Here is a 262,865-nt window from a genome sequence, read left to right as displayed (position 1 = left end):
CATTCCCTAAACACCTCCGGGGACCGTGATTCCATCACCTCCGGGCATCCCCTTCCAATGTCTAATCCCCCTTTAAATGAAAAAACTCCTCCTGATGTCCAACCTGAACGTCCCCTGGCACAGTTTGTGACTGTGTGCTCTAATCCTGAGGGACTCGCCTGAATCGCAGCCCTGCAGGATCTCCCGGCTGGAAGCACAACCGCTGGCAGAATCAGCAGCGGATTAGCAGTAATGAACGCATAATGGGTTTAATAATCCCACGGGTTTCAGCCCCCTTTGATGAAGGCTGGCCTGTGGACAAAAGACATGGGAGTGTGTTCATGGAACGACTCCCCCATCAGTCTGCGGGGAACAAATTGAGAGGAGAAGCTTTTAGACAAACTTCTCTTTTGTCTCAGGGAGGGGAGGAGGATGCTCAAGGAGGCTTCGATGGGAGAGGAGTGATTCTGGGAGGAATGGCTTATTGCAGCAAGCCAGGGTTAAACCTCGATGGGAGAGGAGTGATTCTGGGAGGAATGGCTTATTGCAGCAAGCCAGGGTTAAACCTCGATGGGAGAGGAGTGATTCTGGGAGGAATGGCTTATTCCAGCAAGCCAGGGTTAAACCTCTATGGGACAGGAGTGATTCTGGGAGGAATGGCTTATTGCAGCAAGCCAGGGTTAAACCTCGATGGGAGAGGAGTGATCCTGGGAGGAATGGCTTATTCCAGCAAGCCAGGGTTAAACCTCGATGGGAGAGGAGTGATCCTGGGAGGAATGGCTTATTGCAGCAAGCCAGGGTTAAACCTCGTGAGTGGGGATTTCTGAGGTGGAGTGGGTGCCAGCAGGAGTGCTTCAAGGGGAGGATTAGGAATGCACGGTAGCTCTGAGGATGTGAAGAAAGAGTTGAATACAGAGGGAGAGATGCTGAGGTCTGGGAAAGGTAAAGTGGGTGCTTGGCAAGGTTGTCTAGATCGTTTCCATCTTTAACAGTAATCACAGCATGGCTATACGTTAATGGCTTTAAACTGAGAGTAGTTCTAGATGAGGAATTATGAAGCAATTCTTTACTGTGAGTGTGGTGAGGCCCTGGCACAGGCTGCTCACAGAAGCTGTGGCTGCCCCATCCCTGGAAGTGTCCCAGACCAGGTTGGACAGGACTTGAAAGATCCTGGTGTAGTGGAAGGTGTCCCTCCTCGTGGCAGGAGGTTGGAACTGGATGGTTTTAGGAGGTCCTTTCCAAACCAAAGCATTCCCTAAATTGAATGTTCTGTTCAGAGAGGGCTCCTATTGCAGGTTATGTTCCCACAGTCAGCAACCATTAGTGCAGTTCATCAGTGACTGAGGGCAGGTTACAGCAAAACCCTGCCGGAGAGAGCTAAAAGAGCTGTGAAAAGTACAGCAAAACCTCATGCTGTATGGCTTTCCTGTGATAGATAAACTGACCATGTTTCACTGCAATTGCAGAATCTCCATTTCCCGATGCTGCCTGTGGCTGCAGGGAATGTTTGAACCAGATCCCCCTGTATTCACCCCAGTTGTGATCTTTATCACAATACTGAGCACTGCTCAGTCGTGCTCAATGTTCTGGTAACTATTAAGGGCCTTTAGTTTAGAAATTTCATGCTTTTGGAGTTAAATTTGTTAGTGGAGACAGATCTTTAGATTTAAATGCAGGCCCTAACCTTTCCCTTCCTAAGATTACACAGAATTGTTCCTTCAGCCATGTGCCATGTTTCTTTACCCTCTCAATTTAAAAATAAATTTGATTTTTCACCCCCCTTTTCCACTTTAATAAAACTCTCCTAGCACTTTGAATTACATACAGTCATGGATTTAATTTAGGTTCCACGTTACCTACCTCGGCTACCTTTTGAAAACTTTTTTTAAAAAAATAAAATGAATGAAAACATGGCCCTGTATCTTTTTGGTGATGCCCTCATTTTAAGCTGCAAGAGTGTAATGACAGCAGAGAGTTTGCTGCTCTCATTTACTATTTATACATTTTCCAGGGAAAATTGGACTAAGTCAAATTACTACAATATTTTCTGAAAGCATAACTTTTATTTAGTTCCCTAGATTTGCTTGGCCTGTTGCACTGACAATGGTAATAAATATTTACAAGAAATTCAAGCATCACTTTTAATTAAAATAAAATAGCTGTGTATATCTTATCCCTCTACTAAATGTGTTTGTAGTTGATGAGACTACATCTCCCAGAGCACAACTCTTTATTTTCTCTTTAGCTGTACATCAAGTTGTGATACAGATGGCTGGGACTTGTAGTCACCACACTCCTTAGCACCACAGTAACAAGAACCATTGCGAAACTGAACTCTGTGTCATAAATCATTTATGAGTTATTGAGAAGGATCATATTTCACTGTTCGGAACAAGAAAATTCTTTTAGCATTATAGTCATATTTAAAATGACGTGCTGCTCCCCAGCCTATTTTTAGAAAATATTATTTTGGACCATTTTAATTCTGTTTCCTGATACAGTTTTTAAAAAGTCTTTAGATGGATGGTAATTGCCAAGAGTATTTCTACATAAAAAATTTAAAAACCTGTGTAGCTAAATAAACAGCTTTTTCTCACCCATGCAAACTCAGTTATTGCAGGCAGAAGGATGACTTTGTCCAGTCTATTCATTAAAACTCAATTTAGAAAATTCCACACTTAGCCCGACGAAGCTGTTCCCAATGACATCATTTCCCATAAAGCGAGAAAATGGGACCGCAGTTGCTACTGGGATCACATGGCAATTTAGCTGCACTTTGGAATCAACTTCCACAGCAATGGCCATATTCTGTTCGAGCTGCTGTAATCTCTGTGTGCTGTATTGCCCAACACCCCTTTTAACTCTTTCTGGGTTAACACCAGTGCTTAAACTTCTTTATTATAAGGTAGATCATGGAGTATTGGAGTTTTATCTGTGTTTTCCTCAAACAAGGGACTTTTATTACCAATATCAACAAAATCACACAACAGCCAGGTTGGAAAGAACCTCTGGAGATGACCCAGTCCAACCCCTTGGCAAGGCAGGGTCACCTGGAGCAGTGACACAGGAATGCCTCCAGGTGGGTCAGGAATGTCCCCAGAGAGGGAGACTCCACAACCTCCCTGGCAGCTTGTTCCAGTGCTCTGCCACTGTCAACGTGAGAATCTCTTCCTTGTGTGGTGGTAAACCTTGTTGTGTTTTAATTCACGGTCTTTTCTCCTCATCCTGTTTCAGGGCACCACCAAAAATAATCTGGCACCATCCTCATGGCATCCACCTTTGAGCTATTTGTATGCATTGGTGAGATCCTCTCTCAGTCCCCTCTGGACTAAACAGGCCCAGCTCCCTCATCTCTTCCCATAAGAGGGATGCTCCAGACTCCTGTTCATCTTTGTGGCCTCCACTGGACCCTCTCCTGTAGCTCTTTGTCTTTCTTGAACTGAGGAGACCAGAACTGAGCACAGGGCTCCACATGAGGCCTCACTAGGGCAGAGTAGAGGTGGAGGATCCCTGTCATAACTGTGTTGTATTGCACCATTTAGATTTCTTGACTTCTCAGAGAAAAACTGAACTTCTCTCATCTGAAACCTTAGTTTCAGCTTCCCTTACTTCCTGTCCCTGTTCCTCCTCTCTTTTATGGTCTGCCATGAATATCTGATGTGGGTGGGAAATAATACAATTCATGTTACTCTGCTGCCTAAAAAGTTGGTTAACTGTGGGGTTTTGTTTCATTTGGAAAAGGATTTGTATCACCTGGTAATACTCATCTAAATATTAGCTGTATAATCAAGCTGTCGTCCAGGCTACCTTGGTTTGGTGGAAGGAGACAGGTGATCATTACTGTCATGTTTTCACTGGTGTCTGGAGCAGGTTGGGTGAGTCCTTTGAAGGTGACTTTTTTCTCTTCCGTAGTTTCTGAGAGTTCAGAAGAAGCTGAGATGAGTACTTAGACTAGATCCTTAATTTTTAGATAGCTAAAATTAATTAATTACCTTTGACCTTAGAGATGCTTAGAGGTTATCTACAGAAATCTTCATATCAGTGGTAAGTGTGACCTGTAAGAGTGGCACATTGCCATAACTTCATGTTTGGTTTGGGAAGTACTGATGCCCTGCCCCATCCCTTCTCCCGAGGGCTGCACCTATTTTTGGAATCCCAAAGGCAGATGGATGATTGCCCTGCAGGCTTTCCATCTTCCTGGTGCACCCTGGTGGGATGACACCTGCAGGGATCAGGCAGCTGTGCCGTTGGGAACTCCATGAAACGCCGGTGCTGTAGCGATGATTAATAATCACATGATGTTTAAATCATCAAAAGCACACACCTAGGGTGTATCCTGCATCCAAACTGAATTTATCTGAAGGATGTCACAAAGATTTTTTGGTAATCACATGCTAACATCCTGCATTCTTGAAATGCAGCATTTTTGATTTAATTCCCTTTCTGCTGGACTCTTGAAAAGTGCTTCCCAACCTGCCGTACTCTGTTGCCTCTGAGACCAGATCCATGCTCTGCTGATTGCTTTAAAAAACAACAGTTATGACCTCATTTAAAAACAAAATGCTGGTAATTTTCAAGCTACAAAATTAGGTACAAAATCATTAGGGCATCACAATATGGTTTTCTTATTTTAGCTGTAAGAGAAAGCAAGTGATGCTCAGTCATGAGTTTTATTTTTCCAGGGAGAATTTGCTGATGGAAGTAACCTATAATTCAAGAAAATCAGCAAAAGCAAAGTGTAGTAAAGACCAAAATATCAGCAGAAGCAAAATCCTTTTATGCTGAAAACTAATATAAAACATATTCAATATAGAAACATAATAAAAATACAAAGCTTGTAAAAATAAGCACAATAAAAATTCAAAGCATAATAAATACAAGCATAATAAAAAATAAAGCATATAAAATGCAAGCATATAAAATGCAAGCATATAAAATACATATTATAAATTAATAGAAGATAAAAAGGAGAATAAAGGTAATGTATTTACCATTAATGTAAATTAGTATATAAAAATATTATTAATATTCTAAAATATTTTTCTCTTTTTTGTATATGAAATATGGGAAAAGCATGGCGTCTCCCAATTTCTTCAAAAGCCCAAAGATGACAAAAATCCAGGCAGCTCAGGAAGAGAAATGGAGTTTATTGAGGTTTTCAGAGCTCATCTGCAAATCACCTGCATTTCACATTGTTCCTTCAATCCATAGAAAATGTCACTGAAGACCCAGTGGTCAGGAAAATTTGCTTCTCCTATGATATGGGGAAATTAAAAAAGAATGCCAATACAGTCTACAGGAATTTTAAAGAAAATGAAAAATGGGGGGAAAGAAGAAAAACATTTAAACAGTGAATTTTTCCTCCCTCCCTTTAGACTCTCTGCTGCCTCAGTGGTTGAAATGGAAAAGCCTTGCTAGAAAGCGTGTGTGCGCTGAAGTTGTCCCGGAAAAAGGGACGAAATAACCGCGTTTGATGTCTGAAGGAGCGCTGCCATGGCTTCCTGGCTATGCCAACTCATTTTGGCCCCTGTCCCTGAGCTCTCCACCAGTTTCTCGGCAGCACAATGCATATGGTCTCTTTGGGACCATCTGTGCTTCTCCGCAGCACAGAAACCATCAATCAGCTTAAAGCCACATTAGGAGACAACATCTGAAGTATTTAAAAGGCTGGGGCAGATTAATCCACACCAGGACTCCAACAGGGAGACCTTCCACAGTTCTTTGCAGCATGAAGAGGTAAACTTTATTTAATTTCATCACTGGACACCAAGAAATGCTTATATCTTGGTATTCGATTTCTCAGTCTGATTATCTTAACAAGATCTTCTTTTGCTACAAGACAAGCTGTGGAGAACACCCAGAATGTTTTATCAGCCTGGCTTTTGCCTATTCTATTCATTAGGTGCTCTTCTCTATTACTTTTATCTTCTTTTTAGTCAGAGTTGTGATTAAAAGCACGAGAGACAGAATTTCATGTTCAGACTCAGTTGTTTATTAATTTTTATCTGTTACAGTGAGAGTTACAGTATTTTTAGTTAAACTAAAAATGAAAAATAATGATTTATTTTACTTGTTAAAGAGTTTCAAAAAAATTAAACAGTTTAATTAAAAACACTTAAATAATTGTTACTTTTAACTTAATAACTTAGCACTTGTGATTTGTAATACAGTATTTTTTTAAATTAAAAGGTGCTACTTAAATCTAAGAATAACAAAAAACCCATTTTACTTTAAAACTTTTATTTTGCCCTTTACTTACTATTATATTCTAAAACCCTAAATTCCAAACTTTTTATTATGTAATATTATACACTTTTACTTAAACTACACACTAGCAATTCTACTTTTATTATTTAATTTAAAAAACTTTCTTTAAAGCCTCAAACCAAAAACAGTACTTCTTTGAAAGCCAGTACCAAACAACACAAAAAAATTCAAAATTCGCAGTTTTCAAAATTCAACTTTTCAAAACGTGAGGGCACGTGGAATTTGCTGGTTTTGTTTGCTCACCGTGTCCCCACTGGAGCTGGTGACAAAGTGACAAAGCTGGCACTGAGCTCAGCAGGGCAGGATCAATCACTCCCCGGTCATTAGCGCGCTGTAAAAGCCACTCTTGCCCAGCCAAAGGAATGGGCCAGCCCACAATTGCCGGTTGTTTCACCTGAGAATTAGCTCAGCAATCACAGCCGAAATTACGTGAGGGACTGACGGTGCGTAAGGATACTTCATCCTGAGTCATTAGGAGTCTTATGATGCTCTTAAGGGGTTTATAATGATTAACATCCAGGCCAGAGACTCTGAAATTTTATAAAGACTGGAATTTCCAGAGGTGAGGGAGATTAGTTTGGATGAGAGAACAAGTTTTATGTTCTGTAAACTCCTTTTTTTCCCTTTTGTCTTACCAATTTTTATTACTATTTTTTCAACAGTTGCATGTAGTCATCTTCTTTGCACAACCACACACAACTTATGCTTTGCTACATTAATTCACATAAATGTGTTTAATCAGTTGTCTCTTTTAACAAGCTGTTAGCTGGGACACAGCTGAGCAGAGGAATTTTTTTGTGTCAGTTAAACAGTTAAATTAAGCTAAAAGCAACATATCAGAATCAAATAACTAAAGCATAGAAATATTTTAAATCTAAACATTGCTCACTGTTTTGCAAAATAAGTTTTCCACAGTACCAAGGATTCTGGAGTGTCCCAGAATTACAGGATAACTCTGGCCTGGAGCTGGATTTTTACCACTTCTGCTTTTCTTTTTTTTTTTTTTTTTTTGACAGGATAACCAAAGTTTAAATTTAGTTCCATTACATAGGTGCTGGTGGGGTATGACTAAGAAGTAAAGACATTGTTTCATGTTTGCTGGCATAAGGGACATGGTAAAAATGGATATGAGATCACAAGTTCCATGTGTTGGCTTTCTTAGGAAAGCGAAACAAGCAGCAGTTTGGATTTTTAGCATTTTATGACAACCCTCACCCTGCAATGATGGTGTTCTGTTTTGTTGGGGGTGGTGCAGGACAAAATATCAGCAAAACAACAGGGGCCATTATGAAAAGAAAGTGTTTGTGCAGTTCAAGCCCAGAGTGTGTGGAGAAGGAAGTATCAGGAAAGGAAAATCTCGTATTGCAGGTCACATTAGCATATGTTCTTTTGGAGAACATTTAAGTGCAAGTAATGTGGTGCAGCTTCATATCAGAGGATTACTCAAAACATGGATGCTACTTGGAGATAATCCAAGTCTCCACCCTAACCAGAAAGGCATCCTTCCTTCTCAGGAAATTTCAGTTAATCCAAGGGATTAGGACAGCTACTTCTTGAGGGATTGTGCATGTGATTTCTTTTAAGGATTTGAAATATGTTTGTTTCCTTGCCTGGTTTTTTCCTTTGTAGTGTATGACTCCCATATTTATTAAGATAAATCTGTTTCCATTCTTTTTGTGTGTGTAAAGGCATTCACTACGTTTTTACAAATTTAAGAGATTTTCTTTTCATTTTTTAACCTTCATAGGAATAATCAAAATAATTGCCTAGTACTTGACATTTGTTGTGTTGTAATTACTCCTTTGTGTTTTTTTACTCTGTTTCATGTTGAAGATAAATAATAGAATCCCTTGTAAGAGAAAAGATAAGGAAGGGGGGAAAAGCTTGTCTAACAAAGAAAAATGATGAGGTGAAAAAGGGAAAGCTGTGTTAATTCACAGCAGTCTGCTGAAAACGAGATTGGAACCATTAGCTCACTCTACAGAGGTCTCAGGATTGCCTTTCTATGACATAAATTTCAATTATTATAGACAGTGTCTCAACACGAAAGCAGCAGTTGACCTGAGCTGAACCCACGTTAGACAAGAGGCTCATTACCAATAACACTTGGCAAATGGGAATTTTTCTGCAAGTGCAAACTGAAAAGTGGAGTTACACCCCCCCAGAGCACCAAGCAAACTCCCACTCTGCTGGTGACTCTCTGGGCAGGATTTGTGACTTCTCAAAAGAGAGCAGTTCTCATGAAACTGCAGAGACAACCCATAGTTTAAAAAAAACCCAATTTCTACAAAAATTAAAAAAGAAAAAACCCAACCTACAAAATTAAAGCTTTGTATCTTTTCTGAACATGAATCCTAAAAGCATTGAAGTTGATCCAGTGCCTTTCAAGTTCCCACTTTCAGATTCCCACTGACTTCAGCAAGTCTGGATTGTGTTTAAATTTCTTACTTGCTCAGGGAAGCATTAGAACTGTCAAAGTAACTTCCATCAGGTTAAGCTGGATTAATGATCCAGTAGTCACTTACCATAAAATCATGGAATAATTTTGGTTGGAAGGGACTTCACCTAGTTCAATCCCTGGCTGAAAGCAGGTCCAATGAGGAAAGAGTTGCTTAGGTTTTCATCCAGCTGAGCCATAGAATCATGGAGTATCCTGAGTTGGAAGATCATTAGAATCATCTGGAATCCAGATCCTGGCCCTGCACAGAACAACCCCAGGAATCCCACCCTGTGCCTGAGAGCATTGCCCAAACTCCCTGAGCTCTGCCAGCCTTGGTGCTGTGACCCCTACCCTGGGGAGCCTGTTCAGTGCCCAAACATCCTCTGGGGGAAGAACCTTTCCCTAACATCCAACCCAAATATCTTTGGGAATGGAAATCTCACCTGACTGGGCATTGTTTTTGTGTTTCCCATCAGAACTTCCCGTGTTATAATTTGTGTTATCTCTTACAGTATGTAACTCTGACAAGAGTCTGTGATTGCAGGCAGCAATCAAACCTTCCCTTACCCTTCTCCCCTTACAGCTGAGCAAAGACAGTTCTCAAGTCTCTCTCCAGCTTGGTTGGTCTCACTGTACTTCCTCCAGTATGTTCAAGAATTTACTTACCCAGGGCAAGTAACAGGAGGCTGCTTACCCAGCTTTGATTTAAATACCCATGGTCAGGATCTTGCCTGTTGCTGTGACATGGGGAATGCTTTTTAACATAATTAAAAATCCCACCCATGCAAAATAAATATTATTGTCTTTTGTGACCCTCCTGAACATCTCTTGGTTGGCACCACCCTTTTCTGCCTGATCCTGGGCAATGCAGGAAACATTTTTAGGTGTTGGTAATTAATTAGAGCAGTCTTGGAGCTTCTTTTTCTTCGTTTTGGATAGCAGAAAGGAACTCCTGGAACTCAGATGCACCAAACTTCCCTTCTCCCAATGTCAGCATGTCCTGTCCTTCCCCAACTTAAGAAAGCACTGTGCTTAAATTCACTTCTCTGACATCCAGGCATTTCCCCAGATAATTAGATAATTAGATCTCAGTTTTACAGTCTTGCTGGAATGGTTGCTAATATTTAGCCACTGTACCTCCTTACCTGTTTATCTCCTTCAAATATGTGCTGTCTGAGCACGACTACTGCCTCTGGATTTTGTTAGTGAGATACACAGAAAAACCCATCCCCAGCAGCCTGTGCTTCTCGAGCTCCTTACATAATATCTTCATTAAAATGCCAATCACAGGGTGCTGCTAAGAGCCAGATCAGACTGGGATCAGCTTTTTAGGCCATGTTCACTTTTGGACTTTTTGCCTGAGAAATTCCACAGGTTCACATGCTTGATTATGCAATTATTTTCTTCAATTCATTTAAATAACTTCCCCTATGCTGGGTTCACCAAAGATGATCTTCCTTGTGATTTAGATTCTGACAGTAAGAGGTTAAGAAAGAGATTTGGATTTTTCTCTTAAAAAGGTTCATTGGTAATGAAAACTCCCTGGTATTTTGTGTTTTGCTTTGGGAAGACCAGCAGAGGGGGCCTAAGCCAGGGAGCAAGCCCCATCCCAGGTTTGTGTTGGAGTTGTGAACAATACCAGTGTAAAAAACCCAAAAGAGCCCCACTTTATTTTAGTTCTCTATGAAAACCAAGGAAGAATACACCTGTGGGAAGGAAGAGAAAGAAGCTGTCTTAGGAAAACTCCACTATTAAAAGGCATCCAAAAAGTAGTACTAATTACTAAAGGAAAAAAATTGGCAATTAGGAAAGAAATTTTAATTGTATGATTCTTTCATTGGCTAACAGCTACTAAAGGAGCAATTCCTAGAAGTGTCTTCACATGTGTTTTGGAAGACATTCCCTCCACAAGCTGCTCCTTAAGTTGCCTCTGTGTCAGGAGATGGAGGAAGAAGAAATCTTTCAGTGCAGGATTTAGAGCAGGCTCCCAACTTCTGTTCCCTGGCCACCCCCACGGTGGAGTTTGTTTCTGCTGGCTAATGCAGGTGCCCAGTGAGGCAAAACTCTGCGGAATCAGCCTTTTGGAAATACTCCTTTTCCTCCTCCTGCCCCTCACACACAATATTCAGTGTGGCAAGAGAGAAAGTTTTCCCTGTTCCCTGAGAGTAATCCTTTCTGTTCTAGTACACTGAGAGAGCCCAGATGGAAAAAAAACCCAAACAAACCTTTCTAGATTCATCACAGCAGATTTAAATGGAATAAATATTGTATATATTTAGAGAATATGTAGAGATATATACATGTATAAAATTCCAGATGTGGAAAGGGAATGCAGATCTTTCAATTTAATTTGGTGACCTTGGAAAAATGACCCCAAGGTTATAGACACAAAACAGGAATCTAAGAATCAGAATGTAAATAACAATGATATTGTCTGTCTCTTCACCATGAGAAGATGGTTTGTTCTGTAGTAAGAAAGATGTTCCTTTAATGCAAAGCAGAATCAACAACTTCTATCTTGACTTCTAATGTTTCATTTGAATAATCATAAAGAATTATGTAGAAGTAATGTCACACAAACAAAATGCCGTTATCATCAAATGGGATTTTCTTCAATTTACCTGAACATATTCTCTATTTCTGTTATTTAAGTAAACACAGGTGATTTAGTCACACCCCTAATGTAAACTAAAAGAAGTGTGTTATGAAAAGGAAATGGATAATATGACTTAATGAACTCTGGGTTCCATCACTGTCCCATCATAATAAACAAATCTTATCTTTATATAGATGGCCCATCTCCTGCAAAAAAGATGGAAGTTTTTCTGGATTTCTCTTTTTACTATTTCTCTGAGTAAAAGTGCTTTTAATGTCAATAAACAGGAAGAGAAGTCAAAATAGAGTGGTCTGGAGGAATGGTAGAAGTCTCAGCAGACTGACTAGAGTTCACCCTTATGTGAAGGACACATCTGGATCACTTCAGTCACAATAAAACATCTGGTTAGGTCCGGGGGGAGATTTGATGTGGAGGAGTTCTTTGTCTGGAGGCAACGATTGTCCTTTAAAAGTAATGTGCCTCTTTTAAACAAATACAGTTAATGCAGGTGTCAGTGAATGCTCACAGAGCACTTTGCAAGCAGAACCCAAAGCCAAGCAGTTTATAATCAAATTGAAAAGTCATGGATGTGAAATTGGGAGGAAGGGCAAGGCTAAGTGGAGCTGCAGCTGGCTGGGATCACTGCAGAGTTTTACTGCTTCAAACACAAATGTCACATCAGGTACAAGGTGGAAAATGCCTCTTGCTTCTTATACTGAGCAAATCCTGCCCAGGGCATACCGTAAAAAGTCACTGACCAACAACCAACACAATCTTCTGTGCCTGAAGATGCTCCTGTTTTTGTCCTGGCTGTCTGAATGAGCACTGTCTTAACCCTGTGTATTTTATATTGGTATTTTGTATTTTTCTGTGATTCTCTGTTGTTATAAGACTTTTTTCTATACATTTTTCTATTTATTGTCCTGAGGGAGCAAATAGTGAAGTATAAGGAGGGGAGAGGAGGAGAGAATGATTTACTCACAGTTAAACTGCAGTTAACAGTTGCAGACTTGTGTAATCACCTTTGCTCTGTCTTTGCTAGCAAGTAAAGCAATCTTTGAGCTTTCTAGTACAGAGATCAGCGGGACTGACCGGGCTTGCTGTGTAGCTGATGTCCCTCAGACATGCCCCACGTTCCTGGGGACAGTGTTTGTGTGCAAAGCCATACCAAGAACCTCAGCAACAGATTGAAAGTATGGATGACCAGATGCCAGTGCACGACTCCACACCCTGGCCCTGTTTGACTGACTGGTGCAGATGCAGCTCACTCTGGCAAAGAAAGTGCAATGTCTCTAGTTTACCATCTACTGCTCGGGAACAGGCTGCATTAAACTATAAAACAGTGGCTCACAGCTCTATTTACTGTTTTTCAAACAGATAGAAGACACAGTATTTCATCTTGCCCTAATTGCTCAGTCTGGAGAAGGGAAGGCTTCAGGGAGGCTTCCAGTGCCTGAAGAGGCTCCAAGAGAGCTGAAGAGGAACTTTGGACAAGGGCATGGAGTGACAGATAAAGGGGAATGGCTTTAAACTGACTGAGGATGCAATTCTTCCCAGTGAGGGTGCTGAGGCCCTGGCACAGGATGCCCACAGAAGCTGTGGCTGCTCCATCCCTGGAAGTGCTCCAAGCCAGGTTGGACAGGTCTTGGAGCAACCTGGGACAGTGGAAAGAGTCTCTGCCCATGGCAGAGGGGTTGGAACTGGATGATCTTTAAGGTCCTTTCCAACCCAAACCATTCTATGATTCTATGATAATTAGAATAAGATTTCAAGTATTAAATTGATGGGAGTTCACGAAAGCTTAACTAAACAAAGTGAAATGAAATGGAAGCAAGTCATAAGCAAAATTAGGGAATGATTTGAAGGAAGAAAAGGTGGGAGTTATTTTCTTCAAGTCTCTAAATTGCCTGAGAAAGGCAGCAGGCAGAAGGGGCTACGTGTGAAAAAACATGAAGGTGGAACAACATGCTGCTAAAAGCTGAAATGAGAGGCAATTAGGGGAGATGGGAATGCAGAGGCTTAAGTGCTGAAAACCTCAGAGACTTGAACTCAAGAAGGTAAATGGGAGGCAAGAAGTAGAGGAGCTTGTGCTGTTTGTAAGCAAGAGGAAAATTTTAATTGATGTAGTGTCAGCAGAACTGTACCTCGAATCAACATCAGATCACAATGATTGCCACATGTAAAGGATGCTTCCTACCTAGATACAGTTCTAGGTTTTCAGTAAATGCTATTACAAAAGAGATGACACTTTCTGAAATAGTAAACTGTGGTTATACAAGGTATAAAATAAAATCAATTGAAAGAAGGTACATTTCCATTGTCTGATCAGGCAGATTTATGTAAGGCACTTTGTTGCATTTACATAGGTCTCTTTTTCCCTGGATGTGTGTGTGTTTGTTTGTCTCCTCTTCAGGCAACACTAAACCATACAGCACAGATAACATTCTGAAGCAGACAGGAAGGAGACACATCCTTACTTCACTTGCATTCATTTTATGACAGATTCTCCCTAAAGTTTTGTTTTCCTAAACAAAGCAAAGAGCTTTTCTCCTTATAAAGTATTTTGTTTTGCTCATGGTGAAAGAGAAAATAAGAGGCAGAGGGTGCTCTACTTACTGCTGTTCATTTTAGTGTTATTGTACTCTCATAAATAATTGAGTGAAGTAAGAGCATTTTTCAAATCTATGTTTTACACAGACACTGAAATAATCTCAGATAATTGCTCTGGAGCTTTATTCACTCTAATGCAGATCAAAGAAGTTGCATCACAGTGCTGTGGAAAATACTCACGCCCATGCTGTCACAGTACTGTTAGCAGGCTGGCAGCAATCCTGTGAGGGCACCTTGTGAACATTCCCAGAGGAAACACTTCACCCATAAATTGTACAAATTTAGTCATTGTATAGAATCACAGAATGGTTTAGGTTGGAATGGAGCTGAATGAGCATCTCATTCCACCAGAGCAGGCTGCTCCAGCCTGGCTGGAATTCTTCCAAAGCAGGAGCAGCACAGCTTCCCTGGGCAACCTCACCATCCTCACAGGGAAGGATTTCTCCTCAATATCAAATCTAAGCCCACCCTCTTTCAGTTTAAAACTGTTGCCCCTTGTCCTGTCACTACATCTTTTGTAACCTTTGTGTTTCTTTCAAGTCCCTTTATATATTAAAAGGCCACAATAAGGTCTCCACGGAGCCTTCTCTTCTCCCAGCTGAACAACTGCAACTCCCTCAGCTTTTTTGCCACAGAACTGCCCAAGCCACTGACCATTTTCATGGCCCTCCTCTGAACTGCTCCAACAGGTCCACACCTTTTTTGTCCCAGAAATCCATAGCAGGACACAGACCTTCTGCTGAGATGAGACAGAAAATGTGGGCTGCAAGATCCCATAGTTGTCTCATGTCCAATTTTTCACCCATCAGTATCCCCAAGGCTTTCTTTCAAGCAGGACAGCTCTCAGTCCTTCCATCTCCCAGTTCTACTTCTGCACAGTCTCCTCATTAGTGCACAGCTGGAGAGAAAAAATATATAGAAAGAGAAATCCAATTAATTATATATTTCTGCCATATTGCTTTACAGACAAAAGGCAGCTTATCTTGCTTTTATTTACACTAAGTGTGTCAATATAATTGGTTCAACTCTTGAGAATAAGGCTTGCTATCATTTAATGTGCTAAGTTTAACTGACCTGTTATCTGCAGCCACCGGCAGAGCACGGGAACTTCAGCAAGGCTCACGGAGGGTGTGGAGCAAGACTGTGACCTCCCACTTTAGTAACTGCTGTGATTTTGTCTTCAGAGCCTTGCACTCCAGCTTTACTTTAGCTCCTGCACTTCCCAGCTGCAGTTAAGCACGTTGTGCAGATATCAGAGTGTGTTTGCTGAGCTCCAAAGTGCCACCTGCATCTGCCACAGGGCAAAGTGCAGCAGAGCTGTCATTCATGATGCTGATGTTCAGGTTGGCTATGGTTGACTTCTAAAAGCTGTTAGCACTGATGGTCTCATAAACTTCTCATGAGGAAGCTAAGTTCAGGCATTATAAGGAGAAATTTTTTTTGGTCTCCTTGAAAACTAAGATGTGGGTCAAATTCAAGGGCTCCTTTATGATTTGATCCTTTCTGAAATCATAGATAGACTTGAATAGAAAAATCCTTAAATGTACTTACCTGTCATTAAGATAATACTAATGAGATGAATGTATTTACAGTTGTAAAACAGCAAGAATGGACATTACCTTGTAAGAAGTGCTTTGAGTTTCCAAGTGCTCTCCTTCCCAAGCCCAGGTTGACACCAAGGAGGAACTTCATGCCTGTCTCAAGGCAGGACACAAAATCTCCACTGAAGGTGACTGTGCAGGTGTACAAATGCACAAAACCTCCTTGACTTCACTTTTTTTTTTTTAACAAGAGAAATATATTTTACTCAGTTTTGTTGTAAAAGAAGGGTTGAAGCACAGAGTTAACACAATAAATTCTCACCACTAACCAATCACAAGATGCTGGAATTTCATCACAAGATGCTTGTGAGCTTCCCCTACTCATCTTTTCTGTGCTCAGGCCCAGCTGCTGTGTTCCTGTCTTTGGGGATAGCTGGGAAAAGCCCCACGGGGAATACACTGTGCAGCTGCAGTTTACATCCTTTTTTACATCCTTTTCCAGCTTTATATTGCCTGTTTGGGTGTGTTGTGGTGCAAAGCTCCACCATTGTGTGTGCAACCCCTGCCTTTAGCACAAGGAGGAAATGAGACCCAGAGCACACTTTAAATTGCTTGCTGTTTATTTATATTATGTATGACATTAAGGTTCCATTACACTGTGCATTGCATTAACATGAGATAAATAGTTCTCAACTCAGTAAAACAGGAGAAAACAGAGGCATATAAAGAATAGCTGTTACCTATAACTGTGTAACTGTGGACAGTCATAGTCACAGTTCTGTGATTTCCTTTATAACCTTCAGAGGCCTGTTTCTATTCTGAACTACCACAACCATTTAATTTACTATTATTAGTTTGGACATGGTTCATGACTGGGGCTATTTACAGAAACAAAGAATGTTGATGGTGTATTTATATTTTCTGTCACCTTTCCCTTGTTGTATGGATTAGGTTTGGACTGATTTGCTGAAAAAATCAGTAAGAGACCAAAGGTTCAAAGGTAGACCATGGCTGTGTTTTGTCTCAAAAAGCTGTAATGCAAATTTTATGGTAATTCAGGAGGTGATTCATGAATTCTTTGCTCGCTGGTGGAGCTGGAACAGACTGAGCAGCTGCATGTGGTAAAGAGGAGCCATCCTGTGCTGCATCTGCTGACAGATCAGGGGCCTGAGCCTGTGAGATTTTGGGAACAGGATGTATGTCCTGTCCTAAATAAGCTCTGCATGCATTTGTGTCGTGTCTGGTGAGGAGCCAGGAATTACTGTGGGTTACCCTTTTCAGAGAATCATAGAACAGTTTGGGTTGAAAGGGACCTCAGAGACCATCTTGTTCCAGCCCTGCTGCCGTGGGCAGGGACTCCTTCCACTACCCCAGGCTGCTCCAAGCCCCATCCAGCCTGGAACACTCCCAGGGATGGGGCAGCCACAGCTTCCCTGAGCAAGCTGTGCCAGGGCCTCACCACCATCACAAGGAAGAATTTCTTCCTAATACCAAATCCAAACCTACCTCCCTTAGCTTAAGGCCATTCACTCTTGTCCTATCACTGCATGTCCGTGTAAAAAGTCCCTTCCAGCCTTCTTTTTGCACCTGTACCTCCTCCCGTGAAATACTTTGGTACATCAGAGCAGTAAGAACAGAGTTTTTCACCTCTGCACATAAGCACTAATAAATCTGTCATTAAGAACTGTGTGTGAGTGATGTGATGAAACGCTGCAGTCCGCGGTGGTTTCAGCACTTGCAGGTGTCCACCACCACGAATTTTGGTCTGAAACATTGGCCAGAGTGGGTACAGGTGAGAACTGGGTTCACATTCACAGGTGGGGAAGCAGGAGGCATGTCCAAGGGCAGCATTCCTGTGGGAACCCGGCCGGGAAAGGATGTGACCTGTCACCCTGGCCAGGGCTGGCTGCAGCTGCGCTGGAAGCCCTCGGAGAGCTCCGGAGGGGAAAGGAATCTCCAGTGTCTCATGGGCACAGCCGGGAGGCTCTGCAGGAAAACACGCTCTGGTTTTTGCTCTCCGAGCAGTGCTCGATTGGATGCGGTCCCGCTGCCCGGGACGTGCGGTCGCAGCGCTGCTCGCAGCGGGGAAAGGCCGGGCAGCCCCGGGGGCACGGCCAGCAGGGAAAACAAAGCGCTGCGCTCGCAGAAACCAGCCCTGACCCCCGGGCGCACGCTCGGCCTCTGCCCGCAGACCCCGCGCTTATCGCCGCAGCCTTGGGCGGGCGGAGCGGAGCGGGGAAGGGACGGGAGGCAGGGGAGGAGGGACGGGGGTGGAAGGGAAGCGGAGGGAGGCGGAGAGGAGGCCGGCGCTGCTGCGGCTCCATAAAGGGGCGCGGAGCGGGGGCGCGGAGCGGTGCGGAGCGATGGCCTGGGGGTGCGCGCTGTGCCTGGCGCTGGCCGGGGGGGCCCTGCTGGCGCTGCTGGTGCAGCTCCTGCGCTGGCTCAGGGCCGACGGGGACCTCACCCTGCTCTGGGCCGAGAGGTGGGGGAAGAAGCCAGGTAATGCCGGCAGCCCCGCGTCCGGACCGCGGTGTGCCGGGGAGGGAGCGGGCGCTCCGCACAGGGGGCGGCGGGGAGCACTGGGGTGCTGGTGCCATCAGCTGTCCCGGGGTTATCCATCCATGTACCCCAGAAGTCTCATTTACCTGCATTTCACCTGGATGAGGCCCCTCGGACCAGCAAAACAGCTCCCAAAAAGCAGCCGTGGTTGTGCCGAGCGCCGCTCCCTTTGCCCCAAATTGTTTGTTCTGCACGGTTTTTCTGGGTAGGTTCCTGGTCCTGGCAGGGAGCAGCTGAGGCTGTGGCGAGCGCTGGGCACGGGGACAGTGTGGAGGGAAGGCTCGGGAAGGGACCGGGGTGCCCGGCCCCTGTCCGGCTGCTGCTCCAGCCTGTCCTGACATTTTCAAGCAGAATTGCGTTCACAGGGGTGTCGAAAGTGTTTTCGGTGAAGTAAAGATGAGTGTTGTTGATGTTGGGGCTAGCTGGGTTTCCTGTTCCGCGGATTGAGCCCTGAACGGTGCCAGGGACCAGCCCCGGCACACGATGCTGATGGGGACTGTGCCCTGCCCCGCATCTCTGCGAAGGTGCTGCCCCGCATCTCTGCCGAGGTGCTGCCCCGCATCTCTGCGAAGGTGCTGCCCCGCATCTCTGCGAAGGTGCTGCCCCGCATCTCTGCGAAGGTGCTGCCCCTCATCTCTGCCGAGGTGCTGCCCCTCATCTCTGCCGAGGTGCTGCCCCTCATCTCTGCCGAGGTGCTGCCCCTCATCTCTGCCGAGGTGCTGCCCCTCATCTCTGCCGAGGTGCTGCCCCTCATCTCTGCCGAGGTGCTGCCCCGCATCTCTGCGAAGGTGCTGCCCCGCATCTCTGCGAGGTGCTGCCCCGCATCTCTGCGAGGTGCTGCCCTGCTCACCTGGGGCACAAAAGTTCGATGGAATACTCCGACAGGCACTCCCAGTTCTTGCTGGTGTTGAATTCTCTATTCTGACTGCAATTCTCCCCGTTTCCGGACAAAGATCTTTAGAAATCATAGGTTTTGTTTAATTATTGGTCAGAAAAGGCATAAATTTGTGAATATTCCCCCTTAGTTTAGCTTGCTGGGGTGACTTGTGGCTGCTGGCTGCGGGTGCTTTAGGTGGAAGTGAGATTGGAGACAGAAGATGGGATGAGGGACAAGATATCCCATGTGGGAATTGGGACAGGCTGTTGGGTTGAGATAGGGAGAAGGGACTGCATGGAATGAAGGTGGGTCAGGAGGGTGGATGAGGGTTTGAGCTCAGGACCATGATTCCTCAGGGGATGGTGGTGCAGGTGTAGTTTGGTGTTAGGAGCAGCTGGAGGGAAGGGTAGGACAAACTTGAGACATCTTTGTGTCTTGCTCTCAGTAGAAGCTTCATGCAAATGTGCATCCTTTTCTGTTCTCCCTTAGATGGACTAACACAAGTCATAAAGCTCTAAAAAATACTGCATTTAAATCAGTGTGAACAATCTCCTGTAGCTGTTTGGGTACTCAGCCCAAAGTTTTGTATGAACTCTGTCAGAATGTTCCCTTGCTGTAAGAAAACTGCAAAAACCCCTGGTGTGTGGGCTTTTAAAGAGCATGGAAAGAATCACGGCAGAGAACTGAGATAAATCTTGATTAATACAAACAGAATTGAAGTTTTGTCCTGAGGGATCTATGTGCAATACACATCAAAATGCAAGAGCTCTCTTGGTAGACAAAGTGTTATTTGACTGTAGCCTTCAGAATTATTGGAGGCCTGGAAACCCTTTAAGTAGTCTCTAAAAATTCACATGCAAAGACCAGTGTAGTAATTTTATGATGGAATTAACATGTAATACAAGAGAAATCAGGCAAAAATTCCTCAATATGAGGTCAGCTGTGTTTTGGGCACCTCCCCTTTGCCCCCATTTGTGTTTGCAATTAAGTAAAATATATAACTGGAGTTGTATCATTTAGCAAGCTAGGTGGAATAACAGAAGGGAAAAACACTAGAAAAGTTTCATTAAATAACCTCTCCTCGTATTGTGTATGTAATGTAGGGTGCCTAGGTAAATAATATGTGGATCCCTTAATTTATAATCAAAGGTGTTATTAGAGCTATCATTCTTGCAGTCATTACATTATGTTATCACTTCTACAACATTATTATGGGTGTTGAAGGTATTTAGCAGAAAGTGGAGTGTGTTTCTTGTGCTATAAACTATAATTACAAAGAAAGGCCTCAACATAGGTAGGACTGGTTCCAATTCAGTGATTCAATACTACAGGGAAGTGTGACTTTTGGATTTATTTGTTGGCAAGTGCTGGATTGCTTCCCATCCTCAGAATATGTGTGTGGTCAGGAGAGAAGGGTTTTGGGTGCTGGATGACTTTCCTTCTGTTGTGTTTTTCTGGGTGAACAAAAATCACCCTAAACCCTGTGCTTTTCACAGGCAGCTTAATATTATCAGGCTAAGGGGGAACCTTCCATGTATGAAAACCTTGCTGTTAAATTTAGGAATAATGGTATGATTCTTTAGGGCTCTGGAGTAGATGTTCTGTTTTAAACTTCCCCACTTGTAATATTTCTCCTAAAATAAATGACATGGGAACTTGTTGCTATAACAGCTATGAAATATTGGAAAGAAACTCTAAGTAGAACTACAAAACAACTTTTTGGGCTCCTTCCAATGCTAGTCAGTTCAGTCTCTTATTTGTTATGCCTTGTAGCACAGTAGTTAATGGTTAGTAATGGCATAATCTACTTTTATTTTTTAATTTGGCACGGTTAATTTTTAAACTTATTTCCAGCAACAACAGGACATTTATTCTGGAGCAAAGGTGATGGTTTGGTACTTGTTCTGCACCAGCATTTGATGTTTCCCATTGTGTTAACTCTCAGCAGCTCAGTGCTTGGAATGATCAGCTCTGGGGAATCGGTGGGAAAACTTTCCTTCTCTCAGTTAATTATTCTGTTCACAGAACAAGATCCTGAATAACTGCTGTGAAGCTGCCCAAGACAGGTTGGGAGCAGGGAAACTAAGTGGTAGGAGGAAGCGGATTTGTTTTCAGTAGCAAGAGGAATGAGTGTGGTAAGCAGGGTTGAAATTATGTCCATGTGTTGTTTTGTTCGTGTAGTGTTTGTCTACTCGGGTTTTCTCCAGAAAAAATGTAGGAGAGGCAAACTCCCATGGTTAGTGTGTTTAATTCAATAAATTGGGAATATATTGGAATAAAACTGTAGGAAAAGGGTGTGAATGAGCTTTACAGACAGCAGCTATTTGTTCTAATGATGAACACAGTGGATATTCCTACAACTTCAACAGCATCTTTTTCCACTTCCCTAATTCATAACCTTAGGATGCATCTCTCCTTTGGGAAGTGACTCCTGTTGCTGTTGTTAGTGTTTTTAGAAACAAACTCCAAACAATCCCAAAACGCCTGGGTTTAGGAGGGATTTTTTTTTTGGCTGAAATGCAGTCAGCTTAAGAAAAGACAAATGATACTGCCAGCCCCACAAAGTCAAGCTGAGCTCTGGTAGTCTTGAGTTCTCACTGCTTTTGTCTGAAGGGTAAAGGGTTTTGGTGCTGGTCTCTTGGGATCTCTACAAATCTTTGTGGGATTTGTAGTGTTAAGACTCCAAAAGTAGGAATTTGAAACACAGGGTGGTGTAGAGAGAAACAGGAACTGATCACTGGAGAGAGCAGGAAGTAAAAGCAGTCCCAGCCCCAGTGAAAAAGGAATATTTTTGCTAAATTAAATTAGTGGTTAAATTTCAGTGAGCTGACAGAATGCTACTCTGACCCTCTTCAGAACAAAACTGGCTTCAAGTCTCAGGAGCTGCCTTTGGCCCTGATATTTGAACTATGCCATGGAATCTTTCTTTGTTGCCTAGATGTTGGAATGCACAAACTTTAGAAACAGAGGGAAGAGCTCTGTCAGCAGTGCTCTGCGTGAGTCAGATTTTCCCCAAGACTGATATTCACTGTGTCTGATCTTGAGCAACACAGGCAAAGATTCCTTCTGGAAAGTGCTCTGATACTTGTGATCCTTCATCCCTACATTGTGTTCTGGAATGGAGTGATTTCCAGCCCTCTGATTTGATGATTCTGGGTGTGTATCTGGAAAGCTAAAGCTTTTCTCAGTGCCCAGGTGTACCATGGAGTGGGAATGATTGTAGACAAGTGGGAACAAGCATTATCAGCAGAGGAATAAACAGGGCAAGATGCTCTTAATTTTACTACAGGTTAAAAAAGCGTGTCAGGGCAGGAGCTGGGGAATCCACATGTGAATTTACACCTTGGGAACTCTGTGTACTGTGCTCTGGCCAGTGCAGGAGCTAACCTGCACCAGACACAAAACAAAGTGGATGGAACCCCATTTGGGTTTTTGTGACTAGCTGTCTTTGCTCAGAGAATTTTGCTCTGTCAGCAATTAGTCTGGAATATTTTTTGGGATGAAACATTATTTGGAAAGACTTGCCTAGGCTTTTGTATTTGCAATATAGTAACAGTTTCCTGAATTCCAAGAATTCTCTTCTCTGTTTTCCTCTGAAGCTGTTTTTGATGAGGTTAGTGGAATTGTTGTGTGTGGATGGCCTGCAGAAATGTGATCAGATTTCTTCTGCCAGGTAAATAACCCGTGTTTATTCAGATTAGTTTTGGAACAAAGTTCAAATGGCAAGAGAACAGCTATGAACAATTTCACAACTGTGTGTGACTGAAAAATAAAGAAGTCAGGATTTTGTAATAACCTCCAAAATGAACATATTTCCTAAAAAACAGTACCAGATTACACCCCTGCAGTGAGTTAGATGCTTATCCTAGCATTGGCAATGTGTGAACTGCTGTCTCGGTTCTTTTGCTAGAACATGAACTGCGTGGCAAGGTTGTCTGGGTGACAGGAGCCTCAAGTGGCATCGGAGAAGAATTGTCTTACCAGCTGGCAAAGCTGGGAGCCCTGCTTGCCATCTCTGCCAGAAGGGAGGATGAGCTGCAGAGAGTGAAGAAGAAATGCCTTCGTAAGTACAACTTAGCACTTCATGCAAGCAGTTCCACCCTGGCTGGGCTGGGATTGCCACAGGAACACCAACCCACAAATCACAGGAATAAATTTAATTATGAAAGTCAACTTATACAGAGCTGGTATCTTATTTTTGTGAGTGAGAAGCCTTTGCATAGACATGCATTTCAGCTTCTGATATAAGCCATTGGTACCTAAAAATCTCATCATCAGTTGCAAGTGCTCTTGTAAGGTACTAGATTAAGAAATGGAATAAATACTGTGGGGAATGGAGGAAACAATGCTGGAGGTATCATCCTGTAAAGAACCAAACTGTGTAGCTGCTTGCTGCTAAGAAATATTCTTAGGTTTGTGCATGTTACAGACTTTGCTCTTTGGAAAATGGACTAATAAAAATGTTCAGAAAAAGTTGTTCTAAGAATGTGGAAGAAAGAGGATCTCCTGTAATCAAGAGGAAAAATTGTGAAGCAAAATTTTTAACTATTCCAGTTATCTTTCAGTTAGCTTTCATATGCCTGATGACTCAGTGGGCTGGCTTCATTCCTCCTGTTTCTTTTTTTCCCTCCTGTTTTCTGGCTTGGCAGTTAATTCACACTGGTAGATAGAACATAATTAACACTGGTTTGAGCATGATTAATGTTACACATTTTTTCAAGCTATTTTTCCTCTATAGCTCAGGATGGAGTATTTTATGTCATCATTACATCACACCAAGAGTTCAGTCCTAGTAATGTTGACAGAATGTCCACAGTCTACCTGGAATTTGTGCTAGAGAATAATCACATTTTTCTTGGATTAGCACCTGAACATGCCTAGCTGAAAATTGCAGGAGCCTACTCAGAAAAGCTTTCAAGGAACTTTCAAAAATGCACAACTCCTTTTATCTGGGTTTTATTTTCTGAGGGCTCCAAAAAGCGGTCACTGACAGAGTTTGATATTTGAACAGGGGCAGGGGGCACGTGATGACAGCGTGGTTCAGTGGCAGTCATGACAAAATCCCAGCGCTGTGTGATGCAATGGTCACCAGAAATCTGCGACACCGTTTGCGTCCGTGGCTGTTTGTTGTGATTGCAAAATTGATACCACAAGACAGGCTGGCAGCAGCTGCAGTGCTGGACAGGCATTTTCAGGAAATACTCCTGTGATGTGCTAAGGAATATTCAGAAATATTATTTCAGGTGATGGGGACCAAGAACATTGATTTATCTGATGATTTCTGCCTCTGCCAACTTTCAGTGGCCCTGTGAATGTCTGAGCTGGGCCATACACATCCCTGAAAGTCTTATGTAGCCCTGTGCTTAGTAAATAATTGTTACTGAGCTTTGCTTTAACTGAAAGTCTGATTAGCAGGAACATTGGAAACTCTTCAGTAACACAGAAATATAACCAGGGCAGAAAGTGATAAGGGGGAATGGCTTTAAACCAACTGAAACCAGGTTTGGATAAGATATTTGGAAGAAACTCTTGCTTTTGAGGCTGGTGAGGCCCTGGCAGAGGTTACCCAGAGTAGCTGTGGCTGCCCCATCCCTGGAAGCATCCAAGGCCAGGGTGGATGAGGCTTTGAGCATCCTTGTCTAGTGGAAGGTGTCCCTCTCCATGGCAGGGGTTTAGAATGAGGTGGTATTTAAGGTCCCTTCCTACCTAAACTAGTCTGTAATTCTATATAGTTTCTACGGGCAGCTTCTAAGTAGTGGAAGGTAGTGATTGGACCAACTTCCACTCTCATCCTTTTTTTTTCAAGGCTGTGTAAATCCAGCTCCCACCCATTTCCTTGACTGTCATTTGTGCCAGCTCCCTGCACCAACTTAGTGGCCCTATGCTCCACTATCTCCAGTTTATCTGTATTTGTTTTGAACTAGGGGGTCCAAAATTAGACACAGGGCTCTAGGTGCAGTCTTAGACTGCTGTGTAGAAGCTCTTAAAAAATCACTTTCCCTCAGTGTGCTTTTATTAGTGTAGCCCATTAGCATTTGCCATTGCCAGAGCCAGCTGCTGGCTTGCACTCAGTTTACTCTGTCCTTCCATCAGGACCCAGGTCTTGTTTGGAGGTGTGACCCTCTGGATGTTGGCCTGCAGCACTGCAGAGCATTATCCTGTCCCAGGTGTGAAAATCTGCATTTTAATGGATTGAGTTTAATGAGGTTTGTCAGATTATTGTTGAGTTTAAGGTGCCTCTGCCTGGCAGTCCAGCCCTGCAGCAGGACTGCTCCTCTGAACCTGATGTTAAATCAACCCACAGATTTTTTATAAATTTTTTTTTTCCCATCACCTGGGTCATTAATAAAGGTATTCAAACATATTGATCATGGAGGGATGCCACAGCTGATCACAGAGAGCAGCTGAGTTTCTCAGGCAGTATGTGGCCAGGCTAAATCCATGGTGGCTTCTCCCACACACCTTCTTGTCCTTCACTTATTTGGAAATTGCTTTGAGGAGGAATTGCCACATGATTTTCACAAGGACAGTTTAGGCTTTGTGACATCTGTTTTCTTGCTGTCCCTGGGCAGCTACTCCGCTTAGAAGAAAATTCCAAAAAGGAGTGACATTGGCCAGCTCTTGTAAATCATGGATGCATATACTGCCCTGCTTGTACGTGCTTTTTGTCCCTAATTTGTCTGACTCTGGTAGTGTTTCTTTCCCCAGAGCATAGCCTCAGGAGTGTGGGAGACTGGAGAGGAGATCTGAGAAGATGAGGCAAGGAAGACATTGAGTACCTCATGTTTTTCTGTGCATTTCATCATTTCTCCCTCACCATCCCTGTCCAGCACTCTGTCACTCTGTCTTTGGCCTCCCTTTTGTTGCTGCTGTACCTGTGAAGCCTTTGCTGCCTTTCACATTCCTCAACTCCAGTGGAAATTTCAGTTTCAGCTCCACCTGGGTGTTGATCTTCCTGATTCCATCTCTGCATGCTTGTCCAGTGGTCCATGTGCTTCCTGGGTGGGCTGTCCCTGCTGCCACCTGCATGTTTGCCCTTGGCAGCTGAGATCAACTGTCCTCTGAGGTTTGAGTAGCACGGGGAAGATGAATTCTGAGCAGCAATCTGCAACATCAGTGTGAATTTGGCTGATTTGTGGGGCATAATTGGAGCTCATGTGCTGCAACATGCCTGCTGTAGAGGATGAACACAGCAGCAGCTGAGCTGTGTCAGAAACAAGCACATATATCTTGTTCAAAGTTTAGTGACACCACCCTGTGGTACAGGTTTGTGCATTCTACCCTGCTTAAAAGCTGAGAGAGAGAGGGAAAGGTAATCCCTGTTGAGTCATGTATGTGCCAGCTCAACACTTCACTTGCACTGCACTTGGGCAGGAGGGAGAGAAAACAACTTGTATAACTCAGCTCCTGCAAGAGGCCTCTCTGTTTCCCCCAACCACTCTCTCTCTTTTTTGTCAGGAATGTTGGAGGCTGTTTTCTCTCCAAAGCCCTCAAAAGAAAAAAAAAAAAAAGAGAGGGATGTTTCTTGGTTTGGCAAAGGCCAAATATGATTTAATTATGGATAGGCCAAATGAGTGACAGGCAATCTATACGTTCAGGAATTACACAGTAATTGAGGTTGAAATGGACCCCAGGAGGTCACGTTGATCAGCTCTGCTGAAAGCTCAACCTCTGCCAAAGGGCATTTATACAAGGCAGAAATAAAAGACAGAGGAAATGCAGAAGAGCTGGAAAATATTACTCAGCTACAGTGTTTATCATGTTATGAGACACTGCTACCTCATATTAACATGTATTGAAAAGAGTTGTTGACCTGAAATCTGAGCATCAAACTTTAAATTAAGGTCTCTCACTTGGGACCAAGTGTATTTTCTGGATATCATAATTGTTCCCATAAAAACATCACTTTGGTAGCAGGCAAAAGGGGCAGTGGAATATCAGGGTTTGTTAGTAAAAGCAATGAGGAGCTCCATTCTGGCAGTGTATAAACTGGGACACGTGTGCCTTCTACACTGGGCACAGTGCTGCTCATCAGCCAGAAAAACAATGGGATAGTGAGGGGGAGAAGGAGTTTAGAAACACACCCCAACAGATTTCAGCTGTGCAAATCTGCTTCAGGAAGCACCAGGTAGAGGTGTGTCCCTGAGAGGGCAGCTTAAATACATTTTACTGCTGTATTTCTGGAAGAAATGGAGGAGAAAATGCACGTGGAGGGGTTGGAGGGAGCAATAAACGGAAATACTATGAGCATTAAACCAGACAGTTGGGTTTATTTTAACCAGTGCCTTAAATACTAATGACCTTTGAACAGAGGCAACTCGTGGGTTTAAGTAACCTCTTTATTTCTATGTCACTGTTAAGACAAAGTTCAACTTCCCCTGTATTTGCAAGAAGTAGTAATTAAGAAGTCAAAGCCTGAGGCTCTCTGAAGAGGGCAGCTGCTTAAAGGGGAGCAGCCACACTTAGATGTGGCTAGGAGTTGATTTAGGAACAAAAAAGCACTAACAAATTAATATAAGTAATGTAAAATTTCTTGTTAGATGTAGTTTAAAAAAAACCCCTTGAAATGGTGCAGATTTTGTTTTTGTGAGTCATCTGCCCCAAAACCCCAGGGTAACAAATCGCTGCTCAAGAAATACCTTCTGTGGAAAAGGTCAGCTGTTCTGAAGTGACAGTGGGGGAAAAAAAACCAACAAAAAGGCAGGAACTTGATGGAAGCTGACTTTTATTTCAAGGCAGGGATATGTTAAAAGCTGTCAGTTAAACAAAAGCCTTTTACCCCCTCCCAAAAAGCCCCCAGTAATTCAGCTTCTGTAGAATTTGCCTGGTATCTACTCAGGTATGTGTGTTGTGTTTTGGGTGTGAATTGTGAGTTCTGTTGTCAGGAATAAACATGCTTGACCTGATGACATCCAAGCCAAGTGTCAGGGCTCCCAACGTGCTTCTGAATCCCTTCTGAGAAGTTTCAGTTGGATTTTACTCCTAACTATTGTAGTTTATTTGGAGGAGTGAAACTTCTGTATTGTGCTACAAAGCCTGTTTGATAAAGTCAGGCTTTTCACATATAAAAACATAATAAGGAAAACACTTGTTAGGAGCAGATTAAAAATAGATTCTGTGTGGGGATCAAAATGGAAACAAAGCAAGCATTTTATTTCCAACTTGATGTTATGGTTTCTTGGTGTCTTCTTTGTGAAAATGTGGTGTTTAAAAGCATGTTATGTTTCCCACAGTTCTGACATTGGGAATCTTATCAGCTCCCATTCCCTTCATGGTTGTTTTTTAGAGATTAGCAGCCTGAGTGAAAATGATATCCTCGTCCTGCGCCTCGACTTGACTGACAGGTCCTCTCATGAAGCTGCAACCAACAGTGTGCTCAAGCATTTTGGCAAGGTAAGGTGTGCTTCTAGGGTTAAACTTTTTCTTTGTCTGCTAGACTTGCATTTATGTTCATATTTCTCTTTGATTTTACTGTATGATAAATCCAGCAGTGTCTGCGTGTTCCTTCATTTTCAGTGTTAAACTTGCCAAAAAGTACCTGCACTTTTATCCCTTCTATTGCTTGCTTCTGGTTTTCAGCCACAAACAAATAACCACTGGTCCTTCCCAAGGACTAAACACTCACTGAATTGCCTGAGGAAGCACAAATATTAAAGGAAATGGTGTTTATATGACTTTATCTTTGTGTCTTTCCTGAGATTGATGTTTTGGTCAACAATGGTGGGCGCTCGCAGCGCTCCCTGTTCGTGGACACAAACCTGGATGTCTACAGTGCCATCATTGAGCTCAACTACCTGGGCACCATCTCGCTGACCAAGTATGTCCTGAACCACATGATCCAGAGGAAGAAAGGCAAGATTGTCACTGTGAGCAGTGTGATGGGCATCATGGGAGCTCCTCTTGCCACCGGCTACTGTGCCAGCAAGCACGCTCTGCAGGTGAGTTGGTCTGGGAGTTAATTAACTTAATTGAGTGGGCCAGCACCAGTGCTGTAGCAGAGAGCTTTGTTCTGTGCAGAAAACACAAGTCTCAGCTGAAATTCCACCAGCATAGGCAACATTCTCAGGTATTGAAAGTCCTTTAGAATTAATTTGTTCTGAAATGTGAAATAGCTCCCACTGTAGATTTTTTCTTTTTTCCCCTGAGGTTGAAGTGCCAGCTTGGTTGGTTCTCACCACTACATAAATTCCAGTGTGAAACACAAAACTTGGCCTCTGGCCTTCAGATGAGGGAATACCTCTGAGGGGATTATTCTGCTGCATATAGAGCCCTAATGTTCTCAATTTATTTAGGGAGAAAGTGTCACTGGTGAGAGTTTTAAGACTTGAGGAAATCTTCAGGACAGTGAAATGAGAAGAGTGAGTGATAAGGCAGACTACTCAGAGAAATGAGAATTCCTGATCCATCTGGGAACAGCTGGATGGCTCTTCCCAAGGGTTCTGTGTCTTTCTGTGGTGTCAAGGACTGGCAGCTCACAGTGCTGTAGGAAGTTAACTTCTGCCTTACACTTAGCACTCAACATTGGCTGGAAAAAGTTTTCACAAGCAGTGTCACTTGAGTAGAAAAACATAAAAGAGGAGCTCAGAAAAGTTTCTGCCTGTATCATTGAGGAATCCCTTGTTTAACTAGTAAATTTGTTTGGACATATTTGTCTTTCACCACTGTTTGCCCTCCTGCTAATGTACATTTTGATCTCAGTAAAACAAACTTCAGCTGTGTTCAGTGATGGTTTAAAAACTGGCATCTTCTTACTCCCTGCTGCATTTCAGCACGTGAACAGAACAAACAGCTGCTTAAGCCAAGGGATCAATATCTTTTTGAGAATTTCAGCAGCAACAACAAAAATGTAACAAGTGGCTGACACTGCAAAGCCTCTTGAAAAGATGAAGATGTGGAATATGGTGACAGATCTCTGCTAAAAAAAAAAAATTAAAAAAAAAATCAGTTAGTGATGTGGAGAGATCTGCTGCTCTTCACTGGAGTGGCAGTGCTGGAATTGCCCATTACAGGCCAGCTTTTGGATTAAGCCTGGTAGATTTAAATTAGAGGAATGCAATGAGCAGAAGCCTGACTTCCCTTCATGCTCCTTTATTTATTAAATGTTCTTTCGGTTGAATTATCTTTGGGTGTGGTGCAGCTAATTAATTGCAGAGCACAAGGAATTCACATGCTGCTTTGAAAATACCCAGAATTCTCAATCTCATGTTAAGATTGAGAGCACAGACAAAGCTTTGAAGAGATAGTTTACTAAAATGAATTAAAATAAGCTGACTGAACTGCTTCTATCTTTATTAGCTTCTACCTCTGCTCAATAACCAGGCCAGACTCCAACTCTCCTTCCTTTCACAGTAATTCTAGAAACACTAGTTGCAGATGTTGAAACATGACTTGCAAAATTGATTTTGGAAATACTCTGCCTGGGAGTCTTTGATCAGTCTGCAGTTATGGCTAGATGTGGGCATGAAGCCCCAAAAAACTAGGAAAAGCTTTTTTGAAATAACAAACTTCCACCAGTGCAGTTCAGATAAAGGAATTCTGTAGGAATGGCAGCCCTCCTTAAATAAGCCAAAGCCAAAAGTGGTGCTTTTCCTGTTCAGGTTTCCCAACATGTGCCCACCTGTATTCTAAGATCTTCTTGAAGGTTGTGTTTTGGCCACAAGTTATTAAATATGTGAGCCCATCTGACATGGATTCATCTGTTTTTTGTTGTTTTTGTTTTAATTCATGCCTTGGAGTGTATCACAACTGACGCATTTAATACTGCAAACTTAATTTCACCTTTTTTTGAAAAAGTCCTTCCTTTTGTTTGTGGTTTGGTTTTGTTTTTTTGATTTTTTTAAATTATTATTTTAATTCCTTTAAATGGTAGTTGTAGGAGGAAGGAAGGAATCCTGCCTTGAATTAGAATCTGTTCTTGAAACAATCATGCTTTGATTCATGCCAACAGGAATCCTTCATAACAATGTTCTACTGATGAAATTACCCTTTATTTCAGTGCTGGGAGTGCTGTGAGAGCATGAGTCAAGCCCATGGGAGTCTGCAGTTGGTGCAGTTTCCCTCCTGGAGGGATGATGCTCATGGAGATCATGTGCCATTCACGTTCATGAGTAATTCACTGGATTGGTGGCACAGGGAGTGCATCAGGAATGATGGCATCCAGAATGTTCCTTCATCAGGAACTTGTTTAAGAAGCACATGGACTGAGCAGCAGCAGCTCCTCTTTGTTCTCTGTCTGGTCATTGGTGGAATTTCTTCAGTCTGGGCTTGGTGGAACTCCTCTTGCACTGGAGTTCCTTTACTGCTCCCAGATCTGGGTCTGTCCCTGCCTGAATTTCAATAAGAGAAAGCACTTCCTTTTCTTTCTGAGGAATTTAAAGCTTCTCTTCTGGGAGGAAGTAGAGGAATTTCATACCAGCTATCTTTGAATATCAAGGATAAATGCAGGAATTAGAAAACATGTGCATCCTGTACACAGAGCCTCCAAAGGGGACTGAGTCTATGCAAGATTCTGGTTTTCCAGAGGCCCTTGTCAGTGTGTATCAGCCAGGATTTAGGGTGAGGGAATGTCCTGGCCCTCCTGTGTTGCTGGTGAAGGCTGTGCCTCTGCTCTGGTGTAAAACCTTGGAGCTGCAGCATGAGGGAAGGCTGTGGGACAGCAGGAGCAGGAGCTCACTGGCATCTCTGGCTGCTTGCACTCTGTGTTTACAGCCCTGCAGCCTTTAATGGAATCACCCTGGCTTTGACAGTGCATTGTGTGTCTGCTCAGGTGTCCTGTTTTAAGTACAGCTTGGATCCCAGGAGCCTCCCAGCATCTCAGCAGATGTAGGAGCTTTGTCAGAAGTGGCTGAGCCATGGTCTGGCTTCCCAGACACACACCCTTCCACCTCCCCAGCTCCTGGGAGTGCTCTGTGTGTTCCTGCAGGCAAAATGGGAACCAGTTCTGTTCCTCAGATGGGCAGGGAGTGGTGGGCAATGGGGGTCTCAGTGTCTTTTTATGTGTGATTTTATCCTCAGCTGGACTGGGGGGTTGGGGCTTTTCTGAAAGAAATGGGCTCAGGGCCCCACAGGGAAGGAAGAGGATGAGGAAGGTGCAATTGGGATGTAGAATTAGCCTGGGGTGGTGGGTAGAACACAGCCCTGTTTGTGCACACGAGGGTGGAGGAGCCAGGGGAGGACCTGGCTTTTTAAACCAAAACGACTGGGGCTTTTTAAACCAAAACGACTGGGTGCCCAGGAGCAGATTTCTGAGCACATGAGTGTCCAATGCTAGAACTTAATTTTGCTGTTTAGGAGCTGAACTGCAAAGCCTGTATGGAATCCATAAATTGGAATTAGCCACCAGCAACTGGGAAATTGGTCAGTGTGCTGCTCCTTGCTGAGCTGTGGTGGCTTGTCCCAGCTGCTGGTTCTGTGTCACCACTGACCCATATCTGACTGGTTTTAGCCTGTGTTGCTGCTCAGGGAAGAGCTCTGGGTCAGCCAGCCCTCCTCCCAAGCTCGTTGGGAGTAAAGTGATAAAATTTTACTACACTGGGAGAGGTTTATCAGCCTGTGCTCACTCCGTGTCTCTGCTGTGACACAAAATTACGTGCTGGAATAGATACAGGGGACTGTTGGTAGCCAGGTCAAAGATAAAGCGTGATGGGGTGTTGGCTAAATCATCCTCCACAGTGCTTGGCCAGCAGCTTTGGTGGAATGCACCCTTCTGAATTGGCCATGTTTCCCATAATAGCAGCTGTCTAAATGTGAATTGCTACATAGATTCAGAAAACCTGGTATCCTCTTCACTTAAAGAACAGAAAAGAAGTACTCACAATTTTTGTTATTTTGGTTTAACGTGGATGCACTGGCAACATATTCCTGAACTGAACTAAGATTTATATCTATATGGATGCTGATTTCAAACTCTGTAGCAAATTCAGTGCTGCAAATTAACTTCTTCGGAAGTGTCAGGATGCATTTTTGACTTTTCTGTGCTGAAAATTTTGCTCCTTTTCCTACATAAGCCAGTGCCACTTACTTCATAGAAACTGTGCAAACTCTTCATTGTCACCCAGCAATTCACCTGCAAAAGGTAATTTCTATTGCAATTCTTAGAACTGGTGGCATTTCAGCTGCCAAACAGCAAGACTTGTGCTCAGTGAAGGGACAGCAGAATCTGACTGTAGTTTAGAGAAATTACTTGGTGTATTTGGTAAGGTGAGAATAGATTCCTCACTGGTTTATACATCAGTGTCTGTAACTGCAAATAAAATGCTGAATTAGCCATTGATCATGAAAAGTCAAGAAAAGGAATAGGAATTGCTTGTAGTGGAACCTTGTTACCTTTGCAGTATAAATTTGTATGAAAAGATGCCATCAGCTAAACTTAGCATAAAACATTGGAAAGGAAGATTTCACTGTATTTTTGTCCTCTAGGGATTCTTTAATTCCCTGCGGACCGAGCTGACTGACTACCCTGAGATAAGTGTTATCCAAATCTGCCCAGGGCCTGTGCAGTCCCAGATCATCCAAAATGTCTTCACTGAGAATCTTGCAAAGGTAAGGACTCTGTTCTGTCATGACAAACCCTTTTGCTGTGGGGCTAGTGATCCCTTTGTGGGGTACTTCTGTCTGGTTTTTGTAAACATTAACCTCATCTTCTTACCAAGAAATGCTTTGAGTGATGCAGAACTCTGCGTACTCTTGGTGGTATGAAATGAAAATTGAGTTTGATAATTGCTATTTCTTCTCTCTTCCAACACAAACAACCTAAGTCTAGTAAAATAAATGTACTGTGCAGCCACTGTGCTGCAGTTTTGTGGGGGCAGCCAGGATTTTCTGGACACAGGAGTGCTGTCCTGGCTGCACAGGTGGGGTTTTGTTTGCCCTGGTCACGCTGTGCCCTGGTGGGTGACGCTGCTGCTGGCACAGCCCTGGCTCAGCTGACACGAGCTGTGCATTCCTTTCCTGTTAGGGATTGTTCCAGGAGGAAAAGCAAAACCTTCCAACTGCACAATGGCTTTTAGTAAAGGCTGTCTGACAAAGCAGCTGGCAAAAGTGGCTACTGTGATACAGCAAACTGTAATCTGCCCTAAATTCAATCGATTTGAAGCCCACCAGAGAGGGGGAGGGAATCTCTCGTTATTGAGTCAAGTTCTGGAGTGATTTTTGTGTTGCAAAAACTTCTGACTTGCGTGAAAGGAAAGATGTACTTTCTGAACAATGGTGAAAGTTGCAAAACACATTCCTCAGATTTCGGTGTGGCAGAAGACCAGGGAGGAGGAGCAAATCTAGACCAGCACTGCTTTTGCCCTGTGAAACAGGACAGATTGCTAGGGCAGCCTGTCACTGCTGGAGTGAAATGTGCACGAGTTCACAGGGCTGTGGTTTATGTTCAGTAAGTGATACACAGGGACAAGACCTCCCTGCTCCAATGCAGCTGGCTGCTTTTCTCTTGGTTGAGATGGAGAGAGCAGGCAGGAATATTTAAGTTAATGGAGAATGTGACCTCACCTACTAACTTGGCTACTTGAGTAACTTGTAGTGTAGAATGGGGCAGGCACAGCTGGGAACTGGGGAGTTCCCATTCCTCAGAGCTGCAGATTGAACTTGTTCAATAATCCCCATCAAGTGGAAGCCCTGCTGAAGCAGGACAGTGCTTGGAGTTTCATTTTTTTGTAGCCTTTGACCCATCAGTAGAGGCATTAATTAAAAGGGTGCTTTATTTGAGCCAAAGGAAGGTGGAAAGTGTTTCCACACTGAAAACCAGAGGATAGTGAGGGATGGGTTCCCCTGCCCCACTCCCTGGGTGAGTTCTTGTGAGGAAACTGGGAGGAGTGTGTCTGTCACAGAGAGAGTGGCCCTTTCCCTCCCTCTGTCACTCCCAGGGACCCAGCTCTAAGCCCTCCCTGCTCTGTTTCCCCCTCAGTCCCTCGAGAACAGCGGGGACCAGTCCCACAAGATGCCCACGGACCGCTGTGCCCGGCTCACCCTGGTGAGCGTGGCCAACGACGTGCAGGAGGCTTGGATCAGCGACCACCCCTACCTGGCCGTGTGCTACCTGTGGCAGTATGCACCCACCTGGGCCTGGTGGCTCATGAACAAGATGGGCAAGAAGAGGATACAGAACTTCAAGAGTGGAATTGTGAGTGTGCAGCGTGTCCCTCTCTGTTGCCTGCTTGTTTTGCCCTGCTGCTGTTCTCTTCTGCTGTGGGAATGGTGGGATCGCATCGCTCCTCGCTCACACTCTGAGCCCTGATGTGCAGGGCAGTGTTCCTGCAGGGCTCCCTGCTAGGTGCTGTTTATTCTTTTGGTACAAAAAAAGTACCAGAACAGAAATACAATAGTAAGGGTGGCACATGCATCTTAAAACTTTGTGCTTTCACACTGTAACTGCCCATGGTCACAAGCTGTTTCACTCCCAGAAGGCTGGATGGAAAAATACTGATTTAATGTTCTCTCCCTCCAGGATGCTGATGCCTCTTATTCAAGAAAGAGGAAGTAAGGATGAGCGTGTACAAAATCCTGCTGTACTTGTGCTAAGGCTGAGAAACTTTTCATGTTGCGTGACTGCAAAAAAACAGCTTTTTTTTGGTTTTGTTATGTCTTTGTCATCCTGTAACTTGACAGATCTATCAAGCTGATGACACACATGACTAAATAAAAACCTCTTTCTAAACACACCTGTTTCATGCCAAACTCCCACAGGCCAAATTTTTAGGCATACAAGAACTGAGACACATGAGAAGCTGGGCTATGCTCTGACACAGGCAAATACCTGGTGAGCAGCCTAAAAATATAGATCCTGTTCCCCTCATTTTCATTCCTAATTCATGTTGATTAAAAAAACCCCACAAGTAGAAGGGTGTGGTATTGAGGGTAAGGGTGTCTGGTCTGTGCTCAGGGCTTAATCCCTTCATTTCTGACACAACATCAGGATTTACCCTCTGGCCCCTTTCTCAGCTCTGCTGCCCTTACACTTCCCTGTGTGTGATCAAAACCACAATCTAAAGCAAGGAGGAGTTGGGAAGAATTAAATAAATTGTCTGCAGCCACCTGGTTAGAAAACAGCAGTTCAGGGGACACATGGGATAACAGTGGGGCCCAAGCTCAGTCCCATTGCTGACTGCAGTACCAGGATGCCATCAGTAACGCCAATAGCAGTCTGAACACAGACAAGGCCAGGGTTGAAGGTGCTCCAATTCCTGAAGTCCAGACAACTCAAATAATTGTTCCAAACCAACCAGGCTGTGGTGCAAGAGCACAGAAACCTACAGCTGAACAGGGCCTTGCAGCTGCACAGATTTGTGGGACAGAGTAAGAAGCTTTAACTCCCATTTCTGCCAAAAGCAGAGGTGAGGGTACTGTGCCCCAGGGTCTCAGGGCTGTGAACACCCTGGCTGTGCCAAGGGGCTCTGGGAGCAGTGAGGGGGGTGTGGGACACGCTGCCTGTGCCAGCAGGGGACAGGATGTGGCAAGGCAGCACAGCCCAGCTCCACATTCCTGTGCTGCAGCAGGAACTCTGCCCGTTGCTAACTGTGCTGCTCCATCTGGTGCCAGTCAGGATCTCTGCTGGAACACTGGGCCCAGTTATCAGCAGCTCTCAAGGCTGGGCACCAGATGGAGAGAACCCAGAGAAAGGAAGGGAAAAGGATCACAGCTCTCTTCAATTTTTTATCAACTGGTTTATTCAGTTTACAAAAGACAAAGGATTTACAGCCATCTTTGAGTAAGGACTGCTGCAAAAAAAAGATAATTAAATTTTCTGTGACTATACAGAACACTAGTAGTAAGAGATTTACAAAGAGGCAAGGGAGGGTTAATTAGATTTAGGAAATAACTCCAATTTTCCATCTGCTGCAAGAGCAGCAAAGAACTGGAGTGAACTGCTTGAAGAGTTCATGACACTCCTTGCCTTGGAAGTTTTAAATCAGAGTAAACATTTGCCAGGGTAGTTCTCTGTGAGAGGGAGCTGAAATAGGTGATGTCTGTAAACCCCTTCCACATCACTTCCCTGGCTCTGCATTTCCAGATGCAGCTCAGGGCCCAGCATGGCACCAACCAGCTTTGGAAATCCACTACACCACTTGCATAGTTTTTACAAATAATTTCTAGCCACTATCTAAAGAAACAGCCAGCAGCCAAGTACCTGCAACTGTGACAAAAGGTCTTAAAGGTGAGGAGTAAAATTAATAAATGTGCTTGGACTCAGACGAGGCTGAGTGTTCCAAATCAGTACTGCTTCAGTTATGGAGCATGCCTGATTTAAATTAATTCCATAGGATTAGGAAACACAATTATTTATATTCCCTGCTCAGTGTTTGCCTACAGTGTAACCACTGACCTGCTGAGAAAACACAGTTATGTGCTAAGACTGGTGGTAGTGAACAGGATAAATGAGCCACGGGAAATTGGACCTGGACCTGTTTTCAAGGCAACTTGTAATGTCACAAACCAGGTGCCCAAGTCTGTAGTGAGGTTAAAAAAAATAAATTACTTCTGGCACAGACAGCTGGATTTTCACTACCCCTCCATGCTCAAACTCTCACTGCAGTTGTGGAAGACTGGTTAGGAGGTGGACAGAGACTGCAAATAACATATATATATATATATAAAATATATATATTATATATGAATACTGGAAGAAGGAGATTAAATCATACTATTTGTTCTTAAAATTTCCTCTGTCCCCTAATTATACACATGTACTTCTTTCATCAGTAAAGTCACCCAGGTTATTAGTGTGTCAGAGCACACACTGGTTTATAAAAATTCTTTCTACCAAAACAAATACTTTGGTAAAAATTGTCCTTTACAATTTACTTTAACTGAAGTATGGCTGATAACTTACTACACATAGGGAAGATCAGTGAAAGTCATATAATAAATGCTAGAACTGAACTCAGTCCAATATAAAATGGCCAGAATAAAAAAAAATCATATAAATAGTCCTATGTACACTGTGGTTGCCAACTCGGGGTTGACAACACTACAAGAAGCTGTAACCTGACTGGCAGTGCAAGTCACCTGTCCAAGGGGAAAAAAAAGTAAAAATAAATCAGAATGCACCAAAAAAAGTTAATGATCAGAATTGTGTTAGTGATCAGGATTATGGTGATGATCAGAATTATGGTGCTCTTCTCTAAACCGAAGAAGAGAATTTCAGCCACACAGGCAATGGTGTCTTGTGTTCCAGCAGCAAGAAACCAGTCCCCAGAGCTTGCTGCCTGCTGAAGGCTCTGGCCAGCACCACCTCTGTGCCAAGGACAAGCGCTGGCCTGGCACCGCCACCCTGAGTAACGCCTGACCTGCAGCACATGAAGGGAGCACGGACATTTGATTCCCAACATGCAGAGGAAAAAGACAAAGCAGTAGCAGCCAGAGCTGGAGGAAGGACAGGCTAGAAGAGAGGCAGCTGCAGGAGCTGTGAGGAGTACACGGGGTAGCCCAGGGGAGGGTCAGCTGCCTGCACGGTCAGGTTGCGCAGCAGGGCCGGGTGTGCCTGGATGCTGTAGCGCTCCTCATCATCGTTGGTGGCGTAGAGCAGCTCCCAGGACAGGTTGGCCCATTGGCCTCTCACAGCTTCAGCATTGAGCTTTCCCACCTGGACCAACAGCTCCTGCAGGGTGAGCACTCGCCCTGTGTAAATCCCCTACAAGAACGAGCAGATCACAATGGTCAGTACAGTGTCCGAGGAGAGACGAGCATTTTGGTTACAAAGCACTGAGTGAGGCTTTGGGACCACACTCTATATAAACAAAGCAAAGTGTAAACCAGTCCCCTCAGTTCAATTCCACCACTGGAATATAATCAGGAAATATTGCTGCATCTGAAGGACAGTGCAGTGTGATTTTCAACAACCATGGTGCCAGCTCCTCTTTAGTACGAACCGACCTTGCAGAGCCTTCATGTTTTAGAACACAATTACAAGGGAAAAAAAGAACAGTGGAAAAAAACCCCATACTTTGACCTAGTAATTTTTCTCCTTACCATGCTTGGGTCATGCCCCAGTGAGAACAGGTATGGCTTCTCCTGCAGAACTGCTTGCTGCCACTCCAGGTCTGACACCAGCCCAATGTACCAGTCGCTTTCGTATTCCTCCAGGTAATTCACCAGCTCTTTGAAGTTCTCTACTGGGCCCAGGCTGGCTTTGTCCAGCATAAGTTTAAAGGTGTATCTGAAAGGTGCACAAAGTCACACAGTCAGCTGTGTGGCAAAGACAGGAGGGAGAAAGGCTTTTCAGGCCACAGAGACTGGAATCACTGCCAGTCGGTCTGGGTGCACTTTAAGCTCACCCATATGTAAAACACATCAGCTTAAACATCTCCCATTCCCCTCCAACACTTCCCCACTGCCTGATAATTGATAGTGCCAAATATCCAAACCCAGCACAACTGTTGAGATCTGGGGACAATGAAAATAGGTTGTTTTTCCCCACTTAACACAGCAGATGGGAGGCAGCTGCTGTGGAGAAGAAAGAAGAAAACTCCATACCATAGGCTTCACTGCCTGGAATCACGGGCAATATTTACGTAGGAAAAGCCTACAAATAAATTTTAACTATATGGGTTTAACAAAACATTACTGAAGTGACACTTCTCTATATAATTTTTCTAATATTATGAAATGTTTTCTTTTACCTGAATGCTTTCAATGCCAGCTGGAAGAGCTCTGGTTTGCCTGTCAGCCAGTCCAAGCCAGCAGACCAGGGGATGCCCCCAGTGTATGCCCTGAACACGTGGCGAGGGGCAGGCACGGCGTTGTCCAGCCCAAACAGACCAAAGCAACACGACAGCACCCCGTGGATGTACAGGTCTTTCAAAGCTTTATCTTTCATAAGGTCTGTGAGTAAGCTGGAAGGCTTCTCTTTCAGATGAAAAAAGTCCAGTTGGCTCAGAACAAAGTGATACCATTCCTCTGGAAACCTCTGCCTCATTTCACTGACTTTGGAAGAAGGCACTGGTGCTGTTCTCCATTCTTCAGGGATGCTCAGCAGCTCTGAGTAAGAGCAACTAAATTCTACACGAGGTAACACTTCTGGCTGTTTCCCTTTGTCCACAGCAGGCAGCCCAAGCACTACAGTCCTGTTTAATTTATCTTCTGGTAACATTTCTGGTATGAAATCTTGGCTCTGTGTTTCTACAGACCCTGGAATAGACAGGTGCACTTTTGGTGTCAGTCCCAACTGCTCAGGTTCTTTTCTGTCTCTTGTTCTGCTGCTGAGTTCAAAATCAAAAATGTCACTATCATCAGTCCAGCCCTCCACTGTATCAACACTAAAGCTGTCTTCTTCCCTCAGAGCTCTGGATCCTTTCACTGCACCACCACGCTGATTTTCTGGAAATGATCCTTGTTTGCTCTTGTTGGCACTGCCTGGGCTTTCCCATGTCTTTGATTTTTTATAACAATACTGGACAAGCATCCATACAAGCACTTTAACAAAATCATCTTTCAGGTGCTTTAAATGCTCATGGGAATCAATTATTCCAGAGAGCACATTCCTGGCATCAGAATACAGCCGCACAGGAACAACAGTACAGGGAGTCAGGATGTGGCCAAAATGGGGATTGGGAGACAGAATCCTTGTGTGCTCCTGATGTTCAAAGGCCATTTCAAAAATTTCATCCACCCTGTGAGCTTCAGCAGCATGGCAGGATGTTTCCTGCAGTTCCAGCCCCTAAAGCACACATGAAAACAGCTTCTTGTTAGTCTCACCAGGATGTAACTTTGAATGCAGCAAGCAACAGAATTATTCTGAACAAGATGATTCCACAACTGAATCTACAAATCTGTCTAGAGATAACAGCAATAATAAAGCACTCACTGCAATATTAGGCATAGATCAATGTCTTAAATAAATCTTTGCCTGATGCAGATTTTATTAGCCAGCTTATTGAAGATACTGTGTCACAAGCTAAATGATAAAAAATTTCACATCTGCTACTCATGTAAATTGTGAGACTAATTAAACACTCATCTTAGAACATTAAATGTAAATCAGTTACATTGCTGGATTGTTACACAGCAAAGTGTTTGCATGATTTCCAAACATCAACATCTCAGTGCTCAGCATGCAATTACCTTAATGTTAACACCACAGTATGTGAAACCTTTTTCCAGCACCAAGATCCACATCAGCCTGTCCTGAAAGCGGCACAAATAATGCGACCCAGGCAGAGAGAGACCTAGGCAAGGAAAAAAAAACAAACAAAAACGACATATTATCTTTTCTACATGCCAATGAAAGGATTCAAAAGCAAACACAAAATATTTCTGCATCAACATCACAATCAGTTAACACTGGCTAACTAGCACTGTAGAATCTTGAAGAAACCGGCTGAAATTGCAGCTTTGGAAAAGCTGTGAGAAGCTGGGAAACCTCACACAACTGCAGGACTGCATTATTCACACCAGGCCAGGGTTAAACAACTCCACCTTCAACTCCCTTTGCAGAGATGAGTTTCATGATTAAAGATCATTTCTGGCTGCATTTCCAAGCACACAGTTCCCACTGATGTTCTCTGGAGACCTAAAATCCTTCTTACTGAGAATACATTTAAGAATCATGATATAGCACAGGAATTGCCTAAACTTCCTAGGAAGTTTGCTTGTTGTGATCAAATTAGTACTCAAAAACCCCACAATTTGGCTCTCATTGTAAGACTTAGATGATGCTAATATCCAAAGCAAAAAAAAAAAAAAAAGTATATTCTTTCTCTTTTTCACCTATGTCACAAAAAGAGCAATACTGAATTTCCTAAAATCTGGTGGTTATACTGTATTTGAACTATAGCCTAATGTCAATCCTCCTAACACAATGGTTCTATTCTTAAGCATGACATTTGCTGTCAGTTTATGACCTGCTTCTGCTGTCACTCATGTCTGGTGATGATTCACTTGAAGAGCATTTTAGTTTTAAAATGTTGTAAAATGAAATCAGTGAAACCAACCATTAAGCTGTAGTTAAAATTTAAGTAACCTTTTCTATCCCACTGAGCTAATGAAGTGCATTTTCTTGCTAACATTTTGCAAAGATTTTAATTCCTTTCTTGCTAGCTGTTAAAGCTACTAAAACTCCTTTACACAGAAAAAGCTATGGGTTTAAATTAGTGACACACAAAGTGCTACTGCTTCCTTTTGCACTCATCTGAGAACACCACAGTTTTTCTTGCTTCAAGACATTCATTCACAGATTTTCCCATTAAAGAAGAGACTTTTTACTCCTCCAGACTAGTATTTTAAATTATTTATTCTGAGGCATACCTGCCACCATAGCCACGATGGGAATGGGGAAAAAACCCTATTAAAATATGTATAATCGAATATAGATAGATAGAAGAGATAAATAACATATATATACAGATAGATATATAATAAATATATCTATTCTACATATACAAGATAGATGGACTAATGCAGTAGACAAACTGAAGTATCCTTCAGAGAAAAAAAAAAGACTTCTTAATTTTATTTAGCACCTCTCTCTAACCAGTTATGAAAGTGCAGCACATGTTTTCTAGTAAAGCACCTGGATATATTCTCCAGAAAAGCATGATTAAGGTTAACTTCCACTGCCTTCAAATATTAGGCCACTTTTCCCAGACATAAGCCATTTTCTAAGAGGCTTATGTAAATATTTGCCTCTTGTCTAAGGGCTACAATCTTTTGATTATTTAGGTTACACAAAGGCTGTTTCTCAAGAAAATGACCTTGCAATTTTACAACAGTTACTCTGTCTCCAGCTGGGAAAAAGACTGGGCATTTCTTCACCCCTGTCTCTGTAATTCTGTGAAAACCCCATAATGATGCCTTTCACAGGCTGTAAACCCACAAGTGCTGCTACAATCCTACCCCAACTCCCCAACAAGACATGACATTAAATCTTATCAATGGGTTTGTTCTCAGTTGTTTACTGCTGTTTAGGCTACATAATGAATTCCACAAACACCAATCAATATTCACCATAACCAAATAACACAGTCAAATTAGCAAAGTCACCTTCTGGATGCTGAGTAACAGGATTGATGCAGAGACAGATAGACCTACAGAGAGCAGTCTGACACACATCTTTCTTTATGCTGTCTGGCTAAACAACCCAATTTACTGCCTCCAGTTAGGTGGGATCAATGCTTTTTACTGCCTATATATATATCTGCCAATTCCATCCATTTTCTTCAGTACAGAATGATTAGGATTGATATTGTTTCATCACCATTTTAGTATCTCCTTAAAGGTAACAAAAGAGTTATTTTTTTACAGTATTGTAACAAGTAGACATCAGAGAATCATTAGCTGGAAAAGATCTAGAGAATCATTAGCTGGAAAAGACCTAGATCACCAAGCCCAGCCTTTGACTGAATATCACCATGTCCATGAAACCACATCACAAACTGCTGTATCTACTTGCTCCTTGAATGCTCCCAGGGATGGCAACTGGGGAGCCCCTTCCAATGCTTAACAACCTCCATTCCATGAGGAAATATTTCCCAATATCCACCCTGAATCTCCCCTGGCACAACCTGTGGCTGCTCCCTTATCACATCATTGGTTAAAAGACTAAAAACAACTTTTTCCTGAGCGATCTCCGAGTACCAGATTTAACCCACACTGTGAAATGTGGCTTTCAACCACAGCTTCTCCTGTTCTCCAGCAAAGCCCTGCAGCATTTCAGTGCTGCCCATACCTACCCAGGCCTCCAGCTGCCAGCGCGGACTGCAGCGCTGCGGCCAGGCCGGGCACCAGCTGCCGGTAGTACACGGTGTCGGAGCACACGCAGGCACTGCCGCCCACGGGGCCCGGCCAGCTCCGCAGAGGCCGCGGGAATCCCACCAGGAACACGGGCAGGGTGAAGAGAGGCAGCAGGGGCGAGGAAAGCAGCGCTGACACGGCCACCAGGGCCAGCAGCACGGGGAAGAAGGCGACGTTGAGCGCGATCAGGGCGGCGCTGGATCTGCGGCGCTGCTTCTTCTCCGTCCAGGATGTCAGGAGGATGGCGATGGCAAAGTGCAGCTTGGACAGGAACTGGAGGAGCCGATCCCGCAGGAGCCCGACCTGCAGCACACAGGCAGGAAGCACGTGGTGTTAACCTGCAGTGCACACAGCTACAGTAATTTGAAGACAGTGACTGTTGGAACCCTGAACTTTCTGTGCTTTCTGGCACTGACCCTCAAAAGAACACAGCTCGTGACTTGAGGCCTGGGGGAAGGCTTCCAAATTTGAGTGATGGAGCTACAACACACCAGTGATTCTTTGAATAGAAGGGTGTGATTTCACATGGTGAAGGGTTTGGAATTTGGGGTTTTAGAATACAGTGATAGGTATGGGACAAGATAGATGTTCTTGGCATTGTCTTTTTCTTCCTTCTTGTTCCTTCTTTTTGATTTTAGGTAGTAGTTTTTAGTTAAATAGAAAGTACCGCAGTGCGGGTCACAGGTGTTTGGTCATTGGGTCAAAAGTATAAATAATATAGATGTTAGTTTTTAATTGGATAATTAGGCCTTAAAAGACCTTGTAGAGAGTGAGATACAGCTCCATTTTGTCACTTTTAACTTGTTAGCTAGGAATGCTGCAGAACTCACTGTGTTATAGATAAGAATTAATAAACAACCAAGTCTGAACATGAAAATCCATCTCTTGTGCTTCAATCCTGACTCTGAATAAAAGCAAAGAAAGAAGGCAGCCACTAATATGTGGTGCCACTAATAGGTGGTGCCCCATGTGAGGAACAAACTCACAATCTTCAAATGACTCTCACTGCAGTTAGAATATATCTTAGTACAGTTTTCAGCTTTTATCTGCTGGGTCCTGGGCCCTGTAAATCTCCAACTGAAAGAGAGGCCTCAGATAACAACTATCTGCGTAATTTTACATTATGACCATTACCAGCAAGAGTTTGATTCCTGTATCAAGGCTCCTGTTCCACCAGAGGTCTGGATTAAACACCAACATTTGTGCTGCTGACACAACCACCATGTCTAGTAAGGCATTTTCTGTATTCTGCCAGACCTAAAATAGAGACATGTTAGATATACATTAAAAAATGCAACTATTTATCTCTGCCTTGGTACTCAAATCATGTAGAAGAGCATTTCTAAGGCTAACATATTTAAAATTCAAATTACCATCCTAAATATCCTTGTGAATCCAATGGAAACAGACACAGAATGCGGGTTTTGGAGCGAGTGGTCAAGTGACAGGAATGCTATCATAGCAAATGGAGACACTGCAATTGAAATAAAAGAATCATCAACCTCCTTCCAAAAACAAAACAAAAAAAGTCAGAGGTAAGCAGTCTTATTGCAAGATGGAAATCCCAACATAAAAAGAGAAACCTTCCCTTCATCATCACAAACACCTCTCTGTATTACACTCCCACAATACTGAACAATTCATTTGCACTAATGGCCCAGGACAACAAACATTTACATGGATGCTTAATTCTTACTTGCTATTAGTTCTTTTGTCCTTTATTTGTTTCTCCAAGAGAATACTCAAATAAGTAAAAATAAACATGGAATAGCAGTCATCAATCTACTTTCCCAAACGAATTCTTCTTTAAGAAATGAAATAATTTAAATCAAATTTTTATTTCCTCAACGTAGATGCATTTGTGTCTAACCTACCAGAAAGGATGCTCTTCCCTTTACTAGCAAGCTCTAAGAACTAAATATTTAGTCAGCTTGAAGACTTTCAACTCATTTGTTTCCAAGAACATCTTTTCAAAAGTGGGTACTGCAGTTGTAACTAAAATCCTTTAAAAGGCCCTGCTTTCTCAGTTGGGCTTTAAAAAGGCTCAAGAAAAAAATAAAATCACTTTCAAATTTAATCACTTTTAAATATGCTGGACCAGTAACTTTGACCTCAATGCACAATTTAACAAGACACCAACAAGTATTTCCAGCCACTTGATTTTCCTTGGCTCATTCACAGAATCTTGCACATGCAGCAATTCTAGAGTTTCAAACTCCCTACAAGCATCATCTAACAAACAACAGAGAGTGGTGTATTCCTACCTAGTGTTAGTAAAATCCTCCTGACAACACCAACTTTCATTAGCCTTCTTTGCTTCTCCATGAACACAGCCACAGTCCTGACATCCTTTGGGTAAAAGGGGTTTCGGAAGACTCCAAACAAGTACACTCTCTGAATCTCTCTAAGAATCCACATAATTACAAGCAGTAGGATCAGAATGTAACTTGCTATGGCCTGGGGGCTGGCTTGGGAAAATGATGAGGAAGCTGCAAATTGATGCAGCAGGCTCGCTTCTGTGAGAGCAAATGTCAACACAGTCACATAGAAAATAAATTCCCTCCACCCAAATTGCATTCTAAGACCTCTGTGTGTATTTTTAGATTTGCTGGAGGCTAAATGGCTGATCATGGTGTGTTTGAAGGCAAACCAAATCTCACTTAGGTTAAGACTCAGTATGAACCCAAATCCAGTCATGAAGAGGATCACACCGAGGGGGCTGGGAATGAAATACGATGCTATTGCTGTTCCAGCAGAAATGACAAACATTACTAACAACCTGTGAAGGAGAAAATAAAGAAGATTTGCTTGAAAAGAAAAAGGTTATAAGCAATACTGATATATTTTACAATTGTATAAACATTTACTTTGTATTACTTGACATAGGTGAACCTCCTAGTCCAAACTCCAAGAGTTGTTCCATTCCCCAGAGAAAAAGTGCATCAAGTGGGGGCAGAATTCCCATTGCCCACAAGAATGGCAGAAAAAGAAACAGGATGTGCAAAATCTGGTTTGTCTGTTCTAGAATGGGTGTGTTGACAGCAAACCTGGAGAAAAGAAGAAATGGATTTGACTTCTATGAAGGGAAAAATAACTTCCGTGTGGGAAGACTTCCTGTTTAATTACTACAGCAAATCCCAAAGTAAAAACATTTCACATTCAACCTATAAAACCTACTGAGTATCTTTTAAAAGGAAAAATAAGGACATATATTTATGCTTGAGACAGTAACACATTAGTTAGAACACCAGAACACAGACTAAATTTTCATTTAAAAGATTTGAACCCTTCACTCGAATATGGTGATGCAATTACCCTGATTATTTTTGTTACTGTTGTCATAATGCACTGAAAAAAATACTTGTGCAAAAAAGAAAGGTCCAAAGGCTCCAGGATCTCAACTGTTTAACAGAAAATTGTGAAGTATTTTTTTCAGAAGCACAAAACCAAAATTTCATGCAATTTCAAGGCTCAAGATCTAAGCTTTAACACTGGAAGAAACTGGCATCTTGCCTGCACACCTACAGATAATATTGTATATTCCAAAAGAGAGTTTATTTCTACATAACAGTGTCAAAATATTCCTGCAAAACACAAAGATCAGCATTAGAAATTTGCATAAATTCTACTCCAAATGTAATTCACCATTAAAGGTGGTAGACTGCCAAGATATTTGGTTTCTCTCTACTTTTTAATAAGTAAGCAAGCCACAGAGGAATTTTATCAGGAATTTTGACAATGTCTTAATCTTCTCCTCAGGAAATTGAATAGAAGAATTTGGAGTCCAAGACCCACATGTATAATTCTCATACCTCACCTGAAGTGGCAGTTAGGGTAAATCATTAACAAAGACATCTCCCAGTGCAAAACTAGCAAATTCAAACATGCTTTTTAAAAATGTATCTGAAGTACCCCAACCATAAAATATGTACATGCAACAAAGTGCTATAAATATCACCTGATAGGGAGAAAGAATGCATAGAGTGAATCTAAAAGCATCTTGTTTTAGGAGCCTGATCTACAAATACTTCAGCTAAGACACTCATCTGAAAAACAGAAATGTGACTCCCCTAATTTGTAGACTGACACAGCTCTTTTGTATTGCAAAAGCATTTAAAAATCCAAGTTCAAAATCTGTATAACAAAGCCACAGAAATATTCCCCTTTGCTTACCCATTCATTAAAACCAAATTCAGAGAGTGGTTTTTTTGGTTTTTTCTGGTGGTTTTTTTGTTTTGTTTTGTTTTTGGGGTTTTTTGCCTGCTGTATAAAAGCCTCTGCTATCACTTTACAGAGCTTAAATTAGAAAGTATTCCAGGATGAAATCTGGACATAAATCCAGTAATCCTGAAGCTTGCAGTGTTTAGATTTATGATTCCAGGCCAGGAACATGTGTTTTTAAATCCTTCACATCCTTTAAAAGGATATACATGCAAATGCTCCAACACAAAAATATGAAAAATGACACAGTAGAAGATAGGTAAAACTATCTCTTACTTACAAACTGCTCTTCCTAGTTTACATGGAATTCTATAGAAATTTAAGAGCCTTTTATACACAGCACAGAACCTCAATTTTTATCATATATGCATAAATCTTCTTTCTTTCAAGTTACTACAGCTGATAGAAACTCAGAATAAATTTTCCTTGGAAGAATAATTTAAGCTTTCCATGAAAAATACACAGAATAACCATCACTTTAAGTGGCTAAATGCATTATTATGTTTACCTGTGTGCAAGATCCACTGCAATAAAGACAAAAATGTAGAAAGGTCTCATCAGAGCAGTGATTTCATAAGTATCCAGTGCTTGGAAAGTGGCTGTTTCGGTGGCTGTGTTTATGATTAATGAATACTCTCCAATACATATGGTCACCCATCCAAACACAAAGATCACAACAGTTCCTCCAAAGTTGCTGTATAACAAGGTTATTCTGTTAGGCAGCAAATACCAAGTTCCCAGCCCACACAATAGCCCTGCCAGAAGGGAATGGAATACAGTGTTGATTATGTACTTCTTGCCAGGAATAATAAATTTTACTGTCTCTGAACCTACACAGCTGGAAAATTCAAACTCATCTTCATCTGTCAGGGTATTCTGAATTTGCATTCTTTCTACTGTCACTGTTTTCTGCTTTGCATAGAGGTTTGTCATCTGAAGGGCAAGTGCAGTAACAAACATGAGTCCCCCCGACAGCGCTGCGCTGCAGAAGTCCTTCATCACTCCCAGCTGGTACAGGAGTGTTCCCACTCCTCCCCAAAGCCATGGTGTCAGGAAAAGGATGATCTGGTTCACATAGATGTAAGGAGGGGCACAGTAGCCTAATTTGAGGCGGGGACCTCCCAGCACAGTCTGAGGGAAGCGCTTCAAGAAGAACTCCTGTTTGTAGTCATTGAGCAGGGGTACATCTGGCCCCATCCTCGTGGCTCAGGAATGCTGCCTGGGGATCATCTTGCCTGTGAGAGAGCAGAAAGGAATACATGGACACATTACTGCTTCTGGAACTCAGAATCCAGGGAATTCTCAGGTCTTCTTTTTATTTACCAAGTTATAGTGAAATTCTGACATGTTGCTGTGAGAATTTCCCAGAATACAACTAATAAGCAAACCTCTATTTTAAAAGATAAACACATTTTCATCTGAAGGTTGCAAATAAAAATGTATAACCTGGGAGATGATAAAACCAACCCATCTCCCCATCAGAATACCTTCCTACTGACATTCTTCCCACCCAATCTAATTCCATCACACCTTGCCACAGACAAGTCCAGTTCCAAATCCTGTTAAGGATCTCTGTATACAGAGTCTGTGATTTCAGAGAACAGCCACACAAGTGCAGGGACACAGGCACACAGAGGTCCCTGTAAAAAAAAATAAATCAATGGAATAAATATTTTTTTATATAAATATGCTAAAGAATGTAAGTAGAAGTATTACAAATTGTTTCCCACATCATCATTGTTACTGTCCTCCCTATACAGCCCAGTTGCAGGACTCTCACTGTAATGTAAAATAAACAGTTCGCTTTCTGCTTCCTAAAATATATAAAATAAAACACAATACTTGTGAGTTGTAGTGGAATCAGCGTATGTTCTTCTTTGTGCCAATGGAAAAAGCTGAAAGAAAGGAAAAAAAAGGTATCTGCAGACATTTGCAATCACCCATCAAATAGACATAGGTTTGAATATTCACTTAGAGAGAGTCAGGCAATGTAGAAAAAATGAATATAAGGTGGTAACTATGATATTCAAACATGATTCTGTGTTACTAATCATTAAAGCAAGAATCTACACAGGCAGAAATACTCAAGCTAAGAAATAGGGTGAAAAAACAGCACAAAAAAAGCAGTGCCAATGTCATTAATAATAGTTCTAAGCAAGAGATGGTGTGCATTAGGAGATGTGCAAGGACTGAAATTCTGACTGACTTTCTTCCACTGGACCTGTACAATCTGATGAATACCCATTGCCATCACTGGTGAGACATTAAAAATTAAATATCTGGCTGCCACAGAGTCCTCAAACTACCATGATCCATTTTTTCTAGGATATCAAACTTTTCTGGGCCTTTCTAAGAACAATTCACCCCATTTATTTAAACAGGTATCAGTCACTTGACTGATGGTACATGCTGGACATTGGGGAATGCATTGGGACAGTGCAAATGAGATTTTAGGCATTATCATGACTGAAAATTTGCATTCTGCATCCACTAAGCCTATACACTCCTCCATGGAAAGTAGGACCCCACAGGCTCTGTCACTACTCTTTATGCAGGCTGTGGATTTTTTGGAAGTTTTTTTTTCAATAAAATATTGAAAATGTGGGTTTTTTGGTCATACTATTTCAAGCCACTAAATATTTCTTAAAAGTAAGAAGAAGGCAGCAGTCAGTCCTACTGGAACTAATGGAAAAGACACATGTTGACAATGGAGAGGGGAATTCATCCCAGTCAGCTCAGGAATTTGAAAATGTAACAGCGACACACCCAACTAAAAACAAATTTCAAACGTAATTATAAAATATCACAATTCAGTCAATCTTCTTTAGAAAAATAAGTGCTCTTTAGAGGGTACATGGGTGTGGAGCTTAAGTTGCTGGGATGGTTACATGCAGTAGAAGATTTAGAGGCATGGAAATGACAGAATCTGAGTTTACAAAGAAAACATAGAACCAATAGGTGCGGAGTTTTCCTTGAAAAACAGTTTTTGGGCAGCTGTGTTTTTCTGCTCTGAGAAGGGTTATTTTTGTTTCAAGTTCCAGTTTGCATTTGTGTTTGTCAGTTTATATTGCTAACCAAATGTTAACAAAACATTCCTCTTACAGTTTCTCTGTAAACAATAGGCATCTTTGTGTGAGACACATGAATCTATGCACATAAACAATATAGTTCCACTTGGCTCTGCTCCAAAACGAGGTGAATTTATTTGCTGAAGCTTGCTAACTATGGAAACTCTTCCCTCTGCTGTTCTCCTGGCTTCCAACTAGTCAGGTAGAACATCAGGACTTCAAAGAGGGACTCATCCATGTCTTATTCCTGTGCAAAGCCCTAGCAACAAGGCTCCACACATTTGTGAGTGTTTACAGGACCTGGCTTCAATACACATTCCTGACATACGGGCCTGGCCCCACTTTGACAGCTTGCCTGGATACCCAAACAAGCCCTAGCACAACAGTCTGTCATCACTGGGGGGACCCGTGCCACTTGGATACTATCACAAGGATGGAAAAAGGGCTTTAACACCATAAAGTCATGTCACAAGTTCCCCCTGCAATAACCTCATTATGCCCTTATTACAAAGGGAAACAAAAACCTTGCCAGAAATTCAGGCAGGAATTCACAGGAGGACACGAATTTCCGTCTAAATGAACACCATCCTTCACGTGGGCAGATGCTGGATGGGCTGAGTTTGGTTTGCTTTTATGTTTCGTGTACAGCTGTCTGCCACCTAAGCAGCTGAAACTTGGTAAAAATCCTTACCTCGGTGGTGTTTTCATTGAGAAGATAAGCCAGGGTTACAAAACACCTGCCAGCCAAGCTGGAGGAACAGGTGGGAGGCAAAGGAGAGGCTGCGGCATCCCCTGTCCCACTAAATCCAGAGGCACCCCGTGCCCACCTGTGTTAAAGATGAACATCCATGGATGAAGATGTCACCGTGCTGCAGGCCAGCTCCAGCCCCGAGCCAGGCTGGGAGCCCCTGCTCAGCAGTGCTGCTCCATTCCCCAGCGAGTCCGGCTCACAGCATTTTAGGAGAACGCACCCAATCCCGTTATGGGATGAGCATCCCGGCATCGCCTTTGGGAAGGGTCGCTGGCCGCCCCCTCCCGAGGCACCTCTGCCCCTGACCACAGAGGCTCCCACCTTCCCAGCCACCCCCTCACCTCTAAATAAACACACCCAACACCAAGCGACTGCAAAAACACCACTGCGCTCTCCGGAGCGGAAGGGCCGGGGGACAAACCCGCGGCGGGGATGGCACCTACCTGTGGCCCGGGCTCGAAGCGGGGCAGGGGGCGGCAGGGCACGGCGCGGGGAGAAGGAGGAGAGGAGGAGGATGGCGGAGCGCTCCCGTTCTCTGCCCGCCCCCTTTTCCCGCCCCTCAGCCGCCGCCGCCATTTTGCCCGCCCGGGGCAGGCGCTGGGGCCGCGCTGGGTGCGGGAAATGGCTCCGGATGGCGGGGCCGGTACTGGAGCTTGAGGGGCGGCGGTGACTGCAGCTCCCTCACGGCGGGGCTCCCGGTACCGGAGCCTGAGGGGCGGCGGTGCTCCCGCTGCCTCACGGCGGGCAGGGCCCCGCAGCGTCCCCGGATCGATGCCGCTGGAAGAGATCTGTGCCATGATGGAGCGCAGCCCGTGAGGGAACGCACCGTGCCAGGCAGAGCATGACGCTGAGTGCCCGGCCGGGCTGTAACACCTGCAGCTTCCCTGGCCAGCCCATTCCCATGTCCAGCCATCCTTCCCGGGAGACATTCCTCTAATGTCCAGTTCAGCTCCCCGGGTACATCTTCGAGGTGTCCTCATCCTGTCCCTTGTTCTCTGGAAGCAGATCCCGATCCCCATCCTGTCACGGAGTTGCAGAGAGCGCGAAGTTCCCCAGTATTCTGACATCGTAACAGAATACCCCCCAAAAGTTCCCTTAATCTTGAATATCAATGGCTTTATGTATTAACTAACTCATTACACGAACGCTGGTTTTAGCCTCAGGTAGAACCAAATCCTTTCTGTTTTCTTCTAAGTCAAATTGAGCATTCAGTGGGAAATGACTATAAATCCAAATACTGCAGTACTGCTTACCACTTCAAATTACAACCATTAAACACTGAGAATATTCAATAGAGTCAGCACACATAATATAATTTATATCTAACAATACTAAAACATATAATTCAGTGTATTAATACCAGGGCACATGTGTCTACCTCAATACCTGTTAGAACAATCACCATGTAAATAGTTAGAATCAGTTATATCCATTTTAATCTGAGTGCCTAATTTAACACACAAGCACGCGCTTGGAATTTTAGACAGACAAAGGATTGACTGTAAGCAGTTCTTATCAGAAGCATAATAACCTTTTTGTAGGTCTGGTAATCTTTATTCTTCAGAGATAATAAAAAGGAAGTTGGATTGGGGAATCCAGTGTAAAACCTTGGAAACACCACCAGAGGAAAATGACCATTTGTCTTTATTGAATTTCTTTTAAACGTGGTTCAGTGGCACAGATGATTCCAGCCTCCTGGATAATAAATTTTAAAAAACGTAGGTTTTTTTCACTATCATTGATCTCATATTTTTCACACTCTCTTTCAAATGTATCTATTGCAATCCTATTACAATTATTGTTATCTCATAGGTATTCCAAGGTAAATACCATCTCTTTGCAATTCCCTGAAGGTTGATAGCAAGTATTTACTTCTTGGTTGTCAGATTTGATCCTGTCCCAGTTTCCTAATTCTGTTACAACTTTATGAAGATGACAATTCTCTTCTGGAATATTTAAACCTTCAATTACAGCAGTGGAGTGAGGAAAGCAGACACTGGATTTATTTCTTTGCAAACTCTGCTGCTTGTGTTCAGAACTCACAGAAAGCTCCTTTAAAACTCTGAGGAATCATTTCCTATATTTTCACTCTTGCTCAAAAGAGTAAATCAGAATTTCAGTCAGTGCAACTCCAAGCTACTGGTGAAGGGAGCATAGTAATTTATTTCTCTTAAGAGTTCTAAAAATTTTCTTGTTCACATAAAATAAGACAAAACCTGCTAGCAGAATAAACTATTCCAGGTAAATTCTGCAGACTGCCAGCTGTAATTTTCTGATTATCACACAATACATAGCTGGAAACATGAACTATCTCACTGGATTTAACAGGACTCCTGATCCTCTTAAAATTGTGGTACACATAAGCTGTTTCCAGAATTGGGACTTGGTTTTTAGCTTGCTTATTTTTGGTTTGTGAAAAGTCTGTTAGTCCTAAATCCTTGAATAATAATATGAACATTTCCATATTTTTAATGATTACTTTGTTTGGAGTAATGCAGGTACAAATACTTTTCTAACTGACCTTTCTTCTCGTTAAAGATAAACCAAAAAAGTGTTTCTGTTTGGAAATGTATCTTTATGTGCAACTGTAAAGGTAGGGGAAACAGATGCTTTCTTGCAGTTATTGATTATTTAGAAAGAAAGAGCTTGTAGGAATTTTTTAAAAAAGAGATTTACTGCTAGAGAAAAAAAAAAAACCAAAAACAACAACCAAAAAACAGTTTACTTTCAAATTAGATTATGGAATTTTCTTTTTTCTGATGCCCAAAGTTAATGATTGTTTTATTGCAATCTGCAGGCAGGCATTGAGTGAAATCTGACTCCTTGTTTTACTCAACCTCTTTGTCCTGCATCCTACAGGGGACTCATCCTGTGTCTGTGTGTAGGTTTCTGGAAATCTGTGTGTGCTGGGTGTGTTATCCATCACTACTTTCCTGTGGCTCCCTTGGAAGTGATTCCTTTCGACAACGTGGCTGCAGGCTGGCAGAAAAACACACGGAGGAGCTCACTTCTTTCTCGGTGACTTTATCCCTTCAAAATAAACTTTAGGAAAAGGTATTCCATTCCTACATGTGGAAGATACCCATGTTTTCCCAAAGGGAAAGGCTTTTGTTGGCATTCCTGAGCAACCCTTGAGAGTTCCAGGGTAACATCTATGTAACAAGTTTTAGCAACTAAAATATCAGCTCTATTTCAGGTGCCCTTCCTTCATTGCAGCTGAACATATGCTTCAAGTAATTTTAGTATTCCTACCTAGCTGTTTTTTACATTAAAACATGAGAGTATTTCTCATCAATTTAATTGTATGTATAATGTGGTTTGGATTTTGTAAGAACTGTATTCTTCAAATGAAGGATAAAACACTGAGTTGGCAGATTTCCATTTAATTTGTGTAGGATATTCTTAAAATCAGGAGCTTTGAGCTGAATTCTTTTTGTGGTTAACACAGTAAGGTTTTCCTTTTTTTCTTCTTTTTGCATTTCATGCTGAAAACATCTTGATTATGGGAGCAATCTAGTTAAATATTTTATGTTTTGGGAAAGACTCACTTCTCTTGGAAGTCTCTTTCGATTGCTGTGTTTTGAGAATCTGTCACTGATCTGAGGAGAAAGGGACAGAGAGAGAATTACAAATCGCAAATTTTTGTAGTACTAGAATCATAAGTGACAACCCAGGACTGACTATGGGATATTCTGCATCTCTGGTTTGACAGGGTGCAACAGTCCTGTGGCCATGCAGCCTTCACAGTTGTCATTTATACCCCAGTCCGTTGTGGATATAAACAGACACAGATCATGTGGGACACTCTGCTCCAGCGACACACAAGCTCTCACAGCTGGAGCTCTAGGACACTTCATAGCTTCCAGTGGAGTAGGAAAGTTTGAATCACCAACAAGGTAGCATGTCCTGTGTCCTCACCCACTTCACCCAATTAAAAATGGTCATATGCACACTTGCTGCTTGTTAAAACTTGTCTCAGGTTGCCATTGTCCAGCATCAAACTTCAAAGGCTTCAAAAAATATTCTTGACCAAGAAAATTCACAGATCTCAGTGCAACATTTGGGCTTGTGTGACATTGGGAACGAAGGAGGTGTCTCTGGAGGGAGTTGGATGTTCATTAAGTGCAGAGCTGCCGCTTTGGTTATTAGGAAAGCTCTCTCCAGAAGCAGGTTTGTGATGGTGCAAAAAGTGCCTTGATCCACTCAGAACTGGGATGTCCCTGGTGGGGCTGGTACCTGCTTAAGGAGGAATAAAAAGCAGTGATCTGGTGTCAGGAACTGCCTTGTTGAGGGGGGCTAGTGGCCCACCCCAAGAGGAAGGAGGTCAAGGACCTTCTTAGCTCACTGTGCCTCTCCTAAAAGATGTCCTAACCATGAAGCAATGGACAAGGCTATGGAAGAGCCACTACCAGCTATTCTAGTGAAATCAGACTGGAGAAGGAGCCTGATCCCATCACTCAATCACATCTCCCTTGTGTGCCTGACTTAAAGTATTAATTAGTCCTTACCTGTAGTTTTTCTAATTATGTCTTCAAAACAGCATCCCAAGGAGGGAAGGTGTCAGTGTGAAGACCTTCCTATGAAATTCCCACAAATATTCCAATATTGAGGAGTTTAGCCATGATTCCTTGGTATACACCAGGATCATCTCTTGCCCCTACAGCATTATAGACTATTAGGTGCCACATGGAAAAGGATTTCCAGCCAACTGTCCAAACCCTCCCCAGGAGCAAAGCTGGACCTTCACAGATCTTTTGGGTGGCAATATCGAACTGTATCTTAGTACAGCAGCATTTTGGGTAAACTGGTTGCTGTTGTGAAGAGACCTCTCACATGCTCAGACCTCTGAGCCTGTCCAGGTCTGTCCTAAATAGTAAGCAATATATAAGAAGACAGAAGTCCTGTACTGTGCTGATGCACAGCACGTTGCAATACTGTTAATTAATCTTTGTTACTTTGATGTCCAGTTTTTCTGACAAAGGTTTTGATCTAACCTTGCAGAATTCTAGAACTCTCCCTTATTTCTTTTTATGTGCAAGTACATTTAGAAGAGATTTTCATAATTTCTTTGTGTCCAGCTTCTCTAATAAGGTTGGACAGATTCTCACAGTTTCTGTTGCTAATGTGATTCCTGGCAAATAGAGCAGAAGGTTCAGGAGAACAAAAGAAGTGATCTAATTTTAGTAATGGCACAGACTGAGTCTGTCATTTTTCTCTCTCTTTTATCCTGCTACCCTTTCTGAATGTCAGAACCTCTCCCAGCACTGCCTCTTTTCAGTTTGAATTGAATTCTTGTTCCTCGTCAAGGACTGGGCATGATGAGTTTTTAGATACTCCTCTGAACAGACACTGAGTATTTGAGAGGCTGATCAGGGAAATTCTGACTTGTCACAGGTAATTTGCTAAGAATGAACCACTTTCGGTGAAGCTTTTTTGCAGATTAGAAACTCTCATATCTGAAATTTCACTTAATATGTATGTCATATTTCTATTCTCCATTTTAGATATTTAATTGGAGTGTGAATCTATTGCAGTGTAAAGGCAATAAAGGAATTTAGTTTCTGAAAGACAAAGAAGGTTGCATTTAATGCAATAGATCTGCTCAGTTTGTGAGGTGCACAGATTGATCAACTGAAGGTCTTAAGCTTGTGCATAATTCAAGTGTGAGAATTTCTGTAGAAGCTTTAACATAAAACATATTCTTTCAAAGGCAATGGAAATACAAGCATGTTTTAAATTAAATATATGCTTACAAACTTTTCTAGATTTTGATCTTGGAGGATTGTTCTAGTGAGCAGCAATTATACTTGTCTTAGTCAGTCTTTATTCTTGTGCCCCTGTTTTGGATGTGAGAAATAAACAGGCTGTGTATGCAATTTGGAGGATGGCAATTATAGACATCTGATGTGCAGAACTGGACAAGAAAGCAAAGAGTAAAGAATAACATGGTTTGAAGTGAAAATTGCTTGAGCAGTAACAAAATGCAGAGGACGTCCTTTGTTGGATGTTTATTGAGTGTGCTACAAAAACACCAGTGTTGTTGAGAATAAATTATAGTTCAACATATACAGATACAGTATATTACAAAATGAAAAATAAAGCCAGCCTAAAGATTAATTTTATTCCTGAGCAGGTCTACTTAATTAACCTTGGCAAACATGATTAAAAATGTGCAATCGTTTTTCAAAATAAATAATTCCATAGCATCTAGCTCCAGTTTATTTCATTTCATGTCATCTATATAGGAGGCAGACAAGCATTGCAATTGAATCTATGAAACCTACAGCCATGTGATGATTGATGTAACAGACCACACTATTAGATCTAAAAATGGGCTGTGGAATACACTTGATGTACTTTAAAATAGTATTTTCATCTGTCTTTGCAGAGGAAATAATTAGGTAGACCTTCTTCCCTAACTTACATGATGGACTTAAAAACTAGGCTGAACGATTTTGAGATGTGAGGAGTGTTGCTTCTCAGTTTGTGTCTTTAGGAATTATGTTTACATTGAAATTGTTAGGCCTGAAAAAAAAAAAAAGAAAGCTTAAATGTATTCCAGAACTGGAGCTTGAAAGAGCCCTCTGCCAAACAGGCAAAGCTGGCGAGGAACTCTCCCTTATCACAATCAAACAGCTCATCATTTAACCCGGAGATGGAAGGGAGGACCATTCTTTCTCCATTCCTGTTTTCCGTCCATGAAGAGGCTTGGATGGTTCCACCAAGAGGCTCAGTGCCAGCCCACCCCTTCAGTAATGTTCAGTCTTGCTTATCCCTTACCTTTTCCTGCTCTGGTGCCTGCCCATTACTCCCACTCCACCTACAGCCATGGAACAGCACAATATTGCTGCTGAAATGAATCTTCATCAAATGCTTCCCTTTCAGGGGCTGGGTGGCAGACTGAAGATGAACACGGGGATTTGGGGGCTGCTGACAGTTTTCCCCAGAGCAGGAGAAAGTCAGATCTGCCAGGTCTCTGTGTTGGCTGCTCTAGAACCATCTCTGTATCTCTTTCCTGTATCTGGCACTTGTTTGCCCTGGGGTGATTTTCTGGCTGGGCTAAGGCATCCATACCCCTTTTGGTGCTGCAGATCCAGTGGCACAGACTCAATCCCTGTTTCAGCCAGCCCCTCCTGCTGCTATCACATGCAGCTCTTATCAGGGTGCTACTGCTGTGGCTAACGAAGTCGATGTTCTCGAGGCACATCAGGAAATCTGGCACCCGGCCCTCGGCTAGAGCTCAGATTCTGCAACAATAATGTTTACGTTGGCAGCCCATCGAACAGAAACTCTCCAGCTGACTGGTGTGATTCTAGCAATTAATTCAGCTTTTCCAGTCACAAAAGTTTGTTGATACAGCTTGTGGCTCTTCCTGTTTCCAAACACATCAGTAACTTGGAAAGAAAACCTGGCTCGGCAGTCACAGAATCACAGAAGTGTTGAGGTTGGAAGGGACCTTTGGAGGTTGTCTAGTCAAGCCCTGCTCAGGGCAGAGTCACCTTACAGCAGGTTTCTCAGGGCTGTGTCCTCTCAGATTTTCAGTATCTCCAAGAATGAAGACTCCAAAACAACTCTGGGTAACTTTTCCAGTGTTTGATTTTCTTCCCAGTATAAATGTCTCATAATGAAATGGAGTTTCCTCTATTGCACTGTGTATTCATTGCATTGCCTCTTGTCTTCTCACTGGGTACCACAGAGAAGAGTTGGTCTCTGTCTTCTTATTCCTTCACACCATAGGTTTATGTGCATCCATACAATTCTCTGGCCTTCTCCAGACAGAACAGTCCCAGCTCCTTCAGTCTCTCCTTAAATAACACATTCCCCACTCCATCTTCACCATGGCCCTTTGTTGGACTCATTCCAGTATGTCCACATCTCTTTTGTACTGGAAAGCCCAGGACTGGACCCAGCACTGCAGATGTGCTGAAGAGAGAAACATCACTTCCCTAGATCTGCTGGAGGTACTTTCCCAAATTTGGCCCTCTCTTGCTGGCTCATGGTCAGCTTGTTGTCCACCAGGACCTCCAGAGCCTTTCTTGCAAAGCTCTTTTCCAAGCTGCTGTCCTCATCCTGTACTGTACATTAATGAAATCTGGGTGAAGGACAAAGAGTTACTGGAGAGGGTCCAGCAGAGGCCACAAAGATGATCAGGAGTCTGGAGCATCCCTCTTATGGGGAGAGATGAGGGAGCTGGGCCTGTTTAGAGGGGATCTCACCAATGCAATTATCTCAAAGGTGGGTGCCATGAGGATGGTTCCAGATTCTTTTTGGTGATGCCCAGAGACAGGACGATGAGCAGTGGCCATAAACTAAAACACAAAAAGGTTCATCCCAGTGTGAGGAAGAGCTTCTTTACATTGAGGGTGGCAGAGCACTGGAACAGGCTGCCCAGGAAGATCAGGATTCTCCTTCTCTGGAGGCATTCCAAACCCACTTGGATGCATTCCTGTGTCACCTGCTCCATGTGGCCCAGCCTCAGCAGAGGAGTTGGACTTGATGATTTCCAGAAGTTCCTTCCAACCTAAATAATTCTGTAGTTCTGTGACTTTGCAATTATTTGAGTTGACTTTGATGATACTGCTTTTTGCCATTTGGAAGTGTTTATAAATAAATGCTTGGGATAGTGCTGGAGGGATGGAGATTGAAGCATCTGAGGTAAAACCCACACATCATGTTTTACTTCATGGCCCTCACACTTGTAAGACCTCATCATCCTGAGCTCTGGAGGCTGTCAGAACGCTGAAAAGATGACAAAACTTATCCATACCAGGATTACCTGTGTAAATCCATACCAAAACAAGAAACTGCAGTTGTGTTAATTCTCTGTGTAGTAATTTGAGTCCTTAAATGTTGTTTTTGTAGCATTTATGTTTAAATGATGGCAATGCTGCTCCCAAAATAAACATGTGTAAATGGAATCCTCTTAGATATGAATGAACTACTTATTTTCTGTATATTTATGTGACTGAAATTCATAGCTTTCTTTGTATGCTGATTTTTCTGCATGGTTGGTCTTTCCAACCACAAGACCTCACTGTCTCTGCCCTCAGCACACTGATGGTGAGAATGTGGAGTGTCCATCTGGTTTCCTGAGTACAGAGGATACAGCAGAATGCTGGTTGTGAAATGTCACTGATTGGAATTGCCATCAGATTGCCATATGTCCTGAATATGTCCAGTTTGTTCTTTGCCTTTATCATGTTGCATGCTATTTTGGGGTAGAAGGACTTAAAGCCTAACAAAACTGTCTGAGAATTCCTGGTTTTGCCATTCACATGGGACAGTCATTGATTCACAACATGGATTTACAGCCATCTGTGAAATTTGTTACTTTGTGCTTTTCCTTGAATTCAGACTTTCCTGTCTGTATTGGATGGTTCAGACAACGCACTAAAGACATGGAGAGCACAATCCTGGTTTATGGAAAGTCAGGAAGGAAGATGATTTTGTGCTGGCTGTATTTTCAAGCATTTGGAGATCAGGAAAATCCAGACCTGCTCTTTCATCCACACTGAGAAATTTAAGCACATTGAGAATCCTCTACCTGCCTTTCTTTACCCAAACTCACGGAGTAATTTTTAACATTAACATGGCTTACTTTTAAAATTTTACTTCTCTGGTTTCAAATGTTTTCATTTGCTTTCAGGTTTTATACTGCAAATTTATCAATAGTACCAAAAGTTAGATTTGTCAAAAAGGTGTGGGACTAGAATAACGGCATTATAAACAAGGTGCACCAGAGAAAGGAAGTAGAAATGTTGCTAAAATTAATTTAAGGTATTTACAATTAATCTGCTCACTCCTAACTTGACTGTTGGGAAAGGTCAGAGTAGAGGCTCTTCATGGCATGGTTGTAGGAATCTCTTTGGGTTGTGAAAATCAAGGCAGCATATTTTAACCCCTCAGCTCCATTCCTTGCATGGCAGGACGTAGCACAGTGCCTTGCCTGGGGCTGCCCTGCTCTCTGCGTTCCCTGCAAGTGCAGTTCCCTATGCCTTCCCTTCAAAATGCTTCAGTTTGGAGGGTGGAGGAATGGCCTTGAGTTTAAGATATTGGACTGAGATGCATCCAGGCTAAAATAGGAAAAAAATGTTTATTCTTTAAACAGATGTGATTTCTTGTGACCTTCTGTAAATCTGCTAATTTCAACTTTCCCCCTGCAAATCAGGTACTGTCGAACTAAGTTGGTTGGATACCAGGTAGTAGGAGGGAAAACAAAACCCCAAATCCTACTTAATGGACAGAACTCCTCTCTTCTAAGTAGGTCAGAGTATTTCAGAAAGCAGAGCCACAGTCACACAGTGTTTAATAAGCCCCGTTAATGTTTCACATTCCAGTCCCCTCTTTTAAAACTTCCATTTCAGAGTCAGATGAGTCACTACAATATGTTTTTTTTTTTTCCCATGTGCAGTTCACACATTGTCCCAGCATCTTGGCAGCAGCTCTGGTGAATCCAGGTCCCCTGGTCTCCAAAGGAAGCACCCCTGAACGGGTCCCTGGGATTAGGCAGGAAGCAGAGGTTTAATGAAGCAGATTCCATTCTTCCAAGGGGTGAAGGGAGGTAAGGGAAGCTCCTGTTGCTTATGTGATTATTGCTAATTACTGTAATTGAACATCCTCATGACAGGAATATTTGGTGCCTGAGGTAAAGCTTGTTTGCTTCCATTCCTTTCTTCAGCTGTCTCGTGGTGCCCTCTCGAGGTAGGAGAGCAGCCCCTTTTATTTCCTTTTTTACAGCTGCAGCTGCAACACGAACTGGAAACACAGATGCTGGTGAAGAAGCTGAGAAAATGCTGTTTTGCTGCTAAAAAACTAATTAAGGGTGCTATAAATCCATGCAAAATCAGTGGGGTTTTTTTATTCCCATTTATAAAAGCACACTAGTCTCTTTGTTTCCATCTTTTCCATGAGATCCAGCACTTGAAAGGACACAAAAAGCACAGGGGATGCCTCTTTGCAGTGCCCTGAGGCCACAAAGGTGCATTTCCCTGGAGCATGAACCAGCAGATCTTACAAGGTTAAAGGCTGTGTCCATGAAGGAAGGGAATGCATTTCCCACAGCGTGCTCCTGTGCCCTCGAGGCAAAGCACAAAATGCATCAGGAAATGCTGATGTGTTTGGATATTAAAGTGGATTAGGGAACCTGACACATGAGGAAGGCTGACCTTAGGGCTCAAATCAAACAGAGGGAGCTGTGCTTGTGAGTGGGGTGCTGATGTCTCCAGGCTGGGGAAAGCCAAACGCCTTGGCTGTCATCACCACCTCCCTGTGAAGGACTGCAAACTGTTGGTTTCTCTTTAAATGTGACTATTAGATGCACAATACCTTCTTTCCAAGTCACACAGGACTGTCTTTTCAGGAATGCTTCATCTTAAATTCATCAAGGGGCAAGCACTGGTAATAAATTTGGTCTTGAAAAGGCAGTGAATTCATCAGTTTTGGTTTGGATTGGGCTAGAGTTGATGCTGGGTGATTGGGGCAAGGACATCCAGTTTGAGAGATGAGCACACTATGGTGCTGATTTATTAAAAATATTCTTTTTCTAAACATCTCTGCTTCTTGTAGATAAGTTTTGATGGGGATAAATGTAAACAGATGCTGAGCAACATGCTGGATCTGAAGGCATAAATCCTCTCCAAAAGCTGCAAATTGAAGACTCAAGGCTGTGACTGTGTTGAAAAGGGACTTTTGGGCCCAACAAGGGGGCTGAGATGTTAATAAAACCTTTGTTCACTGTTACAATAGGGAACAGCTAAATGTGGTTTGGGGTTTCTGCCAATTTAACCCTGACTTATTCCCATTGACACAAATACTACCAAGAAACCCCTTAACATCTTATTAAAGAATGAAAAACAATTAATACTCTTCATTTTAAATACTGGAGTTAAATCAAAAGCTTTCATTTTAAAAACACCATTTGCTTCCTTTCCCTTTTTTCTAGACTAGGAGCTTTGAAGAAAAATCACATTTTATGTGGCACTTTCTTTTTGTGGGGAAAGAAAACTTAGCTTAAATGGTCTTAAACTGGCACTGTCTTTAATATTAATGGAGTTTTATTTTCTCTAAGGTGAAAGTTCAGGTGTTCTGAATGCCAGGACAGGACAGAATCGCTGTGGCAATTGAAATAGCAACAACAAAAAGCCATGGAAAAATAAGGCAACATTAAATAATTATTTCCCCTTTTTATTTCTTCGGCCAAGAAGGGCAAAAGGGAGCTGGCTTCTGTCTGCAGCCCTGCCTTTCTCTGTACTGTTAGGGAATCAGAGGCCACTCAAAATGGTTTTGGAAACCCTGTGAGTGAGTGTGAGATGGTAGGAGGTGTTGGCTTAGGGGCATTTCCACATGACATTACTGTATTATCTTGAGAACAGGGAGGAAATGAAGAACAGAAGTGTCAGGTATGCCTGGGTGCTCTGGTCAGGACAGGATGTCTGGAGCATCAGGGTCACACAGGTCCCATGGTGTTTGAAACCAGGCTGGCAGAATATGTTGGAGTGACAATCACATTCCCTTATACTCTCTGCTTGCCTCTGTGCCACCCCTTCATCTAAGGGAAGGTGGCATCTTTGTTCTGGTAGAATTAACTAATCAAAATACGCTGTTGGTGATTTCAATTATGAATGTTCCCTCCCATTCTTAAAATGTTTTCGCTTGTTTTCTTGGCAGGACCTTGAGGATCTCTCCTGAGAGCTCCTTTCACATAGATATGCACAGAATGAATAGTTTATCTCCACCTCCTGCTGACTTTCATGAATAATTTGATGTAAAAAGCTAAGTTGGACTTCTGCTGTGTTGGATAACTCGGGAGTACCAGCTTCTAATATTCTAGCCACAGACAGAAACAGATTTTCTGGTTTTAGAAAGTGGCCTCTCTGGTTTCCACTTATTTCAAATACCTAACTTTTCCCTTCTTCCCAGCTATAACCAGGCTCCTTTGGGCTTCCCAAAAGATGAGAGAGGGTTTGGAGGCTTCCAGCTGACAGAATATCCCTTGTGAATGAAAGCTCTTTATGTAGACAGAGAAGATTTAGTGGGACACATAACCATGATTTTTGCAGTTTCTTGTTTGCCTCCCCAGGTATATGCCAGAAAATCCTGTGGCCACTCCTGAAGCTGAGCAGCTCATTTTATGGCTGCTCTTTGCTGTCCACTCTCACTGAAGGCAAACAGAATTGCTTATCTGAGTAATGTCACACGTGTGCCTAAATGATTGCAAAAGACTGAAAGGAGCTGGGAGTAGAAATAAAAGCACTTCATCTCTCACAGAGCAGCGCCAACAAAATAATGAAGCCATGTGAATAAAGAACCAACATAATAATCAAGCTCTAACCATTTTTGGAAAATTAGCACTTCTTCCATAACAGTCACGGCTGCTGGGAAAATGGTACAAAAATATTAACTGTCAGGTTAAGCACACCTTAATCAACATGTGCCAAGGCCCACTGATGTGTCCTCAAACCTGTTACTTAAGTACTTGTTAAGGCCCATTAAATAAACAAAATTTTAAAGCCTAATAGCATAAACCACATAAGTAACATAAAAGAGCCATAATGGTTGAATGGGTGGGTGTTTAGCCCTTCTTGATTTAAAACAGTGAAGTGAAAAACGTTGGAGCCCTTGAAGGTGATTTCGAAGACGAGGAAGTGACTGTGCTACACAAACAGCAATCAGAGACAATTAAGAGAACTGGGACAAGTGCCTCATTCTCCCTGCAGACTGCATGGGAAATTGCACTTTACATTTCAGTCTCATTGCATTTTCAAATAAGGCCCCCAGCTATGTCGTTTTTCAAGTCCAACTCAAATCAAAAGATATTGCTTAAAATCTTCCTATTACTCCAGAAGTAAAAGGAGTGATTGTCTATGCTGATGAGCATGGAAGATTGTCTTGGAAAGAATTTGACAGTTTTGTCTCCCAGTCCCATTATAATGTTATTACTGCCCTGAAGAAGGCTGACAGAGGCTGAATGCCAGTGTGAGTATGAGGGGAGTTGAGGATGGCTCTGTGCTGCTGCAGATTTTGTGTTGTTTCTCTGCAGAAACAGCAGAGAAAATGCTCTATGCTGTGCATGTCTTTTCTCTTAAAGTTTAGTCTGATGAAGAATCTCAGTGAGACCCTATGTTAATGACACAACAGAACATACAAGCAAGCTCAAAAAAAACCTCATAAAAATGGAATGAATTAAAATAGGGAAATTTGAAAATAGTTGTCCATGTCTAATTATAACCCTGTCCCTATACAAAAAGCACAACCCACCAGCAGTACTTTTTAAAGAACTTTCTGTTAAGCATGGGAAATGTTCCAGTACATGAGTCAGAAATTTCCTGAAGTGTTGAAGTGGTCCCACTTTTCCAGCCTTCTCCCCACAGATGGGCGTACAATGAGCTTGCAGAGCTGTTGCAGCTGTTCAGGTTTGCCTCAGTAAGTGATGCTGCCCAGGAATGAGCCCTGCCCTCATCCCTGGTTCCTCAGGGGGAGCCAGTGCTGCTCCAGCACAGGTTGGAGTGCAGAGGGATCAGGAGGACCTTGCATCCCGTGTGGTGCCCAACAAACCTTCCCTGAACCAGCCCTGATGCCTCTGCTCACTGTCCTGGAAGCTGTGAAATGGAGGAGCTGTGGTGCATCCCTAGAAGTGATGCAAGCTTTGCCTTAGAGCAGTTTTCCCGTGGAAGTATCTGTGTCAATCTCACCTTGCTGTTTCCTCTGCACAGGGCACTTCATTCTTTTAAAGATTTTACCTTAAACACCGAATATGCTGCTCCCCTTGCCATGTTTCCCTCTGGTGACAAAGGCAGAGACTCTGGGTTGAGATAATTTACTGACAACAAACAGCAATGGGATGAGAAATGAACAGTAATGGGAATAATATTTTAAAAAAGCAGTGTACAGAAGGGTGATTTACACACAAAGGGTGCTCCATTACCTCGATACAACTCCAGGTAGCACTGAGACAAAGCCAAAATTGAAGATATTTCCACAGCCTGGGAGTTCCTTCAACACAGGGAGCTTTTTCAGCCCTGTGTGGTGCAGACACATGGCATCACACACACCAATGTAATCCATCAGTTCTGTTGCAGGGATGCTAAACTGTCAAAGCCATCAGATCTGTGCATGAAAATACACCCCAATGTGGTGGGGTGAACCAGATGGAAACTGAGCATTGCATCGAAGTTACCAAAGTGTTTAATTGTTGTATTCAGCAAAACTCCTCACTCTCTCACCCAGGGCTGAGCCAGCAGACTGAAGTCTTTGCTTTTGCTAGTTGCAGAAACAATTCAGTTTGACTTGGCTGTGCGCCCTTCTCATCACCTCTGACAAAAACTAGGACAGCTCTAAATGGAAATGTTCATTTATAATGCTAATTAATAGAAAGTTAATCTGAGAGCCCTCCACTCAGATCAAATCAACTCTGCATAAATGAGGTCATTATTGAAAACAAGAATGTAAATCAATTATTTCCAAATTAAAGATTCAAACTTTTATGTTTTACTCTATAAAAATTGTCTGAGAGACAAATTATGGCTACAGTGACCATCTGACTTTTGCTGACCTCAATCCAGAAAATAAACTACTCATATCTCAGGAAAAATAAAGCAATGCTTTGTTGCCTAGTGATGGTTGTAGAACAAATATGCCCACTGAAATTAAAAGGAATTTATGAAGGAAATAGCCTGCTTCTGAACCAGAGATTTTAGAAGTAATTATTAATTGTGATGGCCCCAAGAGGAAGTCTTTTGCAGGGTGGGGTCAGAAAACACCTCCAGCAAGATCATTCACACATGGAACTATGTAAAAGAAAGAAAAATACTGCAAACCCACATTCTCTGAACTTTATCCCAGTCCCCAGAACGGCAGTGGATAATGTCTCTAGCAGAAATAAATTTATTTTGGTGAGACTTCCTTGGAGCATAGTGCTGCTCAAATGGTGTTTGCAAATTTGGGTGCTAGCCTGCTTGTTTTAAACCAGCTGTAGCAAAATTACATTTAGGGTGAGTTCTTGTCACAATAAGCCTGAGGGGAGTTTTGTGGTTGAATTTTCAAACTACACAACAATTACCTTTTGTTACACAATCATGTGCCTCAAGTATATAACTCCTAAGTGGAAGAAACACATTTATGTACAGTAATTCCATGATTATAAGCCACACCTGATTATAAGCGGCACTTCCGGGTGTCAACAACTGTCTTGGGTTACAATACAGGGTGTGATAAAAGGTATCTGTTCTATCACCATCTGTTGAGGGTGGGGGCAGTGATCCTGATCTCCACGGGAGATATTCTGCTAATGGGCCATCCATTGAAACCAGGCAGGGCAGTGTTCTTTATCTTTTCACAACCCATCCTTCCTCCAGCCAGTCATTTTCTGCTCATGGCCATTGAGTCCCACTGTGGCACTGATAAAATTACTGCATCCCATTGGGAGTTGCTCCAGCCAGGGGGAAGAGCCCAACATTTCTTACCTAGATAAAAACAGAGGTTTTGGGACACTAAGGGAGCCCCTTTCTCCACTGGACTCCAGAGGAAAACCGGATTTCTCCACATCACCACTGGAGCTCCGGAGGGAAACTGCACCTTGTACAGGAGCACTGCTCCAACTGAGCCACATCTGTCACTGCAGGAGGATGCAGCCACCATGGGATGGGACTGCTGCCAACACCCTGCCTGACGGGTGTCAGGTTGTACTCTGTGTCAGGGTTTGGAGTTTGTTTCTTTGTAGTACTGTATTTCTATTTTAATTTTCCTAGTAAAGAACTGTTATTCCTAATTCCCATATCTTTGCCTGAGAGCCCCTTGATTTCAAAATTATAATAATTTGGAGGGAGGGGGTTTACATTCTCCATTTCAAAGAGAAGTTCCTGCCTTCCTCAGCAGACACCTGTCCTCCAAACTAAAACAGCAACTTTTCATTCTCTGTCCATATATAAGCCGCACCTGATTATAAGCCACACTTTGGGTTCAGACCAAAATTTTAGTCAAAATCGTGCGGCTTATAATCGTGAAATTACTGTACTTAAAAATGATGTCTATAAAAAGCCAATATTTATTGTTTTATGTTCTCTGGTATCTCTCTGGCTCTGCATCAATATCCCTCTGTCATTTTCTGAAACAGAGCTGAAAGGCCAAAGGGAGTGAGATACCAACCTGAGCTAGCAGTCTAGCAAGGAAGGCACTGCTGTCGCTGCAGAGGGACTTGGAGCAGAAGAAGTGACACTTGCAGTTGCTGAGGCTGTCACTCCAAATCCGTGTTGCTTTGGGACCCTGGATAAAGATTGGGCCAACTTCAGAGCTGACTCCGCGCCACGCAGACAGAGGGACACGGTGGTGAGCAGCAGAGACATCCAGGGGGGCTCTGAAGGCAGCATTCCTGCCTGGGAGACTCCAAACAGCTGGCCAGCCTGAATTTTTAAAAAAACAATTCATGTTTTAGGAAATGATGCAATTTGCTTGGTTCTGGATGGTGTTACACACTGAACAAGCTGGAGATAGGGAGAGGTATTGTTATTTAATGCTGGTAAATATGGCCTGAGCTGCACAAAGGGAAGGAAGTGGAAAAGGACATTCCCTCTGAGCCCTGGAGAGACTGAGGATGAGAAATGAGAGGAGAATTTCCCTGTGTTTTTCTGTGACAGGGCAAAACAGATCCCACACATTTCCAGGCAGAGCAGTGGAGGGAGTGTCAGAGCTGCACATTGGAAATGTGGAGGAAAAATCTCACTGTGGATTCAGAGGCTGGAATTCATGAACTCACACTTCAGCCTTCCTCTCCCAAGAGGATCAGCGTTAGGGTAGAAGCCCAGTGGGACAACTCCTTTCCTGGGACAATGGTAAATGTAGGCTAACTTGAATTTTTTATTACAAACTGAAACCCAAAGGTGAAAATTGGATACCAGTGCATTTCTTTTTAAAAAATAAAATAGTTTAGAGGAGTTAATCTGTATATAAGCATAAGCAGCTTATGTCCTTGGACAACAAACTTTAAATGGTTACATTAAATAATTCAAGTGTAACTTGAAACCCAAAGGTGAAAATTGGACACTAGTGCATTTCTTTTTAAAAAATAAAATAGTTTAGAGGAGTTCATCTGTATATAAGCATAAGCAGCTTATGTCCTTGGACAACAAACTTTAAACAGTTACATTAAATAATTCAAATGTAACTAAAAATTAGCCTGCTCTATTGGAATTTGAATGGATGGTCCTCACATGCATCAGCATCCTTTTCTCTTAGAATATTTCACCCCTTCTGTTTACAAAACAGGAAGAGTTTCCCAGGCAGGTGCTTTATCTGGACTGCACCGTATTATGTTTCTGAATAATCAATCCAAACTGCATGTCAAACATCTTTTCTAATCCATTTTCTGTAATTGAGTCCTTATTTACTTCAGATTCCTGGGTTGCCTCATGTCTTTTTGCCAGTATTGGGCAATCAGGTCGTTCCAGGTTGCTCTTGTTTGTGTTACTCTTGTGAACTCAGTTTATGTTTAATCCTGAGAATAACAGAGATGAAAGGCCAACACAAAAAAAAAAAAAAAAAAAAAAAAAGGGATGATGCATCCTGTGCAGTCAATAGCATGTCCAGAGTCATGGAGTTAGAAGGGGTCAGAATGAGTGAAGAGATTGATGAAGGGCAAAAGTTTCTGATTTTTGAAATTGGTTTAGATTTGATAAATTGGAAACCTCTTATTGAAGTAAGATCACTGATGTGATGCTGGGTTCCTCTTCTTGGGACAGCACTTCTGGTGCCATCTCAGGACATTCCTCCATACCCTGTGGCCACTGCAGTTCCCCCACAAAGGCATCATGCACAAAGGCTAGGTGGGGACCATGTTGTATTCAGGATGTTTGGATGACGAGAGGCCCAAGACCACAGCTATCAGCAGAGACATTATCTAATTGTTGGCCTTATCTTGGCTGCAAAGATCAAGCACAGAGCATTGTGCACCACCAGCAGAGAGGACAAAGCTACCACCATGACCCCAGCTCTAAGTCCATGTTACAAAGGAGTGAATCAGGATTTAAGTCCACCTCGGTTTTTTTTAAGGTCACTGATTCTCTCTAAAGAAACAAAACAACACTCAGACTTGTCTGCACACAAACACACACACTTAATAATTAAAAGAATTAACATGGGAATTAGTTTGTGTTGCAAACCAAGAGACTGTTGTTAAGTGGAAATTTGCCATATGCTCTCCAACACTAGACACAAAGAAGAACCATTTTACCACTTAAACCTCAGTGGAATTGGGATGCCCAGTGCTGTTGATTGGCTCGTTTAAATAGCATTAATGTTTGTTGTGGAGACAGTATATCAAGGTTACTTAGAATAAGTTTTGGGAAACTCTTTCTCTCAGGCTGCTGAGCTTTTATTTTGAAGAGAAAGTAACACAAATAATAAAAGACAGAGGTGCCAGTGGGCTTAGTGTAATGAAGACTTGGAGGTTTATATTTCTTTCCTTTTTTTTTAACCAGTCCAATTATGTACCACGTAGCAGCAACTGGGCTAACACCAGCCATATGATGGAATAGCTTGTAATCCGGTTGTGGGTCTAACTCCATGAGACAGACTCCAAGTAGATGAGTTTTAAATCTCCTTAGAATTAAGAAGGGTTTGGCAACCAAATTAATTGTTTTGGAAAAATCCTGCTTTATGGATCATGAAGAGGATAAAAAGGGAAAAAACATGTCATCTGTAGTGGTTAGTCAGATGTTCTTTTGGAGTTACAACGATTTCCTCTCTAATTCCTCCTCTTGTTGACATTCCCCTTAAAAGAATAATGAGCACGATGTTCGTTGCCTTAGCGCTGCTCATCCCTGTGTACATTACGAAATCTTTGCATTAAGCCACCCAAATGGATTGAATCATACCGTGAGGCAGACACTGAAAAAACAACTGCACTCAGCTGTGAGCAGGCATAAAAGCCGCGTATAAACTGATACAAGCGGCGATAATCGCCGGGACCCTGTTCAGGAGTTTGTTTGAAAGCAGCGCCGGGGCCCAGGCAGCTCAGAGAATGCCTCGCTCTGCTTTAGCAGGGCTGAATTATTTTAAGTCTTTGGCTTGTTAATATTGATGCTGTTACCCTTTTACCAGGGAGGTTGTGATGCTTTGGAAAAAATGTGTTCTATGCATTATTAACGCCATGTTTAAATAATGAGAGACAATTAAACGATCGCTGGGTGATAGTTTCCCAGGTGTATTCCTGTTTTATATATTTTGTAGATCTATACTGTGTTCTCACAGAGGCTGCATTACTTAATTACCCCGTGCTTTTACAGTATTTTGGTAAAAAATAGGTGTGCAAATAAAGGTATGATTATTTCAAAGGTGGCATAAACCAGCTTCATTAAGGAGCTTGGTATTAATAATCCTTTAATTCAGAAAGCCAGGAGATGATTCTTCACATGGAACATTAAACAGTGAAATATGCCAATTTTGACTTGATTTCTGTGCTGCTAAACTACCCTACATTCATTTGCTTCAGCTTTAAACCCTTCCATTCTGGTGTTCTCCAGCCCTGGTTACAGAATTGCAGCTTGCTTTTCACCTATCTCCCAACAGTTTAACATGGATGTCTGGGTCCAGCCCATTGTTCCAATTGTATATAGTTTAAAAAGCTCTGCAGTATTTTACTCTTTCCATTATATCTTGGCTTCCCTGAGCGCTCTGCTCGCTGCATTTTGCTTGTACTGGCTCTGTTTTCTAAAACCATTTATGGCTTTTTTTTCTGTACACACTTGTTCATTGGGGAGCTTAAATTGACTTCTCTCCATTCTGTTTCCTTAACTAAAAACGCACCATTAAGGTTGATTGAAGTCTTTTGAAAACACTTCATAAAAAATGAAAGGCCACAAGAAATTAGGCTACCAGTGTTTGCAAATACCTGTTTTCAGCCAAATTGGTGGGAAGAAATAAGAACTGAAATTTAAAAATGCTACTGATATGTATTTGGTTGCTGGTTATTTTTATAAGAATTAAAAAAATTGTGTCTAAAACATTTTGAGGAATAAAATACCGAGACTTTAATAAAATGTGCCAGGCAGCAGCTTGTTGTTGCATAAAGCCTTTTCTCCAAAAAAACATCAGGCACATTTCTGAGAACAGAAAATGTCAGAAAGAACAGAAATGTCTGGACCAGTTATTTTCATTGTTTTCCATTATAAAAAATATTTTTTACTCTCAAGTGTTTCTCTTCAGAGAGTACTAAAAAGTCCTTAAGAGTAACATTTGAACCATGGAACAACAAATTTATCAGGAATAGGAGGAGTTATTAATAAACTTCTTTACAAATGAGGAAGAAAGTTTAATTAAAGCAGTGAAACTTTCAGTGCCTTTCAGAACAAAAACATCTGTGCAGAAGTTGAGGATATTAAGTATGTTTTACATTATGTACACGTATCCTTAATGAACAAAGCAGCCTCATTTCACAAATCCCCCACCAGGAATCAGGGAAGTCATTCTGAGCAGCATGCTGAATTGTCAAGGAAACTTTTATGGACATATGGAAATGCATCTGCTTTAAAAAGAGAAATAGCAAGAGGGATTTGCACAAAGTTAAAAGCAAAGCAAGTGCTTTAGAATCAAAAGTGATTACATTGAAAATGGCAGCTTGCTTGTCAGAGCAGCTGAGGCGGCTCCTCACCAAACAAAATACTAATCGTTCCAGCTGTTTCCAGGCCCTCCTAATACTGCTGCTTATCATTAAAAAATATGGACTTTATAGAAATGTGGAAAGCTCTAAAAGAAAAATCATTTGATTTTGGTTTATTTTTAGATGTTTTTTTCAGACAGCTGCCAAACATATTTTATTTACAAGATGTATCACTTCTACGGCTTTTTCTCTTTTTCAGAAATATAGATATTCATTCTGACAGTCATCTCACTAAGTGGAGACATCTAAAATGCAGAACACTTTCAGTGTAAGACTTACATTGCAGAATAGGAGCAAAAAATCTGCATAGGGTGAGTTTTGTAGTTCTAATGGACTTAAAAAAAAATCTTAATATGGAAAAAACCCACACCTTTTGAGCCCCAAAATCAAACTCAGGCTTGAATTCAGGATCATACAAAGTTGTAGATGACAGCTGTTCCCAGACTTTGCTTTAATAATATGATGAATTTAAGATTTTGTTCTTTTTTATTTTATAAAGGCAGTGGAATCAGCCCGCCAGACCTCGGCTGTGGCGGTGTTTGAAGGTGTATGTGAGCACAAACTGCAGACTGTGTCCCTTGCTTTGTGAATTCTCCCCTTAATGGAGGAGGAGAGCAGTGAGATCAACAAGCAGAGTAGCTGAGTACAAGGAGGTCATGCAGCAGCTCTGAGTCCTGCTGCAGAGCTACAAGGAAGCCCTGTCAGCTTCCATCCCATTAAACGAGCCAGGAGCTATGTGTTGGACTCGCTGGGATTACCGCAAACCCCTCCCAAGCTGTCTGCTGGCTCTTGCTCACATCCTCTATCAATTATTCAGTCCCTTTTATGCAAATAATGTTCCATGGAAGCGATAGAGATTCATAATGGGGAGAAGAGTAACATCCATTTAGGAGAATTAAATGCTAGATGAAAAGCTTGACACTTTGTGGGCAGAAGCCATTGAAATGGTGCAGTACCAGCACTCTTTAAATGCATGCACAGACAGGGAGAGTCAAAGTTTTGTCTGCTTTTTTTGACGATCAGCTCTATACAAGATGAAATAAGGCTGGAATAGACACACTGCAGCATTCCTGGTTCTGCCCAGGGGACAGAGAAGGGAGTCCTGTGTAGCAGATCTGCCTGTGCTCTGCAGGCTCTGAGCTCTCCATTTGTGCCTTACAGGGATCTGTGCAGAAAGCCTGGATGCCAATGTGTCTGTACTAAAGAGAGGCTTCACTGCTCCTTAGAGTCAGGAGTCACAAAAAACAGGGGCCATTTCTGCACTCTTTTATCAGGCAAAACGTTGGTTTCTATGCATATATTGGACCAAAACTCTGCTGTAGCCTCATTGTACTTCACAGTCCTGTTTCCTTCTGGGATTATTCCCACACAAGAGATTGGTGAGTAAATGCGGACAATCCTGGGTGCATCCAGCCAAAGAACTGATGGTGCTTCTGTTGCAAGCCTTTAAATCCTTGTCTGGGATTTTTCCTGAAGGTTTATCCCTTTTCTTGTCAGTCAGCTCATGGTGCTTTTCCTGCTGAACTGTCTGTGGGCTGTTTGGCCACTTCCATCTGGGTCTACACAGTCAGGTTTGGAAGTGGTGATACCCCACTAATGTCTCCACACTGCCAAGGCTGTGGTGGAGCTGCCTGTCCTGAGCACAGATCAGTGGTGAGAACACATCCATCATCCTGTGTGCTCCAACATCAATTACAGAATCTTACAATAATGTTGTATTTTACACCAGCAAACCAGTGTTTGATAGGGCAGGAACACAGAAATAGCACCACAGCCTCAAGGCTTCTGTCTGCTGCAGCCCCTTTGCTGCCCTGCTATTCTTTGTGTGCAGGGAGTGTGATTCAAAAGCAAACAAAAGTTATTAAAACACAGAATCATAGAGCCATTTAGGCTGAAAAGACCTTTAAGACCATTGAGTCCAGCCATTAACCCAGCTCTGTCAAGTCTACCTTGTCCCCTCTTCAATCTTTCAGCTTCATTTGGGAGACAACAGACAAATGCTAAGGAAGTTCTCACATCTTCTGTATTTCCTGGAATTCACATACAAGATCCAGTGTTGGAACTGTGTCTTCTAGACATAAAGACATCTCTTTTAAAAGCTTTGTAATGCAAGTGCCCTGTATATTTATGGTGCTTCAGCATTTAACTAACTTTAATGACACTATTTTTCAAAAAGGAAATTTTTTGCTAAACCAAGGGAGACAGAAAGTGTGTTTTAATGGAGTGCAGTTAGCCTCCAAAAGCAAAATAGGCTTCCATTAAAAAATTCTGCACTTAAAGGAGCTCTGGCTATAGGCAGAGATGGAAAATTGAAAGTGTGTTATGCACAATGGATAAGTTCAAGAGAATTAAAGCATAGATAAATTCAGAGTATCAAAAAGAAGCCAAGCTATAGGGGTCACAGGTATATTTCTGATTTTGTGTTTTCCACAGTGTGCTTTTGCAGCCCAAGGAGGTGGAAGCTTTTCCCCTTAAACAAGCAGTCTCTCCCTCTCAGGAGGAGGCAGCAGGCCATTGAAACTCCAAGACCTTGGGAAACTTTGGCTGTTTTAGGATAATTCTGCTCAGGATGATTCAAAAGTAGGGTTCAGAATTAAACAGAGAGCAGCAAAACACTATTCCAAGCAATCTCTGCAGAGAACTGAGCTCACTCAGCCCTTTCCACTTCCCTTATCCACTCGAGGCCAATTGTTAAGTCCTGCCTTAAAATCCAGTTTTATCTCTGTGGGGCTGGAGCTGCCCTTGTACACAGATCAGTAACACAAAGCCACAGACACCAAATTCTGCACGAGCAGTTCTACTCCTCTTTTTCCTCCACACAATTCTTTCACAACCAGTTCACTCATAAGGAACTGTCTTCTGCTGTTCTGTGCTCTTCCCCTGCTTACTTCAGCTACATTTGTGTGCCTCACTCCTTCAGGCTCCCTTTGGAGGTACAAACTGTGCTCCCATCCTTCTGGCTCAGAGGAACACCTGAAAACTGCTGCCAGGCAGTGACAGGGTGATTCAAGTTTTCTGCACACAAACCAACCCAAAATTTAAAGAATGGGACCTAAATCTTTAATTTATCCTGGTACAAATCTGTTACAACCCTGCTGAAGTGGTCAGCCCTTGTTCCCCAGGGCTCTCCAAGATTTCTGCACCCAAACCACCCCAGAATTTAAAGAATGGGACCTAAGTCTTTAATTTATCCTGGTACAAATCCATCACAACCTGGCTGAAGTAGTTTTCTGCACCCAAACCAAACCAAAATTTAAAGAATGGGACCTAAATCTCTGATTTATCCTGGTACAAATCCATCACAACCCTGCTGAAGTGGGTCAGTCTTTGTACCCCGGTGCACTCCAAGTTTTCTGCACACAAACCATCCCAGAATTTAAGAATGGGACCTAAATTTTTGACTTATCCTGGTACAAATCTGTTACAACCCTTCTGAAGTGGATCAGTCCTTGTTCCCCAGTGCACTGCAAGTTTTCTCCAAACCAACCCAAAATTTAAAGAATGGGACGTAAATCTGATTTATCCTGGTGCAAATCCATCACAACCCTGCTGAAGTGGTCAGCCCTTGTGCCCCAGTGCACTCCGGGCTTGTGTTGGTGTCTGTGATGGAAATTCAGCGGTACAACAAAGACACCTCGTGGCTGCCCTGCAAACCACACACAGACACAGAATATCTGCTCTGGTGGAAATCTTCACTCTCACTCCCTGACAGCTACTTAAAAGTGTAATTAATACCAACCCTTCTTTCAAATCACCTCGGAGAACCAAGAAATTATGCTAGTAAGTTGAGTACATGGTGTTAATTGTGAAGAATAAATAATGCACTCTGTAGAAATGTGATGTTGGCTTCTGAATTCAGCTTAGGAACTCAAATTATTAGAATTTAAAAAACCCTTAAAAATTCTATTCAATAGTTTTATTTGATCTGATATGTGAAGTGAATGCTGTGGAAAATTTTTCAGGTCTAGAAGTCAGTTCTTGTCTAAAGTCTTCTAAGAACTTTAATTTCAGAAAAACATGGTAAGTAATCCTACATTTGCTTTTAAACTACTTACAATTTTATTAGAAATAATCAGATATATGTTTACAGTTTTGTATACCTCTATATATGTATTTTAAACCTCTAAATAGTACTACATACTCTACCACAAACACTATATTAAAAAAATACAATATGAGAAGTGAAATGTATTTTTTTTAAAGATATGGAATAATTAAGTAATTATTACATAATTACATTCAGATGTAGTTTCATTGTTATCCTTGGTGTCACTTCACACACACATACATGTGAGAAAGGCTCTACAGATACAATAAGCCTATTTATTTTAACAAAGTGGCATTTTTTAAAAATTAAAATATTTCTAAACAGCAAAACAGAGCCTTGCACAGTGAATGTACCAGCATAAAACCTCAAACTGATGTGTATTGATGTTTTATTTCCTTCCTCACCTTTGCATAAAAGTTTGTTATATCATAACCAGGTCAGTAAAAAAGAAGAGTAATTAAGTCAGATCATGAAACTCTTGGAAAAGAAACCAACCCACTATGTAGTAAAGATCAGATTGTGCTCTCCATTTTTTTTAATGTCCAAATCTGAAGAAATCATATTAAATCAGACTTATTGTAAACTAAATCCTTAGATTTTATTGCTGATTTCTAGCAGGGTGACTGAAGACAGAACAAACCAAAGGCATCTCTGAATCCCACAGATATCATGCATACATGTAAATGGTTGCTTCACTGAATTAAATAATTTCTTTACATAATTGATATTTCGCATTCATTATGCATTCATCATCGCTGTATTAAAATGAAAGTACAAATGCCCAAACTCTCACTTTGGTAACATCACTTAAGCCTGTGAAGCAATGCTCAGAATAATTTTTTCCCCCAGAATTTCTCTCATATTTGCCCCCTTTTGACCCTTAGGCTTGATTTAGGTGGGGAGGCTGGAAACAACTCCAAATAACACCACAGCGACTTTGTTTTTAAAAATACCTATTAATTTAGAGAAGTAATAATTATAATAATACTTATTTAATATATTAATAACATCACATTCAGTCCTATCATGTACCCCCATGACAATAACTTTATTATGTTCCCTTCACAGATGAAAACAGGAATTTGTTAATTAACTTGGAGTTCTACTGCTAATACAGACAAGAGATGGAGAGTTTCACCATCTGCTTCAGCACATCCCTCTACAAGCAGCTTTAGAACTTCATTTGTTTTAGAAAGATTACTTGCAAACAAGATGGAATACTGAATTTGCTTCCCTAGAACAGGTGATTCAGGAATACAGAGCAGAGGAATGTGCCATTAGTGGTTCCTGAGCGTCCTGCTGCATCTTTTAGCTCCAACTTGTTGATTTGTCTGGTTAATAAGAAAGCTTTTAGCCCTGTTCCAGTTGTGATAGCATGAAACACAGCAAATGTGTCCCAGAAGGGGACCTGAAGGAGCCCCTAAGATAAAAACAAAATATCTCATTATCCCTCTCATCTACAGGTGGATGGAGTGACTCACTCCAAACCTACTGCTGCCATCAAAGGATAAAATCCCAAATCTTAAAACTCAGGTGTTTCCATTTGAGTCCAAATTATCCTTTTAAAAATCCTATTTTTTGGCTAAATTTCCCCTTGACTGAAATATAATCTACTATTAAAATATTTAAAACAGAACAAAATGAAGCCTGGAAGTTCTTAATATTTGGAAACGAAGACAAATGTGATGCTCCCTTTTAATCTGGGGATTGTAGTGAAGAATCCAGTTGTAAAAGAAAGTTGTTTTATTTAATAAACAAGAATCAGACTCCTTCTTTTGTACATTAAACAGTGCATGCCTTTGTATATTAAAGAGCTCATTACCATCTCTCTAATGGAATGGGAAAATTCAAGCATTTGTTACTTTTTTAAGTACAGTGATGTGAAATTCTGTCTTTTAAGAGCTTTGCTTTCCTGTTTGTGTTGTTTCTTTTGATCACAGCAAAGGAAAACACTTTAAACTTTCCAGGAAAATCCATATATTATACATAGAATTTGCTTGCATTAATTATCTTGCAGTAAATTTAAGTTGCTAATTAAAAATCGCGCACAAATGTTATGATTAATTAGATGACACACAAACATGAGACAAAAATTCAGTAAACTGCACCAGAGAATAAGGGAGAAATGCATGGGTTCATATGATTTTTGGGGCTGTAATTCAACTAAAAATTTAGCTCAAATGATTACTTTGGTCTTCCAGCTTTGACACCTCAGTGAATCTTCCTTGAAGTTTAAAAAAACAAATGCTAATTAAAGACAGACCCAGTAAACAGAAACTATGAACAGTGTTGACTAACAGCATTTTTATTTAAGGGCTGTGTGAAAGATTTCTCACTTTTAATAAAATCAATTTTAAATAGAAATTAATAAATAAATATCAGTAACAACTGTAAAATACTAAAAGATGCTACAAATATATCATAGGGAAGATAATGCTTCAAAGAAATCTAGCCACAGTAAGTAAGATTTAGGCTGTCAAGACACCTGAATAGCTTTATCTCTGCCTAAAGATATGCCATGAAAGATTAAAAAAAATTTAGTTTAGGTCTTATTTGCTCTAAACTATCTCTTCATCTGGTCTGATGTGACTCGTGTTGTTTAATCAAAGGCAAATATTTTGAGGTTTTTTTTTTTTTTAGTGTCTAGGTGCCTTTGTGGTGTTCTTCTAAGTTTAGCATGCTGGATTTAATGAAAAGCCCTGTTAAAGGGGAAACACCCAGACACTAAGCATAGATCTGTAAAGTTACAACAGGCTGAGAGATACAGAAAAAGATCAAAGAGCACATGTGGTATGTGAGGAAATGCAAACAAAATACTGCTGGAGGATGCTTGCTGCAGCAGCTCATCTGCATGGCTTCAAAATGCATGCTCTCCACGTGTTGGTTTTGTTTGGAATTTAATTTTAAGTGTGTGAAGATCAATTTAAAACATGGGGGAAAATTCATACATGCTGCTTTAGGCCAGAAAAGCTCATGTTTTAAATAGCTGAGAGAAGTTCCTGTACAGGATCCTGTGCAGGGAAGGTGGAATCCTGAATCCAGCTGAGGTCAAGGCTGGCTGGAATTTAGCTCTGTATGAATCAGTCATGCTGAGTAATGTCACTTCCCCTGAGCATTGCCTTCTCATCTGCCACATCTGAGTCAGCACAGCCCTCCTTTGTTTCAGTGAGGTTTATTTAGAGGGTTTCTCCTCCAGAGGTTTGGTGGTATCAGTCATGTTCCTGTGGAAACTGCTCCCATCACACTGGGCTCACGTAAATACCAGCTGAGGTTGGTTGTGGAGAAACATCTTTGGGAACAAACCCTTAAATTTCATTTTTTCATTGACAAACATGAGATACAATTTTAAAACACTTTTCTAGCAAAGAAAAAATCGCAGCTTATACTGTGGTCTGTAAATATAATAATACATGAAATATACCTAAGAAAAATGTTTGTTCTTACATGAAAAACAACTTTGCAGAATGATTGCAGAAGGAATCACCTCACTGGTTTACTCACCTGATTTTGACCAAATCTCTTCAGATAATAAATATTAATAATTAAGGTGGAAATGTAAAAATTCGAGTTCCAGGTTTGCTCACGTCCCTGCTGTGGAGAAACATTTGATATGATGAGAAGTGTTGGTGTAACATTCAATCATGTTCCAGCCTCTGGATATCAGTAATAGCAGGATACTGCAGTTTGTATCATAACTATTTTTCATAATATTCTTTAATATAACATTTATAATATTAAAATCTTAACTACAAATATTTATCCACAGTAACAGCTCTACCCTTGCATTTCTGCTTCCATACTTAATATTTTTAATTGCTAAGCAGAACTAGATTTCATGCAACAGGAAAGAGGCAAATAAAAAAGCAAAGTCTTGAGTTAGGGCTAGAAAAGGATTAAGCATGGATTTGGGAGATATCAGCTTATTTCAGTTAAACAGCTGGCTCCATTTTATAGTACAGTCATTGTTCTAATTGCAAAATTTTAAATTGTTGCCAAAATGTTTTCTTAGATTCATTGCAAGTTTTATCAGGAGAAAGAAAGTAAATACATTTTTGGTGGTCTGGAAAATGAGATAAAGAAAATAGAGAAGGGAAAGTAATGTTTGAAGAGAAGTGCTTTGGCTGCACCCCCCATCCAAAAAAACCCCAAAATGGAAAGGGACCAGAATGTTTGGGGCTGGTAAGAGCCTCACCTGCCTGGATTTTCTGTGTGCTCTGGTTCAAGCTGCAGCACTGTGATGCATCAAATGGTTTAGAAGATTAGTTGCTGCTCCTTTGGCTTGCCCAAGAACTCTTTCCACATGGGTGCTTCAAAGATTATTTGTTGTAATTCCCAGCTTCTTAGACTGATCTGTAACACAAAATGCACATGGATATTATCCCTGCCTGGCCTCCCCAGCTGCCAGTTATCAAGTTCAGCACTCATTCTTTTTTCCTTCTTGATTTTCCTCACCAGAACAATGTTTTCATTATTTCCTTTCAATTCCTGGGATAGTTAAAACTTTAATTTACAGTCTGAAATTGGTTAATAAATTGAAAGGGGGGGAAGAAAAAAACCCCCAAAACCCCAAAGCTTTTAAAAGCACTGAAAGGCTAATTCTTCTATCTGAAGGTCCATCCAAGGGTGAAGAGATGAGAAAGATACATATCTTCCAGAAAACATATTTTCCAGCTCAGGGTAGATTGTGCAAAAGCAATAGTTCTGAATATAGCAAGGAAAGATAAAACTGTGTGTGTAAAAAATGCTCTATAGGACGATGTCATATGGAGCATGAAGGAATATAACTGTGTTAAATATCCAGAATATCACAGAATCACTGAATGGTTTGGGTTGGAAGGAATTTAAAAATTACCTCATTGCAACTCTCTGCTGTGGCAGGGACAACCTCCACTATCCCAAGTTGCTCCCAGCCCTGTCCAACCTGGCCTGGGACACTGCCAGGGGTGGGAATGGGTAATGAAGAAGTGAACCTGAAGAGTGGAACTGTGTTAAGTATTCAGGAATCTGTAATCCAGTTTATTTATATTTGCTTTAATTTTGAGAAGATGCATTTGATGTTCATGACCAAATATAAGATCAGAGCCAAATAAATGGTAAATATTTTCATTCAGGTTCCCATTTGTTGTTCTGAGAGGATTGTGTCTTGTAAAGTTTGCTGGCATTCCAGGAAATCTGGAATCCCCTGGTGAGTTTGCAACTGGAAAATGCTTCATAAGAAAAGAAAAAATCTCCCCCAAACAATAGAGATTCTTTATCATGGTCTTTATGATAGAAATGTCTTTTTTGTTTTGCAGTAATATAAACAGTAAAGATCAACTTCTTGTGAGTAAAGAACTGTAAAGCATCTCAAATTCAGCAGTGGCAACATTAAAAGAGATTTAATCAATAGCATGAAACAAGAAAATATTATTATGTACAGAGTGTTCTGGTGTCTACCTAACCCAGTACTAAATAAAGTGCCAGCCTACTCTCTGCTGGGACAAATCTCTTTTGAAGCTTAAGATCAAAAGCACTTTTTAAGCTTAAGCAACACCATACGGTTTCAATTCTTTCTTTCCAACAAGCACTTTAAAAAGCACAACTAAAATGCAACTGACAAACTCGAAAAATCTTTTGTGTTGTTCCACTTGGATGATCTAATGAGAAAATGGCTCAGTTCTGTTGTGGCTAATGAGGTATAACATCTTCACTGAACCTGAATATAAACCAGATATTTCTCTGAAGATACAGTCTGAACATGCTTCTATTGCTTTGCTCATTCATTCTGCCATGTTTTTATTTAAGTGATGTCCAATGAATAAAAGCACGGGGCAGTTTTGAAATAGAACATTTACACGTGAAATGACTCGTTCCAAAAGTGCTTTGAACTCTGTATACAAGCATTGTGGCTTCAAGTGGGAAAATGTGCTTCACTGACTTCTGAAGGCCCCAAGTCTGCAAACAGAGGTATCAGTGCAGCCAGACTGAGATCTGGGCTGGCACATTTCTGACAGATGAAGTTCTCAGACAGAACCTGAGTGTACATGGGTTTTAACCTGCCTGGTTTCAGTAGCAACCTACTATCAGTGAAGACTGAGACTTGGCAAAGCAATAAATAGTATCAAATCACAGCATTTGTTCTGCTAGGACCTAGAAGGTGATATCCTGCTAAAGAGCTTTATTTATACAGTGAAATATTTATGGCAAGGAATTTATACAAGGATGCAGTGAAGATGTAGGTGTGGGAAGCAAAGGAGTGAGATTTAAGTGCACCAAGCAGCATTTGCAGCTCAGCAACAGTTTAGATGTGGTTGAGAATGGTGACAGCACCCTTGCAGTAAAAAAATTCAGGAGACAATTGGAGTAGAATATCCTTGTGCTGTAGGTGTATACTGCTAGAGCTTCTTATCATAGAATCCAAGAATGGTTTGGGTTGAAAGAGACCTCAAAGATCATCTTGTTCCACCCCCTGCATGGACAGGGACACCTTCCACTATCCCAGGTTCCTCCAAGTCCCATCCAACCTGGCCTGGAGCAGTGCCAGGGATGGGGCAGCCACAGTTTCTGTGGGCACCCTGTGCCAGGGCCTCTCCACCCTCACAGTCAAGAATTTCTTCCTCATACCCCATCTAAACCTGCCCTCTTTCAGCTTTACATCTATGTATACAGGTATAGATTGATATATCAGCTTCATCAATAAAGCAAAGAGGTGTTAGGAAAAGCTGAACAGGTTGATGAGGATGTGAAAATAAAACTGATTGTACTGATGCTTCTCATCGTCCTTAATACTTTCAGATCTGTAAAATAACTGCTTCTGTGCTTCATAAATACAAAACTGAGACAAAAAGAATTGGCCTGCAGAACACAAAGTGGGAACACACCTTCTCATTACTCAGTGGATCCTTCCAGGTAAATCAATGTTAAAATGACTACTGCAGGCTTTTGAGCTGGAAGGAAGGAATTCCCCTTATCAAACAGATCTCCAGTGAAGTTTCATGCTGTGATACAAAAACACAGGTCTGCTGTGGGACAATGAGCTGTTTCAGTGAGTGGGGTCTTGGTGATAGCTGGGACTGCAGAGACAATGACCCCTCTGTACTCAGGACACACGTGCTGGGCTGGCCTCCTCTCTGTTGCTGTTATCCTTGCATTAAGGAAACCTAGCAGTGAATCCCGCTGAAAATCTCTGTTCCAGTGAATTTATACTGTAAAATGAGATGAGGCACACCCAGTGAATGCAGACAGACTGACAGATGGGTGAGCACAAGAAGATAATGGTGATGAAATCGGTCAGTGTGGCAGACAGTGATCACAGCAGATGCCCAGCTCTTGGGAAGCTTTCTTTGGAGCTTCACAGTCAGTGAGAATTTCAGGGCAAGGTCTGGAGGAGAACAAGGTCCAGGCAGCCCCTGGTCACCAAAAGGGACAGCAAAGGTTGAAATGTGGCAGAAAGGGATGTTGATGATCTGTAACAGTGGTCATGCTCAAGGACACAACCTCACTCCCAACAAGAGGATGGGGAAGGTAGGACTGGATCACAGTAATGGAGAAAAGTTGTTTGATGAGGGGAACAGGGAGAGCTGGCTCAAACCAACAGGCTTGTGTCAAAACACTAAATAAAGACTATTTTCTGTGTTAAAATATTACCAGTAGAAGAAGGTGGGACAAGATAGCATCTTTCAGGACAAGGTAACATGTTCTTGCATTATCAAAGTTGAAAATAACTGTGTGGGTGACAATCATCATGAAGATAAACTGGAGTCCCAGTTAATGAGAAAAGATGGGCAGGGAAGTTTTAAAGGTGAGCATTGCACCTTGAAATTACGGTTTCAAACATTCAGGCAGACTTGCTGTTACACTGCATTATATATAAACATTATATGAAAAGAGAATAAGTTATATATGAAACTTTTATGGAAAAAATATGAGATACAGAAACCCTGTGAAAGTGTGGGCATTTCTGCTCCTTCTGTTCTTGTTCCATATGGATTTAGTTGCATGGCATTGTGTTGTGGTTTAACCCCAGCCAGCAAGTAAGTTGCCACCACTCATTTCTTCACCCCATTCCCAAGGGAAATAAGGAAAAAAGTAAAACCTGTGGGTTGAGATAAGAACACTTCAATAATTGAAATTTTAAAAATATTATAATAATATCATTATAATAATTATAATGACAAGGGAGACAACAAAAAGAGAGGAGAAATGAATCCTCAAAAATGAACCTGTATCTTTTATTTTTTCCTGCTTTACAAACCCTGAGGTTGCTATAGAAATTTTCATCTAGAATGGGGAAAAATCTATTTTAATGCTATGATAACTGCATTAGGGACCCATTATGGATCACATTAATGTTGTCCTTGGTACCTGAATAACACTTATTTTACTTGTTCAAGGGGCTGGTAGGCAGCTCCCATCCTTTCTTGTGCATTTGCTGGCTGTCAAAACACAAGCAATGATCAGTAGTTCTACCTCAGCAAATGCCACTCATAAGCTTTCTGAATTGCTTGAGTATTGTTTTGAACCACTTCAGTGACAGTGGATGACAATGTGTTTGATTTCATCTAGCTGCCATCTCTACTTAAAATAAAAAAATCTTCCTAAATGAAATCTTGAGAAACAAGGCTTAGGTCAATCATTATGATTGACATTGCTATATATGTAATTATGAAGGGTATATATGGATGGCTGCAATTTGATTAATCACTGGCACAGATTTTGTAAGAATTATATCTGTATATTACAGAAGAAATGTGCTGAAAAATTAAACCTATTACTTGGAGGTGTAAATATTACATATATGCACTCCCACTCTGTGGAAGATAGGTTAAATCTTTTGCGTCCAGACCATGAAAATCAAACAAATAAATAAACAAATCTCTTCATCTGGTCATGGAAGTCTGAGGATGTGAAAGAAAACAATAAATACTTATAGAATCCTAGAATAGTTTGGGTTGGAAGGGACCTATTTGGTGACTTCTGTGTGTATTCTCCCAAGAGTTAAATGACAGCATGGCTAAATAAATCCACATGCACTGTTCCACTCATCTGCTTGTGAGAGCTTCCTCTGTGTTCTGTCTGACTTGTAATTAGGCAACATGAGCTAACAGATTAATAAGCAAGAGAAGGGAAAACAAAAATTCTCATTTTACTTTTGCTTCTTCCTTATGACCCAGCAACAATGGGCTTGGTAGTCCCAGTTTCCACAAAGCCACTAAATATTGACATTCACACATCACACACAAAACAATATCCAAAATGTACACTAATAGCCAAGTTTAATTTGTGTTAAGGTATGTAAATGTGTACTATGCATGCTTTACTGCACAGGTTTATCTCCACAAGGCTGCAAAAAGGAAGGGCTGATTTAATTTCTGGAGAAAGTGTCAAGAGGATGTGGGGAGTGTTTAACACATTTTTTTGTCCCTAGAACACCTCATACTTGAGAGAGAAAAAAGCAGTCATTGAGAGGAGAGTATTCATGTAGTGGGAAATTGAAAGCAAATAGAATAAATGGAAAAATAAAGAAAGAGAGAGTGAGAACTAAAAACTTAGGAATAAAAACAACTCTGGAAGGAGCAAATGCAGAAAAGGGGAGGGGGAAACAATTTGAGTGTATCTATAACAAAAGTAATCTTGACAATATTACTGCACTATTGCTAACTGAAGATGGTAGAAGCATCAATGAATCTGAAATGTAGATATTTGCTAAACACTTTTGTGCAGCTTTGTGGGGAAAAAAGTCATATGCATATCATACAGTAATAATGAAATAATTTCCATTTCAGTATTGACTTAAATGATGCTAAATAGCAGCTACTGAACTAAAAGCTGTTTTAATCAGTGACTCTTAGCAAGCCACATTCGAAGAAGCTGGCTGAGAAACATGGAATATTTATGCTGATTTACACTAAATTTGGGAACATCAGCCAGGTTTTTTTAAAGATATTTAAGGATATATTTTCTCATTATTAAAGAAAGGAATGGAGAGGAAGCTGGAAGGTGTAAGAGTGAAAAAAATTATTTTCCATCAACAAGAGGGGCACTCCTACAGTTATTGAACAGTTATTTCAAGACCAGTCTGTGTAAGGAATGTTCATCTCCCAGGAGGAAACAGACTCACAAATGGGCACAGAAATTTATGATTTTGTGATGAATGCCCAGACAGCCCATACCCATGTGTGCTTCTGTCAATGTCCCTTTCCCCCAGAAAATCTGAGAACAAATTCATGTTTTTCCCACCCTCCAGATGCTGAACATACAGAAAGAATGAAGGAAGAAGAGCTGGGTGAAGCCTTGAGAAAAATGCACACAACATCTGGGTTCTGTGGGGCTCTGTGATGCTCTGCCTCTGTTACTTCTGTAAAATTGAGCAATGTATAGAGGGGACTCAATGTGGGGGGGAATTCTGCGTGGTGACTTTGAGAGACTTGTCTGAGTTGATGAGGCTGAATTTGCTGATTGCTGTTGCCTTAGATTGCAGAAATGAGTAAATGAATCCTGACAGGTCCCGGAAGTTTCAGCCCTGAAAAAGTGCCCAGATGAGAAATGCAAACTGAAAGGTGATTTGAAAATGCTTTTTAGGACACAGGCAGATCCAACATTGATGGGAGTAGGGCTGTCTCCTTCAGAGGATGACGAGAGGAATTTCACTTACAGAATGAGCAGAGGGAAGGAGGGGTAATGGCAGGAGGAAGGACTGCTCAGACTACACACAGTGCTGCAGAAGAAATTTGGATGAATAGAAAAAAAAGCCTTCTTTATGGTCAGAAAGGTGCAATAATCTGAACTGACTGAACTCATTGATTCTAACAAGGAGTTGTGACTGCCAGCAGAACATTACACAGTGTAAGCTGAATTTTCACAGGTCGGGCTCAAGGGACTGAAATACTATCTCAGTGTATTTCTCACCATCTGAATATATATTTCTAAACTTTTGTTGTGTGATGTGTTACAAATTGAGGAAGGAAAACAAAATATCAATGATCAATCTGCTTGGATATACATGGACACAATCTCCCAGATCAAACCAGCAGAGAGGCAGGTTGTCCCTTACTCAGAATGAAATCTTTTGCAGAAAGATGAAAAAAATTCAATATATGCCTGGCCTCCTGTGCAAAGAAGGGTCCAAAATACAGCTGATGGCAGCCTGGTGGAGTTGGCTGGATGAAGAAGTGGCCAAACAAAGAGCTAAGAAAACACAAGGTGATGCCCCACGTGCCATGTGTGTGCAAACCAAGCAAACAAAACCAGCAATCAATGGGTTTCTTTAAGCTCAAAAGAGGTAAAAAAAGGGAGATTCAAAGCTACTGATAGTGAAGATACCTCCTCCCTCCTCCATGGAGTACAGGAGAGATGAAAGTGTATTTTAGAAGCTGATGGCACTTGCTTCTTTTGGTCCTTGCTGTCCATAGTCACAAGGGAGCACAGCTGCTCCCTCTTTGTTACCTGATTTGGGAGCTTTTGTCCAGGCAGTATTGATTCAATCTGACTGCAGCTCAGCCATAATCCATGTAAAAAGGAAACACAGTTAATCAAACAGAATGTTCCTCTGCTAACACATTAGCAAAACTGCCAGTTACACTTCCCTGATTCGGGAATTTCATCTTTAGGGTGATGATTGGTCAGTTTAAGAAAGTTTGGTGCAATTCACTGATTTTGGATCAGATCACTGCAACAGAACTGTAAAATGGAAAGAGTTGTTGCAATCAGCTTGGTGATGAGTGATTGCTGTTGTTACAAGGCCCACAAACAACAGAGTATTAAAGGAGATTAAAGACTATTTTCAATCAAAGGAAATTAGTTTATCATTAGTATTGCTACAAAAAAATAGATGAGACTGTGTTATGAATCCCCCTTGGCATTAGGGAGTAAGATTAAACATGAAAGACTTGAGATTGTTGTTCTATAAATTCACACTGCAGACATTTCCAAACTGGCCTACAAACACCATGTCCACAGTTCTGAATTAAGTAAAAAAAGACAAATGTGAGCAGAAAAAAGACAAATATTGATACCAAACATGTATTTTGCTGTCCTGGTTGTGAAATGAGTTTCTTAGACAGGATCTGACTTTGGACACCTGGCAGCTGTAAAGGTAAGGCACTCAGGGATCCTGGCTATAATCAATTTGTATGACTGGGACTCCCCATTTCCTATACTACCATGGTGTGTTAGCAATCATTCTTCAACAGAGAAAATATCACAGAGTCCCAGTCAAAAAAAATTCAGATTATATTGTCAGGGTCCAAATCATTGAGTTGTCTTGTTTTATTTTTATCCAGGTTGTCTGTGAGACAATCACTTTAATAGTCAGTACCATTAGGTAATTTTTTAATGACTAAAGAACATTTCTGGCTGTATTATTTTATTTTCCTATGAATTTATTTTCCCCTTTATGAGTTCCTTCTCTCTGATGTCACAAAACATACATGACATATGCTAAAGCATTAATTTTCCTGGCAATTTTTCCAAACATGAATTCCCTAATGCACACAGAATGAAGTGCTACAGTTATCAGCAGAAATGTGTTTTCCTCTAGCAATTCTGTATTCTAATAACAAATTGAACTGACAGAGCAGCTTTTAACCTTTCATACTGGGCAGATTAACATGATTTCAGCTGATGGATCAGAACAGGTTAGGATGACCTTGGATCTTCCTCCACTGAGTCTTGTGGCTTTTTGCTAGGTCACTTTCCTGAGGAAACAAGCTAATAGGATTATGCTATCTCTATATCCATCTGCTGGCCTCACTGCTAATTTTTAAACCTATTGATGAGTTTTGGACCAATTTGTCAGATCAGCATTTCTTGCCTTCCTACACATTCTGTGGAAATGAGCAGCTGAATAAGTGTTATAAACTGATGATCCCTGGGAAGGAAAATCTGCAATATTGGTTCAAATACAATTCCTGGCACTGGAGGATCCAGGAGAGACCTGTTTGTGATTGATCTGAGGAGCTCTGAGAATTCACACCTGATTAAGCACTGGGTAACCCAAAGGCAAGGCTCTTTCCTAAAGCAAAAGAGTTTCCCTCAGTCCTGCTGCTCATCACCAACTGCTTAATTAGTTTATAATTTTAGATGGTCTTTCAAGGTGACAGGTGATGCTCAGAGGGTTATTCTCAGTGTTTGCTGGCTGGAAATTAGATGTAGTGGCTCTCTCCTTGCAATCTGCTTTTCATAATGGTATTCAGCAGAACTCAAATTTTAATCCTGCCTGATCACAAGAAATGGATTAGTGTGGAGGGTTCAGCGTGCACATGGCAAAGCTCATTTGGCTTTAGACATGAAATATTCCTAAGCCTCTAAATTTTAGGGCAGGATATATATGAATGGTCAATATTAGAAAACTGTGTTGCTATATATGTGGTAGAGAATTTATGTTTATAGAATTTGCCAGGAGAATTAATGTTTCAGCATTATACTTCTTTGACATCAGAAAAAGGTTGGGTTCAGAACTGGCAGAATAAATGAACTGAGCACAGCTGCTGAATATTCTAATGAATAATTCTCAGGGCCAATTTCTACAGATCAGGGGGAGAATGCAAAGGAGCTGGCTGCAATTTCCTGAGTCACTCTGGTTCTGTCATTACCTTTGCCACCTTTAAAATATTGCTCAATATTCTTGAGGCTTTACTGACATTCTCCTTTGAAACGCTTCCAGAGCATTTAGAATTCCTGGAATCCTTAAATGAAGCAAGTAGATTAAGCATTTGATCTTGGCTTTAAAAGAACAAGCAAGTGTGTCTCAGGAGCACATCCCTTGTACAGCCTTGATGTTCTAAAAAGGAAATTTTTCATGTGCTGCAAGCAGGCACGAGCAAAATGTCACCAGAGTGACACAGAAACTTGATCTAAAAAATGTGAAGGCTGTTTAGGAGATGTTTAAAGATGCAGAAACACTAAACACTTCATCAATGCATACTCATTTACATTAAAAACATCTTCACCCTCTCAAGTATACAGATTAAAGCAAATACTCATGAGCCCTGCTGGGTGAGGCCACAGCCCTTTTATTGTACTACAGCAGAAGTGAATGAAAAACAGGAAAAGTGATAGCAGTGGGAATTAGGCAGTTGTTAGAAACACAGATTGCTGAAAATGGAAGCTAAAAATGTCAATGAAAATTTGATGGCTCGTACAGTCAGGATCTAAGGAAATTCAAGCAATGCTGTAAGATTGAGCCTGTTTTAGGATTTAAAACCAGTCAGAATACAGAAGGTGAAGACAGCTCCAGTGAATGTTTTTCTACACATTTGGGAAGAACCATGATCCTTACAATTTACATGGGTAAGAGAAAATAGCTTGTATTTCCTTTGCAACTAAAAAGAATCTGGACATGCTAATGTTTTTAAAGCAGGCATTTTTCAATCAGGGCTGTTGATGAATCAGTTGCAGAACTTTCAGTTCATTTTACACAGGATCAGAGCCTAGGACTCCCCTGGCTTGTTGGGGGAAACCCAGTGTGCTGCAGGAATATTTCTTTATTGAGATGAAATGACCACCATAAAGGTCAGATGGATGACAAAGTGGCACCACATTGATGCTGTGATTCAAATTGGAGGTCATATAAACAGGCACTGAAGCTTTTGGCCACTACTGATATCCCAGGATTCATGATCCAAGTTCTGCTTCCCATGTGCATCCTGGCCCAGTCCTGTCCTGTGGGCTCACCCACAAAGCAGGAATATTTCTGCTACTAGATGTTCCTTGTGAAGGAATCAGGAATTTCTCACCAGATCATAAATATTATTTAAGGAAGTAAATTCATGATAGCTGGTGGTGAGCTTTAGAAGTGTTTTTAAGTCTAAAGATGTCCCACAGTGTGCTCAGGCTGTTCCTACTCAAGCTCAGAATTTAGGCCAAAAGTAAATCAGAAATTACAATTTTGCCAGACTTGCAGCCAAATTCTCTAATGCTCCATGGCTGTGTTTAAAATGAGAAAAGTTCAACAGAAGGACAGGTAATAAAATATTGTCCTACTGCTAAATCATAAAAAAGACTATAAAATGTGAATGCACACTGAACAAAATGGTGAAAATTCAACAAAGGATGCGGTGACTCTTCAGTTATTTGAGGACAATTTATTCTCTAACTTCTCCTTGAAATAAAAGTGACCTGGGTAAGAAGGGGAGTCAGAGAGAAGGGAGCAGATGCTGCTGACATGAAGGAAATGGCAACTCTTCCATTATGAAAGAGCAGCAAAGCCAGGCAGAGACAGGCAACAGATCCTTAGGAAAAATAAAAGAGAGAGGAGAATTGCTTTTATCTCACTGCAAACACACAATCACTGGAAAGGTGGCACCTTGGTAAAGTAGGAAGAGAATTGTTATTCACCTCTTTCTCCTCTTCCTGAACATTGCCTCTAAAATTTCTGTGGTTTTTTTTTTTGTTTTGTTTTGTTTTGCTTTGTTTTGTTTTGTTTTGTTTTTTTTCCCTCCTCAGGCTGCATTCTGGTGACGTCGGATTTCACAAAAAAAGAAAGTATTTTCCAGCACAAGTGACATAATGACATGAAGTCATGTATTTCATAAAATTCAAAGGACAGGCTGATAGTTTAGGTTGTGTCCTATTTTCAGATTCCTTTTAAACTATTTTTCTTTGAAATTTTATGTCCCTTACACAATAGGAAATGCAATTAGGATTCAGCCCAATAATTATAATTCACATTGCATAATAACTGGTAGGCAGAGAAATACCAGTTCTAGTTATGTTAAATAATGTAAGTAGCATCAGAATCAAGCCCAAATGTAAAATTAATTTTTAACTTTTGTGTTTGGTTTAGGTCATGGGCCAAGCTGAATGACAGAGTAACAATTACATAATGCATTCACTGCACTGGAAAATTGACAAAAATATCTCACTTGTACCTGACTAAATATTGGCCTTAGACACTGTAAATATTGAGGGATTTTTTCATTTCAGCAGTCTGAGGCCTGACCTTTACTGTCAGTTCCATGTTCAAAACACCATTATCACATTACAAATCATGAGACTCTGAACCTTTCTGTGTTTTTCTTCTTTCAGAATCATTCTGAACATTGAAAACAGATGCTGTGTTTTGAGCTATATAAAATAAAAGGCATTTGAAATCTGCAAGCTTTCTGAATTTTTAATTAAATTTTAAATGTAATACTGAGTTTAAGGTGAGAGGAGTTCAATTAGGAAATGAATAGCAATCAAGTCAGAAAATCATCTTTCTATAACACTGAAACTAGGTTTAATTTCTCATAATCAAAGTGTACCAAATACCAGTGTAAGACAGTAAAATCCAGCAGTGTGTTCTGGCAGGACCAGCTCTTGGTCACACACAAACCTCTCACAATAAATGAGGCTGCAGTCCCAATTCCCCTATCCCAAAGATGCCCACATTTCCAAAGTGGGCAAAACAGAGTAAATATATTAATATTTTTTAACTAAGTCTGATAATTTCAGAATGCTGAGTCAAAGGTATTTTTTTTCTGTGAAGATCCATCAGTTTAATTCCTTTCCACCATTAGAGTTCTTTGCCATACAGACTCACACAGGCTGATAAAGGAGTTTAACTTGGCTGTCTGATATCTTGTGCAGAATAAACAACTGTCAGGGTCCAGCAGGAAGATCTCAGCCTGTCAAAGTCTGGCTTAGAGCAAGGACAGCTCTCCTGCAGTGCTTCTCTTCCTGCACTGTCCAAAACTCCACACTCTGCTGTGGTCACCTTCCAAAGAGCTTTCATTTCCTCCCTTCTGAGAAACCAGAAACAATCCCAGTTCCTTTAGAGAGAGATGTTGCTCCCTGTTGGTGTTGAAAAGTTTGGAGGGTGTATCAGAACAGGTTAAAATTCTTACTGAAGTGAACTCTGCTTTCTTGCAAAAAATAGGGTAAAGCAGAATCTATCAGAGGATAAATACGTGACTGAATCTGGTTACTTGTGACTCTATTTCTCATTCTTATTTGCTCAAAGGCTGTGGGTTTTAAGGGTGATTTCCTCTGTGTTGCCCTTTGCAGCACTCCCCCAGTGCCAGGGAATGAAGAGGGGCTGTGAACCTGCTTGGTGTGGAGCCTCTCACACCCACTCTGTCAACCAAACAGGCACAAACCTTTCAGAGAAGACTCAAGGAGGAATCCTCTAACCTCTGTCATGGAAAAAATGCACTTCAGCTGACCAAAGATTGTGTCCTGAGGAATGAAAGCTCTGACACAGCCCAGAGTCAAAGATGAGTTTAGAATACAAATGTTAATTTAACCTTAACTTTATGCTAATGAGTGCCTACAAACACACACATTGCCAGAAGAAGATGCATCACTTTCTTGGCATTTCCATGGCCTGAATACTGAATCAGCTCCTGGGGAGCTGGCTTAGTAGATTTGATTCATTGCACAAGCTGGAGAACTGTGGCCAAGGAAAACTTTTGCAATTATCACTTTCCCTGAGTGAGGGAGAAAAGACAATTAATGGTTCTAATTCTAGCTTGGGAGTGCAGATAGGACAACACAATAGTGATGTCAGTGTAATAACAGGCAGGCTGCACCTTGGTCTGGCAAATGAATATATGAATATATGAATATTCTAATATATATGTAGTACATATTAATAAAAATAAGTATTTTATATATATCACGATTCTGGGGTTATTGTTTAATTAATTAAAAAATACACTTTGGCAGAAAAAAAAAGTGATTACCCTGTGAAATCTGACATTTGTATCTGGCTAATATTTAAAATCGGTGAAATCCAAAATAGAAATAATTTAATAAAAACTGGAACCTTTGAGGCCAGGTATCCTTGGATTTGTGTTATGAATACTTCATTACCTTTAAGATTTCCTTACTTTTTTTTTTTCAAATTTGGTTGCAATCTGATCAATCCTAAGCCACTGCAGGGACAGAGTCACACAGCTGATTGGTGTCATGAGATCAGACACATCAAGTTATTTCTCACTCTTCAAACTCCTGTCTGGGAGTTACTCCCAGTAGCCAAAGCCCTTTGTGGAGCTTCCTAACATGCCAAGATGCCACTGGGAAAGAATTGAGCAGTGCTTCAGAGCTTCTTTCAAGGCTGCATGTGCCACCCCATGGCCATTTACAGAATCTACAAACTGTCCTTCCTGTAGCAGGAATTATTCCAGCCATACAGGACATATTTCACAAGTTCTCTCCAAATTTTGACTCATCCTTGAAGGATTTGTCAGGATCTTTGCTGGTTTTGCCTTCTGCCTTAGAGTATTGTTTCAGAAATTCTGTTTCAGGACATTCACATAAGCTTACACTGCTACAGAGAAGAAAAGCTTTTTTTTTCCTGTTGGACTCCTGCAGAGATTAAAGCAAGGGCCAGGTATCTTTATTTGACTGAGACCATATCTTAAACATTTAAGGAAATTTAAGTAGTATGAAAATATAACTATAAAATGTACCCTAAAATGTGATAAGGGATGGCATGCAGGGATAGTAAAGAACAGTGAATAAGAAAACAGTTTGTGGTGTCATTATTCCAACAGAATGAGACACAGGTACAAGAAAATCAGACCTTTAAGTGGGGAACAGGATCTTTTTCCTGTGCTCATTTAGCTTTTAACATCTGTGTAGCACTGGTAGGAAGGACGTGGCAATAGCAAAAATGATGTTGTGTTCAAATGAATATAAATGAAAATTATTTTAAAAATGGCTCAAGAAACCACTGAGCCAATCTGGCAGTAAATACAGTAAATACAGGTGCTGATGTTACAGATGTTACTTTGGGGGCTTCCAAACTAGTCCTGCACCAGTCCCCCCAAACACTGGGGGGGACACTGGTGAGGAGTGTGAAGAGACAATTTACAACAAAAAGAGAAAGGGCACTGTAGGAAAAAGATGATACTGAGGAGACAAAAACAAGAATAGACATTCTGATTATTTAAAGTTTACACATAGCACGGAATTTACTAACACAGCACACTGTGGTTAACACAAAATCCATAATATTGTTTTCCACTGTCATCATGAGATCACTTGTAAGTCTTTTATTTCCTCTTGTCTCTTTATAGTCAGTAAGAGGAGTTCATGTTCAGTATAACAAAAAAAGTCCCCAAAACAAAACCCACTGAGTTATTTTCCTCAGGGACCCCTTTCACTACCCCAGGTTGCTCCAAGCCCCATCCAACCTGGCCTGGAACACTTCCAGGGATGAGAACCCACAGCTTCTGTGTGCAACCTGTGCCAGGGCCTCACCACCTCAAATCCCCAAGCAAACAACACAAAACCCTCTAAAAAACTCCCAAAACATAATTATGCCATTAAATGGAATACTGAATCTCTGAATGGGAGTGCTCTGGAGCCCATGGAATTTGTTTTGATCCTCACAGCTGAAATGTTCTGAGCTTGGAACCTGCTGTCCCTCAGGGAGATGCAATTTTGCTTTCCAGACTGAAAAGGTCTTTTTGCTCCCCTAAAGCTCTCAGCTTACATATAAAACAAACTTTTACATGCTTGTGGTAAATGCGCTTTAAAACAATGAAAAGCATGGTCTTTACTAAAATGGTAACAGTACAGTCACAAATATCAAATATGCCAAGCAAGAAATGGATTCACCAGTTCTGTCTCATCAGAGGAACAAGTGGGCAACTGCATTTTATTTTCATTCCCAGATACTGTTTAGTCTGAAGTCTCCAGCTGGAATAATGATTGAATTATACATGAACAACCCATGTGCAGAAATGCATACAGAGAAGAAGTTAATAGTATTTTTTCTCCTTTTGCACTGAATTTTTCTTTCTGCATGACTTTCTTCTTTTTCCCACTCAGAAAAAAGAATCACAAGATTCACCAGTTCTGTCTCAGAGGCGCAAGTGGGTGACTGGGTGTCCTCAGGTGACAGAGCTCTGTGAGCTGCTCAGGGCAGGGCTTGTGGCAAAGGGCTTGGCTCCATCACAATCTCAAAATGGTTCTTGGAGGACAGTGAATAAATGAGTGCAATCATGAAAATTTCAAAGTTGAGATTTAGCCAGAAAATGTGACTTACTTGGATGGATGAAATCCACCTTGTCCTGACATGCACATGCGGTCCTGTGGTGCAATGAAACACAATATCTGGATGGGATTTGATTTATTTCTGAAGGTCAAGAGCCATAGAAACACCAACTAGAAGGACTTTAGGGGGCCTCAAACCACCTCTGTCTGCCTAAAACTTCTTGGTAGTCCTCAGTTATTTGCTGCTTTGCAAGATGTTTCTGTACTTGTAAAGTTAAGAGGCCAATGCTACATTAAATACCTTGTAGGGCTTAGGTCCTTACTCTGCTACACTGAAAACTTCTTTTTACAGAAATACTTGAAACTTCTTAAATTTCAGCCTCAGAATTTGATTGAGCACTCTAAATAAGCATTTTATTTTCATTCCCATGATACTGTTTAGTCTGAAGTCTCCAGTAGGAATCATGATTGAATTATACATGAACAACCCATGTGCAGAAATGCATACAGAGAAGAAGTTAATAGTATTTTTTCTCCTTTTGCACTGCATTTTTTCCCATTCTTTCTGCATGACTTTCTTCTTTTTCCCACTCAGAAAAAAGAACCACAAGCATTACCTCTAGCCTGCATAATTTCATTATAACTTTGCTCTCTTGAGTGGAGCCAGATAAATTTACTTTATTTTATTCAAGGACTGCATTCCAAGTTAAGCACTAAATATCAATATCGAATCACATAGTGTTCCTTTTCTCTTTTTGCAGTGTCATATTTTCAATCTGTTTAAATCCTTCTAAACCAATCTTTGGTTTGCAAATACCTACACTAGTTTCTACAGTCAAACTTTAGAAAAAACTCCCACACTTCCACCTGATTCTATAAGATTACTTAAAGAATTTGTGGAAATCAATCAGCTTAAAAAGAGAATCATCCTAGAAAAGAAGCAAGTTCCCCAGCTTTTCAATTAATGGAAAGTTTTCTTAAAAAGAATGAGCTGTGAAAGCCAAAATAATTACTGCAGCTATTAAAAATGTTCTTTCTCAAAAATGCCTATGTGCTAAGATTACTCATCCAAACCTCTTTGGTTTGGCTTTCATCCCTACAAGGCTGACTTATTAATTTCTCCTTGCCAGAACAAAAAGATCCTTGGCTAAAAAGAGAGTGGCATTAAAAGCAAGCAGAATTCTATTTATAAACAACCTCAAATGCAAGCTGTAAGTACAGGAGTACCTGCAGCTCCAACAGACATCCCTGAACAGGGAAAGGAGGCACACCTGAGGTGGACAAGCTTGGAGTGCTCAAGCAGAAAACAGCCCTTGAAATACTGCCAGTCTAAATTTGAATCTCCTCTCCACCCAGAGTCAAGGTTGTTCCTACAAAGGTTATGTAAGTGACTTCCAGTGCTTCCCTACAAGAAAGGATGTGTAGGAACTCAGAATAATCAAATTGCTGTTGTTATGGAGCAGTTGGATAGCCTGCTTGTTCTTTTATATTTCCTTTTTTAAATCAAGGACTTTATCTATAGAAAGAAAATAAAAGGGCAACAAAAAATCCATTGTTGTGGGCTCAAAGCTTCAGCTCCCACCAAGAGGAGGAGAGGAGAGGAGAAGAGAGGAGAGGAGAGGAGAGGAGAGGAGAGGAGAGGAGAGGAGAGGAGAGGAGAGGAGAGGAGAGGAGAGGAGAGGAGAGGAGAGGAGAGGAGAGGAGAGGAGAGGAGAGGAGAGGAGAGGAGAGGAGAGGAGAGGAGAGGAGAGGAGAGGAGAGGAGAGGAGAGGAGAGGAGTGTTTCCTTTCTTGACAACTGTCTCTAAATGGAGCCTGTGGGCACTGATGCTTCAAAACACTCCAGATCCTTGTAATAAATTTGTCTTGTTAGGAGAAACAGTTTCTAGTTCAAAGTATCTGTAGAAGTTTACCATGGATTATTTAATAAGTCTTCTTCAAAGTGACTGTTTCCCACTGTTTCCAATTATGCCAACAATAATTGTACTACCAAAATAAAGCTTTTCTTAATTTACATTTTGAAATATTTTAAAATCTTGCCTGGAACAACAACAACAGCAGCAGCAACAACAGACAATTGATGTAATTTTGATTTTTTTTGTAAACTATCAATTCAGAGAAAATAATGATTGCAGGAAGGTTTGTTTGTTATCTGGATTTTTTTTTTTTTCATTTTTTGCAAGTTTGAAAGTGATAGATGATTCCACTGTAACTGGTTATAGTGATCCTAAACTATGGATATACTGATCCTATACTGATCCACAACCCTCATTTTGGTGCATGAGCTTCCAAGCCTTGCTGGTGTCCAACCCTGGATCTGTGGCATCACTGGCACCCTCCCCATTAGTGAAGGATTCTCTGTGTGTAGACTCTGTGCTGGCCATTGATTTTTTTATTAATTTGACTTGGAAGTCCTAAACCAGAGTTGAGAATGACAAGAAGTCATAAAATTCCCATTGGAATTACAGGCAACACTTCCCCTTCAAAAAACATTTTAAAAATCCCACAAACTCACAGCGTTTTGCTGGATTTCTGCTGTTTAAAGGACCAGAAAACTCTTGCAATCTTTCCCCAATGTGACTATTCACTAAACATGCTATTTCAGTTTTCCCTTCCAGAATGTTATTCTTTCCTCTAGTGCATTTATGTTTTTGTAAGACTGCCCTTTCAAAAATGCATTTTCAGTGTCTTTCTTACCACAAACACTCATGAACTGAATTTTCAGTTTCTAGATTATTACTCCTTAGAGATTTATTATTTGATGTTTCATCCAATAATTTTTCATCCAGTGTTTCATTAGCATCTTGCTCAATTCACATTTCAGCTGATAAAAAACCTCATTAGGAACCAGAAGCAAGAGCTTGTAATAAATCACAGCAGGAAAATGATCTTGTTTATGTATCTCCAAAAGGTAAGTTCTCTATGTGTGCACTAAAAAGTATAAAAATACCATAACATTCTTCTTAAGACAACTTAGTCCATTCTGCTTATACTTCTCAACATGAATATAATTTGAAATGTTCAAATTTGCAGTTTCTACAGGCTCTTCTGGCAAAGAGATGAGGTGACTGAAGCACATTTCTGCTTCCTAGGTATTACCTGATCCACATATGGCAGGAGGCTGCACTAACAGAGTCCTTGGTCTCTGCACCCTCCCTGAAAAAAGTCTGTTGACTCTTGATCAAAGCACTTTTAGGTGTCCTATTCGTGTAATCAGCCAGATCTTCTGGTTCTATTTTATAGATACATGTGCAAAAGCTCCTGGTTTGATGCAGCTCCTTTTAAGAGCTCTTTGGTCAAAGCTCCTACCTGAGGCTTGAGGTATTTGAGTGAAATAGTTATGAACCCAGCAGAACTGAAACTGGAAATGGATCCCCTGCAACACATGAAGTGTTCTAGAAACTTGGTTGTTGATTTTACTGAAGAATAGTGAGCAGTGGCATCATAAATGTAATAATTATTAATTATTTTCTGTTTCCACTTAAAATGTATGGATAGCATTTGGAAGATTTTTTTCTTTGTTACAGATGAAGATAAATAAGAAAAAATATTAGATTCTTTAAAATCTGTTTAGAAATGCAGTCATTATTGCATTTCCATTTATAACTGAACAGTCTTGATTTCCATTTAAAGTAAGTGTCCTTTATACTAAAGGCACTGAAAATTAAAAATAAGTATATGAACAAACCCCACTGATATGTATTTTCTGTCCTTTTTGACATGACTTCATCTGTGGCAAGGAGTATGGAGTACACAAAGATGAGCCGTGGGGAGTTTTGACACAGACTTTGAGATGCTCAGGGATGTGTATTTTGGATATGACTCCAAATCATGCAAGTTGCTAGGCAATTTTTATTAGAATGAGAGAAAAATGAAACCATTTACATAAATCCTTGGTAATAATGAGAATGATCATGATAAAAATACAAGACTGGTACCACCTTTCCATTTTTCCTGAGTTCCCAGCAAGGCTGAGCTCTTGCAAATTCTGCAGAGTATGTGAGTCCTGTGAATGTTTTAAACAATACAGTTTTTATCTAATATAGCACTGCAAATGCTGGGGAGCCTGCAGGCTCACAGGCAGATCATTCAAATGTAAAAACAAATTTGACTGGAGTCTAAACAATGTTGGCCTCTGTTGTGAACTAGAGCTTTCTTTTGACGTGGAAAGAGAGAATGCATTTTGCCAAGAGGGGATTAGCTTGGAAAGCCTCTGTAAATGATACTGTGATGAAAATAAACAGTTTCACAGCTGGGCATGAGGAACCTGGAGATCATGCCTGGTGTCAGGAGTGCTCATTAGCTTTTGGCTGCAGCTCATGCCTTGGCCTGGGGGAAATGATGAGGATGAAATCACTGATGTCAATCATTCCTCCCCACCATGACACCGCAGTTCTTTGCAGGAGGTGCCACTTCTGTTTGTGCTGTCCTTGCTAGGAAAGTCTCATTTCTGGGAATGCTCTGCTCTCTTCACACTTTACACTTGCACTCACTCATGCTAGGACTCAGTAGGATGTACAGTAATTTCACGATTATAAGCCACACCATTTAGACTAAAACTTTGGTCCGAACCCAGAAGTGCTGTTTATAATCAGGTGTGGCTTATATATGGACAAGGAATGAAAAGTTGCTGTTTTAGTTTGGAGGACAGGTGTCTGCTGAGAAAGGCAGGAACTTCTCTTTGAAATGGAGAATGTAAACCCCCTCCCTCCAAATTATTATAATTTTGAAATCAAGGGGCTTTCAGGCAAAGATATGGGAATTAGGAATAACAGTTCTTTACTAGGGAAATTAAAATAGAAATACAGCACTACAAAGAAACAAACCCCAAACCCTGACACAGTCAGAGTACAACCTGACACCCGTCAGGCAGGGTGTTGGCAGCAGTCCCATTCCATGGTGGCTGCATCCTCCTGCAGTGACAGATGTGGCTCAGTTGGAGCAGTGCTCCTGTACAAGGTGCAGTTTCCCTCCGGAGGTCCAGTGGTGATGTGGAGAAATCCGGTTTTCCTCTGGAGTCCAGTGGAGAAAGGGGCTCCCTTAGTGTCCCAAAACCTCTGTTTTTATCTTGGTAAGAAATGTTGGGCTCTTCCCCCTGGCTGGAGCAACTCCCAATGGGATGCAGTAATTTTATCAGTGCCACAGTGGGACTCAATGGCCATGAGCAGAAAATGACTGGCTGGAGGAAGGATGGGTTGTGAAAAGATAAAGAACACTGCCCTGCCTGGTTTCAATGGATGGCCCATTAGCAGAATATCTCCCATGGAGATCAGGATCACTGCCCCCACCCTCAACAGATGGTGAGAGAACAGATACCTTTTATCACACTCTGTATTGTAACCCAAGACAGTTGCCGACACCCAGACATCTGGCTTATAATCAGAGGTGTCTTATAATCGTGACATTACACAAAGCATAAAGATGAAGTCAAAACTGACCTGCACTATGTCAGCTCTGATTTCTCATTCTTCCCTTTCCTTACTTATCATCGTGCTCCAATTTCCTTCCCCTTGTCTTTTTTTAACAGGTTTGAAGGTTCACAGTGATTTGGTCTCATTCCCCCTTGTCAGCATCTCCTGCTCTGACTGCTTTTGTTTTGCTATCAGTATCTCCCTTTTTCCCACATTCTCTCCCAAGGGAAAATGGACTGAGCTGCAGTAATTCCATCTCCCTGCAGGGGTGTGAAGAGTCAGGGAATCCAGAAAGCCACTTGCTCTTCTACTAGAAAAAGACATTCACACATTTATTCTGCCTTTATCTGCCGAATTTTCGATCACAGAGCTTTTGTTGTTTCTGGACCAGCTGCCAATTCAAAGGTTAGCATGGTGGAAGAATAATTTTTCATAGGAGATTATCTGGAAAATAAGAGCCTAAGAAAAAGACAGGCTAAAACTTCCTTCTGAAAAGGAGTTTATGTCTTCCAGTTATACAAAAATAATAAAAAATTTCCAAACACAAAAAACCCCCCGAATGTAACAAAAAACCCACCAAAACATAACAAAAACAACAAAATAAAACTACAACAACAACAACAACAAAAAAATCCCACATGACAATCCTTTCCCATAATACTGAAATTGAGACAAAAATCTGCAGGTAAGAGAAAAGTAAAACCCCTTTTTTATTAGGAGAATCTCAGAAGTTATTTGGAAATTAATGAATCATGTATATTCAGAAAACTTTGACAGCTAAGCAAATCCAAATAATGTTTCAGCCTTAATACTTATAAATTAAAGTTACATTTTTTCCTTGTTTTTGTTCAGCAGTTCTATAAATTCCCTACTTATGAGATACATTTATATGCCATATTATTTACAGACCAATACTGAAGTGAAAGAGTGCCAGATATTGATTTCTCTGGACTGTGCCTTCTTCCTTGAACAGAAGAAAGGAGTGCTTGTGGAAGAATAAAGAATATGATTATTGCTGTAAGGTGCTGGAAATTGTATAATTTGTTTGGAAAGGAAATATTTTACTTCCCATTAAGCAGCACAGGAATCCAAAACTCCTTGAGCAACAGGCGGGTCTGAAAACTTTTGAATACTTTATCCAGGGAAAATGTTATCTATCTATATATATATCTCTATAAAATAAATATATATACAAATTTGAGAGGTATTTTATGCGTATAAACTTGGAATTATCTGAGAAAACCAATTCTCTTTTTAGTCCCTTTTGATCAATGTCCTCATAAGACAATCCATTACATCTCTACTGGAAATGCAAATATTATTCTATTTATGTCCATGCTGTAAAAAATGCATTATGCAGTAGAACGTCTTAGTGCCATTACAGCCAATCAAAGGGAGCTGATTAACATCAGATGTGTCTTTTAAAACTTTCTCTGCACCAAAATGTGCTGGGTTTGCAATTTAGGCCCTCTTTAGGATATAGCAGCTTTTTTTTTCTGCTCCCAAAGCACATTTGCAAAGTATTACAGGAGCACTTTATAGCACACCCCAAAATGTACCTTCCATCTAAATAAAATATTTTACAATTATTTTGAAACATTTTTCTAAAAATAATTTTCAATTATTGCATTACAGAATCTGTGTTTCTAACAGAATTACAATGGGGTTCTCAATAAAAGAAATTTGAAATTGGTTGGAATACTCCACTGCCTTTTTAATAAACTTTTTTTCTTTGATTCCAAAGATCCAGAAAGGAATATAGTAAAAGCCCTTTTGACTGCCTTCATAAGGAAGGGTGAGGAATTGCACTCCCTTATCCTTGGACTCAGTAAGATGTATGTGCACAAAGCATAAAGATGAATTAAAAACAAACCAGAATGAGGTCATAATCCCCCAAAAACCTCAATAAAAGCCCCACTGCATATATGAAAAAAACCTACCAGACTATAATTGAGAGTATAAAATCCTCTGCCAGAAAGTTTTGAAGCAATCCCACAGTTGCTATGACTAATCTTTAGAATTAACACTTATTAGCAGTGAGTGGGATTCTTGCAGCAGGTTTTTATTCCCTTTTGCTCCAGTTACACCATGTATTAACCACAAACACATAAACTATACCCTGAACAAACCTTCCACCAGATCAGGTTGTTCCAAGCCCCATCCAAGCTTCTCTGGAACACTTCCAGGGTTGGGGCAGCCACAGCTTCTCTGGGACACCTGTGTTATATCCAATATAACCCTGCCCTCTGTTGGTTTAAAACCTTTCCCTCTTGTCCTCCCTCCAACTCTCTTGTAGGTCCTTGAGGCACTGAAATGTTATTTAAGATCTCCCTGGAGTTGGGTATGAAGATGGCTGGTGGTTGGGAGATTTTAAGCATCCAGAGATTTGTATAATATAAACTGTTCTGACCACCTTCACAAGGAAGGATGAGGAATTGCACCCACTTCTCCTTTCACTGCACTCAGTAAATAGCAGAGTAAATAATTCAGATAACTGTACCCAAAGCCTGTATCACATTTCTGGACATTCTATATCTTCATTACCATGGACTGAATTTTCAGTTTCCAGATTCTTACTCTATCATGTTTTATCTTCTTTTTGCCAGGGTTGGGATTAAATGCACAAGATGGTATTTCTTGTTTGGACTCAGATGTTTATTAATTCTTATCTATATTACATTCCCACAAACCCTGAGTTCTGCAGCACTTCAAGCTAACAAGCTAAAAATGGAGCCATATCTCTCTCTCTTCTCTCTCTGCAAAGTCTTTTAAGGGCAAATTGTCCAATTAAGAAATGACACCTCATTTTTTTTTCACTTTTAACCCAATAACCAACCACCCATGGCCCACAATGCAGATTTTTCTATCCAATTAAACAAAATCACCCAAATCCATGAAAAAGAAGGTGAAGAAGAAGGGCTAAGGCTCCACCCTAAAACTTCCATTTTGCTTTATACCTATTACTATATTCTAAAACCTTAAACTCTACATTTTCCACCATGTGATATTACACACTTCTATTCAAACTACACACCCATAATCTCAATTCTGTCTCTGTTTTGGAAGCCTCTCCATGGCCTCAGGTCAAAAGCAGAGTTTTCTTGGGGGTCAGTGCCTGTCAGCACAGAAAGTCTGAAATTCTCTCAGTTTCCAGAGTTCCTCCTCACAGATTTATTACTCCTTGTTTTGCCTGACATTTGCAGATTGGCCAATTCATGTTGCTCTCCTGGAGCTTTCTCTTCTCCAGGCTGAATCGCCCCAGCTCTTCCAGCCCCTTTCCATGGGAGCAGTGCTCCAGCCCTAATGGCACAGTGGAAACTGGGTTTTTTTGGAGCTCCTCAGCCCTGTTTGACAGCAACACCTTGGAGACCTTCCCCATCCCTTTGCTGGGCTGCAAATTCGAGCTGCAGTAACATCTCCTCTTGCTCTGGATATAGAGTGGTGGAATGGGGATGGTAAACTGGGGTGTGAGTGTCAAAAAAAGAGAGTTCTGGAGTTTTCCTCTGCCTTGTGCCATGGAAGGGTGTCCTGTCTGTGGGGCAGGAATCCTTGGGGGGAAATGGAGATTAACTGTGCCAAGCTGTAGGAGTTTACTGAAGCTGAAATCAGTGACAAATCAGCTAAAACAGGCTGTTGTCAAACCAAAAAAGAAGTGCTCTCTGAGCCATTTACAATGGAATAACATTATCAATGTAAGATCAATTATAATTACATCACTGTGTTTTGTTGGGGTTTCTTTTCTCATTTATCTGTGCAGTGAGACCAGCTGCACATTTCCCAGGGGTAGGATTGCTCAGCAGAAAATCAGATCCTCACCGAAACAAATGTCATCAGAGATGTCTGGTTTGTGAGGATGGAGGTGACATTTATTGAAAATCGGAAAGATTTTTGTTGAAGTCTTTGCATTAATTTTTTAAAATATTTTCAGTGTAGAGGGAGAGAACTGCTCAAGCCAAGGTGGATGCTCTGTGTGCAGCTTGTTGCTGGCACTGCTTTTTCCTGACACAAGGTGTCCCTCCAAGACCACATAAACCAGAAACTTCCACATTTCCACCTTGCAAAAGATGTTCTGGCTTGATCTTGGACTCTGCATCTATAGGTGCCTCATTTCACATACACAAATATATATATATTTATATTTAAATGCACTGCTTCTTTTAGCAGAAGTGTGTAACAAGTCTATGAGTCCAAATACGTTCCCCTGAATTAACATATCATGGCAAGGGCATGATGGAACAATTTGAAATGAAAAAAAGAGAGAAAAAGTTAATCATCTGAAATTTATGCACATTTTCTAACTCATGGAAAAAAGCCTCAAAACAATCATCTACTCTGAGCTTTCTTTGTAGATATTTTTATGTAATTTGGCTTAAGTGTTCTGTTCCCTTTACATCACCTCCTGCAAGAAAGAGGATCTTGTCTCTTCCCTTTCTCCTTGACAGCAATTTGCTCTTTTTTTCTTTCCTTTCTCATTGACAAAGAACCTTAGGGACAACCTTCTCTGTAAATTAGTTTATGCAACAAGGCCAACTATTACCATTTTGTGATCTGATATTTTTAGACAGTAATGGAATGGACAAGCATTAAAGCTGGACATGGCATCCAAATTCAGAGATCTATTGGCACTGCCAGTAGCAAATTGGAACTGCTTTTGTTTCTGAGAGTCTGAGGATGACTCAGTACTGGCAGTGAGGAAATCCAAATGATCTAATCTGGGTGTAGGGATTTCTGCTTGACTGGAAAGCACTCCTATCTTACCAGAAGGGAATTATTGTACAATTCAACACCTTGGCCCTTTCTAGGTAACTGAATCATCTCAGAGTGACCTGCTCTGGCAGCCTCAAATCTGAGTGCCTAATATTCTTAATCTCTTTAGCTGCAGCAAACATACAGGGCAGCATTACAATATTAATCATTAACTCAGCTCATCATAAGCTTGCTAATGTTACTGCTAGATAATCTTGTGGTGGTTCATAAAGCTATTAAAATGTATATTTGCATGTACAGTATTTTTAAAATGTCTGGCAGCAGTTGCTAGGTTTCTCTTTCAATGTAAAGGATTTTCAAACCTATCTCAGACTGAATTAATCACTTTGAGTGTTATCTTTCACCTTCTGCTGTGGCACATCCTGCTCTAATTCTCCTAATGCCTTTTACTATGATTTGAAATCATTTCATAGCAGTGAAAGCAACTGTTTAAGTGCTGATGGTGCTTTGCTGCTGAATATTTACTTTTGGGATTGTCCTTGTACTTCTGCTGACTGCCATGGAAACTTTTGAAACTGATTTTCTTCATATTTTCATGGATCACTGTGTGTGTGTCTCTGCCTTCTACTGGTGTTGATATTTGATGTTTTCACTGACATTGCTAAACATTCATCCTTGCATTTTTTTTGTAGAAGGGTCCCCCATCCTTAAAAAAATACTTTTGTAATCTATATGTGGTTTTTTGTCTGCTTCTGCTTTGTATCACTGGGGTATTTCTGACTGTGCCATTTATTAATCCAAGTGCTGCTGGAATCATCTCTGCAAACCAGTGTGTGTTTAGATGAAATGTCAGATTAAATGGCAAGAAGCAGTCATGATAGAGCTCATGTAAATATTTAAGAGAGATTACATTTCAGAAACTGGCCTCTCTGTGCCTTAGCCTTAATAGAGCTGTCATCATTTAGCTTTAAGTATTAGGTGAGATATATGAGACAGTTTTTGGAGTTTTTTTTTCCTAATAGTTTTAACAGTAGAAATATTTTGATATGAAATGCAGCTAAGTCTCATAAGTGTTTAAAATAATAAATTTACAGACAGTACCTGGTAATGTCAGCTGTGATTGGAAGCAGGATAAGCAGAGGCAACAGTTTGAAAACTGATTATTTACACTGATGATTTACATTTAATAAGGCAGAATCCTTACTCCCAGTGAGGTTGAGAAAAATATTACTGAAACTAATGCTTTGGAGTGGCTGCCTGAAACAGAGCCTACACAAAATTAAGAGTACAAAAGCAGGTATTTATTGAGGGCCTTCACTAGGTACACCTTGGGCAGTCAGAAGCCTCTGGGGGGTTAAACCCAACATGGACAACAGCCACAAGTTTTTAATACAATTACAAATTGGGTCCATTTACATATCAGGGGTAAATCCTCCAATTAGTTTCAGGTAATGAAGTAAATTACTCCACGTTTGCCCTCCCAAATCACTGTTTTTTGCATCTCTCAGGGCCTGAGACAATAAGGTGTCCTTGAGTTTCAGGCCTAGAGAGGAGCTGCTTTGTCTGGATAAAATAGGAGAATAATAACTGACAGGCTATGGAGTATTAGTTATCCACTAAAGGAGCTGAAAAATAGAAAAGCTAAATCCTCAGGCATCCAAGACTTTGAGTGTTTGATGCAGGAGTGGGGATGCACTGAGTGTGCTCACAAGAGTCCCATGGGCACAGATGTGTTCAGGGGAGGAGAGCACTTGCTTGGTTTTGGCACTGCCAGAAATAGATATTATTTAGGGAGCTCTGTGGCTGTTTCCCAACTTACTTACAGCCTCATCCTCAGGATTCAATGGGGTAAAAGTGTTTTTGTCAAGTCTGCCACTTGCCCACGTGCAATGGGGCTGCTTCTTGTGTATCTGCAAAAACACATAGGAAGGCTGAGTTATCTCAGATTATTTTGGGTACAGCTGTTGGGAGTCTGTAAGGAGATTAAACCCTCTCCCCCTGAAAAAAACAATAAAGCTTCACTGGTGCTTCTGAAAACAATAGGTAAGACATCACTTATAGAATGTTTTATTATTGCAGTAACTTCTTCAGCCAGCTCTGGGCTGGGTGTTGTGCTCACAGACAGAAATGAGATCAGCATTGATCTATAAATTAGCAGTTGCCTAGTGACTCATGGTCTTGGCATGCTCGCTTTATGCAAACAAAAAATATCACTATGCAGTAATGGATGCATGCCAATTTTTGGTTAGGGTCACTGTACCAGAGCTCACAGCAATTTTTGACTTAAATTTTTAGAGGGAGAGTAGCTTGAAAATGGGAAATGTCGATGGAAACAGGGAATTGTTCAGTAACTATCAGCTAGGTAGCTACAGAGGAATGTTGTTAAACAGTCTGTATAAACAGACTGCAAGGGGGAAAAAATATATACACACAAATTATGAACCCAAATGTATGAAAATAAGCAGTGTAGAATAAAATAGAATTTTCAGGGCACAGGTTGTTTGTATAAGAAATTGACTTAAAAGCATATCTCAAAATGGGGTAAAATAATTTTAATTATTATTGATCAATTTAATAAAGCTATCTAATCATCTTATTGATCATCCAAATGGGAGCATAGGTCCCTGCCAATTAAATCTGCAAACTGCACAGACTTGTTGAGCAGTAAGTAATGATGTTACACCCACAATTATTTGAATTACATCATTAAAATCTGATTTTATGCACTTCCATAGAGCTAAAACTCTGACACACCAGGTGTGTATGGACTACAGCTGCACAATGGGTATTCCCATCCTGGGTGCTTTGGCTCAGAAAGGGGATAAAGGGCCAAACACAGCAAACTGCTTCAGCCTGGGCTCCTGCTGAAGTGCTCTGCTTAAATTAACCAACATGATTTATACAGGTTTATCAGGTAGATGAAGACAGGGAAAAGCCCCAAAGAAGGGATTTTTCTTTGGGTGCAGCACTCACAAAACAGCCCTTGTGATGGTGTGTTGATTTATTTTGTCTGAGTTCCAGAAAAGGAGGCCACAATCTCAGCTATGAACTGGAAACCAAGTGAACTGATTGTTCACTGCTGACAGACCCTCACTGAAGAATGCTGAAATGAACTGAATAGGAGCACATAAAAATCTACAGAAAATTACAGCTGGTAGCAGAGGGCTTTTCTGACAAGGAAAGGTGCAGCAATGTCCAGCCACTGCAGTTTTAAGTTGGCCAGTGTACTGTGAAATGCATGGGAAGTATTGTCAGCATCAGTGGGGCTGTGCTGTGTCAGTGCTGAATCCTTCTGCACCATTAGTCTCAGCAGGATCAGCTTAGAAATCAGCACCTGTGAAACTTTATTTTCATAAAAATAAAGTCTGGAAAAATAAGTGCAAAGTAATGCTTTTCACTAATTTCACCTTTATCCTTCCTTGTAATTTATCAGTGATATCCAATGCACTAAAGCCTTTAAAGATTACAATTTATATTTTTCAACCCCTGTGAATGGTAAATAATTTCTTCTAGAGAGGGGAACCAAATTCTCCAGGCTTTCTAAAGAGGATCTGCATATATAGGAATTTGAGTGTGCTTCCCATCTTAGTGTGAAGAATATTTCCAATTTTCATAAAAGAAGAAACTATGCTTGCACCAGCACTTTGAAAATTATTGCCATCTTTGTCTCCATCCTTTCCATCTTTCTTTTTATCCAAGGCCTGAACAAGTGTCATTGGAACAAAAGTAAGTCTTCCATGGGACATGGTGTCATTGCAGGTTTGTGAATCATGGAATAGTTTGGGTTGGAAGGGTCCTTGGAGACCATCCCATCCCAACCCCTGCCATGGGCAGGGACATCTTCCACCACAGCAAATTGCTTCAAGTCCCATCCCACCTGGCCTTGGGCACTTCCAGGGATGGGGCATTCCCAAAAAGCTTTAATTTTGGCCTTCATTTACAGTCTGTTCACTCCTGTAGCTCCACTGAATCCCATGGAATGATGCCAGTTTTGTCCCCACTGAAGACTGGATTCTGGTCACGCTCTTCCCTGGTTTTGGCTTTACCTACTCACAGGACATTAAACCCAACTGTCACAGTAGGTGTGGAAGAATTATTTCAGTCTTATAAGGCATCCTCATGAATAATCCTTTCCCAGAGCCTGGGTACACCAGGATCAAGATCCCTGCTCCAGGCTGACAGGAAGGAGCAAATAAAAGCAGTCAGGAGAGTTCTTGAGCAAATGCTGCAGTCACACTGCAATGGCAGCTACCAGAGGTCTCTAGGAAATGAACCTCAAAAAGAGCAGCATTGAATATTTTGTCTATCATTTATGGGAAAAGAATGGCACTTGAGAGCAACAAAGAAGTGCAGTGAGGAATTCTCACCTGAGGAATTCTTTTCCTTCATTCTTCCATGGTGAGCAGCACATCTCTGCCTTTCTGAGGCACAATGGAAATTGTGCAGGACTGGAATAAGTGCCCTCAGCCTTCCAGGATGAAAGAATACATGAATAGTTCTGTCTGTATGGAAAAAAAAACCTGCCCAAGTCCTATCAGCTCATTCTGACCGAAATGATGAGAAAAGCATCTGAGACCTGAGATCAGCAAATCTTCCTTGAGCTATGTGTATCTTTTAATGAAGAGAACTGCTGATGTGATTTGCAGACCAAGAATACTTTAAATCATTGTTTTGAGCATGTAATGGACTCCTACATAACCAACTTAAGGAAGTCATTAAAAGAATATTTGTATTTCTTTTTTAAAAATATTTTTTCATTAATATTTTTGGACTACATCAGAGAAACAAGGCTAACAAGCCACTTGGGAAGACCCCTCTTCACTCCAAGGCAGAATGGACTCCAAAGACAAATGGCAAATTTTAATCCCAATGAGAGAAAGTCAGTGAATGCAAAAGAAAATACTGGTATTCTCAATGACCCTTTGATATTACATTAACTTGTAGATTTTCTGTAGGAGAGCAAGAACCTGGAAGTTCCAAAGTCTCATCTGACTGTGTCAGCTCCCTGAATTAATTGTGCAAATTTGTTTTCTTTTATGTTGCCCAAGAAATAAATTTCTTTTTCAAAGTAATGAGCTGAATATTGATAGCAGGAAATGGAATTAATTTACTTTTTGACTCATAATTGTGATAGAGGAGAAACCCCCACAATTTAGAGTTTTGAGCAGCTTAATATATCAAAATCCTTCAAAATATAAATATCAAAAACATCCAAATTTTTAAATAATCTAACAGGAAATCATATTTAGTGTCACCAGATCCCCACTGTAAAATAGTCATAACCCAGTCTAAAGAACTCAAAACTACTAGAAATACAGAATTAATAACCTAAGTTAATATTATGAATGAATAAGTTAATGAAACATCCTGAAGGCTGCTAAACAATGTTATACTTTAGGCAAAGGAAGAGTGAGAGATGATCAGCTTGAATTACTATAAAAAAACTTCTATTTTTTTAGAGAAGAAATTAAAGCTCTCTCTTTGTGTTATAGTTAATTAAAAAAAAAAAAAAGAAAGTGAAGAACTCCAGTTCTGAGGACACCACAATTGATGTATTTCTTTTGAAAAGGAGCAGCAAAAATGCATCTTTGATTCCTCTTGTATAGCCATAGGTAAAAATATTCCAGGACAAAAGGATTATGTATGAGTTTCTCTTCTGAAGTGACTGTGCTCTGACAGTTTGATATTGCCAAGGCAAAAGGAGAATTTTGAGGAGCCCAAGTGACTGAGTCAATCTGAAATGTGGAGTGATTCCATCAGGAGAGGGGTCAGTCAGTGGAGCCCTGAGTACCAGAGTCCTGAGAACTCTCTTCTTTTGCTCTGGGAGAGGGATTATGATTTCAGAAGTGTGGCTGAAAGGCTGGACTCACATTTCTGGGAAATTATTTTAGCAATATAATACACCAGTCTTTCTGGGCATAATATAGGAACTGGATACTAGGGCTCAGGACACTCCAGTGTTTCATTTTTGTGTGAAGAAAATGCTTTTCTCTGATGCTTCTATTGTTTGTGTGACATCTGGTGTTGAAGAGTTCATGTACACACCTTTTCTAGACCTCCATCTTACCACTTCTCTCATTATAAGAAAATAGAAGAGAATGATAGAATAAAATAATTTAAAAGATAGAATACGATAGAGTGATAGAATAAAACCATAAAACAATCATTGGAAAAGACCTTCAAGATCATCAAGCTTCAACTCTCATTAAACCATGTCATGGCCACATACACTCACTTTGTGAACACTTCCAGCAATGGGGGCTCCACCATTTCCAGAACAGCCTGTTCCGATGTTTAACCATTCTTCAAATGTTCTTCAAATGAAGAAATTTTTCCTAATATACAACCTGAACCTCTTTTGGTCCAGTTTGAGACCATTTCAGACCATTTCCCTTTGTACTATCAAGAATCAGATCTGGACCTGGATCTCTTGTGCTCTTTTAGATGCAACTGGGAAAAGGGCAGAAAATAAACATCATTACCATTAAAAAAAAAAAAAAAAGAAAGAAAGCAAGCTTGCAGAAAAAGCAAAACCCACACAAGAGGTCCACATGGGCTAATGCCAGTCATTATTCATTCCCAGAGCGGGGTAAGTCATGGGTGTGAGTCTCAGTAGGGAATTTCCAGCCAGCACAACAAAGAGGAGAATTTCTCTGTTGGAAGAGACACAAATGCTGACAGCATCAGGTGCTTGGCTTCCTGCAGGAGAAGGGAAATGTGGCTCCCCAGAATGCTGGCTGTAGCACAGCATCATATTCTCAGCACATCTTGGGCCAGCTGTGCTTCAAATTGTTTTATTTCACCAAGCTGAGCTCTTTATAAAAGCCAGTGGAGCAGCAGTGACAAAGGTTTGCCATGGACAGCAACACTCAAAGTGCCTGCTGGGCTTAGGAGGGACAGCAGACTTAAAGAATTCAGCTGATGAGACTTTCTTCTTGGTTGTGCTTCCCACAGACCAAATTAATTCCAACAGTTGAGTAAAAGATGGAAATTAGCAGCTTTTTTAATGAACCAGTTCTCTGCTTCAGAATCTAATTAGCTTTCTGGATAAGGCTTAGGCTGGAGTTTGTTTCTCAGTGCAAGGATTATGTTCCTGTTTTTCCAGTGTTTGAAGACGAATGCTTTGGCTTGATGGGTAGTTGTGTGTATAATCCTTATATATTTATGAATTGTATGTGTATAATCATTATATTTATGAATTGTATATAAACTTACATATACTGTCTAGATGATGATGACAGCTCTGGGGAATTAAACAGCAGAATAGATTCCTCCAAGACAGAGAAGGCAGAGGGAACACAAAGGATTTACAAATTTTGGATAATTTTTAAAGTTTTACTGGAGTGATGGAGAACAGCCGTGGTGGTGAGACAATGAACTGAGGGAGAACTGAACTGGAGGAGTCTGAGGGGAACCACAGTGAGAGGAGAAAAGCCAAAAGGAATTCCCAAATTTTGCTTTTCCTACAGTTTATACATTGAAGGAAGAAACCAGAAAATATTTAATGGAAAATAAGGATAGAAGCAAATGTGAAATTTAGATAAAAATAAAAAAAAATTAAAAAAAAAAAAGCAAAAAACAAAAAAGAAACAAAAAACTTAGCTGTTTAGCTTCAATTGTCTGTGAGGATAAAATAAGCTCCTGACAAAAGTTTTGTCTTTTGGGGGGGAAAAGATGATAAATAGTTGTGCTGGAAGAAATAGAGTCATAACACTCTACTGTTTGCTGCCCAGCAATACCACTGGATTTACTACCATGAAACATGTAATTTTAAAAATTCAAAGCCATACTGGTGAGTAATTTCTTCCAAACTTCCAGGCCACAATTTTTAATCAATGCTTGAAAGCAATTAGGGAAACCATGGAAGAGGCTGACATGCTAGGCCAGGGCCAAACTTGAACTAAATTTTGCATTAAGTCTGATTTCAGAAACATGCAGCTATTTAAAAATAACAGGATGCTAAAATATTCTCTGATTTATGACATCCATGAATAAATCCACAGAGGAAGTGCATGCCCTGTACTGCATGTAGTGAATAAAGCCTTTTTGACTGTCTTAGCATGTTTGGAAGACAAGCTCTGAGCCTCAAGACAAAAAGTAGAGGACTGAGGTGAATTAATTTGCTCCTTGGTGTTGGTACAGGTCAACCACAAAGGATACTTTAAAAAAGCCACCCAACACCCCAGCAGCTTCTTGTAGTAAAACAGATCTAGGACTGTGCTGCCACAGAGGTAATAAAGACAGACTCAGGAGTCTGCTTTTCCCTTCCAAAAACAGCTCACATTTCTAGGGACATGCTGAAAAAAAAAAAAAAGGAGGAAGAATGAGAAAGATGTTAAATTTGGCAATGATAATGAAACTCTGCATATTGAACTAGGATCAAGTTAGACTGATTCTCTCTTGCCAGGGAGATTTGATTGCTCTTTTAATAGAATTATAAAATATAATGGAAAGAGGGAATCCAAAATTTCTCTTATATTTGATGGAATGTGTATTTGTAACATCTCAGAGGACTATTTATGAGATCATGGTGTGAGAGACAGATCAGAAATCCGTGATGTGTGGATGGGAAGCAGCAAACTGTGCAACATGCTTCTAAATTCTGGTTCAATGGTCAAAACACTCCCTTCTCACTGACTGCAGTGAGGTTTGGGATTGACAATGCTCTTGGAAAAACAATTTGGTCTTTCTGTGGGATTTTAATGCCTCTAGACTCTCAGTCACCACAGGAGATACCAGAGGTCCAAGCTGGGTGGAAGCCAAGCAGAAAGCTGCAACTTTTTTTTAGCATTAGTTTACACTCCATTTTAATCTCTAGAGTTTTGAGGTTGCAGTTGGATTCAAAAGATGTTTATGTGGGTTAGAACCTATTGCTCTTTTTTGGGGTTTTTTTTTTTTTTGTTTGTTTGTTTTGTTTGTTTTGGGTTTTTTTGTTGTTGTTTTGGTTTGGTTTTTGGTGGGGTGTCTTGTTGGTATTTTTGTGTGGTTTTTTTGGTTTTTTTTTTTTGTTTTTTTTGTTTGGTTTTTTATTTGTTTGTTTTTGGTCTGGTGTTTCACCAGGATTGGAGGAGATGGATGAATGAAGCTCCTGTTAAGACAAGCTGTAACAAATCCAGGCAGCCTCCACACTCCCTGAAGAGCAGGGCCACCAAAATCTGAGCACATTGCAGCTGGAAAGATCAGATTCAGAGCTGTGAGGATAATTCTGCAAGCTGGGCATGAGGGGGGAAATGAGAGGGAAATGATGGCTGGAAAGAGGAGGCAGAGAGGGCAGAGAGATCAAAGGATGGATCCTCCCAGCAAGGATCTGGGGGGACAAGGGCTGCTGTGTCCTGCTCATCACACCCAGAAATGAGGTGGGAAACAGAGAACAGTGATGTGACAAGGACTATAAATCATGTGAAATTAGGTGAGTAAGAACTCAAGCTGTCTGCAAAGAGTTGCACAAGGGACCCCATAAAATCTGAGTAACTGGATCATGGAGCTGTAGATATCAAACTCCACGCTGATAGCTGGAGGAGGAACAGGCATGGGTAGATATGCACCAATGAGCTCCAAATTAGCTATCACATCTCAAGAAAAATTATCTGAGTCATTGTGCATAATTCAATAAAAGTATCAGGTCCATATTTGGGAGCAATGAAAAAAAACCCCAAAGAACAGACAAAAATTTAATAACAGCTGAAGAGTGAGACAAAAAACCATCACACTGCAGCAGCAAATCCCCAGTGTACCCACACCTTACACTGTGCAAACAGTTTGACCTCTTCCCACTTCCTTATTGAATTTTTTTTTTAAATGTAGCTAGAAAAATCTCAGGGAAGAGTACTGAAAATGATCAGCAGCATGGAATATTTTCCATTTGAGGAGAGGCTAAATAGAAATGCTCCCCTAGGAAAGCAGAGGATTAAATCACAGAGGTATATAAAATATATAAAATATATAAAAATATATAAAATATATAAAATATATAAAATATATAAAATATATAAAATATATAAAATATATAAAATATAAAAAAATATAAAATATGTAAAATATATAAAATATATAAAAATATATAAAATATATAAAATATATAAAATATGCTCCACAAGTGGCATGGAAGATGTAAGTGGGGAGCTACAGCCATTGTTTCTTACTGTACAAACACATCATGAAATGGTCAGCAGGTCCTGAACAAACAGAAGGAAGCATTTCTTCAGGCAGTCTATAATTACATTGTGGAACTCACTGCTACAGGATGCCATGGAAGCTGAATGCATAAATGAATTAAAAATGGGATCAGACAAATTTATGGATTCACCTCCATCAAAGGCTGTTAAACTGAAGGATGTGGGTCTAATATCTGATTCAGGAAATCTTTCAGCAAAGATTGCAGGAAATCTGCAAGGATATTTTGAGGAAGGAGGGCAGAGGATTCCCAGTCCTTGTGAAAGGGATCATTTTCACTCCTGATTTCCCCCTGTGCACATTCTCTAAACAGCTGAAACTGGATTGTCTCAGACACAGGATCCTGAACAATCCCTTGGCTTGACTCATTGTGACTCTTTATAACTGACTTTTTTTCATTTCTCTTTTCTCTTTATCTGCCTTCAGTTTTTATGGCCAAGCCATTGGATGAACTAAATCTCTCAGCAGCACAGCTGCTGTCTGACCAGATTCAAAACACTTTTTGACTTTGGAGTTGTTGGACACTTTACCTCTGCCTTGTCTTAATGCTCAGCACCTGGAAAAAGCAAGGAGGATTTTCAATTAACTCCTGGGCACATGAGCCATAAAATTAATTTTCCTTGATGCAGGCTGGAGATGTTTTTGAGACTCTGCTAGGCAAGACTGGGCAGATGTCTGAGGCACACCATGGGCTGCAGGCACAGTTCTAACTGCTGGGGATGGCTGTGAGCTGAGCTGGGCTGGAAAAAATCTAATGAATTTCCATTATCTAAAAGAGCACTTGAAAGCACAACTAAAAAAAATTGTGTAAATGATCCAGCTCTGGAACAGGATGCAAACTCCAACCAGGGGGGAAAAAATAGAGCAACTAGGAAATGGAATCTGGAAATTAGGTTTTAAAAATTGCCTCTTTTGTAAACTGATACATCTGGGAATCGCTCTGCCTTTCCTCTTCCCCTTATTCCTGTTCTCAAGGGGAGGCAGAGATGTGAGTAGGTGCAGAGAAAAGCAGAGGTTGAGTGGACAGCAGCAGGGAAGTGAAGTGACAGTGATACACTGAAATGGAAATGGGGGTGGTCGATTTGATCTGCGTGTTCAGGGGCATTATGTCCTGAAGCTCTTGATTTAACCATGGAAAAAGCACATCTGTGGCACTGAAGCTCGTTTCAGAAAACTGTGAATAACAAAAACAGTATGAATTGCACCAACTCTAAAACCCACAGCAAAATGAAAATGGGGAACTTTAACAAAGCCGTGAATGCATCAGCAAAGAAAACGAGGAGGGGAAAAGTTGTTTAAGCTGAAGTACACTGTTGGCACAAGGACAAATGGCTGTAAACTGGCCATGAATGAATTTAGGCTGAAGATTAGAAGAATTTGTCTAGCCCTGAGAGGAGTGAGTTTTTGGAATTGCTTTTTAGTAGAAACAAAAGAGACAGAACACTCTATTTTCAAATGACAGTGAACAGCTTATATGATATTGTTGCCTGAAATAGAAAAGGACTGTGTCTGGCAAGCCAGGAAGTCCCTTATATCTTTATATTTTGAGCAATTCTGTATTATAAGATGAAAGTAGATTTGAGATCATAAACATTTGAAGGGCAGGGAGAGAATAACTTTTTTGAGAAACTCCTGAGAGTGGTTATGCAATATTTTCTCAAAGGGACTCGTGGATGACTCATCATTTGGGTTGTCTAAAATAAGGCTGAATAAAGCAGCAATCCAGGTAATTTCAAGATGTGCCAGCATGATGAACAAGTCAGTCTTAATTGTCACTCTTCATCAGGACTCTTGTCATGGGCCCTTGGTGATTCAAACCCTGCAGCTCAATGGCACAAGTACAAAACACAGGGAGGTGGATTCTCTGAAAGCTGCTGGAAAGGAGGAGATGGTGGCCAAAAGTTCTGAATGTTTGTTGGGCTGGGGATTCTTAATTGCTCACCCCAAGTGGTGTTAGGTTTCCTTTTTGTTGGCATGAACAAGAGCTGCATCCTAGGGAGGGTCATGCAGGAGGAAACATTTCATGTGGAGGATGCTCAAGGGCCCTGAACAACCTGGCCTAGAGGAAGGTGTCACTGCCCATGGCACAGAGGACTGGAACTAGATGATCTGCAAGGTCCTTTCCAGTCCTAACTATTCTTTGATTCTGTGATTTCAAAAGGAGGTTCAGGACCACCAATTCCAGCTCCATAGTTCAAAATGTCATGGAAGAACCTCAGGTTCTGAGGCCACGAGGCTTCTGAAAAGTTCACAAAATGAAGGCAGTAGCCATGGAAGTCAGTACCTAAAAGATCAGACCTAGCTAAAAGGATGGACCAGTGCAGACTGCAAAATTAGCTACTAATTTTAGTTTTATATTTAGACAGTTTACTACTCTCTGAAGATGGTGCTGGGGTTTTTAAAAAAATTATTTTATTAATATTGAGCTGCCATTTAACTTTGTGTTTCACTTTGGGAAAATATGATGTCAGAAATGTTCAGGGATCCCCTCTCCTGTTTCTCAGGCACCCAGGGGGTGTTCTGTCATCAGGATGACAAACACAGCAGAGGGTTTCTGTTCAGAGCTGAAACTGGGCTTCCCAGACCATGGAGAAAATGATGGCATGGAGACTGGAATATGTGGGAAATAGGATGCAAGAGCAGGTCAGAATGTTTTCTCTTACAAGAAGAGCCACTGGTGCTTAGATTTAGTGCATTTTTGCGATAACCTGGATCCTTTGTAGCATATCACTAGGACAAGGCATGCTTTAGGTAAATAGTCATGAGGCAATGACTTCACTAGAACAGATCTTTAACAAGATGAAGATACAAATTCTAACTTCATTGTTTGGCTGTTTTAATAGAAAATACACCAAAATTAAAGTAGACATGCTTGGGAAATGAAGCTCTCCCAATGAGTTTTCTGATTTTAATTAAAACTGCAGTTTTGATTCTTTGCATTGTTTCCTCATCTCCATGCATATCAGTACAAGGTCACTTCATTGTTCTCAGAGATATCTTTTAATCTACCCCCTTGAGACTTGCATTCCTTGATTAAATAAATATGCTCTGGGAGCATTTATTATCTGCCCATGCCCACTTACACATCAGATGCCAGGCAGTTACCCTTTATTCTTAATATACAATCCAATGATAAAAGCATTGAAATTCTGGGCTCTGTCCAACACTGACAGATGAATAATTAAAGTAAAAAAAGACTTCAAGTTCTCACATTGCTTTTTCATGATCTCACTTGATGTAACTTCCAATATTGAGAATACCAGAGTTGGACAAAACTCTGACAGCAATACTTTCACCACCAAAAATATAGGTTCAGAATCATTAATTATTTCCTACTGATTCTGCTAAATTGCTTCAGCTGGGAGATGAAAATGCAAATCCAGAATCCAAGCCACTGCTTGTGTCATTCAACTTTCACAGAAGTGATCATATTAACCAAAATTATTTCCAAACTTATTCTATATAAAACAGTAAGCATAGAAAAATGCAGGAAAAGCCCCCACATGTATCCCCTATTAATGGTAACCAATCTGATAGTTTGATACAGCTGCAAGTAGGAAATGCTAATCTGAAAAGTCAGATAAAAAATGGAATGCAAATAATTCCTCCCTGCTCCCACAAGTCAAGCCTCAAGCAGCATCACACAGCTTTTAAGTTTTTCAACTCAATATTGAATCATGTAGTCACTTATTATGTGTTCATCTCACTTTGATTCATCATCCCTAGCTGGAGAGTCAGACTTGCCAAGATTCTGCCGTTTTTTCAGAAGCCTCTTTGGGAATGTCACAGGAGTTCTGTGGCGTGACATGGAGGAAGGACTCAGCTGTGGCTTCCAGGCTAATTTTGTGCAGAAAGAGCTTGTGAAACCTGTTCTACCAACAGAGACACTACTGATGTGAAATGTTTCCTTTTAGCATCAAATCCTCCTTCCATTTGGATTTAGCCTTTCTGTCCTGCAAGCCCAGCTATCCCACTGTTTTCCCCCAGAGCCCATCTCCATTTTTCTGTGTTGACTGAGCTCCTGGACCTCACAAAGCTCCTGCTTTCTGGGGTAGATGACAGGATTATGAGGACATGTGGCCTTTCCATCCCTTGGGGGAGAGTTGATAAGATTTCCAAGTATGAAGTGCAGAAAATATTCAGCTCCTTCCAGTTGCTTGAATTTTTCTCAACAATTCCCCGAGCTATGTGAAGGTCAAAAGCTCATTTCCTCTTACAGCATCTTTCAGTGGTTCTGATCTCTCTCTGTTTTCTTATCTATTTCTCTATCATGTTCAGCTCTAATGAGTTGGTAAGAATTCAGATAAGGAAATTACAATGAATGGGGTGTTGTTTTTTTCTTCTTGGACACAAAAAGGACAGATTATGTATGCCTTACTCTGGGAACCCTTCCCTGTAGCATTGTTGGTGATTTGTCACAGAGATGAGCTGAAATCTGCAGTTCTGTTTCATAAAGATAATGTTAAAGGCCAAAGGTTTTATGTTGATGCAAACTCTGAACTTTCCAGGGCAGCAATTCATTTCAGCATTTTGAGAAAGATAAGGATTTCCTCACAATCCAGCAGAGGGCCCTGGGTCTGATTTCACTTCTTTTTTTGGGCAGGAAATGATTTTACTTATACAATGGAGCTGTTCACAGGAAACCAGCTGAGCCTTGCTTTCAGCTCAGGTTTTGATTTTTTTTTGGTAAAAGTTAAGTTAGAATAGGGAAACAACATGGCACAAGATAAATAAACAAGAAATCAGACTTATTTACTTGAATACCAACTCCACTGCAAAACTCAGAGAATAAAAAATGATGATTTTAGAGGTTATTTATATCAGGGATTAATCTTGCCTGGTTTTGCTTTTTCAGCACTGACATCAGCTGGAATTTGGGGAATGTGGGCTTGTGTTCATTGTAGGCATGTAATTCACAAAATAAAGCCACAGATGAGTAGAGCTGGTGAGAATTTGCAGGTTGTTCTCCCCAGTTTGAATAATGTGATGCACTACAAAGTGATTTTGAAATGTAAAACATTAATGTTCCCTTTGAAGGGCTGATATCAAGTGCCAAATGATATATCAATTAAATGGAAAACAAATCCCAACCCTGCAAATATTGTACAAAAACAGCTTCTTTGAAGTCAATGGGACTAATTACAAGTGTAAAATAGACCCTGGTTGTACAACACTTCTGTTAACTGGAGTTTAATGCCATGAATGTAATAAAAAATAGATCTCAGAACAACTCCAGCTTGGCTCCACACTGAGAAAATGCAATTCCTGCCTGGCTCAGCCATCTGTGGGTCTCTGGCACCCAGATCCTGCAGGACAGTGTTTGACATTGCACTGCAGAGCTCCACAACTCCCACCCACAGATGAAGTGTGTGGGCACTGACTGGCAAAGGGCTGTGCTCAGTATTCCCAAATCCTCTATCACACCCCACCTTCAGCTCCAAAGGGCAGCTGGACACATCCAGAATTTCCTGTTTTGAGACAGGGTTGCTGTGCTCAGGTGTGACTGGGCAGCAGGCATCAGCCTCTTCCTCAGGTAACTCCTTCCCATGAGCAATGTTTAAATTAAAAGTGAGGAATTGGAGTTCTGAGCCAGATTTTGATTTATGGATTTATCCCCATAGATGCTGTAAAGCTGTTCTTGGTTCTCATTTGGATACAAAGCAAGACAATTAGGCCTGTGCTGTAAAAATGGAAGAAAAGACAAATATGTAGCTCACTGGGGGAATAGGATTCCCAGATGTCAAGGTTACACCGAGGCAGCAATTGCAAGGTTCAGTTTTTCCCTCTCCTCAGACCACTTAGATTAAATTTGATCTCTCAGGTTAACAGGTGGTTTTAGATGAATCAATGTCCTGCACATCAATATCCTCATAGCAGCTCTTGGAAGCACTGCTGATTACCCTCAGGTGGCAATTGCTTGAGGTATCTCTGAGCACAAAACTTGCATTTACCAAGCATGTGTTCCCTTTCAGCTTTGTCAATATTTTCATATTGCAGCAGTTCTGGTTGTGCCTCTCAGTTACACTACAAGGAACAATCTCTTGTGGGTTTTGGAAGTGATTGTAGGTTTTATCTCCATAGGCTGAGTCTCTGGTAGCCTCTGTGCCATGACAAATTAGAAATGAAAACCATTTGAGTCTCCTCCAGCTCACAAGATGTAATCTTTAGTATCCATGGGTTTCTGGAGATGTGCAAATGGTGCATAATCAACACTCAGAGCCTGATAAAGGCATGGATCAGCATAAATCAGGACTCAGGAGCCAACCTCTAATGGACTTGCTGAGGAGCTGTGTAAGTGTACAGAGCACTCAGTGCACAAATACCTCCTGATGTAATGCAAGGGAATGAGAATTCATTAAGAAATCTGTTTCTGCATCTCTGGCTGTACCTTTGGGGTACCAGCCTAACTGTCCTATGATTGACACAATTCTGGCCAGACCTTTCACTTTTTTCAGCTTCTCCCTGAGCAAATTTGTGGATATTTTTATTGTAATTATCTGTTTGTTTTCACTATTTTACCATTGCCCATATAAAGTTCTGGGATGATCTGCTCAGGGCTCACATGGGCTGTCTTGTTGCATATTTTCCTTTCAGCTGGATCATTAACAGTGCAATTAAACAGCACCAGACCCACTGGTGTCATTATGAACATTTTCCTCAGTGATGATTGGCCTCTGGAATTGCTCTGCCAGGGCTCAAAGAAGGAAGTCCTGTTCCATGCAGCTGGGAATCTCTGCAGGACAAATTTTAATGCTTCTTTTATTATCCCAGGGCTGGGCTCCCAGGATGAGCACTGTAAAAGGAGAAAAAGCTTATTGTTCTGAAGGTGCTCCTGAGCAGCACTTGCAGTGGCATGCAGAGGTCCTGCTGCCACATGGAGGATGAATTTGCAAATAATATCCTCAGGTAAGGCCAGGGATTCAGATTCAGACTCCTGGGCCAGTGTCCTCCAGGACAGGAGTCATTTCAGTAGATGTGTGCTTCAGTAGGGAATGCTGAGCCTTTCAGACACTGGGGTGGTGAATCCAGCTGCCAAGCACTCTGAAACTAGGCCAGCACTGGATGTATCTTGGATATGCCACCTACTCACCTGTCCACTCTGCTCAGCTCTCTGTCTCTGCACAGAGGCTGGAGCTGGGGAGAAGGGAGAGCTGGCCGTGTTCAGCAGAGGTTTGTTGGGTTTGTCCTCTCTGACCCCTGACAAACACCCACCCCAGGGCTGTGCCAGGTCACAGGTTTGACAGTTTTGCTGTTTCAGCTCCTGTCAGTGGATTTCCTTGCAGAACCCTCTTTCCAGAGAAACCGAGGTAATCCTGAGCGCTCCTAGAGCAGCTGCTGATGTGCAGGGATGAAGGACAGAGCAGTCAGTCAGGCTTACCCAGGGAAAGCACCACCTTTAATCACACTGCATCACAACTGGAGGGCTGGAGGAGCTGAAAGCCCTGGCATGATGTGGGAATTAAAGGGCCAGGCAGGGTCTCTGTGCACTGCTGTGATGCACCCAGCAAACACCAGAGCAGTGAAAGTGAAGGGAGGTTAAATTGCACAACATGCAGGAAAAATGCTGCTATTTAGACTCTGTTTTTTTTTTTTTTAAGTTCTACTTACTAAAGATCCAAGCTGAACCAGTCTCCCCATGGTGAGAGTGGGACCATGCAGGAGAACATTTTAGAGAGCTGCAGTTTTGGACTCAGGACCTCTTTGGGAAAGCTGGAAAGGTGTGATCACACCGGCACTTTCTGCTTTCCTGGGCTTGGCCCATTTTCCTGGCACTGAGATGCTTGTGCCTTCAGAGCAAAGACACCCCAAATTCCAAAGCAGACTGGAATAGGAGCCTGTGGTGGGTCCCAGGAGGGCTGTGGGGAAGGTGGGGAGGTGGATGATGCCTTGAAGCTCAGGAGTTTGGGGTACCTATTTCCAGAAAGATCTGAAATATGACCACAGTTGTGGCAGTGGGAGGAAAAGATGGAAAGGACCTTGGAGAGGCTGCCTGGCCCTGCTTCACTGCCAGAGCTTGTGGAGATGGAGAAGGTGGAAGACCAAAGACCCAAAGGGCTCCTTGGGAAGGATCTGTGTGGACTGAAAGGTGACAAATGGCCCTTGCTATGGGGACAGCCACCAGCACCCACAGGTTGCCTTTTCTCTCAGGCCTTTTGTCTCTCTTTGGTAATGGTTTTGAGTGGTTTGGCTTTCCCAGGAAGAGTTGTTATTCTCACCAGGTTTCCAGACTTTCTTTGGATGTTCCAATACCTCTCCATGCCTTGTGTGTGCCAGATTAACCCCACAGCACAGGAGCTCCTGGGGTTCCTACCTGTCTGTGTCCAAATGGGATCTGATGGCGTGCTGGGGAAGGGGATTTGTGCAGGCTGGCCAGCCCAGTGCTGTCACACACTGCCTGTGTGAGGCTGAGGCTGTGAGACACATGGAAAGCAGGTGGGCTGCAGTGCAGATGTGATGAACTGAAAAAGAGACTGTAGCTGCTTCAGTGTTGAAATATTTTCTGTGGGGTAGAGGAGGTTGTTTTACTTCATTTTCCTATTTAAGTCAAGAGCCTCTTTTTTTTTTCCCCTTTCCTTTTTCCTATTACAATTCATTTATTCTAAAACCTTAAGAATAAATCCTCAAGGAAGAGGAGATGATTTTTTTTTCCATTGCTGAATCCCTTGATACACTCTGCCAGGTCCTGTGCTCTTTGCTGGTAATGTTACATCTGAAACCACAAATCCCCTCGAGGTTCAAAGTCACTTTGTCCCAGCATCATGCAGCATCCCCAGAACACAAAGGGCTATAATGGAAAGAGAAGCAATTTGTGTGTCTGTGTTTTCAGACTTCATACATTCAGAGGTTTATAATGTCCAAAGGGTAGATCAAGATAATTAAATACCAATAAGCAGAGATAGATGAGCCCTGTGCAGGTCAGTTTGCTACACAATACAATACAATGCAAACTACCAGGAGCTTTTGTAAATGTGTTGAAAACAGAAAGAATTCATTTTTGTTCCTTGTGCCACTTAAACTCCCACCTCTCTTAAGTAGGTATTTGATTAAATCTTCATCCAGCCTGATCTTCCTGTGGGCACCTTAAAAAAACTCTGTAAATTAACTTCATGCTGGACAGCCCAGGTTGGGCCAGGTTCAAAGTTTTCTCTACAGCATGAAAAATGGACTAATCAAGCTTTTTGCATATTGTCTTGTTGCTCCTGTTGATTTTTTTTCACTCATCCTGGCAAACCAAAGCTTTGCTATCAGAAATGTCTGTGCCACGTGTGTGATGGTCAGTAGGAGCTCAGGGTCTGTATCCAAGGATTGAAATCAGACCTGTGGTTTTCCCTTGCAATATTATATGGTGACAAGCAGAGCTGATTGTATTGCATGAGACTGTTCCAGGTCACCTGAGAACTCTACAGGAAATGGTGAAATAAAGTCCTGGCTTGCACTACAATTGGGATCCCTGAAGCAAAAAAAAAAAACCCAAAAAACCCAAACTTTTTTTGCTTTACTTATTTACACACAATTGTAGACTCGTTAAGGTTGGACAAGACCTCCAAGATCTTCAAGTCCCAACCTTTGATCAATCAATGCCCTGCCAATTAAACCATGGCACTGAGTGCCACTTCCAGACCTTTCTTGAACATCTCCAGGCATGGTGACTCCACCACCTCCCTGGGCAGCCCCTTCCAATGCTTGACAGCCCTCTCCTTGAAGAAGTTGTTCCTGATGTCCAACCTGAACCTCTCCTGGTACAACTTGCTGCCATTTCCTCTTGTCCTGTGCTTGTTCCCTGGGAGCAGAGCCTGAGCCCCACCTGGCTGCTCCACCCTCTGTCAGGGAGTTGCAGAGAGTGAGAAAGTTCCCCCTGAGCCTCCTCTTCTCTAATCACAGCCCCTCCAGCTCCCTCAGCTGCTCCTCAGCAGATCTGTTCTCCAGGCTCTTCCCCATCTCCCTTCCCTCCTCTGCACCAGCCCCTCGATGTCTTTCTTGTCATGAGGAGTCAAAAATCATCCCAGGGTTTGAGGTGCAGCCTCACCAGTGCCCAGCACAGAGGGACAATCACTGCCCTGGTCCTGCTGCCACACTGTTTTTGATACAGGCCAGGATGCCATTGGCGTTCTCAGCCACCTGGGCACACTCTGAGTCCTGCTTGTCCCCATTTCTATTCAACAAGCAGAACACACAGTCCACACTCTTTCTTCTGAGTCTTTTTCTGCAGTAACACTGTGTTCATGGCAGCAGCCTCAGACCATGATAACCCTTTGGTCTGTGGAAATGAATCATTCCTAGCAGCAGTGTGCACTCATTCTGATGATGCTGCGTTATCACAAGACCTTTGTGATGGCCCATTGCTCACACAGCAGAGCTGCCAGGGGCTCAGTGCTCTTACAGACCTTCTCCTGAGAGCTTCAGCCCATTGCACACTCACACAAAGAGACAAAGGGGCATCCCAGAGTGGTGGATGCAAAAGAAAACCGGAAAACCCAAACAAGGATGAGCATTAAGAACTATGGGAAGATATATTTTAAAAAACAAAATGTACTATGCATTATTAATTTCATTAATATCAGTGTTGATGTCATCAGAATCTCGGTGAAATCATAAGCAGAAATTGTACATGTCAAAGGGGGAACCATGAATTTGGAAAAATTGATCTCCTTTGCTCATGAGGTAAACCCTGATGGGATGGGATTTGGCACTGCAACCATGATGACTAAAATCATTGCTGCTGATCTTCAGCAAACATGTCTTATCTTGAAATAGAGAAAAAAAAATATCATTATTCTGGGCATGTTCTTGAGTGTGAGGCTGCTGAGCTCCTGGCCCACGCTGCCCACAGAAGCTGTGGCTGCCCCGTCCCTGGCAGTGCTCCAGGCCAGGCTGGGTGGGGCTTGGAGCATCCTGGCCTGGTGGAAGGTGTCCCTGTCCTTGGCAGTGTCCTGGAACTAGATGGTTTATGGTGTCTTAGGTTCCTTTCATCCCAAATTCTTCTATGATTCTCAGAGCAGCAGGACAGAAGATAACACCAGTGGAAATCCTCAGGGATGCTTTGGAGGCTTTTCATCTTGTACTGTGGTCTTACCCTGGATTTCCTCTCCCCTTGTCTGGAAAAAGTGGAAACATGTTCAGTTTTCAAACCCAAGCATAAGCTTGCTGTCGCTGGAGAGGGTCTGAAGCCCACCTAGGGATGCTGTGACACACAGATCACAGCTGGAGATCCACTGCTGCAGCAGGCTGAGAGCCAGCTGGGAATGAAATCTGGCTGGGGCAATTATGCTCCACTTTGTCACACAAGAGAGAGGCCCTTCTACAAGGCAGGGAATTTGTTTCCTTGACCCATCAGTGCCAGAACTCCGTGCAATGCAGGAATGATCCCACAGCCTTCATCTGAGTCTATGAAAGGACAGCAAGGAAACTTGCTCCTAGCTCACCTCAGAAGTGGTGAAAGCCCAGATCCTGCCCTGTACTTTCACCTTTGTTGTATCTCATGCTCACTGACAGCAAAAATTCCTGACATTTCTCATCGCCTCGGTACACAAACATGACTTTTGTGAGGCAGTAAGCAAGCAAATATAAAAATATAATGACACCAAAAAAAAAAAAAAAGACAAACAGACACCTGCTGTGAGTTTATTTTGATAAGTGTCAGAGAGGAGCCCACTAAATAAACACACCCAGGGGCAGAACGCGGCTCCTCTCCTGGGTTAGGGGCTGCCGGGGAGGGGGAGGACCGGGCCGATTTTAGGCTGGGCTTAGCTCAGCTCTGCGCCCCCGGCCGAGCCCGGCGGTGCCTGCGGGATGCTCCGGAGCGCAGGGATGCGGGGGAGGGCGGTGCGGGAGGGGATGGGGAGGCGTGAGCCCGCCTGCAAGGGGGCATTTCTTCCCTTCCCCGCACAAGCCGATGCCTTACCCTGCCGAAGCAGTTAAACGGGGGAGAGCAGCAGCAGCAGCAGCCCGGCTGGCAGATTCCTGCCCTGTGATATGCCAGCCACAGGGTGACGCAAGGGCTGGAAGGCTCCGGCTAACAAGCCATTTTCACCTGCGTAATAAGCGCTAGTGGAGATCCAGCAGCGGCGGCTCCCGCTCCCCGCAGCCGCCCAGAGAGCAGCAGCAGCCAGCCCGGTGGCCACCGCAGCCCTGGTGGTGGCCCCCGCCGCATCGCCGAGCCGCAGCTCAGCCTGGCAGGCAGCATGTCAGCCCCGCCGGAGCCGCAGGACCTGCTGCTGGCCGGCTGGGCTGCGGACGGGCCGGAGCAGTACGGGAGGGATGGAGATGCGGCTCAGCAGCGGGAGCAGCGGGGGCTCGGCTCCGGCAGGGAACACCCGCCCGTAACCATGGCGACTGCATCCCCAGGTAAAGGCGAGGGGTACCCGGGGATGCTCGACAAAGGGGGCCCTGCCACCAGCGCCTCCCGCTTGTCTCCTTCCTGACGCGTCCTCTGCTTTTCTCTCAGCCTGGCTGCTTGGAAACATTGCTAACGAGTTAGTGAGCGCATGTAAAAAATGAGGAATCGCGGCCTTTGCAAATAGTTATTTTTTGCTGATGTGGGGGAGGGGGGACGCGGGAGCCAGCCAAGTTCCCTAAAGCTCTTTGCAGTTTGTCAGGCACAAGACAAGCAGATTTCAGGCAAATGTTGAAAGGCATTTGATTTCACCTGACTTGATGTGGATCTGCCCTCATTTGTCGCACACCTGTGCACATCTGGAGTGACAGATCTCAGCAGAGTTGCTCCGGCTATTCCCCGTGCACCTGGAATTCCTGCATGGCCCCTCATGTTATTTCAACATGCAGCTTTTAATGGAGTGCCTATTCTGAAGTGTTTGTGCATGTTGTGCGTGCTTCTGGGACTTGTTCAGTTATTTGTGGACTTCTTGCTTGCTGTGTTTTCCACCTTTTGAACACTGAGGTGTGTTCGACTTCAGGTGCGTTCAGTTTGAGTCGGCAGGTTCATTGATTTGCAGTTTATTTTTGGGATGTGCTCAATCTCCCTTGGTTTAGGGTTGCTTTCTTTTAGTAGGTGTATTAATAGTAGGTGTATATCTGTTCGTGAACCCCAGGAGGCTTCAGCTCCCCATAGCTTCTGGTAGAAATGTTTGGGGAAAAATTACTCTCCTTCTTGGTGACAATTCTCTACTTTCTTTCATGTTGTTGTCTGTCAGACAACCCAAACAGCCAGAAACCCCAGCCCTGGGGGAGCTGATGCATCCCATCTCAGTGGGAAGTAGATGTTTCCATTACAGAGCCTGAAGCATCAAACTTGTCTTGAGTGAGTCGAGGGTCGGGGCTCGGGACAGGAATCGATCTCTGTTATGCAATAGCTGCAGGAGCATTAGGAGCTGCGTTTTTGGGCTGAGTCCCTTCTAATCCCCTCCAGTCAATCAGCAGAGAGAGGAGCTGGCCAGGAACAGCCCAGTGTGTCTGCTCTGCTCATACCCACACGCCTGGCTCAGGGGCTGGCTGTGCGTTGGTGCCTGTGTGTTGTTGGATGTTTCCCTGGTGCCTGTCTGTCTGATGTGACCGAGTTCAGGGGTAAAACAGGACCTGACACCCCTTGGCTGGTGTGGGAAATGCTGTTTTGTAGCTCTAGGCATGCAGCTCATCCTGCTGATGTGCTGTTCATTCGCTGAGCTGAGTGCTGGGTTGTGGAACGTGACTTTCTACTGGAGGCAGAGGGCTGGGAATGTCAGGCTGCTGGAGAGAGTGAAGAGAAACAGGATTGGGGTCTCCAGCTAGGGCTGCCTCAACCATATAATGACACAAAGAAAAGGGGATAATAATCTTGTGAGCTTTTTTTTGTTCACTGGTGGATAAAAATATGGCCATGCTGAATCTCAGCATACAGAACAAAGAGGGGTGGTCTCTTAAACTGTGTAAATCACCATTAAATGGAATCACTGTGAAACTGCTCACATTTAATGAAGGCTTCTTCAGGCTTTACATATCTGTAGATTCACACTTAGAGAATGCAGAATAGACAGACAGAAAGAAAAGAAAAAGAAGAAAGAAAAAAAGGAAAGGAAGAAGAAAGAAAGAAAAAGAGATACAAAGAAAATTTTAAGCTTTTGGAATCCTCTGCAAAGGGGCTTTAGACATGTTTGTTTGCTTGTGTCAAACTGTGGCAAGGTGGAGGCAAAGTGAGTGATAAGGACATTTTTTTGGTGTTTGCTCCCTGTGGACTGTCACCCTGTCAAACCAGCAGTACCATAAGAGTAGTAAGGTGCTTTAAACATTTCCCATTTTGTTTTCCCTGCTCAATAAAGGTTGTGTGGCTGTGTGCATGTCTGGCAGTCAGAGCAGCATCCCAAGCAGTGCAGCCCTGCAGCCTGGCTCTGTCTGTGGCTGCAGCAGCTGTAATTTCTGTTCCACACTACCTAGAGAGCCACGACTCCCACCCCCTTCACTGGGGGAAGTAAATAATTTCCTTGTTCTCTCTGTGTGACTAAGTATTCATAAGTTTCTGAATAAGAAGGCTGTCATATTGTTGAATATCTGAAACTGTCAAGCTTTTCTGAAAACTCTTTATTTCTCCTGCCTGTTCCTAAGGCATAGGAATGGACCCAGCAGGAGATTCACAGCTCCAGCTTTTTTACAGCACTGCCATAGTCTGCTGCAAACTCAGACACTCCTGACACAACAGGCCATCTGGGGATACTTTAGACAAGGAGCAATCCATCCAAACAGGAGTGAACTGGACAGAATAATTTTCAGGTAGCTTCCCAGCACATCCTGTATTTTCCTCCACACCTGTCAGACTGGTCTTTATTTTTTTGTGCAAACCATGGTTATGCTCTCCAAGGCAAGAGCAGGGTTTGGAGTCTGGGAGATTCTCTCAGCATGAAAAGAACTGGAAACAAATGGTGGGAATTTATCACAGGTTGTGCAGATATTTTCTTATACAACCTAAAAATTTGCAAACTTTCCCTGATCTTGGCTTTTGTTTTAAGTTTGAAAACCAGCCAGAGATTGTTGAAAGGTTCAGGAATATTTTCAAGCTGGCCGTGGGCCCGGCTTTGAGCCAAGCTGGCTTTGTGTCAAAACCTGGTGAGTGGTTTCTGAATGATGAAAAGCAATGGATTTCACTCCCCATTCTTTGGATCAACCAAAATCAGCAGTGACTGAGACTGCAGGAAAAAAATTCCCACGAGGAGTGGAAAGCTCAGAGATTTCTCAAGCAAAGTCAGGGCAACAGGGAGCTGCAGATCCCACATCAGCCTCTCCTCTTGCAGGGCTCCAATGAAGATAAAATCCAGCAGCTTCTGGGCAGGGATAAAGCTGTTTCTCTTGCTTTTATCCTTGGTTCCTTGAATTTTGCTGAAAATGTCTCTCTTCCTCAAATGCAGAGTTTTCCTCCTTCCCAAAAAATGAATTTAGCTCAGGGTGAGAGGACCTTGCAGGCAGCTCTTGCAAGGACTGGTCCTGAAGGGCTGGTGAGCAGTTAGATGTTGGTGAAGAGAGCCCCATGTCACCCAACACACCATCTGGTCACAGATTCTGTTATTTTATTTTTATGCACCAACAGTGATTAAAATCCCTTGACAGGAATTATTTCCAAAAACATTACACAGGCTAACAGGCGTTCCCCAGGATAAATACATATGGTTTCCTGCAGAGAAATGGCAAAATGGGAGAATGGACTGTACCTCCATGCTGGGTGTGTTCTTCAGGGGAACAATAGCAGGGAAAGGACAGGATCTCATACAAATGGTGATTCCTGGTGCATGGGTGGGCAATGCTGGCCCCATTCCAGCTGCTCCAAAGCCAGGTCACACGTGGGGTCCAGCTGCCCAAAGGGGAGGAGGCCAGTGCCACAGGGGATGGCATTAATAACTGGGACATGTCCACAGGGACACAGTGGGATGTGAATATGGCCTGTGGGAACTCCTGTGGAACAGCATCTGGGGGTTGGTTGGGATCCCCTGGGGTGCCTCAGGGACATGGGAGCCCTTGTGGGAATAACAGCACCCATGTGCTGTGTGCCAGTGAGGGATGGATGGAGGGGCTCAAAACCGCTTGGATGAGGCAGATGAGTTGAGGAACAGCCTCTGGCAGCTGAGGAGCAGTGGGAGGCCAAATCCCAGGAGTGTTTCATGCTCTGATAGGTGCAGATACAACACAGAGGACCAGGAGGGGTTTTGGCTCCCACTGCTCTGTGATGAGGACAATCTCTAAAGTCAGTGCTTTAAGTGAAGACCTTTTAAAAAACCCTTTCTAATTCAAATGATTTGTAGAGGCTGGGTTTGAAGATCTGTGCTGTTCTCACCATCAGCTAACTCACCAACCCAACCCTCTGCCTGCAAGGGACTGCAGTGAGGTGCTCCTGCCATAAGCCTGAATTTCCATTGACAATGCTGCACCAGTGAATCTCAGTTTATGGTTTCTCTCCAGTTACTGGCAGCTCTGCATCCCAGCATTAAAGAGATTTCTGATGGTTTTCAGGCAGGTTGAGAGCCTGGGGTTCACCTGGGTGGAGAGAAATAGGCATGAACATGAATGTGTGCACTGCTTGAGCTTGGCACTGACCCTTTTTGGGATGTCAGCTCATGGATAAATGCAGCAGATTCCCCAAGACAATGGCTCTTGGTGGCCTTCCCACCCCTTCAAGGTGCTGCTCTAGGAACATCTCCCTCTCCCCAAGCATCCATAGCAATGTGCTGCTCAAAGCCCCCACACTGGAAAGGCCAAGATCCAAATTCTAATTTTTCAAAGCTGCTGTAGAAAAGTCTTGTTATGGTGGATTCACTGACCTAAGCATGGCACAGGGGAGCCTCAGCAGATGTTTGGAAATATGTCCTGAACTGCCAGGCAATCCTGCTCAGGTTAAAGCACCTGAGGCCAGATTTAGTCTCACATGAGTATATATTCATGCCAGTTTGACTATCAACATTTTAGTCCTTTCTAGTTTAGAGAACTGAATTTAGTTTTTCTCTGCTGTCTGGATTAGCCACTCAAAACTTCTGAGCTACTACTGTGAGTGAAGGGGACAGAGATCCTTTGGTGGAGGTTCTCCCCACTCTCTGGTGTTTTGTTAGTGCAAGCAGATTTTGCAGAGGGACAGAAACAAAGCAGATTTCTTCTCGGATTTTTCTATTCTTGTAATCCTCATGAAGCTTGAAAAAGTAGCCTAAGCCCACAGTTAGCCACAAAAAAAAAAAAAAAATCCTGTTGAAGTGCCATCCTTCATTCTCACTTGGGTAAAGTCAAAGCAATGGCTTCTGCTTGGCTTCTCCAGAAATACTCTGCATTTGGAGTGCTCTCAGAGGTGCCTAAAACTCCTGGTATAAAATCTGTGCAGCAGTGCAGTTCTCAACTCCACACAGATCAAAATGCAGCTGGTTTTTCCCTGTTCCTCACAGGGATGCAGATAGTTCTGTCTGCTTTTACTGCCACACTGATGGATTTTCTTCAGCCTTCAGGGCTGCAACTGGGTTGAGGAAGAGGATGAGGCAGATAAAAGAGCAAAGTAGTACCAGGGAGGGTGACTCACCTGCCTTACTTTAGTCTTCATCACTCAGTAATGAAACGTTTTATTTATAGGCAAGGAACTGAGGGGGAGAGCTTGGGTAGGAGGAGAATGGTGTGGAGGGGAGAGGATTTGGATGTCCCAGTTACTGCAGTTGGGTTTTGTGGGTTGCAGTATTTTCTGGGCTGTGAATCTCCCCTGGGCTGGGTGGTTCATTATCTCTCACTGGTACAAGGGTCCCAGGAGGCACATCTGTCTCCTTTATTCTTCAGCTCTGGAAATGCCACTCAGTGCCATGTCTTCTGCCTTATTTTTTACCAAAAAACCTGTGTTGTGCAGGTATCAGTCTGTCTGGGGACAGCAACCTCAAAAAATGCCTGCATGTTGTCTCTGTTTCAGTCCTCCCAGGAAAGTTTGGGCAGATCCCACATTTTATGTTTATCATGTCCTCACAGACCATCCATGAAGGGATTCTGACCCAACTGCCTGGCCTGGACTGGCCCAGGATGCTCAGGATTTGAGTTGGGCTCTGCTGAGGCCTGAGTTAGCCCCAAGACCTAATTATTTTTATTTAAGTGTTTTAGCTCAACGTTCCTGAAACAACCAAGGAGTTGTGCTGCAGGTTCACACCATCAACAGGGAATGGAGTTTTTTTAATGGGTGACTTCTTAGGAATTTCCCTCACTCTCCCTCCTTAGCTGGTACCTGTAAAATGGGCCAAGTATGCACTGAGATTTTTCATTTTTTATGTAGCATTTATGTCTGTTCTTCATGTGCCATTCTCTTACTTCTAAATCAGGATTACTTACAGAATTCTGGGGTTCTTGTTTTTCTTGGGTTGTTTGTTGTTTGGTTGGTTTTTTTCAAAAGAGAAGGTGGCCTCCCCATAGCAAACCATGTTTCAAATAATGAAGCATTATTTGTAATTAGTTTTGTAATTCAGGAGAAGCTGTGGAGTTGGCATGATTCAGCACTCAGGAGCACACCTCACATTTAGTGTTCTTGTTTATTAAGGCATTTCTGATTTATGGGCAGTCTATTCCTCCAAGAAACCTTGTACCTTCAACAGTGAGAATAAATTCTTTGCACTCACCTGCAAGACAAGGCTTGAAATAGAGAGGACCTTAATCACCTAATTCAGTCCTCCTTGTTTCACTGAAGTATTTAAGATTCTGATTTTATGGAACATAAGTGCATCCTTAACTGCTATTAAAATTAGGATGGTCTGAAGCATATGCATAAAGGTGAGCATGTTTTGTTTAATTTAGGGATAAATGAGGTAGAAGATATATCAAGTATAAATTGGCTTTATTACCCATTAGACCAGAGTGCTTCAGGCCACTTGCATGCAAAATGGAAGCACCAGTACTTACCCATCTCATTACAGCACTGTGAAAATTAACCTTTAAAGAGATGGGAAACTCAGAATGAAAATCATAATCACATTGCTGTTGTTTATTTTGATCTATCATGTGCATTTAGGTGAGAATAAAAATTGTTAGAAATTATTGCATCCTTCATAAGCCTGTCACTTTCAAATATTGAGGTGTTACCTCATAAACATCAGCTTTGTACTTTAATATTCCTGAAGAGCAGGCTTTCCCATCTCTATTTAAACAACAGCTGATAAAAGAGTTATTTGCATATTTCTTTCACTGCTCTTATGAGTCGCCTGCCCTTGATGCAGCCTCCTGCCATCATGAGATCTTGTCTGAGCAAAGGGAGCTGGTTCTTCAGAGAAGATTTCAACACAATTGCCTTTACCAGCTGCAGCATTCCCAACATCTCCCTCTCACAGCAGGGCTCCCATCCTGGATGCAGTGCTGCAGAGGGGTGTTTGCCTGGGTGCAGGAGGGGATGGAGCAGGGAAGATGCTTTCTGCACTGGAGTGACTCTGCAGAGAATTTCCTGAGCCATTCAGGACATGAGTTATGTCTTATTTTTCAGCAGTGCTGAATTTATTAACTGCAACCGATTTATTGCCAGTAGCTTTAAATATTGAAGGGACTTCTTAACTGTGGCCAGTAAAAAGCAAATGCATGGGGCAGCCTTCTCAGGCTGGAAATTTTCCTGCTTCCAGTCCCACAGGATCTTGTGCTTCTCATCTCTAAGGGTTTTTTTTTATGCCCAGATTATCAGTCCATGTCTTGGGTGCACATGTGGGTGAGCCCTGGGGCTGACAAGGAGGAAACAAGTCTGGCCAGAGCTTTGTATCCTAAAAACAGCCCTGGGTACAATCCCTCACCCCATCAGAGCCTCCTGGACATTTCAAAGCCACAAATGCAGAAATTACAGATCCAAATGACATCCCCAGCTTTCCCTGCACTGCATTAGTCACTGGCTGCATGATCAAACAAAAATCCTCACCCTGGGCAGGCTCTGCAGCACAGCTGTGCAGAGAAGGGCTGCAGACAGCCTGAGCCATCTGAGCTCATGCTGATATCCTCTGCTGAGCCTGGGCCCCTCCATCAGCTCCCAAAACACTCAGGGGCACCTGTGGAAGAACTGCTGGGGGGACAGACTGAATTTAAGGGTTGTGATCAGCCAGAGAGTTCTGCCATTCACAGACTAACCCATCCCCTAAGCAGGGGCCTCCCCACCACAAACATTTTGCATCTCAGCAAGGTGGGGATTCCCTGACCCCACACAGGTGTTGGTGCAGAGCAGCTCTGCTTGGAAATTGCTTTAATACCAAGCTCCTGGACAGGCCAAAAGTCTGGGTCCTGAGCACAGCCTAAAGGCTGCTCCAAATCTGCCAGTTCCAGTTCTCACCTGTATCCAGGTCAGCATCCCTCCCTGGCAGGGCTGGCAGGTGAAAAGCTGGGGATCAGTGCCTCATCTCTCTCTGATCTGTGGAGCAGCATTCCATGTGCTTTGTGGCAGGGGAATGAGCTTTCACAGATACCAGCTCTCTGCTGGAGCATGGAGGGGTCTGAATTCCAATCAGCATTAACTGGCTGCTTCCCTTGATGTCCTTAATGCAGGAGAGATGCACTTGCTGCTCACCTGCGTGGGAGATGTTTTGCATTTCACCATGTTTCCATTCCTGTTGACTTCAGCACGATGCAGCACGCTGGAAATTGAGTGTGCACTTCAGCTGAACTGGAAGCTGAGCTGCTCTGTGCAGGTGGGGCTGTGTGATAGCAGCAGCAGTCATTTGTTATTTGCAGAACTGATTTCAGTAAAACGGGAAAAGTCTTCTCCCCCTCCTGATAAAAGTTACAAAAATGTGTATCACAGTTTTTTCATCTTCTGTTTAGTGCTCATCTCTAGCTAAAGATGTAGCATGTCTGTCGGTTTGCCTTTTCAAATTTTATTTTGGTTTTTTTTTTTTTAACTTTTATTACAAAGGTTTATAGCTTTGGTAAACATCATTGAGCAAACGCTCTAAACTGCAGTATTGCTGTGCACTAAATTTTAATTGAGACAGCTGCCTTTGATGTAGGGCTAACCTAAAGCTGAGGCCGATTCCTCTCTTTTGCAGCTTTTGCAGTTCTTTAAAAAAAAAAGACATAATGCAGCATTTATGTAGTTGCTGATTTCTCTACTGTGCTAGCAAATTATCACTGGAGTGGAATGTAGAATTGATTCCTCAGAATTTCCTGGTTATCCTGAAAGTCTCTGTTTATAATTTGTGATTCTCAGAGCATAATTAATTTATAGGAGAGGTGTTGGGCCCAAAGGTGAAACTCCAAGATGATGTGTGAGAGTTAAAATCCCAGAGGAATCACCTCCTCTGGACACATTTTTATGGAAAAAAATAAAACAAAATAAAATGAGTTTTGAACCTCCAGGCAGTAGCTCTGTTTATCACTTTAAGTAAGAAATCCTTATAGCAAATTGGTGGCGAGTGGCACCCTTGTTGCTTGCAAGAGAGGGTTTTTGTAGGTTCTTTGTGTTTTAGGTGGTATCTAATTTTTAACTAAGAAGTTCCATGAGTGTTTAATGAGGGTACATTGCACACAGGACTGAAAAGTCAAACAAGCAATTAATTGATTGCCTGGACAGATGTGGAGTCATTAAGTAAAACCTGGATTACTTTTACATGGGTGAAATAGGAACTCTGCCTATGAAAATGCATACCTATCTCTGCTGCCAGGAGAAAAGACTAAATTTCCTGAAATTTAAATTTTTTTAGAAATTTGTCATCAGACAAAAAAACCCTTTCCACAAGATATACATAGATAAAAATTGGAGTAACACAACCAGTGCCATTTTAGAATTAAGTGCATATATTTTCAGATTATTCTCAGATCAATTCATATTTCTCCTTATTTGGCTGGCAGCAATGCATTGAAAAATAACTTTGCTTTTATAGGAATACATTTATTCCAAACATACATAAATTCCAATTCAAAAGCACTAATCCCAGCCTGCAAAGTTCTTGATTCTATTTTAGAATTGCCATGTCATGTACATTTTTTTCTGTTGTGTTTTTTTTTTTTTCTTTTTTCCCTACCCTAAAAAATACCACTGGAGATTATGGAGGATTATCTGAGCAGTTATCATAGTAAAAGCCAGTTGCCATTTTGGGAATATTTTTTTTTTCCTAAGTCCTTTTGACATTATCCTTTATAATTCAGTGCTGTGCAGTAGAAGTTCAGGTCAGAGCTGAGGAGACAAGGCCTGGGGATTAATGCTGTGTGAAATATTTGCAATCTCCTTCCACTTTGAACGTGCTAAGCAGACCATGTATAATCCCTGGAATATTTGCTAGATCTGCCAGGCCTTGAAGATGGCATTTGTAATATTTGTCTAGCTACATGTATTTTTACATGCTTGTCCCTCCCTGTGCCATCCAAACTCTATTCAAAAGTGAGGAGAAAGGGGCTGAACAAAGACTGAGAAGTAAATATACCATTCCCAGAAGGAGATTTTTGAGTTTGGGCTTCTTTATTTCCCCTTCTCTGTGCTGTTGCTTTTTAATGAATCGTTCTTCTAACCTACTTTAAATTGAGCTTCTAGCATGCTGGATGTTTTGCAGATGAATCACACTGTGCAATGCACTTATGCATATCTGCTGTGCAAGTACATTGTCAGCTTCTATTTGATAACCTACCAGCAAGCAGGATCTGTTTTAATGGAAGCTTGGGATGCTCACATCCTTCTCCAAGTGAGAATAATGCAACCACTGTTAATAAATCAGCCTGGGTCTGGGGATGTCTCACCACTTTTGCTGCATCCTTGATTAGCATTATCCTCAGAGGTATAAATTAAAGAGGAAAATATATAATCTGGGAAGCTTTCCAGCATCATCTTTGAAAATGAGAGCTCAGTGCTTTGCTGGGGTTTCTTTGGTGGAGGAATGCTAATAGCAGTGCTGAAGATGTGCCCTGATTGTACCCTAAAGACTGGCAAGATGCACAGAATAGCTTTTTTTTAGTTCTTTGTCTTCAAGATAATTTCTGATGTGATCTGCACTGGGTTAACAATTTTCTACATGGTTCTGTGAATTGATCCCAGAAGTGCAGCTTCAGTCTCTTCCCTTTGTCTGACATCTGCATGGAACCTGGTGCATGTTTTCCCACCTCAGCCTGCAGACAACAGCCTGCAGCTGTCAGAGAGTGGACACAGTCCCTCTGAGACTCTGGCCACAGCCTGAGCTTCAGCAATAAACATTTCAGGAAATTCTTCTGACTGTTCCTACAAGGTGCCATCACAGCTGGATGGTAACTCCTGACACCTCCCTCCCTGCCAAGGGAAGAAAACTCTGCTGCAGAATGATGTGCTGATTTGCAAAAAAAAAGAAAAATAAAAATCACAGGGAAGGTTTGGTTTTTGCAAAGTTCCAGCTGTGCTAAATGAGCAGAAAGGGGAGTTTTCAGCATATCAGCAACATCTTGGAAATGGAAATGCCACATCTTCCAGCACTTTCTGAGTAGTTTAGTTTTCACCTTCCCTGCCCATAATCCACTTGGGTCTTTGGCATTGACTGGAATTATGGGTTTGGCATGACTTGTACTTGGAGTCTTGCTGTATAATGTCTGTGTTTCTATTTGCTCTGCCTTGGCCACTCTCTGCCAACATCTCCCTTGGCTTTCCAAGAGATGGTGAAAAGCACAGAATGCAAGGCACAGCTGTTGTTCCTCAGCTGCCTTCTGGGGAGGTGTAAGATACCTTTATTTCTGTTTTCCTGATGCAACACCTGATCCACAGGAGGGTGGAGGGTCTTGCTAACAGCCCCCAGGAGCTGCATTAGAACTTGACCTGGGTCTGATGAGGCCAAGCTTCTCCAAAGAGGTTTTGGCTTCATCATCAGTGACTCAGTTTACAGGGTCTCTCAGCCTCAGACTCCAAAAAGTCATTCCTCTCCTCTGAAAAAAAATGTAGGGCAGTTATTTTTACTTAGCTCCTAAAGATAATTTTTTTCCCTACATGTTATCACTTTTAAATTAATATTGAGGATCTGTAGTTATGTTTTACAAAGGCATTCACCCTTCCAGCTCAACAAAATTGAGGGAACACCATGTGTTATTTGCCAGCTCTACTGACTTTGGTAGATTTGTTGAAGCAATGTGTTTCAACATTTCCAGACATTTTTCCTGTGGAGCTTTCTCTTCCATAGAATGGTTTTCTGTTTCCCCTTGATTTGAGATGAAAAGAAAATTGAAAATAATATGAAATTTTCCCACAGGACAGAATTTCTTTTGCAATAGCTTGGCTGCTAGGTAATGTCAGGAATAACACAAACCACTGTGATCAGTGTGCTTAATTTCAACTCTGCATTTATGACTCCTTGACATTTCTGTCTGAGGAATAACGACATAAACACACTTTACTCTCAGCTTGAAAATACCCATTGCAACTGAGAGCTACTGCAACAGCAAGTAGGGGTTGTGAGCATCTATTCAGTGCAGTCAGCAGGGTTGTGACCTTGGTTCTCTGTCACTGGAAATGAAATTTCCTCCTGGCCCAGCCCAGCTCGTCACTGCTGAGCTGTAACACCAAGCAGGTTATTTTTGGTGAAGAAGGCATAAAGTGTTCCCCAAGCCAGCCCAAGGTCCTTAGATTGAATAATTACCATAGAATCACAAATCATAGAATGGGTTGGGTTGGAATGTGTCTTAAAGAGCACCCAGTTCCAGCCCCCTGCCCTGGGCAGGGTCACCTTCCACCATCCCAAGCTGCTCCAAGCCCTGTCCAACCTGGCCTGGAACACTTCCAGGGATCCAGGGGCAGCCACAGCTCCTCTGGGAAACCTGTGCCAGGTATTCATCACCCTTACAGCAAAGAATTTCTTCATAATATCCAACCCAAACCTACCCTCCTTCAGCTGAAGGCGTTTCTCCCCTGTCCTATCACTGCATGTCCTTGTCCAAAGTCCCTCTCCAGCTCTCTGGGAGTCCCTTTAGGCACTGCAAGGGGCTCTGAGATCTCCCTGGAGCCTTCTTTTCTCCAGTCTGAGCAGCCCCAATTGTCTCAGCCTGTCTTTATAGATGTATTCCAGACCTGTGGCTGCTCTCTGCTGGACTCATCCCAACAGGTCAACATCATTATATAGTGCTCCTTTACTCACTGAAAAATGTGACTTGCCTCTTGATGCCAAGCAAGGGAAGGAAAGTGAGGGAAGACAGCAAATGAAACTCTTTTTTCTTAGTTTCTATACAAGACTTTGCTTTGGGAAAAGCCCTCCCCTTTCTCACACTGTGTGAGCAGAAAAGCAGCTCCCCTGAGGGGGAAGTGAAGCCTTTAGGAGCCATCAGGTTCCCTGAACTTGGAGCTGCAATAACTGCTCCCTCAGATTTGCTGTGCTGCTTGGTTTAGCTTTTCAGAATAATAAAAAAAAACCAACAAAACAAAAAAACCCCAAACAAAACAAAACAAAAAACCAGAAACAAAAAAAAAAAACCAAAAAAAACACCACAAAAAGAAAGGTCTGTTCCAGAAGCTGCTTGAGCAGATAAAATCCAAATCTTGCCAGGAGTCTTCTGTTCCTGCCTGTTTCCAGCATCAGGTGTCCCAGGTTTTTGTAACTATTACAAACAAAGAGCCAGATACGAGAAAAAACCCATGTTGAGCAAAGAATGTGCAGAACTGCTCACTCAGATTTCTGCTTACAACTGCTCTGCTGTGCCAGGCACGAGCCAGCTTTGAGAAGATTAATTAAAGAAGCTGGTTTCTAACCTTGTCCAACATAAATTTGAGAGGGGAAAGGGTGTTTGCTCCTGGTGCTGGGTGAAACTGAGAAATGAGAAAGGAGAAATGAGGTAGGTAGTAGGCAGAAGGGTAAATTGTGTAAATTTTACACAGGAGTGTCAGTGCAGGGAGGAGAGGAAGCATAGAGGGGGAAATGGATAGCAAGAAATGAAATCCTAACTAGTCTAAAGAGTTTGGATTTCTCAAGCAATGGATTTCTCACCAGTTTATGGGGGGATGTAGTGATGGGGTTTAAGGTTATAAATTCAGCAGATGCCTTTTGGTCCACATCTCCTGTGCTCACAAGATCTGAGGCAAAGTTTGCCTGCAAAACCATCTCCCTCCACCCTTTGTTCAATTGGAGCAATTAACATAACTGCATTTTAAAAAAGCTTTTGAATACATCTTTGTTTCTCAATTATTTCTTTCAGTCAGTTGAAAGGCCATGAAATCCCCATTCTTCAAGGCAGAGACAGATCTGTTGAGCCTTTCACCGTGTGGGTAGCACCTGAAGGAGTGCTGTGCTGAGCAGGACCTGCCTCCTGTGCTGGGCTCACTCCTTGGAGGCTGCCTGAGCTCTCCCAGCTCCTACATCCAGCACTGGGAAACTACAAGGAAGACCAGGAAAAAGCAGAATGGTCTTGGCCACCTGTGCAAACATTCAGAATGAACAGGAGGAGGTTCTGCAGGGACAGGACACCTCAGCTGGGAGAGCCAGCTTCCCATAAACATGGGATGGGAAACTCCAGGTGAATCCATCAGAGAAGGACTGGGGTGTTGAGGGTCACAAACCAAACCCAAACCACCACAGGCTGCAAATCCTGTGCTGTTCTGCTGTTGCTAAATGAGATGTGGTGATGTGTTTTTCATGTGCAAGGTGCAATAAATGGCCTGGGGATGAGCGTGGTGTCCAGTCTGGAGCACAACACTTCAGCAGCAATGCAGAGAGCCCAGAGCAGAGGGACCAGAGGGATCAGATGGCAGGGAAATACAGCTTAGAGGGAAGATTGAAAGAACCATGTTTAAGCTAAAAGTGAGAGTTGAACAGGAACAAGAGCAGTCTGTGAAAATGCTTTGAGTCCATGAAAGCCCAAACAAAGAGCTTGAGTCAGCCTGATCTCCAGGAATGGGTGTGGCTTCAGCTGCAACATTCAGATTAAACATTTGGGAAAAACTTCTGGACAATGTGGATCTGAGGGACAGAGACACACAGGTTGTTGTGCGGATGGTGGCTGCAGTGCTGGAGCGGGCAGAGCAGAGGGACATCACCCAGATGGCAAAGGAACTGATGCTGCTGCCTGGGGCAGCGATGGAATCAGCTCTTCCAGGTGTTCTGGACCTGTTTTTGGTGAATCTGTAAGCTGAGGTGGGGGATGGCAGCAGGAAATACACTGATTTATTCTTTTCCAATCTTGGTTTGGTTCCCACCTGGTACAAACCAGCAGATTCTCTTCCTCTTTGAAAGGAGGAATTCTTTCAAAGGATTCAACCACAAGAAGAAGTAGGAATGGCTGATATTTTTGTGTTTCAATGTCTTTTTATGGTAGTTATTATTTTTTTAAAAAAGAAAAATAGCTTTATATATGTTTTGCAGGGAAAGCCTGGCTTTCCTTAGGGGGAGTGGGTGAATGGACTCCTGCAGACAAATCTCAAATTAGCATTCAATAAGTTGGACAAAGAGCAAACTTCAGCACAAAATAATAATAATGAGGATTTTTAATAAATGCAGGCTTGGCAGAGAGAAATTACAGGAGATAAAGTGTGCAGTGATGGTTGGTACTAAGAGCATAGTGCCTGCATCCAAGGAAGGAGGAAATGGAAAAAGACACAGCAACTACAGTTTTATTAAACTGATTTAATTAGTATTGTTGCAAATGTAAAGGGAAAATGGGAAAAATGCATCATTGATTTATAAATGGAAATGTGAAGACAACCATGATAGTTTACTTCAGTAAGAGACTGATTGTTTTCTACAGGGTTTCAGTGAAGTGTAAACCCCAGCAGTGCTTGGAGCACTTCTGCTGGGGAGACAGGCTGAGAGATTTGGGGTTGTTCATTCTGCAGAAGACTCCAGGGTAACCTCACTGTGACCTGCCAGTGCTTAATGGGAAGTATAAATCCAGCTTATATAAAAGAGAGTCAGTGACTCTTTATGTGGGCAGATAGTGATAGGACAAGGGGGAATGGGTGTAAGCTAAAAGAGGAAATTCAGGCTAGATACCAAGAAGAAATTCTTCACTGTAAAAATGATGAGACCCTGGCACAGGGTGTCCAGAGAAGCTGTGGCTGCCCCATCCCTGGAAGTGTCCAAGGACAGGATGGATTGGGATTGGAGCAACCTGGGATAGTGAAAGCAGTAAGAGCAACATCAGAGAAAAAGGGTTGAAATATTAAATATCTAACATTGACTCCAATGTTTTTGATCTGCTTTGAAACAGTTTTAATTCAATTAATTAAAAAAAAAAAGTCCAGTTTTATAGAAATTAATTTTTCCAGACAATTCATCTAAGTAAAAATTCTCCATGCTTCTAAAAGGGTGAGACAATAATCAATGACCATTGTTTGGAGAAATGTAGCACCTCTTCCCAACCGCGCTAATACTGGTGAGAAAACCAGAAAACCTGAGCATTTCCTCAGACCAACTTGTGAGCCAAATTTGGAAATGATTCCCTTTATACTTGGGCTCTGTGGACTGCTCATGAACATCAGAAGTGTGAGCTGTGCTGCTTAATTGCAGCTTCTTGTATGAGTCACATGGTTATTTAACGAGGATCCTTGATTGGAGGCATGAGCAAACACATCTTTTATACACTCCTGATTGTTCCAGTTCCAGGGCTTGTTTTCTCTCAGTGCTGATCCATAACACATTTGTCATTGGCCTTGGCAAACATTTCCTTGCCTGAAAAAAATCATTTCTCAAGTATCACCAAGAGATGATACATGGATTTAGCTAATATAAAGTGTGTATTGAACAATAGAGTCACAGAATCATGGAATCATTGAGGTTGGAAAAGACTTTTGAGGTCATTGAGCCCAGCACTGCCAAGGCCACCATGTCCCGAAGTGCCACACCCACATTTCTTTTAAATCCCTCCATTCATCACTTCTCTATCATCTCCCCTGTAACAAAATTAAGAAAATAACACTAAGATTCACTTGTGAGATACACTTGGGTGGCAGCAGCACGTGTCCAGCTGTGGGGATTTTATTAGGTGAAGTCAGAATCCTCTTCAGGAAAGGCTGACCCTTTTGTTTTCTTAGCTCTGCTGTAATTTGGGATCTTGTTTTTTTGTGGGTTTTTTTTTTTTTTGATTATTTTTTGGTTTTTGGTTTTTTTTTTGTTTGATATGGTTTGGTTTGGTTTTTTTTGTGTAAGCATGAGGTCCTCAAAAGATCTCCAAAAATCTCCAAAGGTTTGTCTTGGAAGGGACTTCAAAGGTCATCTAGTTCCAGCTGGAGGAGATGGGTAGTTTTTACCATTTGTGGTACACTGCTTGTGCCACAATTTTCTTATTAAAGTTTGTTTATTAAGTTGGGGGAAAAACCCTTTGTGTTTCCTGCAAACTCTATTAAAGCACACAGCTACACCAGATTTCAGGAGAGCCTTCTCTGAAGTGCCTTTTCATTGGGTTTAAAGCTGTGTTTCATGAATATAAAACATGACATATGTGATCTTCCCTCTGCCTAGCAGCAAAGGCTGATGCAAGACAGAGTCAATGACCTGCCTGGATTGAAAAATAATCTTAATTTTTTTCACTGTAAAGGTCAGTACAGTTGCACCAGTCCAGGATATCTGACCTACTTGATTGCTGAAGTTACAGGTTTTTTTATAGAGTATAAAAATGAGATTATCTGTTTGGAAAGTGACTCCACAGATACAATACAGTAATTTTTAGTTCCAGTCATGATACCACCATTCCAAACACTGACAATTGTTTCCCAGCTCAAGTGAATGTTGTAAATTCATTGTGGTGGCATGGTTACTTCCAAAATTCCTTGGTCTATGTGTTGGTTTAAATTATTAACAAACTGTCCTTTCAAACACACTGCCAAGCCAGCCACAACCCCTTGAACAACAAACATAATCAAAATCAAATTCTTTCCAAAACACAACACTGTTTTTTGAATAGATTCACTGACCAAAGGAATGACAGATTAAGGAAGAAACAAGAGAAGGAAATAACAGGCTTGGAAATCTGAAGCTGGGCATGGATAAACAAGAGGGGATCACGGCAGTTCTTAGAGTATGCAGAAAACACACATTTGGGAAGAGAAAATGGAGAATGGTTAGGAAAACATCTGGAAGGAGTGGTGCCAGATGGTTGTTTCCTTTTTGATTGGTCCAGTGTTTTTCTCATAAAATATGAAGACCCAATTTTCATATTTTTCAATGTTTACAGATCTTTGTATGGAAGAAGGAAAATAAGGTCTCAAGTAGAACTCTGTGCATGCTTAAAATAATCTTGATATTCTCTGCTTTGCTGACTCAGCCTAATTGGCCTGAGATTCTGAATTTCTGGGAATGCTCAAATCTTTTACCACTTGCTGGTCTGGGAATGGTACAACCCTATTACAGAAAGGATTTTATTTAGAGAGGTGAACTCTGGCCACTTCATGGTTAGAAGATTTTAGCTTATGTTCCCACCACAGCAAAATCTTTTTGAGCTGGTAGAAAGGTGGCAGTGACTAGAATAATTTTCTTTAATTTCTGCTTGTGGCTGGTGGTGCAGTTTTTGCTTGAGACAAAACATCTCAAAGATGTTTTCAGCTGCAGACATACACTTTCCCCCATCAACCACCATGAAAAGCCAAGGACAAAATCCATTTTTTAAACAGATCTCTAGACTTTTGTTTAATGGCTTTGAGATATCATTGTTGTCCCCACTTAGAAGGGAACATATGCCTTCAATGTAACCTTGAGTAGCTATAACAGCACATTATTATGTTTTCTGCGAAATGTTTGTGTTTTCTTTCACAGATCTATGGTCTTAAACTTATAAAACCTGATGTTAAAGTGGTGTTGAGTTGTGGGTATTATTTCATTTCATTGTGTGCTCTGTTGAGACAAACTTCCATCCAGCCTGAAATTCAAATGTAGGGACTGGGGCTATAGTTAACATCATTATCCCATGAGGCAAAACCCCATGATTTCTGAGGAATTTAGAGAAGTTCTTTTGCCATTTTCCACCTGGAGGTTTCTTGAGGATATCTTGAGGATGCTGCCATCCAGCTGGACATCACCTTTGCAATTCAAAATGCTCCACATTTTTGGGACCCCCAGGTGCAGCAACACCTGCTGACAGCCTCATATTTTGGGGATCTGAGGAGAGGACATGGCACAGCTGTGGGTGTTGTGAACACACCTGGGAGGGTCCTGTCTTGGGTTACAATACAGGGTGTGATAAAAGGTATCTGTTCTATCACCATCTGTTGAGGGTGGGGCAGTGATCCTGATCTCCGTGGGAGATATTCTGCTAATGGGCATCCATTGAAACCAGGCAGGGCAGTGTTCTTTATCTTTTCACAACCCATCCTTCCTCCAGCCAGTCATTTTCTGCTCATGGCCATTGAGTCCCACTGTGGCACTGATAAAATTACTGCATCCCATTGGGAGTTGCTCCAGCCAGGGGGAAGAGCCCAACATTTCTTACCAAGATAAAAACAGAGGTTTTGGGACACTAAGGGAGCCCCTTTCTCCACTGGACTCCAGAGGAAAACCGGATTTCTCCACATCACCACTGGAGCTCCGGAGGGAAACTGCACCTTGTACAGGAGCACTGCTCCAACTGAGCCACATCTGTCACTGCAGGAGGATGCAGCCACCATGGAATGGGACTGCTGCCAACACCCTGCCTGACGGGTGTCAGGTTGTACTCTGACTGTGTCAGGGTTTGGGGTTTGTTCTTTGCAGTACTGTATTTCTATTTTAATTTCCCTAGTAAAGAACTGCTATTCCTAATTCCCATATCTTTGCCTGAGAGCTGTTTGATTTCAAAATTATAGTAATTTGGAAGGAGGGAGTTTACATTCTCCATTTCAAAAAAAGTCTCCTGCCTTTCTCAGCAGACACCTGTCCTCCAGACTAAGACAGGTCCAAACTCTGCTGTTGTGTTCCAGCCCTGAGTCACCCTCCTGTCACACACCTGGTCCAGCTCTGTGTCCCTGGTGCCTCGTGGGTCACTGAAACAAAGTCAAAACTCTACATTATGGGGCTCTGAAAGCAAACCACTTCCTACTCAGGCACTGGATGGATTTAGAGTTTATTTTAGGGTTTTTCTTTGGCTCTAACTGAATATCAGTAATTTAAAATTCATCAGAACTTTGCTGGCATCATGTGGATAACACATTTATTCACATAAACATATTGGGTATGTTACAAACACATGGTGCAATTGGTGTAAAACCAAATAATGGTTTTACCTGAATGATGTGCAGAGGTTCTGATGGTCACTGAGCTGAGCTGGAATGAGCAGTGTGGGCTCAGCCAGGGAGCTGAGGGAAGAGGTTTTTCCTTCTATTCAGCCAAGGGGGGATAGAAGGGAAATGGAGCTGCCTGAGCTAGCTTTGAAATGCCTCTGCTTTGAGCAGGGTTTGGGCTGGAGGCCTCCAGATGTCCCTTCCAGCCTAATTTTTCCTGTAATTCTGACTTTCAAGACTTGGTTTTATCACCTTTCTCTCTGCTCTTCTTCTACCTTCTGATCTTGACCACTTCCACCTGTTTTCCCATTATAGATATAAAGGTAATTAGGGCTATTTTAAAAGTTGGCTGCTGGCCCTCAAGGCACTTCTGCACCAACAAAGGGCTTGGGCTGCTTCTCAAACCCAGCTGTGTCTTGTTGCTCTGCTGTGTCAGTCTCTTCACTCTTTCTGGTTCACAGACTGAGTTAATGGAATAAAATATATGTATTTCTGCCTGAGACTAGGAATTTTCACTGTCCTCAGGAAAACAAACAAACAAACAAACCAAATAAAAAGTTGTTTTTATTAAATCCCAGGTGTTCAATTTCCTCCCTGCCAGTTTCTTTCCCTTCACTTTGGAAACTACTTATTACTTTTATGAAAAGTCAGCTTGGGAAAAGACACTGCACATAAATTGCAGTACAGTCTGCCACAACCACTGTGCCACAAAATCTTTCTTCTTAGCTAAAATAATTGGCTGAATTTGGCAGAAACTTTCAAACGTTGGGGTCAATCAAGTGTGAGCTTTTCACCCAATCCTGTACCAACAGCCCAAATCTCAGCCATCTTCAGTTCTGGCAGTGCAGCAGGGAATTCCTGTATCCTTTATTTGTGCTACAAGGCCAGCTTTTAACAGGGTAAAGCAGAGATTTGCACTACTGGTTTCAAAGAAGAATAATCTGGCAATGGAGTGGTGTTTGCTTGTCTTATAGGAGTGAAAAGCTGGGCTGAAACTAAGGAAAAAGGTGAAGGTGCAGGGATGGGTTTTCTGTGAAGTGATTTGACTGGGCAGCTGGAATGGGGACAGCCACCTCTTCTGTGCACAGTTTTCTGTCTTGGTCCTTCTTTTCCTCATCCTCAGAGGTGGGGAATGGTTTCCCTTGGAGCTGGCACTCTTTGCCAGCAGCGTTCTGTGCACAGGGGTGGTGATAACAGAACAAGGGCAAGGCAGTGACAAAAGTGCTGATGTTTGCTCGTGTGCTGTGCTGTCAGCTCAAGGGTGGGAAACCTGATGGACACTTGAAATCTTGATTTCTCCAGGGGAAAAAGTGTTTGGTTCTGAATCTGCTGTTCCCAATTGCACAGTGGTGGGATCCAGCTCACAGCTGGTTTGGACCAAGGCAAAGGGAGGAGAGCAAAGAGTGCCTGGCCACATCTCTCCTGCTGTGGGTTGGCTTGTTTATTTTCTGCCTAATTTCCATGGGCAATGTGCACTTCTCCTGCTGTTCTGCTCACTCTGAGATTGTAACAACTCTTGAGCAAGGCAGGAAAGGAAAAATGAAGCACCATTATCTAATTCAGTCAGTAGCAGCTGGCACTGAGGTGTGCTGGACCCAAAAGTGGTGCTCACTTTGCATTCCTCAGGCCATGACTTCCTCAGGAGAAATCCCCTCTGCTGAATGCTGAGTATGAGGATGGAGTGTGGATTGGGGTGGGAATGCCCAGGGAGACCAGAAGAAAGAGCACAGTGGGGATGTGAGAGCTGCTGCTGATGTGGAGGCAGAGCAGGATGTTCAGAGAGAGAGAGAGAATGGGAAATTGCTGAGAGAGATGCTGTGGGCAGCTGGAAGCAGGCTGTGCAGCCAGCAGTTCACCATGGATGAGCTGCTCTCACGTCTCCAGCCGTGCTGGGCAGTGCCAGGCTCTGTGAAGGTGCCACCCTGGCCCTGTGAGCTGCAGTGCCCTCCCTGTCTGCACAAAACAGCTCTCACAGCACTGAGCAGCTGTGCCCAAGGACAGAGGGGGACATTTGCCACCATCCAGACTGTAAAAGGTGAATGGGCTTGGGAACAGCCAGTCTCCAGCTTGTGATGGTACCTGGTCTACAGAAGGCTTGGGAAACCAGAGGACACTCATCAGGAGGTGCAGTTATACAGTAATTTCACGATTATAAGCCACACCATTTTGACTAAAGTTTTGGTCCAAACCCAAAGTGCGGCTTATAATCAGGTGCGGCTTATATATGGACAAAGAACGAAAAGTTGCTGTTTTAGTTTGGAGGACAGGTGTCTGCTGAGAAAGGCAGGAGCTTCTCTTTGAAATGGAGAATGTAAACCCCCTCCCTCCAAATTATTATAATTTTGAAGTCAAGGGGCTCTCAGGCAAAGATATGGGAATTAGGAATAACAGTTCTTTACTAGGGAAATTAAAATAGAAATACAGCACTACAAAGAAACAAACCCCAAACCCTGACACAGTCAGAGTACAGCCTGACACCCGTCAGGCAGGGTGTTGGCAGCAGTCCCATTCCATGGTGGCTGCATCCTCCTGCAGTGACAGATGTGGCTCAGCTGGAGCAGTGCTCCTGTACAAGGTGCAGTTTCCCTCCGGAGCTCCAGTGGTGATGTGGAGAAATCCGGTTTTCCTCTGGAGTCCAGTGGAGAAAGGGGCTCCCTTAGTGTCCCAAAACCTCTGTTTTTATCTTGGTAAGAAATGTTGGGCTCTTCCCCCTGGCTGGAGCAACTCCCAATGGGATGCAGTAATTTTATCAGTGCCACAGTGGGACTCAATGGCCATGAGCAGAAAATGACTGGCTGGAGGAAGGATGGGTTGTGAAAAGATAAAGAACAATGCCCTGCCTGGTTTCAATGGATGGCCCATTAGCAGAATATCTCCCACAGAGATCAGGATCACTGCCCCCACCCTGAACAGATGGTGATAGAACAGATACCTTTTATCACACTCTGTATTGTAACGTGCGGCTTATAATCAGGTGCGGCTTATGTCTGGACAAAGAATGAAAAGTTGCTGACACCCAGAAGTGTGGCTTATACTCAGTGCGGCTTATAATCGTGAAATTTGGAGATTGTGGTCAGGTGGAGGATGGGAATGGCACACAGAGGTTTGTAGGATAGAGGGGTGAAGGTATTGACAGAAAACTCTGCTGTGCTTTGCTGTTGGTTTATAGAAGCTGTGAGGTGTGCAGCCCTGCTGAATAACATTTATTTCCTAAGTGTGGTTTTCCAGAAGTCAAACTGTGCTGCTGAGCCTTCATTCCTAAGTACTCCAATACAGTCTGTCCCAAATATAATCTGCTGTGCCATTTATCTGCACAAAATAGAGACTTTTCTCACGGCAGAAACTCCAGCAACCCTTAACTGGGTGGAGTGGATGAAAACATGTATTTGAATCCTGAAAAAAAATATGAAGCCTATTGTTAAGCCCTAAATGTGTTTTGAAGGGAGGTCTAAACAAAGAAGAAATATTTACCACAGATATTTACTACCTCTTTTTTGCAGAATTCTGCCTCTCTGTTTGAAAAATCTCTGCTGGAGTTCCTCCAGTAAAGCAATGACATCCACAACATCTGTGCCACCGCTGCCTGGGCTGTGCCCTGCTGTGAGTGCCAAGGGTGACATGTGGGCTGGCACACTCTGCAAGCCAGCAGAGCTCCCCTGAGCTCCCTTCTCTGTGTTTTTGAGCTCAGGTGGGCTATGGATTTGCAAAGGCCCGTTCCAAAACCCTTCTCTACCCCAGGACTGTCCTTGGGAAGGGTGAATCTAATCCCTCACAGTTTGCACTTTGTTGAATATTCCCTACTACATTCCTATCTTGATTTTCTCAAGAACATATTTGGCAGTTGCCTGGAGGGCTTTTGGACTTCCCTTTCTGTTTTCTTTGGATTGCAGGCATGGAAAACTGCATGCACAATATGCTAAATACTTTCATTAATTTCACACTGTTTATGAGCTTCTCTGTCCCCTGACCCCTCACAGCAGCTGATTAAGCTGGGGTTGAACTTTCTCTAATCCCCAAATTGTGAAATTTGTCAGCTATATCCCTTAGTTATGAAACTGGGATTATTCCAGCATGGATAAAATCTGAAGGCCATCAGCTGCTCTAGCTGAGCTTCTCTGTAGCTGGGAAGAGGAATACATATCCCCCTACTATAAAACCAGGGTGGGTGCATTGTTCAGGAGTGTACACCACTTTTTTAAAATGCTGCCCTTAAGCCAGGATGTCCTTTGTTTATGTTCTGAGCAGGAAAATGAAGCCCTTGGTGCTGGGCTATGTTACAGTAGGAGTTAATGTATGGTCTGGTATCCAGGCCATTTCCAAGGAGATGTGATGTTTGCAGGTCATCCCCAGTATCCAAGCTCGTCCTACTTGCAAGCAACCAAATTCCAGGGGAATGGAACCTCATCCTGCTTGGTTCTGCCTCCCTTTCTCTGCTGAGCAGCAGCTGCCCATCCCTTCATTTGCTCCTGCAACTCCTCACACAGGAGCTGAGTCACAGGATCCCTGTGGTCCCTGCTGGTCCCTGCTGGTCCCTGGTGGTCCCTGTTAGTCCCTGTTAGTTCCTGTTAGTCCCTGCTGGTCCCTGCTGGTTCTTGCTGGCCCCTGTGGTCCCCACGGTCCCTGTGGTCCCTGCTGGTCCCTGTTAGTCCCTGCTGGTCCCTGTGGTTCCTGTGGTCCCTGCTGGTCCCTGCTGGTCCCTGTTAGTCCCTGTTGGTCCCTGTTGGTCCCTGTTAGTCCCTGCTGGTCCCTGCTGGCCCCTGTGGTCCCCATGGTCCCTGTGGTCCTTGTCCCTGTTAGTCCCTTCTGGTCCCTGCTGGTCCCTGTGGTTCCTGTGGTCCCTGCTGGTCCCTGCTGGTCCCTGTTAGTCCTTGCTGGTCCCTGCTGGTCCCTGAGGTCCCTGAGGTCCCTGCTGGCTGGCACAGCCCTGCTGTCAGACAGGTCCCCTCTCCACCAGCCCATCACAGCCGGCCCCTGCTGACACTGTGTCTGAGATGCCTCCTGCTTCCCTCCTTCCCATCTGTCTCATGGGGAAAAGCACAAGGAGCAGCCTTATCTGCTCTGACAGGCAGGGTTGTGCAGAGGAGAGCTCCTCCTGGAGAGCAGATGGGGCCAGCTGAGAGGGGACAGGGAGATGTGCTGAGTGAATCTGGACCAGCCAGTGCTTTGGGCAGGTGGTGGGGAGAACACCTGGGCCAGGCATGGAAAGGTAACACTGTGCACAGACTCGACTTCTGGCTGTTGTGATCTGGTAAAACTGCCATGCAGGAACTCAGGGACATTGTTGTAAGCATAATATTTACTGCTGTCTCTACTGAATGATGAAAAACCCTCCAGGTCATCCTGTAGGATGGCATTTCCCTTATGGGAGTGGCTCCAGCTGAACACATGTGCTGCTGTGGGATGTGAGGATTTGCTCTGCAGCTGTGAACATTGTTTGTGTGGCCTTTCTGGCCCATCCAGGCAGACACCTGGGGCTCAAGAAACAGTTAAATGCATCTTCAGGATAAACTAGGAAAAATAAATGGGTCTCGGGGGCTATGAGCAAGTTTCAGGAATATTTCTGCTTCTTCCTTTGATCTGTTCCAAGGAGGAATTAGCTGCTGTTGCTGTGTTTGGAAATAAACTGTGAAAAGGGGCATCCTTCAGAAGATACTGAGCTGGGAAAGGTGAGCTCACACTGGGATGCTGAAATTGAGGGCAAAACCCCAACACAGCAAAATTCCCCCAGGTGGACCCAAAGTTCTGGAGAGGGATCATTTTTCCTTTCTCCCCTGTCCCCATTCTTAGCGAAACCAGGGAGAGTCCCAGCATGGTACATGGGAGAACCTTGTAATGTGCAAGGGGTCACTGACCTGGCAGTCTTTGAGGGCATCAAAAAACATCCCAGTAAATCCAGCAAGGGAATGTTTTCCCTGTCCATAGTAGGGAAAGCTCCTGGAGGTGTTTGAAGAACGTGGTATATTTGCTGTAACTTTGTTTTGACATTTTCCAGAACATTTCTCATGTTGTTTGCAACCAGAAGCAAAAATCTCCAGGTAGTTTTTGCTATTAAAAAAATTGAAATTCTTTGATCTAGGACTGTTCAAAGCAACAGAGACACAGGGCAGGACAGGGAGAAGGAGGAGGGTCAGGAATGGGGTCAGTCTTCCTAGAACAATTTCCATGGCATCAGATAGCAACATTTTCATGCTTGGAATGAAAGATGAAAGGCTTTGACCTAAGAAAAAAACTCAAAGTCCAGCCTGGAATAGTTTATTTTGTTTTCTGTGTTAATAGGTTCTTATCTCCATTCATGTGTCAGAGAAGGGCAGTGGAGCAGGGGAAGAGCCTGGAGCACAGATCTGCTGAGGAACAGCTGAGGGGGCTGGAGGGGCTGAGATTAGAGAAGAGGAGGCTCAGGGGGGACTTTCTCACTCTCTACAACTCCCTGATAGAAGGGGACAGCCAGGTGGGGCTCAGGTTCTGCTCCCAGGGAACAAACAACAGAATGGGAAGAAATGGCCTCAAGTTATACCAGGGGGAGTGTGGATTGGATAATAGGAAAAAATGACCACCCAATGCCTAGGGGTGGTCAGACACTGGAATAGATTATAAATGCCATTCCTGTAAGTGTTCAAATGAGATGTGGATGTGGCACTTTGGGATCTGGCTTGGTGTGTGACTGAATGATCTAAGAGGTCTTTTCCAGCCTTAACAATTCTGTCATTCTATGATTCAGCTCCTGTTAGACTGTGAGCACCTGAGAGCAGCCACTGCATGTCTGTCTGCCCATTCCATGTCCAACTGCTTCTCCATCACTGGGATGCACAAGAAGGAAACTGCAGCAGCCAGACCTCACAGGGGCTCAGCCCTTATTGCCCCACCCTGCTCTGGAGAGGCAGTCAAATGGTTCTAGCAGCCTATGGAAACCCCCATGGAAACTCTTCTGCTTGTGTCTATAAACAGCCAGGCATCTTAATGCAGACAGGGAAACCCTGCTGGGATGCTGCTCTTTCCCCAGTCCTCTGCATTTGAAGCATTTGCTTTGCAGTTCACCTTTAAAAGGACAAAAATGCTGATGAGCCTGAGATCAGGCCCTGGTTACACTCAGGAGCCTTGAGTGATGTTGATAATGAAAATCTTGCAAGGACTAGCACAGTCCAGGGCTGCACCTCCCTGGGAGAATGGATGTCTCAGAGCACAGACAGGGATGGGCATTGGTATCTGCCTGCAGAGATGAACCTGCAGTGCCACTGACATTTATTCCCTGTGCACTGTTAAGGTCAATGGGAATCTCTAAAGGAAAATTTTAAATACATTTTTAAAAAGAGTCAGTTTTAGATCAGCTGGTTTTCATTTGTCTTTTGGGCTGGTTTAATGCCATTCAGTGTAAAGAGGTGTAAATAGGAGGGACTTGTTACAATCCTGTTGACTTTCAAACATGCCCATGGCAGGGTTTGCCAGGAATGGGGGGAGTTATGTGGAAAAAGGACTCCATCAGTCACAAAATCAGAACAGATGATCATGAAACACAGGGAGGAGTTTTTTCCCCACTCTTTTCAATAGGAAAGGTGCCTTTTCCAGCAGCAGTTCTGCCAGATCCCCTGCAACCTGCCAGGACCTGAACAGATGTAACAAAAAAGAGAACAGTGGAAGTACATCCTGTACTTTTGTTGTGGTTTTGCCCTCGTGGTGCCTTTGGACAACCACTCTTGTTGAGGTGGGAGTTCCACTGCAGCTCAGGAGAGCACTACATGAGGAGAGCATCCTCCATGGGCAGGTGCAGGGAGGTGAAGCCTCCCTTTTCCCATCAGGAGAGATCAGCCCAGCAGGCTAACCTGCCTCTGTGGTACCCAGGGATGGCCTCTGCATCTCCAGCTCCTGCAATATTTATGCAGCTGATCTGGTGAATGGCATGAGCTTTACTCTTGTTAGGTGCATGAGTGACCCCTCAGCTGTCCCTGCCACTGTGGGCCCTCCAGAGAGCTCTGTGGCTGCTGAGGAGAGGCTGTGAAGCATTTCTACAGCCTTGTGAGAGCTCACACATGAATAAATGCAGTTTTGGGACACACAGGTTAGCAGTGTTAAAAAACCTGTGGGGCAAAGACAAAACTGTGCAGTGAGTCTGTTTAGGCACCAAGGAAGATCTGTGGTGAAAAGTGGCAGACCTTCCCTAAAGCCTGGGAAATACCTGGAAAGAGGAAAGTACAGCAAGCAGGACAAAACTTTGCCTCCAAGCCATGATCTGCTGCAGGACTGGGGTGTCCCCTGAAAGCCCAGGAGGATGAGGAGGAAGAGAAGAAGAAACAGGAGGAAAAAAATCTCCAAGGACTTCCTTGCAATGCAGTGGGAGGTGTCACATTTAAAGGAGAAGGCAAGGAAGCCTGCTGGATTTTCACTTGTATTTATTACTGTTCACCCATGGAACTAAAGGCCATGAGCCAGTTTTGTGCATAATCATTCTCCCATTTTTTGCAGCCTGGTTTCACAGACAGCTATGGCACAGATAACATTGCTGCAATATCAATTTGTTGGAATGTGTTGGACTCCAAACCTGCTTGGTGGTGACTTCTCTAGCAGAGGGGAGAGCCCCTTTTTAGCAGCAATGGGGAAATGATGTCTGAGAGTTTCTCTCCAGCAAGTAGAGCCCTCTGAACCAGACCCCTTATGCAATTATGTGTGTTTTTTTGAGTCCACATCCTAAGAATGTCTCTCTTGAATAGCGTGTTTCTTGCTAGTTCGTTCATCTGTGAATTTTCCTGGCAGGTAGTGTATAAATAGCTCTGAGACACAGGCGATCCACGAGTTCTTTTCAAAATACAGCATTGAGTCATTTTAAAGCCTCCTACTGCAGCTCTTTTAAAGATTAACTCATTATTTTAAGTGTAAGATTTGTGCCTGAGAAAGAAGGATAAAACCCTGGCTTAAGATGTTCTTCCAACAAAGTACCTTGTTTAAAAACCACTGAATAAAATGTCATGGGAGCTGGCCTGTGAAGTGAGCAGGGGACATCTGCCCATCCCCACCAGGCTGTTCATCACCCAGAGGCTACACTGCTTTCTAGAGCCAGGAATAGAAACCAGAGTTCCTCATTCCCAGGAGCCCTTTGCCATGTAGGCCAGAGCAACCCAGCTGGTTCCCCCCAGCCTTTTTTCTCTGCCTGACCCCAGGCACCACTCAGCTCTCAGTAATTAGGGCAGAATTAGGGCAAGGTCCCAGGGGATGGAAGCTGCTGGAGCAGGGCTTGCACAGAGGGCAGAGCTCTTCTATATATTGAGCTGAGCTTCCTTCAGCACCTGGAATTGTTGTCCAAAGAGAATTAGGGGATGTGACACACTTGTACAGGTCTGGCATCCCAGCAGGGTACAGCAGCAGCTCTGCCCCTGGGTATCCAGAAATACCAGATGTGTGAGTGGTGCATATTCACAAAAACACCTGCTGCCCATGCCCTGGGCATCCAGAGCTTCCACTGGCACAGGCTGGAGCACCAAAGTAAGCAGGAAAACCAAAAAGACATCATTTCTCTCGTGCCATTGCTCATGGTGTGCAGTGTTAGCAGCCTGAGGAACAATACAGCGTGGCTGGTGCTGACTGCACACAGCAGATGAATAACACATTTCATTCAAGCAATGGGAGAGCTCCCAGACAGACCAAAATGTAGTGTCCTGCTATGGAAACAGCACAAGGCTCTTCTCATGTGCAAAATACCACTGCACTGCCTGTGCTTAGTTAGTTAAGGGCTGTTTCTGACATTGTCTTTCACATGGATGTACCCCAGCACAATTTTCAAGAGAGCTGGGGCAGGATTTACTTCCCCATTAAGTTAGACCGAGTTTTCCTTTTCCTTTTCCTCTTTTCCTTTTTATTTTTTTTTTTTTTTTTTTTTTGATTTTTTTTCCACTGGAAGGAATTTTGGGAGGAATGGAGATCTCTGGGACTGTTTGTAAGTCTGAAGTGGGATATGTGACCAGATTGAACTGCAGGGAGAGGTTCAATAGGATAGCTGGGTGGAATTTTCCTTTCTTTATTCACCAAAACACGCCTGACTGCCCTGCCCAGAGCTGCTGTCTTCTTTGCTGGATGCACTGTGCACATGTATGGTGGAATTAATTCTGTGCCTTCAGTCCATCCTCCTGCAATGTGGCATCAGGATTCTGCCCTCACTGCAAAGTGCAGTAGTGATTTGTCCCTCCTGCAGGGTCAAAGGAGCAGAGGCAAATTCTATAAACCACAAACATCTCTAAAAGTTCAAGGTGAAAATCAAAAATAGCCATTTGATGCCCAAGACTTCTGATGCATCTTTAGCCTGTGGTTCTGCTGACAGGAGCTGTGTGAGTCACACAAGCCATCAGCACCCTGCTGTTTCCCAGGGACTTTTAGGGCTCCTCCTTGGGACACTTCTGCCTCTTGTGATGTCAGCCAGGGCCCCCAGAGCAGCAGGACACAAAGGTGATGCCCACAGGGACACACCACAGTTTGTTTGGGGCTCTTGGGCTGGGGCAGACACTGACTGGCAATAATCTGCTGAAGATCAGGCCCTGTGATGAGTTACAGATGGACCATGACACGCTGAAGTTTGCAGTCTTAATGGCTGCTGATGTTATGATAAAGTAATATATTGAAGTCAAAAGTGCTCCTTCTTAAAAACCATGAATAGATTTGAATCCATCTATTATTGAGAAGGCAATAAGCAATGTGCTGTGCTGGGTCTCTTACAGAGGCTCCCTAATGCATTAGTGCACTGCTCCTTGGCTCGGGAGGTTGCACAACTTGAAATTGTAGTTACCATCCTGGAGAGTTGAAGTATCCATAAGGCTAAAAATACAGAGGGAATTGTGGTGGGAGTGTGGGCACCTGGGATGCAGCAGAGTTGAGATGGAAGTGCAGGAGGAGGAGCACGTGGCCTCCTCCATTCACTGGAACAGTTTCATGTGAAAAGAGGGAAAAAAAAAAAGAAAGAAAGCAAAGCTGAAGATCAGTTGCATTTCATGGATGGAGGGTTACTGGTGGAAGGAAATAGTCCTCTCTGGATTTAAATCAGAATTTAAAATTGCATCATTTAATCTGACATCCTGCAGAAGTCATGCTTAAAGATTTTATCTTACAGTGCTGTGGCAAGGTCAAACTCACTCTGTCAGTAATTACCTTGGAAGTCAGAGTGTTTCTGGGCATGTCCACATTTGAAAGGGATGGGAAATAGAAAAGTCTTTTCATTTCTTTCTACCTTTTGGTGTATTTGAAATAAGTAAACTCCCTTATGTTGTGTGGTTCTTCAACACTTTTAATGGATTCTAATTGCCATGTGCTGCCTCTTCCCATAGTGGGTGTGGAAATATCAAGGCCAAGTGAGTAAACAGATGGGGAAATTAAGTGGAGTGCCCAAAGGCACACAGCTCTCCCTGGCTGAGGCACAGCAGGAGAGTTTGCAGCCCTGTGCTGTGTGCAGGGTGCCTGACCCCATCTCTCTCCTCTGCACCATCCACCAGTGTGGAAGCACAAGGAGACTTTTTATCAACTCCTCTTTTGCTCTGTGGCTCAAAGCTGGAAATGATTTCACAGCACTTCTGTTAATCTGCTTTGACAGTTTGTTGTTTTTTTTAAAGGGTTATAACAGTGGGATAAAGCAGCACTCACAAGTGTTTCTGGTCCAGTGCTAGGTGGCTCATCCAGCAATGCAATGCTCCTCTTAATTTCTACAAGGCTGTTCCTTGATAATTTGGATATTTGTTATTCATAATCTGCTGCTGGTTACTCTCATCATCACCTGAAAGAGACAACATAATGTGAGTTAATTGTTTAGTTCCACAGTGTCTAATGAGCAGTGTATACATTCCAATATAACAATTTTCCATGCCTCCATGGGAGAGAGCATTAAGTGTTCAGTGACAACATGCAAATAATGAACATATTTATAGAAAGCAGAACTGAGGGACAATAAAAGGGCCCAGGTTTATGGATTATTTATTCAAAACTAACAATGTGATAGTAAAGGAGATCCAGATTAAAAACCTAGATATGCCATTTGGGAACTCAGATGTAATTCTCAGCTTTTAAAAAGTTTGAGCATTTTACAGATCTTATTGAAAACAGTGGGAGGACATCTGTGAAAGATGTGGCTGTTCAGTGTTTCTTAAAAGCAATCCAGCCTTTTTGTCTAGCATTGGTGATACAATTCCCTCATAAGAAAATTTCTTGCCAACCTGTTTTCAGCAAGGCATTGCTTGGTTCTTCCTTCCAGCCATCAGAAAACCATGGATCTCAGGTGAGCACGCTCTGAAAATGCCATCCCTTATTATCACATCCATCTTATAATATCAATCAAGGTCAAGGCACTATTGAGATTGCTCCTCTGCTGATGTGTAATAAGAGAGATCCTCCCTCAGAGGTGCACAGAACCAAAATAGTAAATGGTCTCAGTTCCACTGACATGACTTTTCTCTGTTCCCCATTTCTCCTTCACTTTCTGCCTCTGGCTTTTCAGGCTGTAGCCATTTGGGACAACAGTCTTCTTTTCTCAGCTTTTAGCACATAGGAGTATAAATCACTACTGGGGCTCCTATTTAAATTTATTGAAATTCAAATAATTGATAATGATAGTACGTGCACAACAGTAATGTATTTTGTTCTTGTGTGCAAGAGCACAGATTTTCTCAGCCCTAAGTACCAGTGCCTCAGATGTGCACCAGAGAGGCAGGTAACATTTTTAAGAGCATTTCTCTTTGGAAATCAGGCTTGAACCTGTTTTGGACCTATTTTGGGCACCCTGCACTTATGTATTCTAAGAAGAGTGCTGTGTGGAGACACTGTAGGAGACAACAAACCCACCTGGAATGCAGAGTGGGGAGCAGGAGTGGGGAGCAGTTGCACCTCCTCACACAGAGCAGCCCCAGCAGCTGCCACTGCTCCACCTCTGCTTTTAGCGAGCACAACAGAGCCTTTGAAGAGCTCTTGAAATTCCCATGTTGCTTCTTAAGAGACAGGCAAGGCTTTCCAGGCTGGCTTTCTAACAGGGTATTTCATTGTAATTGTCTGTTAAATCTAGATGATTAGAAGTTTCATTGACCCCTCGACACAGTGATCAAAGGACATTTGCCACACTTGATGGCAACGACAGCCACTGGCTTGAAGCAGAAGGATAAATGAATTAGTTGGGTGATGGATTTCTTTCTTTCTTTTAAACACCCAAGCCAGAAATCAATCCTTATAGTGACAAGGTTTAGTGTGCTAAATTCCCTTGGCATTACAAACTCTTTCTTTCCCTACCCTTACAAAAAAAAGAAACCAGGCAGATCTAGCTGATGCTGTGTCGCATCCCACGCCTCGTGTTGCTCCTGCAGTCTGTTGCTTTTTGGGATTCACACACACATTTGCATTTGCAAGCGCCACTATTGCTTTGCAGTAAACACTGCTACAGCTCTCTCCTCAGAGGATCCAGATGTCTTCCTTCAGGACTCTGCATTTATCTTTGGGTTTTTCAGCTCCTCATTGCATGCACTGGAAACCCCGATGCTCATGGCAGAAATTGCGTTTTGTGGTGAGGACGTTGATTGGGAGGGAAAGGTATTTCCCTTCCAAAAAGCAAGTTTCAATTCCATTCTCCTGATTCCATCAGGTCCCCATGGATAGGTCTGTGCCAGGAGCTCTTTTCCCACACAGCCAGCTCTGCCTGCATCATCCATGTGCTCTTTGATTGCACATGGTATGTGCAGGTATTTGCTGGCTTTTGGGAGCTGAGAGAGAGAAGGATTTTATATTTTTCATATAATATATATGGGGTGGGGGGGGAAAGGGAGAGAAGACATTCAGCTCATTTTTTTAGCAAAGGAAGGAGCAATCTGAATGAGCAAAGGGGTCAAACCCCTCTTGTTGATGAAGAAATGAGGAGTAAATCCCCATCACCCTGAAGCCTGGTGGAGTTTCCAGTGAGTGCAGTGATCAGGATATCATCCTGTGAGTGCTGCTGCAAGTTCAGTGAGGTCTGGAGAAGGCTGCATGTGTTTATCCCCATCCTCTGTGGTGTTACAACACCTCAGACTTGCCCTTCAGAGCTGTTTTTCAGAGTCAGAGCATCACTGCAGCTGTGATGGCCTGGGGACACATGAGGCACAACTGGTAAGGAGAGATAACAACTTCTAATGGACCAGCTAATATTGGTAGGGAAAACAGACAGCTCCTAGGCACGAGTGCTCCCTCATGTCTCCAGCATTGTGGACATTCAGAATGAGGATTTGCATCTCCAGGGCACAAAGTTCCTGCTGACCAGGATAAAGGATCAGCTCCTCAAGCTCAGCACAGGCAGAGGGTGATTGTTAGAAGTGAGCAATTCTATAATTCTGTTTGCATCCCTGGGTAGAAACCTTTTATTTTCTTTTTTTCCCACATGATTTCCCAAGTTTCCCAAATACTAATCAGGTTCAGATGGTTTTTGGGAGCAGAGTCACAAGCTGCCTCTTTTCCCTTGTTTTGCTGCAGTAAAGGAAAGGAGAGGGGTTTTAACAATCTTTAGGCTTCTACTAATCCTTCTAGGTGAGGTGTGCAGGAACTGCATTTTCCTGAACCCCACTAGTGTGTCATCCTGGAGGACTGAAGTTATCACAGAAAAGGGGAAGGTCTATCAGACAGTAAAAACAGCAGCATTATAAGAAGAAGCCAGCTGAGTGCTAGCACTGTGTGTAGTCTGATGTATACTTGAAGAAGGTTATAAATAATATTTATGAATGTACCAGCATCAATGCCTGATGAATGAGAGACATGAATAAGGAGAAGATCAAGCCAAGAAATGGCTGCACTCAAGGACATGGTTTTCACACATGAGACATCTACAGAGGAGAGAGAGAGACAAAAAAAAAAAAAAGTCCCTATTACAAGATTTTTGGCTGCATACAATCACAGCCAACCTCCAGGGAAAACTCTGTGGAGCCACCAGGGTGATCCAGTCATGGAATGGGAAAAGGCTTTTTAACAGCCTGCCCTGTGGATGGAAACTCTCCATGACACACCCTGCTCTGCCCTGGGTGCCCCCTGATTCCAGCAGTGCCAGTGGGGCTTCTCTGACCCCTCCTGTGCTGCTTCTCTTGGCCTTGGCCCGCCACAGCTCAGCACTAGCCATGGGGCTGGCCATGCCACCAGCATGTCCCCTGCCTCCCTTGCCCCCTCTGTCTCCTCTCTCCATAACTTCTGGGAGGGAAATCATCTATTGGAGCTTGGCATTTTGCTGTCTTTTTTCCCAGAGGTGGGTGGAGAAGGGAAAGTAAGTAATTTCACGATTATAAGCCGCACCATTTTGAGTAAAATTTTGGTCCGAACCTGAAGTGCAGCTTATAATCAGGTGCGGCTTATATATGGACAAAGAACGAAAAGTTGCTGTTTTAGTTTGGAGGACAGATGTCTGCTGAGAAAGGCAGGAGCTTCTCTTTGAAATGGAGAATGTAAACCCAGTTTTCCTCTGGAGTCCAGTGGAGAAAGGGGCTCCCTTAGTGTCCCAAAACCTCTGTTTTTATCTTGGTAAGAAATGTTGGGCTCTTCCCCCTGGCTGGAGCAACTCCCAATGGGATGCAGTAATTTTATCAGTGCCACAGTGGGACTCAATGGCCATGAGCAGAAAATGACTCGCTGGAGGAAGGATGGGTTGTGAAAAGATAAAGAACAATGCCCTGCCTGGTTTCGATGGATGGCCCATTAGCAGAGTATCTCCCATGGAGATCAGGATCACTGCCCCACCCTCAACAGATGGTGATAGAACAGATACCTTTTATCAAATTCTGTATTGTAACCCAAGACAGTTGCCGACACCTGGACGTGCGGCTTATAATCCTGAAATTACTGTAATTTGATTTTTGATGCTGTTTCACCTTTTTGTCTACATTATAACCTCAATCTGCAGGAGAGGAGTTCCTGTAGGAGGAAACCAGGATGATTACAATGTCCAGTACCAGGACTGTACCAAGAGGAGATAGTTTGACCTGTAATGCAGGGAGACTTTATTAGGAAAATATTCACTGTCACTACTAGAGGCCAGTGTTATCCTCCCTGCACAGGCAGTGACTCAGCTGGTCTCTTGCATGAGAAAGATCAGGGGCTCAAAAGGGATTTGATTTAGCATGACCTGCTGTTTCAGCTGGTACCCATGGCTTCCATAAGCTCACAACTTATCAAAACAAGTGCCTGCAAGTGAGCAGGGAATTCACATCTCATGTGTCACTGGATTGCTGGTTTGCAGATGGGGGATGCTGTTGAGGCACAGTGGGTTTGGGTGAAGATTTATTATGGGGCAAATGCTGAACACATGAAAAAAAATGGGGAGATGAGGTTTTCAGTGTATTACTTGTGAATGGAGCTGCTGACAGCAAAATACTTTAGCAGATGAAATGATCCATTTCACTGCTGTTGAGCCAAAGCAGAGGGAGTTCACTTGCTTTGAGTGGCTCTGCCCTACATATCCCCCCTACTGCACTGATTTTAGTATAGACTAACACTTTTATGTCTTGAAACATGGACGTTTCAGCCAGTGAATTTGAAATTTGAGATTTGCATTAGCATTCCCACTCGTGCTGAATTTGGAAGGTAGATTCCATATCCAACAGCAAGGACTGGGCTCTGAGCTGACCCAAACCCCCCAAAGCCCTTCTGCACTTACCAGGAGAAGCAGCTTCTTTAATGCCTGAAATAATTGACTACAAACCTCACACCTCCCCCAACAGTTACAGAGCACAGGTGTTTCAAAGATAAAATCTGGAAACTAAAAAAGCATCTTAGAGCCTTTACCCCCCTCCCCTTTATTAAGTGGTGTTGAGGATTACCACATGTGGTTCTATAATAATTTCCCTCAGCCTGAGCTTTTTAGCAATTAATTAGTCAGGGATTTGAGGGAAAATACGTCTAAAATGGTTGAATATTTGCTTATTGGTTCACAGTTGTGCCCTATTTTGTTGTAGCTGCTGTTCTAAATGCCTAAAAAAGAAATTTTTTTAAAAACTGGAAAAATCTATGGCAAAATTTTTTTTGCTTTCATTTTATGTATCTTTGTTAAGTGACCATGGGAAGGGAGGATATGGAAAGCTAACAGCAGGGAGAACATCACTGCTAGTGCCAACAGGTTATGCAGAGCCTCTTCCACCCAGCCAAAGGTGATCCAGGTACTTCTCTTTCTCAAAATGCTGTTTTCCTCAGTGTGCCTCTCAGACAAAACACTTCTGTAACCCCCAGCGTGGCTCTAAAATTGCTCAGAGCTGAGGAGTGTGAGATCTGCTTCATTCAGTGCCCAAGATCAAAGCCATCCAGGTTGTTAACACCATCCTCTGAGTCCTCTGAGCCTGCTGAGTCAGCCAGAGCCTTTCAAGGCTGCTGCTTCCTAACAAGCTCTGTAAAACCTTTGAGTGCTTCGAGGTCTGTGGGTGAGCTGTGCAGTGTGGGGGCTCATTCACTGACTGCTGTCTCCCACCAAAACCCTTAGAACAAGGAGAGGAGAAGTCACTGAGCTTCCTTGGCTCAGAGGGGAGGCTTTCCTGTGTGCTGGAAACAGAGGATGTGCCCTGTCACAGGTATTTACAGACATAGATTTTTTTCAGCCCTGCTTTGCTGAGATGCTCCTTATCCTTTGGAAGATACCACTGCTTTTTCCTCCAATCCCTCTCCTTTCTCTGTGCTAAAAAAGGGCTGCAGAACATCTTTGTCCCTAATAAAATCCCACTGAAGGAATGTTTCCAACTTTGTGGGCTTCCCTTCTTGTTTCTGCCTTCAGACACCAGCTCCCAGCAGTGCGACGAGTGGGTGCTAATTATGGAGAGCCACATTCGACAACAGAGCCCTGCTGCTGGTGAATACAGAGAAATTGCTCATTAGAGCAGCATGGTATTTAGTCAGATTGGCTTCCCTAGATATTAACATTCTGGCATTAATGCAGACTGGCAGTGTGTTGCTGGAATAAAACCATCTCAGGGTAAGATGTGCAGAAGGGCTGGTGAAATGTTTGTCCCACCTGTGGGGTTTGCAGGGAATTTCTGCTGGGGGTTCCCAGGGCAAAAATTACCCTTGGATTTCAGTAACTCACACACACAATTTCTTGGTGTTTTATTCTTCCCTCACAGGACGTGGTGCATCACACATGTGATTTATTTGGCTGGAATTAAACAGGCTGTGCTTGATTCTCTTCCTGGGCATCCAAGTTTTCACGGTGCTGTTGGGTGGGACAGGGCTGTGCCCATGGTGCAGGTGGCAGGGCTCTCTGCTGGGTGGCTCTCTGTGCACACAAAGTGTGTGTGACAGTGAGGCCACCCTGGAAAATGCATTGTTTGTACCTGTTGGACAGAGTAACTTCGTGAAGGAGGCTCAGCCAAAGCTGGTTTGAACACAAAAAGCTTCAGGTGCCCTATTTTAATGTAGGGAGGCTTTAGCATGAAGGTTTTCCTGTGCTGTTTTATAAACAGCAAGAACCAAAGCTGGGGGTATTGGTGGCTGCTTTCCTTTTTCCTTTGCCTTCAGTTAGAGGCTGGATTGAAGCATGAGAGATGGATTTTCATGTTTGGACTTGGTTGTTTAATAATTCTTATATATGGTACAGTGAGAGATACAGCACTTCTAGCTAACAAGCTAAAAGTGACAAAATGGAGCTGTATAAATTAAAAACTAACATCTCTATTATTTATACTTTTGTATTTATACCAATGAACAAGCACCTGTGAGCTGCACTGTGGTACTTTCTATTCAACAAAAAACTACTACCTAAAATCAAGAAGAAGGAACAAGAAGGAAGAAAAAGACAATGCCAAGAACATCTATCTTGTCCCATACCTATTACTATATTTTAAAACCCCAAATTCCAAACCCTTCACCATGTGAAATTACACACTTCTATTTAACTACACACCAGTGATTTTAACTCCATCACTCAAATTTGGAGCCTTCTCCAATGCCTCAGGTCACAGCAGTGTTCTCCTGGGGGTCAGTGCCAGAAAGCACAAAACTCCCAGGTTTCAGGGTTCCAACAGGGGTGTGTGCTGCAAGCAGAGGTGCCTTTTCTTGGGCATGGCTCCTTGTTCTCCCCTCTGCAGCACCAGGACACCTCCAGCTTGGCTTCTCAGCTTTGCAGAGCTGCTCATACCTCCAGAGCTCTGCTGGCTGCATGCTGGGTCCCAGAAACCTGGGGGTTCTGAGCTTTCTGTGCTTTCTGCACTGACCTCCTGGAGAACACTGCTGTTACCTGAGACCTTGGAGAAGGCTCCAAATTTGAGTGATGGAGTTAAAATCACAGATGTGTAGTTAAATAAAAGTGTGTGACTTTTCATGGTAAAGGGATTTAAATTTGAGGTTTTTATAATATAATAATAGGTATGGGACAAGATGGAGGATTTTGGGTGGTGTCTTTTTCAGTGCTCATCTTCCCTCTTCTCCATGGTTTCAGGCAGTAGTTTCTGGTTGGACAGTCAGTGTCACACTGAGGGTCATGGGAATTTAGTTATTGGGTTAAAAGTATAAATAATATAAATGTTAATTCTCTATTGGAGTGTTTAGCTTTAAGAGACCTTGTAACCAGCTGGATCTTACTCCATTTTCCTCATTCCAGCAGGTAGCTGGAAGTGCTGTTGAACCCTCTGTACTTTAGATAAGATTTAATAAACAACCAAGCCTGAACATGAGAAAATCCATTTCCATTGTGTATTTGTTAATCCTGGCTCTGAGTGAAGGCAGAAGAGGCTGAGACAAACCACTAATTAGGTGGTGCAAACTGCCACCACAGTTACAGCTGCATGGGCTGGTGCTGCTGGAGCCAAAGCCACAGGGAATTCCTCGATCCCAGGTCCTGCCCTCTCCCACCTCTGGGCTTGCATCACCAGCAGCCACTCCAGTGGGCTGATGGCAGTGCTGTAAACACACACACACACACAGGACAGAGCTGCTCAGCAGCCAGCACAGCTCATCCAGCCACACTCATACAGAATTTCCTCTCCTACAGCTCCCTGCTCTCCACTTTGACTTGAACATCACCATTTGCTAATTAGCTCTGCTTTATCTAATTAGCACCCAAACAGGAGTGCCTCCCTCAGCTGCCTCTGTGCTTGCAAAGAGCCCAGAGCTGGGGATTTATGTGGGGGAGGGATTTTTCTTGGGGTTTGCATGGTGTGTCCTCACCTCTGTGCCCTGGGGAGGTGTGTGAGTGTGTCCCTGCACTGGTGTTACCCTGCAGGATGTACCTGCACTAAATTGTCCCTTAACTACCAACCTGGTTCTTGCCTCTGAGTTTCCTGTGTGGGTTTTTTCCTTCTTTTTTTATGATGGTCATGGTATTTTGCCTGTAGTTTGCCTTGGGAAATAGAGTGTGTCCTACATCTGTGTCTATTTTAAGACTCTGCTCTATTGCCTGCTACCAGCTGGGGACGTGGCTGGAAGGAGTAGTGGTTTCATGTTATAGGGGGAAATACTGGATATTTCTAGGAGCCTGTAACTATGAAATATGTTTCTAGCCCAGGATATTATGCTGTTAGGGCTAGTACTCATTTCACTGGCTTTAGTGTTTTAAAAACTGACTTTATGGCTTATCTTGATGGAATAAGATCTATTTACAGATGATGGAGAGTAAGAACACCCATAAAGCAAATTGTTTTGTTTGTATTTAATAATAATAATTGTATTTAATTAAGAATAATATTATTTTCCTTTGTATTACTCCTGCTCTGATATGTTTGGGTTTAGGGAAGCCAGTAGCAATTTTGTTATGGAAACCTTTTAATTTTTGTGGTCTGCCCAGATTAAAGTGTCAAGTGTCTGGGGGTTAACAGCAATTTCTTCCAAAATTAAAACAGATAGACAGAACCTCTGTTTGTCAGAAAGCACGAGAATGTTTCCACACAGCTGACATTCAAAGATTTGGAAGGAGGTGCCTTTCTTAATATTTCATATCTTATGTTTATACCTGTGAAGGTCTCCTAGTCACAACTCTCCAGCTCAAACTTTGACGCTTTCCATCCTGACTGCTTTGTGTCCCACGTGTGTTATATTCAGTGAGTTGGATAGCATGGTTTTAGCTAAATCCCACTTTAGGCAATAATGTGGCTCAGAACCAGTTCCATATGGGAGTCCAGGGCTCTGACTGCATCCTCTGTGTGTATTGGCCCCATCCTGCAAAGTTTTATGCCCTCAGAAACCCCTGGGTGCTGTCCTGCCACAGCTCTGGGTGTGCAGTCTTGGGTGATGCTGCACAAATGCCCCTGAGCTGCATGCCATTGGCTTGTGTTCACAGATTTAAAAAAAAAACAAAACATGAAACAAACCCCAAACCGACCAACCAAAACAAAAACACCCCCTCCAATAACTCCTAAAAACCTCTATGTCCAGAGATGGCCGAGAGAAATCCCAGGACAAGTGTTTTGTGGTATCTCTGGATTACTTTTTTAGTGTTTTGATGTGAGTGAAAAGAGGGATAATGGTACATAAATGTGACTTTTTAACTCAAAGGGAGGAGCTACTTGGTAAACCTGGCATAAACTATTCCATGGTTTAGGCTGGCTTTCCCTGAAGTGTTTCTGTTTTGGTCAAACAGCTCTTAACTTCACAGAGCTGGATTGGTGGTGGTCTATGTGCTGTTCATGAATTACCAGGTAATAGTCTGTTTTCTGAAGGGTCTCTCACTGCATTCAGTGGTTCTCCAGTTTTTCTTATCCAAGGACATCCAAAACCACTTGTAACCTGCAGGTCACCTCTGAGACTGAAGAGCAGCAGAACTTCCTCACAGAGTTTTCCAGCTGCTTCCATCTAATATTTAAGACATAGCATAAAGTTACAGTTTGTGCAGTAGACCAGAGAGTGAATTTTGTATTGATTTTAAAATTAGTCATTTTTAGCTTACTGTTTTATGCAGCAGAAAATGGCCTCAGCTTCATTAAGAATGCTTTATATTATTAATATACATCATTAATTTAGTCTTGGCACTGGGCTAGTAAAAGCACTTAAATCATTGCCCTGTCCTTAAAGTTGGACAAGTGAGGTAGTAATAAATGTGGTGGGGAGCAAAGCCATTTCAGAGAAGAACTGTTGGCCCCAGCCCTGCTTTCCTCACACACCTCTTTTTTGGGGGGGTCACATCCATCTCCAGCTGGGTCTGCACAACAGGTGAGTCTGGAGGTGCTGAACCCCCCATCTGATTTTTGGCACCCAGGCATTTGTTCAGAGGTTGGGAAGCCCAAATAGTTGATAAAGCAGCTGATTTGGGTTGAGGAACAGGAATGGGGAGGGAATCTGCCCTTCCCCAGGTCGTTAGTGCCTTATCCTTGTTTTCAGGAGGGCTGGGCACAAGCTGCACCCTGGCAGGGAAAGTGCAGGAGCCTCTGTGCAGCCAACTGGAGATGGAAAGAACCAGTGCTACAGGCAGGCCTACGAGGCAAAGGACCCAATTTCAGTCCCTGTTCTGGTGCTGGTTTATTTATAAGCTGTTAAAGATGTATAAAGTGAATTTTGGAGCAGGCAGTGGAGCCTGTGCCTCTCTGCTTCCAGATGCATGGTCTGACTGCTTACAAACCCCTGCTTGCTTTCCCATGTCCTGCTTTTGGTGTTGGATTCTCCCATATTGGGCACTGCTGTTTCTCAGCTGCCATAAAATTGAACTTTTGCAGGGTGTGGACCCATCCTGGTAAGCCAGCAGCCCTTCTGTGCAGGATGCTTCACGTGGTGCTTCCCACCAGAATTACTGGTAGTTGAATTCCTGCTGACTGGACATGGCTCCATCTTCTCTGCCAGTTCTGTGGGCAAGCAGCACTCACTAATTTAAAAATACTTTTGGTTGAGCTCTTGTTTGGAAAAGAGCAGTAATCTCAGCATTAGATGTACATTGATAGAATGGTTTGGGATAGAAGGGACATTAAAAACCATCCTGTTCCACCCCCCTGCCATGGCAGGGACCCTTCCACTAGACCAGTGTTTTCAGAGCCCTGTCCAGCCTGGCCTGGAGCACTGCCAGGGCTGGGCCATCCTCAGCTTCTTTGGGCAGCCTGTTCCCCATCATCCCCACAGTCAAGGATTTTTTTTTAATGTTTATTCCTCTGCTCTAAAATTATTTTGCTGCTTACAACCTGCTTGCTTTTATGGCATCCTGAAAATGAAGTTCTTTATCATTGTTCTGCTAATGCAATTAGAGGAAAAATGTGGAAAGAGACCCTGCTGATGAGTGCACTTGTTTTTCTCTGGCAGTAATCTATTTTACACAAATGCATGATTGTTTAGCAAGGACACCTTAAAAATGAAACAAACAAAAACCCTCAAGGCACTTTGTGGGCCTCATGATTCACCTGAGTTATTTACTGAGGTCTGCACAGATATTGAGGTGTGACATCTGAGCTGGACTGTTGGTGCTTTCAACTATCCCATCCTTCTTGGTGTTAGTTCAAGAAATACATCATGACAGATGGCATTGTTTTAAAGCTTGAATGTGCTGTGCAAAGCACTGAAAAGCCCTGAACCTTAGAAAAAACCATTTTGTAAATTGGCATTCTAGAGTGTCTTTAACCTCCTTAGCATCGCTTACAGCTGGACACATGACACATGAAGCACTGTGGATGTGCCTTTAGGAACAGAAAAAGACAGATCATTTTAAGCTCTTGGATATTTGAAGATGTATGAGGCAGAGGGTGTTGTCATCTTGTGGTTTTATTGTTGTAAAAGAAATTGTAGTAAAAGTTTCACTAATCCCTGGTGTTCTGCTTCAAAGCCCCTTGAAGTCTGCAATAATGGCTCCACTGAACATGGGCAGCCTTTGAGTCAGTGTTCCCATTGTAGAGTGGCACTGATCAAACCTGGAGCTCCAAAGCTCCCTCCAGAAACGCCTCTCGCTGTTCCCCTGCTCTCCAGGCACTCACACACGCTGACACAACCAACATTTACAGAGTTTTCTCAGATCTGTTGATGAATGGGACTCTCTAAGAGCTCGATATTATTCTGCCATCACATGTCAGGTTAGTGGGTTACAAACTCTCTTCTACAGTGAGGAGCTTGCTGCCTTGGATTGTCTGCATGAACCCATTTACCTCCACTTTCATGCTCTGATGATGGAGCTTTCCTTTGGGAACAAAATCTATTCTGATCAGTCTTTGACCAAGCTCAATCAATGCCTCTCTGTTGCTGCTTTGTCTGAATGCAAGAGTAATGCCCTGAAAGAGGTTTTAAAATTTGAAAACGTGCTTTGTTGAAGACTTTGTGTCTGTTCTAACCGTGGTGCTGTGTGAGCCCGCAGTGGTGTTTGCTGAGCACACACAGTGAGGGGACACATGGCACACACACATTTTGTGGGTGAGCAGTGACCTAGGGTGGCCATTCACCTCCTTGACCCCCCATTGTGGCTCTGGGCACGTTATTTAAATGTTCAATCTCACAATCTCTCAGCTGTGGGTTGGGAAGGGCAGCTGCTCTCCTGGACCAGCCCTGTGCAGGGTGGCTCTCTCCAGCAGGGATGCTCTGCCCAGTGACTGCAGCACTGGTGAGGAGCAGCTTGGAGCCTGTCCCTGCTCATGCCTGCAGTGCTCCATGGCTTGGGAAAATGGGAAAAACCTGCAGCACTGCCCTGCAGAGCTGTGAAATTCCACTCTGTTCTGTGCAGTGCCTGATCTGTTTGTGAGCAGCTTTGCTGTCTGTAGCTCCCTCACTGAGCAGCAGGTTGTTTGATTTTTATTTTTTTTTTCTGCTTGCATTGCCAGTCACTAGGTGACACCTAAAAATGCATTTTCCAGTGTAATTGTTCTGACAAACCCCATTATTGGCTGACTGGGGAGCTCCTACTCTGCACTTACAGATGCAGCATTGATTCAGTGCAGCTCTTCCTGAGAGTGAATTTAAAAAGCAGTGAGCCTCTGCTCTCAAGGAGCAGCTCCTCTCCTTGTTTAATGATGTCTATAGGAAAATTCCCAGCACTTGGCACAGTCTTCTGTCTGCTGTTCAGATCATCCCAAAGGGTCTTGTAGCTGGAATGTGTCTTTTTAACAGTTCTGGGCTAAGTTCTGCAGAACCTTATTAATTCCTCCTTAGTTGGTTCCTGTAGGGGATGGAGGTGACCTGTCTGAAAGCTTTATGTAAGTAGGAACAAATCTGACTGGCTTTATTGAGTTTTCAGCTAGGTGAAATGTGTGAATAGCTGCAAAACTGGGATATCCATTCCTGAAAAACTCTACAGGTGAAAATGTGCTTTGTAGCAGACCTGGACTCAGTTTGCTGTGATCATGCAGCTGGATGTGGAGTGCAGTTTGAGTGCATGGAAAACTGTCTGTTATCAGCTAAATATCGTGCTGAGCCCCTGCACACACACCCAAGCCTGTGGAATTTGCCTTTCCGTGTTAGAGACCTGCTGGTCAGGTAGTTCTGCACAAAACACATCCCCAGGTGTCTGCACTGGGCAGAGACAATGGAGACTCATGGGCTGCTTGGATTCAGGTGACACTGAGAGTAGCTTTTTATTTCCAGCTGCCCCCAGCACAGCAGGCAGCATGTAATGAGAGCAATTAAGGGAAGAGAGGACAACCTTGTTGAAATACATGTCAGAAAGGTGAGAAAAGTCTGATGGGCTCCAGAAAGAGATGAGGCTCTTGGAGAGCAGGGTGTATTTGCATCTGCCTCCATTATACATGGAAGAAAAATACTGCATTAATGGGGAGGTATTGAACCACCACTAACTGGAGCTTTTTAAACTGAGTTAGGAGGAGAATTGGCCAAAGAGATTTTTGGGTCTGGTGAAAGCTGAAATTGAATCCACTCTGAAAAGCAGAAGACAGAAAGGACTGGGGCATTAAGCAAGCACAGTTGTGGTACTTGTAAATAAGATAAATGAAAAAGGATTGACCTACAGCTGAATGGAGTGAATGCTCTGAAAATCCACGGGGAGAGGTCACAAACTTGCTCTGAATTTTTGCAGGTGATTCCTATCTCTGTCTTGTCCATTATTCCATGAAGAAAGAAAAGCTGCCTCTCTTTTGTAGGCAACTCTCCTGTGTTCACATCCCAGTGACTGTGTTTGGCTGGTTTGCAGCTACTGCATTGGGCAGCTCAGTATTTGACTGGCTGCCTTTGCAAGCCTCTTGTTTAGGGCTTTGTTTAGGACTCCAGCTCCAAAGGAGGTTTCCAACACAAAAACCTATGGATACCTTAGAGCATGAGGTTAGTGGAAAGCATGTCAATGAACCTGGGGACCTTTGGAGCAAGAGGGCAGTGAAAATGGCAAAAAAATAAAAAGTTTTTATTGCTAGGTGAAGAATTAGCAGAGCAAGACTGAACTTAAGAGCAAGAAAATTCTCTGGGTGGGCTGGGAGCTGGAGAAGGAAGAGCCTGAGTAGGACTGAATTATAGACAGTGAAGATGTCTTTATAACTCATGAGTTGCAGCTTTTTGTATTTGCTATGACTTAGCAAAGCATGAGCTTGTATTCTGTCTATTCCTGTGTTTTATGTTAAATATGTAATTAAGAGGTCTGAGTAAGAACCTGTGGGTTCTGCAGAAGGAAGCAAATCAAATCAACAGAAGGAGAAACTCCAGCAGGAAGACTGGAAGCAAGAGCAGGGCAGCACAGGCTGAGAACTGCAGCACACATCCACCTTCTCCTCCAGTCAGGGGTGCCACAAAACACTGAAAGCTTCCTGGGGTCTGAGCTTAACATTTAATCTGTCTTGAGTTAGGTAATCATGATAGGGGAAATGGGCTTCTATTCCATGAAGTGCTGAAATCCAGGGGTGGTGATAAAATAAACAGTGATGAGGGCAGTGGGTCAGGGAGCTGGATATGGGCTGGGGTGAAGAACTCCTCGTGGATGCTGCTGAAATAATGCCTAACATGATGGTTTATCCCCAGATGTATTTAACAAAATGTGGCTGTGAATGTTGCTCTGATCCCCTCTGACCTCTGAAGGGGGATTAAAGGGAGCAGGGTGTGGGAGTGTGCAGCAGTGGATGGGCTCCTGGGGTCTCCAGGGGTGCAGTGAGGTGACAGGAGGCTGTGTTCCCTTGGGATAGATGTCCCCCCAGCTCCTGGGGTCTCCAGGGATGCAGTGTGGTGACAGGAGGCTGTGTTCCCTTGGGATAGATTTACCCCCAGCTCCTGGGGTCTCCAGGGATGCAGTGAGGTGACAGGAGGCTGTGTTCCCTTGGGATAGATTTACCCCCAGCTCCTGGGGTCTCCAGGGATGCAGTGAGGTGACAGGAGGCTGTGTTCCCTTGGGGTGGATGTCACCCCCAGCTCCTGGGGTCTCCAGGGGTGCAGTGAGGGTGGCAGGAGGCTGTGTTCCCTTGGGGGGGATGTCCCCCCAGCTCCTGAAGGCTGTGTTCCCTTGGGATAGATGTCCCCCAGCTCCTGAGGAGGTGTGTGGGGCTGTGGAGCTCATGTGGGTGGGTGTGAGGGCCCCCCACTTCCCTCCAGGTCCTGCTTTCTTGAGCCAGAAAAGAAAACTTCTCCTCCACACGCCTGGGGAGGTGATGCTGGGGTCGCTGGGCCCTTCCCTGCAAATTAGCTCGTGGCTTTGCCAGAAATGACATCATTTGTTAGACAGATTTCTTCATTAGGAAGCTTTCTAATCTCAGACATGAGTGGCACAGAAATCCTCCCCACTCCCCAGGCACTGAGGGAGCCAGGCTGCACTGCCAGTCTCTGCAGCACGCTCTGCTTATTTATCATTCATGGCATCATGTTTGTTTTATGACAAGTGAACTTAATCACAATTTTCACAGTGGAATACACAGGAAAATACACAGGATAACCATAGCTGCAGGTATAGAAAACCAAACTTAATTTAGAAAGGATACACAGGAGCAGTCTATGCAGCTGAAGAATTGAATTAATCTAATAAAAAGATTCAGCTCTACATAATTCTTCATGCTGAAACAAAAACCCCGTGAGATAGGATGCTGCTCAGATTCTGCATTAACCTTTTTTCTTTTGTGCTTAATGCTCAACCAAATCATTATTTGTTTCTGAAAAGTGCATTTAGGTGTTGGGAATATTTCCCCCCACCCATGTCTTAAAGTGGAGGAGGGCAGGAACTGCAGATCATTTATTAATGCTCTGCTCCATTGTGGTCTTAATCTCCACCAGATGGGCCAGGATTCTCTGGCTGCCACTCAGTGTGAGCCTGCTGAGCTCACAGAGCTTCCTTTCCATGGTCAGGGATGCAGGGACTGGAAATGGCACTGAGTGTAGTGGTTGGTCATCCTGAAATGTGATTCCAGCAATTTCAGAGGCTGAGAGTGCTTGGGAACTTAATCCCTGTGCTTGGGAGAGAAGGGGATGTGGATGTAGGTGTGTGTGCACACATGGATGTACCTTCCTGTGGGTGTGGTTTGGAAGAGTTGGGGTTTGAGTCTTTGATGTGGCATGGCCATGCTTGCCAGGGAAACTCTGAAACTGCCTTCTTGACTCTGATAATACTCTATGCTTCCAATTTCAGCACCATTTCTGATCCTTATCAGTGTTTCTCTTCCTTTCATGATACCAGAGCAGAAATTATTATGGTTGAACCAGAAAGAATAATGCTTCTGAAACCATCCCACTGCTATCAGTGGATTTTTGTGCTGCTCCAGCCAACTGAAATAATGGTGTGAGCTGCCTGCACTGCACTAAAATGCATTTCCATGTGTAGGAACATCATTAAAGATTGGCTTAAAGTACACAGCATTAAAGAAGAATTTAGGACAAAAAAATAAAATAAACTTTCTAGAGTGTAGTGCCAGGATTTAGTGTCCAAGGGTGGAGAGCTTTCCTTAGGAGACTGGTGACAATGATTTGTTCAGTCTAGCAAAATGAGAGCTCCAGGGAGTGATTGCTTGCTGTGAATATTTTCAAGGGGCAAGAGCTGATGCTGACAGAATAACTAAGGGACATAGGTGGTAATGAATAAATTCAGGCTGGAAATTTAGGAGACTCCTAAATATCAGACAGGTTGTGTAACAACTTTCTAGTGAGTGTAAGGAATCAAAAGCCGAATTGCTTTTTAAGACAGAGGTTGATGTCCTGGAAAGGGCTGTGTGACAGTGCTTGGCATTTGGCAAGGGGATGGCTCTGCCTAGTGATCCAAATGTTCTCCACTTTCAGCTTTGAATTTTGTGGAAAACTGGTTCCTTTGCCCATGGAGTGTCCTTAAAATATGTTGGAAAGCAGCAGGGACCTGTGTGAGGGAGCAGTTTGGTTATTACAGAAATCTGACTCCTTGCTTTAAAGGTGTGATAGCTGAAGGTAAATAGGATGGCCTTGTCACCCCAAAAAGTGGAGTTGAGAAGATGCCAGACGTTGTGGGGATGGAAAGGGCAGGAGCTCCACGTGTAGCACCTCGTGTGCCAGCCCTTGCCTTGCACATCTGGAAGGCATTTCCCTGCTTCCATTTGCCCCTTGGAACAGGCTGCCATTCCCTCCCAGCAGCATCCCTGCCAAGGACTGATAGGAAATAGAGTTATTTTTGAGGGCTGAAGTGCTGATTAGCAGAAAGGGCTTTCAGCCATTCCCAAGGCTGGCAGCAAGCCCCAGATCTGAGATAGGCATCTCCTTTAAGTGTGGCATCAAGGCAGGCTGTGCTTGAAACTGCAGCCTCTCCCACATCTCAAACCCTCTGAGGGTTTTGTTGCTGCACTGCCTGTGCCCTGCATGGCTTTGCATGGATGACAGAGGAGAATCACAGGAGAGGCTGATTCCCATCTGGACATTTGTGCATTCTCCACCTTCTGCACGTGCATTAGCAATTCAATTCAGCAGGAAAATGCCTCCAACCATCAGGCAGCACTTCTGCATCTTCATAGCCTCTGCTGCTGAGCCACAACCCTGCCAGGAGTTCAGCACTGCTGCTCTGTTTCCACCCAGCTTTACCTTCCTGCCATCTCCCTGCATCTCTGGCTCATTCCTCTGGCCACAGGACCCAGCCCAACCAGCTAAATTCATTACAGCCATCTCTGCTGCAGCCAGGCCTTCTGGAGCTCCAATCCCAGAGACTTTGGGAATGGACCAGAATTGGGAAACATGAATTTTTAAGCAAGGATAGGTATCTTCAAATTGCACATCAATTTAATGATAAATTGTGCAGGCACTCAGACTCTGATGACATTAATGGCATTTTTAGTGCCTGGACTCTCAGGAGGATGCATCTCTGTCAGCCCAGTTGCTCTAAGAGGCAGCTGAGTAAAGTCAAATTGCAGATGGACCCAAGTCTTTTGTTTTTACCTCTCAAAAAAGTGATGCCTCCAGTGCCACCTTATAAAATTCACCAATGTCCTACTTGATAAACTTCCAGATGGATAAGGCTGCACAATTTGGATAGTCAGTAAAATCCAGCAGCCAAAGAGAAGGAACATTTAAAAAATAAAAGGATAGCAGGAAGATTGTTGCCTGGGTCCTGGCAAACAGTGTTTAGCTCCTGCATCTCTGCTCATGGGTGTCCCCAGCCACCTCCCAGGGAGAGGGACATATGCTTTTCAAAGCAGGCTAAGTGTACCTTATGGTCAAATTGCATGGGGATGGGGGGAGAGGTGGGTGGAAAGGGCTTTGTGCATCTCCATGTGCTCCCACTTCATGTGGAATAACAAGAGAGGCTCCAACTGGAGTTAGGGCAGCCTTGAGGCAGGGCCAAGCCAGCCTCAAGAAACAGGAGGTGATGCTTCCTCAGACTCAATCCCTGTCCCCTTGGTCTCCTGCCCAAGGAGGGATGGGTGGGTTTTTGAAATTCTGGGTTCTTCCTCCTGAAACTGGTTAAATCATCCCCAGCTGATGCTTATAGTGAGGGGCAGAGCAGCTGTAATGTGCAGGGAACAGGACACAGCAGCTTATTTGACTGATTCAAGCACAGAGATGACCCTGGGGGAAGGTTCAGCCTTAAACCAGCACATTTCTGCCTTAAGCTGATCCCTCCCTGCCCAGCATTTCCCCCTGCAGCAACATCCAGCACTGCTGGTGAGGGTGCACAGAGCATCCCTCCAGCAGTGCCTCTGCTCCAGCCAAGGTCCCCACACCTGCTGTGGAGCACAAACAGCATCAGGCTGGTGCTCCTGAGCTGATTTCAGGCCATGCTCCAGCAGACTGGCATGGCCATGGTGCAGGCAGCAGCACCTGCACAGCAGCTCTCGTGTTCACCACGTTCCCCTACCTCTGTCCACATGCTGCTCCTCATGCTCTTTGCTCCTCCAGACTGGAAGAGCTCATTCCCTGCAGGAAGACAGGTAAAATGTCTGAGGAGGCAGGTAAAATTCCACAGAGGGAGGCCACCACCTCGTCATTCCCTCCCAAACATGCTCCTCTTTGGGGCTGTGTGCTCGGCTGAGAATAGCTCCTTGCTCAGCCTCCTCTGCAGGAACACTGGTGTTTATTCATAGGCCTTGGGTTTGCTCTGATAGTCTTTCAAAATTTATTCTAAAAAGAGATCTGCCTTGTGCCTGGGAAGTGCCTGGCCCTTCCTCCAAAAGGGAAGTGAGAAAAGCTCCTTGTGTGTTTTTTGTGCCTGGTTAAAAATAGCCTCCCAGAACTGTCTGTTGGATAAATATGAATGAGGGAAGAACAAATGTAGTAACTTTCAGAGTCTACAAATGGACAGGTATGTGGGTCTATTCCAGAGCCTCTAAATTTTCTTTTCTCATTTCATACTCCAGTCTCTGCTTTCTTCTCTACCTTTCTTTGTCTTTTGTTCTCATGGCTTTGTTTTAATTCTCCTGCATCTTTCTTTTTTTTCACTTAACTCTCACTTTGTTCTGCCTGTTTCTCTCCCTTCCCATCAGTGTCCTTCCCTGCCTCTGCTTTCCATCCTTCACCTTCACACCTCATCTTTTTCTTCTTTCCCAATGCTTCTCCCTGCTCTTAGCCAGTGCTCCCTGTTCTCCCTTGTCTCCTCTTCCTTTTCACTCTGGGGACTCTTGATCCCCAAAGACAGCCCTGACCTGGGTTGCCAGCACATCCTTTGGCTCAGGAGCAGGGATGGCAGCCAAAGGGAGGGGTTTCATTGCATCCTGGATGTGCAGAGAGCAATACCTCACTGAAATGGCTGTTTACACTTGTCACCTTGGTCACAATCAACATGAAACCCTTAAGCCTGTATCTGATGTATTTAAATGGATGAAAACGTTAGAAATGAAGAGTCTGTCCATATGTTGTGAGTGTCTTACAGTGACAGACCTGAATGTTTATCCACATGAAGACCCTTTCACACCACAAAACCGTGTTAAATGCCTTCAGGGTAAGTGGATTTGAGCCAGAGAGGATATAAATAACCTACTGGAAATGCTCTTCATGCTGTCTCCTATGCTCAACTTCCCTCATCTCTCCCATTTCCAGTTCATAAAGGAGAAAAATGTTGGGGTTTGAGGTATTTCAGGTCAGTCTGGGAGCAGCTCTTTTTGTGTTAAAATCCCATGGCTGGTGTGAGCATCTTCTGGGCTCATGGGCTGTGAGGGAAGAGCCTGAGCCATGCTGCATTTGGATAAAAAAGCACCAAATGCTATTTAAAACTTCTTGAAATCCTTCACTTATTGTGGAAAGCCATTGCCTAACAAATTAGTTGTATTTAACCACTCCAAGCCACTTTTCCTCTCGGAAGAAGAATGGAATGGAAGGATGTAGTTAATTCTGTTAGAGCATGGGCAGCCTCATTCTTCCTCCACCCAGTGCTCTTCCAGCTCTGCACTAACTTCATTTCATGTGTGCTGAGGAATGTGCACTGTTCTGACATTCAACATCAGGGGAAAAAAGTGTTTATTGTCCTTCTTAGTGAAAAAGGAAGTGTTCAGAAAGTTCTACTGAAAAATTAGACCTCTGCAGCATCATACTCTAAATTCTTTCCAAAAAAAGGAGGGGGAAAGGTCTGAGTTTTAACATGTTTGCTTGAGCTACCAAAACTCCTCATTGCCTGCATTTAAATTAGATCATATTTTGTTCACTTCTGGAAACTTTGCTGTGAAGAGGCAGCTTTGGACAACCCCCTTGGAAATGGGGTTCCTTTTGTTTTTTGCCCTCCACAGCTCTGTGCCACAGCTGATGGCACTGAGGGAAGACAGGACATGGTTAATCCAGTGGGAGCAGTGGGAAATGGAAGCCACTCAGGCAAAGATGTCTCTTACCCCTGCTGCACAACTCCTTCCAATAGATGAGATTTTGGAACAGCAATTTATATTAATACTCAATAGGATGTTGCTATAGCAACTATATGATGTGGTGAATAATTTCATGGGCTTAAATCCAAAATGCTGGGAGCCAAGATGGGACTGAGCATGATTTAGGACTTTGGTCATGTGGGTGCTGTGCTGCAATGATTGCACTTGGGGAAAAGTTGGGGTAGAATATAAAAAATGCTTCTGTGGCTCTGAAGGAGGCTGGAACCTGTTGGGTGCAGTCAGGGTGGGAGAGTGAAAATCGAGGACACTCCAGAATCCTCCCTGTGCACCAATTTGCATTTACAGCCATGAGGGACCCTGATGCACAGCAGCTCCCTTTTGGTATTAGAAGTTTGCTGTAAACCAGATCTGACATTTAGCTTCAGGTCAAATTAAATTGATTTGACCTAGAATGATTTTTATTGGTTTGTTTTTGTTTCACGTTAAAAAAATCGTTAAAAAAAAAAAAATCTGTTACAGCTCAGTTCCAAGCGGAATTACTTCCCTTTAATTTTCTCTCTTGCCAAATTGGAGAGTCTCCTATTTGCCCAGTTTTCATCTGCAGTGCTAAGTGACAAGAGGCAAAATTGGGTTGTTTATGGTGGTGCCAGAAAAAGACATCTGGAGCCCTGTCAAAGGGCAGAACTGGAATTCATTCCCTCCTCTAGCTGTGCTGTAATGGGGAGATGGTGTGTGAGCACCCCTGTGCTCCCTGTTCCACTGCCCTGCCCTTTTCCATCAACAAATATACCTTGACATGTAGCCTAATTTTATGTTTTAACTTCAAGCCACTTTTTCTCCCATCCTCTAAGACTGACTAATTCCCTCTCTTCACTTCTACCTTGAGAATATTTATAGACTGTGATCCTGTTCTTGCCCTCCCTTCCCTCTACTGTGCAATATAAATTTATCTGTTATTCCCTCCAGTCCTTGTGCCATCAGCATCCTCTGTAGCTTCTTTGTTCTTGTCCCCCTGAACAGGGAAAGCAAACCACAGAAATGCCCAGCTCCTGGTTTTGCTGTGCTAAAGGACAAGGAACAAACAAATAATGGGAATCTCTTCTCCCTGCCCTGTCCATCCCTGTCAGGGACTTTCTGTTTTACATTGCAGGGTCAGTGCATGAGCTCTTATTGATATCATTTCTGTTCATGGGCTGGTGTGGCCTCCTTTGGTGTCCTGCTGGGTGTTCAGTCATGCTCAGGCTGCAGCACTGCACACACACTGTCCCTCCTGAGGGGAACACACTTCAGCCCTGAGCATTTACCCACCTAGCTGAGGTTTTTAATGCAATGAATGATTACCAGTGTAAAGACCTCACTCCAGGACATCTTAGGGTCTTAATTCCCCTGTTACCACTTTATCCATCTGATATTCTGAGTCGATTACCAGAGGGAACCAAATGTCAAAATTACAAGAGAAAATGAAGTTTCCCACACTCAGTATTTTTCCTGTGCTGCCTAAAGCCAATATTATAGCCAAGAAGGCGATTAGATTTAATTTTTTAACACATTTTTGAAGCACAAGCCAGAGGCTGGACATGACTGAGCAATATGTGCTGGCAGCACAAAAAATCAACAGTGTCCTGGGCTGCAGCAAAACCAGTGTGGGCTCTGGGTTGAGGGAGGGGATTCTGCCCCAAGGGCTCTACTCTGGAGACAGGCTGAGAGGGCTGTGGATGATTTTTCTGGGGAAGAGAAGGTTCTGGAGTGACCTAATTGAAGCTCTTCAATATCTAAAAGGACTACAAGAGACCTGGAGAGGGGCATGGACTGAGAGGAGCTGGGGGAAATGGCTTCTGACAGCCAGAGGGTGAAGTTAGATTGGAGATTAGGAAGAATTTCTTCCCTGTGAGGCTGATGAGGCCCTGGCACAGGGTGCCCAGAGAAGCTGGGGCTGCCCCTGGATCCCTGGAAGTGTGCCAGGCCAGGTTGGACAGGGCTTGGAGCACCCTGGGATAGTGGAAGTTGTCCCTGCCCATGGCAGGGGGTGGAACTGGATGATCTATAAGGTCTTCTCCAACCCATTCTATGATTCTAATGCTTAAACTTATCTAGTAGTGATGCTCTTCCAAATGCCCTCTGGCTCCTGACAGTGGTAGAATCTAAAAATGGGCTTTTCCCAGAGGAAAAACTGCTTCACTTGCCCTGAAGTTTTCTGGATCTCCTATCTCTTTGAAAACGGTGCAGAAAAAACTGCTTGCCATATTTTCATATTCTCTTTGGACATTTTTATTATTATGGTGCAAACCTGTGGGTGAATCAGCACTATCTGCAGAGATGTTCTGCCCAGAACTGGTTCTAGGAGCTGCTCTCTCCTCAGCTGAAATGCTGTACCTGGTGTATCTGCTGGGATGGAAAGCTCCTTGTTGGTCATCACAGATGAGTTCTGGCTGTTCTGTAGCTGTTTTCCTAAAGTAGCTTGTGCTAAAGCCTGAAGCAGAACTGCCCTGGAGGTCATGTATTTACCATTTCTTCAAGCAGGAGCACCTCCACTGATTGCATCTGAGAGTTCTTTCTGTAACTGTCAAAAACTTTCAGTTACTCAGGGTCTGAAACCTTCCTGGGCTGTGTAGGAAACTGTTCCAATCCTTCTGCCTCCTCCAGGGCCAGGGGGCATCAGGTTGGGAGTCTTGGGTCCCACTGGGGGAATATTAGTGGCACTATGTATTAATGGCTAGTTTCTTTTTTTTTTTCCTTTTACTTAGAATTGAAGTACAAGAGATGGATTTCCAGGTTTGGACTCAGTTATTTATTAATTCTTATCTATAGTACAGATAGCTCTTTAGCACATTTGGCCAAAAGTAGGAAAATGTCAGTAGTTCTTATCAGTAACAAGGTCTTTTAAAGCCTAACTAATTAAAAATTAAAATCTGTATTATTTATACTTTTGACTCAATGGCTAAACACCTGTGACACTGTGGGATTTTCTGTTCAACCAAAAACTACTACTCAAAACTAAGAAAAAGAAGGAACAAGAAAGAAGAAGAGATAATGCCTAAGAACTCCCATTTTGTTCCATACCTGTTACTATATTTTAAAACCCCAAATTCCAAACCCTTCACCATGATATTACACACTTCTATTCAAACTTCACACCAGTGATTCCAACTCCATCACTCAAATTTGGAAGTTTTCTCCAAGGCTTCAGGTCAAAAGCTGTTTTCTTTTGAGGGTCAGTGCCAGAAAACACAGAAAGCTCAAAACTCCCAGGCTTCAGGGTTCCAACAGGGGAAAAAGACATTCTTTGGAGGAAAGCAGACATCCCTGTGAGTGAAAATCTAAGTTTTCATTGCAGCTTTTATAGAAATCCTGCAGCAGGTGTGGATGGGGCAGCAGCACTGCCGGCACACGGATGGGACGATGGGCAGAGCAATAGGAGAGCTCTCTGCTCCTGCCTCTCTCTGCAGCTCCCACAGACAGCTGACAGGGCTCTGGGGAAGCTGCACGAGGTATCAGGAGCTGGGTAATTATCCCCAGCCTTTCCCTGGTGGAGCCAAAGCCCTGTTGAGCAGCAGGAGAAGCTCCTGGCAGGGAGGTTGGTCCTGGCGCTGCTGCCCCCTCCTGCTTTAATAACACCCCACCATCCCAGCAAATGCTTGGTTTGCATCGAGCTTGCTCTGCCACGAGCTCAAAAGCTTTCAGGAGTGCAGGCTGTGCTGTTGTTAACTCTGCAGAAGGCTGATTTAGCCACCAACCTCGGCTGTGGGGAGCTGGGTCCTCCTGCAAGGAAGGAAGGAAGGAGCAGGAGCATCTCCTGGGCTCTCACAGTCAAACTAACCTGTGATCCCTGAAATTTTAGTTATTCCTCCACTCAGAGCACAGGGTTCAATCATTCTGGCTGTTTTCCTGCGTGGGTGAATAGTTTTGGTGTCATGTATTCTCAGAAAAGAGAGGGAAGGACTTGTAGTGGTTCTTCTGTAACACAGAATGAAGGGTGGGATAGGTCTGAAAAACATCCTCCAGGGGAGGGAGATGTCTGGGGAGGATTTTCCTGTCTCTGCTTGGAGTGAACTCATCTGTCACAGGAGAGGAGACACAGTAGCATTTAAAGAAAGGAGAGACCTTGAAGGCAAGGACATTTCTAGCATTAGTTCTAGCACACATGGCCCAATCCTCCTCAAGCAGAAGCTGGAGCCAGCAGGTTGATGCTGATTTATGACTGCAGTGGCTCTGCCCCAAATTCTGCACTACTTTGAGAGGTTTAACTTTTAATGTAATTTTGAAAACTTTCTGATTGACTTTCAGATGCATCCTTGGTGGCACCACCTTCTAGAAACAGAGAGAAATCATTTAATGTGCAAGGAAACCCCATCAGGGCTTGGATCAGAGTCTGCTGCCTCTGCAGAACCTCCCCATTTCTCCTTTTTTATTTAAATAATTTCTGATATTATATATCCTGTATCCTGATTGATTCTTTACAGGGTCCTTTGTCCTAATGTTTGTGTTGCTGTCTGTAAAGGTGACATCAGCACACCTGCTCCTCTGGCCTCTCTGGAACAGGTCGTGCTGAGGTGGGAAAACCTTGGGTGGAAACAGAGCTTGACGATGATTTTTGATATTTTTCTGTGTCTGCCTGCATCAGCCTGGCACTGCCATGTCCTCTCTGACCCAGATTTCCCTGCTGTCCCCTGGGCATTAGATTTGATCCTGATTTATTGCCAGTAATGCCTTGTCTCCAGACTCTATTTGTTGGCTCCCAGGGTCTCGTACTTCCTTCCCTGGTGACAGTTTTATGCAGGTGTAACTCTGGTACTTTTGGTGGAGTCACTTCTGATTTACCCCAGCCTGCAGTGCCTGACAGCTGGTTTTCTCCCTGAATTACTGTGCCTGACACATCACTGGAGGTGTTAGGCATTGTCACAAAATTAATTTTCCTCTCGAGAGCCCTCAGTGATTTCAGCTGAACCTCTTTGCAATTGTGGCTCTGTCTCCCTGGAAGATTCATGCAGCTGGAGTGGCTTCAGCCCTGGGGGATGGGGAGCCAAAACCAAGTGCAAGACAACCCTTTTTGCCTTTTCTCTCATTTTTTATACATGGCTTTCCGTGAGATTTCCAAGATTTGCTGTGGTCAGGTATGAGTGGCATAGAGAGAACTCAGCAATCCCTCCAGATGTGTATCAGAATCTTACTAAAAAACTTGTATTTCAGCAAAGCTCTTCTCCAATACTGAGTTTTCCCTCCCTGTGGAAGAACCTGAAGCTGCAGGGCAGTGATTTCTGTCCCAGGTTTATCTAAGCCTCAAAAGCAGCTGGCATTGGAATTTCTCCCTTTTCCTGAAGTGGAATCTGTGACTGGGGATTGACTTGGAGCAATCATGAAAAGCTGAATTTACGAGGAATTGGGACCCACAAAGGTGGGGCTGGATGGGCTGAAGGTGCCTGGGATGGGGCATTCCAGGGATGGAATTTGGCCAGGAAAGAAGATGATTCTGCAAGGGAGATTGGAGCACAACCTGGTCTGCTCTAGGTAAGAGCAGTGAGCAGCTGAATTTCCTGAATCATGCTGGAAATTGGATTTCGGTATTTTAAATCTTAAAAGACAAATGAGACTTAGCCAAACACATCCAGATTTTGTGAGATGCTTGGGAGTCTATGGCTCTGAAGGGAGTTGGGTCCCATTTCAGGTAATGGAAAAACATGATTTAGGTGCTAATTCACTTAGTGCTTGGAGTATTTTGTCGTGGAGCTCAGTGAAGTTTTATCATTCCAGGGAAAATGTGACTACAGTGAAATAAGAAAGAATTAATCTTATAAGTGGGCTTTAATTATCCTCAGGAAATTGCATTTGAAGGTATTTTAGTTAGTATCATGGTGTCATTGAAACCTATCAAGAAGTCGTGGTACTATCACCAGAGTGAAAACCTTTTTATGAGAACCAAATTTTTGTTGATCTAAACCACTACACTCACTAAATGATTTTTTTTTTTTTTAATAGTGCTGCACACCTAGCAGCATTTGGAAATTTGTGCATGTTTCAAACCATTCTTTTGCTTTCTTAGGCCTCCTTTTAAAATGCCCTGTGTTTTTCATGCTGTCCAGGGTACTGTGGAGGGCTGTCACAAACCTTATGTGAGGGTTTTTACTGCCAGGTCGAATTGGAGCTCTCTGAGACCATTTATTGAAGCAGAAAGCCCTGAGGGCACGTGGGGGTGGGAAGTGCTGAATCATTTACCATGGGTTGGCTTTGGGGCACCTGCTCTGCATCCCCTGCCAGATGCTGTGAGCCCTGGAGTCCTGTGGATGCCCATGGGGGCTGGGGCTGTTCAGCATCACCAAACCAAGCTCTGCTCCCCTGTGTGACTTGGCTTGGTCAGCAGTAAAAAGTGGACCCTGGTATCTTTTAGGAGAGGGAAACAATAGCTGCTGTGGTGCAGCATCTGTGGCCAAAAAAATGAGGCTGTTAATATCTGGTGGGATGGACTGGACCTTCTTAATCTTATTAAAAGCTCAGCAGTGTTTCCCACACATTTCTCCCACAGATGAGGCTGTAGCACTCCACAGCAGAGCCAGGACCTGATCCATGCCTGCCCAGCTGTGGAAGAAACCAGAGGCTGGCTGGGGCAGGAGGAGAACGTGGTGGTGACCTGCCACCAGCTGCTGAGGGGTTTCTCAACCAGGCACACAAAAAAGGGTCAGGACCAATAAGGGTTGGATCCTGGAAGGGATTTGTCCCCTGCTCCAGTCTCTGTGCTTACAAGAAGGTGGGGAGTTGATAAATATTGCTGATCTTCAGCAGACAAGGTTTTTTGGGGGCTGGGATCCCAGCTGATCCCCATTCCCCCAAATATTTATCATGTGGAGGATTGAGACTGGGTATCCCTGGATCTGGAAGCTGCAATGCCTGTTTACAATAGAGAGCCAAAGCTGTGGAAAAGTGATGCAGCTCCAGCTGGGAGGCTGTAGTAACTCATATCATCTGCAAAATGACCTGGAGGAGAGGTTTTACATGCACCAAAGCTTGTTTTGAATTTAGGACTCACTTCCATCTCAGGGGATGAATCAGAAGCCACTCCAATGAAATCAATTGTGTCATCAGAGCGTCAATAGGAATAAGTCTGTTTTTTCTACACTGTCCTCTTGCCCTCCTACCTGTGCAGGAGACAGCACCTGCCATGCCAGTGTTTCCTCTGGTTGCTGTGGGGTCCTGGGGGAAGGATGAGTAACATGCACAGCTGAGGCACTGACTCACTGCTGTCCCCAGGAGCTGAGGCACAGGCTGTCACCTGCTGGGGACAGCGGGGAGCACCTTCCTGCTGCTCTGTGTTTCCCCAGCACACTGGGGACCATGCAGAGAACCAGAGAGGAATAACAGAATGGGATCCTGAACCCTCCCAACACACCCGGCTTTCCTGTAGCACCTTCTGTGCAAATGAATCCCCAAAAACCTCTCGGGGTGTGGCTGTTCGTGCCTGCCAATGCCATTTGTGGGGATGTGTCTTCGTTGCAGACGGGATTATGAGAGTTCTGGAGGGAAGGAAGTTGCCAAGCTGTAAAGTGGGTTTGGGAATCCCAAGCTGAAACAAAGAGCACCATCTCCTGGCAGCTGGGACTGGCTGGCACTGCTTCCAGGGATGCAGTTCTGCTGCAGGCAGCTTGCTGCTCTCTCTGTGCAGCCCAGAGCATCTGGGATAACTCAGGGCTGGCATGGCCTGAGAAGGGCTAATCCAGGGGACACTGTGGTGTTATCCACAGCACAGTGATGTCTCTGCTTGGTGTGAGAGCTCTCAGCCATTTGGGTTTCAAGCCCTGCTCGAGTTGACACACAATTGCTGAAGTACTTTTGAGTTTTGTTTGGATATCGAAGTGTTTGGGATTAGAAAATTCATGCATGTTGTAACCCAAGATGTATTAAGGATGGTAAGTCCCGTAATTCCTGTGACCCCTGTAAATCTATGGACTGACCCCTGTGTTATCCTATTGGCAGGAAGCCAAGTTTCCCGTCCCCTTTCCTGACCCTAGAAAAGACCCCAGACTTTGGGAAACTTTCTCTTTGCCCCCTGGAAGCCATGAAGAAATAAACCACGGAAAACCCTGTGAGAAAGAGCCTCTTTGTATCTTTTATCCTGTTCATGTTATCCATCCCAGGCTTGCCTTGTTACAGAATTACCAGTGAGCAGGGAAGCCTGGAATGAGGTAACACATAGAAAAGGGTCTTGCAGAACTGAGAGCATGACTCCCAAGTGATACACTCAAATATCCCTGAGGGTGAGATTATTTTGAAGCAGTTTATGATTTGGGTTGGGGTTGAGAGATGCCTCTGCCACTCACACAAGCTACCCTTGCCACTGCCAGGAAGGTTCTAGTCAAGGACATTCAGAAATCTGGAGCGTTCCTGAGGTTTGGGTTGAATTTGAAATCAAGCAGAAAGGAGGGAAAAGAGCTTGGTCTGGATCCAAGAAAATGGTGTGCTTTGAATTTGGAGACACACTTGGGACTGCTGGTCTGTCTGGGTATGGTAGAGAGGAGTGGAAAAGTGATGTAGGACTGAACACCTGCATAAAGATGTGCATGGATACAGATGAGAATGCAGTAAGACATTATGGGTTTTGAAAAGGAAAGGAACTGAGTTGGGGAACTAAAAGGATGCAATGAGACATCCTTTACCAGGGTCAAAAACCAGGGAAAAGTCCTTCCCTTTTCCCCCCTCCTTTTTTAAGCATAAGTGAAGAATAAAGAGAAGCCAAGGTCAAGCAAAAGCTTTTTACTAGTGGCTAATGACAAAGTTGTAAATTTGGTCCAGAAAAAAGAGGCAGGACTGTTTAATAATTACTTTTGTTGTGCATTTGGAAGAAAGCAGGAAGATACATTTTCCTAATGGTCATGACTTAGTGATAAAAATGAAATTTTATCTCCGGTTGATTAATTAGTGCAGGTCAGGGGTTGTTGAAATGGGACAGGGTGGACCTGGGTGGACATGGGAGAGAGCTGGGAAGATCCTGCTTCTGGGAGCTTTCATCCCTGCACACTGGGGCAGCCAGTAATGCCTCCTGAAGCTCAATATCCAAAGCAAAAAGTCAGAGCCAACGATTTAAAAGGCTCACAGGAATTTGCTGGGAGCTGTTTGCTCCCACTATTCTGCTTTTGTCTGAAAAGGTCGCTGAAACCTTGATTCCTCCCATTGCAACCAAGAAGATTTTGTCTTCTCTGCACAGCTCCATGCTGTAAAAACTGCATCACCTAATTAAAGATTACTTTTCCCCTCTCTTCTTCTGGAAAATTATTAAATTTGAGCAAATCAGTGATAATAAATACATAACCTTGCTTTGAGGGGTTGCCAGCTATTTGGGGAACTGAAATTTCGTGTCACAGAATTGTGGAATGGTTTGAGTTGAAAGGGACCTTAAAGATGATCTTGTTCCAACCCTTCTGCTCTGGTCAGGGACACCTTTTTCTAGACCAGGTCCCTCAAATGTCAGTCTGTCTGTGCCAGTGAAGATCACCAGAACTGCATGTGAAGCTTGACAGGTTAATATGAAATAAGGTTATTTTATTGAGAGTTGAGCACAATATTCTGAAGTGATCAATTTTAATAAGGCCAAGAATACTCTGGTTGGGGATAAAAAAAAAAAAAAAGGTCCATTTTATTTAGATCAGCTCTTTTTCCTGACTGTGATCCTCAGCTAACTTTTTGTTCCCTGTTCCAGTGTGCAGCTTGCCTTGATCCAAATTGGTTTTCAGCTGCCTTTCTTAAATTAAGAGCTACTCTGCATGGAACCGATGATTTCTAAATTATTTCCTGTGTCAATTATTAAATAGCTCTAAATCCTGTTCCACAGGAGAGGATTTCTGGAGCATTCACTTATTCTGAGCAAACAAAACAGTCATTTTTCCAATATTATTTTTTTTTTCCTTTGCTTTTGATGAAAACACATGTAACTTGCTGAGCATCTCAGCTGGGCTGGAGTGATTGAATCACATCCATTGCTCCTTAGCTGCTTGCAGGAAGTGAAATTATTTCCCGAGGGCTCGTGTTACGAGAAAGCAAACTACTGCTCTCAGGAGCTGAATAGCTTTCCTTCACCTGAATTGGCAGGCAAGTTTTTGGGCAGTTTTGAGTGAAATCCAGATTAGAAAAACCCCAACCTTTGTAACAAGGGTAAATTCAGACCTGATCCTGTCATCTGTTACCAGTGCTATTCAAGGCTTCTCCTTCCCACGGATATTGAACCAAATAAACTTAAAGTCAGAGAGGGCATTGCTTAATCACCAGGCTCTGAGTACACTATTCTTCAGCAAAAATCTGCTCAGCTATTATCAGTTTCCATGTCTTTAATAGCCAGTCTAATAGCTGAGAGATTCGCGCTTCGCAAATGAGAGGCAGTTTTAGCAATGGCTTTAAATCAATCCCAGTGGAAATGGAGAGTTACATTAAATCCTATTAATTAGGCAATTTCAGCTGGCTTCAGTGCTTTTGACTCTGCTGTTGTCTTGGGAGTTAGGGATCCCCATATGTCCTGCTAATGTGTACCCTCCCTTTCTCACATACCCTGTAACTCTTTCTCCCCCTCAACCCCAGCAGGAAATGTATTTTCTGGTTTCATTTTTATCTGCAATACTGCTTCAGGGAAAAAAATAGGTTTATGATTGACATTGATTCCATTCTAAATCAGCTCCTGTGTTAACATCTGCTACAGTACCGGGTTTGTACTATTTGAAAATGTGATGTTTGTGTTGATGACTATTTCAGGGTTATTTTTCTTTCTGAAGAATAACCTGAAGAATAGGATGGTATTTTCTCAGCCTCTCTTTATCACTGTGGCTCTCCTGTGAGCTGCTCTGGCTATAGCTCCTGCTATGAAGCACCTGACACAAATGCATCAGAAACCCTTTCACTGCTCTATTGATCAGCATTGCTAAGAGCTGCAAATGCTTGTGCATCTGGCTGCCATGTAGTGTGGACAAAGCACAAATGAAAGCTGTGAACAGCATCTGTGAATATTGCTTTGGCAGTGCTTCAATCTCCTTTGACTCTGTTTGTGCTCCCTCTCTCCCTGCAGTGGTGGGATGTGTGTAGGAATGGATTTTTGCCCTCTGATGGTGTTGTGACAATGAACTCCTCGTGAGCAGAAAGAATTCCACAGCCACCTTGAGCTGGTCCACGGCCACTCAGAGTCAGTGGGACTTTCCTGGTGAATTCAGTGGGCTTTGGATCAGGTCCAGGAGGCACTGAGGAAGCATTTAATGAAACAGCAGCCCTGAAACCCTGTGATTTAGACAGCCACTCACCCAGCACAAACAGTAAATTACAAATAGCAGATACTGGCAGCAACAGGCATGAATAGTCTGTAGTCAGCAACTCACAGTCTGGAATACGTTGGCGTAAACAATGCATCAGATAATTCCAGCTAACCAACACATTTGTGAAAATCCAAGCCTGTTCATGGATAAATTTCAAAAAGGCAAGTTCAGCAAGAAGAGCACTTGCAAGGAATAGGACCTTTCTCTTTTTGCTTACTGCTCATTTAGAAATGTGTTCTGGGTATGAGCTGTCCTTGCAAGGCACTGGATGACCTCAGGTCGAACCTGAGTGTTGAGCAGCTCAGTTTATCCCTTATTCTGCTTTGGTTTCACTGTGACTTTCCACTCAGGCTTCATTCTCACACAGCTTTGCTGTTGGGACCGAGTTATTCGAAGCAGTGAGGATGGGAGCTGCCTGCAGCAAGTTACAAAAGCATCCTGCAGCCCTGAGTGAGCTGGCAGGAAAATCGGTGGTGAAATGTGGAGTAGGTGAATGTAAAGGTGCACAGACAGAGAGGGGGAAATAAACCCCAAGTTCACATCTCCAGAGTGACCCTCACCACTCTGAGGCAAGAGCTTGTCTTGATGATAAATGTTTCTATGAAAAGTTCTATGCAGTGCTACACAGCAGTGAGAACACCCAGTTGAAGGCTGGGAATGTCTGGGAATGGATGATTTTCCATCTGCAGAGCACCCTTACCCTGTGCTCTCCTGTGGCAAAGGCTGCTGCAAATCCCTGGCTGAGGGGATGGAGCTGCTGCCAGCACCTGCAGGAGCAGATTAACAGAGAGAACTGGTGGGGAGCAGCAGCACCCAAAGCCAGGAGGGATGGGGACACAGGAGCAGGTAGCACAGGTAGGCTGAAAAGCAAGGAGTGGTACTTTTGGGTTGCTTTTCCCCTGTGCTATCAGGTTTCCCTTTGTAATAGGAGGGGCATGTTGTTCCCAGCCTAAAGGCCATCCAGGGAAAAGAAATTGCTTGTAAGACATCACAACACTGAACAATGCAGAAATGTGATGAGGGAAATGATCACTCTGCTTTTGTGCAGGCCGTGGGGTGTGTGTGTGTGTCAAATCCAGTGGGCTTGTGCAGTAAAATAAAGCCTTCAGCTACAACTCTGAAGTATTACAGGGTGGAAAATACTGCTTCAGGGTTTGCTAAATGAGCTGCACATCCCTGATGCATGGAGGGCTGTGGGGAAAAGCAGTTGTGGTAGTGTTTAGAGATGATATCATTCTCTGTGTGTGCAAGGAGGAAAGAAATATTCAAATGCAAGTAGCAAAATGCAAGAGCTTTTGCATGGACATTTTCCACCTTCTGGCTTTGCATCTGCAGCAACATCCCTTTAGTATTATGGTGAAGCCTGCACTGTGTGGTAGCCCAGGCACGTGTGGAGCAGGTCAGGAGCCTCACATCCCCTGCAGGTGATGAGCAGAGGTTGGGGAAAGCCAGGCAGCCCCTGAGATGCTTCAGCACATGAGGGGTTAACAGGCTGCTCCCTCCCATAGGCACCAGCTCCTACAGATACGGGCTTTGCTCCTCCTCATCCCATCCCCTCAGCCCCCGCAGAAATCCTTCTCTCCCACCTCCCTCTGGGGGATCTCACTGCTCCCCTGGTCGAGCTGTGCTTTGTGTGAATGGAGAGTGGACGCTGTTTCTAATTTAATTAGCATCATCCCCAGGAGCTGAGAGCAGGGCAGGGGGAATTAGAGGCAGTGCATGAAAATGATGCATGGGTTTAACCACCTTCGTGCCAGCATGATTTCTAGATGATGCACACGGGCTACAGCTTTCTGAACATGTGGGAATCACTGAATGAGGATGTTGAGTCTCTGCCTTGGTGTTTCACGAATTTAGGGTGGCTACTCTTAAGACAAAATGTACGGTAATGTCACGATTATAAGCTACACCATTCTGACTAAAATTTTGGTCTGAACCCAGAAGTGCAGCTTATAATCAGGTGCGGCTTATACAGGGACAAAGAACGAAAAGTTGCTGTTTTAGTTTGGAGGACAGGTGTCTGCTGAGAAAGGCAGGAGCTTCTCTTTGAAATGGAGAATGTAAACCCCCTCCCTCCTAATTATTATAATTTTGAAATCAAGCAGCTCTCGGGCAAAGATATGGGAATTAGGAATAACAGTTCTTTACTGGGAAATTAAAATAGAAATACAGCACTACAAAGAAACAAACTCCAAACCCTGACACAGTCAGAGTACAGCCTGACACCCGTCAGGCAGGGTGTTGGCAGCAGTCCCATTCCATGGTGGCTGCATCCTCCTGCAGTGACAGATGTGGCTCAGTTGGAGCAGTGCTCCTGTACAAGGTGCAGTTTCCCTCCGGAGCTCCAGTGGTGATGTGGAGAAATCCGGTTTTCCTCTGGAGTCCAGTGGAGAAAGGGGCTCCCTTAGTGTCCCAAAACCTCTGTTTTTATCTTGGTAAGAAATGTTGGGCTCTTCCCCCTGGCTGGAGCAACTCCCAATGGGATGCAGTAATTTTATCAGTCCCACAGTGGGACTCAATGGCCATGAGCAGAAAATGACTGGCTGGAGGAAGGATGGGTTGTGAAAAGATAAAGAACAATGCCCTGCCTGGTTTCAATGGATGGCCCATTAGCAGAATATCTGCCCTTGAGATAAGGATCACTGCTCCCACCCTCAACAGATGGTGATAGAACAGATACCTTTTATCACACTCTGTATTGTAACCTGCGGCTTATAATTGTGAAATTACTGTATATTAGATGCTGAAACCTGGGTTGGATTGTGAGGGATGTTGTGAGGTTGCAGTCACAGGAAGTTTTTATTTACAAGCTCAGCAAACATTGGCCAGGAATGCTTAGTTACTATCAGGATCCTTCTATCTATTTTAAGAGGGAACAGCAGCTGGAAGCTTTGTGTGACAGATGTGCCACTATATTGCCCAAAGGTAAAGACAGAGACAGCCCCCAAGAGCCTGAAAGCAAAGTCAAGTCTGGTTCACAAACCAAATCTAAAATCAGCAGGGGGTGAGTGTGGCTTTGCAGGAAGCTGGATGCAGAAAGCTTGATGCAGAAAGCATGCAGGAATTTGTGTCTTACTGTGCCACGTTTTTGTGTGTTTGCTTCAGGTGTCACAGGCTCCTCACATCTCTTTGACTACGGCTCCACTGCCAACGGGGGGGACAACTCCTTCTACACCTCTCTGATCTCTGATGTCCACTACACCACCCCACGGGACTCCACCTATTTCACGGGCATCTATCAGCAGGAAAACACCCCCATTCCCTGTTCGGGCAGCACAGAGGGGTTTAATGCTCTGGGGCATCCTGTTCAAGACGTGACTGGGTTTGAGTCCCGTGGCTTGTTTAGCTCAGACTCGGGAATAGAGATGACTCCTGCAGAGTCCACTGAAGTCGACAAAACCTTAGCAGATCCCATGAAAGTAGAAGCTTACAAATACATGGACATGAGTAGATCAGAAGAAATCAAGTACCAAGGAAAACACGACTCTGACTCAGAAGATGAGAGCCCAGGCCTTAGCGATAAGTACCGGGGAACACCCGCGGGCTCCAGCCACACCACTGAACCTCCACGGACACCTCCGGGGAGCACAAAGGCAGCCAAGGAACAAGACCTGCTGGAAGACAGAAAGTCTGGGGGTCAGCACAGTCCCTCTGTGGCTACAACCCCCGTCAAGATCACACTCACTGAGACAGAAAGCCCCAAGGAAGCTGCCAGCAAGGAGCCGAGCCCGACTCAGCCAGACACGGGCCTGAAGCCGAGCCATGAGGTGGTGCCAACGGTGACAGTGTCAGAGCCGGAGGATGACAGCCCAGGATCTGTCACACCACCCTCCTCTGGCACAGGTAATGCTGGTGTTGGTGCAGGGCACTGAGGGGTTTGCTATTCAAGAAGTGGTTGCAATTGTACTCTGTACATTGGAGAATTACCCTGGATTTTTGGGGTGAGTGTAACGGGGTGTGAGAGTGTGGATGATACAATTCCTCCAAAGCCATCATCCTGTGGCCCCTAGAACTTGCTATAATAGATAAGGTATCCTAGATACCAAGGTGAGCCAAATTCCTTAAGAATTCGGTCGCTCTCCTAACACTTTGGAAGATAATTGGTTAGAAATTAGTCTGTGTAATTGGTCAGTTCACCTTTGGAACTTATCACTTAGATTGGATGCTGTTCTTTGTATAAACTTTTATTGTTTGTAGTTTGAATCTCCCCTGAACTTATAAATATGGCTGTCTGCCCTTTCTTCTGAGAGAATCCCTGCTTGACCACCCTTCACATGAAATAAAGATTCTTGTGGAACTCGTCAAGTAAGGCCTCCAGTCTTTCTCTGCTGGCTAAATGTGAGCTTTCTGAGAGACTGCTAAATGATATTAGCACTCTCTGGTCCTGGTAAATACCACCAGGGACCAGAAAGAAAGCCACATGAGAGGACATTGAGAAGTCTCCATGCTGGAGGTGATTGTGCTTTGCTCTGGCACCAGTCTGTGCAGCCAAAGTGAAGGGGAGGCAAACTGTGCTCGCCATCATTGCACTGCTCAGGATGGGCTGCCCTTGCTGTATGGAAAGGGATCCAGCCTGCTGAGCCCAGTCCTCAGGGATCTCTCCTCCAAAGGTTATCTTCATCTAGGCCATGGTTTGAGCTGGATCCTGGTGCTGTGGGGGTTTCTTGGTCACCCTGGCTGTCCAGACTCCCCAAGGGAAATGAGGTGCATGGGATCAGGGCAATGCAGCCGACTGTGTTCACACTGTTAAAATTTTAATGGCTGGGTTAACATCTCTTTGCCCCTGCAGAAATTAAGGTTAAATTGTTAAGAATCAGTGTGTTTTCATGTCAAAGTGCTGCTTTTATACAGTGCTGAGGAGGAAAATGCTCTCACCTCATTTACAAAGGGGACTGGAGGGACAAAGGGCCAGTCTCTTTAAAAGACTCCTGATTGTTATTGGGGGGTCACCAAAACCCCGTTTATACATTTTCATACTGTCTGATTACTGCAGTAGTGCATAATATATATTCCTCATTTTCCCTATTATATACTGTTAAAAAATAAAAGTAGCATAGTCCTTTAAAAAGGACTAAAGTTCTGTGACAGAAAACAGAACTTTTAGATTGAAAATTAAATTTCAGTGTCCTGGATCAAAATCCTTTAACAATGAACATTTGACAAAGAACATCCCCAAGCTGAAACTTCTAAATTTCATTTAGGTGCACTAAAAACAACCAACTAGAATTTCCTTAAAATTTGGCACCCACACTAATGCCTCCCCTTGGAGAAATATTTGGTTCCTACAGAAAAGTGAGGGAGCATTTGTGCACTTACACATAGGAAAAGGAGATAGAGTCCATCACAGCTGTGAATTTATTCTGCCTGCATCAGCCAGAAACTTTAATGAATAGACTTTAGAGCAACATTTTTCTTCTTTTATTTGACTGAGTGCAGTCACACACTGCTCCTGAGAGGTGCCTCTGTTCATCGATTTACACTTTTTGTACAAGGTAATTAAGGACTTGAGGCACTGTTACTTATTCAGTCCTGGTGACTGTTCAAGGCTGCCTTGGGGATGCTTGGTGTCTGTATCCCACCAAAACTGCTCATCCATCGTGCTAAGGAAACAAGGCAGCATCTTCTTCTTCTAGAGGCTGGCTCCCAAGGGGTGTTTCCTCTGGATTTTCCACCCTTTTCTGCAGCTGGGAATGTTGCATGCCCAGACCCCACATTCATAAGTGATGAAGAAATTTAAAACCTGCCCTTGCTGTTCCCACACAGTGACCCAGCAAAGTCGTGGCTCCTAGGCACCCCTCAAGCACTGTGGTAAAGCAGCCAGTCACCCCCTGCTTGGATCAAGACTTTTGAAAACATTTTGCTTTTAATCTCTGGCCCTCCCCTCTCTGGGGAAGGCAGGCATGGTCTGTCTCTGCGCTGTGCTGGTGCTGAAAGGCCGTGGGTATTTATCCACTTCCCAGTGCCAGCAGTAAATGTGACACCCTGCTGCTGGCCACAAAGGACTGTTTTATTCCCAAGGTGAATGCCAGGGCTGGGAGTTACAGGCTGCCAGCACAGGGAGGAGTGGGGTGAAGCCCAGGGACGGCGCGTTGCTGCGCTACGAGGGCTGGAAGTCACATGCCTGTTGGGATTTGTGCCGGATCCAGTCTGGCTCAGGGAGAAAATGCTCACATGTGGTGAGGATGGAGAGCAGCACAGCTTCCTGCAGCCAGGGAAGGATGCACGAGCTCCCAGTGCACCAGAAAATTCCCAGCATCCAGGCAGCAGTGTGTTGTAACAGAGCCAGCACCTCAATCCTGTCTGCAGCCACAATCTGGGTGCAGAAGGACTTTGTTGTGTCATCTGCAACCTTCCTGCACTCCACTGTGGTACCCAGCCCTGTGGATGCCTGCAGGCCCTGTCCTCTCAGGGACCTCTTCACCAGCATCCACTGGAGAAAACTTGGGGATTTATTTTCCTCCTGGCTTTCTTGACTCCTCACAACCTGCAATGCCACTTAGTGATCCCTTCACATTAATAATGACTTTAAATTAGGGAATGATCACTCAGGATTCCAGAGGACAAATTTCCATGTGCACTTGATGGCTTTTTTGATGTGGCTGGGGAATTGCAGTCAGCAAACACAGACTAGGTTGCTAATCTTTTTGTTTTGTTTTGTTCCAAGTTTTGGGTGATGAGATAATAATTATTTTTGTTAATGTAGTTCATAATGATATTAAGAATTATAGTAGAAAAAAAAAAAAGTTTCATTCTTGGACCCAACTGAGCTAAAAGCAAGCAGAGAGAATTTACCACTCATACGCTGAGAAAAAAACCAAACCAAACCAAACCAAACCAAACCAAACCAAAAAAATAAAAAAATTTAAAAATAAAAAAAAAGAAAAGAAAAGAAAAAAAGAGAAAAGCTTCTGATCCTAAAATTTTCACACCTGAAAGTCAAAGTTTCACAAAACTACAGGGTCAGCAGAACCCACCAGCCCCATGTGTATTTGTCCCCCCAGAAGAGATGAGTATCTGTTGGTGGCAGTCTGTTGCTGTCATGTGTGTCCTGTGTTCCTCCTGACTGATGATTTTCCTGGTGAAAACCACGTAGCTGAGCCACTGGTCAAGCAGTGACCGGCATTGCCTTGTACCTCAGCTTTTTCTTTAGTAAGTGATGCTTCTGTTATAGGAAGTACCTGCATGGGAGATGCTGCTGTTATTGTTGTCATCCCAGAGTGGGACACTTTGTGCCTGCTAGAGGGATACACGCCACTGTGAAATATATTGTGTAAATTGCTAGAAAATAAGATTATTTAATTTTTTCCTTTTTTTTTTTTTTTTTTCTCCTGCACGGCAGAACATTCCGGCTCGGAGTCGCAGGGCAAAGGCAGCCTGTCGGAGGACGAGCTCATCAGTGCCATCAAGGAGGCCAAGAGCTTTTCCTTCGAGCCGGCGGAGGCCGAGCGGCCGGCAGCCCGTCCGGCGGAGCAGCGGGAGCAGCGGGAGCAGCGCTCCAAGCCCGGCCGCCCTCCCGCACCCTCGCACGGCGATCACGACGCCAGCAGCGCCGAGTCCGGCGACTCGGAGATCGAGCTGGTCTCGGAGGACCCGCTGGCTGCCGAGGAGGTGCTGCACTCCAACTACATGACCTTCAGCCACATCGGGGGCCCCCCTCCGTCGCCCGCCTCGCCCTCCATCCAGTACAGCATCCTGCGGGAGGAGCGGGAGGCAGAGCTCGACAGCGAGCTCATCATCGAGTCCTGCGATGCCTCGTCGGCCTCGGAGGAGAGCCCCAAGAGGGAGCAGGACTCCCCTCTGATGAAGCCCAAGGTCATGGACATTATCAAGGAGGAGAACAACTCGCGCGCCGACGCCTCGGACTACGAGGGCGGTAAAATGACAGAGAGCAGGATGAACAGGGAGAACCTGGCCGAGTCCTCGTCCTACCTGAAAAGCTCCTTTGTCGCACCAAAAACAGGCGCTGAGCCCCCGACCTCTGCCGTCAGCACCGAGGAGCTGAAGGAAAGAGTAAAACTGAAGAAACCCATTGAAGAAACTGTTGTTAACCAAAGTAAAGTGTCTTCCAAGGACTTTGGCAAAAAAAGTCCTTTGGCTTCGTTCCTACTGCCGTTTTTAAATAAGCAGAAAGGTAAATGCAGATGTTATGTTGGTTTTGCAGTGCTGCTGAGAGGAGGGGGAGGGAGAAGTGCCTGTTCCTTGCAGGGAGATGTTTGGAGTGCAGAGCAGGGGCAGCTGCTGGCACAGGATATCCTCAGGTGGGAGCTGGGCATGCCTGTGACAATCCACACATCACCTGCCCATCCTCACAGGGGAAAAATAAATACCAGCAACAATCATTTTTAGGCTAAAGTATAGATACAGGATGGTGCAGTAACTCCAGTACCATAAGGCTGATTTGTACATCGGGCATCTGGAGGACAAAGAGGAACAAATTATCATCTTACCTTTTAACTACTACTTGCCTTGTCCCAGGGAAGGGGTGCAATCAGGGATGTGGTCCTGCACCTCTCAGAAGTGCAAGGATACAGATTTTCAGGAAGCATTTATGGGGAAAAAAAAAAATTTGGAGGAGGAGAGGAGGAGTTGGGTATGGTGTTTCTGGAAGTGTTCAAGGCCAGGCTGGATGGGGCTTTGGGCAATCTGCCCCAGTGGAAGGTGTCTCTGTGGATGTGGCATTGGAACTGTGTGATATTTGAGACCACTTCCAACCCAAACCATTCAGTGATACTGAAGCTGGTGCAGTTTAAACAAATCTCTCTCATGGTTCTCAATAATGAGGATGCTTCCAGAGCAGGGAAGTGGGTGGCTCATTGCTGTGTGCTCCTCTGAGATCCCCTTCCTGAATCCAGCAGTGTGAGGAGGAAGGGCAGGACACTTCTAGGTGAGCCCAAGATGTCTGCCCATAGTATCCCTTCAAGACCAGAGCAGAACCAGCCAGGTCCAGGCTTGCTGTGTCAGGCACTGTGGTCTAACAGGACCCAGCAAACCTTTAGAGACAACTCCAGGTTTTAGCCTGAGCTGAACCACGAGAACCAAGGGCCAGCATGTGGTCACTGCATGCTGACACTGTCAGGTTCCCTACAGTCTGTAAGGGGCTTGGGTCACTAACCACTGAGAAAAAAAGGCAAGGTTCCAGCTTTAAGCAGCACTTTGTGTGCCCTGGTTTTGTAGATGGGTGTGGGAGGGACACTGGGACTGCCCCACTCCTGCCCTGCTGCCCCTCTGCCACCCCCCTGGCTGTTCTGGAGGGCAGACTGCCCACACCTCTTGTCAGATGTGTTGTTTTTGGAGCTCAAAGAGCTGCTGCTTCCTTGCAAATAGCTGGATAGAGATTGGAGGAGAGCAAGAATCCCTCCCAAAGGAGCATCTTTTTCCTCTGTCCACGTTTGTGCAGGCGTGTCCCACATGATGGCCTGGAGATGTGGCAGGCATGTGTGAGTGGCACACTTAAAACCCATTTCCTGTGTGCTGTGAACCCAAGCGTGCAGGAAACTGCCTGAGCTTGCATGATGTGCTGAGGGCTGCAAGATGTGCAGCACAAACAAAATATGTTAATGCTGATTCTGAGTGGTAATGCACTAATGACATTAACAGTCTGAATGAGAAACATGATTGCTGCTTGTAAGTGTGTTTTCCTGGCAGACTGTCAGAGCTTCCAATGTCATGCTGTGCATCTCATCTCCCTCACAAATAGTCTGAGCTCAAACCATTTCTTTCAAAGATTCCCATTTTTTTAGGACGAGACAAACCTCTGCCCAAATCCTACAGGCTGTAGGGGTGATTAAATTAATTTTGATTTTGTAACTTTTAAACACTGCTCCTTCAGTCTAGCAATCCCAGTGTGTGTGTGTTGTTCTGGACACTAAAAATTTGGTCTTGGATTTGGGGATTATCACATGACAGCTAGTATTCTGTCCCTCAATTTTGAGATTTCAGGATCTGTTACAATTTTTAGTACCCCTCAATCGTGTTCAGATTGTTTTTCCTGAAGTTTCATGACTCTCTTTATTTCTGTCATTGCCTAAAATGATGTTAACATATTGTTCTCATATGGTGGTCACGGAAAATCCCTGTGTACATGAGCAGACTTTGTCCCTGTGTCTGTGTTTCCCATCTTTATTCCCATAGGACAGTAGGAGCAGAAACTTTTCCTCACAAGACAGCTAATTACTGCTTGGTGGTGCAAAGAGGACTAATTCAGCATGAGCTTTTTTGCTCTCAAGACACCCTGGTGCCTAAGGCAAGGCAAACAAAAACACAGAGCCTCTTGAGAATATTGTTGGTAAAACTTGTGTATCTTTTTTTGAAGCTGATTTCTAGATATGGGGAAGTGGGTTCAGGACAAGAAAGTTCAGATGATGTAGGATTCAGTTTATAATGCCTTCCAGTCATGGGTTTGTTGCTACATCTGGGCAATATTTAAATTGTTATGTTAAATGTGGTATTTGGGGCTCTCCTTCTCTCCTGGGAAAGTGTGGTCCCTCACTCAGAGAATCCACAAGAAAGCCACAAGAAATCCACATGAAAGCCAGCACTTTATCAGTTACCAGAGGTGAACCAAGGGATGTGCTGGCCTGGTGGAACCAGAGCATCCCTGTGGATCCTACCAAGACACATTGGCTGGAAGGGAAATGATGTGGCAGAGCACATCCACTGGGACAGGGACTGCTTTCAGGGCATCAGCTTGAGGTCTTGGCAGAGCTTGACATCACAACATCACATCTGTACCATGTGTCAATTCAGAGACACCTGGCAGGCATTTGGCCACACTCAGCCAAAGGGACGAGAGCAGGGGAGGAGTGGCAGTGACACACAGCAGAGGGGCAGCAGAGTGATGTCACCCAAAGCAGGAACAGTCATCATTCACTAATCAGGAGAATTATCTTAGTCATAGTTATCTGTCATTAAGAGAGTACTAGCAAGATGCAACCACGTACTTGTTAAAATAGAAATCAGAAAAACCTTGATTGTTTCCTATTGCTTACTTGTTACTCAAGATCAGATGAAGCTGTTCAGCACACCTGGCTGCGTTTTTGACACCCTCTGTAGATTTTTCTGTGGCCTTTGGCCAGCTCATAGCCAGGTATATATAATTTTAAAACAATCACCCATCAGTTTCAATGTAAGCCTTAACTATTTCACAGCATGGTACTGTAATCCCACCAGGTGTTTTTTCACCCTTTTCCATGGCATTAATATATTTTGCATTGCTCATCAGAAGAGTGTGCTCTGAGCTGGTGAGACAAAAATTGATTTTGAGTTGCAGGAAAGGCTGTGCAAAGGAAAACACAGTGTTCAACCCTCCCCCAGCAAGAGTCTTGCTGGTTGTGCTGCTGCCAGCCTGTGGGCTCTGGACCTCTCTGGTGCCTGCTGGGCGTGCTGACATGGCCATCACCCTGAATAGCAAGGTGGAGCACAGCCAGTGCATGTGTGGTGTGCACAGTGATCTCTGCTTAACGTCTATTGCCATCCAGTGGCAATAACAAAAATGGGCAGGGACTTCTCCCACCTCCATTTACTGGAGCTGCCAGGATTTGATGGAGTGGAGCTGTTCCCACGCTGTTGATCACCAAGCTGCTGCATGGGGGGAACAATGGCTTTGCTTGGTGCACCCCAGGCTTGGCTGTGGCCAGAGGTGTGCAGCTGTTACCTGTGTCAGTGCTGCCAGCTCCTCCTGCAGAGCACAGAGGGGAAGGCAGAGCTGCAGCCACCTTGGCATCACTCCTGGCATCTCCTCCCAGGGGTGGGCACAGCCTTTACACAACAGGGCTTGGAGCAGATCTGACTGTGCACTGCAGGAAGGGAGGGTGACTACTGTGTTTTATATATTTTATTTTTTTCTGTTGGGATTAAATGCTTGAGAGATGGTATTTTGTGTTTGGACTCAGATGTTTATTAATTCTTATTTATGTTGCAGTGAATTCTACAGTACTTGTAGCTAACAAGCTAAAAATGCAACATTTCTTTTTCTCTACAAGGCCTTTTAGGCTTAAACTGTTCAATTGAGAATGGACACTTAAATTATTTTTATTTTTAACCTAATAACTAAACACTCATGACCTGCAATGCAGAATTTCTTATGCAATTACAAATGTACCACTTAGACTCATGAAGAAAAAGGTGAAGAAGAAAGAAATTTCCTCCTTAAAAGCTCTATCTTGTCTTCCATATACTGTTACATTTTAAAACCTTAAATTCTAAGTTTTTTGTGATATTACACACTTTTATTCAAACTACACACCAGTGATCTCAGTTCTGTCACTCAGTTTTGGAAGCCTTTACCAAGGCCTCAGGTCAAAAGCAGAGTTTTCTTAGGGGTCAGAACCTGTCAGCACAGAAAGTCTAAAACTCTCAGTTTGCAGAGTTCCAACAGGTGACAGCTCAGTTTCTTCTTCCTTTTTATTTATTTTTTTTTTAATTATTATATGCTGGGCTTGCAAATGTCTTGGGCATACAGGGAATTTCAGAAAAGACCTGCTGTCCTGGAACATGAATCTTTGGCCTGGGGCATTTTGCAAGAAGCCCAGAAGAAGCCTGGATCAAGGCAAGCTGAGAAGGAGCTCTTTGGCTGAGTCCTTTCCTGTCTTTTCTTGTGGTGCCTTTGGTCACTCTCTGCCAGGATGGCCTGGTTTACCTTGTGCTGGTGTCCCACAGCCTGAGGACCTGGTCCTGCCAGGAAATCTCCCTTGTGCTGGAGGATCATGTCTCTCCCCAGCCCCTCCTTCAGTCACAGTATTGGAATATTCCTTCTTCTTGATCCATTTAATGAAATATGCAGCAGCTTGTTACCTTTCAGATCAGATACCTAATCTCAGGATATAAAAGAGATGTGGGCATTCAATGTAATGGTTATTTTAATTTTCTTTTTGCTTTATGGCAAAATTTCATCTAATAAAAGAAAAGTCCAGGCCTGGGGCTGTGGTCTGTCACTCACAGGTTAGATGGCACAATGGGCAGGATCCTGCTGGACACAAAATAAAAATCATTTCAAGTGCATTATTCTGCAGCACAGTCCTGTGCCAGTCTGCCATGAAGCATCTTGATTTTGATGCCTCATGAAAGGCTTTCCCAGCACTACTCCAGTACAAATGTGTGTCCTTATCACACACCCTTGGTGGCTGCTGTGGCTCTAAGCACCCATGAGGGACACCAAGGTTTGGGGCCACCCATCTGTGTGTGGTACCCTGCTGTCTTTTAGGTGGTGTCACAAGCTGCAGGTTGTGCAGATTGATCAGTTCTGGTTGTGGGGTGACAGTGGCAAATGCCCTGAGTGAAGAAGGTGTTTTCCCTAATTTCTGGTTGTGGGGTGACAGTGGCAAATGCCCTGAGTGAAGAAGGTGTTTTCCCTAATTTCTTGTGCCTGTTGTGCTGTTCCATGGTGTCCAGGGCAATCCCACAGTGGGCAAACACTAAACAGTGTGAGCTTTTCCCCTATTTGGTGCCACAGACAAACTGATTTTACAGAGTTTCTCTAGGAAATGGTTTTCCAGCAGAGATCTGGGAAAGACCTGAATTTGTTGGGAATGCTTTTTTGTTCAGCTAAACATCGTCTGCATTGAGTTAGCACATCCCTGCTGTTGGAGGAGCTGCTGGTGAGGCATTTTTCTGTGGGAAGGGGATGTTTGGTTGGGTGCTTTAGCAATCTGAGCCTTGTTTCTCATCTGCATGCTCTCACCAGGCTGGCTCTGTAATCAGCAGCAAGCCAGGCCAAGGCTTAAGCATACGGTAATGTTAGTTTAATATTTTAGTGCCATCTGCTGTAAGTGCCTCCACACTCTGGCCCATCTGTTTTCTGTGCTTCACTTTGCTTTTTATGGGGCTCGGTAGCTTTGCCTCCTTTGGAAAGGCCCTGCTTGGAAAAGGTGTAGGGGAGAGGGATGTCCTGCCTGGGGGTGGAGTGTCTGCACCTTGTGATGCTCTAGGAGTGGGATAAAAACCTGTCCAGAGAGGTGAACACGTGAACCTAGCCCTGATTTTTGCCACGAAATCTTGGAGTAGCTTGGTGAGCCTCTGTGGACTTTGCTCCCACGTGGAACCATTCAGGTGGGAAGGGGCTGTGGAGCAGCTGGTCCAACCCCTCGCTCTCAAAGCAGTTTGGTGAGGTGGCTCAGCACCTCTGCCCTCCTCTGCCACCTCTGTCCATGCTCTCAGCAAGGGCAGAGGTTTGGGGGAGCTGAGAGTGGCAGCCTGCACGTCTGGGTCAGCCCCGCGCTGATGCCCTGGTGGGCAGAGCAGGGTGAAGGAGAAATGCCACCCACTGCAGCTCAGTGGGCTGGCAGGAGCTCCACGAGGTCCCAAGAGCCACCTCCTGGCCCACAGCCACGATTCCTGGTAGAGCACTCTTGACAGATGCTTGTGACTCATTTGGAAAGGCCTCTGTTGGCAGATCCTCCGCTAGTTCCCAGGTGTCTCTCCAAAACTGTTAACACTCTTCCATCCTTCTTTATTTTAGGCTAAGCAATTCTGGTTTCTTCATTTTTTTCCCCTCTGTGATTATGTTTTTGAGCTTCCTGAACTGTCTCATTCCCTCTGTTCTTTCCTCCCACTGGGTCCCAGACATCCTCTCCTCTCCAGCCACCATGACTGGAGGAGTTTCCCCAAACCAGCACTGACTTTTCCTCTGCCCATGGAGGAGGAGAGAGAACTGCACAGATATTTCTGCCCCACCTCCCCACTTCTGGCCATTTCATGCAGTTCAGCAGCCACCTGACAGCTTGTCACCCACCAAGCTGTGATAACTCAGAGCTGAGCTGGAGATGTGCAGGCCACGGTGGTGGAAATGAGCAGCGTGCACGCCAGTGGGTCTGTGCTGTACAGGATTTGTCCTTCACTCCTTTTTCAGAAAGCAAGAGTGAGTTTGGCCCCTTCAGTGTCACCTGTCCTCTCTGCAGAGAGCAGGATAGTCAGGTGCTGACTCTGGAGTTCCTCCTGGTTTGATGGGAGTATAGCAGGGTCTCCTAAGCAAGGAGCAGTCACTTAGAGGAGATGCCTGCACCCGGGAAAATATCAGAACAAAGCAAAGAACAGGGGATTTTCTCCTTAGATATATTGGTTTGCTTGGGCAGTGGCTGGGATCAGTGGTGATTACTGCAATAATCCCTCTCACAGTGAGCACCATGTACATACACCAGAGCATGACCTTTATATGACCTTCAGAAATGTCTCAGTAAATCTCACTCCTCCATTCCACAACCTGTGTTACCCAAAGCCTGAGTTTTTGGCCTTTTTCACCTCTAGCACCTCTTTCCTCCTCTGATTTTTGTCTCTGTTGGTGAAAATTACTTCTCATCTGTTGGGTAAGGTCAAACTTTTAATGCATGTGTGTCAAAGCATCTTAAACACAGCGACTGGATGCTCAGAGGGGCTTTTAAAATTGGGTACAGCTCTAATGTGGGAGGATCACATGTCTTCTCCTGGGACTGCTGTCTACTCCACTGCCTGTGAGTGTTAAGTACTGAGCTATAAAAAATTATAGCCTTTATCCTTCTGGTTTTATGTATCTTCCCTTTCAGAGCAAGGGATAGCCTCTGAAGAGCTGTCATCAGACACAAGTGTGCCTTTCTGACAGATATGACACAAGATGGTGTTTATAAAACCTTCCTGCCAGATCAAGATTACATTGTGACCAGTAGAAAAGCAAACAAACACACCCCAGAAAGCTGCTTGTTTAACTGTGTGCAAATTTTTAAGTGTCAAGGCCATGAATAGTAAAGTCCAGGCCAAGCACAAAGAATTGGGAGGTATCTGTAGATAAACAAGAACCTGATAACAAGGGGAATGGAGAGAAAAGATGTGTTATGTGCAGAGACTTGTCTCTGTGAGCCCACAGCTTGCTGTATCCATATCCATATCCACATCCACATCCACATCCATAGCCATATCCATATCCATATCCATATCCACATCTATATCCATATCCACATCTATATCCATATCCACATCTATATCCACATCCACATCCATATGCACATCCACATCCTCATCCACATCCTCATCCACATCCATATCCACATCCACATCTATATCCATATCCACATCTATATCCACATCCACATCCACATCCACATCTATATCCATATCCACATCCATATCCAATTCCACATCCACATCCACATCCACATCCACATCCACATCTATATCCATATCCACATCTATATCCATATCCACATCTATATCCATATCCACATCTACATCCATATCCACATCCACATCCACATCCACATCCATATCCACATCCATATCCATATCCACATCCATATCCACATCCACATCCACATCCATGCCACACGAAGCTGAGCACCTGAATTTGGCTCAGTTCTGCTCCTGGGAAGCAACTGCTCTTTTCATGGGTGATTTTCCTGTTAATTCAGGCACACCTCAAGTGCAGAATCACTCATAGTTTAACCACATTTTAAAAGCCAAAATCTTGACATAGAGTCCCTTTTGGTGTCTCTTTGTGTCAGGGATCAATGACTCAGCTTTCAGACAACGCTGTGACACTGACAATCTGATGGTGGCCAGATTTTGCAGATGCCTGGGTGTGGGGATGCTTTGTCTGGATATTCCAGCAGATCTGAAAGATGTCATGGGCAGAGACACATCCAGCACCTATGAGATAGCAATGACAGCTTTTCTGTGCCTGACACAATACTTAGAGAGAGGGGATGTTTACTCTGAGCGTACAGAAACAGGAAAAAACCCAAACCCTAAGTCATAAATAATGAAAGGGTGAAAGTTATACAACCTATAAGGTTTGTTGTAAATTATGCTAAAAAATCTTTCATAGAATCACAGAATGGTTTGGGTTGGAAGGAATCTTAAAAGATCATCTTGTTCCAACCCCCTGCCATGACAGGGACACCTTCCACTAGACCAGCTGGCCTTGAACCCTTCCAGGGATGAGGCATCCATACCAATTCAAGGCTTTAGCTCAGAAAATGCTTAGGGAAGTTTATACAGTAGAATACAGATTAGACGAAGGAAAAATCAAAATATATTCCTTTTGTTAGCAGAATATTTTTCTTATTAATGCAGTTTTCTCATCCATTTAGTGTTTTGCAGGGAACTCTGGAATGCTTTGTTCTGTGATCTAGAAATGCTTCTTAACTTCTGCAATGCTGTGTGAGCTGGGAATTATGTTTTTTCACCAGTTTCATTGATTAATTCATTTGAAGAGTTTGGACTCATTTCAGGTCAGATTTAAATTTAAGATTAAGCTCCAGTGATGCAAAATGTACTTCTAGGTCTCAATGAGAGGTGGAATACAAATTCCTGAACCTGCTGGCTTTAATTCCTTTGATGCTCAGCAGAATAAGGACTTCCTTGGGTATTGCTGTTTGTGTCTGGTAGACACCATGAAGTTAAAATTAATGTATTTGACTGTAGTGAAGGGTGGGCATGTGATAGATTTCCACTGGGAATAAAACCTGGAGGTGGGTATTGATTTTCCTGGTGTTTTTCCTTAGCTTCCAAGGGTACACTGCTGATTGGGACATAATAGCTATATTGACTGAAAAGGGGATTTATATATTTTTTTTAATTTTCCTTGGGGAGCTGCTGAGTTCATATCAGTTCAGAACAATACAGAAATTAAAGGATTTGCAATGATCCACCATTCAATCTAAAGGGCTTGAATTCCCCCCTGAAGGAAGCATCTCGTGTCCTTGTCACTTTAGCTCTTAATCTTACCTTGGTTACCACATTCCTTTGCTTTATCCTTTTGCAGTATAATTTTTCAAACTCTTTTGACCTTTACACAACCTGGAGAATTTGGTCTGCTATTTTTTTTCCAGGGAGATATCACAAATACCCTCTTTCCCCTCTGGCTCTGAGAGCTGTGAGAGCTCATTCTGGTGTTCTGGCTCTTCTGCATTTCATTTGTGTGTGAGGAATACAAACAAGTATGGAAAAAACCCCTCATGCACACAGAACACAGCTTGGTTTTGTTGCCAATAATCTCCTACCCCTAGTACAGGTCTACCAGATGCAAGCCTGCCTGTGGTGGGGATGTATGGGGATGTCAGGGGTGTTAAACCAGCTGTAGAAATGAAGGTGAAGGTTTGTCTTTGCAGTGGTGTTGACCAATTTTACAAGTGCTCTGGGTCTGGGAGGGCCCAGCTGAGCCTCAGATCTGAAAATCTGGCAAAGTTCCTTGTGCTTCTGAAATAGGTGTTTCTCCACTCAGCATGGCTGAGTGATTGTTTTCTGAGTGTTCAGGGCTCAGAAGACACAAAACGTGACAGATTTGCAGCTGCCTTACACAGCAGTGAATTTTTTTGGGGAAAAATCTCTGCCACTTGGATTGCTTTGGTGCCAGAACCTCTGTTTTTGGGGTTTATGTTCCTTGCAGCTTCTACTTGATTCAAATATGAGTCTGTGCACTGAAAGCCCTCTGATATCACTTGCTCAGAGAAACCCTTTTCCCAGCTGGTGCTATGAGATTTCATGTGGAATTTGTCCTCCAGTACTTTCCTGAAATTCTCCAACATTACTGGAAAAGATGTACAAGGTTTCTTCCAGTTCATATAAAAATTATTCACAACTCAGTCCATGAGAGTGCAAGCTCAGGCATCTCAGTAAAGACTGTCCTCTCAAACAGGATCCTAAAGAATAATTTGCCAGGGAAACAGTTTTTGGTGTTGCTACATCATCCACCTGGGATGAGAAGAACATGTTTTGTACAAATGAGCAAAATGCTGGTTTGTTTTTTTTTAAATAGCTTCTTATCTTTCAAATAGAAGGTGAAATGAGACTGCAAAATTCAAGGGATAAAATTAATTCAGATTTCCAAGGTTTGGTAGCACCATGGCCTGGCTGGTACAAGCTCTCTACCTTGCTTGGTGCTACTTGGGATCTACAGTGGTGTAGGATCAAAATCCAGCCTCTGACAATCCCAGACACACTGTTTTCTGAGCAGCTCCCATAAAAGCAGCCCAGGATCTCAGTGTGTGCTGTTGGCAGGGGCAGGCATTGCACAGAGAGGTTTTTCTGCTCTCCTTCAGGAACAGGGAGAGTTCCTTCCAGAGGAGTGTGGGAGAGGGTCCTTGCAGACATCCTCATGAAATGCTGATAGCATCAACAAAACAAGGTCTGTGTCTGAGCAAGGCAGGGGAGCCTGAAGAAAAGCCAGCAGAGATTAATAGCCAGGATTTCTGAAGGTTACTCATCATATTATCATTATATCAGCTAATGTAGCATTGAAACACAAACAGCTGTGCTTACCTGCTTATGTTAAGAGCTGCTCCAAAGAATTGAAAGTTACTTCCCAAAGAGAGAGAATGGGATGTCTTCCCTGTTTGTCTGGGATTCCTGCACTGCTGCAAAAACAGGGCCATGTTTCACCTTTAGCTGAAAGTGAAAGGCTTATTGCTCCAAGCAGGGAGTGATAAAATGAGTGGGATTTAATAAAAGCCACAGTAGCAATTGTGCCTTCTGAAATGAGCACTCACCTTACCCTTCATGTGCACAATTATTGCAGCTGGATGTCACACACTGGCTTCACTCCATGTGCACACCCCTTTTGTCTGGAAAAGCTGCTGAAAAAGGAATTATATTGGCTAATTTATTGTGTGAGTAATTGATTTGTTGAGTGTGATGAACTGCTTTCACTGCAGTGACACCAGGAACACACAACAAACCTGGGAAATTGATTCATTTTTTTCCTGGATTCTGGTTTATGAGATCATCTGTATTGCATGGTTATGAACCTTATATCCAATAGATGTCTGTAAAAAAAATATAAAATAGCTGTTTTTTCCATCATTAACAGAAGCAGGGAGCAGGAGCAGCAAGGCATCCAGCACAATGATTAGCAGCACACCATTCCCATCAAAGAGGGAATTTCCATATATATTGTTATATTTCCATATAACTATGGCAGAGTGCTTTTTACTTGTAGATCTTGCTCCCCCAGCAGCAATGAAGAGGAGATTATGTTGGAATGAAGTTTAAATGGAGAAAACGAGCAAAGAACTGATCCTGCTAAGAGCTGAAACAGCTTTGGCACGTGTTTAATGTTGCTGAATTATTCATTGAGCTGGCTGGGCAAACTGACATTGCAAAAGGAAATAAATTAGGGTGCTGGAGGAAAAATGCTAAGGGATGTGTTAGTCCAATGTCCTGGTGTCACAGAGCCAAATGTCCTGGTGACACAGAGCTCACAGGGAATCAGGGCAGGGATCCCACCCTGCAGTGCCAGGGGCTGTCAGGTGCAAGCCTTTTGTAAAGGAGACAGTGGGTGTTTTGGCTGTGCACACAGCAGTGACTTTAGGGATGTTTGTGGGCCCAGGTTAGCTCAGTTTGGGATGTGAGACCTTCCCTTGGAGGGGAGGCATTGCAAAGAGCTGGCAATGGCCAGCAGGCCACTGCTTAGGGTCAGAGGGGTTGATGGGGAATGCAGAGCCATGCAGAATGAAAATTAACCTTTGTCAGACACACCTGTCTGGGGAACATGCCATCTCTTATCCCTTCTAAAGGAGTCTTGCTCCCTTCTGTTCCTGCAGCCCTTGTTCAGTTGTATCAGTGCCTTCTCCAGGTCTGCAGCTATTCCCCCTCTCCCCTGCACTTAAATCCCACAGAAAGAGACCAACAATGGCTCATCAAACTGTTCTGCATTGCATGTGAAGGAGGGGAGGGCACTGAAGCTATTCCTTGGCATGGCTGGGATTGGCACTTCTCAGGGACAGTCTGAGCAGGGGCACTGCCCTTCACTAAAACCACAGCAGCAGCTGGCAGGAGTGTCTGGGTGAGCAGTGGTCACTGAGCTCGTGCTTGGTGCTCCATGAAGGGGTTAAAAAGATCAATGTGATAGCCATGGCCTCACAGGCCTGTCTGTGCTGTGGTTTGAATCCTGCCTGGAGAACAGAATCATTTCCTGGCACCTCTGTGTCTGCCTAGAGTAGAAATGTTGCCCCAAACACCATGGAAATATCTCTTACATACAGCTCTGCTCTCCTGGGTATTCTGCAAGGAAATATTCAGGGCACTTGGCTTCAGCTCCTGTTGCTGTTGCACTGGTTTGGAGATGCTGGCAGATGAGGTTTTCAGGATTTATTCAGATGAGAACTTTGATTTTGCCCTGTGGGCAAGGCTGGAGTTCAGACCTGCAGATTCCACTTGTGAATTTGAGTCAGGCATAGACCCATATCATACCTGTACATATAACCCTCTACCTGCATTTTTTTTTAAATCAGAATTAACTGTAGGGGTTTGAATCTTTCCAGAAAGGTGAGATTGCAACACACTTCTAGCTGTCACCCCCACAGCATCTCACTTTTGCTGACCAAAGTGAAGAGACTGTAAAATGCTGAGGCATCCCCTATGCATCCTTTTAGCATATTTCAACCCAAAATAGGAAGAGAGAGGATGTAAATATTTACTGGAATTGTGTATCACAGAGCACCCAGGGATCTGCATTTGGATAATCTGCATTGCAAGGGAAGTCGAGGGAATAGCAGATGACTTTGAAAGGCTGCAATGCTGGATGTGTTTCTTAACATGCACAAATTGCTCCCTGATTTCTCAGGAAAAAGAAAGCTCTGGGCTGATTATTGTTTTTAGATCTCATTTTAGATGTAGTGCCTGGGGACCCAGTCAGGATCAGGATCTTTTGTTAGCCAAGATAAGAGCAAGCAGTAAGATCCTTTCCTTGGAGAGCTTGCAGGATGAATTTCATTGTGAGGAGGATTATTAAATGCAGGAATTGCCACGTTTTTGTGTTGTCTGAGGGTCAGCTCTGCTCTGCCTGGTGCCTTGTGCTTTTTTCAGTCCCCTCACAATGGTGTCACCCTTTGGGTGAAGTGGTGGGTGGAAAGGTGAGGGAGAGGGAAGAAAACAAGGAGTCTGCTCTGCTTTCTTCTCAAACCTTTTCCCTACTTAGATGCGTTTGAAAGGTGACAATTGGCACACTCATGTGTCAGTGAGTCACTACATGCCTGACAATGCCAGTCAGCCCCTGTAACCCAACAGCACCTGTCCTGTCCCATCACACACCGGAGGGATGAGGAAACGTGCCTAACATTTCCTTTATAGCACCACCACACAGAATTCTGCCCACTGATGCTGAAGGAAGAGATGTGTCTCTCTTCAGGAGCTGTTTTGGCCCATTGCCTGCAGGTAACAAACACAGGACAGCATTATTTCCAATCCCCAGGTCTCTGACCAGACTGATTCAAAGCTGCTCCTATTCCCATTTTATTTGAACTCAGCTTTAAATATAGCTCAGGGAAAAGGATGCAGTGGGTTTGGTAGGAGATGAGGCAGAGCCAGTCCCTGTGATCACAAGATTCCTCCTGCCACATACTATAAATGATTCTTCTCTCGTGCATTAGAGGAACAGAACTACACAAGGGCCTGAGGACCAAGTGCTCTGATTTAATTATTCAACATTAGCAATAGCTGTTATTATTTAAGAACCTGGCATATTAACTGTTGGCCAGTTTCTTTCCTTGATTGCTGCCATCCTGCTCTTTTTGCTCTTGGGCTGAAGCAGAGCTCTTTTCCATCAAGCCAGCTCCATCCCTTTGCCACATCCCGCTCCTGCAGGGCTCCTGGACCTGCTCTCCAGCCTCTTCCTTGCAGTTATTCATACCAAGCCAGACAGAGCTTTGGTGCTGGTGTTCATCCCAAGTTTGTGCTGGGTTTCCCATCGATATCCCCCTGAGTCTGGCTCAGATGTTTCATACAATACATTCACAGGAACAGCTCCCACTGGCAGCGCCAGCACGCCTCATTTCTCCCTGAGAGGCACAGGCCTTGTTTACTCCTCTTTTAATAACACAGATGGTTTTAATAGTTCTCTGCCTTCGCCCCCAGTTCTTCCTCCTTGTCTGTAGTCTTTTTAATGCTTCCTTCTAAGTGATGGCTTTGTCACTTAATCTCATTAAAACTTCTCTCCATTGAACTCCGTGAGCTGCTTATCAGACCGTAAGCCTAATCTCCCATTTGTAATTAATTTGTTCTGTGCCTCCTACAATTTGGCATCATTAGATAATGGCATCACCCCCAAGGTCAGTGGTACACAGAATGAGGTAAACACCCATGGCTCCAGCACGGGCTGCCCCGCTGGCCTCCTCCATCCTCCTCCTCCCTTTGACACATGGCTTGATTTTATTGACATGTTTCTCCCTTTCCCTCAGCCAATTTCTGCTGATGCTTCCTGTCCAGCCTGTGCTGCTGTGTGATTGCAGATCAATATCTCTGGCTGTCTAGAAGCAAATGCTCTTCTGATACTCTCCTAGTGCAGGCTCATCTGCACCAGTTTTCTGCTCAGCTTTCAGTTCCTTCCTACTTGCAGTATTCTTCCTTTCTTTACATGTTTACAAAACTTGCAGAGCCTTTTTATAGAATCCCAGAATCACAGAGTAGTTAGGTTTGGAAGGGACCTTAAAGATCTCCCATTTCCAACCCTCTGCCATGGCCAGGGACCCCTTCCACTAGAGCAGGTTGTTCAAAACCTCATTCAGCTTGGATTTGAACTTCCAGGTGTGTCCTGGTGGGCTTGGAGTTGGGAATAGGAGACAAGAGCCTTTCATCTTCAGGCTTTTGAGCCCAGTGGACACTCACTTATCAATAGCATAGGTAGAAACAACCCACAGATCACTATTATAGTTGGATCAAATAATAATGCATAAACCATTATTATTGTTTGAGATCCATATTTTTGAAAAGAAAAAAAAAAAAATCCCAGATTATCAGAGTTCGTGTCACCAGCCAGTACCACCAGGCAATTTCCACTGGTGAGATGAAGAATATTAAGCACTAGCCAGAGACGAAAACCAATCCAGTGCACCCTCCCTTTAAGCCATGTGTTCACAGGCTTCTAAAGGAAGGATACTTTCTGTGGTACTCCCATCTGTTCACTGGGATTTGCAGGTGTTGAGCTCTCCGGGACCTTTGCAGGCTCTGGAAACAGGGTCAGTGCTGGTACAAGCTCAATCTCTTCATTTTCCCCAGTAGATTTATTTTCATCTCCCATATTTCCCTATTTAGATGTAGTTTCTAAGAAACTCAAATGGATTTGATCCATTCTTTCAATTTTTGCTGTTCTCTGCCTGGAAATAATTTACTAAACTTAAGTCCTAGATGCACATAGAGCTGTCATTAGATCACAGGTATCGTTATTCAATACAGTATTGACCACAGTATTCAGAAATTCAGCATTCAGGCAGCTACAGAGAACAGCTCCAAATCCATTGCACACAGAACTGTGGGGAGGGAGTCTCCCAAACACTAAAAAACTCAGAATTTTAAACTCATTAGAGTCTGCAACTCTGCTTTCTAATTGGCAGTTTTTCTAAGTGTGCCTAAATTTTCTTGCCTGGTAGTCAAGAAAGAAAAGAAACCCAAACCTTCTGGTGAGAGATTCTGCAGCCTTTTGGGACAAGGCAGGCTGCTGTAAAAGAAATAAATGTTTTTCTGAGGGGAGTAAGTGCAGGAAGGACATTTTGCATTTGATGCTGTGATGGCTGCACACAGATCAGCCCTGGTGCCTTGCTGGGGGCTGGCACGAAGCCACCAGGTAGATCCAGCTTAGTCATGGAGAGCAGCTACAATCAAGGCACCCAGTGCCACATTTTGGCCAAGAAGCAGCTCTTACCTGGGGATAAATGGTAATTACTCCCAGTGAAATGTGCCTGGCTCAGCAGCAGGATGGATTTGCAACTGGGTTGCGAGCTGTTAGGAGCTGAGTGTTTTCTCTGGATGTGGTGATGCCTCAAGGTGCTCGTTCAAAGCCAGGAAAACTTCATGGTTGTAGTCAGAAACAAGTTTATGCTCAAAAGGCTTGTTGGTAAGACTGACAGGTTGATTTCAGGAGACTCACTCCTGAGATCAGAATCAGGTTTGATCAGCAGATAAACCTTTTCTTTTCCTAAACAATCCATGTTTCCTAAACCATCCTTGGTTTGGTCTCTCTCACTCCTCCAAAGCATGCTGAAAATGTGTTTTTATTCCATTTATATAACTGCCTTTGTGTGCTGCACTGCCATTCTCTGTGCTCACACAATCACTACACCAGTGTGACCAACAAAAGAGCAAAAATCATTTCATTTGGCACACACTCTGTTTCCTCTGAGAATGAGCCCAAGTTTGGTTTCATTCATCTGTGATGCACTTGAACCTCTGTCCCTGAAGAGAATGTTGCAGCACTAAATACCAGCTATCTAATATCAAAAGGGCTGTTTAAAATTTCAGGTGTTTTTTATTTTTAATGATCCATTTGTCTTTTCAGGCTCGTGAGCAGGCAGTGAGATTGCTGTGATTTGCAGCCACAGGCTGCCCATTTCCTCCTCTGCTTCCATGGAAACACATGTTGGATGAGGCAGAGCCAGGCACAGACTTCAAGTACATGATTTCCAAACCTTTTGCTTTTCCTTGCAAGGAGTCCTTTACCTCCTGTTTTTATAAAACTCTGTGTGAGGAGGAAATCTCTCTAGGAAAGGCAGCTTTTTGAGGTGTCTGATGGGTGTTGATGCACAGGTTTGAAAGTATAATCCCTGAGCATGTGGATGTGCTGCTCAGAGGTGAAATGCATGAGACAGAGCAGGGACAGTGCATTTTGGAGCTGGTGTCACTCTGGCTGTGGCATTTGGGATCAGAAGAGTTCTGCTTTTATGTAAACTCTTTGCCTCACTTTCATCTCCTCCCTGGAGAGGTGATTGTACCTTCCTCTGCACTTCAGGACCCCAAAGAAACCAAATTTGCACATGTAATAGCTCCGTGTGTTCTCTCCTCCTCAGGGTAAAAAACAGATTTTTTGCAGTTTGATGGTGAAATGAGGGAGGGCTGGGAAAAGGGCAGCAGCTCACACAGAGCTGTGCCATAGCTCAGTACAACTCTCTGGTGTGTTTTGTGTGGGAAATTGATTCAGAAAGAAATTGTAGGAGAAAGTGGACCTGAAGTGACAGCCACCAGCTCTTCCTATACCTCCCATGCAGCAGCCTCTTACTGGAAGGGTTCACCCTGCAGGGACATCAGCTTGCTCTGCCACCCAGTGCCAACCTGGAATCCCACTGCCATGGGACTCAGATCCTGCCTTGGGGGCCAGATCCTGCTGTGGTGGCTGAGCTCTCAGGATCTGAGCCCCACCCCTGGCAGATGCACACCTGGTATCCTCTAGCTGACTCCTGTTTGTCAGTAAGAGGGGAAAAAACCCTTTTAGATGTGGTGACTCTAATAAGGCACTGAGAGAAACAAATTGCTGGGTGCTACATGCACAGGATGTCTTTCCTGCATGGGACAGAAATGTATTTTATCTTCCATCACTTGCAAAGCATTGGTATTTTGAAGAGTGCTCATGTCTGTGGCAGCCTAAGCACAAAGCAGGGCAGAAACCCTTTTTGCAGAACAAACCCCTGGCCACACCTTTCAGCTGCAGGGGAGGATGGAAGCCTCCTCACAAAGCCCTGTCTCAGGCATCAAGAAGTAAATGTCACTCCATGCTGTCTGATAATTCCACAATGTTCACACTAATCAGAACCTTTCATTAATTATTCAGCTTCAGGGAAATGTGCCAAAGGGTTCTGACACTATGGATGTACAAATTAATTGCCACGTTTACTTCCCAGCTAATGGGGAGGCCAAAATAAATTGTACCTGGCTGAGTGGTTGTGTGTGTGTGTGTGTGTGTGGGCAGGACCTTCCTGCCCTTGCATGTGATTCCATCCAGAGCCCACAGAGCTTCCCAATGTCTCAAAGGGCTCAGGGTTGTCCCCCTGTGTGTCAGCGTGGGCTGGACATGTCAGAGCACAGCTCATCCTCCCCTCCATGCAGTCATGCTCTGGCTCCTCCAGCCAACAAAGGGGCTGCTGGAGGGTTTGTTCTGAGCTGCCAGAGCAGGGCTGGACCCACAGAGGGTCCTGCACAGAGGGCTCTGCTCCCTCCTGGCTGCTGGACACAGCTGCCAAACCAGCAGCTCCCCCTGCTCCACAATAAGTAGGTCTCCACTGCAGGTTTGCAACCTGAGAAAAACAAACAAATGCAGTGCAGAGTGGCTATATTTATCTGAAATTTAGAAGCTGTGGTTCACAGGGAACTTTGATCACTTTAAATGTCAGGCAGTCTGGGAAAAGAATGAGGGGAGAAAAAAGCACAGTTAACAAGAAAGTGTTTTGGAAAAGGTAAAAGCTGCTGCTGCTTCCAAAACAAAATCCTTCTCTTCTGGCTCCCAGAATAAATCATCCTAACCTTGAGGGCTGGTATCTCTCAGCTTCAAGCTGGGGGTACTCAGAGGCTGAGGTTTCCAAAGCCCAGCCCCACAGGCACTGAGGACCAGCTGGGTTCAGAGTCCTGCCCAGAATTCAGCAAGAGCTGATCACATCTACTGCACCTGTGAAAGAGAAGGTCCATCCAAAACAAAACACAACAACTGAGTTTGGGGGTTGGGTTTTTTTGGTTTGCAAACCAAAATAAGATTGTGGTTTTGTTGAATGTATAATTTGAAATTAATGTCATGCCATTATGGTTTATCTCTGATTCATCTGCAAGACATTAATTTTAAGTACCTGGCACTTGAAATTCAAGAACCTCACATGGGACACAATGGATATTGTGCTTTGGATCCCTGGGTGCATTTATTAAAAATGAACTGACTGATGTAAGACAATGAGGTATTTGGTGGTACCTGTCTCAGGGAGTTTCATCAAAGCCCCATGTACTTAAATGTTTGCAAGGAGGGAAACGCTTAAGGAAAGCAGCTCTGGAATCCCAGCAGGCCTTTTGTGAATCTGCCCAGACCTATTTTACTGTTCTCTTTGGAAAATCCCCATTTCTGCAAAAGCCAGACCTGTTGCAAGGGAATTCACTCTCCATGCAGAATGTGTAGTATGCTTCCTTCCACCTCACACTGCTCGTGTGCAGTGCTCTGGGATACAGCTATTTCTGGATCCCTGCAAATCTGCACTTACCCTGAAATTCCTGATGCTTCTCCATATCCCTGTGCTGTTATCACAGCAGAGTGGTTAAATGTGTTGTCAATGAGGAAAACACCTTCTCTTGTTTAGTTTTGGCCAGTGAATTTTCAAGCTGCTTATTAATTGATAAATATGGAAAAATAATTCCATATTTCGTGTATATATTTAAACCCACCCTATATCTTCTATTTTGCCCAGGACAGAGAGCTCTCAGTCCTTCTGCAGAAGCAATCAGGAAAATGTGGTTTGTGGAGTTTAACAATATTGCCAGGGAAATCTGAATTCCTCAGGCTTTTTTGTTTGGTTTTCTAAATGTGAAGTCGTTCTGCTGATCTATCTTTAATCCTTTATCCTTGAGAACGGGAAATTAAATTGTCTTTTCTCAGATACTTGGTGTCAGCATCCAAACCAGGACTTTCTCATTGTGTGCAGAGAGGGAGTGAGGTTATATGATAGTCAAGTGCTCAGAGATAGGATCTGTTCTTCAGAGAGAAGCTCATTTCCACTAATTCAGTGGGTTCAACTGCGTTCTGTATTCTTTTTCTTCTCTCTTTCCTCCTTTTGCATCTGTTTTTATATGATAACTGGTTTTAGGGATGGCTGATCTTAATTTCCTAACGAGCAGGCTCCAGGGCACGTTATTCATGGCATATTCTGCTGATTGGATGCTGGAGGCTTGCTTGCCCTTTCTCGTGGTATGTTCCATAGGATATATACATATGATCTGTCCTCTTCCCTCTGCCCCATGTGAGGGGATGTGCTGGGGCTGGGCCAGCCCCTCACTACTCAAACCATTTCTGCTTTTCTGTGTTGCTTCACTTCCAACCAGTGTCCTAAAATACCACACAAAACCATTTCCCCTGTTTGTTTCCCCAGCAAACACAACCCTGAGCACTTTTCAGCCAACACTTCTGGCACATCATTTCCTGATCTAATTCTTCTAATTGCCCTAGAGGCTCATAATAACATTGAAAACTCAGAGTGCTGCTTTGCCTCCAAAGCATTTCTGCAGCCAGTGCCCACACAGACTCTCAACAGAACCCTGCCCTGTTCTCTCCTTGTTTTCCCCTTCTCACAGCCTTGCACTGGCACTTCTGCCTTACACATCAGTATTTTATGTCCTTCATTGCTCCTTTTGGGTTCTTTTCCCCCACTTCATGCCATGCAATGAGCAGCCACGCTGCCTGCTCCATCACTTCTGTGAGCACTGAAGGCTGAGTTTGCTCAGGACAGGAGCAGCTGCTTCTTCACCTCCCCCTGTCCAACCCATGCTCCATTTCTCTGCAACCTCAGCCAGGATTTTCCCATGTTAACAGCCAGCTTCCCAGGCTGGGAATGATTGGAGCCATCCCTTTGCAGAGAGCATCTTGGTACCCAGGTGTCTCTCATGCATGGAGCAGGCTGTTGACTCCAGCAGTGTTTCAGTGATGTGCTTCTGTTTTCCAGGGAAAGCTGGGGTTGCCATGACAATTGTGTGCTGGCCCAGCTAGTGCAGGGCTGCAGTATCCACACACTTCCACCACTGAAGTGTTTTATCCTCCCTGCAGGGCAGGTGGAGCATGTAAAGATGCCTGTGGTGAGATGCTTGAAGCAGCTCTCTAGCATGGTGAGAAGCTCAGGCCCTTCTGGGGAGCACATTTCCCCAAAGAATATTATTTTTGGGAGCATCTGAAGCTGGGGAAGGGGGCTTGATCTACATTAAATTATTCTGCACCTTCTCCCTGGCCTGAATTGGGCTGGCAGCAGGGGTGCCAGGTACAGGAGCAGTGGAGCCAGCAGAAATGCTGCAAACCACAGCTCATTCTCAGGCACCCCTGGCTGCTTATGAGCACCCCAAACCCAGTTAAGGGCTTGTGGCACTGCTGCAAATGTAGCCTCAATCTCCTGAGCCTCTGCCTGCAGGCTGTTGGTTTAATTTGCTGTCACATTTGCAAAATTTGTAGTTGCATTTTGCACTTGGGCAGAGCATCCCAACTTCTGAATCAGCACCTGGAGCTTCAAAATTTGGGTCTGATCCCAGCAGAGCAGGAGCAAAGGGCAGCACTGCAAGCTGGAAGCAAAGCTTTGGCATTTTTGTGGGAACATCTTCCCTGGGGGTGCACCAGAGCTGCCTGAGCTCAGGGTCTGGATGTGCAGAGGAGCAAAGGGCAGGACAGGACCTCTCCCTGGTGGCACTGCCTCATCTCCCCAGCTCAGGCACTGCACACCAAACCTTGCTTCAAGAATTTGCTAAAAATGCATCATCATCATCATCATCATCATCATCTCTTCAGGGCATGCTTGGCCAAAGAGGAGAGTCCCCAGTGCCCCTTACACAGCACCAGGCAGGATTTCACCATTTCCAGGAGCAGTGCAATCCAAATCCATCTTCACAACCTCGCTTGATCTCCCCTGCTCCAAGAATGGCAGCCAGTAACACCAGCCTTGCAAGCTGTGCTGCAAAAATGAGCAAGGCTCCTTTGTTGGAGCCTCAGATGTTGTGCTGGGTGCTGCAGAAACAATGCCCCAAATTTAAATAGACCAAGCAGACCTGGAGACCTCAGAGATGATTCCCAAGGTCATGTAGGAAGCCTGTGGCAGATGTGGGCACTGAACAGAGGTCTCCTGAGGCTCAGCCACACTGTGGTCTCAGGAATGTCTTCCCTTTTGTCTTCCAGTCCATTAAGAAGATCAGTTAATGAAATGGAATTAATAATGCCAGCTGCAGCACCAGCAATGCTGTAGGAGAGAGAAACTTCACAGCACAGGCTTAAAAACAGAAGGCTTGGAAATGGGAATAAGCTGCAGGCACTTCCCTTTGTAATGGGGGCGTGCAGGAGGTCAGAGAGAGTTTTAGGGTCTCTTCAGCTTTACTGATCAAATCTTAAAGGAGGAATGAAGATGTTGCAATTACCTCCCCCAGAGGAGAGACTCATGATTTTAAGGTTCCCAGCAACTGAAAAAAGTAGTCCCACTGGAAAGAATCAAAAGACTTTTCTAGGTCAATGGCAGGAATAGAGCCTTTATTTCTATGAACCTTGCAGTTCAAAAATAACATTAAAGAAGCAAGAGAAATTATCTCCCTCTGAAGAACCAGGAGTAAATCAAAAGTGATTGTTATGTGTTAGTTGTGCTGCTGGCTGCAGTAATCAGGGAGCTCAAATGGCACCACAGGAGTCCCAGCCATCTCTGGGATGGCTGCTGAAGGTCTGTGTGTGCTCACTGAGGGGTGTCAGAGGCTCAAAACCCAAAATTGTTTCTTAATAACAACATTGAATCTATGGAGCTCCCCCTAAAAGGTTCATTTACTAGGATTCAAGGAATTCCCAGGGAAGGAAGCAAGCACAAAGCTCGTCTCACCTGGATCTTTCACCAACTCATTTGGGTTGTGTCACTGGCTTGCTGCTGAAAATCTGGTGGCAATAAGGTCTTATTGTACAGTTATATACAGTTATTATACAGTTATATATGGTTATTTTACAGTTATATATAATTATTATATAATCCGCTTATACAGTCAGGACTCTTGAACTTGGAGAAGGCCTCAGAGCCCCTTCCAGTGCCTAAAGGGGGCTGACAGGAGAGCTGGAGAGGGATTTTGGGCATGGAGTGATAGGAGAAAGGGGAATGGATTCGTCTGATAGAAGGCAGGTTTAGATCAGATGTTGGGAAGAAATTCTTCCCTGTGAGGTGGTGAGCCCCTGGCACAGGTTACCCAGAGAAGCTGTGGCTGCCCCATCCTGAAGTGCTCAAGGGCAGGTTGGACAGGGCTCTGAACAACCTGGGATAGTGGAAGGTTGGGGTTGGGAAATGGATGATCTTGAAGGTCCCTTCCAATTTACACTTCTATGATTAGATATATCCATATATATCTATATATAGATACATACATCTATAATCTCAGCCTTTGAGCAAAGGTGGGTATGAAGAACAGTTTTGCTGAGCAGAAAGTGAAACAGAGGCAGCAGAGCAGAAGCTGAGCACATCTCAAAATCACACTTCTTGTCCTTGTGAACAACCCAAATATTTTGACTGATGATTAAAAAAAAGACCCTATAAATCCAGGCATTTCAAGACTTAAAAAGAAATTGCAGGGAAGCTGGAACATTATGTGACATGCCAGGACATGAGGTTTCTTTTGTTGTGATTGTTCAGCTTCAGACTTTAATTCTGCCAGTTTAAGACCATATTGTCTTTTTTTACCAGCTATTGATTCCTTTTGTGGTCTGAAGACCTGAGAAAAAAGGTAATTCATCACTGCATTATGTCTTCTAAGAGAAAGTAGCAAAGACCTGAGGCAAAAGACAGCAAGGACACAGCTGTCTATGTGCTTCCTGTGAGAAGTGATGGACCTGAAACAGCCATCAGCATCTCCCAGCTCATGGCCTTGCCATTTCAGCTGCCTCTGAGCAGCTCTGCAGACCAGAAAATGTGCAAGAATGAGCACAAGACAGTGAAAAGGATGAGAGCAGAGCCAGGATTTGGCCCATCCTTCTGCTATTGACAGCCTCCTCACGAAAATGTAATTGCTGGCTGCCCTTGCTTGGAGTGCTCAGGCAAAAATTGCCCGTTGCTTTTTAGAGCTTCAAGACATATTAATGCAACTTCTAAAATAGCATCCTCCCTATTTTTGTTGCTAATGTTAAGAATTAGCTTAGAAAAACAACCCAAATGATCTCCCTTAATGCTATTGTTCTCCTAAAGTGCTAAGTGTCAGGATCTTTCAGCACCACAGACCTGGCACTGCCCCCAAGGTGTCCCACTTGACGTGGAGTGATGCAGGAAAATGCAATCAGTCCAAATGCCTTCAAAGTCACTGCACTCCAAACAGTGGTTTCAGCTCTGTCTTTGGATTTTTTAATCATTAAATCATCTTTGACACCAACTGAAACCTGCTGACTTCCCTGCCCTCCTGTTGAGGAACAGCCCTGAAGTTTAATTCCTATGGTAGAACAGTGGGTGCTTCTGAGCTCTTATGGATTGTTATGGTCCATTCGAGTATATTTACCTAAAAAGCCTTAAATGCTGCTAACTCTGACCTCATCAGTGGTGCACAGGTGGGTTGGGTCACCGTGGAAGGACCTTTGGAGGGACACAGGGCAGGGCTGGAGCTCCAGTCCTGCTGCAGGGTTTCCTTTCATGTGGACATACAGAGGTGGGTGCCCCATGCCTGGAATTGTTCAAGGCTGGATTGGACTGGGCTTTAAGAAACTTTGTCTAGTGGATGGCATCCCTGCCCGTAGGCAAAGGGTTTGGAACTAAATTACCTTTAAAGCATTTTAAGGTCTGATTCTATGATCCTGTGGTGTCTGTTGGAGTTGGAGGGATGGAAATAAATGAGGCAGACAGCAATACCCTGCTCATGTGCTCACTTGGTGAGTGGTTCCCTGCAGTGCCCCCATGGGTAACTTTATTTTACTGAGTGCTTACCCACACATCCTGCACACACAGGTCATCATCTCCAGCAGAGGTAACAGGCAAGTGCTGATGAGCCCTCTTGGCTTGTGGCTGTGCCATCAATGCTGAGCTCCTTGTGACCTCAATAACACATCTGAAGAGCTGTAATAATTTCAGTAACATCCATAGCAGGAGGCTTCCAATGGACAGTGCTCTGAAGGGAAGCAAATTCCACTTACTGCTTTTCATCCTGCTCATATTCATGATCACAGGAAAGCTCTCCTCCAACACTGAGCTCTCCTGCAGGTGATGTCAAAATCTCTGTGCATGTCTCACCCTTTTAAGATCCAGGCAGTGCAATGTTTATTTATGCCTTCCAGCCTATTCCTGGTTTAGTTCTGTGGCAAAGAAGCAGTTCTTAACCCCAGGATTGATGGCTAAATGCTCAGCCCTAATTCTGTCTCGCTACTTACTGAATGCATGATGTAAAATTTCATTGTGGAAATGCATTTTTTATCAATGGCCATTTTAGTCCTGGATCCACCCAATGCTGATGGGATTTTGTGCAATTTCTGTAGTCACACACAGAGTTGCTTCTGACCCCCACCTGCCTCAGGTCCTGGGACAAGTGAGTGCACACTGGAAGCTCTTCTTAGCCCATGCGCATTTTTTAAATGTCTTCATCTCACTGTTCTGGATCAGTTCTGTTTCTGACACAAATGCAGTGTTCCTGTTACTGCTGGTAAAGCGATGGGTTCTGGTGCCTGTGGATTAAAATAGTTCTGGAAGTCGTGTGGGAGAGTCCAATCACATGGGCCAGGTGTGAAGAGACACTTTTCCAAAGGGGAGAAAGAATTCAAACAGGAAGCCTGATAGTGTGGTTGGTTTTGGTAGCCTGGAAGAAGGAATGGAGACACCAAGTCTGTGGCAAGAAAAACTTCTACAAACAATGAAGGCAAGGAGAAATCATTAGTGAGATGTTAAATGTGCATGGACCAATCTTCTGTCCAAATTGAATTTGTCCTTCTTACCTGAGTGAGAAATTTGGGTTACAGGGAGACCAAACAGAGATCTTTTACCTTCTCTCTGCTGTGCTGCTGGTGGTACACAGCCAGTAGCCATGAATTCGACCTGTGCACTGTATTTGGGGTGTCTATGGCTATTCCAGGGACAAGGATATACAAATTTTATATTATTTATGTCTCTGGTTTATAACACTTCTTGTAAATATTTCGTATTTTGTCTTGGTGCTAGGAACCCCATTGCAGACCTACAAAGAGTTTGCAGGCAAAATGTATCAATAATGATATTTTCTGCTCTTGCAAAGGGTTTAAACCAATCAGCCCATGCTTAGAGATCCTCCCTTGCCAACCTCTTTCTTCCTTTTATTTTTAACAAAGCCTGGAAGAAGACAAAATCCAGATTTGTAACATTATAGATGGTTTAATCTTACTATGTGCAATCACAGCTGAATCCAGTTCTGCCCCAGTTAGTTGGGGATTTCTCTGTTAGGGCAATGAAGACACTGGGTTCAAGCCCAAGCAAGTGCCCTTGGGGATCTCAGGGATGGTTTATAAACATGAACAATAGCTGTTGGTTTTTTTAATCCCAGCAGAGTTTCCTAGGTAAAGAGTAAGATAATATTATGATGAATCTCCTTAAATTTTGGCTTTTTTCTATGAGATGAGTTACCTGAGGGAAGGATAAGTTAAATACTGCTGCCAGTTGTAGGAGATATCTGTTAACTCAGGTATGAAAGACCTTTTAATTTTGGAGTCAAAAGAACAGAGAGGTTCAAACTCCATTCCCCATGATGATGAGTATGTGACCCACCGTGTCTGTGTTGATGTCTTTCCACATAAAAAAGCAAAATCCAGTAAAATGCAGCTAAAGTGAAATTATTTCATGAACTGTCATGATCTAAAGGTTTAATTGAGCCTCAGAGCTGAGAGGTGCCCAGCTGGGGTCTGGGGTCTGGACACAGTCTGATATGCTGGTCACTCTTCATTGAAATGGAGTGACTTTTGGGGGAGTTTCTTAATATTACTATGCACCCCAAAATCTGAAAATGCAAACAGGTTGAGTGGCAAAGGATTTTCTTTCCCAGTGTTTGCCAAGTATGACCATTGCATGGTTATGATATCTCTGCAAGGCTACTCATAATAGTTTATTGGTGGGGAAACTGAGGCAGAGGCTGTGTCCTGTTAGGGAAGAAGTGGTGGGGCCCACGATAAAACTCAGCTATTAGTGAGCCCTTCACCAATTGTCCTGTATTCCTGCACTCTTACACCTCAAATCCTGATTTATGCAGCATTTTGGGCAGTGAGAGGCAGCACTCATTCCCTGCACACCCAAACCTGGTGTCATTGGGAGTGCTCAGGATGCTGGTGTGGCAGGGCTTGGCATCGGGGGTGGCACACGGGTCACCAAAAAAAAAAAAAAAATTAAAAAAAAAAGAAAAAAAGCGCAAAATAGGGGTTGCTCTGCAGGGCTTGGATCCTGACCTTGTTTGTTTTCCTGCCTGCTCCCCAACCCCACCCAGCTGGGCAGAGCAGAGGGAGGCATGAAAACCTGGAGGGTGAAATTTGGCCTTCATTTAAAAAAAAAAAAAAAGAAAAAAAAAAAAAAGAAAACACCAGATTCCATCACTGTCAAGAAATTTCTGGAACACGAACAGTCACATAGGAAACACTGCTCACTCCCCCCCTCCGCCCTTTACCCACACCCAATTTGTTTTTATTTCTTTACCATCAGGTTGCCTTAACCATTTCCATGGCTTAGGAGGAGGCTAAGCCGCCCGAGCGCAAGCTTTTGATTTGAAAAGGGACTGCATCCCCTTTTCAAAGGAGCCTGCTCCCTAGGGCAACCACATCACACTGCTGATTTGCTGCAGTGGAGACCGCAGCGCGTACAATATGCCCTCCCCCTCCGCCTGTGCTGCTTACAGCATCAGTCCGGAGCCGGGCGGGGAGGCAGCGGTACCCACCGACCCACCCATGCTCGGAATGCCTGGCTGCTAACGCACTGCCTCCGACCCAAAGCACCGGCAATCCCCTCCGCCCTCCGAGATGCAAGCCAGTGCCGATTCCACCAAGATGGACTGTCTTTGGAGCAACTGGAAATGTCAGGGTATTATATCTGTTCTGGTGTTGCATGCTAGGAATGCATGGCAGAGGAGGCGAAGGCAGGATCCATCCATTTTTGCATTGTTCACCTGTGGGCCTTTGCATGCTGTTTGCTCTCCCCTTCCCCGCCAAGCTTTTCTTTTGGGGGGTAATTTAAGGAGGAAAGATTGAAAAGGCCCTGTTTTGTGTTGTCGGAATGCATTTCTCCCATCCCCAGGTGTCTCACCCTGAAAGCATCCAGGATACAGGTCCTCCCTTCCCAGCGGAGCATCCGCCCTTGCCCTCAGAGCATCCCTCATCCTCGCCTCTCTCCGTCGGGGTAGCGCTGGCATGATTTCCAACCTTTCGGGCTTTAGGGAAGCCGGGTGCCCGCTGGGGCTGGCATGGGGCTCCTGGGTGCCTCCTGCCCACGGACACACCCAGAGCCGGGCTTAGCCCTGTGTCACACAAAGAAAGCGCAGCTCCGGCACGGAGCGCGACAGAGCCGGGGCACCGCGGGATGGCACCCCGCTTCCTACTTTGCTCTAGGATTGTTTTTTTAAAAAAACATATGAATCCTTTCATTATGCTCCCGAGGGCTGGTTCTAGGGGGGTAAAGCATTGCGGTGATGTTTTCTCGTAGGCGGAGGGAACAATGGCATCTCCCTTTCGGGCTGGTTTAGCGCGTTCGGAGCGGGTCGGTGTCTGCGCTGGGTGGGGCTGGCCACCTTCCCGGGAGCCTTGCACAGCTTTGCAGCCATTTTTAGTCGCCTTCACACTTCCCAGCCAGCATCCAGCCTTTGTTTTGATAAAAGACAGTCTCTGTGACGCTACTCGGTGGGCAGATTAGAGGCAGCAAAGCTGGCGGCTGATCCTTTCGGGCAGGCTTTGTTCGGATGTGTTTTTGTGATTTTAAGGTGCGTGTTTACGCTGGGCATCAGTTCATGGTGCTGATGCTCGCAGCAGGGTCCCTGGGACAGCGATTACTCCATAGCATCATCTCATTAAAGGCTCCAGGATGCTTGCAGGCAGTTCCATAAACGCAGGAAAAACCTTCCTAAAGTGTTTTTTTGGGGAGGGGTGGGGATGGAGAGACCTTTCAGACGCTTGTCTCTTAGGAGCTTGATATTTTTGCAATCAATTCAGCATCTGATTGTGTTTAGGAACTGAGGGTTTTTTAAGGAGGATGAGTAGCTGGGAAGTAAACAGATGCACCTGTTAAATGCCAGGCTCCAGCAGCTCCGGCTTTCCACAGCGAAATGAAGGGCAAGGGTTTTTCCATGTGTTTTGTGGGATTCATTAAGCTTATACCAGAGAGTCACAGCCAAACTTCAGGGTCTTTTCATCCGAGCTTTGCAGATGAACTTCCTCCCAGGGTGGGGTTTGGGGTTTTTATTCAAAATTGCTCAGTATTTTGTTTATTCTTATAAAAGCATTGGCTTGCTGAGTCAGATTGCTGAACCACCTGTTTTTAGAACCAAACCGAGTATTTTCCTTCTCAACAGGAAAAAAAAAAATCATAAATGAAAAAAGGGGAAAAATGAAGGGCATGCTGCTATTGTTTAATTAATAATGAATAATAATAGTGGGGTTTCTCTCCTTCACTGCTTTCCTTTTTGAAAGTGGGGTAGATTTGGTGAAAATTGAATGACACAATATGTCCCATGCTGATTTGAAAAAAAATCCCAGGTCTGAAAAAATCAACGCAGTTAAAATAAATCACTTGCCTCACTTCCATGGCATTTGCATATTTTTTCTTTTCCTTGGGTGGTGCTTTATGATTCCAAAGTGATTCTGCACAAAACATGAAATAGCCATAGAATATTATTTCTGTCATCAAAATTCTTTGATCAGTCCCTGATAAAATAGAGGAAATTTAAAATTCAGGAGAGCAAAGACTAAAGACGATTCATTGATTCCTTTAATATCTATTATTCATGTTGCCTCTGTCTCAACCTGGAATATCAGTTTTGTGCAAATCTGGAGATGCATAATTTTGCCAGCTTGATTGTCAATGGAATTATGGTTCCTCCCTGAAAAGTCTGGAATGTGTCTGTGAGTGTAGCAGATGCAGAGAGAAATCTCAGTAAATACAGAGCATATTTTTATGGAAATGATGGAGAGTCAACAATGAGGTTAACAAAAGTTTTGATTACTCAACAACCAAGCCTGCAACTAGCTGTATCATTGAATTGATCCTGTAGTGCTTGTAATTGGTGTAAAATGGGGTGGGGATTGTGAGAAGCAGCAAAGGCTCTTGGTGAAGCTTTGACTCAACCGAGGTACTGATATTTCCCTTGCAGTGAATTAACTGCTGCTGCTGCACACATTTTGAAATATTGGGTTTTACCTGCCCATCCTGCAGGTACAGCAGGATTAGAGCAAAGGTAGGTCATGATCCAGCCCTTTAGCAGGACAGTAACTCACCCCTGCTGGGTGTCTGCTTCATTCAAAATATTAAGAAGGAATTGCAGCGACTTCCACGCCCAAGCCATCTCCGCCCTGGAAGGTGATGCATTTGAAGCAGGCTGGGATGGAGCCATGCATAATGCATGAGTGTGAGGAGAAATGTCCCTGCTGGGTGTGCTGGTGGCTGTGGGCCTTGGAGGCACAGCCTACAGCATGTGTGTGACAGGGAGTGTGACATGGGAGCGTGACACAGTGCACAGCTTCCCACTGGGAGATGCTGGGCGAGGGCACCTCCAGCTGCAGTGAAGGAGCAGGACCCCTGCCTTCCCCAGGGGCTGAGCTCAGCTCAGCAGACACAGCTCACACCCTGCTAGAGAGGTGCTCTGGGTTAGGAAGGACATAGAAAATACCATAGAATATTCTGAGTTGGGAGGGACTTCACAAGGTTCATCAAAATCCAGTTTCTGGACGGGACACCCCAACAATCCCACCCCGTGCCTGAGAACATTGTCCAAACACTCCCTGAGCTCTGTCAGGTTTGTGCTGTGACCACTGCCCTGGGGAGCCTGTTCAGTGCCACTCTCAACCACCCTCTGAGTGAAGAACCTTTCCCTGATATCCAACCTAAACCTTTCCTCACATGATGTCAGGTCATCCCCTCAGGTCCTGTCACTGGGCACCAGAGAAGGATCAGGAGATCAGTGCCCAAGTTTTCACCCCAGCTTGGGAGAGTTGTTTGGTGTCAGTACAATGGTCCTCATGAATATTCCCTTTTCCACTCTTCCTTCTACGTGCCAGCTCTTGGCTGGTCATAATTGTCAGGCTTGCTCCTGCAGCTTCAACCTTCTGCAAGACATATTATAAAAGAAAAATGGAAAGATCCAGAGACACAGGCCTGTGAAGTGTTCATAGAAATTATCCTAAATATTACCCACATTAGAATTATAACTTAATGTGGAAAAAGGACTGCAGACTTCATCAAATCCATCTAGTTGACATTAGTGTGCTGGGACTGCAGTTATTGATTATCATGTTCTTGGCAGCTGTTTTCAGAGAGCCAGCTTCCTTACTTGATTGATACATCCATTGATATATCCAAAGGGTGATGGGAAGCTGCAGGAACTGTTCATGGTGATGTTCCTCACTTTAAGACTGATAAAGAATTTCGATGGCAATAGTACATTGCATGCTGTTAATCTGTAATCTTATTGACAGTTGTGAAGTCTGCTTAATTACAGCTTTATAATGAGAATAAAACTTCAGCCAGTTGGTACTTTCAGTGCTTTACTGAAAATATTGTGGGCTGATCTCTCAACTGGGATCTGCCCCAGTATTTGGTTCTTGTGTTGGATCTTGGTAGGGCTAAAACCTTGGTATGAACTCAACACCTGCTGTAACCAATTTAGCTCATAGTTTCCTAAAACTATACCAATTTATAGGGAGTTTATTTCCTAATTTCACAGATGGTTTCCTGTGAAGTTTGGAGGAAGTATGTCAAGATTGTTTACCACTTTCAGATTTGGTTTTTTTTTTTTTTTTTTGGTCACTGATGCAGAAATTGTATGAATTCTTCTTCCAGCACGTTCCTGTTGATGGCAGAAAAAAATCATTGAGAAAATGTGCTCTGCACACCTGCTGTGCCAGCACAGGATCACAGAATGATTTGGGATGGAAGGGACCTTAAAGACCACCCAGTTCCAACCTCCCTTCCATGGCCAGGGACGCTTCCACCAGACCACGTTGCTCAGAGCTATGTCTTTTAAGCACTGATGGAGGATGTTCTTTCATTGCCACAACAAGGTGAAAATCCTCCCAAAGAAGGGTATATTGAGGTGTTCCCTGAGCATTAATTTAAACTCCATCAGGAGTGTTATGGGGGGCAATAGCTGAAGGCACTGTTGGAGGGCTGCTTTTGTTCTCATTAGGTCCCTGAAAGGGAGTTCAGGTGAGGCTTTTATGATTCCAGAAGGAAGTACTTTCTCCACACCATATTTAATTATAAATAACATAGGTCTGAACACTCATTTTGAAAATCTGCAGATTTTCAAATGTTTGGGTAGAGTCTAAGAGAGAGTCCAGATCTATTCCGTTGGTCCAGGAGCTTCTCAGGAAAATCTCACCATTTCCACAGCATTATGTGCACTCAGAGCCTGCATTTGGGGATGCTGCTTGGTCTCTCTGGTTTCTTCCCACTTCAGGTGAGAGCCATAACATCCTCCACAGAAACTGGCCAAGGCAGCCAGTGATACAGTTTGATGAGCAGGAGTTGTGCATTTTTCCTCCTGCTGTGCTCAATCCTGGTCTTAAAGCATCTCTCACATGAACATGGAGATAACAACATCATAATCGTTAATAGCAGCAACAATCACATTAATAATTAATGATCACAAATGCTGCAATAGGCTCGTGTGGGGTGTGGTTGTTGGGTTGATTTTTTACTGACAATCCTCTTTTACTGCCAGTCCTCTCCTGTCTACCCAAGCCTACTCTGGTGCCTCACATAAGGCAATCCATTAATATTTTGCTGCTCACATCTTGATTTTGCAGATATTGTAGGAGATAACATGGAGGGCATCCTTTATCAAGGCTTTCCTTTTCCCTGGTCCTATTCTTGATCTCCTCTTGTCAGACTCTGGGGACTAAGAAGGTCTGAACTTCCAAGTTAAACCTTGAAACAGGTGGATGATAAAGTTATAAAGCTGAATTGAAGACAGGAAGTTAATGTCAGAGTGTGTACAGAGGTAGAGAGGTATGGAGAGATTCCTCCAGGCTGGAGAGGAAGGATGAGGAGAAATGGCTGATGAAAGAGCACAGATATTCTCTCCTGGCTCTGCTCTTCCTCACAGCAGTCTCCTGAAGGCAGCAGACTGCTCATTAAACTGTGGATCCATCTGTACTATATTGGAATCAAATCTGCTGTGGAAAGGGAGCAATGTCCACACTGGATCCTTCATTGCAGAGGAGAGGGAAAGGCTGCAGCTTGTAGTTAAACCTGCAAACTGGGCTTGCTCTGCGTGTGAGCAGGATTTATTTCTACCCAATATCTACAGCATTGTCTTATTGGTTGTCAAATACTTCTGTGACAGGGTTACAAACAAGATTGTTTTCCATAAATTGTGTTTCTTCGTTTTTTCACTCCCAGAAGGTCTGATAAATGCCTTATGAAGTCATTTATATTTATGAATTCTAATGTTGCACTGTGTGCAGAAGTAAATGCTGTGTAGAGAGAGGCTTTTCTCACTTCTCTTAAAAACTGTTATTAGATAGGAGTGAAGCAGTGCAACCCATTTATTTCACCTCCTAAGCAGGCCTGGTGGTATCTCCATGGGCAGCTTGATCACTTCCAAAGGTGTTAGTAGTGTATTACAGAGTGTACAACCTGTTATATAAACATTGGGGCCCATGGGCTTCATTTGAAGGATGGGGTTTGCTCACACTTTTTGTACTAGATTCCATGGAAATTCTGCTTTTTGCATGATCATTTTTCATAGAAGAAAAACTTGCAATGTCAGAAGGAGGGAGCAGAGATTTTCAGAGGAGAAGCTGTGGAAGATTTGAATTGTCCAGTCTCTGCTTGGTTGATCATTAATTTTCATTCTAAAACGCTTTCTTTGAGACATGGAATGGGAAGATCCCCATTTTTCCTACAAAAGTATTTTTGGAAAACATAACGATGCAGGAGGACATTTTAGCTACAGGTTGGTTTGGATGCTGTGTTCTCTCTCTGGGATCTCTGCTCAGGAGGCTACCCCACACCACGAGGCTTCTGGGCACCACAAAAACCCCCAAAGCCCAGCCCTTGTGTTTTCCAGATCCTAACAAGAATGGATTTAGGAGCATTTCTAATCAGTCTGCCTTGGCACTGCCCTTTCCAGCCCCCACATCTGTCTTTTTTGATGCCAAGGAGCAGGAACATTTTCTGCTGCAAGCCGTGGAAAGAGCTGTGAGAGCTCTTAGGCACTACTGAGCCATTCCCTGCTGCCAAAAGCTCTCCCTGATGCTGCTTCCTTATATTTGTCAGGTTAATTTTAGCTTGTTCCACAAACATGGGTATTTACCAGCTGCTCATATTTACAGGTGGTTTCCTGTACTTTGCTGGCCCGTGACTTGGCCCCGAGTGCGGGATCCCGTTAGTTTAGTCAGGTGAGGTTCTGCCATAAATTATGGCTTTCAAGCAGTTTTGGCACCCTTGAAAAATACTGCAGCTAGAAGACTACTTGAGTAACATTTTGCAAGTTCTGCTGTGAGTTAAAAACCACAAGCAGGCGATACTTGCAGATAAGCAGCTCATCAGACACGCTTCTACAGAAAAATTCTTCAGAGGCAGTGGCAGTGACCTGCAGCACTGCTGTCTTAAGGATGTCTGGTAAGTCTTCCCTAATAAATGCAAATAGTTTTGAGTCTGAGGCAGTTCTGGCAAAACCCTGAGTCCTTTTATACCTCCACAAATGACTCAGACCTCTGAGTTGTACTGTTAAGAGTGCAAAGTGGGTGATGTAGCTTCCCTCCTTCCAGGAGGCCAAAGGGAGATCATGGAAAGCTACAGCAGAACAGCTTCTGCATGTTAATGGGCATGGGCAGGACTTTACAGTAGAGATCTTCAAAACAGAAGGAGCCCAACCCTCAAGTGAAGCCAAGGCTGATTTCAGTGCCCAAACCCCTTTTGCAGACCGTGTGGTTTGAAGTTGGCGTTTTGGCTCTCAGAAGTGGCTCCTGCTTGGCCAAGCAGGCTGAGCCCCTGCCCAATTGCATGCACATCACACATCACAGCCTCCCGTGGCACCAGCCTCCTGCCTCATGAATATTCAGTGTGCATCGCTCAGAATTGTGCCATTGTGGTGGGGTCTGGGCAGTGCACACACACACACCCCCTGCCAGACCCTGCACCACTCTAGGACCTTTTACCCTTTCCCTTCTGATTGCCCAAAGCTCTCAGTTATGATGTGGTTAATTCATGCTGTGGGGTATCCTCTGTCCTTTAGTCTGCGTGGGGAATGCTGTGCCCACCTTAGAGCTGGGCTGGCAGCTGTCCCAGCCTGGCTGAGCTGAGGAGTGGCTCTGCCCAGGAGTGTGTGTGTGTGTGTGTGTGTGTGTGTGTGTGTGTGTGTGTGAAAGCTGCAGCTCCAGCTCAGCTCCTGGCCCTGTCATCCTCATTCCCTCTGCATCCCCATGTGCTGGGGAGGCCACTCTAGCTGGTTGTCTGTTCAGTGTGCCAAGGAGAGGGTGCAGGCAGCTGCCCTTCAGCAGAGGCTCAGGCACTGGCTGTACTTAGTGACCTGTTGGAAGACATTAAACCCAGGAGAGTTTGGGATGAGTTGTTTGGTATCCTAATCAGTTTTACATGAATACAGGGTGAGATAAAACTCAAAGCAGACATAATAACGTGGTGGAAAACCTCATCTTTAATTTTAATTCCTATTCAGAAAGGGTGTGAGGAGGGTTGATACAAGTCCAGATTCACCTGATGGTCAGTAAGAAAATTTCTATTTTGTTTGCCCCTTGGTCTCTATTTAGAGCACCAGGCTGATGTGACAGGTACTTTGGCTCTGGTGTAAATGGTTACAGGAGAAAATGGCACTCTGAGGAAGCCAGGCAAAGATCCCAGCTGGGGCGTTCTGCACCCAGAGCACCTCTCCCTGCTTTTAAGGGAGATTTGCTTAGGTAAGGGAATGTTGGAGAAAAATGTGTTTGGCTACTGTCTCAGCAGGGAAGCATTTCTTTACCCAGAGGGTGGTCAAACTGGAACTGGCTTCTACAAAGAGGGTCAATGTCCCAAACCTGCCAGTGTTTCAGAGACATTTGGAAAATGCCCTCAAAAACATCTTTTAGCTTTTGGTCAGCCTGAATTGGTCAGGCTGTTAGAGTAGGTGATGGTTGTGGGTGCCTCCCAACTGAAACAGTCAGTTCAGTTCTATTCTATTCTATTCTATTCTATTCTATTCTATTCTATTCTATTCTATTCTATTCTATTCTATTCTATTCTATTCTATTCTATTCTATTCTATTCTATTCTATTCTATTCTATTCTATTCTATTCTATTCTATTCTATTCTATTCTCCATTCCAATAATATAAAAAGCCTTTGAAGTGACAGAAGCTGCAACTGAAAGAGAAAACATGGCTCTGACAGGTGTAACTCAGGTGTTTTTTAGCAGCATCTAAATTCCAGGGGAACTGATATAGCTCAAATCCCTGAGGCCTGTCAGCCAAAGTCTTCCCAAGTCTCCACTGATTTCTAGCTCTGGATCCTTCTTCTTCCCCTTCCCTGCCCAAGGAGCTGGGAGGTTCATCTCCCTCCTGCATCACCTTTTGCAGAGAGGTTTGGCTCAGCCCCTTCTCCTTCAGGGAGAGGAGGAGGAATGGCCAGAGGAGAATCAAATCCCTCCCAAGCAGCTGGACAGGGCAGCAGTGCTGCAGCTGCCTGTCCCTTTGAGGGAGATGAGGAGAAAGCAGATGTTCTTCCAGCCCTTGAGAATCCTGACAGATCTGGCAGGCTGTGGGTGAGGGGACTGTGCTCCCAGGCTGGACCTGGGCACTGGGAGAGCCATGTAAAAATCACAGAACTCGTATCTCCCTTTTCTGTGCTGAGATTTTCCTGCTGGTGGTTGGCTTTTCTTCCCATGCACATGGGAATATTTGCCTCAGGTCTAGAAGACACAGGATCCCTCTCTCCCAGGTCTGTTTTGGCTGGAGAAAGAGGCCAGATGCTTTTTCATCTCCTCCCTCACACATGACTTGTTCCCAGAACTGTGTCACTTGGCCTCTGTCCATCTCTGATCCTTTCCTTACCTGATACAGCTGAGTAAATATCCCAGTCATTCCATGGCAGGAACAGGTGACTTTCAGGATATACACATACCTGTCAAACCTGTCTTGAGTAACTCAACATCTTCCCTTCTGAAGGGAATGAGAAAATGCATCTCTCTGCATGAGAATGCAGACCTGCTGGTCTGCAGGAGTATGAGTTGGAAGATCATTGGAAGAAAAAGGCTTAGTTGGTAATTTTGGATCTTATAATTAATTGGGATTTACTCAGAGAACTCTATTGGAGTTCATTTTGTATTTTTTGGCTCAGTTCTCATTTGTTTGCTCTTTACTGCCTGTGTCCCAGGGAGTGTTTTCTCCTGGCGTGTGTTCTTTGTCTGCCATCAGCAGATGATGTACCATGTACATCAGCTCACCTGTGCTTATTTAATTTAATGTTGAGGTTTTGTGTGATGGAAAACATAAGTATCTCACAGATTTCCAGAGATTTCCAGTACTCTCCTCTGACAGAGTAATTTTTGAGCACAAAAAATATCAGGTTGTGGATAATCACAGAATCTTAGAATGGGTTTGGTTGGAAGGAACCTTAAAAATCATCTCATTCCACCCCTCCTGCCATGGGCAGGGATAGCTTCCACTTGGTCCAAGCCCCATCCAGCCTGGTCTGGGACACTTCCAGGGATGGGGCAGCCACAGCTTTATGGGCACCCTGTGCCAGGGCCTCACCACCCTCACAGAAAATGAAATACCTGCTGCCCAGATGCTCACTGGTGACAGCACCCACTTGTGCTGCAGGATTTTGAAGTACCTTTATTGAAATAGAACATGAAAAATGGCCAAACCTGCACGTTTGTGGTCTGGATGCCATTTTGTAAGGATGGTTTGTGAGGATGGAGTTGCATGCTCCAGCACCTCATTACTGTGAGCAATCTGTGGAGCTCCAGCTGTGTCCTGCAATCCAGATGTGTCTGCTGCTAAATCTCCTCCTCGCCCAGGTGCTCTGACAATGCTGGAACTGCATTTTGGAGCATTCCATGCTGCCCATCCAGGTTTTCATGTATGTGGGCATACATCTGTAAAAGGCTGGTCCCTGTTTTGGGGAGTCAGCAGCCAGGATCCCAAAACAGGCACCAAGGTCCCTCATCCCACGGCTTCCATGCAGCCCAGAGGACACAGTCATGTGTGCTCATCATGGGGCTGAACGTTTAAAAATAGTAAAATGTTATTATATAGTGTGTATTGGTGGAGAATAAAATCATATGTGAATGATGCATGAGAAGAGGAGAGCTCAGTGATACAACAGCAATTCTTGCATTCAAGCCCATCACTGTAAAGCAGGGCTAATATGTGTAATAGTAGTGAGTAATATAATTCATTGACTCAAGGCAAACATGCTGTGATGACTCACAATTTTTGGAGATTAGATGATAAGGACTAAGAGGCTGGATTAATTTTGTCTCTTTTAGTATTGGTGACTTTTTTTTTTTTCCTTGACAGATTGCAGTTTTCCTGAATTTACTCTTTGTTCAGAATGATTTGACAAGTGGCATCTCTCAAATCTGTTTGGCTGGTGGTGTGTTCAAGCTGTTCTTGAGGACTTGTGCAGTGTGTGAAATTAAAGCTGTTTTGTTTAGGTTGTCATGAGCACATTCTCTGGCTGGATCTTCATCCCATGTCCTCTCAGAAACAGGTTGTGGGTGTAAACAGATTAAATTCACCTCTGTGGACTGGATATTCCACAATCCTTTTGTAAAATTTTGCCATTTTAGTGGCTGTGCGTGACGCTAAAATTTTTTGCTGGAGAGGTTGAAATAAAATATACAAAGTGGGTGGAAAACAGTTAACTGCTTTACAATTGTAAACATGCACTAGTTGAAAATGGTCTGATGCACTTGTTTTGTTCTAGCCAGCACCTCCCATGGAAGGGGAAGTTATATAACAAGCAGAAAGCTTTTTTTTTTTTTTAGTATTTCTGAGATGGCTGGATTGAGTAGTGAGAGAAATTTATTCTGTATTTGAAGGCCTTATCTGAAAAATTGTTTCCTACTCATGGAACTATGAAGCAGTAGTAAAACCAGGAGTCTTTTCCTTTCTCAAAACTTATGAAATAACAAAATTATATTGTCAAGACTTTGAATGGGAAAGTGGTTTATTGCAGCTAGCCCCAAACTTTCTCATTCATTTATCAACAACCAAAACTGCAAAACGCTTTGATCGAGCATTTGGCATTTGAACTTGTGAAAAAAAAATAAGAAATAAAAAATTGGAATTTTCAGACTGAGTAAATGCCAGGTAGGTTGAAATCTTCCATACAGCCCTAGCAACAACACAAACCCCAGCCTGCACTTGCCTTGCTGCTGCAGGAGACCCACCCACCGTGCTGCGGTTGGAGATACTCACCCATCTTATCTAACCCAGGCACAGGCACAAGGAAAACAAGGATTTCAAGTAGGTCACGGGTTGTGATTTCCTCAGCGCGCCGCTCAAGTGCCTTGGCTGCTCCTGCTGAGGAGCTCGTGTTGGGGCTGCTGTGAGCAGAGACATCACTGCCCCCCTTGTCCTCCTCTGAGGGTCACTCAGTGCCCACAGCAGGCACCTCCCATCGCTGTTGGGACAGACAAAAGGACACACTGCATCTCAGAAGGCCAAAATCCATTCATTACAACAGCTGGCTTTTATACACTCTACAAAGTTTACACTTTATTCATTGGTTACAATAGAACAACATAACGTTCATTGATGCAAAACTGTCTCCACCACTGTTTTTCACAAAACTTTTTAAAAATACTTTTCCAAAAATACTTTTCCCAGCTGGAAATTTCTTCTTGCTTATCTTTTTCTCCTTCTTCTCTTCTCAGTCTCCATACCAACAGCCTTGCTAAAATTCCTTCCAGAAGTAAACCTTATCACTTAACTCTCTCAGACGAGCTGAAAGCCCCTTCCACAACCACCAACACCTTCCCAGTTCCTGCCTTTAACAATTTCCTTTTCTCCCCCCAGCTATCGACCTGTTGTACTGGCGTGACATCAAGCAGACAGGGATCGTGTTTGGCAGCCTCCTGTTGCTGCTCTTCTCCCTGACCCAGTTCAGCGTCGTCAGCGTCGTGGCTTACCTGGCCCTGGCCGGCCTCTCGGCCACCATCAGCTTCAGAATCTACAAATCAGTGCTACAGGCTGTGCAGAAGACGGACGAGGGCCACCCCTTCAAGTGAGTGGTTTCGTAGAGATGCCCAAGCGCTGTTTGGTGCTGGATTAAATTCTCTTCTTGCTCATAAAGCGGGAAATAATGGTGTTTTTACAGTGTCTCAGATCCTGCAGAGAGAAAGAAAAACAACACACTACAAAAATCGTCATCTTCTAAGACATGGGGTTTTTTTTCTTAAAAAAGATACAGGAAATTTTAAGCAGAGAAAAGGAGTTTCTTTAGAGTTGGTCATAATACAGCATACCTGCAAGAGAAAAGAGCATTGTTTCTGAGCACAATCTATCTATGTCTTTTCTCCATTGACCCAATATCTAAGTGATGGTGCCAATGCACTCCCCACTCTCCACAGGGTCTGGGGGCTTTGCTCCACAAGAGCAGTGACCCTTTCTCCTCTGCTCTGCCAACCAGGTCATGGAACTGGTGTGGTTTGTAAACACACACACACAAAATGAATCTTGTTGGGGTGCTGCTCCTGCTTCTCTTGGGTCAGTTCTGAGCAGCAGGATGGGGGTGTAGCTCAGAGAACAGCATGGAACTTGTGGGGAAAACTCCCAGGTCAGATTTGTATCCCCTTTTGGGTGAGGAAGAGAGAAATCCCATGCAGACCAGGCTGGAGGTGAACAGCCCCAGCTGAGCATCACCCAGAGAGATGGGTCATGCAGGTGAGGAGGGGGTGCTGGTGGCCCTGTGCCTGCAGGGAGGGGAACACATTGCTCCAGCACAAGGAAGTGAAGTCTGGGAAGGAGGGAATGATGGGCTGGATGGGTATGAGCATGAACAGCAGGAAATGTCCCAGGTTTGTAACGGGACCTGTGTTTCTGGCAGAGCCTACTTGGAGATGGAGATGAATCTTTCACAGGACCAGATCCAGAAATACACAGATTGTCTCCAGCTATACGTCAACAGCACAGTCAAAGAGCTGAGGAGACTCTTCCTCGTTCAGGACCTCGTGGATTCTTTAAAAGTAGGATTGCTTTAAATATTTTTAACCCCTCTCTAGAGGATCAATCTACATTTCAAAGAGCTGCTTCCCATGTTGACAGAGTCATCATGAAACCTAGTTTTGTGTAGCTCCAAATACAAAAGTTGCTCTGCTTTATGTTTTAAAAACTGTTTCCAGCACTTTAGAGGTTTGGCATTTGAATGTATTGATAGCTGCTACAGGATGTATAAATTTGCAGAACCAGCTTAGCTCCACCTCAGTTCTAGAAATGTCCCAGCATTATGCTTTCTATTGCTTTGCTACAAAATAATGTTCCCCTTTATTAATCTGGATTTCCTCTGATGGCATTTCCTGCTATGGAAGAAGATCTTTCACTCCCTGCTGAAATAACTATTGATTTTTAGCCTTACACTCAAGCACGTGTCCTTTAGAGCAAAGGGAAGATCATTAAGAGAACAGACATAGGCTAGGCTCCTAAAAGAATTCAAGGAAAATGTACCCATCTCAGCCTCAAGTGCTATCAGTCCCTGGGATTGTCACTTCAGGGATCTGTTTAACCTGTTTGGGATGACCCCTACCATCATAAAAATTGGATGCAGAAATGTGCCCATGCCATTCTCAATGCAGAGTCCTACATGGATGCAATGTAAGTCCTAAATAGACATGAAAGCTGAGCTTAGGGGATGAGAAGCAGACTGGAGAATGGGGTTTATACACCTAGAAAAACTACATAGTTCCTAATGTGCCTTAGCCACTCCCTTCCACTTTAAAAAAGGCTAATGTGCTGTTATATTAGCAAACTCCTTTCTTCTTATGCTGGCAGTGGAGGTGATGTAATGATCCATCTTTAATTTAGTTTGCAGTACTAATGTGGCTGCTGACTTACGTGGGAGCCCTCTTCAATGGCCTGACTCTTCTGATAATGGGTAAAAACCAACATTTCTTTTTAAAATCTATTTTTAACTTGTACTCCCTCTGGATTTCAACGTAGACAAAACAGCCTATCTCTGGCATGCCTTCCCCTCAGTTAAACCACCAACATTTATTTCCCTTCCCAGTAAATATTCATTGCTCTATTAGCTGCCCCTCCTGCTAGAGCTACCTTGCAGTTCATGGTTTTGCAGCTCCCAGTCCCAGAGCAATGGGGAATTCCATATTTGGGAGGTTTGAGCAAAGTGCATTTTTAATACAAAGCTCCCTGATGGATCAGCTGACCAAGTGGCACGATAATGTGTTTGTCACCAAAGTAGGTCTCTCCTCTGGAGGAATCTGATCTGCAGGAACATAACTCTGTGCTCTTTTCCTCCTCAGCTGTGGTGTCTATGTTTACTCTCCCTGTTGTATATGACAAGTACCAGGTAGGTGTGTCTGCACAGAGATTTGGGGTGGCTGGGTGGCTCTCCCTGGTCGTTGCCTCATTGATTTGGTCTCCTCTTGCTCTCTGCAGGCACAGATTGATCAATACTTGGGGCTGGTGCGGACCCACATAAACACGGTGGTGGCAAAGTGAGTTCAGTGTGTGAGGCTGGGGTGCCCTGGGGGTGGCTGGGTGGCCCTGGGGACGCTGTCCTGTCAGTGGTGTCCTCCCCAGATCCTGGCATGTGAGAGGTTGAGGGAGGGCAGATCCCTGGAGGAACACAGACCCTCCCAGCTGGGTGCAGACTAAGGCACTCCATCCTTCTGTCCCCTCCTCTGCTGTTTGGGGGATTGTGGACAGAACAGCCCAGTTGTGAACTGCTGTGCACACTGGTACCTGGCCAGGACAAACAGGAAGGAATGGGTTAATTCTCTTCCCCACTGACCACTCCAAGCCTGTTGTTTTGGCATCCAGGGAGCTGATAGCATTAATGACCAAAGTGGGAATTAGGACCCCACCCTGTCACACAAACACCAGGAAGCACCTTGATCTTTAGTGCTTCAAATCCCCACGGAACAGGCAGAAGACCTGGGTGAAATTTTGTTCTGAAAATTCTATTTTTAGACTCCATTCTTGGCTTTCTATAGAGAATAGTTCATGGAGAAATAATGCTGGGGGGAGAATATCACTGAACATATTCCAAGATTACATGAACCACCAAAAACCAGGCCTGTAAGAACCTAGCTGGACATCACTGCTGTTTCTCATGGCACTTTAATTCCTCTGTTGAGACAACACACTGAACATGGACTAGAGGTTATCCCTGGATAAGAGTCCAGGTGGGGAACCACTGGAGTGGAATAACTGCCTCACCATATAATAATTTTTCTTTTTTTTCCCTTTGTCTTTTAGGATTCAAGCTAAAATCCCAGGTGCTAAGAGAAAGGCAGAGTAAAGCAGACATCAAGAATTCATTGACTACAATAGTGCATAATGGGGAAATCTGGAGTGAAAACAGCTCTGTTCTTACACTTTACTGCAAATTTATCATTCTTTTTTTTTTCTCAACACCATAATCTTAGAAACATAAAACTGAGAAGCAGTGCTTTTCCCCTGCTGCTTCTGCACTTAGAATATTTGCAATCACTTGTGTCAAGCACTAAAGTATAGTAAAGAGAAAAGTGTACTAGATGTGGTTTTTTGTGTTGCTTATAAAGTGCATGATGGTGAGAGCCTAAATAATATTGACCTCTTTATTTAATTTTTTTTTTAGTGTTTTTCCTTCTTCTATTGGCATTGCTTCTATAACTTTTAATGTTACATGTGGCTAGGGGCTTTCCTGCTTAGCGCACTTGATGCAATAGTTAAAATTGCTTCTACGTCACTGGGTTGCTGGTTGGATTCATCTTTATTAACTATATAGAATTGTAGACTGATGTTTTAGTGTTTTCCAGCACAAATAAAATAAACAGTAATCGGTACTTATGGTAATCAGTTTTGTATAACTCAAAAAAAAAAAAAATAAAAAAGGAGAAAAAGAACACAAAACCCAGTACTTTTGTCGTAAAGGATTGACAGGCTGATTTACATGTATGGTAACTGGAAAGTTCCAGCATGTTCAATTTATTACGATTTGTATTACATTCTCTGTAGTTCCTAATGGACTTAATTATGGACTCTGAATATTTGCACTTATGTACTTGATACCGAATGCAGAAATAAATGTTACTAAATGTAAAAAGTTCTCTTTCTTTTCACCACTGGGATTACCTTGACATTTGGGAACTGGACACATACTGTGCAAAAAGGGACGTTTTCCCTCTTTCTGTCTCCTCTGGACATCTGCACACACTTTGCCCTTACATCATGGTGCAGTCCAACGAGTAGTACCTAACTAAGAGTAGCTAATCTGATATTTTTACATCTTGAGCTAATCTAATATTTTTACATTTTGATGATTATTCTTGGAATGAAATGAAGATCTCTGCACACAGTTTGTTTATTTGTGTTGGTGGTGTAGCAAATATCAGGTACGTGAGCAAGTGTCTCTTCCTCATTTGCTCACCACGAGCAGCACTGGGTGGAGGTGTCAGCACAGCACAATGGGGTTTTCAGTTTCCTGATCACCAATGGCTCTCCTACCCAAAGCTGGTCTCTGAAATCTGCTTTAAACAGAATCAATATCAAATCCAGAGACTGGGAGATGGAACAAGCATTTACTCTGGTTCAAAGGTGAAGGCTTTTAAAAATTGGAGTTTGGTGTTTGGGAACCAGCAGAGGAGAGAAACAGCTGTTGAACATTACCCAAACTGTTTCAAAACAAACACTTGGTTAAGTGCTTGATTATTCATTTGTGGAACACACCTGTGGAAATTTTTTTTTTTTTTGGTATAAAAATGTGAATATCAAAATATCTTCAGCCAAATTGCTGCTTTTCTCTTTTTCAATCACAAAGGTTTTATGAAGTATTTCTTTTTATACAAAGAACTAGACTTCTAAACACTTATCCCAATTTTTTTTAATTTGAAGTCTTTCCTTAGACTCATGCATTAATTCACCTTTGTCTCAGCTCTACATGGCCACATTGACACCTGTCCAGGGCCTGGCTATAGTTCTGTTTGTATCTAAGTGCAAAACCCAAATGCACATAAGGAGTTAGTAGAAACACTGGTATGGCTGTGAGCTAGTTAATTCTTGTGACAAGTCTTAAATACCTTATTTTCATTTAAGTTTTATGTCTAAATGTTGAAGATACTAGCTTGGGTTTTAAATGTCACCTGCAACTAGACAGGAACATTTTTCCTCAATGAGAAATTGAATGTCATAAAAAAACATATCTTGGTTTTGATCAAATTGAGTATGTTTGCTTTAGCATGTGCAGTTTGCAGCCAGGAGTTAAAATTCAACATGAGCCCCCAACTTTCACTGCCTTGGAGTTCCCTGTGTCTCTGAGGAAGGGGTGCACACCATACAAAGCATCCTTGAGGATAAAGATTGACCACCAGAATTCTTATTACTTACAAGATGAGTGTGTGGGCTCAACGTGTTAATTTTGAAAATGAGCCCATTTAATGTCTCATCCCCCTGGTCCCATAAATGTGTTCTTCCCTCACATCCCCAGTGCAGTAATATCCAAGATTGGCCTTTTGCAATGCTGAACCTTAAGTACAATTTAAAAGCTACATCTCCTGCATACTTGGAAATAAAGCAAAATAAACTTTCTGGAAGAGTACAACTATTCTCAAGAGCCTAAATCAATAGAGACCAAGATTCCCATTTTGTCTCCTCCAGCATCACCCTCTCTCAAACCCAAATCCCAGCCCTCAATCATGCACACACACCTCTCAAACCCACATCATTTTCTCACATCCCACCTTGCCAAGCAAACTTCCCAACTTGCTCAGAGCTGCTCTGGCTTTCCATGTGTTTGGGGTGGCTGAACCTGGTGGGTGGGAGCAGCCCAGGAGACCACACTGGGGTGTGGGAGAAGGAGAAGGTTTCTGGCAGGGTTTGAATTGCTGGTGCTGCTCATGGCCCCCATCCCCTTACACAGCAGCACTTTCTGTGATACCTTTGAACATGGAAGGTTGGAGAAAGCCAATCTCTGTTAATTCCTGGTCCTGCTACACAGCTTGCAATGGCAGAGTCCCTGTGCATGTAGGGGTGTCCTGGTTTGGAGGACAGGTGTCTGCCAAGAAAGGCAGGAACTTCTCTTTGAAATGGAGAATGTAAACCCTCTCCCTCCAAATTATCATAATTTTGAAATCAAGGGGCTCTCAGGCAAAGATATGGGAATTAGGAATAACAGTTCTTTACTAGAGAAATTAAAATAGAAATACAGCACTACAAAGAACAAACCCCAAACCCTGACACAGTCAGAGTACAACCTGACACCCGTCAGGCAGGGTGTTGGCAGCAGTCCCATTCCATGGTGGCTGCATCCTCCTGCAGTGACAGATGTGGCTCAGTTGGAGCAGTGCTCCTGTACAAGGTGCAGTTTCCCTCCGGAGCTCCAGTGGGGATGTGGAGAAATCCGGTTTTCCTCTGGAGTCCAGTGGAGAAAGGGGCTCCCTTAGTGTCCCAAAACCTCTGTTTTTATCTTGGTAAGAAATGTTGGGCTCTTCCCCCTGGCTGGAGCAACTCCCAATGGGATGCAGTAATTTTATCAGTCCCACAGTGGGACTCAATGGCCATGAGCAGAAAATGACTGGCTGGAGGAAGGATGGGTTGTGAAAAGATAAAGAACACTGCCCTGCCTGGTTTCAATGGATGGCCCATTAGCAGAATATCTCCCACGAAGATAAGGATCACTGCCCCCACCCTCAACAGATGGTGATAGAACAGATACCTTTTACACATTCTGTATTGTAACCCCAGACAGGAGAGTGAAGGTTTGTGGCACCCTTGCTGCTCCTGGTAAGTCTCACTCATAGAGCAGCACCTTTTGGAGGGCTTGGACATCCATTTCTTTGGTTTTCAAACAACTGTGGGGGAGAATAACCAACACCGAGCTCTACTTGTTAAAGTATTTTAGTGTGTTAAAATATTTCAGTAGATGGCTGAAGATAGCAGAATAACACATTCATGAGCTGTGCTCTGAGGTACACAGGCTGTGAAGCCCTTTTGCTTCTGATCTTCATTTGCAAAGTAAAAAGCAGCAGTAGGAAAACTTGAGTAGTAAAAGCAGCAACTTCTGGGCAGGTGAAATCTGGGAAGTAGCTCACTCTGCCTGGGTAAAAAGCAGGAGAAGGTGTTAAAACATTCATTTCTCTTCAAAGTGTCCCTTGGGTGAGGAACCTGGACATCAAATCACCAGTGATTCAGGGTCAGCTTTTCACCTGCTTCAAGGGCTGCTTTAATGAGAGAAGCAGTGATGAGTGTTTGGAGGACCCACCTCACCAAGGGAGGGTGTTCAGGTGGCTGGGGGCAGGTGTGTGCCAAACACCTGGGCTGGGCTGTGCCTCCTCCTCATCTCTGGGTGTTGTGATGCTCATGTTCCCTTTCTGGAGAGGAAGCTGAGCTGTCTCCAGGATGAATGTCAGGCTGGTTTAGATGCAGGGACAGGTACAGACCAGGCCTTTCTGTGGCTGGGAAATGTAAATGCAACTTTTGATCTGCTCAACATGGTGCTGCTTTTCAAGGAGGATAACAACTCCACCTGCTGAGCTGAGCTCTGAAAGCCAGCCCAAATGACTGTGCTAATTTGAACTGAAAGTAATTTAACTCTGACTTGGGGATATGAAATCAGGAGTGCCATGGTGGCAGGTGACAAAACTTTGTCAGAACATCTACATGAGTCTTTTCTCATCCTCTATGACTTTAAAATATCTTCTTCATGGTTTCACTTTTACCTAGCAGAAGCTTTATAACCCTGCTCCTAAACTGCTGCCTGGTAAGTAGAGGCTCAATGGTTACTTCAAAGTTCTGTCAGAGCTTTATGTCACTTAAATGTCTGTTTCTGTACCTTGAAATGATTACTGTATTGGTATTTCATGTGAAATGTGAGCCTTCTCTAAGGTTTTGATTCCCTGGTTCTTGGTGCTTCAGCAGCATTCCACCCCTCTGTTATATATGCCTCTGTTACTGATCTCTTTCATGCTCCTTCTGCTCTTTAATATTTATCTAGTGAGAGTGGGATCATAAAGCACGAGTGACAGGAAAGCCCTGCAGCTGGGAGGGGATAAGAATGTTATAATATTCTGTGAGCAGCTAATCCATTGGAAGAGAATCTGGCTGCTCCACCATAGTGTTTGCTCTCTCTCTGCTTGCTTTCAGATGGCAGCTGGCTCCCATCCCTGTCCTGGTGGGTTACAAATCAGTCAGCTGTGAGCTTACCAGCCTTTCCTTCTCCATATGGGCCCAGGGAAATATGTGGCAAGCTTGTGTGTTTGCCCAGTGCAGCTTTGAGAAGACCAAGTGTGATGCATTTCTTCCTGACTCCTCTTAATATATTCATTTCTTAGGCGCAGGATTAGGAGATGCTCCATCAGGGAGCATGTGTGTGGGTTTCCTGGGATTTCAGGAATGAGTGGAGGGAGGCTGTTGGCACAAGGGAGCCTGGTGAGCCTGGCTGGTGCATTCAGCACTGCAGGATGTGTGGTATTTGGGTCAGGTGAGCTATGCCCACTGACAGGAGTCAAAAACTGCAGTGCCTGAAGCAGGAGTGGGCTCTACTCATTTCTGTCAGGCTTCCTTGGTGCTCAGCACCTGTACAGGGGAGAGTGGCAGAGCCCTGATCTCTGACATGACATGGGAAAGAGAGTGAGAGACCCTTCTCCACAGGTGCACAGGGAAATGAGAGTGGATTCCAAGCAGGTAAATGGGCTTGACCTGTTTGTCTCATTTATCTGAACTGCTCATTTCCTTGTCTTTGGTGTCTGCTCACAAGGGAAGGGTCAGATCACTGTGAGCTCCAAGCTCTTCTCTGGCCAGCATCTGATCCGAGTGGCTGCCACTTCTGCAGCTCCCCTAGAAATTGTTCTGAGTCTATGAGTATGCCAGATCTATAATCTGGGGACACCACCAGGTGTGTGCAAGGCAGAGTGAAGCTACCTGTGCAGTTACTGTTCTGGTCAGCATTCTGGAAATCCCTCTACAACTGCAGGAGACTGTCTAAGAAAACCAAAAGACCATGGATGCCTATGCTGACATGCTTTCATTCCTTTTCCCTCCTGTCTGCCCCCAAGTCAGACTCATTTCCCTTGTTCATTGAATATTAAAGAGGTTCAGCCTCAAGGTTGCAATTTATGCCTCCCCATGAGTCTTTGTTTTAGCTGAAAAAATAATTCAGTCCGGTGAAGCTAATTGTCATTCTCACTAAGGTCCCTCTGCACACAGTTCCCTTTATGAGGGAGCAGTAAAGATAATTTAGTTACATTTTCCCTTCTTTTGCACAGCCCTCTAATTTAGATGATATAATTAGTGATATAAGTGATATGAAGTACCCCAGACCAGTCTAGAACACACAGGGTTATAGAATCCCAGAGTGGTTTGGGTTGGAAGGAACCTTAAAGCTTATCTAGTTTCAACACCCTGCCATGGGCAGGGACACTTTCCATTACCCCACGTTGCTCCAAGCCCTGTCCAACCTGGCCTGGAACACTCCCAGGGATGGGGCAGCCACAGCTTCTCTGGGCACCCTGTGTCAGGGACTCCCCAGCCTCAGAGTTAAGAATTCTTTCCCAATATCCCACCCAACCCTGCCCTCTGGCAGTGTGAACCCATTCCCTCTTGTCCTGTCACTCCAGGTCCTTGCCCAAAGTCCATTTCCATCTCTCTTGCAGCCCCTGGAAGGTTCTGGAAGGGGCTCTACGGTGTCTCTGGAGCCTTCTCCAAGCTGAGCAGCCCCAGCTCTCTCAGCCTTTCCTCACAGCAGAGGTGCTCTGGCCCTCAGAGCATCTTTGTGACCTTCTTTGGACTCCCTTCCAAAGCTCTATGATCTACACTATCATCAAAAATGCTTATAGCCAACAACAAAACATTTGTAACATCCAGGCAGTGGAGTGACTTCGATAGCAGATGTCTTTACACAAAATATTCTTAATTTGCCAAGTTAGACATGAGGTCTAATTTCATTTCTCCTAATTCCACAGATGCTTGCTTGGAGAAACCAGCATCCACACAATGGTTACACTGAGTGAAAAAGTGTCACTTTTGGCACAGGTTAAACACAATTACTGAACAGATGAGCAGAACATCAACTTGACTTCTCAGCATTCAGCAAAGCTGAGGTGCTCAGTTAGGAAGAGCTGGGCTGTGACCTTCTCAGAAGAACCTACCTGGGGAAGCACCTCTTGGATTCCTTCTAGCTGGAAATCCTGAAGTCCTGGAAACCTTCTCCACACCTCCCTCCCCTCAAAAACTATACAATTTACAACTTTTTCCAGATGAAATATAGAAATATGATGAAAATGCAGATAGTCTCAAAAACTATACGCCGAGTTTTCACGTGCCAGCTTAAAAAAAATCCTGAAGGAGTGTAAAATTCTGATAGTAGTACTGCCTCTTTTTGAACACCAGACTTTCAGGAAATCAGCTTAAATTTTAGTTCTGACATCATCATATAATCAAGCATCTCTCTTCATCTCAAGTGTTTTCTCCCGCCCACTTTCCCTGCAGCAGTCACACGTCTATTACTCACAAACTATACCAATAGTGCAAATAAAAAAAAAACATTTTTCCTACTGCCATTTAGCCAGAGGTACTCCCACAGCTCCCCAGTCACAAGAGACTTGAGTAAGTTGGCCTTCTGGGGAGAAATGGGGCTGTCTCTGAGGTTCATAACTAAATTTTGCAAAGAAAAAATCAGCCAGAGAAGCCCTTAGAGTACCTGCAGTCAAGGTGTCATGGGTATGGTCCCATGAGAGAAATTATGAATGAAGCAGGTAAAACCTTGATTAATGCAAGATTTTTAAGGAGATCTCCAGGAGCAGATGAGAATTGGCAACATGAAATGAAAATAAAAAAGCTACTGAGCTTTGTTAAAGATACGAAGTGGTGAGGTCCCCATCAAAAGGGGATGGCACAGGGAAGGAGAGGGGTAATCCTGAAACCCATGAGCAGTAAAAACCAGATTGTGTTTTGCATTGCAGAGTTCTGTCCTGGATTGATAACAGAAAATCACCATGTTGGCTAGAAGGCTGCTGGTTGGAAACAAATACTGATGAAAAATTCTGGTGAAACACTGTGTGAAAATGCTCAGTGGGGCAGAGAAATGCTCTCAGGGTTATACAAGGGAGTGTGGGGCCATTACAGGACTGGAGTCCAGAAGAGTTCAGTTTGTTACTTTTGGCAAACCAGAGGCTGGGAAGGGGGAATAGAATTGCTTTTTATGTACACATTGTGCATAAACACAGGAAGGCTAAAATCTGTCTAAGCTGGTGCTTAATTAAGGTGCTAAATGATGACATGGGGGAAAAAAATTGCATTCCATGGTTTTGTTCTGTACATTCAAATTTATTATTGCTCAGGGAAATTAACACCAGCTCCCAAATAGGAGTTAGGAATAAGCACTGTGAATCTCTGAGTCATTCAAGGTGGGAAATAGGTTATGTAAAATGCAGAGTGTCTTGTTGATAACATGTGCAGGTGGCAATTCCATGTGGCTCTCTTTTGTGAAAGGTGAATTTACAAAAAAAGTGAGTTTACAAGAGAGGGTTGAAGGGAACCACACACATTTTTTTCCCCCTAGCAGTTACTGCACCAGTGCATTTAGCCATCAGAGTGTGCCTGTGTTTATTTATCAGGAAGAGAATGTTACATGGATGTGGATATGAAGCAGATCTGCTGAACTCAAGATTTGGCCCATTCTCCTTGGGAAGAAGAGACTGCTCTTGTCATTTGTTATTAGCTGGCATGTCTGTGGTCCCAAGAAGATGTTCCAGGCTCAGCTAGGAGCTCAGAGAGGCACACACTCACCCAGGCACCCGTGAGGCCATCGTTAGTTATGACAAAATTGTGGAGGCTTGTCAGCTCTTCCAAATGCAGATGGTGCTTCATGACTCCTCTTGTTTCCTGGGAGTTAGAAAGACCCCATAAAGGCAGACTGGTCCATGTCTTCCTCTGTGAATCTGGCTTGCTGTGACTTAATTTTGCAGGTGGGGAAAAGGGCAAGCAGATTAGATTCAGGCTGTGATGGATAGGTTAATAGAAATGAGTGCAAACAAACCCACGGGGGTTTTCTGTTTGGTATAAGTAAATAGAAGTGAAAAAAATCTACTCAAATTCCCTTCTTAGTTTTTAATAAACTTGTCAGGATGCAGGTGATGTATGAGAGATGGAAATTTCCATTCAGAGTGAGCATGTATTTGCTCAGACTGGGAGTTGTAGTGAAGGAAGGAGGGAGCAGATCCTCCTACACAAAATCACCTCTGCTCACTCAGGCCCAGCACCCTGGGCTCTTGCAGGCTGGTGCTGCATTTCCCAGCTTCTCTCACCTTCAGGCTGGGCAGGGATTTTTCTGTCTCCATTTGATAATCATTGCAGTAGCTGGATTTATTTCAGATGCAGGGCAGCAATAAATCCTTAGAAGTCTGGGGCTGGAAATCAGAGTATTTCTTAGCTTAAATGTCCTGCGGCAGCAGTAAAACCATCCCAGTTCATGACTTATCCTTTGCTTTTGCACTTTATGTGTCTGTACCTTATTTAACACCCTCATCTTTGACAGGGGTTTGAAAGCAAGACCTGCAGATAAGGTTTTATTGGACATGCAGAGGCAGCATGATGGCAATGGAAAAGGCATTTCTCTAGGAGAGGAGAGAGCCCTGTAGAGGACCTTTTGTGTAGGAGTCACCAGAGATCTTCTTTTAAGTGTTAAAGGACTGAAATTCCCGTGCACTCTGCAGAACTCTGTTTGAAGTGAAGCCCTGGCTTGAAATATCTGCTGGGAAAAAAAAGAAGTTACTATTTCATATCAGAAGTTCTGATTTTGAGGCTGTTTTTACAGAAAAAAAAAAGAGAAGTTATATAGTTCATAAAGAAAACGTAACATTACTATTATTTTCCCATTAAAATCTGTAATTCCACTGATATATTTGTACAAAGCTGTGCCACCACAACTGTGGGACCATAATATACCCAAAAAAAAAAAAAAAAGAGTGAAGAATACGTGAATATTCAACCTAGAAATGTTTTATTGCTTGAAAAGGAACCAACCTATAATTCTTCCTCAAGAATAATTTCTAGTTGAGGAGCTAAACTCACCAGTAGAACGGCGTACTTTGCTATTATTTGCTGGGTTAATGGTTGGACTTGATGATCTTAGAGGTCTTTTCCAGCCTCAGCAATTCTGTGATTCTAAGTCCATTTGTTTACTTGGCGCAGAGCTGCCTGAATTTCTGCCAGGTACAAAACTGCAACTACCAAGTTCACTGAGGCTTTGTCTTGGGTTGCAATACAGGATGTGACCAAAAGTATCCATTCAATCACCATCTGCTGAACCCAGGTGGAGCAGTGATCCTGATCTCTGTGGGAGATATTGTCTGTTAATGGGCCAGCTGTTAAACCAGGTGGGGCAGTGTTCTTTATCTTTTCCACAACCCATCCTTGCTCCAGAGAGGTATCTGCTGTTAATGGCCATTGAGTCCCAGTGCATGGCCGATAAAATTCCATCATCCCATGGGGAGATGCTGCACCCAGGGGGAGGAGCCAAGCATTTCCTACCTGGATAAAATCTGAGATTTGGAATATCAGAGCAGCTTTTTCCACTGGATCCCAGAGGAAAACCAAATCCTTCTACACCATGGCTGGACCTTCAGAGGAAAACTGCACCTTCTACAGGGTCAACAGAACCACATCTGTCACTGCAGGAGGATGCAGCCACCATGGGATGGGACTGCTGCCAACACCCTGCCTGATGGGTGTCAGGTTGTACTCTGACTGTGTCAGGGTTTGGGGTTTGTTCTTTGTAATATTTTATTTCTATTTTAATTTTCCTAATAAAGAACTGTTATTCCTAATTCCCATATCTTTGCCTGAGAGCCCCTTAATTTCAAAATTATAATAATTTGGAGGGAGGGGGTTTACATTCTCCATTTCAAAGAGAAGTTCCTGCCTTTCTCAGCAGACACCTGTCCTCCAAACCTAGACAGGCCTGAATCCTGTTTAAGACTTGAAAAGATATTCAGAAAAAGAAGGCCTCCTCTTCTTCCTAACAAAGTTTAATTGTTAATTATTCAATTGGCTGCCATGCAATGAACAGATAACTTTTTTTGCCGCCATAAAGCCAGGTAAAATAGGTCTTCTGCTATTCTAGGGATAGCTGTGTTCATCTAGATAATGACATTTTGCCTGTAGGGCAATGAAGACATGGATCCACCTGTTTTGGGGGTGGGCTGGAGACACTTTGCACATTAAAACCACAGAAGGGCATTGCTCCAGTCCACAAGGCGGGGTGCACTGATTTCCCCATCCCTTGCAATCATCAGGAGGAGGGATGGAAGAGCTCACCTCCCTTGGGATCAGGTCCAGTGCAGGTGCCCAACACACGTATCATTTAACACCTGGCTGTTCTTGGCACAGCTCAATTTCCAAAGCAATTTCTCAGAGTGCTGGAGGTGAAGGATGGCCCCATCTTTGCTGATGGTGCCTTGCTGAGCCATAAATCGAGGCTGATTTGGAATGGGGAAGGTCTCCAGGCAGAGCCTGGCAGGGTGGCAGCAGCTGTAAATATGATGGAGAGAAAGTGGCCATCTCTCATCAGGCTGACTTTTTATTAGACTTCTTTTAGATAATTGAAAAGAGGTGAGGCTGTCCTGCTGGTTCTTTGTTTCTCTGAGCCTGATATTCCCTCACACAACCACTATCTTCAGTTTTGAGTTGAGGATATTTGTACTTAGACTCCTCTGTGATAACTGTAAAGCTCAGATGGCTGCATTTAAACACATCCACAGGAAAATCCCAAAAAGCAACTCAGCTGCAATGTGCAGGCTTGGAAGAGAAAATAAAGGGTGTAAGGTTTATTACTAATATTTTTTATACTTTCATGTTTTGAAAGTCTGGGATGCCAGCATAGTCTCCAAGGCCAGAAATTATTTCTTTTAACTGCTGCAAATATTGCATGCACTGTGTTTTGTGGAATGACCATCTCCTTGTATTGCACATGTTTTCTCATGTGGGGATATTTGGAGCCAAGGATTAATAGGGAAAATGGGTCTTATTTCAACTTACTCTTTTTAACTGTTCTTTTGTTTAAAGATCTGCCCAAGAAAACACAGTTATCCAATGGCTGCAGTGGCCGTGGTCTGTCCTTTCCTGTTTTCTGAGGTAATGTAAAAGACATAAAATCCAAAGGGAAGTGTCACACAAGTATTTGGTGGGGAAGGGCCATGTGTTTCTAGATGAGGTGTCTGCCATTGTTATTAATGCATTTCCTCCTTGTGTTTTTGGTTTTACTCTCACATATGGGGCCATCTGGTTCCTCTGTGGGACTCCCAAGACTTTTTGGCAAGCACGTATGTGAAGATGTCTAGGGTTTTTCCTCTTTGAGCCTTTCTACTACATCTTATTTCTGGAAACCCTGCTCAGAAAAAAAAAAAAAAAATAAAAAAAAGGGAGAGCTGTAGTGTCTACCTGTCACACAAACCTCTCTGTCAGCAGTGTTGATGTTGTAGGGCAGTGTTGGGAAAATCCTCCTTGACTGGCAAGTCTGGTGGTGCATTGAGGAGGTGACTGCACCTTGCAGGGTGGTTCATGGCAGGTGGTGAGAGACAGATGCTCCTTGTCCCCTCGGCCTCTGAAGTGATCATGTGGCCTGGGATCTGAAGGCAGAAGGAAATTTAAAACATGCTCAGAGCACAAATTCATTCTTTTCAGGTCTTGAGAGGTTAGAAGCTCTTGAACTGTCTTGAATGTTAATTTTTTTCCCCCTGTGCCATATCAGACAAGAACCTGGTTATGGTTGGGCTTTCCTGGAAGATAAATGTGACCTATTGAATGCCATTTATCATGAGTGCTGTAAGAAATACAGCCTGCTGTCAGGGTACCTGGATGGATTGCAGGGATGCAAAACCGGAACAATTCAGCAATCAGCACCTCGGTGTGAAGGCCTGCCTGAAAGAGATGAAGTAATGGCTAAAAACAGAATAAATTTGTTTCAGAAGGCAAGATTAATCATCATGCAGGAGAAGGATCACTTCAAGTGCAAGCAAGGAAATTGCACTATGAGTAATAAAGTTGCCCAGAGAAAAGAGCACCAAATAAACTCAGTACCAGGAGACACATTTCAAACAATTTTATCTATCTCTAAAATGTCCCTCTTTGAGATGTAGGGGCAGAAGTGTCTGAGCAATCCCCAGGGATGGATTCCACACTGCCCCTGGTTATCACTCCAAATTATCCAATTTCAGAACGTCCAAAACTTTCCATTGTTGTCAAATCTATTCAACTGCAATGGAGAGTTATTCCCATCTAACAAAACTGGTTTATTATAAACAGTGAGGATTTGGCACAGCTTGTGCTTATAGCATGTACAGCACAAAGTATTCACTTCTGGAGGCCTCAGCTGTCAGAGTAAGGACTGCATGGATGGGGGCTGAGCTGCCCTGCTGCCTTTGGGATGAGGTTCAGGGCAGTTTGGTTCCAAAGGCTGCACATTTCCAATGTCCCTCGAAGAGCTTTCAACCAGGAGGTCAGAAAAAGGCATTGACAGAGCAGACAAACAGCTTGGGGTGATGTGAGCTGATCCAGGGGATGTGAGATGGTCTGGAAAAACTTCAGCAGTGACTGCCCATGGTCCCAGCACTCTGGGCACTGTCAGGCTGCTCTCCACCCTGTGCCCAAAGCAGCCAGGGGGGCTGAGGAGGGATTTCAGGTGGGACAAAGCAGCAGCTCTGCTGTGTCCATGGCAGTGATGCCAGTGAGCAGGGAAGTGATGGAGCCATAGCCCTGCAGGGATGTGAAAGCCATGTGGATGTGGCTCTCAGGGACACACTTAGTGCTGGCCTTGGCAGTGCTGGGGGAACTGCTGGACTTGATCTGAAAGGTCTTTTCCAACCTAAATAATGCCATGGATTTTGGGAATGTGGTGTGCAGGCAGGGCTCTGTGTGCAGGGAAGGTGAGCTGGTGCAGTTCTGAAGGCTGAGGTTTGTGCCTGTGGCAATGAGCGAGTCCAGGAGGGATGGAAAAGGGTCAGCTGACTTTTTTTTGCATATCATCCTAATTTTTAAGCCACTTCTAAAAGGCTTAAAGGTTTCATTAGGAGAAAAACTTCAGCAGGGAAGAGGCTGGGAGGATAAAAGGCAGGCTGCATTTTGGAGGAGCACGTAGGAAAAAATGGCAGAACTTTCCAGAGGAATCTTTTTCCTTACTAAAACTCCTATATTTGAGAAAGCTTTATTTCACTAATATGAGTTTATGGCTGGCATTTATTTTTTTTTTAGAAACAGGCATAGAAGGAAACTGAAAATATCTAAATGCTTTATCTCAATTTTTTTTCTTTTCTTTTTTAATTTATTTTCTTTTTTTTTTTCTTTTTCTGGATGAGATGTTAAATGTAGGAAACAGATACTTTGAGAAAGCAAGTGGAAGAGACCTTTGAGTGCCTGTCAGTCCCTGGAAGAGGCTGCAGAGCTGTGTACAAGGGTCTGGAGGGACAGCACCAGGGACTTCCCTCTGACAAAAGGCAGCACTTAAGTTAAATTTCATCATGCATCTTCATTTATGCACAATATGCCTTAAATTTTATAATGTTTCTGGGGAAAATAATCCCATGGTTATGGGGCAGCTGCTCCTTTTCCAACAAGTTAGTTGGTCAAATTAAATCCACAGCTCTCAGCTGGCCAAGTGCCTCATCTTCTCTGCAAATTCACTTATTCATGGATAACACATTTTCTTACTCCATCTCCTGGGAGGACTTGGGGTCTGTTACAAAATCAGGATATAAAAAATATTTCACGCCACTGTAACAGGTACAATGATATTTTGGATTAATTCAAATCCCTGCAGTTATTATTCCAGCTCAAGTTAAATTAAAATTTACAACACAAAGAGTAGCTTCTGGGCTCATGTAAATCTCACTTCAGGCTTTGACGAATCCAGATTAGTATTTTTGGTTGGAAAAAGATGTAATGAAGGCATGACTGCCTGCAAAATTTCCAAAGATTAGCTACACCCTGCTTAAGGTGAAATTATTTTGATCCACAGCTCTTAATTCAGTTTAATAACATCTGTAAACTTCTCTGAATGAGTGTTTTAAAAGATTAACTCAGCAGAATTGACTTTGGAAGCATTTTTTCACTGAAAATTTTACCAGATCCTGTGGACTTCAAACGCTGCTTTTGCATCTGCCTCTTCTGTGCACCAGGAGGAGGAGGAGTGTGAAAGATGCTGACCTACTTTAGAACAAGGGAGAACAGCTTTAACAAATAATTAAAAAAAAAACTTTCTCTTTCAGAGTAATTCTTGCAGAATAATAGAGCAATACTTGACACGTAGAAACCATACATCCTAATTTCATTGTGTTTTTCATTTAGGAAAACACTTGGAAAATGAAGGCTCTGCATTCAGCAGGGAAATTGTGCAGTGTCTTGAAGGTACAATTGCTGCTATTAAGAAATTGGTAAGGGAAATTTAATATTTAGTCTCCAACATATGGGAATAAGCTAGTTGGCAACTGTGGAATTAATCTTTCCTAGTTGTACTATTAGAAGTGTTCTCTGGTGTGAATTAACAGAAAGGCATTTTGGGGTGATGGGGAGTGCTTGCCTGCTCTTTGCTGCCTGCAGAGGTTTGGCTGTCACAGAAAAACCCAAACTGAGAGGGAAGATGGCACAGCTGATCCAAGCCTTGGCTCACCTGGAGGGGCTTTCATGGGGGAGCAGGAAGTGTCATTTATACATTGTAGGGCTGGGGAAACTTGGTGTTGTTGGAACCCAGAAACCTGGGATTTCTGACCTTTCTGTTCTTTCTGGCACTGACCCCCTGGAGAACACTGTTGTGACCTGAGGCCTTGGAGAAGGTTCCAAATTTGAGTGGTGGAGTTAAAATCATGGGTGTGTAGTTAAATAAAAGTGTGTGATTTCCCATGGGGAAGGGTTTGGAATTTGAAGGTTTTGGAATATAGTAATGGGTATGGGAGAAGATGGAGGATTTTGGGTGGTGTCTCTTTCTGTCTTCTTCCCTCTTCTTCATGGTTTCAGGCAGTAATTTCTGGTTGGACAGTCAGTGCTGCACTGAGGGTCACAGGAGTTTGGTTATTGGGTCAAAAGTATCAATAATATAGGTGTTAATTCTCTGTTGGACTGTTTGGCTTTAAGAGACCTTGGAGCAGCTAAATTCACCTACATTTTGCTCACTCTTAGCTGGTAGCTGGAAGTGTTGCTGAACTCTCTGTACTTTAGATAAGATTTAATAAACAACCAAGCCCAAACATGAGAAATTCATCCCCTTCATGTTTTTATTCCTGACTCTGAGTGAAGACAGAAGAAACTGCAGACAAGCCACTAATTAAGGGTGCAGTTAACTCTTTTATAGATGTGTGCCTTCACTTCTGTCAAAGTAGGAAGAATAAGGGTCTTGTGGTCAGTGAAGTAAACTGTGACTTGGGTCTGAAGTTCTCCTCTCAAATCTATTGTGATTTCATTGTTTGCTGTTGTGCACGTGCAAGCTCTGAACTGGGCAGGAGCACCATGAAAACCACGTGGAGGTAAAGGTCTGCTTGTGTGCAGCTTTTTACATCATGAAGACCTCAACACTTAACCCTCTGCTCCCCTCCCTCAGTGCTGTGTGAGGATACACCCACTGCTGGCAGTGGTTCTGCAGGTGCAGGACGCTGGTTTGCCCTCTGACTGGGTGAAAAGAGATTTTTTAAAATAATTTATCTTTACTTGAAACTTTTGCATAGATTCATAGAATGCCTTGAACCACAAGGATCATCGAGTCCAACTCCTGGCCCTGCACAGGGAATCACCAAAAATTCCACCATGGGTCTGAGAGTGCTGCCCAAACACCTCTGGAATGGTGACTGCTTGATAATAAAAGACCTGGAGCAATGATGAGCTGGGGATGGCTGCTCACAGGTAACTGCTGTAAAACCTCTGAAGGTGATAAAGCCAGAATGGCTTCAAACAGAAAGTGTTTTAAAATCATCTCCATAATGTATTTATCTATGCAAGTGTAAAACCTCCAAAACTTCCCTTTCTCCTTCAGTGGGTCTCTAAATCACCTGTTTCAGGCCAGCTCTGCATTAGTCTATCAGATGAGTGTTTTATGCAAGGTGCTGAAATCATAAAGCTGTTTTCTTTTTCACCACTTCAGCTAATTGAGGATGTAACTCAGAGGAAAATTAAAACCTTTTACACATTTATTTTGCACCTCTAAATATTTCACCTTGCCAAGGAAAGGAGGGTAATTTATATGCATGTATGCAGAGCTGGCTCTGCAGACAGCAGAGTTCAACAATATACAGTAATTTCACGACCATAAGGCGCACCGGACTATAAGGCGCACCCCCCGGGAGCCGGCACATTTTGCAACTT

The 262,865-nt window shown here is 43.4% G+C and overlaps 3 protein-coding genes across 10 annotated transcripts; 2 read left to right on the top strand and 1 right to left on the bottom strand.

Annotated features, from left to right (window-relative positions):
- Positions 1-17,763: 17,763 nt before the first annotated feature.
- Positions 17,764-35,531, top strand: DHRS7 (dehydrogenase/reductase 7). The gene is made up of 7 exons (XM_033063194.1): positions 17,764-17,932; positions 22,780-22,932; positions 28,156-28,262; positions 28,568-28,807; positions 33,288-33,410; positions 34,780-34,995; positions 35,320-35,531. Exons 1-7 carry the CDS (start codon positions 17,797-17,799, stop codon positions 35,353-35,355), a joined length of 1,011 nt encoding a protein of 336 aa, XP_032919085.1. The 5' UTR covers positions 17,764-17,796; the 3' UTR covers positions 35,356-35,531.
- An 845-nt stretch (positions 35,532-36,376) lies between these two features.
- Positions 36,377-52,228, bottom strand: PCNX4 (pecanex 4). Of its 7 annotated transcripts, XM_033062633.2 has the most exons (13): positions 51,579-52,228; positions 49,662-49,714; positions 49,350-49,459; positions 48,328-49,054; positions 46,466-46,645; positions 45,863-46,377; positions 44,972-45,072; positions 44,733-44,855; positions 43,538-43,901; positions 40,932-41,035; positions 39,491-40,527; positions 38,841-39,027; positions 36,378-38,502 (listed from the first exon to the last, which is right to left on the bottom strand). In XM_033062633.2, exons 4-13 carry the CDS (start codon positions 49,014-49,016, stop codon positions 38,251-38,253), a joined length of 3,552 nt encoding a protein of 1,183 aa, XP_032918524.1. In that variant the 5' UTR covers positions 49,017-49,054; positions 49,350-49,459; positions 49,662-49,714; positions 51,579-52,228; the 3' UTR covers positions 36,378-38,250. The 7 variants fall into 7 exon arrangements, with proteins under 7 accessions (XP_032918531.1, XP_032918524.1, XP_032918529.1 ...); XM_033062640.1 differs by lacking the exon at positions 46,466-46,645 and having other exon boundaries at positions 36,377-38,502; XM_033062638.2 differs by having other exon boundaries at positions 48,328-49,459.
- A 77,087-nt stretch (positions 52,229-129,315) lies between these two features.
- On the top strand, positions 129,316-246,633 carry RTN1 (reticulon 1). 2 transcript variants are annotated; one of them, XM_033063669.1, is made up of 9 exons: positions 129,316-129,872; positions 196,928-197,665; positions 201,162-201,953; positions 242,388-242,595; positions 243,418-243,556; positions 244,392-244,461; positions 244,847-244,893; positions 244,983-245,041; positions 245,805-246,633. In XM_033063669.1, exons 1-9 carry the CDS (start codon positions 129,710-129,712, stop codon positions 245,845-245,847), a joined length of 2,259 nt encoding a protein of 752 aa, XP_032919560.1. In that variant the 5' UTR covers positions 129,316-129,709; the 3' UTR covers positions 245,848-246,633. The 2 variants fall into 2 exon arrangements, with proteins under 2 accessions (XP_032919560.1, XP_032919561.1); XM_033063670.1 differs by lacking the exons at positions 129,316-129,872; positions 196,928-197,665; positions 201,162-201,953 and adding an exon at positions 229,904-230,238.
- Positions 246,634-262,865: the final 16,232 nt, after the last annotated feature.

This window comes from Catharus ustulatus, chromosome 6, assembly GCF_009819885.2.
Source record: "Catharus ustulatus isolate bCatUst1 chromosome 6, bCatUst1.pri.v2, whole genome shotgun sequence".
NCBI classification, from domain to species: Eukaryota; Metazoa; Chordata; class Aves; order Passeriformes; family Turdidae; genus Catharus; species Catharus ustulatus.
Note: the sequence above shows the minus strand (reverse complement) of the source record. Positions and strands in the feature narration are given on the sequence as shown.

Coding starts and splice junctions, on each gene's coding strand:
- PCNX4 (XM_033062638.2), bottom strand. CDS start 49,016: ATGGGGCCAGATGTACCCCTGCTCAATGACTACAAACAGGAGTTCTTC. Junction 39,028..39,490: donor CTGGCATTGAAAGCATTCAG/GTAAAAGAAAAC, acceptor TGCACCTTTCAG/ATACACCTTTAAACTTATGC. Junction 38,503..38,840: donor TGGGGCATGACCCAAGCATG/GTAAGGAGAAAA, acceptor TCGTTCTTGTAG/GGGATTTACACAGGGCGAGT.
- RTN1 (XM_033063669.1), top strand. CDS start 129,710: ATGTCAGCCCCGCCGGAGCCGCAGGACCTGCTGCTGGCCGGCTGGGCT. Junction 242,596..243,417: donor GACGAGGGCCACCCCTTCAA/GTGAGTGGTTTC, acceptor TGTTTCTGGCAG/AGCCTACTTGGAGATGGAGA. Junction 243,557..244,391: donor ACCTCGTGGATTCTTTAAAA/GTAGGATTGCTT, acceptor TCTTTAATTTAG/TTTGCAGTACTAATGTGGCT.
- DHRS7 (XM_033063194.1), top strand. CDS start 17,797: ATGGCCTGGGGGTGCGCGCTGTGCCTGGCGCTGGCCGGGGGGGCCCTG. Junction 28,263..28,567: donor TGCTCAAGCATTTTGGCAAG/GTAAGGTGTGCT, acceptor GTCTTTCCTGAG/ATTGATGTTTTGGTCAACAA. Junction 28,808..33,287: donor CCAGCAAGCACGCTCTGCAG/GTGAGTTGGTCT, acceptor TTTGTCCTCTAG/GGATTCTTTAATTCCCTGCG.